Below are 288,358 nucleotides of genomic sequence, written 5' to 3'. Positions count from 1 at the left end.
GATGTCTATCAGGATGCCTATGGAGTGAAAAGGATTTGCTTTCCCAGGTGTCCCACGTAAAACCTAAACTGCTTCAGGTTTTATAATAAAGCTCAGCCCTGAAGTTTTACCTAGAAGCAGATAGGAAACTGGTGATATTTAAATTAATAATTGAATTATTCTTAGCTATGACATTACTTGCAGATGATTTCTTCACTTGAAGTAGTCTTTTTCCTTCCGTAAAGACAGAATTTGATTTTCTCTGAAGCATATCTCTTCTCACTGATTCTAAAACATCCTGTCCCAGGAAAAAAATGGAACGTGAATTTATACCACCAAATGCTAGTGAACTGGTGGAGAGCATTTGAGTCACAGTTCTGAAAATATTTACGTTTTCGTTCCAAGTGCTGCATATATGCGGAATGAACATTGGATTTAATGGTCTGAAAGACTAGGCTCCATTGCTTCCTGAGAGACTTCAAACAAATCACTTACCTGTACTGTACTTTAATTGCACTCCCAATGAAAAGGAGGAATAGGAATTCGTTCCAGGACTGAAATCTTTGAAAATCAAAGATTGCCTGATCCTTATTTTACTCACTGGAGAAGGGAAAATACTAACTATTGGTGATGAGGGGTACACGATGTAGCCGACACAGGAATCCCATGCTCCCATGGATTCAGTATCTTCAAATGTCAGAACAGGACCTCTAGAAATGAGGTTCTGAAATACAGATAGCCGAACAGCATTGAAACAATGCTCATCACAACAGTTTTACGAGGTGGGATGTGTAATTTAAATACGATACCAGGGCAGCTGCTCTGTGCTTACCTGAATTTGGAGGACAGTAAATGAGTGCAGAAAAATCATTTTTAAAAAACCCAAAAAAACTCCAATACCCCACAGTGAAACACAAACCAGAACAATGCAACATACATTTGAAATTCTGAAAGACATCAGTGGTTGATATACCAGACTGATGGGAATCAGGGATAGGAAGTCTCATTTAGAGAAGGGGTTTGGGATTTTGAAGCTAAAGGACTGATCAGGCTTAGGCCCAGGCCCTGCCTGTAGCAAATATCATCATCATAATCTGTTGGTATTTGTTAAGTGCTAACTATGTGCCAAGCACTGTTCTAAGCACTGGGGTAGATACAGGGTAATCAGGTTGTCCCACGTGAGGCTCACAGTCTTCATCCCCATTTTACAGATGAGGTAACTGAGGCACTGAGAAGTTAAGTGACTTGCCCAAAGTCACACAGTTGACAGGTGACGGAGCTGGGATTAGAACCCATGACCTCTGACTCCTAAGCCCGCTCTTTCCACTGAGGTGCGCTGCAATGGATACTCTTACATGGTTATAGGGCAGAAAAGAATGTTGGTTTCTAATTGGTCTGTTCAATCACCCCACACATATAGATGAAAATTTCACCCTCAGTAGATCTCCTTTTAACATAGAAGACTATTGACACATCTCTAACAGAATACTGTGGTGATTTGGCATATATCTGTTAAATGCCTGGTATCTATTAGAGATAGGTGATAAAGGTTTTCACCTCTGGAATGCTTGATTTAAAGTTGTCTAAACTGCGAGTAGCTGATAGATGTGGTAAGAAAAGTCAGGCCTTTTGGCTTTAGATTTAATGAGGTTCTCCATTAGATTATTTTACCTATGTAACATGGCTGAGAGTTCTGAAGAAATATGAGTATTTTCAGGAGAGTTTGTGATTTTGGCTGGATTGCTAGTGCACAGGTGTCTCAACCTCCCTCCATTACAAGTCCTTAACATTCATTTTGTCTATCTGATTTGGTAAGGAAAGGAAAGACTTCATACAAACTTGTACGAGAAATGTTGCACGATATGCGCGAGCCAAAATTTTCCCCAAGGAAGTGCCTCATGGAAAAAGATGTACTGAAAAACCGTTCTGGGACTACCAAAACCTGACCCTCTCTGCTAAACCTCAAATCATCTCCATTACTTCTGCCTAGAGTTTATTGCTTCTGAGTTCCTAACTGAACTTAATCTGGTCACATAATGAAATGAAAACTGTTTTTGAACACCTACACATCAACATATACAGTACAAAGCTATCTTTCTCTATCAGTCGTCCGGCAAGCTAATTACCTTTAACCATCCCTCTGTCATTTCTCTTTCACTATAGAGATCAAATTTTAAAATAAATGATTGGTTTGGCATTACCCACCATTCACAGACTCATTCTGGCTGAGAATCTCAAGTGGCAAAAGTCAGTATGGAGGAGTATAGGGAAGTAATAGTGCCGCATTGAATGTTGCCAAAAAGTGTAGGAAATTCATATTCTGTGCCTCACCCTAGGACATAGGTTGGAGCTCATCTGCTCTTTTAAATATGGAAGGCAGTCAAATTCATCCTTGACTGCTGAAGGCAACTGAAAGAGATAGATCCTCCAGAGTCCTGTTCTCCTCCATGGCTGCATCAGCATTGCCATTAAAAACACTCCTGGGCATATTCATTCATTCCATTTATATGGTCTGTTTGCATAGAGATTTCCTTGGGACCAACCCAGCTTACTCTTCACTTTAAATCCTAGGCCAGTGCTACAGGTCATGAACCATGAAGCTCTTAGGAAAAAACAAAGAATAAAGTAAGAATTAAAACAAAAGGTAGAAGAACAATTTGAAGTCGAGCAGACAGTGATCTTTGTATGTAGGTGGAGGGGTGATTCATAGAGATGAAGTTCTTCAAATAAATCCTGTCAAGTTGAGAGGGAGTCTGGAAATACTAAACTCATAATTTCTTATCTATATTACAGGCACAGAATTTGAAGAAAAATACCTTGAATAATAAATTGAATATTCAGTGATCAAAAAAGCCTTTTGAGGTCGATTCAAAAGATAGAGACGTGTTAATTGTGCAAAATAGATTTTTAGACCGTCACTTTGGTACGGATTAAGCCTGTGAATGTAGGTTTCAACAATTTTACTGAATAAGTTGTTCCATTATTAGCTCAGCACAGAATTAACATAATACACAACAATTACAGAGGACATTTTAAATAAAGAGGCCCACACCCTTTAGTTCAGGAAATAGAGGAGCTGTTTGGCCCATCTCCCTATTTCTGTAGTAGTATGACTAATACTTGAAAATGTGTTTGTTTTTTTTCTTTAAACTGAAATGGATGTTTTGTTTACTTATGTGACATTGGTACTTGAGTCAAAAATCCATCTGATCTTATTCATTTGGAATGTAGGTTTCAACCTTGGGACTGTGTTTGGTTGCCCTTTTGTTCTTGTGAACACAGTTTTTCTTTATCTTGTCTAATATGGGAAAATTACTGTAGAATATATGATTCGGGAAATCTGGGCAAGTCAAACTTCTGAATGACCTGGATTCCTTGGCCGTAAAGTGTGGGTTGCTAATACTTGCCTCCTTACAGTGTTCTTCAATGGGCTAATGAGCAGATAATGATTTTTAAGGACAATGAACTCCTTCTAAGAACCGAGTTTTCTCTGTTCCTTCTAAGTGTAATTGAAAATATTTGATTCTAAAAAGGCAAATGTGAACTAGATGTTTTGTAATCCCCAAAGCCCATTCTGTAGATCAATGTTATTGTTTAGGATTGAGCTTCATTTTTAACAGGAGTTCTGAGTCACTTTCACTGCTGTTCCCTCTATAATATAGTGGTAAGTGGGAGTTACCACAGTGGTGGGAGCAGTTAGTGCCAAAATGTGTAGGAAATCCATATTCTGTGCCCCATCCTAGGACATAAGTTGGAGCTCATCTGGTCCCCGGGGGCCATCTTTTGGGTGTCATATCAGGTGACTGACAGGCCTACTGCTTCTTGTGGTATAATTTGCTTACCCTATTAGTGCCAACAGGGTACTTAGTCTTTTCTCAATTAGACCTTTTTGCTTTTAGTTTCTTTTGACCGGGATTGTCAGTAGAAAAAACTGTGGACTCAATCTAGAAAAGACTGGCTCACTGTAAACCTAGAGCGAATCTCTTCCACTGTGAATAAGTAGCCAATCTGTAGCTCTTAGAAGTTGTACTGAATTTAAATCCAGATGGTTTAAAATTGGTCGCCTTTATGAAAATTTCTCCTGAAAATTAGGAGTGAGGAATAACAACAATTGTGGTATTTCTCAAGTATTTTCAATGTGCCAAACACTGTGGGCCCAGATCATTGCACTAAGGGATATGGATGGATATCTGACCTGTTCTCAAAGATTTCTCAGGAAGGGGGCTAATATAATTTTTTGAGTATTTTCTCTGTGGCCAGCACTATATTAAGCAGTGGGGTGGTGACACAATCGAAGAGAATCCCTGTCCCACATGGGGCTCCAAGTCTGAGGAAGGGAGAATGGGCAATTTATCCCCATTTTGCTGATGAGGAAACCGAGGCATAGAGAAGCTAAATGACTTATCCAAGGTCACACAACAGACTAGTCGTGGAGCCAAGACTGGAATCTGAGTCTACTGATTCCCAGTCCCACTCTCTCCATTAGGCCATGTTTTAAAACAGTAAAAGTCATTTTGCAAATGCATTGCTTAAAAGGGAAACACTGATAAAGCGAAATGCTTTGGCCATGGCCAGAACTCTTTGAGCATTATTCAGAAACCAAGATCAACAAACATCTCACACGAAGGAGGTTGTGTTGATGTACATACTGTTGAACGGGACCCTGAAATGTTAGCTGCTCTGTCTCTGGTGTCCCTGATGGTAAATGGTCTGTTATGATCTACACCCCTTCAGATGATTGTGGAATCTCTCTAGGTTGCAAGAATTTCTTTCTTAGGTTCCTCTACAGAAGCAGTGTGGCCAAATGGAAAGAGCACAGGCCTGGAAGTTTGGAGACCTGAATTCTAACCTAGACTCCACCCCCTTCCTGCTATATGACCATGGGCAAGTCTCAACTTTTCTGTGCTTCAGCTTCCTCGTCTGTAAAAATGAGGATAAGATACCTGTTCTCTCCTCCCAGTTTAGATTGAGAACTCCCCCCCGCCCCAGCCCCTACCATCCCCCACCAGTGAAACAGGAAGAGTGTCCGATCTGCTTATCTATCTACCCCAGCACTTAATAGAGTGCTTGGCACTTAAGACTTCACAAATACCAGTCATTATAATCAAACTTACTTTTGTCCTAATTTCAGTCCATTTGCTCCTCTTTGGTCTTCTGATCAGCACACTTTTCTAAAACCCTTCATAACAATTAGGTTATTCTTTAGCTTTTACTTCTCCACAGTCTCCAACCCCAATTCCTTTAATCTTTCCCTACAAACCTTGTTTTCCATTCCTTTAGTCATATCTCTTGCCCTTCCCTGGACCTTCTATAGTCTTCACACATTCAAGGATGATTGATTGAACACTGGGTTCAAACAGGGTTTGGCAAGGGCAGAGCAAAGTGGAAGGATTATTTCTCAGATTATGTGGTCTAACCCTATTAATATGTGCTGATAACCGTGCTGACTTTTTCAATACACTAAATTGCTGGTCACTTATGACCCCCAGATCTTTTTGGATCACTTGGGCATATTCAGTTGTCCCATCTCCTGTAGGGTATTTGTCTTTTCCTTCAATACTTTTTAAGGTATTTGTTAAGTGCTTACTACCTGCCAGGCACTAGGGGTACATACAAGTTAATCAGGCTGGGAATAGTCCCTGTCCCACAGAGGGCTCACAGTCTTAAGCCCCATTTTTCTGACGAGGTAACCGAAGCCCAGAGAAATGAAGTGATTTACCCAAGGTCATACAGCAGACAAGTGGCAAAGCGGAATGAGAGCCCAGGTCCTTTTGACTCCTAGGCCCATGCTCTATAGACTAGGCCACACTGTTTTCCTAGGCCACACGTGCATTTGTCCCTATTTCATTTCATCCAATTTGACTACTCACCTCTCTTTCATTTCCTGTATCCCACTGCCATCACATCCTTGATTGAATATAACCCAAACAGAGCCCATTATGTTCTCCCTTAAGGGTTTCTTCATTTTCATTTTGCTTGTCAATATTGGTGCCATCGCTAGCTTTCTAGTTCTTCAGGCCTGGGATTATTGTCACCATCTTCAACTGCTTTCTTTCCATTGATCTCTTCATCATTATTCCTCCATTTTTTTCTAAGATCCATCTCATTGATTTTGATTGCTACCCCTTTACCAGAGTGCTACAGTCGATCCTATTCACCTCTCATATGAAGTTAAATCTCCTAATCATGGGCTTCTTTTAGGCCTCATATCTACTCATCACCCACTCTCCCTTATCTCACTGACCTAACTAACTCTAGTCACATTCATGCTCTTCTCTCTAACCAGACCACCCTCACTTTATGATTTTCCTTTTCCATGTACTACATTGTCTATTTCATCATCTAATCCCAGCTCCACCACTTGCCTGCTGTGTGACCTTGGGCAAGTGACTTCACTTCTCTGGGCCTCAGTTGCCTCATCTGTAAAATGGGGATTAAAACTGTGAGCCCCAAATAGTGCAGGGACTGTGTCCAACCAACCCCGTTTGCTTGAATCCACCCAAGGGCTGCAAGCTTGTCCTCTACACTGTAAACTCATTGTGGGCAGAGAGTGTACCGACTTGTTATATTGTACTCTCTCAATGGCTTAGTACAGTGCTCTGTACACAGTAAGCACTCAGTAAATGTGACCGACTGACTGACTAGTACAGTGCTTGGCACATAGTAAGCGTTTAACAAATACCATGATTCTCATTATTATGGTCTGTTTCATTCTCCCTGCCTTAGTGTCCTTCCCTGCTGTCTACACTTAGATTTGCCCCTCCCTTCTTCCAAATGCCTCCAAAGACTCATCATCTCCACAAAGCTTTCAGACTTACCCCACTTAGCTCCAGCCATTCCAAAAACTCACATCATCCTTTGTCTGCCCTATCTCCCCAAACCACTTGACAGTTGAGTGTATAATATGTGAGAATAGCTATAAAATGTAGTTAAATATGGTTTCTGCCATTTTCAGTGTTATATTCTATTTATGGTTTGTCCCTCCCATTACACTGTAATTACCCCGAGAGCAGGACTGTGCCTTTTGTTTTCCATGTTAGCTCCTACTAGGCCTAGATTAATGTTCTGTTTACAGTAGGCACTCAATAAATTTAGTTGACTGATTGTCTGACTCAGAGTAAAGTCAAAATTGGCTCCCGGGCTAGATTTAAAAAATCATTTTAGGATTATTTTGGAGAAAAATTAAATCTTGGAATGATGCAGGTACTCCAATAGGAAATAGATGTGCGAGCAAGTAAACACTTCACTTGGGCAGGTAATAGGGGAAACATAATTTTAATTTAGAATGGGAGTCTTATTGGGTTTTAACTGAAATCTCTTGTCTGATATTTCAAACTACTTGACCTAATTTATGAACATTTTGTAACCATGACATTTCTATTTGAAGAACCAAAATATAAAGTGTCATGGGATTTTCCAGTATAATTCTGTTTGTTTTGTTCACCTGTTAGGTTATCAATTAAATCGAACCAATAATGAACTGAAGGGAAAGTTTCGTGATGCTTTGAAACAAAGGTACACTTTGATATGTGGTGGAGCAGGTGGAGGATTCTAATGCTTTCTTCAGTTTCTCAGAGATACAGACTTATAAAACAGATCTATCCAACTGCCATTCTATTCTGTTCATAAAACCTTCGATCTTTCAAAGTTTCTTGACCAAGGACTCACAGATTCTGGGACAAAATACTCTAGCACTACATTCTGTATTTGAATGTAATGGAAGGAACCATCCATCTGTTACATCTGTATTGTATCTTGCCTACCACCACACCATAGAAACTGCCATTACTGGGTGAGAGGATGAAGCCCAATACCAAGCCCAATACCCAAGCCCAATACTCTGATAGTGGTCAAAAGTAGGTGTCCTCTTTGATATCCATTCTCAAGTTTGGGGTTATGCCAACTAACATCCTTAATGCTTTCATCTCTACATCCCTATCCTTCTCTCTAGTAGCCCACATACACTCTTTTCTAAATGACCACCACCTCCTTATCCGGCTTCTCTCCCACACACCCACTCCCCACAAATCTGTCCTAATCCCCCACAGAGACCTCCAATCACTTGACCCCCTTCATTTTCTAAAATAATCATGTCCTATTTGGTCTTCATGCCCAAACTATCTTCTGATGCCCTCAACACCACCCTATCCACTGAACTCAACAACCTCATTCCCCTATCATTCCGCTGATCTTGTACCATTAACTCGTTCACCTCCACAGTATGCTTCCTCCACTCCTCTGCTTAAGTGTCAGGGCACTGCTAGCAGAAATCCAGTCACGTGGCTGACCTCGTCCATTTCAAACTCATCCTCACCTGCTTTAATTCTGCCCTCTTCTCCTCTCAGCAACAGCCCTTCTCCATTCTTATTGACTCCCAGGGCCATTGCCCATGCCAGCTGTTCCAGGTGTTAATCTCCTTCCTCCAGTCCACTCCCCCCCAACCCCCTAAAGACCTGTCCACATACTTGAAGCAGCATGGCGAAGTGAATACAGCATGGGCCTGGGAATCAGAAGGTAGTGGGTTCTAATCCTGTTTCCAGCACTTGTCCGCTGTGTGACCTCGGGCAAGTGACTGCACTTCTCTGGCCCAAGTTACCTCATCTGTAGAATGGGGATTGAGACTGTGAGCCCTATGGGACAGGGACTGTGTCCAACGTGATTTACTTGTATCCACCCCAGTGCTTAGTACAGTGCCTGGCACAAAGAAAGCGCTTAACAAATGCCTCAATTATTATCATTATTATATACTTTATTGATAAAATTGAAACCATCAATTGTGGCCTAGTGGTAAAAGCACAGGCCTGGATTCTAATCCTGGGTCTGGCACATGTCTGCTGTTGAGAAGGTGTAACCTTTGACAAGTCACTTAACTTCTCTGTACCTCAGTTACCTCATCTGCAAAAGGGGGATTAAGAATCTGAACCCCACATGAGACATGCACTGTAGATAGCTAGTATATACCCCGGTTCTTAGTACAGTATTTGACACATAGTAAGCGCTTAACAAATGTCATAAAAAACCTCGCCTGTTTCTCTCTAGTCCCACCTCCTGTATGCTCTTCGACTCTCACATCTTTTCCCACAATATCTCAAAAGGAGATCTCTTGCTTCCTCACAGAACCTACCCCCTCCACCAGGGTCTCTGACCCCTATCCTTCACACTTTATCAAAACACTTGCCCCTTCTCTTCTTCCCTCTCTGGCTACCATCTTCCACTGTTCACTTTCCAGTGGTTCCTTCCCCACTGCTTTCAAACATGTGCATGTACCCCCAATCTTAATAAAAACCCCTCCCTTGATGCTGTGGATCCCTCCAGTTATTGCCTAATCCCCCCTCTACCATTCCTCTCCAAACTAATTGAGCCAGTTGTCTACATCCACTGCCACCACTTCCTCTCCCCCATTTTTCTCCTTGACCCGCTCTAATGTGGTTTCTGTTCCCTTCATTCCATGGAAACGGCTGTCTCAGAGGTCACCAGTTACCTTCTTCTTGACAAATCCTGCAGCCTCTACTCCAGCCTAATCCTCCTCAATCTCTCAGATGCCTTCGACACAATGAACCATCCCCTTCCTTTGGAAACATTATCTGACCTTGGCTTCACTGACACTCTCCTTTCTTGGTTCTCCTCCTTTTACTCTGGTGGCTAATTCTCAGTCTCTTTCACAGTCTCATCCTCTGTCTCCCATTCCCCAGCTGTGGAAGTCCCTCAAGGCTCAGTTCTATTCTCCATCTGTACCCATTCCCTTGGAGAACTCATTTGCTCCCATGACTTCAACTATCATCTCTTTGCGGATGATCCCCAAATCTACCTCTCCGACCCTGACCTTGCCGTCTCTGCGATCTCTCAAACTAAACATATCCAGGACAGAAATTCTCATCTTCCCACCCAAACTCTGTCCTCCCTTGTCTTTCTCTCACTGTGAACACCACCATCATCCTACTCATCTCACAACCGTAGCACTGGCATTACCCTCAACTTATCTCTCTCATTCATCCAACATATTCACTCTATCCCCAAATCCTGTCAGTTTCACCTTCTCAACAGCTCCTGAACACACCCTTTCCTCTCCATCCAAACTGCTACTATGCTGATACGAACTCTTATCATATCCTGCCTTGATGATTTCATCAGCCTCCTCACTGACCTCCCCTGCCTTTTGTCTCTCCCCACTCCAGACAATATTTCACTCTGTTGCCCGGATCGCTTTTCTAAAAAAACTGTTCAGTCCCCATCTCCCCACTCCTCAAGGACCTCCCAGTATTTACACATCCACCTCTGCATCAAAGAGAAATTCCTAAATGGTAGTTTTAAAGCACTTAATCAACTCATCCCTCATTATCTTACCTTAACAGTTTCTTACTACAATCTAATCCTCACACTTCATTCGTCTAGAGTCAAATTTTTCACTGTACCTCTACCTCGTCTATGTTACCACCAGCCCCTTGCCCACGTCCTCCCTCTGTCTGGGTACTCCCTCCCCCTTCAGATCGAATAGATGATCTTTCTCCCCACCTTCAAAGCCTTACTAAAATCACATCTCCTGCAAGAAGACTTCTGGGATTAAGCCCTCATTTCTGCTACTAACTCTCCCTCTTCATCACCTATGCACTGGGATCTGTATCAATCATATTTACTGAGCACTGACTGTAAGCAGAGCACTCTACTAAGCGCTTTGAAGAGTACATTATAAGAGAGTTGGTAGGCATGTTCCCTGCCCACAGAAAGCTTACATTCTGGAAGGGGAGACAGATATTAATATACACAAATAAATTATGGATATGTGCATAAATGCTGTGGGGCTGAGGGAGAGGCAATAAAGGGTACAAATCCAAATGCAAAAGTGATGCAGAAGAAGAAATGAGGGCCTAGTCGCAGAAGGCCTCTTGGAGGAGATATATCTTCAATAAGGTGAGAATAGTAATGATGGTATTTGTGAAGTGTTTAATATGTGCCAAGCACTATTCTAAGCACTGGAAGAGTGATTGACTGTTGGATATGAACAGGGAAGGCATTCCAGGCCAGAGGCAGGTTGTAGTGAGAGGTCAGTGGTGAGATAGACAAGATCAAGGTACTAAGAGTAGATTGGCGTCAGAGGAGCAAAGTGTGGGGCCAGGTCGTAGTAGGAAATCAGGGAGGTGAGGTAGGAGGGGAAAGATGATTGAGTGCTTTAAAGTCGATAGTAAAGAGTTTCTTTTTGATACAGAAGTGGTTGGGCAGCCACTGAAGGTTCTTGAGGAGTGGGGAAACATGGACAGAACATTTTTATAGAGGAATGACCTGGGCAGCAGAGTGAAATCTAGACTGGAGTGGGTAGAGACAGGAGGCAGGGAAGTCAGCTAGGAGGCTGATGCAGTAATCAAGGCAGGGTAGGATAAGTACTTGGCTTAACACGGTAGTAGTTTGGATGGAGAGGAAAAGGCAGATTTTCGAAATGTTGTGAAGGTCGAAATGATAGGATTTAGAGACAGACTGAATATGTGAGTTGAATGAGAGATGAGCCGAGGAGTTCTGTACCATTTAAGCACTTGGTATTCACCCCACCCTGCTTATGTGCGTATCTCTAATTTATTTATATTAATGCTGCCTCCCCCTCTAAACTGTAAGTTCCTTTCTTATGCCCCATTTACAGATGAGGTAACTGAGACCCAGAGATGATAAGTGACTTGCTTAAGGTCACACAGCAGACAAGTGGCAGAGTACCGATTAGAACACAGGTCCTTCTGACTCCCAAGCCCATGCTCTATCCACTAGGCCAAGCTGCTTCTCCTTGTGGGCAGAGCACATGTCTATGAAGTGTGTTGTATTGTACTCTCCTAAAAACTTAGTACAGTGCTCTGCATGCAGTAAGTGCTCAATAAATACCATTGAATTATTGATAGATTAGTTTAGCCAAGCCTTTCTTGAATCAATTTTTAATTTTTGCTCGAACAACTTCCTGGGGTAACAAATTCCAAGAATCCAAGTTCCAAGACCACCAATTACTTTGATTTTATATTTTTGTATTGGCAAGGGAAAATTAGCTTCTGTTAACCTCCTCCTCCTCCTCAGACTTCCATGAGAAATTTTGTTTAATGGGACCATCATTCTCTTACTGAGAGGGTCAATCCAATATTTATTAAACATTTGCTATGTGGCAAGCACTATTTTAAGCATTGGGATAGATATAAATTAATTAGGGTGGATAGAGTTGCCCTGTCCCACATGGGACTCACAATCAATGAAAAACAGGTACTGAATCTCCATTTTGCAGTTGAGGAGACTGAGGCACAGAGAAGTTGTCACTTGCCCCAGTTGATCAAATAGGTAAATGCCGATGTCAGGATTAGAAACCAAATCCTCTTGCTCCCAGGCTTGTGCTTTATCCACTGTGCCACACTGTTTCATGTTGCTTGCCAAAAAACTGACCAGATTGGCTAAAGTCCCACTTTTGGCAACGGTGGTGGTGGTGGTAGGAGAGTAAGGGCTCTTGTAGATTCTGGTGTGAAGTCGTGAAGCAAAACAGGAAGAGGGAAATTAAAAAACAGTCACACACAGGTTCTGTCAGGAACAGCTCCCTGCGACTTATTACTTTCTTCAGCCTCCAAAAAGGACTCCTGGAGTAGCCACAGGGTAATAATAACTAATAATAATTGTGATATTTAAGCACTTAATATATGTCAGGTACTGTACTAAGTGCTGGGGTAGGTACATGATAATTAGACCACAAGTAGGAAGGACAACAGGTATTGAATCCCCATTTTGTAGATGAGGGAACTGAGGCACAGAGTAGGGAAGTGATTTGCCCTAGGTTTCACAGCAGGTAAGTGGGAGAACTGGGATTAGAATTGGTTCAGTAAGTGCTATCTAGCTTCCCCCATTTCCCTCTGCTCCCCCTCTGCTCCTCCCCCTTCCCCCTTCACCTCCCCTCAGCTGAGCCCCCTTTCCCTCTGCTTCCCTCCCCTCCCCCACTCTCTGCTCATCCCCCTTCCCCCTTCCCCTCCCCTCAGCACTGTGCTCATTTGTATATATTATTTATTACCCTATTTATTTTGTTAATGAGGTGTACATTCCCTTGATTCTATTTATCGTGATAATGTTGTCTTGTTTTTGTTTCATTCTGTTTTGCTCTGCCGTCTGTCTCCCCCGATTAGACTGTGAGCCTGTCATTGGGCAGGGATTGTCTCTGTTGCCGAATTGTACATTCCAAGTGCTTAGTACAGTGCTCTGCACATAGTAAGCGCTCAATAAATACTATTGAATGAATGAATGAATGATCAGAACCCAAGGATCTCTGACTTTTAGGCCTGTGCTGTTTCCACTGGGCCACAAAGGCAGACAAGAGTGGTAGCTTCTGTACTCAATGATTGCTGTTCGCTTCTTAGTCTGGAGTGTATCTTTCCTGCTTTTTTTTCCCATCCCTTCCTCCGACATTTTTGGATCATCTACCTTGCCCCTGTACTACTTTGATTTCCAGAGAGTCTGGTCACTTTAATAGTGATGAAATCGTTACTCCCAATCTCATCTTCACTGTAAGGGAGAGTGTCCTGGAAATTTGGGTTTATTAAGGAAAGTGAGCATTTGTTAAAGGAGGAAAGGAGAAAAGAGATTGAACATCATTTAGAATTTCCTCCAGCAAGGAACTGTAATGCATAAATCCATAAGAAGCTTCTGGAACAACTTGTTTTCCCTTTTGCAAGCTTGTTCTGCCTAACTCACAAATTCCTTAAAGTGGTATGGACTATTTTTTTCTTTGGTATTTAAATGTTTCAGAATAATCCTTGGGCACACCCAGTAAGGATGGAAGTAATCCCTACATGAATCAATCAATCAATCAATGGTAGTTATTGAGCATTTACTATATATAGAGCACCATACTAAGCACTTGGGAAAGTACAGTACAAAAGAATTGGTAAACATGTTCCCTGCCCACAAGGATCTTACAGTCTAGAGACTGAAGTGATTCAGTATTTAATTGAATACATTCCACAGACTGATCCACTACCTCCAGTTGTCACTTCATTCCGGGCCGTCCTAGATAATGATAATGATAGTATTTATCAAGGGCCTACCGTGTGCCTACCGTTGTGCTAAGCACTGGAATAGAAACAAGATCCAACATAGCCTCTGTCCCATTCTGACCTCACAGTTTAAAAGGGGGGTGGGGAGAGCAGGTATATTTTCCCCATATTACCAATGAGGAAACAGAGACCAAGAGATGTTAAATGACTAGCTGAAGATCATCCAGCAAACTGGGGGTGGAGCAGGGATTAGAACCCAGATCTGCTGACTCCTGGTCCCATGCTGTTTACACCAGGCCGCACTGCCTCCCATTAAAAGTAGTTCACTGAATCAGTCATGGCTGATGATCTGCTGTGTCCCTTGAAGGCAAAGCTGCAGATGCCCAAACCTGGCCTTTTGAAGAAAGTCATAAATGTTTGAAGGGCCAGTCGGTGATCAGAAGCTGATTATTGGGTTTCTATATCCTGGTATGAGTCCACTTATTTAACAGCTCTTCACCTTCCCCGAGACTGGGTGTGGGTCGATCCATTACCCTTCATTTTAAACAGCCAACATCATTGTTCTTATTCTTTGCTCTCACTGTCATGTGTGGCAGATTAAGTACAGATGAAGATGCTGTGTGGCATATTTGGATTTTTTTTGTTTTGGAATTGTTCACTCGATTTTGAGGCGCCTCTCGTGAGGAGTGGATACAGAGCTCAAGCCGACAAGGGGAAAAGATCGTCATGGCAAAAAGCAGCATGAGAAGCAGCATGACCTAGTGGAAAGAGCGCAGGGCTGAGTTCTAATCCCAATTCTACCACTTGCCTGCTTCGATCTTGACAAAATCATTTGACTTCTCTGTGCCTGAGTTTCCTCTCTTCAATAGGGATTAAATACCTTTTCACTCTATGACCTTAGATTCTGAGCCCCTTGTGGAATGGTACTGTGTCCATCTGTTATTATTGTTTTCATCCCAGTGCTTAGTACAGGTTTTGGCACATAGTAAGTGCTTGATGAATACCACTAATTATTGTTATCATTATTATTACTATTATTATAAATAAGAAGTGGATCTCCTCTGAGGCTGGGCTTGGATCTCAGCATGAAATTCCTTCGGTTCAGAGTCATGAGAGGGATTGATTTTTTCATAGAACAGGAGGGGTTTCAAGTGTTTGTTCTACTCCCTACCTTGCTTATCCTCTAAAGGACACACAGCAAGTAAATAGGAGTGTACTTAGAAGATAGTTAGCACTCTTTTAACCAATTCCACCACAGGAGACTATTCTCAAAATTCATTTGTCTGCCACAGATTGTTAGGTTTCTTTGCTGGGATGATAGGATAGTTTCTACCACACAACACTAGATGGAATGAATAGGTTTTGGAGTTGACTTGGGAGGCCTTATTTTTTGAAGGATTGTGCCAAGCAACTTCATTATATATTGGCTACTCCTTGTGGGCAGGGAACCCATGTCTACTAACTGTTGTATTGCACTCTCCCAAGCTTAGTACAGTGCTCTGCACATAATGAATGCTCAAATACTATGATTGATTGATTGGCTAATTCTTCTGGGGCTAGATGTGAGAAGTAGTATAGAGTAATGGATAAAGCACGGGCCTGAGAGTCAGAAGGTCATGAGTTCTAATTTTGCCTCTGCTGCTTGTCTGCTGTGTGAACTTGGCAAGTCACTTAGCCTCTCTGTGCCTCAATCACCTCATCTGTAAAATGGGGAGTAAGACTGTGAGCCCCATATGGGACCAGGACTGTGTCCAACCCCTGATTAGCTTGTATCTACTCCAGTGCTTAGAACAGTGCTTGGCACATAGTAAGCCCTTAACAAACACCTTAATTATCATTATTATTAGCTAAGGCATCTGACTTATTTAATATGACTATAGTTGGGGGCCACTGACCTGACCCCCAATTTTCAGTTTGGTTCAGAAACAGGTGCCTCAGTTTCATCCATCCACCACATACTTTAAATAGTTGAATGGTAGTCAGATTCTGCTGAATTTCTAGGTGCCCTGGCTTGTTTTTAGAAATGGTAAAGTATTTAGTTGAGTCAGGGCAACTAGCTTGAACACCAAAATAAGTAACATTCAGTTGAGCTGAGGTGGAGTGGGTGAGGCCTTAATGTACAATAGGCCCCGAAATTCAGTCTGTGTAGTCTTCCAGGATGGGCCAGGAATTCAGTAAGCCAGGTGACTCAGAGGAGGAGAAGAAATGAGTTAAATCAGTCCTGTATTTATAGCCAGGTAGTGCTGTAGGACAACAGGTAAGGCACGCAACCAACTTGAACACTGAGGTCAGTAAGCGAGTGTGCTATCAGCCTGAACCAGTCCTGTCTGTCACTTGAAGTGTGGGGAAAGACTCAACAATACCATCATTACTGACTGGTTTATTGAACCAGTCAACTTCAGGCAAACACCATCATCTCAAGAACAAAGAGATTTGCAAATTGTGCTTGTTCTAATTGATCATTATTACCTCCTACAAAGTACGCCAATTCTTAAAAGCTAAAGGTAAGGGGTTAGCAGGCCCACAATGTTTAATGTAATAAAATATCACAGTTAAAAGATTTGCCAACCTAATCAGTGTACCTCAATCTTGTCTGTTTCTGTGCACTTGCTTTAGTCCGAAACGTCCTCCCACTTCATGTAGGACACACCATCACTCACTCTCACCACCTTCAAAGCCCTACTTAAATTACATTTCCTCCGAGAGGCCTTCTCCCACTAAGCCCTCATTTCCCACATTTCCTCTCCCTTCTGCGTCATCAATAAACTCTGATCTGTACACTCTAAGCACTTGATATTCACCCCACCCTCAGCCCTATAGCACTTATGTGCATATCCGTAATTTATTTTAATATCTGTCTCCCCCTCTAGAATGTAAACTCACTGTGAACAGAGACTCTTTGGTACTGTATTCTCCCAAGTGTTCTGTGCTTTGCACACAGTAAGCACTCAATAAATGCCACTGAATGATGGATTGGTTTACAAATTGTAAGTGGTAGTTCTCAAAGAAAAGCAGCTGCTATAGTAATCAGCTTTCAAAAATTAAATAATAATGGCAAAGGCTTTCAAGGTATTTATGCAAAATAAGAAGTTACTCCAAACACAAAGTGAAGTTTTCATAGCCTATCGTTTTGATTATTAAAGTTTACAGTTGGTGGGCACCCCAAAAATGTATGTGTATATGTTTGAGAACTGCTAACAATTGGGCTCTCTGATAGCTGGAAATCAGCAAAAGGGTCCCCAATTCATAGGTTCAGAAAATTTGCTTTGTTTGAAGTAGGAAAGATAAATTTATTTGAGAGAGCTATTTCCTGAAGTTTCTGCTCTGGCCTCCTGCAGGTCTACCAAGGGAGTGTCAGCATGCACTTCTGATTTTTAAAATGATTGGCGCTGTGAAGGACTACTTCAATTCTGAAAATTTAATTATGAAAAAGTGCATCCTTCTGAGTTCTCCTTTGTATTTTCTTAGACTGTAAGCTCTTCCTGTAGACTGTAATGTGATTTCTGAAGAAGGAAAGAGGAATGGTCTGCCAAGATATGAATGGGGAAGCAATTTCAGGAGAGGGAAGGGCATGAACAAAAGGGCAGCAAAAGAGACAAGAATGAAGCAAAGGCCCAAGGAGTAGGTTGGCTTAAGCAGAGAAAAGGGGGACAAGAGCCAGAATAAGAAGAGGGGAAGAACTGATTGTTTTACCTGTTGGATAGGGATTTTCTCTATTTGTTGCCTAATTGTACTTTCCAAGCGCTTAGTATAATGCTCTGCACACAGTAAGCTCTCAATAAATACGATTGTTTGAATGAATGAATGGTCAAGGCTTTCTGTGTGATATGGAGAGGAATGGGCCACCATTGTGGGCTTCTATTATACAAAATGATATGTTAGAAAAACGATCCAGGCTGCTGAGTGAAATTCAGCAGAGAGGGGAGAGACTAGAGGGAGGGAAGTTAGGGAAGAGGCTGATGAAGTAGTCTATGCTGCTGTAGTAATTGTATGAGGATGCCAAGTGCTTGGACCAGCATGGTAACCGTTTGGTTAGAGAGGAAGGAGCTGATTCTGCACATGTTGAAGAGCTGACAGATTTGATAACAGACTGAATATGGGGATTGAAAGAGAGAGGAGTCAAGGATATTGCCAAGTTTATGGGCTTGAGATATGGGGAGAATAGGGTAGCAATGGAAAATCAATAAATCCTTCATATTTATTGAGTGCTTATTGTGAGCACTGTACTAAGCACTTGAAAGAGTACAGTTTAACAGAGTTAATAGGCAAATTCCCTGCCTACAAAGAGCTTGCAGTCTGGGGCGGGGGTGGGGGCACAAATATTAATACAAATAAATGAAATTGCGTATATGTACATAAGTGTTCTGGACTGAAAGAGGAGGGAATAGAGAGTGCAAATGCTAAAGCATGGGAGATGGAGAAGAGAAAATCAGGGTTTAAGTTGGGAAAGTTAGGAGGAGGGGCTCTGGGAGGAAAGATGATGAGTTTTGTTTTAGACATAGTGAAATTTGAAGTGCTGGCAGGACATCCATGAACAGATATCCATGAGGCAAGTGAGCAGGAGAGAGGTAGAAGCTAGAGAGGTGGATTTTAAAGTCATATGCATATAACAACTCGACTAGTGGGTCACTAGTCAGTAAACTCTTATGCTGAACCCGAACATGAATGATGAATTGAATTGCAGGTATGAGCCGAAAATAGCGGAGAAAGGAAAAACTAAAGATGGGGACATTAGTGATTTAAGAGCAAGTCATTGAGAATTGCTTGCTAGCCGCTGAAGTTCACTCTTGCCAGGTGGGCTTGATGGAAGGAGAGCTGTTATGCTTATAAAGTCAACTGAACTCTCTCCATTATCCCCAAGGGGTCCAAAATGGACTGTAAAACATGTTTTAAGGATAGACATTTCCAGTAAGTAAAATAATATTTAGATATTTTTCCATGACGTCCCCTGAGCTGAACATGGCAAGGGTAATGTTTATTTTTCAAGGGACAGTGCCAATAGGATACTTGTAACCTGTCATTAGCAAGAGTAGCAAATTATCAATGAGATCTACTTTGGAAACCTGACCTCTTTATTACTATATATTAGGCTTTCAGTGATGAAGGTGATGGCTACCTATGGAGCTAAAGCTTAACATTTAAGTAAGTTGCTTTTCTTTGTTATATTAAGAGTAATTATATTATGTATTATCTGATAAAAGTATCTGATTACATTTTTCATAGCATATTAGATAAAATATCTGACAAATTGTATTGCAAGAAATCTTAATTGGAAAATAGTGCCATTTTAAATTTTTAAAAATTGAAGAAGAAAATATTTTTGAAATGCCAAATCCTTTGAAATTGTTAAAACAAATGACTGCATACTTGAAATATAATGCCTAACTTGACACACAAAATTCTACTTAGGTCAGGATACAGATACACTCAGAATGTAACTGATGAAAGCATCATGAGAAATGGAAATGTTTTCATTCATCACCTTCTTATTAAAACTGATAGCTTCTTAATATTCAAATTCGTGTTAGGGCTTGAAGCGAGTTGGCATAGTGTTAAACCGTTTTCAGAACTAGTGCTCTAAGTTATGAAAAACTGGTAATGAATTATTTTAAAGCAAAGAATTCATTTGATTTAATAAATAGTTTTAAAATATGATTCTGGGCTTCCAGTATAATGAACGCTTCAGTGGGTGAGTGGGGAAGAAATAAATTGATCTAAATACACAGTTATTTTCTGTTTCATGCTCATTTTTAATGAAGTGTTTTCTGTATGCTGCATTGTTCTGCCATGATGATTGCACTAATCACAATAAGGTATAAGCTTTAAAAAAGTGTGTACATATCTGTGCATTTATGTAGAAACATACCCCTACTTTAGGCAGCGGGAAGACGTGTTCTGATTACAAAGAGAAGCAGTGTGGCTTAGTGAGATGAGCATGGTCCTGGGAGTCAGAGGACCTGGGTTCTAATCACAGCTCTGTCATGTGTCTGCTGTGTGACCTTGGGCAAATCACTTAACTTCTCTGTGCGTCAGTTACCCCATCTGAAAAATGGGAATTAAATCCTACTCCCTCCTACTTAGCCTGAGAGCCCATGTAGGACAGTGACTATTTCCAACCTGATTAACTCATAACTACCCCAGTACTTAGAATAGTGCTTGTCACATAGTAAGACCTTAACAAGTATTATTATTATATTATTATTATTCTCTTTAAATTAATCCAGAGGAGTTCCTCAGACAGTGGTTTATTAGGGATTGGGTAACAGTTCTACCAACCCATTTTAATTCTTTTTTTGGTAATGTCAGTTGAGGGAGTGAAGTGAGCTATAGATTGGACCTCATTTGTTGTGTGCTGCTTCTGAGGTTAGTAATGATACCTGTATTCTGCAGTTTTGCCAGCTGAGATCCTGACTGAGATCACAGACTTATTTTGTACATTCTCCGATCAGATCTGAAGCAGAAGGTTTATTCATCTCAGTTTTGCTTTGCATGTCTTACATTTTTCACAGATTTGAAACCACAAATTGGGAGGCTGCTTTCAGATGTAATGTTGAGTATTTTTTCTCTCGCAGCATACCGTCAGCAAATCAAGAAACCTGCCTGGTGTGGCTAGACACCGCTGCTTCATGAATCCTGTATAGCCTACTTGTTTGTCAGTTTTTAAATCATTCCAATTCGGCTTTTCCCATATTTGTGTTCAATAACTTTTATCAAAGAATATTCCAAATCTATTGGTTATCGAAGGGCATTAATTGCCATCATGATAGGGCGCTTTTTCATTCAAGACTGTACTGACCCACAGATAAAAAAGACTAGCATATTAGCTCTAAGGCTCTCTATCACCTCTTCCTTCTCTTTCCCAACCTCACTCCATTTCCTCTAAAACCCAGCTCGTACTTTATACGCCTTTAACACCAACCTACCCTCTGTACCTTAATCTCGTCTCTCTCTGGCTATCAACCCCTTGTCTACATCCTCTCTCCTCCTGGAACTCTCTCCCACTTCATATCTGACAAACCATCACTCCATCTTCAAAGCCTAATTAAAGTAACATTTCCTCCACAAAGTCTTCTCTGACCAACCTCTCATTTCCTCATTTATTCACCCTCCACTCTGTGACAACTTTGCACTTGAGTCTATATTCTCAAGTGCTTTGTTAATCAACCTTCTCTCCCCCAGCCCCCCAGTAGGGACATATCCTTGTTATCTCCCTCTTCCCCTATACATAATTTATTTAAATGTCAGCCTCCCACACTAGATTGTAATATACTTTAGAGCAGGGATTATACCTACCAACTCTAGTGTATTGGTACTCTCCCAAAGCTTTAAATGCACTCAGTAAATACCATGGATTGATTTATAAAACAGTTCTAGGATCTCTCTCTATCACACCATTATACACATATTTTGCAGTATTCCAGTCAGGGTGCCTAGAGTAAATAATTCATTTGATCCTGATTATTACAGTATGAGTTCCTGAATCAGTTCTCTTCCTCATTCTTGATTTTTGGAGTGTATATAAAATCACAGATTAAGTATTTCTCAGGTAACAAGATGATGCATGAAGTCTTGCTTAAGGATTCCATATTCTGCCTTTATCATACTCCCTTAGAGTGGATGAATGAAAGTATAATGTGAAAAGAAAATTATAGCATCAGAATGGAAAGTTCGCAGTGAAATAGGTATTCCCCTCATACATGGAAGTTTCATTTTCTGAGACCAATATCGTTTTGACAGTTTTGCTGTGGCGATGTAGCTTTTATTTTTGAGCATTAGCAAAGAGGACAACTTGATTGCATACTAAGAAAATGAAATAACATTTTTGTTTATTTAACTCTTGAAAGTATAGAATAGCTTGCTTTAGAAACTTGAAGAATGCCATGCTTTTTATACAAATAGGAACTCTTACAGGACAATGCATTGATTCAATTTACTGTTCATTCGCATTTGTAAATGGAAAGTATTGAAGCTGATATTTTTGGTTGAAATATAATCACTTATATCCTATTTGTGATAAATAACAAATGATGATCATGGAAAATGCCTGGTAATGGAACACACCAAAAAAATCTTTTCAAAACTCTCTAAATGGCTTTCGTTTTATTCCCAGAACAGAAAGCAGCATTTCAGCAAGTCTGAAAAGAGCAGAGACATATATTTTATCCCTGGGACATTTTGAGCTGTCCCTATGTATTTGTATTATTTATAATAGAGTGGAAATACATTTTTTTTTGTATGACTTAAGTTGGAAAACCACATTTGTCTGGTCATGGAAATTACAGATGATTTTTGGCAATTCTGAGTAGCATTTTCTAACGGTAATGTTTGAGTCTGACATGAATTGGGCATTTGAAACAAATGGGCTCAGAATATATATGAAGCAATATTTACTCATTTAAATTTTAAACTCAGGCCAATGCATAATTTGATTGAATTTAGATTTAATTAGCAACAATAATATCTGCTGTAGGTAGAGGTGTTTGAGAAATGTTACAGCTAAGAAATAAGATATTTTCAAAAATGTCTTCTAAGCACATGCCTTTCACTGTTTGCTTAGTAATAAATAAGAAGAAATAATAATTGATAATAATTATGGTATTTGTTAAGCATTTATATGCCAGGCACTGTTCTAAGCACTGGGATAGACAAGCTAATCAGGTTGGACACAGTCCCTGTCCCACATCCCGCTCACAGTCTTAATCCCCATTTTACAGATGAAGGAATTGAGGCCCAGAGAAGTGAAAAGACTTGCCCAAGGTCACACGGTGGAGCCTGGATTAGAATCCATTACCTTCTGACTCCCAGGCCCATGCTATATCCATTAAAATGCTTATATCCCTTGAGACTTTCTATTTGATTACTGCATTAATACTGGTTTTCTTTTCTTATTTCCTTGAGAGGGTTATGATACATGTTCAAAAATCAAGACATGCTGGTTGCGTAGTCTCACTTTTGACATTCTATATATTTTAGAATTAAGGTCAGTGGGGCATGAACGTGACCTCAGCTGCCTAACAGATGTGAAGAGTGCTGTATTTGTGTAGTATGAATTTTAAAATAAGTTGTAAGGGTGTGGTTTTTCTTTTCACTTGGAAGCATGATGCATCCATAGAGTGGAATATTACTTTTATATAGCGAGTGGGTTTAGACATGAGTATTGCTATTTGATTAATAATCACAAAAATGAATAGAATGTTTATGTATCATAATTATAGAGCATGCAAATATAAAAATCAATTAATTTACATCCAAAGCTCTTAAAATTTGAATTTTCACAGCATTTTATAATTCTCCTTTGCTTTTGCTTTTCTGAAAGGGAGTTTTAGCAGGTGTTTCAGCTACCTAGCAGTAAAATAGACTATATACAGTTTACATACCTTCCAAACCAAAATGCTTATTGCCTAAATATCTTGAGTAGAAACATAAAATTTTTCTGTTATGATTATAGTCTACATTTGGGATCATTTCCTGATGTTATGAGTACCAGAAATTCCATTGTGGTGGTGCACTTGGCCAATGGATTTTAACCGTCTCATTAGTAGAGTTATTTAGGGCATATTAAATTATGTTATGTACTGTTGACAAGGAGGGGCAGGGTCTTCCTTAATATTATCTTGAAAGCTACACATTTCTCTTGTAATTTGAATTAATCTCAAATTAATTAATCCCAAAAGGAAAAGAGCTGTATTAAATACTTTAGATATCTTTTGCCCTAATTGTTTTGAAAATCACCATCAGCAACACAAGCTTCTATTGAGCACCCATCGGGTATAGAGCACTCTACTAAGTCTCAGAAATATACAGTAGACATTAAAGACACCTCCCCTGCCCCTGAAAAGTTTACAGTCTACTAGAGTTCACAAGTTTGTGTTTGCAAGCAAATGTACCTTACATCAGTAAGAAAATGAGCTATAGACACATCTTTTATTTTTGCTCATGATACTCATAGTAAAATAAAGATTTTTAATGCAAACATGCTTATGTATATTGCTGTATTATCCTTAGTGCAAAGATTTGGCAAAATTTCTGAGAGAGTCCGTGAATATGGAATCCTACTGTTCCACCTTCATGGGGAACACGAGTGGAGGAATGACTATGCACAGGGGAGACACCCTACATACAAAGCCAAAGCAGCATCTTTACTCAGGATACAACCTAAGGATGAATGATGCTTTTGGGGGAACATGTCTCCATGTTGCCCTGTCTCCTCGTCTCCATCCCAGTGCAAGCTGCAGGCAGGTAACTTTGAGGTACAGCATTACCCACAGTGGAAGAATTGAGCTCAATATTTTGTTAGCCTAGCAACACAAGAAATTAGTACAAATGATAATTTCAACATACATGCATAAGTGGCTTTGGTAACACTTAGGTACGTATCTTTACCCTCTGCTATTTCTCCCTGCTTGTCACTTAAGTGTCTGCCTCACCTGCTAGATTGTAAGTTCCTTAAGGACAGGGATCATGTCCATCACCTTGATTGTACTCCGCCCAGTGCCTATTACGGTGTCTGCACTAAGTGCCTAATAACTATTATTAGTTGATTGATTGATATATAATAATTCATTGTTCTCTTATTCTGTATCTCTTAGGTAAAATTATATTAAGCAACTGTCGGGTACACTAAGTTGAGGTGGGTGTCAAAGAATAGGGCTAGCAATGGTCCTCGAAATATTACATTCTAATAATGACGATGGTATTTGTTAAGTGCTTACTGTGTGTCAAGCACTGTTCTAAGAGCTGGGATAGATATAAGGTAATAAGGTTGGACACAGTCCCCATCCCGCAAGAGGCTCATGCTCTGAATCCCCATTTTACAGATGAGGAAACTGAGGCACAAAGAAGTGAAGTGACTTGCCCAAGGACACACAGCAGACAAGTGGCAGAGCAGGGATTAGAACCCATGACCTCTGATTCCCAAACCCATGCTCTTGCCACTAGATCATGCAATAATAATAATGATAATGGGATTTGTTAAGTACTTACTATGTGCCAGGCACGGGTACTAAGCACTGGGATGGATACAAGCAAATCTGGCTGGACACAGTCCCACTCCCATGTGGGACTCGCAGTCTCAATCCCCATTTTACAGGTGAGGTAACTGAGGCCCAGGGAAGTGAAGTGACGTCCAAATTCACACAGCAAAGTGGCAAAGTCAGGGGTAGATATAATAAATACAAGAATGATTTGAGGGGAATGAGTGGGTAATCAATTGTACTGGTAACCAGAAGACAGAATGAGCTTATTAGAAAGATCCCCCAAAGGGGGCGAATCCGTCTTGAACTATGATTTAATAAAAAATACTAGAAAGCAATCTTTGCCTAATAATAAAAATGATTATCAATGTCCAAATGTTAAGCACTGTTCAAGCTCCAGGGAAGATGTAAAATAATCAGTTGGAAGTTTAGTCTTTAGAAACTCCTTTAGATCGCCAGATGGATCCAGTTCATGGGTCGTCTGAGCTACTGTGGAGGCGTCAGGACTGAGGTGGCCCTCAGGTGATCCAGGAGGTGCCAGGGAACTGGAGTAGTTCTGGAGCCAGATTGAACTGTGAGTCAGAATGCGCTCTGTAAATGTTACTGGAGCTAAATTTCTTAAGCAATAATAAACCCATTCAGGAAGTGTAGTTATGTGCATTGTTAGTTCCATTTTTTCAGTTCTGAAAAATATTTATTCTCATTTCCAAGGATACAAACAAGACAAACTCATCTTCACAACCCACTGGCATTGTTCCCAACACCATCAGCAAGGCTAGGGCAGGGCTCCAGAGGCTGACAAACAAGTAGCAGTGACTCGTGGTTGAAGAGGAGGGAATGACACTATAAATGTGGGCCCTTTTATTAATAATAATGATAATAATTGTGGTATTTGTTATTAATAATAATAATGATAGTAATAATGGTACTTGTTAAGGACTTAGTATGCATCAAGCACAGTTCTAAACACCAGGCTAGATACAAAGTAATCATGTCAGATACAGTGAGCCCACATGGGACTCAGGGACTGAATCCCCATTTCACAGATGAGGAAAAAGAGACACAGAGAAGTCAACTGACTTGCTCAAGGTCACACAGCAGATGAGCGGCAGAGATGAGATTAGGACCCAGGTCCTCTGACTCCCAGGCCCATGCTCTTTCCACTAAGGTGCTTCTGATGCTACATGATGAGAACAAGAATCGATGAGGATATGTTGCCTCTCACTTTCATCCACCTAATGAAACTGATCTGAAAAGAGCAGTGTCCCTGAAGGAAATTGACAAAGGTTCATTCATTAAATCGTGTTTATTGAGCGCTTACTGTGTGCAGAGCACCATTCAGGGCATTCTCCTCGTTCTTATTAGGTGAGAGGAAATGATTGGGGAGCAGAAGCTAGAAGACTGAGTATTAGTTAACAAGATATGTATTACAGTATTTCAAATTGTATTTATATAGTTTTTCTCCCAGATATCTGGATGGTCTTCTTAGGTGTCTCTCATACCTTAATATCTGCATCACCTTTGTGGTTTGGGGGGGCGGAGGGGTTATTATTTCCAATTTACATATAGTAGATTGAATAATGACACTCTTTTGGTCTGTGATTAGGTGATTTTGTGACCCCTGCATATCACTCTTTCTTCCTACAGTACAGAGTAAAGTGTCTGGTAATACTCTGGTAATAATAAGAGAGTGAGAGATAAGACAGAAACTTCTGACCTTTGTCTTTAAGGTACTCCATCATCTTTCTTCCTCTTATTTATCCACTTTCTTCTCCAGATTCCTGCTCTAGATTCTAAACTCTTTGCTTTTTTTCAAATAATCTGTTAATGGTGTCTCATTTTCATCACTTCCTTCTCTAACCCCTTGCTCACATTCACCTTCCTGCCTGTAACTATCTCCCCGCTTCAAAACTGCCAGACCGAAGTTCTTCCCAGCATCAAAGCCCTTCTGAAATTCCTCCTTCACTCGGAAGTTTTTCCCAATGAATTTTTCTTCTCAGTTTTTATTCTCCCACCTACCACTGTAGTGGTCTGCACAAACTCCTCCTTTAAATACTTAGGACCACTCGTAGCACTTCTGTACGTACAGATTCACACACTCTATTACTTATCTACTGATCAACGTGTCTGCCTTTCCATTCTCTTCCTCCTTTTTTTTTTTTTTGGTTTATATGTCCTGCTAGATTGTAAACTCCTTAAAGGCAAGGATTTTGATTTTGAACTCTATTGTATTTTCCCAAGTACTTGGTTCTGGGCTCTGCACATAGAAGGTGCTAAAAAAGTACTGTTGATGGATTGTTCTAGTCACTTGGTAACAACAGAGTAAAATATATTACCTTCACCCTGGAGAATGTTCCAGTCTAATGGGGAGACAAGTGGGCATAAATTTCTAGATATGTAATAGCTAAGAGAAGATAGGAATGATTAAAACACACTTAATCTCTTTGGAGGTGTCATTGCCATTCCTTTTGTGGCTTCAGGAACAAGGCTAATCAATTACAGGTTCAAACTCCACAAGCACTTTACCTCCAACAACCTGTCAAATTCCCTGGTAAATTGATAATGCAATGATTCCATTTGAAGTCAGTGAAAAGGGTTGGTTCAGTTCAAGTACGTTGAGAAATGGGCTCCACTGGCACAAGTCCTTTCTAGTTGGAAGAGAAAACAACAACAAAAACACAGTTTGGAATCTGACAGTGCAGTTCCCTACTCACTCTGATGCTGTCTAATCCAGTCCTATTTATTGAGGATTTACTGTGTGTAAAGCACTGTGCTAAGCATTTGGGAGAGTGCAATATAGCAATAAACAGACACATTCCCTGCCCACAACGAGCTCACGGTCTAGAGGGGGAGATGAACATTAATATAAACAAATAACATATAAATTAAAAAATAATATGCAGGAATGCATTTTCCTAAGGTCGCCTATCTGACCCCCACCCATTCTTAAAGATGATGAGGTATGATTATAGTCAGAAAGGAGTGGTACAATGTGTCCTGCAAGCAGTGGAAAAGGTAGGACACTCTTCCTGGCTTAGTGTGAGAAGTGCACTCTTTTTATAGACAAGTAAAGTCTCTAAGCATGTCACATGTTTGTATGATTCTGTGGATTTTGAGCAGTTTGGAACAAAGTATAGTGTAGTAGAGAAGCAGCCTGACCTAGTGGATAGAGCATGGGCCTGCAAGTCAGTAGTTCACAGATTCTAATCCCAGCTCTGCCACTTGTCTACGGTGTGACCTTGAGCAAGTCACTTCATTTCTCTTTAGTTGCCTCATCTGTGCAATGGGGATTAAGACTGTGATTCCAATGTGGGACAGAGACTATGTCCAACCCAACTTGCTTGTATTCCCCCCTCCAGTGCTTAGTACAATGCCTGCCACAAAGTAAGCCCTTTATGAATGCCACAGTTATTATTATTATTACATCCTCGCCTACCCAACAGCCAAGAGTGCTCTTGAGACTTCTTGAAAATTAATAGTTTAATAAGGAAACACTGAATTTAAAAAGTCATCTCCTACAGGAGGCCTTCCTTAATACTGCATCTTATTAGTTAGGCCGACCCATGAGCTACCTGAGAACTGTTCTAAGCACAGGGGTACACACAGGTAATAATAATAACAATAATAATAATTATGGTATTTGTTAAGAGCTTACTATATGTCAAGCACTGGTTCTAAGCACGGGGGTAGATAGAAGTAATGAGGTTGTCCCACATGGGGCTCACAGTTTTAAGTCCCATTTTACAGATGAGGTACCTGAGACACAGAGAAGTTAAGTGACTTCACCAAGGTCACACAGTAGACATGTGGCAGAAATGGGATTAGAACCCAGGTCCTCTGAGCCCCAGGCCCATGCTCTTTCCACTAGGCCACTCTGCTTCTATGATACCTGTTGGTTATTTTACAATTTGTGTCCAGTTATTTGGCATCTAAATTCCTCAAAGACAAGGACTTTGTCCTTTATTGTTATTGAATTTTCCCAAGTGCCTTAGAGAGTTCTCTGGTCAACAAATGGTGTTGATGGGGATGATTTTTTGAGGATGAAGTAAAGTTATTTAAAACTAAGTCTTGGGTGGGGTTTTTTGTTGTTGTCATTTATCATTCCAAAAAGGAAGGAATAAAATTGTCCTTCCACTTGATTTGGGTCTTTTGGGAGTCAGTTTCTCTAATGCCACAGAAAAAATTGAAAAGTGTTTTTTTTAAAAAAAAAAAGCAGCTTCTACCTTTTTCCTATCGAACTGCATGTGAATAAGGAATGGGAAATTTCATCTGGGAAGTTTAGATCTTTTTATACCAATGAAAACCTAAAGTTCTGTAATTCAATCCAGAGTTAACTTTTGGTACAGTTTTTCTTCATCATCCTGTAAATTTTATACATATATAAAGAGCCAAAGTACCCAGAAGCAAATATCATCTTAAAACAGTTGAATACTCATTATAAAGCAATTCAGAGTGTTGTTTCAGAATTAAAACAAATAGTAAGTTTTGATTGATATTTTGGTAATTTTAGCAGAGTTTTTTCTGTGTGGCTTTTGTTGTCTGCAAACACAAATTTACAGGAAATTAATGTAAATGATGTTGTGACCATTGTAAAAACTCCAAATTACACAAGCTTTTCAGAGCAGAATATGGTGCTATCTTCTCTTCTCTTCGTAAAATGTCTTCAATCCATCCATCAATCCATTTCACCATTACCATCCTAAAAGCTTCAAATTCTGCAGGCTTTTCAGTGCAGAATATATTGCTTCCTTTTTTAAGGCATTTGTTAAGCGTTTACTATGTGTCAAACACCATTCTAAGCACAGGGTTAGGTACAAGTTAATTAGGTCGGACTCAGGCCCTGTCCCACATGGGGCTCACAGTCATTCATTCATTCAATCATATTTATTGAGCACTTACTGAGTGCAGAGCACTGTACTAAGTGCTTGACTAAGTAGGAGGGAGAGTAGCATGGCCTAGTGGCTAGAGCATGGCCCTGGGACTCAAAAGTTTCTAATCCCAGCTTCGCCTCTTGTTTACCATGTGACAAGTCCCCTTGGCAAGTCCCTTAACTTCTCTGTGCCTCAGTTACCTCATCTGTAAAAAAGGATTAAGACTGTGAACCCTATGTGGAACATGGACTGAATCCAATCTGATTAGCTTGTATCTACCCCAGCATTTAGAACAGTGCCTGCCACACAGTAAGTGCTTAAATTCCAATTTAAAAGACAACAGGTATTTAATCCCCAATTTACATTTGAGGGCATCGAGGCAAAGAGAAATTGTGACTTGCCCATGGTCACACAGCAAGCAGTTGACAGAGCTGGGGATAAAACCCAAGTCCTCTGCCTCCCAGGCGCATGCCCTTTCCACTAGGCCATGCTACTTTTTCTTCTTTTTATAGAATGTCTTTCGTCTATCCATCCAGCCATTTCACCATTTCCATCGTAAAAACTCCAAATTCTTCAGGCTTTTCAGTGCTGAATATGTCCCTACTTTCTCTTCCATCCATTCCTTTCACTATTCCTGGATGCCATTGGTATGGATGTCAGAAAGTCAACTATTACACTGTTCGTCCATACATTGTCACTATTGGCAAGGCACAGTAATGGCAGTCCTTATATTCTTATGTCCAATTTAATAGTAGGAAAAACAAGGCATAGAAATGTGTAATGACCCAAGTAACACTATAAAATGACACCTGGAAGTAAGACTCAGTTTTTCTGACTCCCAGCCCATGTTCTACTAAGGTCTTTTCCTCTGACGAATGACTGATTTTACTCCTATTTTTAGTTTTGGTTATAATACTTTCTTCAGTAGAGCTTCCACGATCGCCAGTAGGGGCTGAGTTAATCTGATTAATCCAGGTATTTTGGGGAGATGGAACTTTTGTCCTCTTTCTGGTCAGAGCACCTGGAAGGAATCCGGGGAGCTCTACATTTGACTGGCAGTGCTTTCTTCTTCCCCTCTAATTCTGGGGTGGCACAGTTACCGGTAGTGGAACCGGGAGGAGCAGGGTGGCTCTCCAGAGCTCCTGCAGTGCTGTTTTCCGATATTTGGGGCCACTTTGCATCTCAGAGACCCTCAGCGTGGTGGCCAGAAGGCAAGTCAGCCATTCTCACAGTGCTCCTCCTGGAGTTCCTGCTGCCTACAGGGCGACGCAGGCAAGGGGGAATACTAGGGGATACATGGATGATGTGCCCACTCTGTATCCCTGCCAATCTTCATTCAGTAGTATTTATTGAGTGCAGAGCACTGTACTAAGCACTTGAAGGAATAGCAACAGAGTTGGTAGACACATTCCATACCCACGAAGAGCTTTGTAGTCTAAAGGGGAAGACAAACATTATTAGAAATAAATTGGAGATCATATCTAGATGAACATATTGGTGGAGACCAGACAGATGAGTTTATACTGGTCAGAGTATAAAGGCAGAAATAGTTTGATCTCTTGTAAAAATTCTAAATCTATTTTGCTGTTTGATGGAAAAATAAGGCTGAGCGGAACCTTGGAAAACTATGAATTCTATTTCCCTGTCTACATCTTGATTATTTCAGCTAGATGTTTTTGAAGATCCAAAGAAAAAGTGATTCGACAGTTTTCTTAAATAATCCAGTTGCTTCACCAACACTTTATATCAGAATTTTTCTTATACCAAAGCTAAGTCCTCATTTCATTTTGGTCACTAACATCTACAGGATAAACCTCTGTAATTGTTCAAAACTGTTATTAAATTTTTTTCCAAACCTCTTCTTTTCTGGGCTAAATAGGTCTATCCTTTTTCTAATGAATTCCATTTCCCTATTCTTTAATCACATTTGTTGTTCCCTTGTGCCCTGCCTCCACCTTATTAATTCTGCAAAACAGGGCTTGTAATAATTGAGAATTCTACAGCCATTGAAACCGAGAAATGTACATCATGACACCTAAATAAAAACCCAACTAGTGCTAGATATGAGAGAGTTACCTCATAATCCCTAACTTAGAGAAGCAGCTTAGCTTAGTGGGAAGAGCAAGGGCTTGGGAAACAGAGGACGTGGGTTCTAGACCCAGCTCTGCCACTTGTCAGCTGTGTGACCTTGGGCAATCACGTAACTTCTTTGTGCCTCAGTTACCTCATCTGTAAAACGGGGATTAAGTCTGTGAGCCCCACGTGGGACAACCTGATTACTTTGTATCTACCCCAGAGCTTAGAACAGTGCTTGGCACATAGTAAGCACGTAATAATTACCATAATTATTATTATCATTATTACATTTACTATATCCCACTTTCCAAGATCTCGCTTTTGAATCAAGCTTTTTGTTCCTTGTAACATTTAGATCCATTTTCTTCAATATTTTCACCAATCAATGATATCTACCCCAGTGCTTAGAAGAGTGCTCTGCACATAGTAAGCACTTAACAAATACCAACATTATTGTTTTTTATGGTATTTGTTAAGTGCTTACTATGTGTCAAACACTGTTCTAAGTATTGGGACAGGAACAAGTTAATTAGATTGGGAAAAGTCCCTGTCCCACATGGAGCTCAAAGTATAAGTAGGAAGGAGAACAGGATAAGTGAGGCACAGAGATGTTAAGTGACTTGCCTAAGGTCACACAGCAAAAATTTGGCAGAGCTGGGATTAGAACCCAAATCCTGAGACTCCCAGGTCTGTATTCTTTCCCTTAGGCCATGCTGCTTCTAGAGCACTTATTGTGTGCAGAGCACTATACTAAGCACTTGGGAGAGTACAATATATTGGTGTTGGTAGATGCGATCCCTGTCCTCAAGAACACTACAAGCCAATCACTGCCCATCCTGATTTAGTGTAGAATCTTGCAGAGTTTTTTTGGGTTTCTTTTTTCATTATTTAAGTCCCGGAATGCCATATTAAGGGAACTGTCATTTTCTCTAGAGAATTTTAGGTGTGACTAATTTCAGGTCAACCAGGAATAAAATCCACTTGAAGGATGAATTAGCCAGTCGACTCTCAACATAGCTTGAATAATTCTGTAGAAGTATAGGATGTGATCCTTCCTTTCAGAGATCTCACATGCTAACTGCTGACTCTCCATTTCACTTTGAACACAGTCTCTGGCCTTGTGTAGGTGCCTTATTCTTCTGCATTTGGCTCTTTGAAGCTGATTCTATTTGTCTCCATCCATTTCTTTAATTTAATTATAGTTATTTTGAAGTCTAATTCTGCTTCCTTCCCACCATCATCTTTGGGTCAACAACAACTCAATGAGCAAGATTTATATCAGTTAGATCCTTGGATAAATATGAAAGCATTAGTTCCACAGCTTAAGTGACTTTTTAGTCCCAAAGGCAGACGCTGAGCTATAGATATCTTCCTTTTAGGTATCAATTAAACTTTTCAGTTGTCCTTCATTCACCTCCCAGTTGTGTCCACTAGACCAGCTAATTTGCTCGAGTTCTACAAAAAAGCTTAAAGAAAAACTATTTACAGATATTTTAGGAAATGTGAGAAACTCCTGGGGGAAGAAATGCTTTACAGTTTTTATTTTTGAAGTTCTTTTTAAAATTTTTGGGCCTGGACAAGACCCCAACTAATAAATACTCTTTGCCTTCTTGTTTCCTCTTGTGGAGTTAAGTACGAATTTCCTTAAAATGCCATGTTACAAAACTGTCTCTCTATGTTATGATTGTTAAAGCATTCCTTTGAGTATCATTTTAGCTTCTATTCAGTGGTTGCAATAATGCATTATTGTGACTTTCTAAGTTTATACTAGGTGTTTGGTATTTATATATTCTTTCAGGTTATAGTCTAGTTTTTGCTCCAGTCTGTAATAAAGCATTCTCAAAACAAAGTTGTCAGTGATAAATGAAATTTAGTGTTTCACCTGCTAGTAAACAGCTAAGTACACTGTAGCAGAATCCAAGAACCTCGATTTTCCACGAGAGCTCTTAGGTTAGGAAGAGACACTAAGACTTATAGCATGTATTCTTTTTCCAGCACACATTTTTCTTAAGACATTTTTATCTTTCCCCTTCCATGTGGTCTATCCTGGGATCATTATCTCTGAGTTTCTTGCATGAATAATACACAGCTTTTTAATAAATGTTAAGGCTATATTTTTATGATTTCCTAGCCTGAGGCAAGCCAGTGTTTAACTACCCTGGGAATTTCTAAGACAGGAAAGGAAAAGGAAAGAAGTGTTATTAAAAAAAGCTGGTGGGGTGGGGAATACGAGGTTCATCAGATCCAGTTTTCGCTATAGCATTTGTATTGATGAACAGCATTTGATGGTGATGGGGTGTGATGGAAAAGCTTCAGATTTGAGACTGCAGAGCCAAGGAATTGATTACAGTCTGTTGACTTAACCAGGACCACTTGTACTTTCTTGTCTCTGCCAACCGGGTTCCTACTGGGATACAGAGTGCAATGGTTGGACACAGGGCAACACATTGGGAAAGGTAAACAAAGTTTTGTGTACAAAGCCCATTTACTGCCCAAATGAGTGTAGCATAGTGCTGATGCTATGCCTGAGTGCCATATATCAAACTACTGCTGATGATGGTATTTAGTACTTTCAGTGTGCCAGCAAAATTCTAAGCCTCTGGGTCCCCATCCCACACAGGGCTCACAGGTTTAGAGGGAGGACGATCAACTATTTGATTCCCATTGAACTGATGAGAAAACCGAAGCACGGAGAAATTAAGCGACTTGTCCAAGGTCTCACAGCAGACAAATGGCAGGACCCTGACTAGGACTGGGGTCTTCTGGTTCCCAATCCTATTTTTCAGAGCCACACTATGTCCACAAACAGGTTGCTGCCCTGGTAATGACCTGACTCACTGTGGTCTTTGCCACCCACTTTAGCCAGCTATTTTCAGTGGTTCTGCTAGAGCCTGTCCAAACAAAATACCCTAGATTTTTTTTGATCAGAAATCTTCAGCTTTTTTTTTTAATAGTGTTTGCTAAGCTCTTACTATGTGCTAGGCACTATGCTAAGCACAGAGGTAGATACAAACTAATCAGGTTGGACACAGTCCATGTCCCACATGGAGCTCACAGTCTTAATCCCCAGAGAAGCAATGTGGCCTAGTGTAAAGAGCATGGACCTGGAAGACCTGGAAGAAAGAGAACCTAAGTTTTAATCCCACCTCCACCTCTTGTCTGCTATGTGACCTTGGATAGGGCATTTTGCTTCTCTGTGCCTCAGTTCTTTCACTGGTACAATGGGGATTTAAGACTGTCAGCCCTATGTGGCACAGGGACTGTGTCCAATCCAATTATCTTGTATCTATCCCGGTGCTTAGTACAGTGCCTGGCACATAATAAGTGCTTAACAAATACCATTATTATTATTATTAATAGTAGTAGCATAATTTTACAGATGAGGTAACTGAAGCACAGAGAAGTAAAGTTATTTGCCCAAGTTGAGGTATGAGGAGCTTTGGAGTGGAAGACATATTCCACTCTATATATACACACACTTAGGGTATGTATGTATGTACACACATGTAGAGTACGTGTATATATATATACAGATAGAGCTGCACTGTGTCATGTTTTATGCTTTATATGCAGTTTTCAATCTGATGGTACCAGATGGCAGGAGTAATCCATCCCTGTTTTCTGGAGTTTCTTCCTGCCAAGCCTTATCCTCAGCATTCAGGAAACCATGATGAAATCATCTTCCAAAATGTGGATGGAAAATTTTAATAGGCAATTATTGTGACAAGCTAGCATTGCCCAAGTCCTAAAGTAAATCGGACAGTAGATTTAGTTACCGAAAATCTGCCTGTTGTTTCCATTCCTTTTGGTGCTATTTAATTGGAAATTTGAGGGAAAACTCTATTGGCTGCCAGTAGCATTGCCACGTGGTGATGTGGAGGGTAGAAGAAGGAACTGGGTGTCCTAGAGGCAGATGAATGGTGTTATCATGGGGTAATGTATATTTAATGTACATTATTTTATATGAGCATTTTAGAGGTTTCTGAAAATGATTTGACCTCATTATAAGGCCGGATGGATTATTATTTTTGGTGGGGAGGGGATTTACACCTTTCTAAATACTAAGCACAAAAGCATCAGTACTCAATAATTAGTAGTGACTGTAGTCACTTCACCTCTCTCCAAATCAAATCAGCCCTTTTAGAAATTCCCCTAATTCTTTACATCTTGTACCTGAAGAACAACCTAATGAACTTGTGCAAAGTTTGTTATAAGGAGACATTACTCCTGGTCTTTAAAATTATGTCTTTGTTCCTGAAGCTCAAAATTCACAACTCTTTTTTCCGATGTACACTTTCCTCTGTGGAGGAGCTGTAATATTTAACACCATGACCAAATTCATTTAAAAATGATTTACCTTTAAAACTATTGCCGGGGGCATATATTCTGGATAAAACATTTTACCTTGGGTTATATTCAGACCTGAATTTCTGGAGCACAGATGGCAAAGGGAGGTGCATAGAATCCATAATCAAAGCATCTCAGATCAATCCTCCTTCTCCTGTAAGTCAGGCACAGCAGAAACATTCTTTTTCACCTAGGTAAAACAAAGGTCTACTTTTTCCTCCCTGTCATTGGAATGGTAACACTGGAAAGTTTAAAGATATCATAAAACAGCCCTTTAACTTATTAGATGAGAGAAACCATACAGCCATTTCTTCTCTCTAAGAGCTTCCAGGATCCATTGCCCTTCCCATATCACCTGAAATAGCATTAAGCACATTTACACATTAGAGAAGAAGCATGGCCTAATGGAAATAGCATAAGCCTGGGGGTCAGAGGACCTGGGATCTAATCCTGGCTCTGCCACATCTGCTGTGTGACCTTGGACAAGTCACTTAACTTCTCTGTGTCTCAGTTACTTCATCTTTAAAATGGGGATTGAGACTGTGAGCCACATATGGGACAGAGACTGTATCCAACCCGATTTGCCTGTATCCACCCCAGCGCTTAGTACAGTGCCTGGCACATAGTAAGTACTTAACAAATACCATAATAATAATAGTTACTATTATCATTATTAAAATGAGGATAAAGATTGTGAGCCCTATATGGAACACGAACTGTGTCAAATATGATTATCTTGTATCTATCCCAGTGCTTAGAACAGTGATTGGTTCAAGTAAGCACTAGAAAAGTACCATGCAAACAGTAAGTGCTCAATAAATACAATTGAATTAATTTAAGAAAATAAAACCGTTAGCCCACAAATTTAGCTCCCGTTGCACCTGGAATGGGCTGGATTCTCCCAGCCTCATTTCTGACCAGAACATGGTTTTAAAGGGAGTAGTATTCCATGGTTTTTCATGCCTTCACTCTTTTTTCCTCTCCCTTTTCCTCCTATCTGTGCCTAGGATTGCCTCAGATGTGAGCTAAACCATTTTCTTAGGGTGCCATGTAGCAGGAAGTAGCCATGTGGGACCTTCCCAAAATAGTGGTCACCCAGCCCTTCTCAAAGATGGCACTTTTTTGGCCTCTCTCATGGATCATTCCACCACTGTCCCTCTCCAAGATGTTGCCCGAGTAGAAGGGACCCACTTTCAAGCCAAGCTACCCAGAGATCTCAGTCAAAGGCAGTGACGGAAAAAAGCCCTTCTACAAAATGTTGAATTTGCTATCGGTATGTTGCATGAGATGCACAGGCAGATGATATGATGAAATCATGAGATTTGCAGGCAATGGCCCTTTTCACCCCACATCAGGGCAGTGAAATGCCTGTTCATACTGGTATCTTTAGCGTTGCCTTCCTGATATAGAAGGGGAAAGGAGAGTGGGAGTCAAACAGTGGTATTTATTGACACTTACTATGTGCAGTTCACTCTACCAAGTGCTTGGGAGTGTACAATTGAATTGGGCAGGCACGCTCTCAGCCTTCAAGAAATTTGCGGTCTGACAGGGAGAATAAATAGGGTGGTGCCTTTTTTTCCTAGATGAAGTCTGTGATTTTAATGAAAAACTTTCTAATAATAGTAATAGTAAGAATAATAATTATGCCAGGCACTGTACTAAGCACTGGGGTGGATATAAACAAAGCAGGTTGGACACAGTCCCTTCCCCAGTGGAGCTCACAGTCTCAATCCCTATTTTTATGGATGAGGTAACGGAGGCCCAGAGAAGGGAAATGAGTTGCTCAAGGTCACACAGCAGACAAGTGGCGGACCTGGGATTAGAACCCATGACCTTCTGACTCCCAGGCCCGTGCTCTATCCACTAGGCTCCCAGATAATCTTTATTACAAGGAAGTCCTAATTTTTGACATTCTGCCCAGGGTAGCAACTTCCCCTTGGATCTGAGGCTGACTTGGGGAACGGCATTGAGAAACAACCCCTCAGTCACAACAGGGCATTCTTTTACTCCGCTCCGCTCCCTGGTCTGTGAACTCCGAGGCAAGTCTTGTTTCTCCAGTCGAACTAATTTATTTGTCATCCCTCCTGGCCACCCAGAGTTTGAAGAAACTTGTATATATCAGGTATCTCGGTGTCCAAATATTTAATACAGTAATATTTTGTGAATGAAGTTATTCTATAATTGTAGAATAAGGGTCTCTAAAGCCTGCAAATGCATACAAAGAACAGGTAAATTAGGGTATCCTTCAGATTAACTGGAAAAAGAAGTCTAGTAGTCTTAAATTTGCCACTAGCAATAGCCAATAATCAAACCTTGAAATTTGGGAGATTCCGAATTGGTGGAGATGGGTTATAACTAACAACAATAATAATTTTGGTATTTGTTAAGTGCTGCACTTATTATCTGCCAAGCACCAAACTAAGCACCCAGGTAGATACAGTATATGTAGATTGGACACAATCTCTGTCCCCCATGGGGCTCACAGTTTAGGTATTGAAGCCCCATTTTACAAATGAGAAAACAGGCACAGAGTTAAGTGACTGGCCTGCTCTTCTTTTGTTTTAGGAAACAGATAAGTATAGAATTGGAGATGTATCCCACTCATTTTGGAAGGGGATTAAAAGATAAATACTTGATCCAAAATATCGGTATCCCTGTCTCTTGAATAAAATGAATTGAACCACATTTACACCAGAACATTCATTACTGAATTTTACTGTTGGGCAAGCAAAAAGTTACTGAAGCATCTAAAAATATCTGTTATCTCAAATATCTAAATTACTACCTAAATCAATTAATTTAGAGAATCCAAATTAGTGTTTCTTGCAAAGAATTAAGCCGTGTTGCCATACTAAAATGACTAGTGAAATTTTCTTTTATTTTGGACCCTGGGCTTAGTTACTGCAGAGAATATTCTTCCCAGTATTTAGTTCAGTACTTGACATACGTATAGCACTTAACTAATGCCACCATCACCAGAACATCATTTCGTAATTGTACTATCCAGGGAAGAATATTTTATTGTTAAGTGTAAAGTTTTAGACTGGCATATTTTTAAAATAAAAATAGACTAACCACATCTTCATTTTTGTTTTATATTACTACCTCTCATTTATTTGGATTATTTTCTGTCAGGTTATTGGTAGCAATTTTTGAGTTAGTTTTTTCACCTGTAATAAATATATTCAAAATACTCAGGATTTTGCTTCCTGACATCTATATTCCCTGAATATTTGTGGTAAATTTGCAGGGAGCATCTGCCAGTGAAAAACATCTTCTCTTTACCTATTAGGTCAGGCTTTTTCGCCTGCTTACCTATAGGTTAGAATAAAAATGATACTGAGAGAGGTAGTACTCAGACAAAGTTACCTACAGATAGGTAGCAGTGTATAGGGTGCTCTGGTGCCTACTTTCAGCATGTTCACAATACAGGAAAACATGATAAAAATAAATACAGAAATCACATATTAAATGGATATGTAGAGACAGGCTTGGCTAATTTAAGGTGGAATGTGGTTCTGTGCCAGTAAGGGAACTTCTTTTAAGGGTGTGTTTTGGAGGACTGTATCCAGTGGAGACATTGAGGCATTTTCCTTGGCTGTAATGGTGGGTACTGAGCCAGATTCTTGAGGAAGTAGGCTGGTATGCCTTAAGTAGGTCATTGCTGTCCAGAGATGATGGTTAGATTGTTTGTATTCAGCTTCATTTTAGTAGGTTTTAAAATACTTTGTTTGCTAGATTTTTTTGAGAAATGTGGCTCCCATTTCATCCCCAAACAGTTTACTTATTTTCTATGGTATTTAAGTGCTTACTATGTGTTAAGCACTGTTCTAAGCTCTAAGAATCAGTGTAGATACAAGGTAATCAGGTTGGATACCATCCCTGTCCCACATAGGGCTCATGGTCTAAATTGGAGGGAGGAGGATTTAATCTCCATTTTACAGATGAGATAACTGAGGGCCAGAGAAGCTAAGTGAACTAATTTAACTGGTTTCATCTTTTGGAAGTGTGCCTTTTCATTTCTTTGTGGTATGTGTTAAGCACCTACTATGTGCCAGGCACTGTACTAAGCACTGGTTAGATACAAGCTAATTAGGTTGGACACAGTAGATCTGACAGTTTTAATTCCCACTTTACAGATAAGGGTACTGAGGCCGAGAGAAGTTAAGTGATTTGCCCAAGGTCACACAGCAGATAAGAGGCGGACTAAGGATTAGAACCCAAATCCTCTAACTCCCAGGTCTGTGGTCTTTCCAATAGGCCATACTGCTTCCCCTAGGCCACTCTGATCTGCCCGAAAAAATATCATAAACTTTGTTAGCAGAGGGTTATCAAAGGAAAAACAAGAAGTAATGTGTTTGAAATAATATGAGATTTGCTGAGGAGGGAAGCTGTTCTTAGATATCGTCATTCTAGCAGTCTATCCAGAATCTATCTAAAATCTCAGTGAAGTTAGTCAGACTAGGTGAGTGGGGAGAGTAACTATATATGGCCATATAACAAGTAGACTCAATTTTTGGAATGCCAAAGTTGACGCTCTACCAAAATTTCCTTTGCCACTGCCCTATCCTTTCCCTCCTCGCCTTACTCAGATGTTCCTATTTACGAAGCCTTAGAGAACGAAACGTAAGATTGCCCGGTACAATTAAAATTCTCAAGGTAAATTAACTAAAAGCGTTTTATCCAGTGGAGCCCCCTGGGATGGGGGAGAGCAGGCTATTTTTAAGTGGGATGTTTCCACAGACTGATCTGTACTTTTATTTATTTATATTAATGTCTGTTTACTTGCACTGATGTCTGTCTCCTCCCCTCTAGACTACAGGCTTGTTGTGGGCAGGGATTGTCTCTATTGCTGTATAGTACTTTCCCAAGTGCTTAGTACAGTGCTCTGCACACAGTAAGCTCTCAATGAATATGATTGAATGAATGAATACAGGGCAGGGAGGCAGGCGGAGAATGTGGCTCCGCTTGTGCCATGTGAATGGCTCTTCGCAACATCTGGGCACAGGTGTGGTTTGGGAGCACCCATCGCAGTTGGCAGGCATGCCCCCCAGCCGACTCCACGGTGGGAGGGTTTCAATTGGCAATTTTACTATAAGTGTGCCAGTTTTAACTTTATTCTCCCATGCCTTAGTAATGACACAAGTTCGCAGACAATCTTGGGAGCAAGCAAAATGGGTAGAGAAGGAAGCCATGTGTGGAGTTTACTCTTAAATGAAATCAAACTGTTCAAAAAAATTAAATTTGCTTCCTGATAACAATCCACGTCCATTTTTAAGAGATGTTAATGCAGAGGTGCTTTATTAGTTCTCTTTTAATGGAAGAACCAGTTTGCAACTTGGAAATCAACTAATACTGTCACCGTAATACCAAATACCCAAAGATCTTAGTAGAAAAAGTAATGGCATTTATTGAGTGCCCACAGGGGGTGATGCACTGTACTAAATGCTTAATAAAAATAAGTGCAATCCAAATTGGAGCTCGAATATATGACCCTGCAGTAGTATGAAAATTGCATATCATTTCCTATTCTTTGTTTTTTGGGAACAAGTCTTTTGTTTCTATTACAGAATTCAATTTTAAATGCTTTGTTTTCTCCACAAACACCCCCACTTTGTAAATAGTTTAACATTATAAACGTTTCTAGTTTGCATGCCATTTGTTATTTTTCCATTTGTTTCATTCCACAACAGTTTCCTGATTATGATTCCTCAAGTTAAAAGAAGACTTCTCTTTGATGGCATTCTTTTAATTCTCAACAGCTTTCTAAGCTACATTAACTCTTAGACCAGTCTGAATTTTGTGCAATCTGAAGTTCACCTTCTCTTACCAAAGCTTTTCATTGTGTGAATTTTCAATTTGGAAGACTCAAGTCATCTTTAGCAGTCTTTTCGCATAGAGAAGTAACATGGCCTAGTGGATAGAGCACGGACATGGGAGTCAGAAGGACCTGGGTTCTAATCCCGGCCCTGACACTTGTCTGTTGTGTCACCTTGGACAACTTAACTTCCCTGCGCCTCAGTTATGTCATCTGTAAAATGGTGATTAATACCGTGAGCCCTAAGTGGGACATGGACAGGGTCCCAAATGATTAGCTTGTATCTACCCCAGCACTTAGTACAGGGCTTAGTGCTTAGAGAAGCTACGTGGCTCAGTGGAAATAGCACGGGCTTGGGAGTCAGAGGTCATGGGTTTGAATTCTGACTCTGCCACATGTCAGCTGTGTGACTTTGGGCAAGTCACTTCACTTCTCTGTGCCTCATCTGTAAAATGGGGATTAAGACTGTGAGCCTCATGTGGGACAACCTGATTATCCTGTATCTACCCCAGCGCTTAGAACAGTGCTGTGCACATAGTAAGCACTTAACAAATACCAACATTATTATTATTACTATTATTGCATAGTAAGTGCTTAACAAATACCATAAAAAAATAGGACATTGCTTTTAGTTGTTCATTGTTTATTATCCCTTTTATCACTGGGTAATTTTAGTAGCTCAGTATGAATTTTCAATTTGATTCTGCACATCAGCAAACAATTTGAAATTAGTGGGCTATCCGTCTGCTGTTCGCACGGTCCCTGATATGGACAGACAAATCCAGAGTTTTTCATTACCTTGTTCTGCCTTCTGCCAATCCCAAACAACAAACGATCCATCTTTTAATCTGTAGCAAGGTAGAAAGCGTAGAGGAATGTCCTCAAATTAGAAGCCAGAGCCCTAGGACTCTGAAAGTTTATCTCCTGAGCTGTTGAAGCCACTTCACATCATCCCCAAGAGTCAGCAAACTAGGGTATGGAACAGGGAGGGAGGAAGAGAAGATCTGTGGCTGCCATGGCATTTTGTAAACTAAAAGCAAATTCTTGGGGAATTATCACTTCAGGGAAAATCCTGAAGAGTCTACCTTCACTCTCTTCTCTACATTTGAGTTGACAGCTGCTTGGGAAGAATAGATTGTTGCAATCCTGATACCCCAAGTTTGAGGCTCCTTCAATTTTCAGTTCAGGGTGTTTGAAAGTGGACTGGTTGGAAAAATAGGGAAAATGTCAAGATTGTCAAATCCCTGACAAGTCAGGGCCTGGAGAACGAGAACATGCCTCTCCATTAGGTCGCGTGGCAGGAGCTTGAGTTGGGGCTGTGGCTTCCTTAGAGTATTTGTAAGTTAAGGTTACTTCCCGGGGATTTTCCCCTCAGGATGATTATTCCATTGTGAAAATCCCTGAGAACTAACTTAAAAATTTAAAACCCTTAGTGGGAAGCCATGAGCTCCCCCAAGCAAATTTGCCACGTCCATAATCCCCAGGCTCCGAATGATCTGTGGCATAGAATTAGGGCTGAACATCTAAACTGTAAGGCAAAGAGAATTCCTTTTGATTGAAGTCATTAGAATCTCTTTGTTGAAGACATCATTCAGGGAGTTGGTTGATGTTAATTTTGGCATTGCTCAGAAAAATGGAAATGAAAGAAGTCAAAGATGTAACAATGAATTTAATACGGATGTTATGTTTTTTGCAGTGCCTATGCTAAATTGTCTCGAGGGGAATGTTACTTAAGTGCTTACCTGGGCTCTGTGATGGAAGCCCTCCCTTACCACAATTTCACCTCCAGCAAATGCTCTAAAAATGAATTCACTGTGTTTTCCTCAGCTTACCTAAATAGCTGGAAACCAAACCTTTCCCTAACCAGAGCCCCTTTAGGAGTTGGGAAGGGGTTTCTGTAAGAACTAATTCTCTTTGTGTTGCTAATCGGAATCCTCCTTTCCCTCCCCTGAATTGATTTGAAAGACACTGCATAAAAGATATACATTGGAGTTGGCATTCATAAGGACTGGGCCTCTTTGCTGAAACAGGAAATCCATAGGTATAACATTTACAGGGAACTTAAAGTGTGACTGAATTCCTTAAGGGAAAATAATTTAATTTACCACCTGAAATACCTATATTTTTGGGCCAAATGATCTGGTTGAGCGTTGAAGGGGGATGATAAGGAGCTTTGCCTCGGGACTTTCGTAATGCTGATTCCTAGAACTAGGGCACATAAATCAAGAGAGTGTGTGGTTTCCTGGCTCCTGTGTAGAGCAGAATTCTGGGATATCCTCCTGTAACTTTTGTGCCACCGCCCTCTCTGAAAGGACGGGCTGGGTGTTCTACTCCATCCAGGACCAGGGACACTGATGCGGGCTGACACCAACTGAAAAGCTCATTCAAAGCATGAGATAGTTTATTAAATGTTCACTGGGTCACTAGGGTATATGCTCCGATTTCCCCGATGATATCATCAAAAAATAGTACAGTTTCGCTATTAGAAACCCAAGAGAGATAGTACATTAACCCAGTTTCCAAGTGCTGTCCAGGATGGAGAGTCATCCTGGTCTTGGAAGTGCTAGTTATGGAACTCTGTTTTAACAGAGGGAAAGTGTCATTTCATTATTCTGCACTTTCCAAGTTCCTACTATAGTGTACCTTACCAAGTAAAGAAGCAGCATGGCCTAGTGGAAAGAGCAAGGGCCCGGGAGTCAGAGGACCTGGGTTCTAATCTTAGCTCTGCCACTTGCTTTTTGTTTGATCTAGCATATGTCATTTTACTGCTCTTTGCTTCAGTTACCTCATCTGTGAAATGGGGATTAAAACCTCCTCCTTCCAACTGTAAGCCCCATGTGGGACAGGGACTGTGTCCAACCTGATAAACTCGCCTCTATCCCAGCTCTAAGAACAGGGTAGGGATTGTCTCTATTTGTTGCCAAATCATACAGTCCAAGCTCTTAGTACAGTGCTCTGCACACAGTAAGTGCTCAATAAATATGATTGAATGAGTGAACAACAGAGAGAGGAGAATTGAAAACATGGGCCATTAGTCGGTAGTGACCCTAACTCTCTTCCTTGTGGTCTTTATTCCATTTCTTCAAACTAGACATTCTTGGGATCAGCCTTGAAGGACCACTGGGTCAAGGCTATCTTCCATTTGTCTGGAGGTTGTTCTTTTTCAGGGGTCTTTCATAGCACCATGTCCATCCTCTACCCATTTATTGCTTGTTTTTTTTTTTTCTCTTATTGATGGGTCCCCTCTAGTCCCAGATAGTTGGCTCAGGCAAGAGAAGCAGCATGGTGTAGTGGATAGAGCACGGGCCTAGGAGTCAAAGGGACATGGATTCCAATCACAGCTCTGCCACTCATCTGCTGTGTGACCTTGGGCAAGTTACTTCACTTCTCTGGGCCTCAGTTCCCTCAGCTGTAAAGTGGGAATTAAGATTGTGAGCCCCAAGTGGGACAGAGACTGTATCCAACCTGATTTGCTTGTACCCATTTTACCTGGCATTTAGTAAGCGCTTAACAAATACCACAGTTATTATTATCTTCCTTTTCCTCATCTGTTTACCTGAGTCCCTTTGCTCAGATTCCTCTATAAAGGAGTAATCTTTCTAGCTAGGAGACTCACCTTGCCTCCATTTTAGCACCCCAAAAGTAGTCAGGTGGCTCTGACCTCTTTACCAGAGGCTCTAGTGATGGCATGATGTTATGAGAGAAGCAGTGTCGCTTAGTGGAAAGGGTACCGTCTTGGGAGTCAGAGTTTGTGACTACACCACTTGTCTGCTGTGTGACCTTGGGCAATCCACTTAATTTCTCTGGACCTCAGTTACCTCATCTGTAAAATGGGGATTAAGACTGTGAGCCCCACATGGGACAACCTGATTACCCCAGTGCTTAGAACAGTGCTTGGTACATAGTAGGTGCTTAACAAATACCGTAATTATTATTATTATTATGCAAAGCATGAATTTTGTCGATCAACTGAATTTTACTGTGGGCGGCAAGCAAACCTAAGCATGATCCACTTGTTGCATATTTCATTCAAAAATATTCTTGGGTCTAAAAATTCATGCTAGTGACCTCTAGCATTTTTAAATTTATGAGGGGTGTACTAACTAACCATATCATGAGTAGCTTTGCAAGTCCTTTGGGGTAAAACAAGTGAGAATATTTCAGGAGCATTAGGAGTGGTAATGCAGACTTGATCAGCAACAGCCCTTGTTTATGGAGTAGATTCTGATCAGTGTGGGGCTGGTTAGGGAGTTATTAGGCTTGTTGTGTTCTGCCATTCTGGCACTATTGGGACTGAGGGATTAAGGGTGTGGACTTTTAAAAGAATACACCTCATCCCAGCTGCCTCTTGATTATCTGTCTCATTCCCCAAACTAGGTTTTAAGTGAATGAATTAGTCAATCTGAAGAACAAAAAAATTCCTGAGCCCAGGTATTGCTCCCCTTAATTTGTCTAATTTGTTGTTTCTCAAACTGCAAAGAAACAAATCTTCCAGAAAGGATTTTCATCCGATTGTCTCGGTAATGGCAATCCAGGACACTCCTCCTCTCTTAATTCTTATTAATACCATAATACTTTGGAGAGTTTCAGATTAAATGTTATTTTCCTTGTGTTAGTATAAATCCGTGTGTGTACAGCCAGTTCTGTTGTAAAACGTATTTTCATTATGTGTTTTGGGTAGAATGCTATTGAAGAGTTAGGGAACATTCTTCCCACGATGCTCGTCTGTCTGGAAATGACACTCTATGGTGTTGGAAAACACAGTTTTGCACATGCACCTGATGTCAGACACAGCAGGAACACAACACGTGTTGTCGGCAACAGAAGGTATAGGAAACCTAACTGTTCATAGTCATCTATTCAAATACACTCTCCCTCTTCACATCTGACAGACCATTACTCTCCCCATCTTCAAAGCCTTACTGAAGGCACGACTCCTCCAAGAGGCCTTCCCTGACTAAGCCCTCATTTCCTCCTCTCCCACTCCCTTCCGCATCATCTTTGCTCTTGGATTTGCCCCTTTTATCCACCCCTCCCTCACCCCCACAGCATTGTGTACCTATCTGCAATTTATTTATTTATATTTATGTCTCTCTCCCCCTCTAGACTGTAAGCTCACTGTGGGCAGGGAATGTATCTACCAACTCTCTTATATTGTACTCTCCCAAGCACTTAGTACAGTGGTCTGCACACAGTAAGTGCTCAATTAATACAATGGGTTGATTGAAATATACATACACACATATCTGCTTATAGTCCCCTATGTGATTTTCTAACTACTGAGAAAAGAAAATGGAAATAACCAAGATCTAAGGCAGAAATCTTAACAACTGTAATGACTTCAACAGTGAGACCTAGAGAAGAACGTTGTAATTTTTGCTGAGTGATGGACTGACTACCCTTTAACACGATCTAAACTTTTCTTATCAAAAAAAATCAATGCATCCCAGAGTGATTTCTCAAAAAGAAAATCCAGATGGCTTACAGTCATATTTGTGGAGAATCAAGACACTGTAAGAAGCTTATGACCAAATCACATCTGCCTTTTTGTGCCTTTTGAAGGAAAGACTCCATCTGCCTCATTTAATGTCACAAGTAAATGGGACGCTATATGAGATTTTGTCTACCAGGCAAACATTTAAGAATATGGGCCAACACCACCAGGACTGGTTTGATGGCAATGACTCTGAGATCAGAAAATTACTTGAGGCAAAGCACGCAATGTACTGTCAACACTTCATGATCTTAAAAAAGATGTCAACCAATAGGATCCTGCAATGTGACATGAAAACAATGCCGAGGTTAGAGAGCATGCGCATTCAGTGGTGAGATCCCTCCGTTGGTGAAATCACAGGATATAAAGGCTGCCACGGAAGCAAAAACTCCAATCTATCCCTTTTGTCAGGGTTCCTCTTGAATCTCTGGCTTTGAAAAGTTTAGCATACAGAGGAATGAAGAAGAGTGAAAATTAAGAGCCAAATTCCAAATTTTAAGTGGGTCAATTTTTTTGTTATGAAAACAGTGCACCAAGTTGTGCTTAAAAAACAGGAGTGGAGTGGGATTGGTAAAAAAAGCCAGAGCTAGAGGCTATCTCCACCATGCCCCAATCTGAGAATGCTTAATCCAAGATCAAGAAAATCAGCCAAACCCCCAATTCCTCCCTTTCCCTTACTCCAACTCCCTTTATAAAAAAAAAAAAAAAAACTCGCTAATCCGTCTGAACGTACCAGCTCTATCCTGTCACTTCCAAGCCATGTTTCCCTGGATACACTCTGGGCCTTATCACCCCAGGAAGCACTTTCATTCACTCTCATCTCTCCTTTCATTCATTCAATAGTATTTATTGTGCGCTTACTATGTGCAGAGCACTGTACTAAGCGCTTGGAATGAGCAAGTCGGCAACAGATAGAGACAGTTCCTGCTGTTTGACGGGCTTACAGTCTAATCGGGGGAGACAGACAAGAACAATGGCAATAAATCCCTCACCTAGAATCTAATCTCAATCAGGCCCTCCTTTCTGGTGGGGGGCTGTTTTGGGGATCCAGCAAAGCAGCCCAGAATCTCTCCCACCATTGGTGATCCAGAAGACTGAAATTTACCTTTCCCATTACCATAAGCTCATTGTAAGCAGGAAATGTGTCTACCAATTCTGTTATACTGTACTCTCCCAAGTGCTTAAAGCAGTGTTCTGCACACAGTAAGCACTCCATAAGGATGACTGATTGATTGATATCTGCACATCTGATTATTTTGTACTTAGTATAGTGTTTGGCAATAGTATGAGCTTAACAAAGACTATTATTATTATTACATCTATCTGTAATGGACAAAAGAGAAAAGGCGACTGCACTCCTGGAGCCTCGACTTTCTGGAAAACATCCAAGAGCCAGGAGGGAAGTGGAAAATGGGAAAGGAGGACACCCAAGGTGTCTGATTTTCAGCCAGTTATATGCTTAACCAGACTGGGGGTCTTCCTTCCTCCCTTCCCTCCTTATTCATTCATCCATCAATCCCTGACCCTCCATCCTTTATCATTAATAATTCCTGTATTTGGTAAGTGCTTACTATGTACCAGGCACTATACTAAGCACGGGACACCACCATCCTTCTGATCCATGAGCACTATTTCTCTCTCTGGGCAATTAGGGCAGACATTTAGAATTTTTAAAATTGTGGGGTTGTTGGGAACCTCCATAGAGACCGGTCATTCCAGGGCATGGCAAACCAACACCTTCACAAGTTGGCTGGTTGGGTGAGTGACTTTGAGATGGAAGAGATGATGATTGAAAAGCAAAACCTGCATTGCCAGCACTTCCTGATCATGGAAAAACAAAATTCCATAGAATATTTCAGTGTCCCATGAAGCGCAAGGTAAATAAATATGCTCATTCAGAGGTGAGATGCTGAGATTAAAGTGATTCAGGACTAAATGGAGTAATACCAGCCAAAAACTCCCATCCAGATGGGTGTTCTCCAATTCTCTGGCTTTGGTATGTGTGGAGGATTGAAGGGAGGTGAGATTTATGCACCCATAAATGCCTGGCTTTCTAAGAGAACTGGAGGTCATAAGATGATAAACGGTCTCAGTAGTCAAATGAATTGATTTGCTTGAGTATTTTTTGGTAAAAATCCCAGAAGCCCTTGTGTAATGAGTTTATTAGTGGTCAGGCTGGGTTTCTGACCTATCATCTTCCAGGGAGCAGGGACCTGTACTCCAGTGTTCTTAGGTAGCCAAGAACTCAAGGGTGAAGGGGAAGATTTCTGCATTTCTCTCCACCCCCTCCCTTAAATTTTCAGGTTTTACAATGCAGAACTGCAGTCCTTTGGGGTATGTCATGTAGAATTAACTAAATTTAGGGGAAAACTCCAGTTCTCCACCGTGAGCACGAGTACAGGTAAGGCAGGTCGTACTTCCACTGGAGTAATTCTTCCCCTTGACTCTATTTATTGCCATTGTTCTTATCTGCCTCTCTCCCCCGATTAGACTATAAGCCCATCAAACGGCAGGGACTGTCTGTATCTGTTGCCGACTTGTTCATTCCAAGCGCTTAGTACAGTGCTCTGCACATAGTAAGTGCTCAATAAATACTATTGAACGAATGAATGAATGAATGAATATTGATAAGGCAACAAGAACCATTCACACTGAGATAATGTCTAAAATGCAGTTCTAATATCAAAGCTAGTTTGGGTGAGGTCTTCTAGGAGCTCATAACTGCTCACCTTTTCCTGGAATGGAAAGAGTCCTCAAGGAAATGTGCTCTTGGCAGCTGGAGGAAGGCAATAAGCAACTATTTTGTTTCCCATAACTACTGAAACACTCAGCGATCAATAAACTATAAAATGAAAAGCACCATGACCTAGTGGATAGAATGTGGTTCTGGAAGTCAGAAGGAACTGGCTTCTAGTCCCAGCTCCGCCATTTGTTTGCTGAGTGACCTTGGGCACGTCATTTCTCTGTAATTTATTTATTTATTTATTTATTTATTTATTTATTTATTTATTTATTTATATTAATGTCTGTCTCCCCCTCTAGACTGTAAGCTCATTATGGGCAGGGAATGTATCAGCTTACTGTTATATCGTACCCTCCCAAGCACTTTGTACAGTGCTCTGCACACAGAAAGTGCTAAATAAATAAGATTGAATACTATTGAATGAATGAATGAATAAATGAATTCATTTATCTTCTCTCTGCTTCAGTTACCTCATCTGTAAAATGGGAATTAAAAGACTGTGAGCCCAATGTGGTACATGGAATGTGTCCAACCTGATTAGCTTGCATCTACCCAGTGCTTAGTATAGTGCCTAGCAAATAGTAAGTGCTTAACAAATACCATAAAAAAAAGAAAAGGTGAAAATTTGAAGCCAGTGCTTAGAGGAAATTCCTGCCAGCGATTTTCATGTAGTAAAATAGAAAACCTCCTGGCGCTGGCAGTTAGCAAGTTTCTTCAAAAATCAATTCTAAACTTTGACTCCCACACTAGAGAAAGGTGAGAACGTCCAGTATTACATTACATTACATTTCGTAATGGGTATTACATTTCGGTGTCATTTAAGGTATCATATCGCAATATTAACTCAGCATGTCATCCCATTATTTACAGAACCAGAACTGGTGTCAGAACTGCATTTTTGAATGAATGCCAACTTTATGAAATGTATTTCCTGCATGAATTTTGAATTTTGCTTCCTGTTATATTTTTCAAGAATTATTTCAGAATGCCTTTTAAAATTTTAGATTCTACAACTTATTAAATGTTTCAGGGATAGTCTGTAAACTAGACTAAACTGTAAGTTCCTTCTTTAAATCATGAGATCATTGTGGTCTGGTAACATTTCTTCCAACTCTGTTTATTATTAATAATAATAATTATTATTATTATTATGGTACTTGTTAAGGGCTTACTATATGCCAAGCCCTGTTATAAGTACTGGGGTAGATACAAGTTAATCAAGTTGGACACAGTCCCTGCCACATTAGGCAATCACACTCTTAATAGCCATTTTACCAATGGGAGAACTAAGGCAGAGAAAAGTGAAGTGATTTGCCCAAGGTCACACAGCAGGCATGTAGTGGAGCCAGAATTAGAACCCAAATCCTTCCGACTCCCAGGCCGCTGCTGTATCCACAAAGTCACGCTACTTCTCATAATAATTATATTTGTTAAGCACTTACTATATGCCAGACACTGTACTAAGCGCTGGTGTGGATACAAACCAAGTAAGTTAGACACAATCCCAGTCTCACATGGGGTTCACAGCCTCAATCCCCATTTTACAGGTGAGGTAACTGAGGCCCAGAGAAGTTAAGTGCCCAAGGTCACACAGTAGACAAGTGGCAGAGCTGGATTTGAACACCTGACCTTCTAACTCCCAGGCCCATGCTCTTTCTCTATGGTATTTGTCAAGGTCTTACTATTTGTTAGGCATTGCTCTAAGCCCTGGAGTATATACTGGGTAATCAGGTTGCACAGAGTCCATGTCCCACATGAGGCTCACAATCTTAATCCCCATTTTACAGATGAGGCACAGAAGTGTTAAGTCACTTGCCCAAGGTCACACAGCAGACAAGTGGCAGAGCTGGGATTAGAACCCAGGTCCTTCTGACCTCCAGACCCAGATTCTATCTACTGGGTCATGGTGCTTTTCATTTTATAGTTTATTGAGCATTGAGTGTTTTAGTAGTTAAAGGAAAAAAAAATTCACCAAGCCGTGGTGTTTCTCTACTCTTTTGAATGGGGCTCTCCCAACTGCTTAGTATAGTGCTTTGCACGTACTAAACACTCAGGAAATGTCAGTGATTGATTGATTGATACTTCTATATGAACCCTCCTTAGAGCCTGAATTTTCTTTTCAACAGCAGATTCATTCAATCGTATTTATTGAGCGCTTACTGTGTGCAGAGCACTGTACTAAGCATTCAGAATGTACAATTCAGCAACAGATAGAGACAATCCCTGCCCAACAACAGACTCACAGACTAAAAGGGGGAGACAGACAGCAAAACAAAACAAGTAGTCAGACATTAATACCATCAAAATAGATAAATAGGATCATAAGATATTTAAATGAAGTGACCAGTTGAGTTCCGTTTTTACCTTTATCTTTTATTAATCAGAAGCATGTACCACAATGTCTGTGCTTAAGAATTCCCTTAAGAAAGTTAGCACAAGCACATTGCATGCTCTCTCCTTGATGCTCTGCATGATACTTGTGCAAAATTTTTCTGACCTTCATTTAGGATTAGATCTCAGTAAAGCTGAAAGGGAAGACCTCTTGGGTTTCCTAAAGATTCCTCTGATTCATTCATTCATTCATTCATTCAATAGTATTTATTGAGCGCTTACTATTTGCAGAGCACTGTACTAAGCATTTGGAGTGTGCAAATTAGTAACAGAGACAGTCCCTGCCCTTTGACGGGCTTACTGTCTAATCAGGGGAGACAGACAGACAAGAACAATAGCAATAAATAGGATCAAGGGAATGAACATCTCATTAAAACAATAACAAATAAATAGAACCAAGAAATAATAATGTTGGTATTTGTTAAGTGCTTACTATGTGCAGAGCACCATTCTAAGCGCTGGGGTAGATACAGGGTAATCAAGTTGTCCCACGTGAGGCTCACAGTTAATCCCCATTTTACAGATGAGGTCACTGAGGCACAGAGAAGTTGAGTGACTTGCCCAAAGTCACACAGCTGATAAATGGTGAAGCCGGAATTAGAACTCACGACCTCTGACTCCCAAGCCCGGGCTCTTTCCACTGAACCACACTGTATCATTGTCTCTTTTTCTTAGATGAGAAATTAAACAATTTGGGATGAAGCCTGGGTCCTCCAGCTCTCTTTGCATATTTACTTAACTTCAGTTGAAGTCAGTGGGAATTAAACCTATATAAGGGTGTGGGATTAGTCCTATAATTAGTTTACTTCTCAGTTAAAAGTTGTGTAACTGTACTCTTGTGTTTTTTAAGCTACGGAAGACACGGGACATTTTATTGGAAATTATCTTTGTTAATCCCAGATAAAGAAACTAAGATTAACTGTTCCTTCTTTGCACTCGAATTAGTGGTTTAATGGTATTTAATGAGATGGTGTCATGTGGAACACTTTAAAATCTTTGGGAAAAGTTGATATGTAAAACAGGAGTTTGACTGTATTACAGGCAGGGATTTACAGAAGAAGAGTGGCAAACTAGCCCAACAAATTTGGATTCTTATGTTAAACTGTATTTTCCTTTCAATTTAGAATCCTGTGTTGTGTAAACGAGCTGATGGATGAAGATGAAAAGGACAGGGCAAAGAGGTAAGTACACCAGACTTATCGGCATTTGGGAGACTGTGGCAGTGTAGAATTACACTTACCTTCAAATACTCTGTTTTTGTGTGGTGAAAAATGGAATCTTTTGCCCAACCTGAAGATCCGGTGCAGGTTCACAGCTCCTAAACACTTATCATTGCTTTTCGGTGTGGTCTGTGGCCTTTGAAGGATAGGTTACCTAAATTAGAATTACAGAACTCAGTGGCCTTTCTGAGAACTTCTGTGACTACGAGTGAACCTGTTTAAGATCATGGGGCTATGGTCATGAAAGCAACCTCCAGATAACTGTTCCTAGTTCATTTGCCACTCCACCTCACAACTCTTTAAAGTCTCCGCTTGAGTTTGGTTCCAGTGTGCCCTGTTTCTGGTAATTATTAAACCCTCTTTGTGCTGTGATCAATTTAGGGCTTCACGCAACAAATCCGAGAAGAAAAGGAGAGATCAATTCAATGTCCTCATTAAGGAACTCTGCACAATGCTCCAGGGACATGGCCACCCTCTTAAAATGGACAAGTCTACAATACTACAGAGGACCATTGACTTCTTACAAAAGCAAAAAGGTATCTGGGAATCTCGTCTGTTTTTCAATTAATCGATGGTATTTATTGACCGCTTACTGTGTATTTCAGGGAGGGTAATTGAACTAGAGTCCTTTAGACTGTAAGCTCAATGTGGGCAGGGAACATGCCTACCAACTCTGTAACAGAGCGCTTAGTACAGGGCTCTGCACATAGTAAGCACTCAGTAGATAGGACTGATTGAAAAATATAATTGATTGAGTTGGGAGATGAGATCCCTGCCTTCTAAAAGCTTAGACGGTCAGCCACAAAGCAGCAGCGTGGGGTGTTAGTCAACAGTAGGCAGGCACTCCTCAAAATAGAAGTGGTAAATACAACTCTACCTGCTTTCCTTCAACCCACCACTGTGAAGCTGAAGAACAGCAGGATATGGGAACAGATCTGGTTCACAGGTGGGGAAGAAAGGAATCTTGAAATGACAGTCAAGCAGATACTTTGACACTTAGTTGGGATGCAGAGATTGGCAGCAGACAGTTCCCAAAACAGGAATTCTGCCTGCATGGGACAATCTGTGAGAAGATTGTGCCTAACAGGTTTATTTAAAGCAGATTCTGATTAAAACTAGACTGCCTTTTGTCCCACCATGAAAATCCTTTGAAAATATGCACTTACCCTGACCAATTATTTTAGTTTTGGAGATAGCCTAGGGCCAATATAATTTGGTCAACCAATAGAAACAGCATCTAGCTTTATTTTATTATCTGTTCATCCTACAAGTTTGGGTTGAGGGCAAAGTGGTAACTGATTTTAATGGGCCATTATGGGGCTTTCTGCAAGATAAAATTATTTAACATTGGCATCCATAAAGGCTCATAAGCAAATCACCAATTTTTAATCATGCACTTCAAAGATACTAGAATTTAAATTGATACCACTAATTTAATTGTAATATCTAATTTGCAATTGAAACTAATTACGTAGCATGAGTACTGGTTGCAATCAACTTACCCCAATTTATTAAGCCACAGCATCCAGAGCTTAAAGTTAATAATATTACCATAATGTTTTTCACTTCTGTAATTACTACTCCTGACTCTGGCCCTACACTTTTTGAATGCACATATTTCCAAATGGAAAGGAGGAGGAATAAGCTGCATTAGAAAAGAGCAGCAATCTGAGGTTGGCAGAATGGGCTTTGAATCTTGCCTCTCTGGGTCTCATATTACCCATTTGTAAATCAAGGATAAGTATACCTATGCTGTATGTATTTCTCAAAGAGGTAGTGAGACTGCATATGAGATTCTGAGTTCTGTACTCCCCTTCCTGTCCAAGAGAGCATGGACAAGAAATTGGAAAGGGGGGGCTTAGTCAGGGAAGACTTCCTGGAGGAAGTGTGCCTTTAATCAGGCTTTGAAGGGGGCAGGGAGAGTAACTGTAGGATTTGAAGAAAGAGGGCAATCCAGGCCAGAGGCAGGACGTTTATTTATTTATATTAATTTCTGTCTCCCCCACTTGACAGTAAGCTCGTTGTGGGCAGGGAATTGTCTGTTTATTGTTCTATTGTACTCTCCCAAGCTCGTAATACAGTGCTCTGCACACAGTAAGTGCTCAATAAAAATGATTGAATGCATGAGTGAATCAATCAATCAAATTGAACACAACCTGCCCAATAAATCTACCCAGATGTCGAGAAGTTGGAATAGCAACTCAAAAATATGTAGGGCCTCCATCCAGTCTTCACACATCCATTTTTCTAGACCATTCTCCTCTTCCTAGAGTCATTCCTCTACACTGTAAGTCCCTCCTCTAGACTATAAGCTCCTCCTCTAGACTATAAACTACTCCTCTAGACTGTAAACTTCTTGTGGGCAGGAAACATGTCTGCCAACTCTTTCGTATTGTACTCTCTCAAGCACCTGGTCTAGTGCTCTGCACACAGTAAGTGCACAGTAAATAACATTAATTAATTCCTATCCCTTCCTGGGTCATGCCTGTATGAGAAGCAGCAGGGCTTAGTGGAAAGAGCAGGGGCTTGCAAGTCAGAGTTCGTAGGTTCTAATCCCGGCTCTACCATTTGTCAGCTATGTGACCTTGGGCAAGTCACTTAACTGCTCTATGCCTGTTACCTCATCTGTACAATGGGGATGAAGACTTTGAGCCCCACATGGAACAACTTGATTACTAGTATCTACCCCAGCATTTAGAACAGTGCTTGGCACATAGAGAGCGCTTAACAAATACCAACATTATTATTATTTTGGGACTGCACTAGGCCAGCACGTTAAGGATAGCATATGGCGACACGTGCAAATTACGGTCCCACCTTCAAAGCCTTATTGAAGGCATGTCTCCTCCAAGAGGTCTTCCCTGATTAAGTTCTCATTTCCTTTCTCTCGCTCTCTTATGATTTACTCAGGGTAGCCAAATCATCTAAGGCACTGCATCAGCTCAAGGCGGGGTTTTGAATCTCCCTCCTGATATCTCAATTTATTGAGAAGCAGCATTGCCTATTGGATGGAGCCTGGGCCTGGGAGTCAGAAGGACCTGGGTTCTTATCCCGGCTCTGCCACTTGTATGCTGTGTGATCTTGGTCAAGTCACTTAACTTCTCTGTACCTCAGTTACCTCATCTGTAAAAAATGAGATTTAGAGTGTGAGCCCAATGTGGGACAGGGACTGTGTCCAACCTGATTAACTTGCATCTACTCCAACCCTTAGAACAGTGCTTGACACGTAGTTAGCGCTTAACAAGTACAATAGTAATGATTACTTTTATTATTATTCACCACCACTATGCACAATCCCACAACACTCATGTACATACCCGTAATTTAATTATATTAATATCTGTCTCCTCTTCTAGACTGTAAACTCATTGTAGGCAGGGAACATGTCTTCCTACTCCTATACTATACTCTCCCAAGTGCTTAGAACAATGCTCTGCACACAGTAAGTGCTCAGTAAATATGATTGATTGATTGATTGAATGCAAATGGTGTGTACATAAGGAATGATGTCACCCCTATTTTAAGGATGCACAAGATTTATTTATGTAGGGGGAGAGAAATGGGCTCAACATATGTGAAATATTATGGTTCTTGGTAGAAAAGCGATTCTTGGTCCACTGTCTTCTCTAGAATATAAAGAACAGGAATAATAGTATCAAAGAAGTTTTTAAATACCCTCAGTTCTCCTATAACACATGGGTTACATTCCTATCGATCTTGTATTGAAGAGAACTTGCATTGTAGTACTCACCTCTTCCAGGATTATGCATTGGTGCGCAGACCGTTTCTTCCAACACTGTGGCATGCTGTATCCAAATAGGCTCATGTTATCAGGTGAAAACACCCTCCAAATTCCTTAACACTGCTTAGCCAAAATGTGCACTGACAGTGTGCATTACGGCAGAAGTGAGAAAACCTGGTGGGAAGTCTCCCTAAGTTATCAGTTGCCGGCTAAGACCAATCGCCAAGCATGCAAATAATTTTAAACTCGACATTTCAGACAAAACCTATAGGATTTTACGGTAAAAGGAAAAAGAAGCAGACTTCAGTAATACATCCCTCCCCAATTATTTCTCTCTCCCTGATCACCTTTCCTGTTTACATTCAGGATATCTGACCACAATCCAGAAAGAGTGTAGTATGAGCCTCTGCTCTAGAAGAGGGCTTAAGTAGTTATCTAGTTCAACCAGGAGAGAGAAGAGACAAATCATCCCAATCAAATGGAGCTCCATGAGGCTCCTGGCAGGGTCCAATCCTCAAGTACTTGCTTAGGTCTAACTTCAGTCTCTCCCGAAATCAGACTACTGGTTATTCTGCTGCCATCTTCTGCCCATTTTGAGGTGCGAGCTTTCTAGAAGAGTGGAATAACAGAAAGCCTTTGAATGATCAGAGCAGTGGAATCACCTGGAGGCCAGGCATTGACAACACCACAAATTTTTTCAAGATGAAGAGGTGGTGGGAGGAAAGCATTATTGATTTATTCAATCATATTTATCACCTGAGAGAGTGCAACATAACAGTAAAAATTATGCCATTCATATTTGAGCTGAAATTTATTGGGCAGCCAGATCCTTGTGTCCATCCCCATCTTTGACCAAAGAATAACAAGCTATAGGATGTGAAATCACATTTTTACTAAAATCAGTTCCGAAATCTGATCTTCAGTTCATTTACAAAAAAAGGTTCCTTAGAAAAAGCCCTCATTTAATGTGGTGAACCTGCATGACTCTCTTCTGATTTCCTCTTTGGAGTACCATCTAAATCTAACATGATATCACTTTGTGGCGTAGGCGGTGGAATGAGCTGATATTTCTGGAAACATCAATTGTGGATAATGTAGCATATGAGCTCTGAGATATCAGGGACTGTTTTGGATATTTTGCCCTGGGCTTTGAATATGGTGAGGTCTAGATTAAAAAATAAACCATTATTCTCTGATAAAATTAGAATTGTCAGCACTGCCACAATTTGTAAAATACTAAACGTAATGTCAAAAAATGTTGTTCTTTAATAGGAGTGTGTTAGTCCGTTTATTTTTTTTTTCTTTTAAGAAATCACAGCCCAGTCAGAAGCATGTGAAATCAGACAAGACTGGAAACCTTCGTTCCTTAGCAATGAAGAATTCACCCAGTTGATGTTAGAGGTAAGCCATAATGTAAAATTCATACATTTTATGGGATTTATGAAATTACTGATGAATCTGGATAGCAAAGAAGGGACATAAAGGGTAATCAGAATAAAATTAAATAATTATTTGTCAAATTCAATCAATGTAGACACAACAGGCCTCCCGATCCCCTTTTTCCGCAGTTTGCAGAGTATTTCCTTGAATTATCTGGAAATTGCCTCAGCTTCATTTGGCAAACACAAACTGTAACTTCAAGGAACAAAACTTGGCTTCCATATTTTTGCTAAATTTATTTTTTCTTTGGGCTCAAATGTAAAAACTCTTGGCTGTTAAAGACTTGCTCTACATTCTTAACTTTCTAGTAGCTCGTTACATACCACTTATCCATTCGTTTATCCAAACACCTTTCGAATCTACTGAACAGCTTCCTGTGTTTCTGAATTCCATTTACTTCTCCATATGAAGAAGTGTCATCCTTTCGTTTGTTTGTATGGGTTACACCATCCTCAAGCCTTAGTTGGTGTCCCATTGTCCTCTGGTGGGATTTGGTGATCCACAGTTCTGTGTTCACCCTGTACATTCGCTCCTCATGACTCAGTAGACTTCAGTCCAAGTTATTCTGTTCCATGATTGAGAGAGCTACTGCCCCTTCCAACCTTGCTCCTTTTTCTGTTAGGATGTAATGACTTCTTTTTGGAGATGCTTGTTCTTCCTAGGAATTTTACATGCCAAATGAACTGGTTCTAATTAAGCCAGGCAGACTAGCTTCACTCTGAAGAGAGTTCCCAAACAGAAACTTTACAACACTTATGTGGTTTGGTTATACACAAGAATCAATCTATCCCAAGATAACCTGGTCTCTGTGTTTTTTTGTTGTTTCTTCTAGTCGAAACAGGACATAATTAGTGATAAAATTGAGGATTTGGGTAGATGAAAGGTGTCCTTTGCACCACTCATCTTTGCTGCTCAATTATGAAACAGTACTGACGTCCACTCAGAAAGCTTCTTTTATGTTGGTTTACATTGTTAGAGTTAAATACTTTAAGTGAGGGTAACTGCCAAAGATATATGTAGGTACACACACACACACACACACACACACACACAGATTAATACTCTAATGGTGAAGTTTACCTGTGAGTTGCATGTATGGCTGAAAATGCCCATGCAAGATGGACAATCCTACCAATTTGGACACACAAAAGGTGGTCCCCTTGGGTTGCAGTGCTGATGTCTGCAGCACCTGATACTGTGCTCGCTTTTGCTCCCTTGTCTTGTCTGGAGCCAAAGTGCACTGGGCTTGTTGACCTGTCTGCTTTCAGGAAGCAGATCCAGGTTTGTTGGTTCAAGGCTTGCCTAGGAGGTTTGTGCTGTTGTAGTGTGTGGAAGCCAAAGATGAAGCAATAATGAAGTAAGAAAAATAGAACTGTAGGAAAGAGATTATTGAACTAAGAATCGATGATATTCACCCCGTCTCCAGGATCTTCATTAAGGAATCTTACATTTTCTGACTCATTCCTATCAATAACAGCTTCAAATTTCAGTTTTTGCTGCTGAATACGGTTAAGAAAATGCTCTTTTCAGTGAATGCATTGGTCAATCAATTGTATTTATTGAACATTTATCATGTGCAGAGCACTTTACTAAGTGCTTGGGACAGTACAATGCAACAGAATTAGCAGACGTGTTCCCTGCCCATAGCAAGCTTCCAGTCTAGAGGTCGAATTAGACATTAATATGAATGACAGAAAATTCAGACGAGTGAAAAAGACCCAAACATAGCTATCCCAAATAACTTTTCTGCAATTAAGATAGAATAGCTAAAATGAAATTTGAACTAAGACATCAAAATAAAACTGGTTTTGACTTTTTTGTTAATCATAAAAACACATTTGGAAATATTTTCTAAATTGACATGTATTTGGATATTAACTAGATTCCAGGTGGAATGCATTATAATTCAGTTTTAATTAACTGGTGTGTAATGATATTTAATGTAAAAAGGGCTAACAATGTATATTGGATGATTAGATTTTTTGTTCATAAATCTCACATTTCCTGTTGCTTTATTAGAAACTATTATTACTACTCTGCCTTTCCTTTAGGCTTTGGATGGATTTCTAATTGCACTTACCACAGATGGAATTATTATTTATGTATCTGATAGTGTCTCATCTCTTCTTGGCCATTTACCGGTAAGTTCTAAAATCAAAATGGAGAAATGGGAGATTATATTTCTTCTCATTAAATTTTTTCTCATAAGTTTGTGTTTCCCTGATAGAAAAGATTTGGAGTAGGTACCAAAATTTCATAAATTAAATGCCTCTGTTATCGCAGGTGAGCTCAAATATTGAAATCTGTAATTATTTTCAGACACAGTTGATTACACACAATAAACACAATTAGTTTACTACTGGATCCCACTGCCTTATTTGTTCAAATAAGCAGTGTAAAACAAAATTGAACCAGTAATTGCTTCATCCTGGCAAAAGTAACTGGATTTATATGTAAAATGATAGAGAATTTCCTTTAAATAATTCTAATGCACTGTATATTTGTTGCTCTGTTAATTGTTATATGGTCCCACACATAAGGTAGATAGGTCAGGGGCCCTATCTTTATCTAATATGTAGCTAGGTCAGGGGCCCTATCTTTATCTAATATCTGTTCCATAAAAAATAAACAGTAGAGTGTAATTAATTGGATTTTCAGGTTACACTAAATGCATTGACCAAAATATTTTTTCCACACCATTGAATTATAACATCATGAGACACATCACAAGCTAATTCCTCGAAGACATGCCAGGTATATTCAGTTGAAAATACAGAGCTTCCTAGAATAAGTTTCATTTTGTGAAGACATGTTCAAATCTCTCTATTCTAACCATTCTTATTTATTGCATACATTGTGTTTTTAATAATAATGGCATTTGTTAAGCACTTCAGAAAGGAACTTGGCTCAAAGGAAGGAGCCCGGTCTTGGGAGTCAGAGGGCATGGGTGCTAATCCCAGCTCTGCCACTTGTCTGCTGTGTGACCTTGGGCAAGTCACTTAACTTCTCTGTGCCTCAGTTAGCTCATCTGTAAAAAGGGGATTAAAACTGCAAGCCCCACAGGGGATAACCTGATTACCTTGTATCTACCCCAGTGCTTAGCACAGTGCTTGGCACATAGTAAGCGCTTAAGAACTACCATATTTGTTATTATTATTATTATTGTTATTATTATTACTTGTGCCAAGCACTGTGCTAAGTGCTGGGGTAGATACGATGCTGTCAGATTAAACACAGTCCCTTTCCCACATGGAGTTCACCATTTAAGGGGGAGGGAAAACAGGTAATTTTATGACAATCACTCTACTATAAACACTGGGGAGAGGGACACAAGAATAAGGAATCATGATATAATCCATGGCAATTCACAAACTAAAAGGTAGGAGGAAGATAGACACACTGGGAAAGAAGTAAATGGCAAATTCAGCTCAAAAAGTCCACCACAATGTCAGTTGTGAAATGATAAGCAGTATCAGCCTTGATCAATCAATCAAACAGTCAATCAATGGTATTTATTAAGCACTTACTGTGTGCAGAGTGTGGCACAAGTTTTGACAAAATGGTATTTGTGGAGTGTTCACTATGTGTCGGGCATTGTACTAAGTGCTGGAGTAGATACAAGCTAATAATCAGGTTGGACACAGTCCATGGCCCTCATGGGGCTCACAGCTTTAATCCCCATTTTACAGATGAGGTAAATGGGGCCCAGAGATTTGAAGTGACTGAGTGCCCATGGAAACAATCACACACTTCTCCAGGTTTGAACAGTTGGGAAGGGTAGGCTTCCATTTCAGCTGCTCCCACAGAAGAGGCCCCCTCGCCCCCCAGTTATGATGAGTGGGAAAGGAGGAGGAAGGCACTGAAACTTAAGGTGCCGCCCCATGGAACACCAAGCCCAGGTGATGTGCAGGTGTCTCTGTTTCTGACCCTCCATCTGACCTGCCTTCTGTTCTGCTGCAAGCCTGGATAGTTCAGGCAGTCTTCAGAGTTCAATCAGCCACAGCATCAAGCTAAGGACCTCCAGCTCTCCCAGGCGGTAGCACTGAATCAGGCAACTTCCAAATCATAAAGGGTCAGGTAAAAAGGATCCGGTTCCATGCCAAAATCTCCCTGGCCCCTCTAGACTGTAAGCTCGTGGTGGGCGGGGAATATCACTGTTTATTGTTGTGTTGTACTTTCCCAAGGGCTTAATACAGTGCTCTGCACACAGTAAGCACTCAATAAATACGATTGATTGAATGAATGAGTAAATAGTAGAGTACAACTCAACATTTTTCAGCCCTGCTCTACTGAATTGATTTAATCCTTTCCAAAAACTTGAAAGCAACAAAGCCAGAAATCCCAGAAGAATTATTTTTTCCATTCCCATTATAGCAAATTTTGAAATCCAGTTTCAAAAATTCATTTGTCAGCTCCCTTTTTGCTACACGTTGGTGTATAGGATACTGGGAGAAGCTGCGTATTCCTTTAGGCTGATGTTTTAAGTTGTATCCTCTTGGATGAGTATAGCACTGACAATGTATGGGTGAGATATTTTCTAAAGCAAGGTAACAGGGCACGTGGTTACACAAGGCTTTAGATTAGAGACTGAATCACTCTTGAGATTCTTATAGCCCTAGGATATATTTGCTTAAGTATTCACAGGTCATAGTCCTCTAGACTGGAAACTTGTTATGGGCAGGGAACGTCTCTTATATTGACTCTCTGAAGCACTTAGTACAGTGTTCTGCACACAGTAAGTGCTCAATTGATACAATTGATTGATTGATAGTGCTAAAATGACTGGTTAAAGCTTCAGTCTCTTATTTAGGTTCTCAGTACCCTGATTTTTTTTCTGTTGATAATGATCTCCTTTTATATTTTCTCATTTTCACAAATAGAAAAATGAAACATTTATGACAATTACCAATATAATTACCATTTTCAAGTTCCCCTTATATTACCTTATTTTTTAGAGTATTTTATCCTCATTTTGTAAGTCTAACTACATGTCTCAAAGCAAAACACATTTTTTCTATCCTTGCTAAAACGTGGCCTAAATGTTTCAGTAAGGTTTCTGCCCTCTGAATGCTAAATAAGCAGTTTTGTAAGAGAAGTGTTATTTCTAGTAATTGTAGTCTAATGAATTAGTGAGGAAGTTAATTAAGAGGAAAATCATTGTCACAGTCCTTGTAGAACTGTTTTAATTCCTTCAGAAAAGGACTGCTTTGATTTCCATTTTCAAATGAGAAAACGATCATTCATTTGCCTTTAAAAACAAAAAAATGACCCATCCAATGGGCATTTTATTTGATGTATATATCTAATACATTCTTTGCAAGTTAAAAATCTACCCCAGATTTTGTTTTTCTGTAAAGCAGACCTACAGCACTGAAGTACACCGCATAATTTACTTTTTCATCCATTCTCCATTACATTGAGGTGTCAGTCAAATATAGTACTAGGATGTAGCAAGATGGAGTATCATATGCAAAAATCAGGATAGTCTACCCAGGTCAGACTCTTAAAAGAGCACATCAGGCTGAAAAAAGATGTAGAGAAATGGGATGTAGAGAAATGGGAGACAGTACAGAAAAAGGTACAAAAGTGATTTAAAGGGATGGAAGCTTTGTAATGTAAAGAAACCTTAAGGGAATTGGGAGAATTTAGGTGAGAGGTAGAAAAGGCTAAGGGATGACTTAATAATTCAGAGAAGCAGCATGGCTCAGTGGAAAGAGCCCGGGCTTGGGAGTCAGAGGTCATGGGTTCGAATTCCGGCTCTGCCACATGTCATTAGTGTGACTTTGGGCAAGTCACTTAACTTCTCTGTGCCTCAGTTACCACATCTGTAAAATGGGGATTAACTGTGAGCCTCACCTGGGACAACCTGATTACCCTATATCTACCCCCGTGCTTAGAACAGTGCTCTTCACATAGTAAGCACTTAACAAATACCAACATTATTATTATTATTAATTGTCTTCAGGCAGATGGAGGATTTCTAAGGAAAGAATGACAAATAATGTGCCTTGAAGTCCAAACAGGGGGAAAATAATTTAAATTAAAACTGGAGAAATTTGCATTGAACATTACATATAATTTCGTGACAGTCAGGGTTATAAAACTTGGGGAATACCCTAAGAAGTTCATTTGTAGAGTTTTCATTCCTAGAGATCTTTTCAGAAAGGACAGAAAACCTCAAGTCTTGGAGGTATTAGCTATATCTACTTCATGGAGGCAGGGGAATGGACCAGATGAGCTCTCCTGCCTTCCAAGTGTATTATTCCATTCTAATTTGACTTTTAGTAATTACTAACATTTTAGTAGATATCTTAACCATGTTATGCAGTATTGTTGAACATGACAAAACATTCTTTTGTATCAGTCAGATTTGGTGGACCAAAATATATTAAACTTTCTGCCTGAACGAGAACAGAGTGAAGTTTACAAACTTCTCTCTCCACACGTGCTTATGACTGATCCAGTTGCAGCTGATTTTCTAAACAGTAAGTTCTTCAGTCATTAATGGAAAAGTATTAATAACAGAAATAAATGATGCCCTGAGTCAGTATAATGATTTTGTAGATGAAGCATTGAGTCCTGAGCTCCAAATTAGAATACCTTTGCCTTTAATTTGCTTTTGATTGAAAGAAAGAAGCCTTGAGTAATCTGCACCTCATTATGTAAAATAGAGATTGTGTTTTTTGTTCTACAGCTCAAAGGAAGATTGAAAGCATTTATGGGACTAGATTGGTAGAGTCCTTTGAGTTATTCCCAAGAATAATAGTAGTTGAATTTTCTTCTTTTTGAATTTAAAAATAAACTTCCAATGCTAATCCAAGCACTTTTCCTATCCCACCTGGACTACTGCATCAACCTCCCTGCTGACCTCCCAGCCTCCTGTCTCTCCCTACTTCAGTCCATACTTCACTCTGCTTCCCAGATGATTTTTCTAAAAACCTGTTCAGTTCATGTTCCCCCACTTCTCATGAACCTCCAGTGGTTGCCACCCACCTCCACATCAAATAGAAACTCCTTACTATCAGCCTTAAAGCCCCTGACTCGGGGAATACCCTTTTCATAGGAAACGCTTTCCCTTATTGCATCAGCATTATTTTAGTTATCACTTAAGATATACTGGAAGTTAGCACCCTATCTTCGTTGGGTGCTCCCCTTAGCCTAAGGTCCTGGGCAGCAGTTTTCAGTGCCTCATCCCAAATCTCCAATTTGAGAGCCACATTGAATTCCATGAAGAATCAGATATGACTGCCAAACCACGGGTTGCCTATGCCAACTCTTGAACTAGGGTTGCCACATTACAGTCCACAGGCCAAATCTGGCCTGCCAGGCCATTAGATCCAACCCCCAGGCTGAAGATCTAGTTTAGACATAAACTAGTTCACTTCCACACATGCCATCTCTTACCTGGCTCCATACCAGCTATGGAAGCAGGCAGCAGCCATAGCCTATTGGCTCCCAAAGAGCAGGACTTCGAGGGTGACCCGCTGCCTCCACAGATGGTTCACATTTAAGAAAGAACTGTTACAGCAGAGAGGTGTATTAGGTAAATCCTGCCCACTTCCCCGCCCAACCAGGAGAAGTTGGCATATGGCCTTCAACATAGTTGAAAAATATCTGTGAGCGACATCTGGACAAATAACTACCCACCTTTGGTATAGCAGGTATTTTCTGTTGCCTGGGATAATTATTCTGATTTCTCATAAATAGGCTATGATTGAATATTGCCCTCATTACAGTTTAAAATATTTTATTCCTCTCCCATTCTTAGCTCTGAAATTGTATGAATTAGGGGATTTTTTTTCCATTTAAAATGAATCTGTGAATGAGCATTATGTAAGATATAATGAATGACTCCAACTTAGAGACCTAGAACAGAAGTATAAATAGCTTCAGTTGTTTTGGGAAGATGAGAACCTCCTTCTAAGCTAGTCTAGCAAAAGAATAATTTTTTACAACTATGTACCCATATCTGGACAAGCAGGCAAAAGGTGTTAAGACAAATGCAGTTTGGTTATCATTTTCCTTTTCTTTCAGCTGAAAAACAAATAGAGTTTTGCTGCCATTTAGCGAGAGGAAGATTAGATTCCAATGAACCGTTGACCTACGAATATGTGAAATTTGTAGTGGAATTTAAATTTTTTACTCATGGTAAGTCATTTCTTCTGTCCAACTCATCAAACAGAAGTTGATAACTGCATTGGTTCTTTCCACTTATACATACTTTTATCTCCATTGATCTTTCCCCACAGGCATCATATTTTGAAAAACAGCACTCGTAAAAGTTGGTGGGTTTTTCAAGGGAAATTTAAGGATGTCATCGGTGTGATCCAATGGACAGCCCCCATGCCTTCCTCAGCTTTAGGGAAGTCCAACAGGTCTCTTTTGCAGAGAATTTGATTGTCCCGGCAACTCCTAGACAAGAAGGCCCCACCCTAGGTTTTTCCCCTTATGTAGGGGATGAGGAAGATATTCTCCCGTAGTATAAATTAATATCTAAATTTCTATTAGTCCCTCTAGTCGCTGCATTAAATAGTTCAGAACTCAAGTAAATTACTAATCCAATACATTTGGCCTGGAGTTTACACTAGGAAAAATCCAACATGGAGTTAAATACAATGCATTGAATTAGTTTAACTTGTCCTGATACTTTTGGGACACATCTCTGGGATTTAATGCAAAATTCATTTTGTTTCAATAAACCAACCCATATATTCTTGTCACTGATATAGAATATCTCAATTTAATTAGGTCAATGGGCCAAATGTGTGAGTCGTTGGATTACCATAGTTTAAAATCTTATGAGGGTACAAGGGTTCTGAAATGCAGCTCTCGATAGGCCACGTAATCAAGTCTAGCCCAAGTAGATCTTTTCCCTGATCCTCATTCTTACTTTTATAACTGCATTTAGTTCACATCTGTACTCTCCATATCTATCCATTTTTCATCTCACAAACATCAATTTTTACTTAGACGGCAGCAAAATATTTTATAGTGTCTAGAGTGCTCTGCACACAATAAGCACTCAATAAATATGATTGACTGACTGACTGCCTAATAACAAATATATAGCTCTCTCAATAAAGTCCAAGGTTAAATTCCACTACTGGAAGAATCTGATTCAGGTATTTTAAATCAGAAGTCCCCTAATTCTACATTCAGGGTTGATTAATTTACATACTATTAAGTGTTATAATCAGTTTTGGAAATTCCTCTGAACATTTAGAATTTAGTTAGTGCCTGTTCAATTGAGAATTGTTGTGTCATAATTTCCTCAGCTACTGCCCTTATATAGCTCCTAATATTTGTCAATAGAGTCGCAGTCTTCCTTCAGCCATGAAGAGACACTCTTTAAAAGTGTCCTTACCCTGAACATTATAGGTTAAACTGACGTGACTCTAGATGACGTTGATCTGGAAATGCAGACAATCCTTTTCCGTATTATACCAGAAACAGATCTGTTTCCCATGGTGGAAAGCAGACATTTGTAAAATGTATAAAACTGGATGCAAGGGGCCATAGACTGGGAATTTTGAAGGAATTTTTTTTTTAGCCACTTAGATAAGAATTTGAAGATTTCAAGAACTACAGGGGTTCCTTGTCTTGATTGGAGGAGGGGAAGGTTTGGGGAAGATGGGTGAAAGCAGAAGGCGGGTTCCCGATAACCTTAAAACTATCCTTGAAAAAAATAAATTCCTCTGTAAATACCAATTCCACAAAAGCTTATTTTTACACAGCTGAGGTAAACTTTGAGGTGTACCCATCCCAAGGCCATGAATTTTCAGCTCTTAAAACTTGAAGGAAACAATGTGATCTCTTTGTGACTCTACCTAATATAGCTGGTTTTCCTAGGGTTGCTTCTGCCCAGCAGAAAAGATGCAATTTTTATTTCTTTTAGGAATTCAAAATAATCTACTGAGCAATAGCTTATGTAGAAAAGAACATAGAAGGAGGTCAATAAAAGTAAATTGATTAGCAGGAAAGACTCCTGTGTTTAGGATGAGGAGGGAAAAAAAAACAGCTTTGTGGTTCAGAGTTGCTTTGTGTTTCCATGGTGACTGAGGACGAGATGACAAGTGGCATGGTTATGTGCCAGTTATCTGCCTGAACATCTCGCGAGTCGTCTTGGTTTCAAAAGTGCTGATTGTGATGTTTGTGTTCCTGCCTACTTTAGTGCCTACACCCTCGTGTAATGGTTTTGAGTCAGCTATTGCAAGGGCTTTCAGATCAGCAACAGAGGAACAGATTTGCCTGGTAGCAACAGTTCGTCTGGTCACACCACAATTTTTAAAGGTGAGTGACCTCAATCTGGGCTTTTTCTCGGTAAGGGTTGTTTCAAAGAATTGCTTCCCATTTGCATACTTCCCTTTTCCTCTTTTTCTCCCTTCAGAGGAAAGATTACTCATTTTTTGACCCTCTGTGCTTATTTAGAAAGAAAATCTTGGTAGAGGCCTCCAGAGAATCCATTTTTAATATAAAAGCTTAAGCATTTTCATCTGAAGGCTTTTTCTGAGTTTTGGGGCCACCTTTCAGAAATGCTTTGTCTCTCTTCCTTTTTTGTACTTCTTTTAGAATAAAAAATAAAGAGAAAGTATTTTTGAAATTTATCCTCAAAATTCAGACACTTAATCCTTCATGTTTTGTAGCTTGATTTTAGTTTTACCTTCACATTTGACAGACTGGTAAACAGCTGTGGTGGGGAGGCAGAAAAATAAAGTTGTTTTTCTCTAAACTATCCATTATTTAAAAGAAATCGAGCCTAAAATATAGGGAACTTAACTGGGAGGCACAGTTTTGGTTCCTATCTCTGGCTCTGCCTATAATCTAACTCGCTCAATTTTAGTTTCACAGTTTTCTCTTTGGAAAAGTAGATAGTAATGCATACCCCTTTCTGACAAACGATGTAATGGCCAGATTCTCAGCCTCATTGTCTCCCACATATAGTCTTCTTTATCATTACTTCCATCTTTTTCTTTAATATTCAAGATATTATTCCCATATTTGTGCTGCATTTTGAGGCCAAGATAGTATCGGAAAAGAGCTAGAGTTTCTTGGAGAAAGGTGACCTACAAAATCAAGGTTTAATTTTGGTGATCGTTCTGAGTATCAAAAGAGTAACGTTATTTTACAGGAACTTTGCAATGTAGAAGAGCCATGTGAAGAATTTACATCAAGACACAGTTTGGAATGGAAGTTTCTTTTCTTGGACCACAGGTGAGAAGCTTTTTCCTTCCCAGGTACATTTTTGAAACAAAATATAATTTTTTTTAAAAATGTACATTTAAAAGACAAAGAATGTGAAAAATATCTTTAAGTGAAACTAGATTATCCAAGTGAATGTCTGATTAAATAAAGTCAACTCAGCCTTTCTTCCATGTTAAATTTGAAAATGAATAAAAGTAAACTAGAAGTCAAGTAAAAACAAATAGCCAGATTTGATGAAGCTGTAGGGTGAAGTTGTAACTTTAATCAACCTTTGCTTATTCTGATCAGCTCTTGAGAATAAAGACAAAGTTGACATTAAAGAAAAGGTGAATAGATGGTTTTAAAGGGACTAAGTAGCTTTATTAGAAATCAGAGGGGCTAGAATCCTTATTCTGCCTCCTCTCTGTCATGAGTGAGTCCCCCTGGGCCCCAAGGACCAGTTTGTACACTGACTTTGTACAGTGCTGGGCACGTAGTTAGGGCTGAAACAATGCTACAATTATTAAATGATCCAGGTTTATACCACTATTAAATTGATCTTGACCCAACAGAATGGAAATTGAGCAATCCGTAATTATGTTGGTATTTGTTAAGTGCTTACTATGTACCGAGCACTGTTCTAAGTGCTGGGGTAGATACAGGGTAATCAGGTTGTCCCACATGAGGCTCACAGTCTTCATCCCCATTTTACAGATGAGGAAACTGAGGGACCGAGAAGTTAAGTGACTTGCCCAAAGTCACACAGCTGACAAGTGGCGGAGTGGGGATTAGAACCCATGACCTCTGACTCCCAAGCCCGAGCTCTTTCCACTGAGCCAGGCTGCTTCTCTAGGGAAAGCCACTTCACCACCCACTGCTGTATGACTGAATCTTTGCAGCTTATGTAGACCCATCCATTCAGTGTTATTCTGGAAGCTGACCATGGACACTGTCCACTAACTTTTAGTTCTACCTAAAATGGAGTGGAGTTGGTGACAAGGTGTGGGAGCCACGGAGAGGATATAGGAAACAAGGCCATTTCTCATTCCCTCACAACATGCCCATCTGCCCTGTTGGTTTGGTGATCAGACAAGCAGGAGGGAAAAACTTCATTATTGACTGTGCTGCAAACACAGAAATCTTATTTGAAATGCCAAATGAGGGTCTTCATGAGACCTCCATGAAAGTTTTATATTATTCCCATGCAGCATTTCAGCTACAAATTGTTATCATTTGCTTACAGCTCCATATTTGTTCCATCCTTTCAATCTTGTGTTTATCCTCTGTCTTGAGATGGTAAGCTTCTATTCGTACACTCAGCAGTCCAGCGGTGCAGTCCACTTAATTCTTGATTTTGTAATTCTACTCTTAGATCAGCTTTAGTAGAATTGTCCTTATCATTGACCTGGATCGAATTATTCAACCCTCTCTGGAAAATGTTCAGGTGGCTTCCATAAGGAGCTCCTGTTAACCCACAAAAAAGACGCATCTTTCAGATTTTCATCTGAAGTGCCACATTTGTATCTGCCCGCTATTACTTCTAGATCCAGTTAAGTTTTCTTTAGTGGCAACACAGTGAACTCCCACAAAGACACCATTTTTAAAAAAATGTGTGTCCTGGGTTTGCCTTCCTTTCTTCTGATTTCTGGCTCAGGATTTGCAGGAAATGAGGGAGGATGAGAGGTTTTGGCAATGTATAGAGACTCTTTAGGATTCTCTGGGTTCCTCTAATTGGATGGTGTACTTTTTCCTCAGCTCCCATTGAAGTTCACCTTCTAGGTAGATGGGGATGTGCTAAAATAACTCCTCTGGAAGGGCTGGGTGTAGAGCTGGGGGTCAACTCATTGTGGGCAGGAATGTGTCTGTTTGTTGTTATATTGTACTCTCCCAAACACTTAGTAAAGTGCTTTGCACACAGTATGTGATCAATAAATATAATTCAATGAATGAATGAACTGGAAGTATTTTAGTAGAATCAATACTGAAAAAAACATTCCAGAGACTCTCTTCAAGCTGTCTGCCCCTGCCACTGAAGATATGCACTATCCCAAGTAAATTACAATTTTCCCCAATTTAGGTTTTTTTAAAAATAACTATAACAAAATAATCCTTCCCCTCCCCCCATGAAAAGGGTAAAATCATGAAATATGCATTATTTCATACCATGTGCTGTTGATGTTTACTAATGGGAGCGATGTTTAATAATGTGTAATTAATACTAGAAAAAATAATAGAGTCTTTCAGTTTGTAAGTGGAATCTTGGTGATATATTAGGCACTTCAGGAAGGACATTAACCCTTTCAGGCCTCAAGGACCTATATGAATGTCCAGCAGAGCATTTCATAATCCCATCACTCCTGTTTAAGAGAGACTTGGAGAGGGGAAGTGTTGATCCTAACCTCACTTTTTTTTAATGGTATTTGTTAAGTATTTACTATGTGCCAGGCATATACAATGTAGATACAAGATAATCAGATTGGACACCATCCATGTCTTATATGGGGCTCACAGTCTTAATCCCCGTTTTACAGATGAGGCAACAGGCCCAGAGAAGTGAAGTAGCTTGCCTAAGGTCACACAGCCAACAAGTGGCGGAGCTGGGATTAGAACCCAGGTGATTCTGACTCCTATCATCATGCTCTGTCCACTAGGCCACACTGTTTCACATCTTTGGCACTTTAATAATAATAATAATAATGGTATTTGTTATGCACTTACTATGTGCCAAGCACTGTTCTAAGTGCTGAGGTAGATACAGGGTAATCAGGTTGGCCCACGTGGGACACACTTTTAATCCCCATTTTACAGATGAAGTAACTAAGGCACAGATAAGTTAAGTGGCTTGTCCAAGATCACACAGCAGACCTTGTTTTGTTGTCTGTCTCCCCCTTCTAGACTGTGAGCCCATTGTTGGGTAGAAATTGTCTCTATCTGTTGCCGAATTGTACTTTCCAAGCGCTTAGTACAGTGCTCTGCACACAGAAAGTGCTCAATAAATACAGTTGAATAAATTGAATGAATGAATGACAAGTGGCAAATGTGGGATTAGAACCCACATCCTGGGACTCCCAAACCCGTGCTTTTTCTACTAAGCCATGCTTCTTTAAGAATGAAGCTATCCAAGTAAGCAAGTCAGTGTTGAAATTTAAGATCAGTACCTATCTGTCCTGGTCCTAATAATAATAATGTTGGTGTTTGTTAAGCACTTACTATGTGCAGAGCACTGTTCTAAGCGCTGGGGGAGATACAGGGTGATTAGGTTGTCCCACGTGGGGGTCACAGTTTTTTAATCCCCATTTTACAGATGAGGTAACTGAGGCCCAGAGAAGTTAAGTGACTTGCCCACAGTCACACAGCTGCCAAGTGGCAGAGCCGGGAGTCGAACCCATGACCTCTGACTCCCAAGCCTGGGCTCTTTCCACTGAGCCACGCTGCTTCTCTAACCTCATAAGCATTTTCCTTTTCAGAGTATTTATGATTTTAGTAGGAATAGTAATGTTTATTATTAAGCACTTTCTGTGTGCAAAGCACTGTACTAACCTTCTTAGACACTGACTCTCTCCCTTGGTAGCGGTATTAATATTTAGTGGCATTCCCTTTAAAGGAAGGTTGTTCCTCTGCAGAAAAAGCAGCCCAGCTAAGGATTCCACATGCTTTCTTTTCAATAGTAAAGTTGTTCCTTCTCATCTGTGAATATCTGTAGTTATTGAACCTCAAGATTGCTACAGTTAAAGGCTTTCCTGAGGGTCAATTCTGAATATCATCATCTTCAAATATAGGCAAAGCTGAAAATGAGTTTCATTTTCATAATGTTATGGCAACTCTGACTTGTTTTTCATATTTAACTTTTACCTTATCTCAAACCAGTCCTGACCCCATCCTCAGTTATATTGCAAGTTATTTTCAATTAATCTAAAAAATATGAAATCACTGGACTGTTTATAATATATGGACTTGATTAAAAGCTCTTAGTTAAAAATTACCTTGGGAAGTAAATTAACTTTGAAAAATGATATCAGAACATTTGTATTAAAAACCCAAGCTGTCTAATATTGAAATGGCACAGTTTATTTGCAAGTAAGAAAGCCTTATGACTATCATATATCAGATTTCAGGGCAATTTCAAAAGAAATAACATGGAAACCTGGAGAAAGTAATTTTGGTTATACATGTTGGCAGCTGGTTTCTTCATTTGTTCATAAACAATTAAACTTTCTTCTTCTGGTGTGTTTTTCATTCTGCTTTAGCAGTGTATGAAATTGAATACAAGGCGAGTTCTCCGACTTGATAATACTTTGCTCTTCCTTTGCATCTTTCATGCTAGGATATTTGAGTGCTTTATAAACATTGCCTTATTAATACTTTCAACGTGATTAGGGAGGAGAGAAAAAATATGTGGGTTGGTCCCAGCTCCTTTTTCTGCATAATGTACCTCGACCACAATATACCTCGCTGTATTTTGATCTCATCTGACTTTCCACTGACCCCTTGCTCACATCCTCACTCTGGCCTGGAACTCCCTCTTCCTGTGTATCTGATAGACCACCATTCTCCTCACTTTCAAAGGCCAACTAAAACCACACCTCCTCTGAGAAGCTTTCCCTGATTAAGCCCTCATTTCTTCACCCTATTTGCCATCCCCTCTGCGTCAGCTACAGACTTGGGACTGTACTGCTATGCAGTTTGATATTCATCTCATCCCCGACCCCACAGCAAGGAACACGTCTTCTAACCCTGTTGTATTGTACTTTCCCAAGTGCGTAGTTCAGTGCTCTGTACATAGTAAGCGTTCAATAGATATGATTGATTGATTGATCCTTAAAGCTGTCTAGAGTGTATATAATTTAACTCTAACACCTGTTCTGCATTTCTGCATCCTGGTAATCTCTGCTGATAAGGGTATAATTAACCAATTCTATTTGGGGGATTTCTCCATCTTGCACTTTCAATTTTTTTTTTTTAATAATAATAGTTTGAATCCAATATCAGACAAAGTTTAAAACCAGTTTTAGACTGGGAACAAGTCCCTGAATCTTAATGTACTGGTCTTAACCACAGAAAATCTATAAAGTTCCCTGTTTCTGAGGAAAAATGCACAATATATTGTGGACAGTTTTTTAATAGGCTTGTTTATTTTTATTTTTATGATTTCACCAGTGTGAATCAGATTTTCCTATCATCCGAATATAATAATAATAGTATCTGTGAAGTGCTTACTATGTACCAAACACTAAGGTAAATACAAGATAACCAGATTGGACACAAGTCCCTGTCCCACATGGAACTCACAGTGTAAATAGGACAACAGAAGAGAGATTTAATCCCTATTTTGCAGACACAGAGAAATGTAGTGACATGCCCAGGGTCACACAGCAGGCAAGTGGCAGAGTTAGGATATCTGCTGACTCCCAGTCCTGTGTTCTTTTCACTAAGCCACACTGTTTCTCAAATATGTCTTGTCACTTGTTAATTCCAGTTTCTATCTTGTATTTCATCCCCCACAAACATTCTCTGGTATCATATAGTCTTCAATTTCATTCTTCCCAAGAGTGTCTTTGGTGATAACAGCTTTCTCAGGCCAAGCTCTGGACAGGTTCAAAAAGTGACTATTTTCCAAAGAGTATACCTGCAATACCTGACTTCTGAAAGACTACTAATTGCATTCCAAACAGTCCCTGTTGTTTGTTTGATCCCATTCACTAATGAAAAGACTCCAATATCATCAACAATCAGTAAATCATATTTATTGTGTGCTTCCTGTGAGCAAAGCACTGTACTAGGCACTTGGGAGAGTACAATATAAGACTATAACAGACATATTCCCTGCCCACAAAGGGCTTACAGTCTAGAGGGAGAGAAAGGACTTCTCTGAATTATAGATATTGAAATATTTATTTTAGATTTGTAAATGATGGACTTTTAATTCATGATAGCTGAATTTGTATTTGTGTATTCCATGTTAGGGCTCCACCTATCATCGGATACTTACCCTTTGAGGTGCTGGGAACATCAGGATACGATTATTATCATGCTGATGATCTGGAGTTACTCGCTAGGTGCCATGAACATTGTAAGTTTCATTTTTGTTTTGTTTTAATGAACTGTAGTGCTAATTGGTGCCTATAGTTCTTTCTTCTATTTATGTAAAATAACAAAACTGTAAAATCCCCAGAAAATTTTAGGGAAGAATTATAGCCTATGGTAATTATAAAACATACTTTACTGAGTGAAATAGTCTTATGGGATTATTTATAATGGCTGCAACAAGCTATTGTTGTCTATTCAGAGTAAATATTAGGTATAGTGTCTCAAATTCAGTTTTTCTGCCTTTATTCCAGGGTGACTGCTTGTTAGTTGAGTGAAACCTATCTGCTAACATATAATTAAAACAAGAACGAAATTTACTATTTTAGAGATAGATTCAGGAAATAAGTAATCCAAGTGGTTTAAACTTAAAAATGTAGCTTTATTAAATATTTATTTTCTAATAATAATAGCAACAATAGTAATGACATTTGTTAAGTGCTTTCTGTGTCAAGCACTGTTCTAAATGCTGGGGTAGATGCAAGCTAATAAGGTTGGATACAGACCCTGTCCCACATGGGGCTCTCAGTCTTAATCCCCATTTTACCGATGGCATAATTGAGGCACAGAGAAGTTGAATGCCTTGCCCAAAATCATGAGTGGACTTGAATTTGTGTGTGTGTGTGTGTGTGTGTGTGTGTTTGCAGTGAAGAGTCAACAATATTAAGATTTCAAATTATGTCATATAAAAAGCAGAACATCTTTCAAAATATTTTATGAAATAAACCAATATGAACCCCATCAGTTTCCTTTTGAAGTGTGATTGATATAAAAATGCATGCAGTATTTGCCAGACACTACATCTTGAAAGTGTCAGGAGGACAGAAAAGTCTGTATTTCATGAAAAACTTTCCAGACAATGAAAGAAAGGTAATTCAAAATGTTTAATAATATTCATATTCCTAGAATTCCAAATATCCAAATAAAATTAGAGGGCAAATTTCATCTGAATTATCAATAATTGTTCTTTTTTTTAAAAAAAATCTAGTAATGCAATTCGGAAAAGGAAAGTCCTGTTACTATAGGTTCTTGACGAAAGGTCAGCAGTGGATTTGGTTGCAAACTCACTATTACATCACTTACCACCAGTGGAATTCCAAGCCTGAATTCATTGTTTGCACACACACTGTTGTAAGGTAGGAAGTGGCTTCTTTGCGTTAAAAAAATCCTTTTATTTGTCTTTTGAGTTTCCACTGTGTTTATGATTTAAATATTCCCTCGAGTATTGACTTTTGAGGATCTATGTAATATAAAATCAATTCCCTGAAGACCTTGGAAAATTTTTTTATTAGCCAGATAATGTGATGATTATGGTATTTGTTAAGCACTTACTATATGTCAAGGACTGTTCTAAATGTTGGGTTAGTTACAAGTTAATTAGGTCTTACACAGTCTCTGTCCAACCTCAAAGTCTAAAATATGAAGAACAGATATGGAATCCCCATTTTACATATGAAGAAACTGAAACACAGCAAAACTATATGATTTGTCCAAGGTCACGCAGCAGACAAGTGACAGAGCTGGGCACCTGATTCACAGGCCCGAGCTCTTTCCCCTAGGCCTCTGCTTCCAAGTGCTGCATTTTTGTCAATAAATAAATCAATAGTATTTATTGAGTGCTTGTTGTGTGCAGAGCATTGTGCTAGGAACTTGGAAAATTACAGTCGAACAGAGCTGGTAGACACAATCTCTGGCCACAAAGAATTTACATTCTATAGAGAAAGTTAGACATTATAGTAGATTAGGGACAAGGGAAATAGAGTATAAGAATATTTGCAGAGCTGCTGTGGGGTTGGAGTGAGTATCAAAGTGCTTAAAGAGCACACAACCAAGTTCATACTTGATGCAGCAGGGGTTTTATGAGTTATTTCAATGAAATATCTATTTAGCCACATGGATAGTATCTTATTTAAAATAAGTAAACTTCTAAAATGATGGACAACCTTATATAAGTAAGAAGGTGGAGATGAGGATTTAATTTTTGCATGGTTTTTCTTCTGAAATCAGTATCAAAATGTGGTGGCTACGTGCCTATTATTCACCTTGAGGCCATCAGATTTATGATTTTCAAAAGTTTTTATATTATATTTGGACAACGACTTCATCATGACTCTGGTTCTTTTACTACAACAGGATTGAATATTCCAAATATCTCTTTCAGAGACCTTTTGTATAATGACAGAGTTTGGAAACTGAATGCACTGCTGTAGGCCTAGAGAGCCCCAAAAGCCAGTGCCAAATTTTCCATATTCACCTCTTCCTATTTCTCAATTGTGAAAATTTTATCATGAGCAAGAGAGGTGCAGATACTGTTCTGGCAACATCTTACTAATTCTCACCCCTGTTCTGAAGAATATTTCTTTTCAATCACCAAGGTTATGTTACCATTCAGGAAAACAAGTGGATTCATCTGCATGATAGGTTAGAGCAATTGTAATTATATATTTAAACTTCAAATAGGCAGCTCCTTTCAGCATACAGTAAGACCTCAATAAATACCATTGATTTATTGACTGATTACCATAAGAGAAATATTTCTGTATGGGACCAGATTCTCAGCTGGACCATGGAAAATCTTGCTTTTGTGGGAATGGAGATGGAATATGTGCCCCCGATAATGGAGAGTTCCTTTTATTTTAACTAACCAAATTCTGTAGTATTATCACTGAAAGAATTCTGTGCTTAAAAGATTGGTAAATTAGACTTCATTCACTTTGGCATTCTGTACTCCAGACTGTCTTGAAACAAGCTATCTGTTGAGCTACTATTAAGAAAGCTTCCTTTGTAATCATTTCAATTGTTTATAGTTTTTCGTAGGTGGTTTTCATTTGCAATCAAGAAGAAAAATCATAATTTGAATAGCCCTAGATGCCAATTCATTCTCTTAATTTTTTTTTCTCCCAGTTATGGAGAAGTTCGGGCAGAAAAAAGACGAGATCTAGGGCTTGAAGAATCATCAGTGGAGCTGGCTGCTTCTTCCTTAAAGGTATGCAGAGCTGTCAGAGGGAAAACAGGGACTATGGGATAAGAAAAAGGGGATTTAGGGACCAAAAAAAAGGGGTCCTAGGGACCGAAAGGAAATGGAGAGGGAGAAAAAATGAAGTTGAGGAGAAGGGAAAATGCCAAGAGGGAAGGAAGAAAATAATATCAGTATTATGCAGTATCAGGGTAAATCAAAAGAGCTACAGAGAAGCTGTGCACCAATGATGAATACGATGATAAATTCCAGTAAGTGGAATATTCCATTTATCAGTGTTACTGAGCACCTTCTATGTGTCGTACCCTGCAGAGGGCTTGGGAGAGTACAAAAGAAATATTCAATGAGCTTACAATTCAGTGTGCTCAGGGTTTTTTGGAGTTCAGTGGGAATATTTTGAGTTCTTTATTCCATGAAAGCACATTAAAAATACAGTTCTAGTATATTTAACCCATAAGTTTTTCTTAATTTAAACATTCCCTTTAGTGGCGAGTACTACATTTTTAATTTGCATCAATCTGCTCATCATCCTCTTTCTGGTATTTAGGAATTCCATCATTTCCAACAACATTCTGCCTGATCCAAGGATTAAGAAAACAGGTTAGAAGAAAGCATATGTAATGCAGAAATAGCATTGTGAACAGTCCTAATGAGAAAAGGAGACAACCAGAATAAGCATCTTTACCTTCAGTCTGTCATTTGCACAGCTTTGAATATGCCCTAGAATTGTGTGGGAGTAACAATAAATAATTAACAATGTGCATTTGGGCAAGCAAACTTTTGCAATTCCCTCAGAATGAAAGAATGTACTAAATTCTTCCATCAGTAACACACAGTTTAGAGCCAAATTCCATTCATATTCCTATTTTATTAGACATTAAATACATGTACAGAACAACTGGTAAATTCATCTAAAACTACCTTTGAAAAGTATTTTGAAATATCTGAGTCCAAGGACTTATCTACATAAGCAAATGTTTTCAGAATATAGTGCTTATTTGCTCCCCAAATGGGGTTTTTTCAGGATTATTTTAACATCAAAACTATTTGCCTCGAATAGCAAATATTTCAGTTACCAATAAACACTTGCAAAAAAGAAAAAAAGTCACAATTAATATAGTTTCTAACATTTCATTTTGAGCTGAAGAAATAGCCAAATATTTTTCCAACTTATTTTGGCCTATTCTTTGCAAAAAAAGTTAGGATTTTGGATGGTAATGTAAGGCATATTTTCACATAGCAATTCAAGAAGATATTAATCTGCTTCTAAAACAAGTTTTCAGCTTACCTCTAGACTATAAGCTCATTGTGGGCAGGAAATGTGGCTGTTTATTGTTATATTGTACTCTCCCAAGAGCTTAGTACAGTGCTCTGCACACGGTAAATTCCCAGATTGACTGACCGACTGACAACAGAAACATTTGTACTAGGTTTATCATGCACACCGATCTTCAAACTTTGTTTTACAGCTTTCATTGTAAGACTGACAGAGAGAAAGAGAGAGAGAGTGCTTGTTTTTTGAAATGACCATGAATTTTGAGGAAACAACAGAGGTCAGGCCAGCCTCATTGCTCTCCACTCCGTGTCATTCCTGAATGTCAGAGGACTTTGACAAGAACATGATTCTAAGAGGCAGAATGGAAATATTGCCAAGCACCTCATATTATTTACATATTAAAGTATAGAAACAATTGATGATCATTCATATCCATCTACAGGAATAAAGTTCACCATTAATACTTTATCTTCAAGCAGAAAATGGGTGATACAGAGGTATATGTATTTATTTTAATGAAGGAGATGTATACGAATATATTCTACATTATATAACATTGACTTGTTAAACTTTCATAGCTATATTCTTATGGGTATAAGTACTCAATATACAGTATAGTCACATAAGCCTTCTCCCCAGTTTACAGGGCCTTTAATTTCCCAAGTATTTTCCTTGACATAAGGCCATTAGCTAAATTCCAAAGTAGTTCAATCCATTATGAGTCCTAATTTTTTGATGTCAGTAATCATGGTATTAAGTAGGTCAAACCCTTTATTTTCCTAGAGCCATTTTATGGTCCATATGAGTAACTCAAATTGGGTAAAATTGGTTTACTTATGCTAACTCCTTGAGAGCACTGAACAAGAACTTATCTGAAAGTTCCATTGCAGTAGTTACCATTCTAGTAACAGGAAAGGCACAAAAATGATCAACTGCAGGGGGGGGGGGGCGGGGGAGTTAATTCACTTAACTCGATCTGGCTTTCAATGTCTAATTTATCTAACATTGTAGTTATTGAAAGTGTTGTAATTCATATAACGAAAACTGTCAAGCAATTAATTCTCCTTTAGCTGACCAGTGTCAGGTGAGGTACCTTAGTGCTTAAAGCAGCTATCAACAGAGAAATGTTTCAGTAGAAGCTAGATTTTCACCATATTAGCAAATAAACTTGATCCTGGAATTAGAAAACATAGCGTTTTAGGCATTGCAGCACGATTTTAGGCAGATTTAGATGTAACATATTGTAATCAGAGTTTAGTTAGTAGTAACAGTAGGGGGTTATGACTTAGACTCATATCCTTATTTAAGGACTCCAGAACTGAGTTTGGCCCCAGGAGAGAGGCAAAAGTGGCAGGCAAGCAAGGTGAGGGAGAAGGATGATAAAGGGAGGAAAGAAATCTGGTTGAGAGGGAAAATAGAGAGTTGCCAAGGAGATGAGTTCGGGAACAGAGGAAACCTGGTAAATAGTACCAGGCAGGAAGAAAGCTGAACAAAGACAGAAAAAGATCATAAAACCAAGACAGATTGGGAAACAGGAAAAAGACACAGATGCAGTTCCTCAGGTTTCTTATAAAAATTTGGGAAGCCCTACTAGCTTTAATATGGTGAAATACCGCTAATGTGCCAAAGGAAAAATTAATAAGGGTGGTCTTCATTTTTAAGTAATATATCCTTTCTACTTTGTATTTACTGTACCATTCTGTTGTTTGTTGCTCTATGCACAGTTCTGTAGGAAGTGTTTGGAAGATAAACTCTTCAACTACTGCATAGAGTAGCATTCCCTGGCAGTGTCAAAGACACGAGAGTCTGCACTATACAAGTTTGGTAGAGAGGGACTTCTGACCTAGAATCCCATTGCAAGTCAATGCCCTCACTGATCTGAAACAGGTCATGTAAAGGTGTTCGCTCTATCTCTTGGAGCACTCCTGATCAATCAATCAGTCTCATTTATTGAATGCTTGTTGTGTGCAGAGCACTGTCCTAAGCACCTGAGAGTAAACAATACAACAGAGTAGGTAGACAAAACCTTATTAATAGCTCATCTTCTCCAAGAGGTCTTTCCTGACAAAGCCCCCATTTCCTCTTCTCCCACTCCCTTCTCATTCACTTCACTTCTCTGGGCCTCACTTACCTCATATGTAAAATGGGGATTAAGATTGTGAGGTCCATGTGGGATGAGGAGTGTGTCCAGTGCAATTTGCTTGTATCCACCCCAGCGCTTTGTACAGCTCCTGGCTCATAGTAAGCACTTAACAAATATCGTACTAATTATAATTAATACAGTCCACACCCTTCTGTCCCCAGGACCAACCTACTCACTGTACCTCAGGCTCTTCCATCTCACCATTGACCCTTTGATCATGTCCTCTTTCTGGCCTGAAACTCTCTACCCCTTCATATGCAAGCCAACACCACTTCCCCACCTTCAAAGCCTTAATAAAATTCCATCTCTTCCAAAAAGCCATCTCCAACTCCTTCTACATTTGCATCACCTATGGACTGGGATCTGCACCCCTGAAGCACTTGATACCAACCCCAGACCCACTACACTTATGTACATATGCACAATTAATTTTAATGTCTGTCTTCCCCTCTATACTGTAAGCTCCTTGTGGGCAGGGACTATGTCCACCAAGTCATCAAGTATGTTGTACTCTCCCAAGTACTTAGTACAGTGCTCTGCACACAATAAATGCCCAATAAATGCTATTGATTGAGGGACTGATTGATAAGGGAAATTTACCTTCTCTTACCTATCAGCCTCTGGGATCAGAATTAACTGCCTGAATTATATGTCAGTCAGTGAGAAATCATTCTGAACCTCTTGTGTCTCCAGCGCTTTCTGTAAGAGCAGGTTGGGATAGAAGCAATTTTCTGATCAAAGCAGATTAGCACAGATTAGTCAACAGGGTCACTAAAGGAGAGTAGATGATAGAGTCATTTTAGGCTTTCTGTTTGGGCAACAAATCCAAGGACTCAGAGCAGAATCAAATCTGCATTCTCTGGAGAACATAATCGACGGTCCCTATAAGGGTTCCTCCATCAAATGACAGCAGAGTGGCAGGTGAGTTGACTCAAGAGTTTGAGGAGGAGAGGCAGGCAAGTGACCTGCAGTATGTTTTCTCGGGTCTGCTTTCTCCATGGCCCTTCTGTTGCTTGATCGGAAACCTTTGCCACCTGGGATTCGTGAGAATCAACCTCCTTGGGACATTATGGTAGATCACTTTGTAACTAACTATTGTATATATGGTGGCTTGTCTTTACTGGAGATATTTTGCCACTGAATTTGGCTGTAGTTAAGGTGCGACAGCATTCTAAATTTTACATTACTCTGTCTTTCACCCATCCTCCACAATTCCTTATTTGTTTCTAAACTGGTAGGCAGATGAAGCAGACTTGGTCCATCAATCAATTAATCAATGACATTTATTGGGCACTTACTGTATGCAGAGCACTGTGCTATAAGCACTTGGGAGAATTCAGTACAATCCCTATTCCTACGGAGCATACATTTTAGTGGGGGAGACAGATAGGTAGGGGAAGTAACAAGGTATAAGGATATGTTTACTCTGACTTTTTATTTTCTACACAAAAAGTTCATTCCAGTCTTTCCTCAGAGGACAGATATTGAAATGATGTCAAGGTGAAGAAGGCTTCTGTGTTCTAGCCTGGTTTTCCATTGGATAACATCCTACAGAGATTAGTCCATGAGTAGTAGAATGGACATTTGAATGTTTATTCACTTGTCTGGTATCCATCAGTTGTTCCATCACCACAGGCCCAAACCCCAGGTAGAGGAAAGAAAAGAGAGCCTATTATTGAATTATTACATTAAATTATCTCAGGGTATTCTGTTTGAATTTCATCCTCTGAGTTCATAAACATATTTGTTAGTTAAGCCAGCTTGAACAAAATGATCTGATTGTCTTCGAGTCCACATACCTACATTTTTCTAAGGCATTTTATTTTCATCCATTTATTAACTTGGTATCAGCATCCATTAGCAGAATCTTTTTCACAGAACTTGAATCGGAACTGCATACTATCTGTTCATTCATTCAATAGTATTTATTGAGCACTTACTATGTGCAGAGCACTGTACTAAGTGCTTGGAATGTACATTTCAGCAACAGGTAGAGACAGTCCCTGCCCAGTAATGGGCTTACAGTCTAAACGGGGGAGACAGACAGCAAAGCAAAACAGAACGAAACAAAACAAGACAACATCATCAAGATTAATAGAATCACGGAGATATACACCTCATTAACAAAATCAATAGGGTAATAAATAATATATACAAATGAGCACAGTGGCGAGGGGAGGGGAAGGGGAAAGAGCAAAGGGTGGGGGGAGGGAAGAGGAGGAGGAGCAGAGGGAAAGGGGGGCTCAGTCTGGGAAGGCCTCCTTCCCATAATAATAATGGGGAAATAATTTCCTGTTTTAAGGTCCACTAAGAGTGCAAGTGTTGGGTCCTTTTACATTATTTAGTACACTAATTTAAATATAGTAACCAATTCCAACATAAAACAGATTTTTAAAATGGATCTAATAATCACATGGGTTTTTAACAAAACTTTTCTGTGAGACAGCAAATAGTGATTAATAGCATTAAATGATCATGAATAGAAAGAAAAGAATACTGAATAAGAATATGAAAGTTTGCTATCCGTGTCTTTGAAAAATCTCGTATTATATTAAATTACATTGGGCACGGTTTCTTGCAGGGTTATGTTTCTGCTATGCTAATCACTTCTTCTTTGTCGTCGTAATAGCAGCAGCAGCAGCAAGAGTAACCTTAATTGAACTCCCACTGGTTGTGGTGCACAGTATTTGGCATTTAGGAAGTACGGAATAATGAAATGATACATTCCCAATACACAGATAGCTTGCCCTCTAATGGAGGAGACAAGCCAGAGAATACCATTAGCACCTGGAAATTCAGTCATTAAGTAGAACAAGAAATGAAGCTGAATAATACGGCTCTTAAAGTCAGACATGGACCAGTAATGGGCATTGCATCTTGTCCCTGCACTGAAGCCCAAAACTTTCTAGGGTTTCTGAGAGGTTGGAAATTCCCCACCAGAACCCCCTGCTGTGAAGCTGTACTGTGCTTGAAGCCAGGGAATTTATCTCATGGAAGCCAAAGGGAAAATACAGCAATGTGGTCAGCTCTTGGCCAGGGTCTTCATCTCCTTCCTCTTTTGGTTTTTCTGCAAGTGAAAGAGGTTTGACCCAAGATAAGAAGAGAGAGGAGGAATATCTTCCATCACTTCTGCACAGGCAGAATTCAGTTATTTGATTTTGTTGTGCCTTTTTAGGGGCACATTCCTTGGTGTCCTCTGCTAGCCGTGGGTGGCTGCGTGGTCTAGTGGAAAAAAACAACATGGGACTCGTTGTCAGAAAATTTGGGTTTCAGCTCCAACCTGGCCCGTGACCTGCTTAGTAACGTTGATAGCTCCCATAACCTTTCTATGCTTCAGTTTCCTGTTGTTAAAATGGCCATAATATGGTATTATAGCAACTTCTTTTTCTCACAGGGTTATACTGAAGACAAATAATATAGGTCATGTGAAAGTTCTTTGGAAAAAGAAAGTGTTATATGAATTCCAAGTGTGATTGTGGTAGTTTCTTTAGTTTTGTACTGCTGTATATTGTCCAGCTTTGAATATTTCTCATATTTTTTGAATAGAGAAGCAGCATGGCTCAGGGGAAAGAGCACAGGCTTGGGAGTCAGGAGGTCATGGGTTTGAATGCCGGCTCTGACACTTGTCAGCTGTGTGACTTTGGGCAAGTCACTTAACTTCTCTGTGCCTCAGTTACCTCATCTATAAAATGGGGATGAGTGTGAGCCTCATGTGGGACAACCTGATTACCCTGTATCTATCCCAGCGCTTAGAACACTGCTTTGCATATCGTAAGTGCTTAACAAATACCAACATTATTATTATTATTATTATCATTTCTCATGCACAATGTCCAAAATTTGATTATTGTCATCAAATGGCTCCTTAAGAGCTTGAGTGCTGGTCTTCTCATGCTTGGTGCCCCATTGATTAAAGTATTTTTAGAATTAAATCAATATAGTACCCTGTGGAGGCAAGATACATTTTGATTTATCGGTTAAATTTTTATCATTACCTTCCATAAAGTCATATTCTATTTTTTTATTCATTACAGAGTCACAGTAGTTATATAGACAACCGGCAATGTGAAAGCAACCAAGACACCAGTAGGGAAAGAGTGTCTGTGTCATCTCACAGTTCCCGCAGATCTTCACATACAGCCATGTCTGATTCTGCATGTAAGTATGTCAAAACATTTGAACAGATTCCACTACTGAAAACATAGTTATTTGAAGATTAATTGATCCTTTCCTGAAGAATACACTCTTTGAAAAGTTATTTTCTGTAATTGTCGAGACAGCATTGCTTAGATCAAAGTGCATGGACTGGACTAGTCATTGAAAGACCCAGGTTCTGATTCCAGTTCTACCAGTTACTTGCTCTGTGTGACCTTGGGCAAGTCACCTAAAGATTTTGTGTCTCAGTGTCGTCATCTGTTGCGTGAGGATGAGATACCTGCTCTCCCATCCTCTTAGACTGTGAGCCCTGTGAGGGACAGGAACTGTGCCTGATCTGATTAAATATATCCACTGCAGTTCTTGGCTCTCAGTAAGCACTTTAAAAATTCCAAAATAATTTACTGCCTAAGATGCTGAGATTTAACCCTAAAACTTAATCTCCCTTTCATTCCAAAATCCTTCATAAGTGTTGAAGTAGATATTAAAGAATGTTTAGAGAGCTGAGATGCAGATTGGTGAAATATTTCATGTTTTACTGTGTTAGCAGATATAAGACAGTTTCAAATTAATTTAAATCCTGAAAGAATATATTTGCATATCACTATTCCAGGAAGTAATAGAATCAGGAATATGGAAGTACTTGAGCTTTATTCTTTATTTCCAATTTTAATTCCCTTTCTTTATAATAATCTTGTTATGAGTTTATCTGTTACTGATTATTGGCCACAGCAAAGAGAATTCCTGTAGCATGATGTACCTAGAAGTAAATATGTTTTCAGAACTTCAGAAGTTCGGTCAGTTGGCTGAAGAGCAAAAAAGATGTGAAGGAAAAATCAGCTTAAATACATGAGCCCAGCAAATCCTATAGAACTCAGTTGAAGAATTCAAAAATGTGTCCAAAATTTTCTATGCTTACAGCAGTATCCCTAACTTTGGGATATGTGTGCTAAATATTTTTTTTCTCTTCCTCTATTATTAAGCAACGATAGATGTGGAATAGTGAAGAGTTCTGAAAAAATTAGCTTGACTTCGAGTGATTTTTTTAGGCCATCATTGAACAACTATAAAACGACTGGTAGTGGATGGGACCACCCAAATAGTTACCACTTAACAGCACCTAGATCCGTCATCATTTTATATTATATTCATTGCAGACATTATATTTGTTTTGGAAAATCTTGAATACACTTTTGTTGATCTCGATTTACAATGTTACTGTGAAAAATTGAAGAGAAGTCAATCCAGAACTTCCTGTCTGAGGTGCTAATTAGTCTGGCTCTTCAATCCAGTTCGTCCTATATAATTTACTTCATGCAATTTGCAATTAATTTAACGCAAGATAATTCTCATTTCTTTGAGAGGTTATGCTTTTAGTAGATGACTCCTTATGCTTCTGTATAATAGAGATGGAATTAGCCAAGTTATTGTAATTGTATTTTTAACACTGTCTTGCCAGCATTTAATTGAAAACAACAATTCCATTACAAATGAGCCCAGTTTTTTTATGATGGACGGCTAATTGATTTGAAGTTGTGATAAGAGACAAGAGGCAAACATGGAACCTTTGCTCTGATGGCTATTTTTGCATTTTCCCAGACTACAGATGTGGCTGAGTATAGCCTAGTTTAGGGTCGGAGATGGTCAGGTGTGATAAAAATCTGAGCCAAATGTTTATTTATACCATAGTACTGGAGAAGAGGAGGAAGAAGAGGTGGTAGGGGTAACTTTGCTTGAAAGCCAGAGAGGTTGTTGACGTCTAAAGGGCTAACTCCACCATGCTATAAGCAAGTGAAAAGAGTTCAGGCCTGGGAGTCAGAGGAGCTGAGTTCTAAACTTGTCTCTGCCACTCATCTGCTGTGTGACCCTAAGGCATGTGATTTCTCTGGGCCTCAATTCCCTCAACTGCAAAATGGGGATTCAATACCAGTTCTCCTTCCTTACTCAGACTGTGAGCCCTATGGGGAACCTGATTGTCTTGTACCTACCCCAGTGCTTAGTACAATCCTTTACATTGATTGAGACTGAGCCCCAAGGGGACAGGGACTGAGTCCAAGCCGATTTGCCTGTATCCACCCCAGCACTTTTTACAGTGCCTGATGCGTAGTAAGCGCTTAACAAATACCACAGTTATAATAATAATGTTGGTATTTGTTAAGCGCTTACTATGTGCCGAGCACTGTTCTAAGCACTGGGGTAGACACAGGGGAATCAGGTTGTCCCACGTGGGGCTCACAGTCTTAATCCCCATTTTACAGATGAGAGAACAGTTATGAGAAGCAGCATGGATAGAGCACAGGTCTGGGAATCAGAAGGTCATGGGGTCTAATCCCTGCTCCGCCACATGTCTGCTGTGTGATCTTGGGCAAGTCACTTCACTTCTTTGTGCCTTAGTTGTCTTATCTGTAAAATGGGGTTTGAGTCTGTCACCCCCATATGGGACAAGGATTGTGTCCAACCCTATTTGCTTGTATCCTACCCAGTGCTTTGTACAGTGCCTGTTACATAGTAAGTGCTTAACAAATACCATTATTATTATTATTGTATAGTAAGTGCTTAACAAATATTATAATAATAATTATTATCATTATTATTATCTCCAGTGGGCCCCAGGTCCTCATCAAAAACGACTGATGCTTCTTATAGTTAAAATATATCCCAATCATACATGGAGTTACTGAACAACTCTGCCATATGGGAGTCTTATTTAGGTGGTCCAGTGCCATTTCTTCTCACCCAGATAAGACCCTAGAAATGGTCAAAATTCTGCCAGAGACAATTATAACAAAAGTGGAGCAAGAAAGATATGGAGATATCTTCAACACTTGTTTTGAAGAGGCAGTAGGAGACTGAAAACTAATAAGTGGAGGAAGAAATAGATGTAGAAGTAGAACTGAGCCTTCTCTTTGCTCAAACCGGTAAAAATTTGGAATTGGAAGAGGGACAAGTTGAAACTTTGAGAGAAATATTCACTGAGTGAGAGATTAGGGCATGTATTGGAGACCAGAGAAGCAGTGTCAAAGCTTCTGGAAAAGTAGGAAAAGACCCCCCCCAGGTAACTCGAACAGAGCCAAGTTGGAGGGGGGGAAATGAGTGGATACCACCTTACTGAAGATGTTGGAGAGGTGCCTACTTTTCCCTTCTGATTCATTTCTTTGTAAGTGTCCAGCATCGGTGATTTCAAACATATACAGGTTGAGGCCATCCAAACATAATTTAGTAAGAAACTTCAGAGATGATATCACAAACCCAGACGGAAGACTAATCAGTTCAGATAGAGTTTTCTGTGTTGGCTATGAAACCGAATACCTCACATAAACAACGTGGCTAAGGGGGATTAACTTTTCCCCCAATCAGTGTAAATACAGCTAATGATATTATCTCAGTAATATTCTAAATTGTTTTCTGGAGTAGTGAAAGGTAGCAATGTATCACCTTTCAAAGTACTTTCAAAGTAGTTTATTCCGATTTGCTTTAGTTGGCCAGATGTCTCTTGGTAATGGATTATGTTAGGCTGGTGATGGTTATTAGCATGAAAAACATTTTCCAGAAAGAAAATTGAGAGAATTTCAAGGGAAACATTTTTAGCAAATATGTAAATCCTGATGAGTGCTATGACTCACCTCCTTGCCATTTGGTGTAGAAATCAGTTTCTCCACAAAGATTTTTGTGTTGTTCAGAAACTGTTCTGACCACCAATTCTTTATATTTGGCATGATTCCAATCCAGGCTGCTTTGTAATTTAGAAAGAGATTTCAGCACGATTCTGTTGAAATAGACCGCCAACCTGATTGTTGGGAAATATTGACCTGAGTTGATTTTGTTTATAGATATATTTATTTTTCTACAGCTACGTCATCCATGCGGCCAACTGAAGCCAGCACTCCAACCAGGCCATTGGTTTGCCTGGGTCAAGATAAGACACCCCGGAGGCTGTCCACCAGCAGCAGCTCCCAGGTAGATCTACTGACATTTTTGGTTGATAACCCCCTAGCAGGAGATGATTTTTATAAAGAAGCACCTTCTGCCCATATTTTGCAAAGTAGGTATATTTGTATAGGACTCAGGTTTGTCACACTCAAGAGCAGAATGACAAACTGTAAAAATGGGTGTGATTTTTGTCACATCCCATTCCACACTACTGAATTCTTACCTTTCTCCCTGAAAGAATTTCACAAGAAAAAAAAGAAATTTTTGTGATGGTATTTCTTAAGCACTTACTATGTGTCAAATACTGTTCTAAGCACGGGGATAGATACAGGTTACTCAGTTCGAACACAGACCCTGTCCCACATAGTGCTCACAGTCTAGGTAGTAGGGAGAAGAGGTATTGAATACCCATTTTACAGATGAGGCAACTAAGGCACAGAGAAGTGAAGTGACTTGCCCAAGGTCACACAGCAGACAAGTGACAAAAAGCTCCTTAACCTAGTGGGTAGAGCATGGGCCTGGTAGTCAGAAGGACCTGGGTTCTAATTCTGGCCCTGCCACTTGTTTGATATGTGACCTTGGGCAAGTCACTTCACTTCTCTGTGCCTCAGTTACTTCATCTGTAAAATGGGGATTAAGATTATGAGCCCCATGTGGGACATGGATTGTGTCTAACCTGATTATTTTGTATCTCCCTCAGCACTTAGTACAGTGCCTGGAAAATAGTAAGCACTAAACAAATACCTCTAAGACAAAAAGTGCTAGAACCAAGATTAGGACCCAAATCCTCTGACTCACGGGCTTATGCTCTTCCCACTAGACCAGAGTGCTTTTCCAAAAATCCTGTGGTACTACCACTGTAAACAAATGCTCAGTCTCAACACTGTGTCTGACCCAGAAGGGTATTTCTTAGGTGCTCATGTACTTATTTCTTCACTGGGGTTTGTGTATAGGTGTGCTGCTTTTCACTTGTGGTCATTCAGTTCAATGCAGCCTGTTTTAGAGTTTAAGCTCCTCAGGGGCAGGTACCGTGGCTGTTTAAAATGCCTTCTGTGCCATCCAGCAGGCATCATTCAGCTGTCGAGGCTCAAATGCTCTTTGATGGTAGTTCTCGGTAGGATGAGTTTCTCAAAAAAGTTCATTTTCATTCAACCTGACATTTAATGCATTATAGTCATACAACAAATAAAGATTCTTTAGCTGACATACTAAATTCCTGTGGATCCATGAACCTTGCTGGAAACTTGTTGACATTTTACTAAACTACCAGTGAACTGTTTGTTGAAGCGATTTTTGAAATCAATGACCAAAACATTATAGGAATTAACCCCCAAACAAGCCCATTATTTCTCCTCCATTTATTCCTTTTCAGGCTATAGTACCTCCACAAGCACCTGCCGAACACCTGACTCAACATCATCTGGCCCAGGCAGCGGTACCCTCCCAGCAAACTCTAATGGTACATGGACTTTTCACTTTGGCTCAGGAAAGTGAACTGATGAAAGTATGATTCTATCCAGGCAAGACAGATAATTAGGGAAGAGAATCATTTTCTGACTTCAGAAACAACACATTCAATTTCCCTCAGACTGATTAAACTGTGATATTTGTACTTGTTGTGGTTGTTTGCGCACTCACTGTTCTTTCTCGGTCCTGAAAGGATGGAGACAGGAATTTCGCCATCACTATTTCATCAATCGGAAAATAGAGATCAGAGCAGCTGGAACAACTTATTCAAGGGCACGATATCTGAAAGGGGCAGAGATAGTGGAGATGACAATGGAAACAGGAGGAGAGTAGGATGGGAGGGAGATAGAGAAGAACAGACAGGACTAATGAAAATTTGAGTGGGGGGAAGGATCATTAGGGGATTTGGGAGAAAGAAAAAGAATCTCTTCCTTTGGTTTTCTGAGGAAGGATGACCTTGGGCAAGTCACTTCACTTTTCTATGCCTCAGTTACCTCATCTGTAAAATGGGGATTGAGATAGCCCCAAGTGGGACAGGGACTGTATCCAACCCTTTGCTTAGTAAAGTGCCTGACACATAGTAAGTGCTAAACAAATACCACAATTATTATTATTACCCTGCAGGCTCTGGCCTCCTCTGCCCCTAGGGACAAGTGTTTTCAGTTCAATGTCAGGGGGAGTAAAACAAGGAGCCTGTGTCCTGGGTTAGGGTGGGGAGAGGGGAGGGGAGGCAAGAGGAGAGTTGGAATGAGCGGGTTCACAACTTGGACAGGGCATATTAAATGTCTGTCTCACCCACTAGACTGTTAGCTCACTGTGGGCAGGGAATGTGTTTACCTACTGTGTTATGTTGTATTCTCCCATAGTTAGTGCTCAGTAAATTTGAATGATTGATGGCTGTTTTAAAAACAAACCTTAGCCTAATTATCCATTTTATTCTCGGAAGAGGCACACTCAGAAGGAGGATGTTAATCATGGGAGTTGGCTACAATTTAAGCTGTCCAAAATCTATCTGTTTGGCTCTGCTGAGCCCAGCCTGCAGATTTTTGGAAAGCAGAATTTGGCATGACTGTTTACAATAAATGCCCTGGGGGCCTAACTTGGAACAATCTCTCTTGTAGCCAGTGTACCACTTTCCTGCCCAGCTAGGGATGATGCACCAGCTCAAAGAACAGCTGGAAGAGAGGACACGTATATTGCAAGCTGACATCAAAACGCAGCAGGAAGAGCTTCATGTGATAAAAGAACAACTCCAACTTGTGCAGGATTCCAACTTGCAGGTTTGTGAGTGTTTCTGAATGCAAAATAAGGAATGCGGAATGCAGAAGGTTGCCTTCAGGGGGAAAATATCCCAAGCATTTAGCTCCTTGAGCCCAAAGCGCAAATTTCTTTGCTTTAAATATCTGGGTGTTGCCCATTTGTTATAGAGGAACTCTGTAGAGTTTTCTCTTTTCCAGTTTCAAGCCAAATAATTCATTCATTCAGTCATTCAATCGTATTTATTAAGTGCTTGGAAAGTACAGTTCAGCAATAAAAAGAGACAATCCCTGCCCAAACCGAAATTACAGTCTAGAAATGTGGCCTGATTTGGAAAATCGACTATCTGGCTGCAGTCACCTTTATTCTGTTAATTTCTGAATTGCTGAAGGATTGTAGATCTATAAAATAGCCAGATATTTTTCTTCCAATCTTCTGTTCTGAACTCCTTCAAATAGCCGCGTAAGAACTGAGCAGACACAAAAGAGCATAACCATGTTTGAAGCTTTAAGTACGTGGGTCTAATTGAAAAACGTATTAATGATTTTGGATCAGACTGCAGAAACACAATAGAAAACATTTAGCATTAACAGTCAAGGCAAATGATATTGGGATTACTTTGGAATACCTGAAAATGTCTTTACACAAGCAAACATTCAATTTTCTGTTGATCTTTATCTTTTTTCTCTATACCTTTTTTGGTTTTTTTTGTTTTAATTTACTGTGGTGCAATAGAATATAAATTTATGTAAAATATTCCCATTGTTTGTGACTCTCCTTCAGTTTTGTTAGGTACAGATATAACACATATATATCAGATATAGATATCAGATATATATATATACTGAGTTCAGCTCAAGTTGCCTGAGGGGCCATCCATGCAGAGATGTCCTGGAGCCATGAGGTAATGCAAGATGGTATAGCAGGAAGGATGTTAGGGCTGGTGCGTCAAGTTAAGAAGTTATCACAGTGGTGGTTACAGAGGCTTTGTGAGTGGCTGAGCTCTCTGAGACAGAGTTTCCTTTCCTTAGACAGGAAGCCCCACATGGGACAGAGACTGTGTCCAACCTGATTATCTTGTATCTACCTCAGTGCTTAGTACAGTGCAGCACATAGTAAGTGCCTAGCAAACACTATTATTATTATCATTATCGATATCATTATCATTGGTGGTGATGGTGTTATGAGGATAGCAAAGGATCCAAGCAGAGCCTGGTGGAAAACTCATTATTAGGGAATGAGAGGTGGGAAGAAGAACCAGAGAAAGACACTGAGGGGGAGTAGGAGAACCTGGAGAGTTCACTGTCTAAAAACCACGGTGAAATAGCTACTAAAGGGAGCCCAGAGGTGAAGACTTATTAGGGAGAAGAAAGAGAAGGCAAAAGATTTATTTATACAGCCCCATCAGGGGAGTTTGTACAAGAATGGGAAAAGAGAGATGATGATTGAAAACAGTCCCTGCCTTGTGAGCAATATTTAAGAACAGGGAGGGAAGATTGTGTTTCTGAGATGGCTTAAAGGCAGCCGGGCCTGGAAGCCGGGTAAGCCGGGTCGTTGGCTTCTTCGGTTCTGTGATTCACCAGATACTGAGGTGGAAGCTTAGGCCTCCTCTTTTTCTGCTTGTAACTCGGGCACCATCCAGTGGTGTTTCTGAAAATTGGTGCAAGGACTTCAGCTAGGACTTTCAGCTGAGACTTCTCCGGGAGGTGAGGATGTTGCCAAGAATCTGTTTAGGTAGGATTTGGAGAAAATTGTGGTTTTCTTTCTCAGGTTTGTTTTCTTTCACTAATGTTAAATTAGGGTGGAAAAATCTGAAGGAGCCATGCTTCTCTAGCTGCAGTGACAAACAGTCGGACAGTACCAGGAACAGTGATGTCGATGTTCACTGGAGCCACCTATGCATTTTTGATATGTAGGAAGCCAAGGTGCTTTGCTACAGGAATTTGACTTTTAACTTTTGACAACCAGTGTTTCTTGTACAAAGGAGAGAATACAATAATTACTATTTCCTGGGTCTAATAGTACTGGGAAAAATAATGAAATGAGTGAAACAAACTGGGAAATAGTTTCCAAATCACATTTTACCTACAAAAATAATTATTGCACTAGCCACACCCTCATTTAGGAGTCCTTCTCCTTGCCCTCTAGGCATTCATTCTTCCTTCCATCTATCTGGGGGAAGAGGACTCAGACTTTTTTAATGGTATTTGTTAAACACTTACTATGTGCTAGGAACTGTACTAAGTGCTGGGGTAGATATAAGACAATCAGATTGAACACAGTCCTTATCCCACAAGGGAATTGTGGTCTTAATTTGCATTTTACAGATGAGATAACTGAAGAACAGAAATGTTAAGTGATTTGCCCAAGGTCATACAGCAGACAAGTGGCAGAGCCCAGGTTAGAACCTAAGTCCTTCTGGACTCCCAGGCCCGTGCTCTTTCCACTAAGTCACAGTTTTCCTCCTCCCTATACAGATCCCCACTAAGGCAAGCTCAAAGAAGAGATAGAGGGTGCATATTCACCTGCTTCTACAATGTAGAGGCTGTGTTTTGAACCCAGCTCCTACATTAAAGAAAACTCAGATTGTTGGTCCCACCCTGGGTCCTATAACACACTCATGAGCACAACCATTTCTTTTAACTCCACATCATGCTGTACTCAAGCAGATATGTATTAGTTAATTGTTATGTCCCTCTGTATACGAAAGATGTTCATATGGGGGTAAACGAGTGTATTTAACTTTTTAGGTCATGCCTGGATTCTGTACCTGCAACTAGGAAAATTAATATGAGCCATGAGCAGGATAGAATTCCAGATGGAATTAAAACAGGGCCTGAAATAAGCCCCACCTCTCTCCAACTTTTTGTTGAGCTCTCCTTGGGAATTTATATTGGTGTTTTGGGCCGGACACTTGTTCTCTTGGTTGAGCATTTTGAGGAATACAGAGAGATGGAGGGAGTGGTGTGAAGGAGGAAAAGAAAGAAGTGGCTTTAGCTTGTGAAGGTGGAGTCCAGGGAAGAGGTGTCTGGATCGTAAGTATTTTTTTCAGCCCAGAATTATTTTTTACTAGGGCATCTGTAGGCTGAATAAATTTGGGAGAGGATAAGGGAAGAGAGGAGGAAGAAGGATGGAAATTCCACAACTCAAGCCTCAGGCCTCATTTCAAAGAGTAAAAACCTGACCAGGTAATAATGTTTAGATAGAAAGAGGACGTTAGCCTTTGACATGGTTATTGTCGCTGTGCAACATGCACCACGTGCAATGTGAATTTGAGTCTGTTTTATAGCCTCTAACCAAAGCAGAAATGGTTGTTTCTTCAGGAAACCCAGATCAGTATTCTGCAAAGACTACTCAGGAGAACCAGGTGATGGCCCGGGATAGTTCTCCAGATCAAGACAACGGCTGTAGCAGGCTGCTGGTGGTGGAGAATGACTGGTTCTCACGGCCCTTCCCTTGCTCTATTTCCCTCCAGATGTTGATGCAGCAGCCCCTTCCTCTGGGCTTTAACCATTCCCCATCCCAGACTCCACGGAGGCCATCCCGGCAGAGCCCTGGAGCGAGCAGGCAGCCGCCCGAAATAGCCAAGAAATCCCACGTGGCACTCATGGGGCCCAAGCATTACTGTGCTTCACACTTACCCTCACCACGCCAATTCCTCAGGGAACCCTGTGTCACCACCGCCCAGGTACGTTTAGTGGTGGTTGTTCAGCAGCTTTTTCCAGGAGGGTTAACACCAAGTGGCCATACACATTTTCAAACTCTGACGTTCCGAGAAGGTAGGTGAGCATGAAACAAGTTATTTTCATTTAGGAACTTGGGTAAGGTTTGTGATTCCACTTGGAATAAAACTAGATACTTCCTGACATCACTTCTATTCCGAGCCCTTGAAAACCAGTAGGAGTTGAGCCTAAATTTCCTAAGGCAAAATCCAATCCATTTCCATTAATTTATAGGATGGCAGCAGCTCGGAGCCAGGTGTCGTTCGATCCATTTGGTAATTGTAGACTTCTTTCCGGGCTTAGGTACAGCAACCGCAGCAAGTGATGCGAGGAAGCCAGGCCCAGCAGACCCGCCTACCAGCCCACACTAGCATTTCCATGCCTCTCTACAGCAATCCTGTGCTCTTTTCCCAGGCGTCTCCCATTACTGTCTCTGCTCAGATGCCGACTGAGATCAGTGAAAGGCAACAACCCCCCGAATACAGCCAAGACCGAAGCTTAAGGTAAGATTCAAGGGAAGTCCTGGGATGGGAATTTTGAGATCACACCCACCTAATTTCAATCCCCGCAATTGCTGCAGTGAATTAAGATGCTTCCCTAGTCATGATCTTGGTGTCTGTGCTCTGATTTCGGGATTTCTCGGTGCATTCTGCACCAAGTGCTATTTCAAAAAAAGTCAACGGCCCTCACAGGATCATCACCTCTGATGAATGATGGAAGAAAATTTCAATTGAAAAAATGCAGCGGAGTTTTCATCGCTAGAAACTCTGATCCATTTCTGTGCTAAACCAACTGAAGTGCCCGGGGAATGTGTATCCCAAGGGAAGAGAAGGTTCGAGTGATTTTTCCCATTGATTTGTTTATGCAGAGAGAGTACCCATTTGGACAATTCAGACCCCACAATGCACTTTGGAACTTGAACTGTTCAGCTTAACTGTCTGCATGGGACAGGCAGCTCTCAGTTCTTACTCATTTTTCCTCTATGACTAGGTTGTTGGGCTCAACTAAATGAATCTAGTGACTGTCAAAGAGTCCGATTTATGATGGACAAAGGCTTTCAAATGACTTTCTGTCTGTCTAGAGGAGATTCCAGATAGTCCAAAATTTGTGTTCTATCTGGGGAACTCCGCTCTGCTCTGTTTGCACATTTCCAGGGGTTCTCCAGATTTCCCCAGGATCTCCTATGAGGTTCACTGAAAATTCACAGATACTAAAATGTACAGGTTCCACGGAGCCTTCTGAGATGTGGTGTTTCATGAATTTGTCCCTCTCATTCTATGATTGGAGCTGAAATGAGTCTTACCAAGCAGGTGATCCTAATTTAGAACAAGAAATTAATTGCCTTTGTAACTTTTCCCAAGAATATTGATTTGCTGGTGTGAGTTTATTGAAAACATGGTTATAATGGTGTAGTATTCTCTTTTGGTTTCAGTATCTGCGTAGCTTATGCTGATTTCTCCTCTTCAGATTTGTCCAAGATCAGCAGCAGATGCTGCCCTCATTGCAGATGCAGCCCATTACATGTAGCACCATCATCGCGCCCTCCTCCTCTTCCTCCTCCTCCTCTCCTGCCTTCACCCCTTCTGTGATGATCTCCCACTCCAATTTCCCTTCCCACCAGACACACCAGGTTCAACTCCACCAATGGCCACAACAACCAGCACCACAGCATCATCTCTACCTACAGGTAAATCTTCCAAGAAGGGAATGTTGGTGCCTGGTTAGGAAATTGGCTGAAAAGGTAGGAGCGGAGGCTAGGAGTCAATGGTGTGGCCTAGTGGATAGAGCACAGGTCTAGGAATCAGAAGGACCTGGGTGCTAATTCTGCCTCAGCCTCTTGTCTACTGTGTGACTTTGGACAAGTCACTTAACTTCTTTGTGCCTCAGTTACCTCATTTGTAAAATAGAGATTAAGACTGTGAGGCCCATATGGGACATGAACTGTGTCCAACCAGATTAGCTTGTATATACTCCAGCACTTAGTAGAGTGCCTGGCAAATGCCAATAAAGAATAATAATAATCATAATAATGGTATTTAAGTGCTTAGTACGTGCAAGGCATACTGGGGTGAATACAAGCAAATTGGGCTGAACACAGTCCCTGTCCCAAATGGGGCTCACAATCTTAATCCCCATCATGCAGACGAGAGAACTGAGGCACAGAGAAGTGAAGTGACTTACACAAGGTCATATGGCAAACAAGTGGCATCTGTTGTACTTTCCCAAGTGCTTAGTACAGCACTCTCTCTGCATCCAGTAAGGGCTCAATAAATACCATCGAATGGGGAAGTGTCAATAGTTGGGGAAGGGTCCCCAACTTTAGGAGCTGCCTTCGGAAACAATGTAACTCAAGCGAGTGACTGTGAGGAATACCTGACCATCTTTTTCCTCTGCAGATGGCAGCTCCAGAATCCGTCCATGGAGGGCAGACCCAGCGTGTTTTCCAGCCATCCCACCCTCCCCCGCAGGGCACCATGAGCTATTTCCTCCACCCTCCTCAACAAAGCCATTCCCCACAGAGCCTGCAGGACCTGCCTGAGATGCAGCTGCCATGATAGTTAATGGGAGTGTAAGGGTGACAGTAACTTTGGAAATAACTGCAGGGGATAAAGTAGAGGAAAGGACTGACAAGTGCCAAGGAGAGGAACCACACCCGTAAATCAAAGTGGTAAGATTGAACTCCGCAGAAAGCCTGGTGCCTGAGGTAAAGCTTTTGCTGAGAAAGGATGATTCTCCAGGAATCTCTCTGCTGACATTTTATTCCTCGGGCACAAACCCCACAGGGGGCATTCCTTCAAGAAGCGCTGCAGAAGTGGCTGGTATATGGTGTAACACTGCGACCTAAGATTTGAAACTGTGGGTAGTTGCCGTGGGTCTGACACCATATACCCCACACGTTGACGCCATATGAATGTTGAAAGATTGGCTGTAGTCAGTATGGTTGATTTGGGAATTCCTTTCTGCCAAAGCAAATCATCCGAACCGGTTCGAGATCTGGTAAGAGGTGAGATTTTCTTATGCGCAGTGCCCATTGGAGGAGAACCCAGCTATCTCCACCCCAAGCCATTCGCCACCTTTATGGTGCCGCCTCAGAGCCAGAGACGGGTGGAGATTTCCACCTGCAGATCCGTGGGAGCATTCAGCAATCACAAAAAAAATTAGTTCAGGACTTTGGTGATTCATAGAAATTTTACTGAAATTCACTGTGAATATAAGACCAGCTTTTAGGACACAGCAACTGTAATACCAGCAGGATTGTGTTTAAGTTTTGTGTACAGACCTCTTTTCATCAGAGTAGTTCAATCGTGGGTTACTTCATACATTATTTTATCCTTTTACTTATACCTCAATACCATAGCATTTTTTCGCATCATTGGTCAATGCTGCTAATTTATTTAACACCACTCTTGCCTGAAATTCTTACTATTGTTATACCAGCTCACTTCACAGCTAGTAAGATGCATATGTTTTGTTTTTGTTACCGAGTACGCATTAATTTAGACAGTTTCGCTCCCTGTGATCAAGTGTGTTGGCCAACGCAGGCCAACGGCCCTTCTCTTAACTGCCAGTGCTGAAGATATTCTATAGCCACCTCAAGATCAGTGAAGGCAAACTTTGAAGTTTTGCTAGTTCAAGTTCCAGGTGGACAATTCTTAAAAAGTTTCATATTACACTAATCATGAGACCATGTCGCAGGACAATAGGGTTAGCAATAAATTATATTTCTGTAAATTATCACTTTGGCATGTTCTTTTCCCCCTCATAAGTTGTAGTTCTAGAGGTCCTTTCCATCTGAGGCTCTCCTATCTGCGTGGTTGATGTTCATCAGTTTACGCGCCCAGCATAAAAGATAGGAAGGTGGTCAGTCATTATAACAAGGTCTTTCCAGTACTTTTAAATCCTGCAAGAAATCACTTGTGAGCGTTTGGGACTTATTCACCAACTACTATTTTGGTTGGAAGCTAACAGCAAACTTTAGGGAAATCTATTATGTAAAATTAAAAGATGAGTTAACATCTGAGAAATAAATGCCTGGTAGATTAGGCTGTAGCTAGGAAGCAAGGCGGATGGCTGTGGCTTCGTGTTGAAGTGTATCAGAGGTGATTCTGATTCTTGTGGGAAACCTAGCTCTTGTCCTGTGCAGTGTCCTTCAGGGCCCCACTCCTTCCCAATGCATTTCTGGGTTCTGCCAGATGCGGGGTGAGGATCAGGAGGCCTGAGGATGACCTACCTTTAGGTCTTCACCCTTCCTTGTTGTTACTCTGAGCAAAGCTTCGCCATTTGGACCAAAGAGCTAGCAATAGCCAGGAACGAGAGATGATCATCAAAGGAAATAGGAAAATAGAGGTGAGTTTTTTTGTCTTAAAATGCAAGTCCTGTGCCACTGACAATCTTTCATCAAGACTGATTCTTCCCAACAGAGAAGTCTATTCCAGGAGTAAGTAGATTGGATCTTCCTGCTAGATTGCCCCCAAGGAAATTGAGGGCAGGGATCATATTCATTCACTCATTCAATCGGATTTATTGAGCGCTTAATGTGTGCGGAGCACTGTATTAAACACTTGGGAGAGTACAACAATAAACAGACACATTCCCTGCCCACGACGAGCTTACCGTCTAGCTGTAAGCTACTGCATTGTACTCTGCTGTCCTAAGTGCTCAGTACAGTGCTCTACACTTAGTAAATACCATTGATTGAATAAGGGGGCGGTGAGGACCACGAAGGGAGGGGGGACAGCATGGAGGATAAGGGGGCGGTGAGGACCACGAAGGGAGGGGGGACAGCATGGAGGAGTCAATTGGTTTATACTTTCAGGCTCCCTAGGGGCCATAAGCAGAAATGAATCAGCAAAAAATGAATCCCTTCACATTACATCTTTCTTTGAATGCTGTGACCCATGGAAATGGTCACTAACCAAAGCATATCACAGGTAAAAAAACAGTGGAAAAATAAATCAGCACGCTCCAGCTCTCAACTCTTTTTCCCCACTTACTAGTTTATCTGTAGGAGATCCTAACAGGGAAGAAGTTAAAAAAAAAAAAAGGTCCCTGTCCCTGTTTGTCATCAGGTGGACATACAAACTTTCTAAACCTGCTGGAACCCACTGCCAGAAGCCGTTTGGTGAAGGCCTTGTAGGTGACGGTTTTCGTGAGCCCAGGTTGAAGGGAGATGTGCTTTGAAGGGTGGGATCAACTCAGCACATTTAGAAGTGCCTTTGTATTCCAGATGAGCAATGTTGACTTGCAAAGCATGGAGGCCGAGAAATTTGGCCCCATGAGACCGATTTCCCTGGGACCCAGCTTGAACGATTGTCGGAGGGGTTCATCCGCTCCGCTTAGACACACCAATCCCAGGGCAATGGAGACATTGGATGGACTTGACTAGATACGGCACTTGGCACAGTCTGCAGTGGCAAATGTAAATTTTGAGGGTTTTTATCATTATTATTACCGTTACTATTATGGTATTTGTTAAACACTTACTATGTGTCAAACAGTGTTCTAAGCACTGGGGTAGATGCAAGTTTATTAGGTCTGACACAGTGTCTGCTCCATATGGAGCTTACGGTCCACGTAGGAGGAAGAACAGAGTAGGGTAGTCATCTATACACAAAAAATAGCACATCCTTTTTTGTATTTCAGGCTGTACAAATACATAACATTGTCTGTTGCTGAGCTTGCCGGTATGGTAAGCATTGGGCTAATAATGTGCATATTTGTATTGTTTTTACCTAGTTTCAAATTCGGGTACAAAAATTTACAGGACCTGAAGGCTAACTCTGAATGTTAAATGTTTAATAACATATTGCTAGATACTTGGCTTTTTTTTTTTGACAAAGATGGGAGGAGAAGAGTTGAGCAAAATCTGCAATCAGCCATGAATTAGAGTGAAGCAAACAGCTCTCTCTTGAAGACCCTTTCCCAGGACCTATTCTGCAGAGGGAGATTGGGCTTCTGTTTGTTCTCTGGCATTGAGTAGCTGTGGGGACAAGAGCAAATGATCCGTACCTCAATTTCCCTAACTGAAAACGGGAACGACAGTCCCTGCCTCTCCCTACCTCACAGCCATGTTGCAAAGACAGAATGAGATCATTGAACCGAAAGACCCTTGCAGCTCTTGTACCTATGAGATTGTTATTCTGTCATTATTTTCTGGATTTTTATAATTGTTTCATTTCATTCTCAATAGGATTTTAAGTTGGTCCATATTCACTGTCCCCGCTCGTGACTGAGGAAAGGTAGATATGGGTTGCCTAATAAATTGAAGGGAGACCTAGCATTGAAAAATCAGTGGCTTGGAAAGAAACCTGCTGCTGGCAAATTTAAGATGACAGTCATCTTTCTCCCTACTCTTTCGGGTCATTGAGTGGGAGAGAGCTGGAAAAGGAACAGGAGTCGGGTGAGGAACATGAGGCTAATGTGGGACTTTTTCTAGTGGTACAACCTCTTTGGACCAAGTCTCAGCCTAAAAGGGCTGCAGGGCAGAGTTGGGAGGCAGAGCGGTCCTGGAACTATAGGGACGTGGTCTCGGTAGCAGAGGCCAGATGTGAACTGACTCAATCGGAAGAAGCGATGTGGGTTCAGGACACTCTCTGCAGTGCTCCAGAGCGACAGTCGGAGGGAGACAGGATTGTGGTCCCTGAAAGCGGAGACGCTCTGATCGCATGAATCATGACCCCAGAGGTCTGCTTCAGGCCCCACAAAGGCATCCAAAGGATAGAAAACTCCAAATTTTCAAAAGCGACTCCCTTCTCCATTCCCTCGAATTTGTTTTCAAGCCTCCTTGGGAGATCATTATAAAAGGATTCTTAACACTTTGCTTTTATCACAAAGTAAATTGTTCATGTTTCAAGTGCCTCTTAATGGGCCAGTCCTGTGTGCTGTATGGTTTGGGGTATAGCTCAAGTGGGATTTGTCAGAAGACTTCATGGGTCTCAGTGCAGTTGTGATACAACCCTTACACTCTGATCTAACTGGCAATGTATCTCCTTTTCCAGGCTGACTTTGTGATGGCTGCCTCAGTTGGAAAATGTGGGGCAGGACCAGGGTCTTCTTTTTCTGTGACTTAGAGCACAAGCTGCTGATGGTGTTCACCCATTTAGAAATGGGTGAAAACCAGATAGGAGTCCAAGGCTGAAACAGACACCACAAAGGAGGTGATTGTGTTGCATGGTCTGTTAGATCTGGTGTCCAAAGCAGGTCAGGATAGCTGGAGCTGAGTTCTCTACCACTCCTCATTCCAGAAAGAGCTTGCAGGGATGAGCTATTTTCCCCAGGACTGCTTGTCTTCTACCATAATGGGCGGGTTTCCTGTTGAAGCCTTTGTTTTATGAATTAAAAAGGTCCAGTGTTTGAAACCAATATGTCATAGTAACAGGGAGATTAGCCAGTGTGGTTACAAGTTGCGTTGACCAGCACCCTCTTCCTTTTTTCATCAGCAAGGGAAATAAAGTTAGTACTTAGTTACATTGGAGTGTGTGTATTTATGACTGTAAGCTGTGTTACTTGGAATGAAAGAGGGTGAAGAGTGGGATGTTTGGATGGGGGAGGAGCTGAGAGGCTTTAGGGAAAAGATGAAACTAAAATTATATGTTTATTTATGTATATTATATATTTATATATTTTATTGTGCTTTATACATCTGTACAGGAAGTTCTGTGGTTGTCACAGATCAATTCTTATTTCTGTGGGAGGTTTTTCACACCATTTGAAATATGGAAATCCTAAAATGGGCACGGTAGCTGGTACTCTCTGGGGTCTAATGTTTTACTGTCCATTTCTCCCCAACTTTTCACCCTATAAGTGTCTTATTGTATTTGAAAGAGAGCCCAGAAGGAGAACCAGCCACACCACAAGCCCAAAGTGATCTGTTGGGATGTTGTCAGAAAGCCTGCAGTAAGCAAAGAACAAGGCAGTGTAAGAAATGAGGTGAAGTGGTTCATGGAGAATATCTGGCTAGCACAAGTTTAAACTGGTCTCTGGAAGTGCTTTCTTCTGAAAGAGAACTTCCTGGGACTCTGAGTAAGGAGGAGTTCTGAATTTAGAACCCTGCTCCAACATTATCTCTTTCTGAGTTTTAATGGGAAGAGCACTCCAGAGTCTTGACAATTCCTGGAGAAGAGACAGCTGATTAGCTTGGCTTCGAATCGGCCCCAAGGATCTCCTCCTGCCAACTGGAGGAGGGAGCCTTGAGGTAGCTGCTGAGCAAATTCCCCTGCCCAGTTTCCCAGTTGACAGCTTCGCAGTGCAGCCACAGAAGAGCAGTTTACTGTTGGTCCCAAGAAGCTGGGATTAAAATAGAGAAAAACAGGGGCCTCCCCACTTTGAAATTGGCCTTTCTAAAAGCAAAACATGCACTTTAAGAGAAAAGAAACTTCAGCACATCTTTGTTCTATCAAACCAATTACTTTTTTAAAGATTCTTAAACTCTGCCACAAACTCCACTAGCCAAATCTGATCACTAGTGAAGAGCAGCTTTCTTAAATGTACCATGTTTTTCGAAAGCAGCAAACGGTTACTGAAATTTAATCCAGTGTTTGGAGACAATCATTAAATTTTTTTAAAAAGTAATTTATATTCAGGTTCACTTTGATTTGTTTACCTCTTGTGACCTGTGTTTTGTGACACTTTGGAATTGTACAGTCTCTCTTGAAAAAAGAAGACAGGGGTTTCCATATATGAGAGGGAGAAGGGAAAGGAGGGTTGGGGGAGGGGGGAGTGTAGGAGTTTAATGCATTTTTATATCATTCCCTTGGAGATTTATAAGGTGGTTTTAATATTACCCAATTTATTGGCTCAGCTCTAAAATGTTTCAGATGTCACGAAGTATGAGTACAGTGTCACAATTCCAAACCTCTGAAAACACAGGCAGCTTTAATTAAAAAGTCTTGCACTTTTAGAATATTTGTACATATAAGCTATAGCCTGCTCATTGCAGCAAGGCTCTCTGATAGACATAGTGAATCAACTTGTACATACTGTAATATTCTCTTGTAAAAACTTAGAAATGAATTAGATTATTTTATATGTCAAATAGATGAATTTATAAATGGTCTTATTCTTAAAAGTATTTTGTAATGGAAAAAAGGAAGTGTCTTATGAAGACTGACCGTTGAGATTTTATTCTTGTCTTGAATACGTCTTTGCACAGCACCGGTTGATGTGATCTGTTGCAGTCTGACAAGCTTTAACAGATTATAAGTAGTATTTTGGAAGAAAATAAAAGTATCCTTTTAAGAGCTGTTCTGATCTGAGTTTGTGAACTTTCTTATCTAGCGGGAATGGGAAGGTGTTTGTGATGCACTAGTGACGTGCTTTCCAGAGATTTCCATCTGTCTTGAGCACATTTGTTCAGGATGAAGGAGGGATGGTGTGAGAGTGGGTCCTCTTGAAGACAGTCCACTCCTAGAAGTGATGAGAACCAATACAACATCCCAGGTAAGTTGCCCCCATCTTCTACCAAGGTCTCTTCACTCTTTGTTGTTGTACATTTTGCAGATGAGGAAACTGAGGCACAGAGAAGTGAAGTGAATTGCCCAAGGTCACACAGCAGACATGTGGTGGACCTTCTGACTCCCAGGCCTCTATCCACTAGGCCACGCTGCATATTCTAACTTGTCCCTTAATGTCAACTGGTTTCTCAAAGACCTCACCGATACAGGCTCATTGAGCAGGGAGGCAAGGATCTGCTCCAAAGCAAATGAGTACTGGTGTTCTTCACTGAGAAGATGGTAATTTTGTAGCTGTGGAATGCTGTCGTCTTGCAGTCTCTCACTGGCTTCGGCCAGGGGGTCTCTGGTAACACTGGTGATTCTATGCAGTCTTCTTCCAACTGCTTCCATCTTAAGCAAGAAGCTGGTTCAAACTGCTACTGTGTGTCTTCCCCCTATGTAGACAGTAAGCTCGCCATGGCCGGGGATTGTATCTGTTTATTGTTTTATTGTACTCCCGCAAGCTCCTAGTATGGTGACCCACACACAGTAAGCGCTCAAGTAATACAATGGAAGGAATTGAGTGAACGAACCCGTGCTTGCCAAGCGATGCTTGAAACGAATCAGTTCTTCCTTTGAGAATTTGGTTCTTTGGGAAGAACTTAGCGATTCCTCTTCAGTAACAGCAAAAGGTTTGCAATCGACACCAAAGCCAGAATAAGACAGTCCCACCTAATACCAGGCAAGCACTACTGGCTCAATTGGATCCCACCAGTTTCCGGCAGGAGGCGCCCTTGGGCAAGCATTGTGGCTACGGTGCCTCTTCTCACATAGCCAAGCCAACACAAGATCCACTGGCCCCTGACACTTAAACCAGGCTTTGGTGATAATCGAGTTGAATCCACACTATCAACCCACGCAGTCGGTGCTCTAGAAAAGAGTCAAAAGTCAGTGCTGTGCAACCAGGCTCTAACTGTCTTACAGACAGAAACTGATGCTTCGGTCAGAAAACAAGCTTTTTGTGGTTTTTTATGGTATTTGTTAAACACTTACTATGTGCCAGGCACAATATTATCACTGTTTCACTACTTTGCAAAGTGTTTTCATTTCCACGGGCCGACAACTGAATTCCTCATTTATCCAAATTTTTTCATATCTTCTAATTAGTTCGATTACACCCCAGAAGTCAACAGGCCTGCTTGTTCCTTTGAAGAGAATTTTCTCGTTCCCCTGCGTGCCTTAAACGCTTAGATCAAGGGTATTTATTGAGTGCTTACTGTGTGCAGATCACTGTATTAAGCACTTGGGAAAGTGCAGTACAATAGAGTTGGTAGATACAATACCCAACCCACAAGGAGTTAATAATAATAATAATGTTGGTATTTGTCAAGTGCTTACTATGTGCAGAGCACTGTTCTAAGCGCTGGGTAAGATACAGGGGAATCAGATTGTCCCATGTGAGGCTCACAGTTAATCCCCATTTTACAGATGAGGTAACTGAGGCACAGAGAAGTTAAGTGACTTGCCCACAGTTACACAGCTGACAAGTAGCAGAGCTGGGATTCAAACTCATGCCCTCTGACTCCAAAGCCCGGGCTCTTTCCACTGAGCCATGCTGTCTAGAGGATAATCATCATAAATGCCCATTCTGTGGGGACCAGAGGGATCATGGCCCTCAGAGAGTTGTCACAGAGAAGGCAAAGCCAACAGCATCAGGCAATTTGGGGGGCAGTTTTGGGGGCAGGAAGGGTAGCAGAACTGGGCATGAGTCATAAAACCTACTGCATGGAGGTGATGGACACAATCGCCCCACCATTTTTTGAGGTTAATTACCTGGGAGTTTCCAATCGGGCCAAATGACTGAAATAGAGGCTTTCTGGCCTAGGAGTTCTTTGCAGTCTGTCTCTTCCCAGTCCTTATCATCCCTGAAACCCCTGCCCTCTTTGCTCTCCCCATGCTCGGAATGAAACGTTGGCAACTCGGGCATCAACGGAAGCCAGAGCCCTTGAGTCGTGGCAGCACTACAGCTGCACAGCGATGGGACTTACGTAGTCCTTTGAGCGCATCATCAGGTTGGGGTGAAGCAAGTAGGCCAACGACTCCTGGGTGGGTGGATGCGGGGAGGAGACTGGGGGACAGAAAGAACTGCCAGAGATGAGGAGTCACATCCTTATTTGTACAGTTTACTTCCTCTTCCCCTCTTTTCTCCCTCTTTTCCTCTCCTCTCTTCCCCTTCCATTTCTGGCTTCACCCCATGTTCAAAATGAGAAGTTGGAACCCTGTATTTGATTATTTTGGAATAAATGCCTTTTCCACCTTCTCTAAAAGTGTCTTAACCCATAGAAATAATTCAAGTTTGGAGTGGATAACGCACACACTGAAACAGCAGCTCCTTTTGAAGACATCCAGGGACTGAGGGTTTACTATTTCATCTATATTAAGATTGCACTGCACAATTATATTTCTTTGGCTCTTAAAGGAGAGGAAACTAGAACATCAAACAGGTACATAATATGAAATCCTGCTAATATGTTAACAGCTTTGGGTGGAAAATTACACTTGTATAAAAATGAAAATCAGAACATCGCTTGGTATTGTTTTCTTAAGACAAACTGGTGATTTTCATTTGGGAATATAATTGCCTCACATTTTAAATCTCAGCAAATAACATTCTGCTTATCAGTAGTTGTGACTTGTCAAATTAAAAAACTGTTCTTGTTAATATTCTTCTTTTTATATGGGATGATTCGATTTTATCAATATGAAAGCTAACTGTGTTTGTCTTTTTACTGAATAGTTCAAGAAACTCTATGGATACACTACCAGAACGACTGCAGATGGAGGTGGGGCATTCTGGGAGAGAGTGTCCATGGCGATGCTATGGGTTGGAGACGACTCGACAGCCTAAGACAAGACAGTTCAAGAAAGCATGAGTGACGAGCCTGCAAAAGAAGAAACAAGAGAACCATGTAGTCGATCATGGGAAGGTCATCTGTGGACAGAGGTGAAAAGTGAATAATCTGTAAATATGATTATGTACACAAATATTTTCTAATGCAGCAATATCATCTTCATCCAGCAAAGTATAAGCCAAAAGAATATAGCACAAGTAGAGGAATTCATGAATTTAAAGATGCAAGAGGCCTTGGCCTCTTCTCAGCATTGCACCTGGAGAGTTTCCAATACTCTACTAGTCTCAGCTATGGGAGGGAGAATCAAGCAGAGACATACCCATTCCATTCCTAGCTTGGGCAGTGGCTAGTGAGTGGAAGGCAAACTGCTACTAGTCAGAACTCCCCTGTGCTGGGCAGCAGCAGCATAGGAGAGGGTCAAGGGCAGAGACTCAAGTTAACCACGGAAGAAGGCAATGGTAAACCACTTCTGTATTTTTACCAAGAAAACTCTATGGATGGATACACTACCAGAACTATGGCAGATGGAGGTGGGGCAATCTGAAAGAGATGTGTTCATAGAGTTGCTTTGGGTCGGAAATGACTCGACAGCATAAGACAAGACAAGAGGCCTTGGACATTGCAAAATCACTATCTTAGGTAAGTAAAACCAAAGAAATATCCCCTTTCGTCAAGAAAGGAACACATTAAAAACACCCAATCAAATTTCATGTGTCCTAGTTTCATAGATTACCAGGGACAAAGATTTCCTGACTTTCTTTGTACCGTGTTTCAGTATTTAACTATCAGTTGAAAACTTTAAGACAGTAGGTCATCCCTTAGACTTCTCTGGCCACCCCATATCTCTTTAAAATATTTGTCTATAACTTCCAGTTTTTAAAAAATGAATAATTTTTGGGGGCCTCGTCTGAATCCTTCTTAAAATGCAGAACATAGTTTAGAAGAGCCTAACCAATGCTAGTGTAGTGAGATGACCTCCTGACTGTTGCATGCCTTGTTTCCATTAATATTTTCTGCTATCATCTTAGCATTTTATAACAGCAGTTCTAGATCCCTCACTCTTTCAGCTCATGATTCTTTATGACCTCCAAGGCTTTTTCCCCCCTACTTACTTTGGGTGGGGTGTGCCTGACTGGGTGAATGCCAGCCCATACCACATGCCAAAAATGTGTCAATCACCTGTAAAAAAATTAGGTTTGCTCTAAATTAATGTGCTATTCTGTCAAGACTTTCAGAACTACTCTATTATCTCAAGGCTTTTCCGACAACAGACTTTCTTCTGCTTAAATTCCTAGGCGATCTCCACTACTAGAAATTGACTTTGATTACTCAAAAATATACCACCAACTTTCAGTGCCCAAAGAGTAAAATTCACAGCTCGTGCTCACGAAACTGACTCTTGCAACATGGTTTTTGAGAGCCCAGGCAGTTTTGACATGACAAAGTGTGGTAAGTTCTACCGTGGCTAGGGTCAACCCAAGATCCCAGCCACATTCACCTCAGTTTTAAAAAAGAAGAAATAAATGATTGTCTTTCTGTCCCCGGCCCACCCAAGCTTAAGCCCAAGGGAGATATCATCATTTAGCAATTTTTTAAAGATTAACTTGCTCCAGGATTCCACTCCTGGAGGGTAGTAAAGAATCCCTAAGCAGGGTATGACTTTTCAGGCTACAACCCGGCATTGATGGCTTGCCTCCCCTTTATTTTGCTTTCAACTCAGCATATCTACCAGACTCTTACAAGATGTAAGAGACTTTCTATCTGTGCTTAAGGACAGAGACTCTCACAATGCAGGAAGAAATGGAAATTAATTCAGTTCAGAAAACATGGTATCAGTGAAGTTCAGTTCCTGTCATTTCCCCTCACAAAAAAAAGTATTTTGTCCTGTTAGACAATCATGATTAATTTCTAATTAGGATATCAAAATAACTTCCAGAGTTTAAGATTCATTAGTGATTTCAAATTTAGACTACTTTTCATATGGAAACAGCCATGCAAACATGAAATAAAAGGCAAACTTGGCTACTTTCTGTTTCCCTATTGTCACTTTTAAACTCCACAGTAGGGCAATGAAAGCGGCAGTGGTGGAACTGAGGTGAAGCACAAGGGAGGAAGAGCCAAGCTATTTCTCCATGTGTTACCCCAAGATTTGTTAATATGACCACAGGAGAAGTAAGTAGAAGCAGCACTTATTGTGTGCAGAGCACTGTTCTAAGTACTTGGGAGAGTACAATACAACAGAGTTGGTAGACGTTTCCTGCCCACGAGTTTACAGTCCCATATTTAATTCCCTGGCTCTAAACTGCACCATTACTGGAATCCCATCTGTGGGTCCATTTCAACCATTAAATAAAATGTTTTTGTAAGGGTATCATTTCTCTCTAAGACAGCAATAGTTGTTGCATTTTTACATACTTCCAGTCTTGACGCTCCCCAGTTACCTGTAAAAGAGGATTTCCATAGGGACAAATTGTTACCCTGCATGGATTGGAACTCTGTCTATCACTCAGAGACTTCAAGCAGTAAAAGGTTTCAGAGTGCCACTTCATTCCCAGGTAAAAGATTTATCTCATTCATAATGTGAAAACTTCCTCAACTTCACAATTGATGATTACTTGGATGAGTGAAAACAGTACTGGTTTTATCAATTTTTTAAAAAAGTTTAATGTAAGGGTTAACTGCAGAATGCACACTGAGATTTCTGACAGAAGGGTGTGTCGTGTAATACATTGAATTAGGACTCTGCTCCTGAGGAAAACACTGAAAATTTTCCCTCATGCTCCTTTTAAAAATTGTTGTCTTTTTTATGGTCTAAATGCTATGTACATGGACTATTGCTATTACCATCTATGGTCTCCTTTCCTCAAGCAGCTTCCCTAAATGGAAAAATGTGCTCTTTCCTGCTACATTAGCCTAACAGGAGGCTTATGTTATTATAGCATTATTTTCTTTTGCCCTTAGTTTTAAAAATTCTACTGTTGAATTCAAATGAGCTCCTAGGAAGATAATAATCCTGGTTAGCAAGTACATTTGCAATCAACATGTTTGAGTGTTTTCTACATTTAAGCTACTAAGTATCTTCTTAAGCATATTAAAGAAAAATTGGTATTTTGCATCCAAAGAATCTAATAGCATTTCTGGCATTTTTCCGTGGTAATATCACTAGCTTACATTTAGAATAATATTTGAGAAAAGCCTCTTATTGCCTGGGATTTCATTATGAAGCTTTCAAGTCTGATGAAACTCTTGAGAGTGTTGTTTTTAAGCCTCTGACTCTTCTGAGTTGAGACTGATGACAGAGGCTCTCATTCTTTTGAGAATAGCTTCACTGATTCTGCAAACTGAACTATTTTAATGGCTCACATGGTCTCATTCATCCACATTTCTTTTAAGAGATGATATGTGGAATGTTTAACAATAAGTGTCAGCTGTGCACAGCCACTACTCATGTCAGCTTCTTTGAGGAATACTTGGACACAGAGGTATTTTTGTGCATCGGTTCATATTTTATGCTATTGATTCCACATACCACATTCAGTTTTTTTATTAGATTTCTTCTGCTCTATATACATTTACTAACCTTACTATCAACTCTCAGGCCAAAGCCAGATCAAAGAATACTTCCATCATCCAAACCACTTTCCTCACAACTCATTTGAACAAACATTATATAGTGAAGAATCCACGTAAAATCATCATTAAGGGCCTGAAAAAAGAGCAGAGAAGATTCTGTTGTTAGGTTGTATTTTAAGGTGGGAGAGTTTGTTTGGGGTAAAACTGTCCACCATTTCATGGCTGAGAGGAAAACTGTAAATTAGAAGTATGACCAATTCTATAGATTGGTTAGGGAAAATCAAAAGTAGTTTCATTACTTTGTCCGTTGACACGGGGAAGAAACAGGAACAGGGAGGAAAGGAAAGAGGACCCCACTTGAGGCAAAAGATGTGGCTCCTGCTCGATTCAGCAGGAACTGTAGCTCACTGTGGGCAGGGAATGTGTCTGTTCACTGTTGTACTCTCCCAAGCTCTTAGTACAGTGCTCTACACACAGTAAGTGCTCAATAAATATGACTGAATAAATGAATGAATATAAGAATTACTGCTGCTGAAAATCCATGCTGCTGCCTGGGAGACCTGTGTGATAGACCAGTGATCCTAGGCCACTATGTCCACTGCTACAAGAAAGGCAGAAGCACCACTGTGGAGATTAGGAGATCGATCTGAGCGGTGGAAGTGGCAGCAATGACTGCATCGTGTGATTTTTGCTTCCTGATACTCGACTGGTTGTTATCCAGTTGACTCGTTTGAGTTGTTGAAGAAATGTCAGCACTGACAGTGGGAACAGGGAATTAGCCTGAAATAGAACTAAGCAGAAAGCAGTGATAAATCAGTGATAAACTCTCAGGCTCCCAATGTCTGAGAGTGTTCTTGATGATGGTGACTGAAATCTTGACAGAAAGTTGGAGTACCAGTCCAATCGATAGTATTCATTAAGTACCTTCTATGTGAGGAACCTAGTATGAAGCACTTGAGAGAGAAAAATAGAGGTAAGGACCCTATCCCTACCCTCAAGGAGTTTACACTGTGAAAGAAAAGACAAATTGGAGGAATAAGAGAATGGAACAATGGACCGGTGAATAAGTGAGGGCTTAGGTGTGTAAATCAATATGTAAAAAAGTGCTACAGGTGTCTGTGAGTGCATTAGAGGTGGTAATTAGGAGAAAGTGACCAGGATAAGAAGACTTTATCAGGGAAAGCTTATTGGAGGAAGTGGTATTTCAGGAGGGATTTGAACAAGAGGACAGCTGTGTTCTGGCTGATTTGAATGAGGAGGGAATTCTAAATATTACAAATGAAGTTTTACATCCAATATATATGTATACATATGTGTATATAAATTGATTCTACTTATAAAGTTCAATTTGATAGTAACCATTCCCATTTACTAAGGCTAATGTGGCTATTTTCAATATCAGTGTTAATATTTTGGAGTGTTTTGATTTATTAAAACCTCTAGAACAAATGTTGTCATGCACATATGAATCAGATATTAGTACTTGAGACCGTGCTTTGTTCAAAGAGCACAGGATGTGCTTGTGAAAGTTTGTTAGAGTTAGCAAACATGATCCCGGCCCCTCAGATGAAAAAAGAAAACCCACAAGTTTTATTTGTTAGTTTACCCACGGAGTTATAATGTCACTCATTTTCATTAGTTTTAGGTATAGCATTGCTCTTTCTTGTTATTCCATTTCTTGTTATAGACAGTTACCTGCCATTCCATCACATCAAAAAGGAAAAACAAAACATTATTTAAGGTCAGAAAGCCCATTAGGTCCCCCAAATTGTCCCCACATGAATTTATAAGCAAAGATATCTCCTTTGCTTATGAATGTGTGTTGCCTCCCACAGTTTGGATAACTATTTATCTTTTGTCTTTGGCCCACATTCTGGTCTGGCTTGATTATTGTTTGAAAGAAGCTGAAAATCAAAATTGACTGTAACAATAAAATGGTCAGAAAAGAAATTTCTTATTCGGTATGGATTTTCTAATAAGTTAGAGTAGCTAAATTCATGGTACTCTGAGAAGCCCCCTTTTTTTATACTGTTTAAAAGTTATTGACGCATAAACAAGAAACTAAGCCCTTTAAAAAGTGAACCTATAATCATGCACAATTTGTCATGTTTCTACCTTTTCCAAAGGCTCAACTTCAAAGAAAAATCTAATCTCTGTCCAACATTTTATTTATCCAGAGCTTCTCCTGCTGTTCCCTCTTACCTATATATTCTTTTGCTATATTCTAGGTTACACTCCTTGGCATGGAAATCTGTTTCAGCCTACGAACCACTGTTCAAACCTTCTCTCTGCCTAGAACACCACTCCCAACTCCCCGCCCCCTGTCAATTTCAATCCATCATTTTTATTGAGCGCTTACTTTGTGCAAGAGCAAGACCAGTCTAGCCTCACCTTCAGAACTCAGGTAAAGAACTATATCTGGGAATCATGGCTTTATTAACCCCTTTACCATCCTGCCCATACCATCCAATCAGCAACTTTAGCACTTTTTATTGTTATTTAATAGTTGATTCTACAGTTTATAACTTTTCTCTTTGTCACTGTATTCTACTGTTTCCTCCTTTGTATTATAATCTCCAGGCCAAGAATTGTGTGTTTTACTTGTGTATATCCTCTAGATGCCTAGTATGGTGCTGTACACTCAGAGGCTCAGTAAGTACAGTTGATTTTGATACCAAGTTGTAAGAATAATTTTGAACTAGAGTACCACAGCTCTGAATCAAACAGATGTGGTTTGCTCAAGTGAAATATGCCCAATGTATATCCATGCCATGACCAAAGTGAGTTTTTTTATTAAAAACAAAAATATACTTAAGGATATAAAGGAAAATACCAGTGAATTACATGTTTGCTATTTTCATTCCTCTCTGAGCTCCCTGCCTCCTGTCTTACCCCAGTCCAGTCCATACTTCCCTCTGTTTGCCCAGATCATTTTTCTCAAAAACAATTCAGTCAGCATCTCTCCACTCCTAAAGAACTTCCATGGCTGCCATCCACCTCTGAATCCAACAGAAATTCCTCACCACTGCCTTCAAAGCGCTCAATCAGCTTGCCCCACCTCCACTTTACCTCACTGATAGACTACAGCCCAGCCCCAACACTTCACTCCTCTAGCATCAGCTTGCACACGGTGCCTTGATCTCATCAATCTCACTACCTTCCCCTGCCCTGTCTCTAGCATGGAACTCCCTACCACCTCCATTTAGCCAGACCACCACTCTCCCTATCTTCAAAACCTGATTGAGGTAACATCTCCTTCAAGAGGCCTTCCCCAATTAAGCATTCTTTTCTTCTACTCCATTTCCCTTCTACACTATGTACTTGACTCTAAACCCTTTGGTCATTTGGTATTCACCCACTCTCAGCCCCACAACATTCCCCGATCCATAAAGTATTTATTTATATTATTATCTGTCTCCCCCTCTAGATTCTAAACTGGTCATGGGCAGGAAACAATACTCTGTTGTATTGTGCTCTCCCAAGCATTCTGCCCACAGTAAGGACTGAATAAATACTATTGATTGATTGATTGCAGGGCATTGTACTGCAGTTTGGGAAGGTCAATAGAGTCTTTCTTTGATTTTTATTCCATTACTGAATTGTAATCATTCCAAAGGAAAACTCATCCTTTGAAATCTTCACAAGATACAATAGTTTATAGTTGATCGGCATCTAGTGAATTAAATGTTAGTCACATTCCAGGAGAATATGTATGTTACTGAATGCTACACTTTATCAACCTGGCTGTCCACCTTTGCTCAAAATTGAAATTGGCATGCAACATATTAGCCTTTCAGCTCATATTGGCACAGAGTTTGGGGGATTCCATTGACAGCCCAGTGCTGATTCTGTAGCCAGAAGATTTTTATCTTGTTAGTGGGCTAATGTGCACCTCTCACAATCAGCTTGATTTCAGGTCTTTCAAAAAGACAATGAAATCTTGTGATATGAATTTCTAAATGTTTTGGTCATTGCAAAACCAAAAGCCAACTGCTATGATATCCTATTCAAAGGATGTTTTAGCTTCTTAATGTATATAAACTGTTTCAGTGTTAGATTACCCTTCTGGGTTATTAAAATAAATTAAATGATTTATGATTATGAAAATTTTGTTCTTCCTTTAGAATAAAATGTGTAAATATTCAGGAATATTGGAATATGGAGGAATTCTAATATGTGCATTTATACTGTTTGATTTTTAAAGTATATAACACAATCCAAATTTTACTAGACTTGTGTGAAAATTAATCTAGCCTACTTGGAGTTTGCTTTATTTCAAGGTGAAGACAAGTTTCAGTTCAAACAATTGCTTCAAAAAGAAAGTTCTGTTTATAAAAGGTTTATTTGTTTTACTTTTTTATTATGAAATAAAAGCAAGTTGGCAGCATTGGATAATTAATTTGTTCATCCTTCTAGACTGTAAACTGTGTACGCTTATTGCGGGCAAGGAAAGTATCTACCAACTCTTTTATATTGTCATGTTCCAAGAACTCAGTATAATAATGTTAGTATTTGTTAAGCGCTTACTATGTGCCGAGCACTGTTCTAAGCGCTGGGGTAGACACAGGGGAATCAGGATGTCCCATGTGGGGCTCACAGTCTTAATCCCCATTTTACAGATGAGGTAACTGAGGCCCAGAGAAGTTAAGTGACTTGCCCACAGTCACACAGCTGACAAGTGGCAGAGCTGGGATTCGAACTCATGACCTCTGACTCCAAAGCCCGTGCTCTTTCCCCTGAGCCACGCTGCTGCTCTGCATTCAGTAAGCACTGAATAAATACCATTGATTGATTGATCATTTTCTGGAAACTAGCCTCCAACTGTGAAATATATATATATTGGCTACTGCTGGGGAAAAGTTATTAATCAATGGATGCTTTGGATTTAACATTCCACATTTCAAAAGCTCATTTATATTAATAAGGGAGTGACGAGCATTTGTCTTAGGGAATGTGTGCCTGCAGAGTGAATTCTAAATTATCTGGTCAAAAATTAATGAAAAGATCCTAAATGTATTTTTTGCATTATTTTTCAATGTCATACTTGAATATAATGGATTACCAATTAAAAGAAAACTACAGTGAAAACTAAAAACATAAAAAAATAGAGCCAAACTTTCAAAGCTACCCAGCATAGTTTCTGTTCCCACCTAAATTTGCACGGGCATAAAAATGCATGTTTAGTGGAGTAGTGTTTAGTGGTATAGTACTTTAAAATATATCTCAGTGAACTGGTTGATCACTTTAAACCAACTTTAAGCAAAGCCTCATGTAATGAAGAGTTAGAGTTCCCATCAATTCATCATTGGTATTTATGCTCACTGTTGTATTAAGCACTTGGGAGAGTACAATAAACAGGCATGATCTATGCCCTCAAGGAGTTTACATTTTAATGGATTATAATTTCACTTTAAAAGTTTGATGGTAATATTCTGAGGATGAGAATGTTCCAAATGTCTGCAAGTCACTCCCAGGAGTGATATCAGTGCCTGCAAGTAACTCCCAGGACCCATATCCATCCTTGCAAGTCATTCCCAGGAGTGATACTGGTCCCTGCCATTGATTGATTGATTGATTGATTGTTGGCTTAGCCTCATTTTATTCTTCTAAGGACTAAGGGCTTAGCTCTTGAGGTACACATTGCATTGATGATTATATTCACCAGTCATGGGTTTGGGGAAGATACCATCTTTACCAGTCATTTGCCTTCCCTTTTTTCACTGTTGGTTAATTCCTTCACTTTATCAGAATATTAGCATGTTAATCTTTTAAGGGAGGTCATTGTCTATAGGATCTTGTGGAGTTCATGATGAATCTCATATAGGACTTTAGCCTGCCTTTGATCTCCTCCACCAGTTTTAAAGATACTTTTTTTTTAACCAAGCATTCTATCATTTGTCAGAACATTCTAGAAATAGCATATAAAATATCATTACTCCATCAGATCCATGATCAATTCAGCCCAATTTTCTGTCTCTGACAGTAGCGACAAGGTCCTAGGAGGGATTGTGAAGATTGCCCTCCATGATATTCATCTCATGTTTAGAGGGTGTAGGCGGTTTCTCTACATCCTTAACTTTCCCTAAGTAACTCATTATAGATCACTTAGCCATGAATCTACCCAAACCCATCTTGAGCTGCTGCTATTTTCAGTATACAGAACCGCTTTTGTTTGTTTTGAACCTACCACCTTCAAGCTTCAATGGGGGGCCCCCTTGTCTTGTTCCAGTATCTGACTTTGTATTGATCGGGAAATATATCTACACTGTTTATCGATCTCAGTTACATTGGTTTTGGATATAATTAATGCAGTGGTTTATCTCCAAAGTTTAGAAGAAAATAAAATAGAAGAATCAATAATTTACCATGAAATGATTCTGGAGTCTTCTTATAAGGATAATAGATGAGTTTCAGTACTTAGACTTTAGGAATGAAAATACAGTAAAAGAGTGGGAGGGGAGAGGTGCAGCCTAGTTCATGGTAAAGGGTTTGTTTCCATTCATATTCAGATGAAGTGACTGCAGATTATGAATTATTTATATTTACACCTGTCCCCCTCTAGATGGTAAGCTTCTTGTGGGCAGGGAAAGTGTCTACCAACTCTGTCATATTGTACTCTCTCAGGCTCTTAGTACAGCATGCAGTAAGCACTCACTAAATATAATAATATTAATAATGTGGGTATTTGTTAAGCACTTACTATGTGCAGAGCACTGTTCTAAGCACTGGGGTAGATACAGGGTAATCAGGTTGTCCCACATGAGACTCACAATTGATCCCCATTTTACAGATGAGGGAACTGAGGCACAGAGAAGTGAAGTGACTTGCCCACAGTCACACAACTGACAAGTGGCAGAGCCGGGACTTGAACCCATGCACTCTGAGTCCCAAGTCCGGGCTCCTTCCACTGAGCCATGCTGCTTCTCTATATCATCATATCATCTATCATCATATCATCTATATCATCGATGAAGCTGATGATGATGCAGGAAAAGAGCACATGAATAAAGATACAAAAAAAAAACCAAACATCTCCAAATCTCCATGACTATAAATAGAATCTGATTACACTTTTTAAACACTTTATTTTCTTCAAAAATACAGATTTAAATGTACCCGGTCTTCTAATGATGGATGACCTCTATTGGAGTGAATAACATGGCAATAGCACTAGCTAAAACAATGAGCCAGAAGTTTATAATTTACCTTTGGCAGCAGAATGAACAGTCACTGGGCTGAAAGGTTTAGTTAGGAAGGGAGTTGTCAGTGGTTTAAATAAAGCTATGTTTATTATCTGTTTGATCTCTGACCTCTGTCAAGATAATAAGAGCAACTGCAAACAAAAAAAAAAAGCCTACCCAGAAATGATTCTGCATGAACCTGCGGATATAAATCAAAACTTGAATTCAAAGCACCTGTGCTGTTACAGCATGAAACCTTTTATTTTATCATTGTCTGTACTTGTCACTTTAATTTTGATTTAGTTTGAGGAATATTTAACATATTCATTCTTCATGATGCTATTTTCCGTTAAAGCTGAATTAAGCTCAAGTTATCTTTGTCTTTTTCCTGCTTTATGATTCTCTTAATTCCCCTCTGGAGTGTAAGCTCCTTGTCGGCAGGGAACACGTTTGCAAACTCTTATTATGTTATACTCTCTCAAGTGCTTATTATAGTACAGTGCTCTGCATACAGTAAGTGCTCCTTAAAAACAAATGATTGATTAGTTCTCATATTGTGATTGCCATAAATATACCACTTTCCATGGTTATTAGACACTTGATTAATTATCTCACTGATCCTGATAATTTTCCAAACTATAACTTGAAGTTAATTAAAATAAGTTTTAAGGTTTTATGCTTTGTATCATGACTACTAAATAGGCTCTTGTTAAACTTTCTGCTTAACTTCTCTTAATATCTGGGTAGCATTAGTAAGTAGCTACTGAATCAGTATTTCCCACATGAAGAAAGACTTGTTACTGAGGTTTATATTAGGTCTCCCAAGTTTCCTGTTCTCTTTTTTATATACTGGAAACACATTTGTCAGTTGCCTCTGGCAGTGGAAAAATTTACTACTTAATTCTTTCATTTGTATTGCTTGAGACCAAATAATTATTCTTATTTTAAAAAAAAACTCAAATCTTCAGATTTTAAAGTGAAGAAATGTGATAGTATTATGTAACACCCATTTTCATATGTTAGCAGTACAACTTTGATCATCTGACCTCCACTTATCTGGATCCTTGGATATGGCCAAACAATGTGTCAGGTCCCTTCAAACTCGAGGGGCTGGTGGAGTGCGTAGCCCATTCACTATCTGCTCAGTCTGATTAAGGAGTTCACTCTTAAAAGATAAATGGGACAAGTGTTCAATGTGGCTGCTTACACTTTATGATCTCAGATATCAACATAAAACCCTCGACTGTAAAGGCTTTAAAAAAATCCCTCAAGAATTACAGAGCCAGTCTATACCACGTATATACCCACAGTGCTTTTAAAAATTTAAAAATTTACTCTGCTACCAAAGTTGGGATAAGCCATAAAAGTGAAGAGGTGTTCTCCTTTCTCAGCACATTTAAAATACCTTGAGCATAAATAATAGAACAGAGTGAGTTGACTCACATAATCAGCATTTAATCCCTTTTATCCAATGAGGTTAAAATATTTTTATTTCTTTTCAGTGTCTCTGAAGTAGTTTAACATTAACCTTCTTTTTCAGAGGTGGAGGGTGAGGCACAGAGAGATTGGGACCAGTCAGATAACAGACAACAAAGCGGGGTCAGAGCTAACACCTCACTTGGAATTCTGTGTTCCTATCACTAGATCATATAACCTCCAGTAAGCAAAGGTAAAATTAGCCCGAAAGTGCTAATAAAAGTATTCCTTCCTCCAGGGCTCCTTCTAATTAAGTATATGTGTATAACCATTTTACAAATTAACATTTTAATTGTTACTTTCTGAAAAGATGTGAATATACATCAAATCTGTAAAGCAATAAAGCCACAGAAATTAGAGTAGTGAGTCATATGCTTTGAAATCCATAGCAATATGATGTCATTCCTTGTAGAGTAAATGTTTTCCGCAACACATTACCCTTTGTCATAGAAGGACTGTGGAAAAATAGATGTTTAATTTATACTATATTTTGATCTCAGCGTGGCCTAGTGGAAGGAGCATGGGCCTGGGAATGAGAGGAGCTGGGTTCTAAACCCAGCACCACCACTTGTCTGCTGTGTGACTTTGGGCAAGTCACTTAACTTCTCTGGGCCTTGGTTTTAATAATGTTGGTATTTGTTAAGCGCTTACTATGTGCCGAGCACTGTTCTAAGCGCTGGGGTAGACATAGGGGAATCAGGTTGTCCCACATGGGGCTCACAGTCTTAATCCCCCCTTTTACAGATGAGGGAACTGAGGCCCAGAGAAGTTAAGTGACTTGCCCACAGTCACACAGCTGCCAAGTGGCAGAGCTGGGATTCGAACTTATGAGCCCTGACTCCAAAGCCCAGGCTCTTTCCACTGAGCCACGCTGCGGTTTTCTCATCTGTACAATGGGGATTCAATTCCTGTTCTCCCTCTTACTTAAACTTAGAGCTCCATGTGGTACAGTGACCATTTCCAACCTGATTAACTTATATCTGTCCCAATGCTTGGAACAATGCTTGATTCATAGTAAGATCTTAACAAGTAGTATAATAATTATTAGAATTTTTACCTTGACATGTTTAATTTTACAATGATTTCTGGGTAACTCAAGATTACCTGTTTTAAATGATTTCTTTAGACAGGATAATAATGGAAGAATAATTAGTTCTTGATTACTTGGACCTTCATATTACTTTCTGTGTTCCAGAATATACATAATGGGTATAAATTAACTGACTTGAAGTCACCAAACCTGGAAGAGATGTATTGTTGAGTGATTTCAGATGGTCATATTGGGTGCTGAAAATTTTCCTAAGTGACATAATGGGAAGACTTCATTATACTATATTTCCAAATGAATGAGACGGATAAAATATTGAATTCTATGAGTCAGGGTTCAAAACAAATGGAGCTATCAATCATTAATGATACTGGAAAACGGTGAGTGTGTGGTGTGTCTAAACTGACCTTGGACTTTGAAAATGCTATTACAGACAAGAAGCATAGTTCAAATTTCATTCTAATTTTAGGTATTCAGAGTAATCCAGAGTTTTAGAGTCTGATGGATAGTGGGAAAATAAAAATTGATAATTATTTTCAGAAAGAAGGATTAGAGAGAGGAGTGGAAAATGACTATAAATACACTAATCCTCTCATATAGCCAATTAGCCGTGGCTTTGGAGTAGAATCGAATTTGTTGTAAAAGCAATGGGATGGTAATAAAACTATGCTGATGACTAAACCGAATTTAAGTATGAACCTGAAAAGTCGTTGTGAAATCTGCATCAGTAACACAGCGGCAATCATGAGGGATTTTAACTCTCCAGTAGAAACTGGTTAAATAGCACGCATCAGCAGAGCTAGGAGAACAGGTTTAGTACTTTAGGGCTTCTGAGAGGGGTGACTTTCAATCTAGTCACGTGTTAGTCCCGAGGGTCCAGTTCCTCATTCCTATTCACTGCCTGTAGTTGTTTATGAAAGTGCTTCTGCTGGAACAATCATTTAAATAAAAAAAAAATCTGAACAGGAAGTAGTCTTCCAACTGATGAACTCACATGTAGCATGAAGCTCAGGGTGATACTTACAGCACAAAAAAACCCTGGCTAAGGGTCATCGGCTTTGTGTACGCAGTAGGGCAAGGGAAGCTCAGGGTGACTTCAGTAAGTAAAGCGAAATGGAGCCGACAGGATCAGTTTCCTAATTGCAACTGAAATTTCAAACTTCTTAGGGGAGATGAAAGTGGACAGTAGAACTTAACAGTGGAGGAGTTCAGCCGGCATCTTAAATTTTATGGTTAATTGAATAAGCGATGAACCAGGAGAATAATTCCAGGATTGTTGGGCTCCTGAGTATTGCTATTTTATTCACCATTGCCGAAGCTTTTTCTATGAATGCCTATGTGACTGTCATTTATTCCAACGAAACTGGCAACTTCACGGAGGAGAAATGTGAGTGTGGTGTTTATGGGTTAGCTTCACCCATAGCTAATGCTAAGGGGTTGGTAGGCATTCCTACATCAGGAAACCAACAAGCCTGTGACCGCTACACAGATTTCACGAATAAGAAGAAGCCCTGGATTGCACTCATAGAAAGGGGCAATTGTACGTTTACGGAAAAAATTAATGCAGCGGCTAGCAAAGGTGCTGATGCTGTTGTGATTTATAATTACCCAGAGACTGGCAATCAGACGGTACCGATGGCAAATTTTGGTAAGTAATAATTCCTTAAAGACTGCTATGTCTTGTTCATCTTAAAAACCATTTCATCCGAGTATTGGCCAAGGTTCTGGCAATGAGACAGTAAAATTATTTTAATTGTAACTGCCTCCTCTGGAATTACTGGGTAGTATTCATTACTGTCATTTGTTATTTAGTATCTATTAAACATCAGCCTTGTGACCGTTGATACAATATCTTGTTTGGTTAGGGTTTCAGGGACAGTTTCTGTCATTTTCTTATTGGTACATAATGTTTACCTTAAAGGGAAAGTATCTCAATACTTCTTGACTTTTGTTATTTATTTCTAGGTGGTTTGGTTATGGGTTGACTGTAAAAATCATTCCCTTCTGAGAACTGTGTTAGGTGGCAAGTTGAACTGATGTTGTGACAGAATGCCACACTAAAGATGAAAATTATCATTTAAAGAAACATTAATTGACTCCATAGAAGTATTTTATATAGCTTATATATGTCACTGAGGCTGAATTGATTTTGGTGAAGCTAGTAATATTTATCTTGAATGAGAAATATTAGCTTTTAGAATTGGTGAGACAGGACTGGAAAGTAAATAGATTAATCCTGAGAAGAATAACACTTCCTAAAGATAAAGTTAATTATTTGCTCCTGGCAATGTTTACTTGAAGCTTGCACAAAGTAAATGGATTTTATCTGGCTTTTTAGCTGTGGAGAAGTCCTTTTTTTTTCCATTTGGAATGATTTTTTTCATCTGAAATTCTGCAATAAGTCATTTTCCTTTCCTTTCCTTGGTATACTAAATTCTGCACATAAATGAAATTTGGGGAACTGACTTTCTTGTTCAAAGCAGGTTTTTTACCCAGATCCAGCTGGATTAAATGAGAACTGTAACTGGTAAGCAACTGGACCAGACTGTCCAGTGCTGCCCCAGTTGAGCCCACTTGGCTTCATAAGATTTGTCAGGGTAGTTTGTTTTTCTCCAAAAACAAACAAGGATGTGGAATAGGGAATGACCAAAGGAAAACATGTTGCAGCCATATGAATTACAGATACCTCATTTATTTGAGAAAAAGATACGTTTTTACAATCCAGGAACTGACAGCAACCAGGTCTGTTACTCTGCAAGTCGGTGAAAGCAGGGAACGTGTCAATCAACTCTGTTGTATTGTACTCTGCCAAGCATTCAGTTCAGTGTTCAGCACATAGTAGGTGTTTAACAAATACCATTGATTGATTGACTGAAATGTTTGGCTCCCAAGAAAATGTAATGCAAATGGAAAGGAAACGAGCCAGTTTTAGACATTTTCAAGGCAACAAAATCAGATTTGTAAAGAGACTTCTATAAATATAGCTTGACTCCTTAGACTGTGGAACATATACAGTAATCTCAGAGTTATAATTCATATTTTGAAACTTTGCATTTATTAGTCAATTCTCAATTCTCCTATGTTTCAAAGAGTGTAAGTTCAGCTCTGCAGTATGACATGGAGAAAAGGTGGTATGAATTGTAACTAAATGCAAAACACGTTTCAAAATATTGAAGAATCAAGCATTGATGAAGTTGGGAAATTCTAGAGTAGACGATAAGGTAAGAAGAAGAAAAATAAAAGTGTTATTTCTCACCATCTGAAATATTTGTTCAGAAATGCAAGAATCATAGAAAAGTTGGAGTAATTTAACCCAGATCATAGTTGTGTTATTACTGGAGAAACTGGAAGTTTGAGAGATAAAATTGCAATTACAACAGTAAACTAGAAGAATATATATTGTTCAGAAAAGATGGGGGGTGAGTCAAGGAGTTTCCTTTAACATTAAAAATTCTCAGGAGACAAGGGTACTGGTGTCTTGTTTTGAATGTAAGGTAGAACTTGGGGCAGGGCTCCCATGGGGCAGAGCTAAGGAAAAATGAGGCATAGGCATGGCTGTTGCATAGTGGATAGAGTATGGGCCTGAAAGTCAGAAGGTCATAGGTTCTAATTCCAGTTCCACCACTTGTCTTCTGTGTGACCTTAGTCAAGTCACTTTACTTCTCTGGACTTCAGTTACCTCATATGTAAAGTGGAAATTGAAACTGTGAGCCCCATATAGGGCAGAGACCGAGTCCAACCCAATTTCCTTGTATCCATCTCAGTGCATCCAAGTACTGGTGTACAGTAAGCACTTAACAAAAACCATCATCATCATCATCAGGGAGATGAACATACACTCAAACACACACACACACACACACACACACACACACACGTTTGATCAGGAAGGTGGACACGCTTCCAACAAAGGGTGAAATGCAGGTACACACTGGTGTAGCCAAACACATGTGGAAAGCAGTTTGGGTTTCACGGAGAGCTCATTCCCTGCCAACATCGTTGTGTCTGGTGGGTCTAGAACAACCTTCCCTGCTCTGGGCCAGAAGAGAGTCATGGCCAGGAGTCCTATCATAGCTTCAGCTTCTGGCCAGCCCCCTTCTTACTGAGAGAAGTGAGACAGATGTTGAAAAAGCTGTAGGGAGAAGGAGCAAATGGGTGGCCCCCCAGAATCCCATTTTCAATGGGGATTGGTGGCCACTAGAGCGGCAAAATTCCAGACTGGCTACATTCATACCTGTACAGAGATTTGAAGTGTAAATGGAAACACTACACTCATACAGTGCTCTGCACACAGTAGGTACTTAAAAATTACTAATTTTAGATGGATTTCAAAAAGAAATGTTTCAAGACCCAGAGAGGGTTTTTTAAAGACATTATTATGATTTTCTAAGGATTGGTTTAGAAAAGCTAAACCCAGGAAAGATAACCCAGCTAGAACAACATCCTAGTTTGTATGAAGAGGAAAAGATGGATTTACACAATATTCCTCTGAAGGAACAAAAAGTAGTTTTTCAATCCAGATAGAAGTGATGCCACCAATATACTTTTTCCCCTTTTTACTATAGGACATATTTATCTTATATCTAATTCACAGATATCAGCAAATCCATTTTACTTTGATTGGATAGAAATATTCAGGATATGTACCTCATTCCACCTCCAAACCCATCAGGTCAACTAGTAATCATAGTTCCGAGGTTGTCTCCAAACTATAATAATTTATCACCACTTAGGGGAGGCATCTAACCATAATAGTTGTGATATGTGGGAATGTATCCATATAATGTCTGTATTCCCACAAAGTTTTCCCACCAGCGTCAGTTAAATGCCAAATATGAGCTGCTGCAGATGGTCTTATCCAGATTTCACCGGACATTTTTAGTTTCAGATAAATCTCTGAAATACAATGGTATCTCAACAAAGAGGCATCTGGAAGGCAACCATGAAACTTTGCCTGAACAGCCTAGAGAAGCTCAAACCAGAACAATTCTCACATAAATCCCCCTGAAAATAGGAAGCTTAAACATGATGACATTGAAAATGATCCCCTGTGTGAGGGTGTGGTGGAACAGGGGGATGATCATTCTGAAATTGTAGATAGGGATATAAAAATGATAAAATGAGTAGTTTTCTGTTGAGAGTTTCACCCTGTCCCAATTCTTCTTGCCTTGATGAGCAATATTAATTAGTGGCAGAGTTGGCCTGAGCAGAGCCCCAGAACCTCTGGAATTATAGCCTTGGAATTTCTGGCCTTTCCACTTCTGTTATGGAAATTTAAAAATGTAGGTTTGTGAACATTAAACCTGTTGCGCTTGTGGCGCACTATGGAAGTAGGCTGTTTTATGAGATACACTTGTTATACACTTGTTATTCCTGAATAAGTGGTGGTATTATTTCCATTATCAATAAAGATAAAAATACCACTTGCACATTGAGTCATTACAGATTTAAAAATTTGAATAATTTTCAAATTTCCCCAACACCCTTTTCCAATGAAAGATTTGTGACAGGGTGGGTTTGGGCAAGGAAATTTAGGGAACTGGAATTGACACCCATGCCCATCACCCTCGCCAGTTGTTCCACATGTTTAACTCCCTCCTTAAACCTCCCATCCCCGCCTGCCCCATCCCTTGCCCCCAGTGACCTAGCCACCCACTTCAACAACAAAATTAATACTATCAGGCAAGATCAGCCGAAAACCTCACCCGACCCCTCCACTTCCCTCCCTAACTGCCCTCTTCAACTGTACACTCTAATGGCTTCTTCCACACATTTTTTCAAACATGCCCATGTCTCACCTATCCTTAAAAAACCTTCCCTGGGCCCCTTGGCTTCCTCCAGTTATCTCCCCATCTCCCTCCTACCATTCCTCTCCAAACTCCTTGAGTGAACTGTCTATACCTACTGTCTCAAGTTTCTCTCCTCCAATTCTCTCCTTGACCCCCTCCAATCTGGCTTCCATCCCCTTCAACTCCACAGAAACCATCCTCTCAAAGATCAACAATGATCTCCTTCTTGCCAAATACCAAAACCTCTACTCCATCCTAATCCTCTGCGACCTCTCAGTTGCCTTTGACACTGTCGACCACCCCCTTCTCCTGGAAACATTAGCCAACCTTGACTTCACTGACACTGTTCTCTCCTGGTTCTCCTTCTATCTCTCTGGCTGCTCATTCTCAGCCTCTTTCACGGGCTCCTCCTGTACCTCCCATCCCTTAACTGTGGGTGTCCCTCAAGCTTCAGTTCTGGGACCCCTTTTATTCCCTATCTACACCCACTCCCTTGGAAAGTCATTCGCTCACACAGCTTCAACTACCACCTCTATGCCGATGACACCCAAATCTACATCTCCAGCCCTGAACTCTCTCCCTCTCTGCAGTCTCACTTTCCTCCTGCCTTCAAGACATCTCTATTTGGATGTCCTCCCATCACCTCAGACTTAATATGTCTAAAACTGAACTTCTTATCTTCCCACTCAAACCCTGTCCTCCTGCTCACTTTTCCATTGCTTTTGACAGCACCACCATCCTTACTGTGTCACAAGCACATAACCTTGGCATTATCCTTGACTCCTCTCTCTCATTCAACCCACATATTCAAGCCATCAGTAAGTCATGTCAGTTCTACATTCACAATACTGCTAAAATCTGCCCCTTCTTCTCCTTCCAAACTGCTACCACATTAATGCAAGCACTTATCCTATCCTGCCTTGATTACTGTATTAGCCTCTTTGCTGACCTCCCTGCTTCCAGTCTCTCTCCACTCCACTCCACTCTGCTGCCTGGATCATTTTCCTTCAGAAACATTCAGACCATGTTTCCCCTCTCCTCAAAAAATTCCAGTGGTTGCCCATCCACCTCTGCATCAAACAAAAACTTCTCACCATTGGCTTTAAAGCACCCAATCACCTTGCCCCCTCCTAACTCACCTCGCTACTCTTCTACTATAACCCAGCCCACACAATATTCTCCTCTAATGCTAACCTTCTCACTGTAACTCGATCTCATCTATCTTGCCACCTTCCTCTCACCCCCATCCTACCTCTGGCCTGAAATGTTCTCCCTCTTCATACCAGACAGATAATTGCTCTCGCCAACTTCAAAGCCTTAGTGAAGGTACATCTCCTCTAAGAAGCCTTCCCTGACTAAATCTTCCTCTCCTCTTCTCCCACTTCCTTCTGCACTGCCCTGACTTGCTCCCTTCATTCATCCTCCCTGCCATTCCCACAACACATATATACATGTCTGTAATTTATTTATTTAAGTATTTATGTACTTGTGTATTTATTTTTTATATTAATGTCTCTATCCCCCATTAGACTGTGAGCTCATTGTGGGTAGGGAATGTGTCTGTTTCTTGATGTACTGTACTCTCCCAAGCGATTAATACAGAATTTTGCACACAGTAAGCATGTCGATAAATACAACTGAATGAATGAATAGGGAGAGAAAGGGGTAACTGACACAAAAGACTGATTATTTCTTCCTTTGATCTTGGAAATCTTTTAAGTTGGAATGATAAATGTATGGAATACTAATATCATCACGGTAATGTCATCCGTATGATTGGTTTCTGACCCCCTATTTTTGATCTGTTTATTGTTTCCATACATGTGCATAACTGAGAGACTTCTCTCTACCACTGCTAGTGCAAACCCTTGAGCCCAGTTCTCTGCCTCTACTATGGAGGACCCGGGCTGGCATGGCGGGTACACGTTTGTGTGGATTATCATGGGGTGAAGAGAGCTTCTCAGGGTCCACCCAACTGTTCAGTACTTTACAAATCAAAAAGCCAAGGCTAGAAAGAAGCCAATGATTCGAAGGCATCTGGGCTGATTAGTTTACTCATTGTGGGCACGGAATGTGCCCATTTATCGTTATACTGTACTCTCCCAAGTGTTTAATACAGTGCTCTGCACACAGTAAGTGCTCAATAAATGCAGTTGAATGAATGAATAAAGCAAACTGTGCTTCCCCACTGGCCCAACTCTTCGTAGCAGTATTCACCCTGAAGCAGAAGGGGCCTGTTTCCAGAAGAGAATCAGTAAGAGAGAGTAACACACTCTCCTTCCTGGGTTCTGTATTCTTGGAATCTCAGATGAAGTATCTAATCTCAACAGTAACCACAACAATAACATAATACTGTAACAATAAAAATAAATATCATGGATACATTTTGTCACTTTGTCCACAGCAAAGTCACATGTATTTTCCCAGTTTATCTAGGGGAGTTTTACCTGGCTTGTCATGATTGTGACACCAAGTGGCAGTATCTGTTTGTTGTATAAAATAATCTTTAAGGATAGTAGTAGATAATTTTCATTCATTCAATCATATTTGAGTGTTTATTATGTACAGGGCACTATACTAAGTGCTTGGAATTACAATTAGGCAACAGATAGAGACAATCCCTGTCCAATAACAGGCTCACAGTCTTATGACAGATAAACATTGGCTTTGCATGCTTTTTCATAGCCTGCTAAATCTTACCAAATCTTGCTCCACAGTATCTTTAAGCTCTGCCTCTACCTCTCCATCTAAACAGCCACCAAACTGAATCATCTTACTAGTTCAAATGTTTCGGCTTCCTAGCTTCTCTTCACTTTGAGACTAGACCATATATTGTTGTTCTGATCAACTACTTAAAACGTTATGCCACATACGTCTCTCTTCACCTTAGACACCTCACAAGGATCTGTTTCCTTCCGCATTAAGCAATAATTCCTCATCATTGCCTTTAAGACACTCCAGAAACTTTTCACCCCTTTATTATCTGCTACTCACTAGCTTGCACTGTTTTTTTTGCTCTTCCAACCTTGTAAACCTTTGCAGGCTCTATCCCTCACCTGGACATCCCTCCACATTCATTTATTTCGGAAAACAGCTCTCCCCACCTTCAAAGGCCTTCTAAAAATCCCATCTCTTCCAAGAAGACTTCCCTATTGATTCCTGACGTCCCAAGTAGACTTGACGTCAAGTAGCTCCTCTCTAGCACTTAGCTATTTATATGACTCCTCAGCACTTGTAGATATATAGTATTCAAGCACTACCTGTTATATCTTTGTTCTTCCTCTTCTTCCCTCTAGTTGTAAATAATGTATGTCTACCTTTTCCCCCTTAAAATTGAAGCTATTTGAGGGCAACCAAAGGGTATTTTGCTTCTGTCGTACTTTCCCAAATGCTTAATACAATTCTCTGCCTTCAGTAGGTGCTCAATACATTCCATTTATTGAGCATAGCAGAGCATAGCAGAGGCACAGCATAGCATAGCTGAGGCAACTGAATAATTGTCTGATATGGCATTTGTTTTTCCTCATTAGCTCATAAAGCTATTAAGCACATTTTAATGTATTTTACTTTTTCTCAAATATAGTTTGCTTTAGTATTAAAATCACTGCCTGCTGTGAAAGGAGAGGGCAATTTAAATTCCTCATACAATTATTTTTCCCCTGTTATTGAACTCATGAAAAAATCTATTTCAGGTTTTTCTCTACATTGTTCTGATAACTACATTATTGTATTGTACTCTCCCAAGCACTTAGTAAAGTGCTCTGCATGCAGTAATCACTCAATAAATACGATTGAATGATTGAATTAATTAAGGACAGGAATAGCATTTAATAAATATTCCTATTTCCCCATATGCAGGAGCTTAAGGTTGCAGATTTACTCTCCTCTAACACCACTGTCTCCTGGATATCTTGCTTTGCTTTTACAACTTCTCGTTGTAGTTCCAGCTCTGAGTTTTTGTTTTTTTTACATTTAAAAGGCAAAAACTCTAGAGATGAAGAATTGCCAGGATACATAAAATAAATTGGGCAAGGTTGGAAGCTGCTAGGAAGGTGGGGGGTGGGGGGAGTTTCCATTCCAATCACCCTGTTAAACCTTTGAGTGAATTCAACAAAGAGTAATTTCTGAAACACTGGTGAGGGTAAAACAGGCAGCATTTCATTAAGAAATAGTTTCTTGGAGTCCTCTTGCAAGTCAAATATTGGAAATGTTAGAAAAAAGTAATCATGCTTTGAGTTGGGAAATAGGTCATTTCCGCCCTTTTCATGATCCCTTTATCACTTCCCTAAAAACCTCTGCATTTTGGTCAACAACAGGACAGGCCCCAAGAATGTCTAAACAGATCTCTTGCCTGATGTAAAAAAGCCTTGTGATGACTCACTCACCCCTTCTGGGAGGCTTAAGAGCAAGGTAAGCCACTGAGTTATGCCCCTGGAGTATTGCTATGTCTTGTTTACCCAGCCTCTAGCTGGGAGACAGGTATTCATTCACCCCTACCTAGGAGATGGAGGTTCCCCAAGTGAGTGAACTGTAGTCATCCAATTTGCCATTTACTATTCTGTGCTGAAAGGCAGTGGGAAGGACATCAAGAGGGGCTAGGAAAGACAGTTAAGTGATATGACATTTCTGTCATCAACCTCTCTAATGAGGGTTGTGAGGGAGGAGGGAATTTAGGTACCAACTTCAGTACCTTTAGAATGCAAGTACCACTTTGTAAAAACAACCTCAACTTTTCTGGAATGACTGCATTTTTCTCTGAAGGGGAATTTAGTTGCAGCCCAGCCTGGTCTCTGAGAGATAACAGCTTTTTGGACTCTATCGGGGGAATGTTTCTCTTTATTTCCCAATACATTCCTCCTTCAGCTACTTGGTATTTCCCACTGCAACTGCCCATCCAGGCACATGGATCCTTTGTTAAACTGCTTTGATGAATCTATTCTCTAAAGCTTTTGGCTCTGGGAGCTGCATAGTTTGCTGAAAGAGATTCAACAGATGAATTCTACCAGTATTTGAACTCATCCTAGCCTGGAAAGTGAAAGCCAAAAACAGATTCCAGCTCAGATTTCCTGCTTCATTGCATAGATTTAGGGCATCTGCACTATTATCAGTATTACAGAAATATACTCATCTACAACATTGCATTACAAATTCTCCTTTGAAAATTTAGACTGTTTTCAAAATATTAAGAAAATAACTGTTTGGGAAGATTTCTGCAATTTTATACAGTTTGAATACCTTTTTGGCTATGCAAAAAGATAAAAAATACAATAATATTCCAATCCTATTTAGAGAAAATTGTTCTATGAATAGCAGGAAATATAAATAGTTTCATGAAGTACTTATTTCTGAAAAATGGCTGCACACCATTAGGACTCCACTTCGGAAAGCTTAAGAGATTGGTAAATAATGCATTAAATAAATGAATCTTCAGGCACTAATATCATATATCTAAGTATATTAGATCTATTTTAAGCTCTGCCATGTGGTTTACTTATAATCACATCTAAATGTATGTGACTCCAATTTTATATTTGATCCCCAATCTGAATATTTCTGCTCTAAGTTTTAATGGGAATAGTCTTTTGCCAATTTAGTGAACGAATGAGTGATTTGATAAATTCTTCTATTTCTGCCTTGGGCATGTTAAGTTTGAGGTGCTTGATTATTTGATTCTATTATACTCAAGAAAATATCTCATTTGTTTTTGGTTGTTTTATTCCTTTTCTCCCAGCATTTCCTCTTCCTTTAGAAATGTCCTTTTAAAGATCAGTCTTTTAATGAGTGGTATTTATTGAGTGCCTACTGAATGCAGAGTCTTTGACTGCATATTTGGGAAAGGCCAAGTGAAGAAATTCACACTACCTTATACCACCATGGCATCTTCTCTTTTATAAGAAATAGTTGTATGTTGGATATTCTAAAATTAACATGGAATGTAAATGCTTCCAATACCTCTAAATTGTCTTCCAGGCTGCCTTCTCTAGAAGACCTTCTTCAAGTACTATGTTCTCTCTTTTCTTTATCCTTGAAATTATCATTATTACTCCTATTTCCCTCCCTAACCCAGCATGCATAGAATATTCTGGCAACACCTTCTGTTGTATTCTCATCTGATAGTAGTTCTAAGTGCTGCCTATGCTTTCTGTAGATCTTTCGCTTTAAATCTAACTCATCTTGATGCCACTTCTCTCATAACAGACCAGTATTTTCTTTTGAATGGTTTATTAACTTTTTAAATTTTAGTCCAGCTATGAGAATTATCTTTTACCTCAACTTTTCTTTTCATTTACTTGTTTTCCTTTATCAAATGCCCCCCCCCCCAAGCTTCATTTCCAAACTAGTTGGAAATCTAATTGGATTTTAATCCTATATAAGAAATTTCCCAATGACCTGTGCAAATACAAAGCTGTGTTTCAGTAATTTCATAGTACCAAAAAGGTTCCCCACCTAACCTTTTGTTTTTGCAAATATTCCCCTAATTATTTTTTAACACATTTCCTCTATTCCATTTCCTCTAATTGTACTCTCCTAAGCACATAGTGCAGTAGTCTGCACAGAGTAAGCATTCAATAAATACTAATTTCATATTACGGAAGAGGTTCTTCTCCTAACCTTTTGTTTTTGAAAATATTGCCGTAATTATTTTTTAACCTTTTTTCCTCTAATCGTACTCTCCTAAGCATGTCGTACAGTGCTCTGCATATAGATTCAACAAATATAATTGATTATTGATTATTGACTAGTTATCTCAGGTGAAAGTGATGCGTGGGAAATCTTATTAAATTGAGATGCATGTAAATTCAGCACTATTAAATTGTGAGCCATTATCTGTCATAATCATAGCCTGAATGCAATAACTTACAAATATCGACATAATTTCAGTTGATTGAAGATATTTCATTTTATGCCTTGTTATTAATTATTACAATTACAGGAAGAATCTCCTTGACTTTTTACCATATACAAACAAGTCAATTTCCACTTCTATCCAAGTTCTAAATATTTTCCATTAGTTAGGCATCATATAGCAAAATTGTTCTATTCTCAGTCTAATGAAGAAAAAGTTTTTAAGTTTTGAACATTTCCAGATTCACAATCTTTGCTGGTGTTTTACAATTATTTATGTTTTTGATTTCACAGTGTTTGCTTATCTTCCTGGCCCATAATATCTCTTGCTCTTAATATAACTGTTTAAGTCTTTCAGATACAAAGACACTATAAATTATTTATCCTATTAGGCATTGATGCATTAAGCACCTCCTCCACACAGAACACTGTACTAAGCTCTTAGGAGAGTGAATTAGAGTTAGTAGACAATCTCTGCTCTCAAGAATCTCATCATCTCATGGGGAAGACCGACACTAAAACAGATTAAAGGTAGGGGGAAGCAACGAAGTTTAAAAATAGGTACCTAAGAAGTGTGGGGGTGGAGTTGAGATGAGAACCTAAGTGCTTAGTGGGGAAGAATTGAAGTACAGAGATGACAGAGGTGATGCAGTAGGGGGGAAATAGGATGGGGGATTAAAAAAATAAATCATGGAAGTCCTCCTGGAGTAGGGCAGAACTATCAGTGCAGAGTTTGTAGTGGTTACAATTAACGCAGCCAGCACCCCTCTTTCCCTAAGAGAACATACATCTAGACAGTAAAATTCCCCAAAGGGCACGGTGAAGGGCACAGGCAGAGCCAGGGGTAAACACACATGAGTGGGGAAGGGAATAGAAATGGATGAGGTGACCCATGCATACAGTCACCTCCATTCTCCCACTGCTAGCTTACTTGGGTGCTACATGCTTGTGTTCAGAGTTAAAAGCATGAAGAGAAATCATCAGAGACATAGAAGGATGATCAGAAAGACTAAATGAGAATCCAGGAGTACATTGCCTTTGAAGCCAAGGATAGAGTTATTGCCTTACCTCAGGTAAATCATAACTCGGACCTGTTTATTCAGTGGAGATAATGAAACTTTAATACTTTGACTACTAACCATATAATCTGCCTCTTAACTGAAGGTCTCTGAGAAGTAAGAGGGTATTTAAAATCCAATCAAGTATATGAACTATGAAAGGCATTTTAGTTATATTTATACCACCATTAAATTATTTATATTTATGTTCTCATAAATGTCAAATGACTTCACCACAATGGGTTAGGTAGTGTCCAATCAAACATATAATTCATATTTTCCCATTTACTAGGAATTATGTTCTAAGAATCTTAGCACTGTTGGACTTTTATCCTGTTCCAAAGTCACCACATTATGCAAAAAAAAATTATAAACTACTATTGATTATCACAATAGGAAGTTGAAAAATTTCCCAGGCTGTTGAAATAATATTATTTTTGTGTGATTTTTCTATATCTTTTGCTCTTACATAAAACAAGGGAAATATCTCATTTTCATTCTTTAGGTTGCATTTTCCATACAATAGAAGAGTCTCCAAATGGAAACTCAGACTGGGTGACCAATTGTCTTTTTCTCTGTTTTCATTTCCCCTGGGCCCATCACCCTGGAAATTTTTGGAAAGTGCTGTAACTGGTTTTTATAAAGGTAGAAAGCAGCGTGGCTCAGTGGAAAGAGCACGGGCTTTGGAGTCAGGGCTCATGAGTTCGAATCCCAGCTCTGCCACTTGTCGGCTGTGTGACTGTGGGCAAGTCACTTAACTTCTCCGTGCCTCAGTTCCCTCATCTGTAAAATGGGGATTAAGACTGTGAGCCCCACGTGGGACAACCTGATTCCCCTATGTCTACCCCAGCGCTTAGAACAGTGCTCGGCACATAGTAAGCACTTGACAAATACCAACATTATTATTATTATTATTAAATGGCAGCTGGACTGAACCCTACATGCCTGATAGCACCAGGTCAGGCCTGGTTCCCAGCCCCAAACACTTGGAAGAAGAGCTCGATTCTAAGCCAGGAACAGAAGCAAAACTCGCATAGCTCTGGGATGGGTTTCCAGGGCTGTGGGATTTCAGCATCAGTTCTGAACAGAGACGTACTTATATAGGCTGTATTTCTTAGACTTTTTTAACCTTGCCTTCCTGCTTTATCTTTCCTTCATCCCCTCCTGCTCTCATATTTTTAAAGCCACTGTACCGAGACCATAAATCAACTAATGGTGATAAATGCCACTCCCAACTAGCCTTATGTCTGATTCTCCCTGGTCATCTCCGACGGAGCACAGACATGCCTGCCCACTCCTGCTGCCCTGAAGAACAACTTAGGCTCCAGTTTTGTGTGGCATGGGAAAAGTGAAGCCCTGTGGACCTTTCTCCAAGGAAATCGAGAACATAGCTGCCCATGCTAGCATTTAAACTGAGAATACTTGACACGTAAGTAGCGCTTAACAAATACCATTCCTAGTCACCAGTCACCTAATCACCAGTATTTGAATCCAGTTCACTGCTTCAGTGGTAGCACCATAAACCAGGATGTGAACTGGGCCATGATTGAACTCCTTCTTCTTCATCATCAGAGAAGCAACACAGCATAGTGGATAGAACACGGGCCTAGGAATCAGAAGGTCATGGGTTCTAATCCTGCTCTGCCAATTATATTCTGTGTAACCTTGGATAAGTCACTTAACTTTTCTGGGCCTCAGTTAGCTTATCTGTAAAATGAGGTAAAATGAGCGAGACTTGTGAGCCCCAGTGGAACAGGGACCGTGTCCAACCAATTTGCTTGTATCCACCCCAGCGCTTAATACACTGCCTGGCACATAGTAAACACTTAACAAATACCATTATTATTATTATTATTATCTTATGGGAACTCAAGTTTAGCTGACTGTAAGCTTCCTCAGTGCAGGAATCCTGTCTACTGATTTTACTGCATGCTCCTAAGTGTTTTGCACACCATCTGTACTCAGTGAATATTATTAACTGATTATTTCACCTCTGAAAAACTGACAGCTCTTTTTTATTTAATGGTATTTGTTAAGTGCTTACTATGTGCCAGGCACTGTACTGAGCACTGGGGTAGATACAAGACAATCAGGTTGACAACAGTATAAGTCCCACATGAGGCTCACAGTATTAATTGCCATTTTAGAGTTGAGGGAACTAAGTACAGAGAAGTGAAGTGTCTTGCCCAAACTCACATGAGAGTCAAGTGAAGGAGCTAGTGAAGTCCTTGATTATGGACTTCTGGTTGCTAGTAAAAGAAAAAAAAATGAGGGTACTTGTTAAGCGCTTACTATGTGCCAAGCACTGTTCTAAGCGCTGGGGCTGTACAAGTTAATCAGGTTGGACACAGTCCCTATCCCACAGTGGGCTCACATTCTTATCCCCATTTTTTGCAGATGGGGTAACTGAAGCACAAAGAAGTTCAGTTTCTTGCCCAGGGTCACACAACAAACACGCGGCAGAGCCAGGATTAGAACCCATGTCCTTCTGACTCCCAGGCCCATGCTCTATCCACTACACCATGCTGCTTTCCCATCGAGTGAGCAAAGAGTTGCCTTGGGATTAGGAATTGCAAAGAGGATAGAGCCAGGGTTCAGGTAGCAGCAACAGAGTGTGGAGACAGGCAATATCCAAGAATTGAACAGGCAGCTAGCATGAGCAGTGGAGCGATCAAGTTGGGAAATGGCAAAGGACAAATGAGGTGGCGGGATTGGTCCAAAGAAGAGATCAGAGAAGGGATTAATGTGTGAGTGAACCGTTGTGACTGTCTGCCCCCAGGGCTTTATTTACTTATTTAAAGGAAGTAACCAATGACTGTATGGACTCACTGGTTATTTCCTTTAAATAAGTAAATAAAGCAATAGGGGCAGATAGGGTTAGCCGAACAATGCTAAGTGGAGATAGTCTGTTTCCAGCATCCATAATTGGTATGCTTAAAAAACAACAATAAGATGTCCTCGGGACACATGCACCCTTCTGATATACTTGTCATTCAAATGTTCTGTTAATTTCCATTTCGTTGGGTTATTTGTAAGTTTTATGTCACTTAAGAACTTTGGCAGTGTATTTTCAATGAAGTTCTTCACAGTCCAGTTCAAAATGTTCCCTGGTAGGCGGGTTGGAATGAGCAGGCAGAAAATCACTGCAGCAGCCCCAGCCAAGATGACTCCCCAAGGCAATTCGCCCCAAGAGAATTCATGTGGAGGCATTTTAGTCTCAAAATACAGTGTGCTTGCAGATTGTAGATGTACCTTCAGTTTGCTAAAGAATGTCAAGATATGCAGGTCAAGTGACAATCTAAAGTACCGGACTATATTTGTAACTAAAGAAGTTCTGTCGAATCCTGCCTGTCCCCTAAATCCAAGCAAATCCAAGCACATAAGCAGAAACAGAAATCTGCTGGAAAATGGGCCTAGGGTAGACTTAGTCTCACACAGCCCAGTGGAATAAATTCATCTCTACAAATGTTGCAAGAATTTGAAATTAAGGTCCCCCTCTTTACAGGGATTCCTGTGTGGAGTGCCAAGTAACTTGGTTGTTTTTTTACAGAGTTATAAATATTGTTTCACTAGGGGACTCTTGTTTCATTCCATGTATGGGAATTCTCAAGCATTTCACAAAATTGTTAGTTTTTTTTGTCTGTGATGTTTAGGCTTTAAATATTTTAACTCTCCCCTTGAAAGACTTTAAATGAATAAAGCATTACAAACTTGTTCCTGAGATTGACACAGTAGAAATATCAAAGAAAAAGTTATGAATTTATTTTTAGGTTTCATTACAGAATATTGTCACAGTGGGATTAATTGTATTGAGATCACAATACTAGAGATTGAACCAGGATTTTTAATTCAAATTTCATAAATACATAAATCCAGCAGAGGGCACTTCTATCATTTTTATACCTAGAACTAACCAAAGCAGTAACAGCCTGAATAATTTCAAAGTGAGATAAAAAAACTCCTGGATGCTTAAATCCTTTGTAACCACTGCAGTTTCATAATTCTGAGACCTTCCTTCCTTCAGTGGGTGGTAAATGTATGGAATTATTGCAGGAAATTGACAGATTGAGAATATCAATATGTTAAGAAAGGCTTAGATAAATTCACAGAGAAGGTCCTAGTTGATTATTAGAATGAACGTTAGGAATGTAGAGAGTAAATTTAGAGACATCGATAATGATTAGGATGGATGTTAAGCAAGACAGTCATTCTTTTATTTTTTCAAGTATCCTTTGGCCCCTGTCAGAGACAAAATGCTGGGTTGGGTAGGTCTTTGGCAGTAGTAATTGTATCTATTAAATACTTACTCTGACCCGTTACTGGCATTTTTCATTTTCTCGTGTCCTATTCTGATTAGTAAACATGGGAAATATTAGCTGGGTTTCAGGGTAGTTTTGATGGGATTGAATCTGAAATGTAACTATAGAAAAGACTGCTTGTCAGAGTTGCCCTGAGGATATGGCAGTAGTGGTGAATGCGATGAGTTTATAGCTTGAAGCATGAAGTGTCAATACCACAGGCCTATTACAGCCTAATCCCAGTCCATTCTGCTTAACCCTGCTTAACCCAAGGCCATTATTCCTTCCCTAGCTAATGATCAGAACCCCATATCTTATCAGCCCATCAACCACTTCTTGCATTTATGTGTACATAAATGTGTGCGTGTGTGTGTGTGTGTGTGTGTGTGTGTTGTGCACAGTCTTCCTTTACCCTTGTGTGGCAAAGTGAAAACTCATGGGGCTGGGAGTCAGCAGATAGGAGTTCTCGTCTCTCCTCTGCCTCTTACCTGCTGCATGACCTAGATTTTCTGCGCTTCAGGTTCATCTGTAAAATAGGGCTACAATACCTAATTTTTATGGTATTTGTTAAGCACTTACTATGGGTGCAGCACTGTACTAAGCCCTGGGGTAGATACAAGCTAATCAGGTTGGACAGTCCATGTCCCACATGGGGTTCACAGCTTTAATCCCCATTTTACTGATGAGGTAATTGAGGGATAGAGAAGTAAAGTGACTTGTCCAAGGTCACACAGCAGACAAGTGGCAGAGCTAAAATTAGAACCAGAGAAGCAGCGTGGCTCAGTGGAAAGAGCATGGGCTTTGGAGTCATAGGTCATGGGTTCAAATCCCGGCTTGGCCATTTGTCAGCTGTGTGACTTTGGGCAAGTCACTTAACTTCTCGGTGCCTTTGTTACCTCATCTGTAAAATGGGGATGAAGACTGTGAGCCCCACGTGGGACATCCTGATTCCCCTGTGTCTACCCCAGCGCTTAGAACAGTGCTCGGCACATAGTAAGCGCTTAACAAATACCAACATTATTATTATTAACCCAGGTCTTTCTGACCTCCAGGCCCGTGCTCATTCCACTAGGCCAGGCTGCTTCTTCTCCCTCCCTGTTAGATGGTGAGTCTCATTTGGGATAGGGACTGTGTCTACCTTGGTGTTCGCTATAGTGCTTGACGCATAGTAAGCATTTAGAAAATGTCATTGTATTTGTTACTGTCATTACATAGATTATGCAACAGAAACTGTGTCTGAAGTGATCTTTTACTTACTGTAGTACTTAACACAATGTACTTGGCTCATAGTAAGCACTTAAATAATATAACTCCTGGTTTACATTCTGTGGAAAATGGGCTGCACAGATACCAGCATATGGTGCCTGTTTAAAGTGCTGAATTGTTGATGAAAATTTTTGCCTTTGATCATATATGGCATTTTCTTAACACATGATTTCCTCAGTCTTTTTAGTGTCAGGTGATTGCTCTGTGCTCACACAACAAATTAAACTGATCTTTTCACTTCTCACACACTTCTGAATCATTCACCAGTCAGTGTAGAGTGGCTCTTTTCCTTTTTCATGGGGTCCTTTGTACTTCCTCTATTCTCAGACTTCTTCCTTTTTCTTGCTAAATTTTTACCCCTCTCTTTACTTTTTCCTGTATTTCTTTTCTTGCCCCATTCCTTAATTTTCCTCCCCTTTCCTTCTCTCTGTTTTTTTTTTGCTGGTTTTTCTCTTCCCTTCCCCTCCCCCCCGCCCCCACTTTTCTAAGACCTGTGGTCTCTCTTCCTCTCCCCTTTTCCCACAGAGTAACTTTCAATTCCAAAGAGAAAGTGGCCTTGGCCCTTGGACAAAGCAGGGGATGGGGAGAACAGGGAGTGAGATTCAGACTTGCTGTGGGAAGGAAAGAATAATTCCACTTCCCGTCTCTATAGTTATTCCAGGATTTCCATTCCTTCCAACCCCTCCCAGTTTCCGCCTGTCCACCAGAGCCATCGCAGCTTCCAGAATCTCAGAAGCTTTGTTGGGAGTACAGTGAAAAGGCCATTGTCACCTAGTTATTGAATTGACTACGATTTGGTGACACACTGAATATGGGGCAGCTCAAAGCATTAACAGAGTACTTAAATATAACCCCCGTAGCACTTAGCAATGTTTCTGTATACTCTACTGCTGTGTGACCTCAGACAAGTCACTAAACTTATTGGTGCCTCAGTTTACCCATCTATCAAATGGGGATTAAATAGTTGTTCTCCCTCCTTAGATTGTGAGCCTCATGTGGGACAGGGACTGTGTCCAGTTTGATTATCTTGTATATAACACATGCTTAGTACAGTGATTGGCATTATTACCTCCTCCAATCTGTAATTATTTATTGCCCATCTATCTCCCTTATATTTACACTCCTCAGGGCCTGGAATCATATCTACTGATTTCATTATACTCTCCCAAGCATGTAGTACAGTGCTCTTCACCTAGCAGGTGCTCAGTAAATACGATTTTTTACTGAATAAGTCAAGGCAATGCCAAGGCAAGGGATACGAGGCAAAGGGAAGGTGGTGGTTTTGGTCGACGATGATGGCAGAGTTAGTTGGAGAAGATGACTTAGAGGAAAAATGAGGAATTCAGCAGGGAATGTATCTGTTGCAGTGTTATATTGTACACTCCCAAACAGTGCTCTGCACAGAGTAAGCACTCAATAAATACATTGATTGGACAGGTTGAGCATGAGGTGACAGTGGGAAATCCCTGAAGAGCTAATCTCAGAAGCAGGAGGAAATAGGTTGTGGAAGAGGAGAAAGGTCAGGCCCAGCGAGGGAGATTTCGGAATTATCTGTATAGAGGTAGTAGTTGAAGGCACTCCCTAAGGGAGTGAGTGTAAATTGAGAAGAAAAGAAGCCAGAACCTTGAGGGACATCCACAGGTAGGGAGTGGGAAGCAGAGAAGAACTAGTGAGAGAGAGCATGAAGGATCAGTCAGAGGTAAGAAGAGAATCAGGAGAGGACTGTGTCTTAAAAAAACAAAAAACTTAGATGGTGTTTCTGGGAGAAGGGACTGGTGCCCAGTGTCAAAAGCAGCCAAGAGACCAAGGAGGATTAGGACAGAATAGTGTCTCAAGAAGGAGGTCATCAGTGCATTTGGGGAGAGTGTTTTCAGTGGAGTGAAGGGAGTAGACATTGCCATATAGAAGGTCTAAAAGGAAGTTGAAAGAAAGAAGCATCATGGCTAGTGGAAAGAGTGTGGGTCGGCTCTACCACTTGCCTGTTGTGTGTGATCTTGGGCTAATCGCTTCATTTCTTCATACCTCAGTTTCCTAACCTTTAAAACGAGGATTAAATCCTACTTATTTTGCAAACTTCATATGGGACAGGGATTGTGTCAGACCTGATATTTCATTCATTCATTCATTCAATAGTATTTATTGAGCGCTTACTATGTGCGGAGCACTGTGCTAAGCATTTGGAATGTACAATTCAGTACACTGTTTGGCGCAAAGTAAACACTTAATACAGTAATTAAAGTGAAACAGCAGCTGTATATCACCCCCATGGAGAAGTCTGACCAGGAATGGGAAGAGGGAGAGGGAGCAATAGATGAATGATACAGTGCGATGTGGAGAAGGATTTTAATAGAAGAAATGTGATCACGTTTGAGGACAGAGGAGAAGGGGTCATCAGAGGTGAGTGGTTAAAGATGGGAATCGAGGGGGGGGGGTAGAAGAGAGGTGCAAGTGTTTTTAGAAGGTGAGAAGGGTTGGAGTCGGAGGCACAGGTAGAGGGGGGTTGATTTGGAAAGCTGGAGGGAGATCTCTTGAGACACCAGAGGAGTGAGAGGACCTGGGTTCAAATCCCAGCTCCACCATTTACCAGCTGTGACCTTGAGCAAGTACCCACTTCACTTTGCTGAGCCTCAGCTACCTCTCTAAAATGGGGATTAAGATTGCGAACCCCACTTGGTTCAGGGACGGTAGTCTGAGCGGTTTACCTTGTATCTACTGCAGTGCTTAGTACAGTGCCGGGCACATAGAAAGCACTTAACAAATACCCTAAATGAAAAAAGAATGAGAAAGTGGAGAGGAGGGAAGGGGGATTTTAGAGCAGTCGGATTTTAGTCGACACAATCTAATTTAGCAAGAGTCTTGCAACCGACATTAGACCCTCTGTTGAAAACGATGCGGCCGGGCCATTGACGCCCTCGACCCCGGCCGAGAAGGCGGAGTTTTTATGTGCCAGGTAGGAGCCACCGTCTCCTCCCTCTCTCCTCCCTCCTCCTCTTCCTCCTCCTCCCTTGTCATGGGTTCTAATCCCGGTTTCGCCAACTTGGCAGCTGTGTGACTTTGAGCTAGTCACTTGACTTCTCTGTGCCTCAGTCACCTCATCTGTAAATAGGGGATTAAGACTGTGAGCCCTACGTGGGACGACCTGATGACCTTGTATCCCCCCAGCACTTAGAACAGTGCTCGGCACATACTAAGTGCTGAACAAATGCCATTATTATTATTATTATTATTATTAATAAACTGCCCCCCCCAGGAGTGGATGGAGCTTTCGCGTACCAGGGCGGTGCCACCGGCTCCTCTCTTGCACTGCACCCCAAGGAAAGGGCGGGGCCACTGTCTCCTTCACACTGCACCCCCCAGAGTGGGCGGAGCCACTGTCTCCTTTGCAGTGCACTCCCCAGCAATGGGCAGGCCCACTGTCTCTTTCACAGTGCACCCTCCCAGAAGTGGGTGGAGCCACTGCCCCTTCCCTCGCACTGCACCCTCCCAGAAGTGGGCAGAGCCCCCGTGTCCTCCCTTACACTGCACCGCCCCTTTCCTTGCACTGCACGGGAGTAGGCAGAGCCCCCGTGTCCGCCCTGGCACTGCACTCCCGGAGTGGGCGGAGCATCGTGTCCTCCCTTACATTGCACCCTCCCAGAAGTGGGTGGAGCCCCCGTCTCCTCCCTTACACTGCACCCCCCAGGAGTGGGCAGAGTCACTGCCCCTTCCCTTGCACTGCACCCTCCCCGGAGTGGGCGGAGCCACCGTCTCCTTCCTTACACTGCCCTCTCCCAGCAGTGGACGGAGCCCTGCCCCTTCCCTTACACTGCACCCTCCCAGGAGTGGGCGGAGCCCCCGTGTCCTCCCTTGCATGCCCCGCCCCCAGGAGTGGGCCGAGCTCCTGTCTCTTCCCTTGGATGACACCCTCCCAGTATGGGCGAAGGCCCCGTGTCCTCCCTTGCATGACACCCCCCCCAGAAGTGGGCGGAGCCCCCTTTCCTCCCTTGCATGGCACCCACCCCCAGGAGTGGGCGGAGCCCCCGTGTCCTCCCTTGCATGGCACCCACCCCAGGAGTGGGCGGAGCTCCCGCGTCCTCCCTCGCATGGCACCCCCCTAGTATGGGCGAAGCCCCCTTGTCCTCCCTTGCATGGCACCCACCCCCAGGAGTGGGCGGAGCCCCCGTGTCCTCCCTTGCATGACACCCCCCTAGTATGGGCGAAGCCCCCTTGTCCTCCCTTGCATGGCACCCACCCCCAGGAGTGGGCGGAGCCCCCGTGTCCTCCCTTGCATGACACCCCCCCTAGTATGGGCGAAGCCCCCTTGTCCTCCCTTGCATGGCACCCACCCCAGGAGTGGGCGGAGCTCCCGCGTCCTCCCTCGCATGGCACCCCCCTAGTATGGGCGAAGCCCCCTTGTCCTCCCTTGCATGGCACCCACCCCCAGGAGTGGGCGGAGCCCCCTTGTCCTCCCTTGCATGGCACCCACCCCAGGAGTGGGCGGAGCCCCCTTGTCCTCCCTTGCATGGCACCCACCCCCAGGAGTGGGCGGAGCCCCCTTGTCCTCCCTTGCATTGCCCCCCCAGGAGTGGGCGGAGCCCCCTTGTCCTCCCTTGCATGGCACCCACCCCCAGGAGTGGGCGGAGCCCCCTTGTCCTCCCTTGCATGGCACCCACCCCAGGAGTGGGCGGAGCCCCCTTGTCCTCCCTTGCATGGCACCCACCCCCAGGAGTGGGCGGAGCCCCCTTGTCCTCCCTTGCATGGCACCCACCCCAGGAGTGAGCGGAGCCCCCTTGTCCTCCCTTGCATGGCACCCACCCCAGGAGTGGGCGGAGCTCCCGTGTCCTCCCTTGCATGGCACCCCCCTAGTATGGGCGAAGCCCCCTTGTCCTCCCTTGCATGGCACCCACCCCCAGGAGTGGGCGGAGCCCCCGTGTCCTCCCTCGCATGCCCCCCCAGAAGTGGGCGGAGCCCCCTGTCCTCCCTCGCACGGCCCCCCCAGAAGTGGGCGGAGCTGCCGTGTCCTCCCTTGCATGCCCCCTCCCCCAGGAGTGGGCGGAGCCCCCCGGGTCCTCCCTGAGCCCCCGCCCCTTGCCTCGCACTGCTCCGGAGGGTGCGGAGCGAGCGTTGCCGGGCGGAGCGGGGGCGCGTTTGCGGGTCTGTCCGGGGTGGTGCGGGCGGGCTGGGGATGGGGGGTCCCGGTCCCGGTGGGTGGTGGGCGGCCTGGATGTCGTGCCTGGCGCTGAGCCGCCCGTGTTTGGGCCCCCGGGGGGCCGAGGCGGTGTGGACGGCCTTGGTGAACGTGTCCTGGCGCTCCCCTTCCCCCGGCGGCAACCGCACGGTGTGGGAGCTGGGGGAGGACGGCGTCTTCGGGCAGGACTCTCCGCTGGAGCGGGCGGAGGGGGTCCTGGTGCCCCCCGACGGGCCGGGACCCCCCGAAGCCTGCCTGCCCGCCACCAACTTCACGCCGCCCCCGCCGCCCCCCTGGCTGGCCCTCATCCAGCGCGGCGGGGGCTGCACCTTCGCGCACAAGATCCAGCTGGCCGCCCAGCGGGGCGCCGCCGGGGTCGTCGTCTACAACTCCCCCGGCACCCGCAACCAGGTCATCCCCATGGCCCACCCGGGTGAGTGACACATCTCCTCCTCCGTTAGGATTTATTGAGCGCCTGACTCTGCGCAGAGCACTGGGCTCAGCGCTGGGAAGGGGCAGTTCGGCTCAGAGGGACCGGCCCTGCCCCCTGACGGGCTCGCAGTCTAATCCGGGGAGGGGGGAACGGCAAAAGAGAATCAGTGCAAGACAACATTATCACGATAATAGAATCAAGAAGATGTCTTCAATCCATCGTATTTTTTATTGAGCGCTTACTCTGCGCAGAGCACTGGGCTCAGCGCTGGGAAGGGACAATTCGGATCAGAGGGACCGGCCCTGCCCCCTGACGGGTTCGCAGTCTAATCTGGGGGGGACGGCAAAAGAGAACAAAGCAAGACAACATTATCACGATAAATAGAATCAAGATGTCTTCAATCCATCGTATTTTTTATTGAGCGCTTACTCTGCGCAGAGCACTGGGCTCAGCGCTGGGAAGGGACAATTCGGCTCAGAGGGACCGTCCCTGCTCCATGACGGGCTCGCAGTCTAATCTGGGGGGGACGGCAAAAGAGAACAAAGCAAGACAACATTATCACGATAAATAGAATCAAGATGTCTTCAATCCATCATATTTATTGAGCGCTTACTCTCTGCAGAGCACTGTGCTAAGCTCTGGGAAGGGACAATTCGGCTCAGAGGGACCGTCCCTGCTCCATGACGGGTTCGCAGTCTAATCTGGGGGGGACGGCAAAAGAGAATCAATGCAAGGCAACATTATCACGATAAATAGAATCAAGAAAATACCTTCAATCCATCGTATTTATTGAGCGCTTACTCTCTGCGCAGAGCACTGGGCTCAGCGCTGGGAAGGGACAATTCGGCTCAGAGAGACCGTCCCTGCCCCATGACGGGCTCGCAGTCTAATCGGGGGGGAGGACGGCAAAAGAGAGCAATGCAAGACAACATTATCACGATAAATAGAATCAAGGGGATGTAATAATAATAATGTTGGTATTTGTTAAACGCTTACTATGTGCCGAGCACTGTTCTAAGCACTGGGGTAGACACAGAGGAATCAGGTTGTTCCACGTGGGCCTCACAGCCTTAATCCCCATTTTACAGAGGAGGGAACTGAGGCACAGAGAAGTGAAGTGACTTGCCCACAGTCACACAGCTGACAGGCGGCAGAGTCGGGATTCGAACCCATGACCTCTGACTCCAAACCCGGGCTCTTTCCACTGAGCCACGTATTCATTCAATCGTATTTATTGAGCACTTACTCTGTGCAGAGCACTAGACTAAGTGCTTGGAATGGACAATTCGGCAACATATAGAGACCATCCCTGCCCCCCATGATGGACTCGCAGTCTAATCGGGGGAGACAGCAAAAGAGAACAAAACAAGACAACATTATCATGATAAATAGAATCAAGGAGATGTATTCATTCAATCGTATTTATTGAGCGCTTACTTTGTGCAGAGCACTGGACTAAGCGCTGGGAATGGACAATTCGGCAACAGAGAGAGACCATCCCTGCCCCATGATGGGCTCGCAGTCTAATCGGGGGAGACAGACGGACAAAAACCAAGGTAATATGGTCATGATAAATAGAATCAAGGGGATGTATTCATTCAGTCGTATTTATTGAGCGCTTACTCTGTGCAGAGCACTAGACTAAGTGCTTGGAATGGACAATTCGGCAATACATAGAGACCATCCCTGCCCCCATGATGGACTCGCCGTCTAATCGGGGGGGGGGGGGGGGGGACAGCAAAACAGAACAAAACGAGACAACATTGTCACGATAAATAGAATCAAGGGGATGTATTCATTCCATAGTATTTATTGAGCAATTACTATGTGCAGAGCACTGTGCTAAGCGATTGGAATGGACAATTCGGCAACAGATAGAGACCATCCCTGCTCAATGACCTGCTCACAGTCTCCCAACCCCCAGGCAATCGACGCTACCGATCGAGTGCACACCCTGTGCTGAGCCCTTTGGCGAGTACACCCGCCGTGGGTCCGGGATCCCCGCCTAGAGCCATTCCTCCCTCCCCTTCGGTCATTCAGTCGTATTTATTGAGCGCTCACTAGGTGCAGAGCACTATAGTCAGCGCTTGGAATGACAGACAACAGGGACAATTCATTCATCCCTCCTCCCACCCCCAGGGCACTTAATAATAATAATAATAATAATGGTATTTGTTAAGCGCTTACTATTCATTCAGTCAGTCGTATTTATTGAGTGCTTACTGTGTGCAGAGCACTGTACTGAGCGCTTGGAATGTTCAGTTCGGCAACAGATAGAAACACAAGCGCTGGGGTAGAGACGAGGTAATCAGGTTGTTCCAGATGGGGCTCCCAGTCTTCATCCCCATTTTACAGATGAGGTGACTGAAGCACAGAGAAAAATAATAATGGCATTCGTTAAATGCTTACTATGTGCAAAGCACTGTTCTAAGCGCTGGGGTAGAAACAAGGTAAGCAGGGTGTCCCAAGTAGGGCTCCCAGTCTTCAGCCCCAGTTTACAGATGAGGTGACTGAAGCACAGAGAATAATAATAATAATGGCATTTGTTAAGCGCTTACTGTGTGCAAAGCACTGTTCTAAGCACTGGGATAGAAACAAGGTAATAGGGTGTCCCAAGTAGGGCTCCCAATCTTCATCCCCATTTTAGAGATGAGAGAACTGAAGCACAGAGAAGTGAAGTGTCTTGCCCAGGGTCACAGAGCAGGCAAGTGGTGGAACAAGGATTAGAACCCACGACCTCTGACTCCCAAGCCCAGGCATTTCCCACTAAGCCATGCTGGTATATAGTTGTCGCTTATGATTTATTTATGTATGTCTATTAATATCCGTCTTCCCCCTCTAGACCGTGAGCTCGTTGTGGGCAGAGATTGTGTCTTTTGTTATGTGATATTCACCCAAGCATATATTACAATGCTTTGCACACAGTAAGAGCTCAATAAATACGATTTAATGACTTGATGAATGACTCCCCTTTATTCCTCTCTCTTCCTTACCCTTTTTATTCCTCTCTCCCCCCAACCCCAACCATTCACCCCCACTCCTTGTCCCTCCCAAAATTCTGGCTTGAGAATTGGGAGGAAATTCCTGTCTAATTGCCTGTCATAACTGCGTTTCCGCACTCCAGGGAAAATGGGAGTTTACATGCGTGTCCTTGTTGCTTCCCTAAAGAGGAGGCTTTCTTGTTGTTGTCTTTGAGGGTTAAGGAGAAGAAAGCCAGAGATCTCACCTTCCCCTTTCCACCCTCTTAAGCATATGATTCCAGCGTTTTGGCTGCACATGCATTGGAGATGGAGCCATGAAGGAGGGTGGGTTTTTTTTCTCATTCCACTTATTTAGTCTCCCACATTTTCCTGCCTCAACAACCCCTCCCTGCAGCTCTGGTTTATTGCAAAGAGTTCAGGGTCTGATCTGGAGGGAGGAATATTTTAAAGTGGAAAAAACCACCACCAAAACCCAAGTCACAGAAGTAACATTGAACTGTGAATGTTCATTTTTTTAAATATCTTACCATCATTCCTGTAGCTGGGTTTTGAATGAAGCAGTCTTTGATTCAATATGCTTTTCTTAGATTTTAAAATTTACTCAGTTATTGATGGTGTTTTCTTGAATACTGGCCTAACGAGGCTGTTGTTACCTTGGCATTCTTCTAAGCCCATCACTCTCATTCAACCCACATAGTCAATCTGTTACCAAGTCCTATTGGTTCTACCTTCCCATTGTTAAAATCCGCCCTTTGCTCTCCATTAAAACCACTACTACGGTGATTCAAGCACTAATCCTTCTCCACCTTGACTACTGCATCAGCCTCCTCACTGGCCTCCCTGCCTCCTGTCTCTCCCCATCCCAGTCTATACTTCATTCTGCTGCCCAAATCATTTTTGTACAGAAACTTTCAGTCCATGTTTCCTCACTCTTCAAAAACTTCCAGTCGTCACCCATCCATCTCCTCATCAAAGAAAAACTCCTTACCATCAGTTTTAAGGCACTCAATCAGCTCTTCCCCTCCTACCTTACCTCACTGATCTGCTGTAGCCCAGCCCACACACTTGTCTCCTCTGTCACCGGCTTGCTCAATGTTCCTCCTTCTCATCTGTCTCACTACGGCTCCTTTCTCACCTCTTCCCTCTGGATGGGAACTCCCTCCCCCTTCGTATTCCTCTCTAGACTGTAAACTCGTGTGTGGGGAATGCGTCTGTTAGAGGGCCTTAATGTACTCTCCAAAATGCTTAGTACAGTGCTTTGCACTCAGTAAGCACTCAGTAACAGTAGACTGACTGACATCACCAGACCACCACTTGCCCCATCTTTAAAGCCTTAAGTTCAAGAGGCCTTCCCCGATGAAGCCTTCTTTTCCCCAGCTCCCTCTCTCCCTTTTACATTGCACATGCATTTGGATCTGTACCCTTCAAGCACTTGATATTGAACCCATCCTCTACCCCACAGGATTTACATACATATCTAATTCATTTTTATTAATATCTCTCTCCCCTTATGGACTGTAAGCTCTTCGGGGGGCAAGGAACGTGTCTACCAACTCTTGTATTGTACTCTCCCAAGTGCTTAGTACAGTGCCCTGCATACAGTAAATACTCAATAAATACCATTGAGTGATTATTCTTGAATTATATTTAACATGAGGTAATATAATATATTTCATGTAAGAGGTAATATTTCACTCTTATGGGATTTGAAGACCAATGCACAAATGATTAAAGCACGCAATCAACTTGCCCCCTCCTACCTCACCTTGCTCCTCTCCTGCTACAACCCAGCCCGCATGATTTGTTCCTCTAATACCAACCTTTTCACTGTACATCTCTCTGGCCACCAGCCTCTCATCAGTATCTTGCCTCTAGCCTGGAGCACCCTCCCTTTTCATATCCGACAGACAATTATTCTCCCCACCTTCAAAGCCTTATTGAAGGCACATCTGCTCCAAGAGGCCTTCCCTCCTTTGCTCTTCTGCCACTTCCTTATGCACCGCCTTGACTTGCTCCCTTTCCTCATCCCCCTCGCAACTCCACAGCACTTATATACCTATCTTTATTTGTATTAATGTCTGTCTCCCCTTCTAGATTGAAAGCTCGTTGTGGACAGGGAGTGTCTGTTATATTGTACTCTCCTAAGCGCTTAGTACAGTTCTCTGCATTCACTAAGCACTCAAATTCGATTGACCCACTGACTAAGAAGAGGCCATTCAGCAGTCTCATATTTGCTGAAGCACCTAAAGGCCTCAGGCCAAATATTAAAGTGATGGTTATCTGAACTGTGGATTGCTCTGGGATATTATTAGGAGATAATTAACAACTAATCAGGGAAGGAGTTCAAAGCCTGGAGACCAGGTATTGGGATAGAGAGGTTATACCATTAGAAATAACTCTCTTTCTCTCTTAAACCATAGGAGAAAGGGAACCAACTGTCTACAGTTGTGTAATCCTGGGAAAAAGGAACCTGAGGCCAGGTGGTGTGTGTTATGAGGAAAAGCAGTGAGGATTCCGTGGGTGGAACAAGTGTTAAGGATGTACTTCGGGAAGGCATACTCGTGGGTGAAATAGGTTGTTAATCAAACATTCCTGATGTTATCCTAAACTGACCTCCAGTGTGAAGCAGGAGACTTTCTCTAGACTCAGTTGGGCTGTGACAACTTAATGTTCTTCGTGCAACTGTCATGTGGTATGGGAATCTGTCTACCAATTAAGTTATGTGATACTTTCAAGTGCTTAAAACAGTGATCTGCACACAGTAAATGCTCAAATAATTATGGTTGACTGTAATCGATTCTGTTAAGCAGTACAAACATGCACGCAAGCTGTAAATTCTACTGTCAATGTAAATGGACTGAAAATGTCACTTTGGTGACTCACATGATCTCTAGAGGTAAAGGAAAAAATATTTATAGGTGCTAGTTCCGGTGGTGTTTCTTAAGTATTGTCTTGGATACCCTGGAGAAATAAAACCCAAAGAATTTACTTAGAAACACCACAGTCAGCAATGTTTTCAGTTCTTGTAAAGATTATCCTGAAAAGCCATAAATGCAGAGTTTGTTTTATTTCTATTCTGCTTCTTTCCCACATCCCTAGTGTGTGTCTGGCTACTGTTTACTGGTTATAAATGAATGAGGGTGATCAGTTTTTATTCATGGCTTAGACCCAGCTCATTGGCTACTTTGACCTTGGCCTTTTCCATTCTACTCCTCTAATTAGGCTGTGTTTCATTCTATAGCTCTGGGAGGAGGACTGGCAGTTTATGGAAATTAAGCCTAGGCTGACTAACTACAAATTTGCTGCCTCTGAGGTTCGTTTTCTAGTCTTATTTCGCAAGAAACACTCCAAAGCTGGAATTTGGTTCTTCTCCCTGCCTCATCAGTTGTAACTTAACTTTGTGTTAGGCAGTGCCAGAGTCGCAGTTACCCCTTTTTCTTTTTTATGATTTTATGATTTTTTTATGATTACGGTCACAAAACTGAAGTGTCACCGTGGTTACTTTTGAACTTCTTAGCTGTAGAAATGGACAATAGGGGCACAAGAAAGATTACTTCTGTTGTTGGAGGCTTTCTGATGTGGTATAATGGCTAGCTGTAGCACTAGACTGTGGCTTAGCGTCAGAGAAATACTTTAACCCCACTTCCCTTACCCGTCCCTTCTCCACTCTCTTTTCTTCTCAAGGCACAGGGCTCCTCTTCTTTCCCCTTCCACTACGGGCCCTGAAATTGAGGGTTGCCAAATCTCCTAACTCTCTACATGGTCATGTCCTGTAGTTCTAAGACAGGTTTTTTTTTTTAAGATCAGAGGTGTCAACACAGTCTCTAAGCCAGTAGAGAGTAACAGGCAGTTTAGCTTAGTGGAAAGAGTTGGAAAATGGGAGCCAGGAGACTAGGACTCTTTTCCTGGCTTTGCCACTTGTCTCTTTGTAACTTTGGACATCCACTCAGCCTCAGTTTCCTCAGCCATCAAGTGAGGATAAAGTAGATGGTGACCCCTGTTTTGAGACAGGGACTGTGCCTTACCGATAATTTCGTGTCCACCCTAGCATTTCACATGCGGTAAATGCTGAATAAATACCACTATGATTGTTGTTGCTATTATGAAGGACTAGTTACTGGATACCCTATTGATGTGGGGACTGGAAAGAAGTCCTTTGACCCTTGGGGATCTAACTTGAAGCTTGAGAGTCAACTTCATGAGGGGTCACCAAAGGAGCTCTGAAAATTTAGGATGTTTGTTTGAATATGAGGGATTATGCTTGCTCCTTAAAACACACAGGTGTTCCTAGACACAGGCATCACTTACCGTACTGCCACTGTCTGCTTCTGTGGCATCTGATGGAGCAAGAGGAGGGCCACCTTCACTAGCCCTGTCCCATCTCTTCCCTTTTACCTCCATTGCATGACCTTGGCCTTTCCCAGTCGAGAAAGAATTTGTTGAAGATGAACTTGTTCCAAACTTTTAGGTGGTGGGGCTGGGGCAGGGGATCAGGGTGGAAGAAGAGCAGGAGGGGCACTAGCTAATGTGTTAACATTTCTGCTCCCCTTCCGAAAGAACAACATGCTGAAGGGAACCTTAGATAAAAGAAGGGGGTGACAAATTTCACTTCTGTTTCTATCTCATTTTCTTAAATCAAAAAAGATACCATATTAGCATAGTTCCTAGGCTTTTTTTGAAAGACAACTTGAAGACAAATTTATTTGTACATTTTTTCCTTTAGTCTTTTTTAGGCTATTCCTTATGAATAAGTAAAAGACCTTTATGTAGTCAATTAAGGAATTACTACAATTTCAAAGTTGAGCCATTTTCTGTATCTAAATAGAAGGAGCGCAGCCTAGTCGAAAAAGCATAGTCTTGGGAGTCAGAGAACCTGGGTGATAATCCTGGGCTCTGCAACTTGCCTGGTGAATGACCTTGTCCAAGTCACTTAACTTCAATGTGCCTCAGTTTCCTCACCTGTAAAATGGGGATTCAGTGTCCAACCTGCATATACTCTACCCCAGTGCTTAGCACAGTGCTGGGCCCCATAGTAAGCACTCAACAAATATTATTATTATCATCATCTGATTATTTCCAGTACTTGAATAGTCGACTAAAATTGTAGTCTAAATAAAAAGAAGGCACAGGATTGATCTAAATTTGCATCCATTTTCAAATATTAAATTTCTGAAACAAACATAAAATAAACGATGTATAAAACTAAAGAATGGTCAGTCTTGTGGAATAACTTTAATTTAGCATATCCATTGATAGACATCACTGTATTCCGAACATCTCCAACACTACAACCTAACGAGTTGTTTCTTCGTACACAGCGGTGAACTGTGTCCAGACAGGCTCACACTATCAGATGAACATTCCTTAATTCCCTGAGAACTTTGTAGTCATAGCCTGGAATGAAAGCACTGCTTATGGAAAAACTTGAGTATTCTGAATGGATTTGTCTATAGGACATATTGTATTGACTTCTTTAAAAATGAAAGTTTATGTAAAATATGACTTTTGCAATTGAGCAGGAGTACATTCTTCATTCAAGCTGCGGGGTTGGCTGCTCAGACATGATTTGATTTGCTTTAGCAGTTGAATGTTTAGTTTATGTACCAATCAATACTTTGCACTGTCCCTTGTTCAGTTCAGCCTTTTTGAAGGGAGTATTAGAAAGAGGTGGAATATCTCCCTTTATAGATGTCACTTGGCATTTTCAGTGGTCCAGTATTTCTTGTAGTTGCTCTGCAAGTTTGAGTTTTTCAAAAATCTTTGTGGAACAAGGAGGCATTCAGATTTTCAGCATTTCAGTTTTACTGGGCTGTGAACCCAATAGAAAAGCATAAAATAGATTCAGTTACTGGTTAGGAGCTAGAGAGAGAGAGTTTCTAATGAAGATCCTGGAGTATTTCTATGGCCTTAAGAATTCTACTACTGATTGTTCTTACCACTTACTCCCTCCATTTCTTCTCTCTTAATACTCCATGTTAATCCGTATGTATATGTTTCCCCTTAATTACTTGTCCCATTTAGAGTAGTGTCTGCTTGGGGCCACCCAACTGCATCAGCCTTCTTGCCAATCTCATTGCTACCAGTCTCTCTCCTCTCCAGTCCACACTTCACTCTGCTGCCTGGATCCGCTTAGTAAAATTTTGCGCACCTCTCCCCTCTTTAAAGCCTTATTCCACTGTAAATCAAACACAAACTCATGACCATTGGTTTCAAAACACTCCTACTACATCCTAGTTCACGTTCTACACACCTCTCAAGTCAGCCTTCTCATCCTCATTCTTATCTCTCTCACTACCCACCCCTTGATCACATATTCCATCCTGCCTGGAACTCCTACCCACTCTACATCTGGCAGACACTCTTTTCCCCACAGTCAAAGTCCTATTGAAATAAAGTCATTTCTGGGAAGCCTTCCCTGAGAAATTCTCATGTCCCCACCCAATTCTCTCTCTCACCCCCAGCAACTTCCCAAGTACTTGGGCACTTGTGTATCTGTCTTAAATTTATTTTACTTCCCCCTCATAATTTATTTTAGTGTCTTTCTTCCCTACTTGATTATAAGCCTCTTGAGGACAAGGTTCATGTCTGCCAAGTCAGTTCTTTCACGCACTTAGTACAATGCTCTGCATAGAGTAAATGCTCAATGAATAATACATACGCATGTAGTATTCTCATGTTACTGTGTTTCTAGAGTGGTGGTAAGTTTAATGGGGTGATTTCTGGAAACGATTATTGTTGGTAATTTCTTTCCTCCTTCACAGAACATTAGTTGGTTCCTTAGTTGGCAGTTCTTTTTGGTCATTTATCTGGAATTCAGAAGTGATTCAGGAATTAGATTCAGTAATGATTTATCACTTCTTTAATTCCTGAAGATATTTGTGAATATGTGTATATATATATATAGTTTCTGAATAAACAAATTTATGCATATATTTCATTTCTGTCCTTTAATTATGTTATTGAAATACTGACTATGTGCCAGGCAATGTTCTAAATGCTGGGTAAGATACAAGTTTATCCAGGTGGACACCGTCCCTGACCCATATGGGGCTCCCAGACTAGGTAGAAGAAAGTGGGATTTAATCCTCATTGTACAGATGAGGAAATTGAGGCACAGAGAAGTGACTTCCCAAGGTCGTACAGCAGACAGGTGACAGAGCTAAGATTAGAACCCAGGCCCTCTGACTCTTTCTACTAGGCCCTGCTGCTTCTCTCTCCTTTGTATTCCAAGATTCTACTACTGATGGTGAAACTTTTATCAGTGTGTGTAAGCATGGCTGACAATCCTTTCCATGTTGCAGACCTATGAAGATTATCATTTACTGCACTGTTATATTTGATACTCACAGAGCCTGACTATATGATCATTTCACTCTCTTGTTCTCATTTCACTCTCTTGTTCTCTCCATCTTCCTGAAGCTCCTGCTCCTGCTTCTCACATAATTTAGTAAGTCACTTCTAGATTTGTGGTGATTGAAATAAATTATTGCGTGGCAGTCAAGTTACACGAGGCAGAAAACTCTATGCTTATAAGAATCCTTTGATTTATATCTAGATTCTCCAAGGAACACAGTAGCACCAGCGTGATTGACAATTTCGCTTAGCAATCTCGAAAAGGATTTAGTCATAAAAACATTTCTAACTACAGCATTTAATGGTATAAAATGTTTGTCGACATGCTGTAGGCGTGTAGAACACAGACTAATTCGGTATTGGTAATCGTGACCCAGTTGATGAGGAAATGGCCCATGGCCTGCAAGAATAGTTTTGTGGTAGACTCCTGGTATTTCCATCGTGACCTTGGGATGGCTTCATTTGTAAAATAAGCATTATGGGTGGTCATCTGACAGTTTTTAATCAATAGGATTCATTGGTCACTTACCATGTCTGGAGTGCAGTACTAAACCCTTGATTCTGTTAACTCGGGTGACAGACACAAAGTAGATTACAGATAAGGGGAAGAAAATAACAGAAAGGGGGATATATGGATGAGAGAGTGCTTAAATAATTTATTAATGGAAATTAATACTTTATTAATGGAAATCGATATATGGTGTGAGTGGTTATGAGTGCTTAAGGTATGGATGGATGGAGGTGACGCAGAAGTGCTGAAGTAGAAGTTGGAAGGATATGATCTGGGATGAAGAAAAATGAATTCTGGAGTTATTGGAATTTCAGAAGAACTTGATTTCAGAAGTTGGAGAGAGCTCAGAACTTTAAAGTTGGAGAGAGCTCTAGATGAGTGTGTGTGAAAGGGAAGGGGGGGAGTTTCAGGCAGAGGGAAGGACACAAGCAAGGGGTGAAGGGAGGAGAGATGAAAACAAGGTGCAATGTAGTCATCTTGCAAGGAATGAAGTGTGAGCTGGGGGACTAGGGACAGAACCAACTGAGTACGTGAAAGCCAGTCATCAGGAGTTTCCATGGACAAGAACAGGTGATCATTGAAGACTCTAAGAGGCTTATAACTGAAATGTGGTTTAGCTAAATTTCTGTTTTTCATTGTCCATAATTCGATATTGGGATTATCCAAAATAGGTGGGAATTGTCGAGGTGTGCTTTGCATCTGTTTCTTCCTTGTTGATGCTTCTCCCTGTTCTTGCCAAAAGTATTTTGCTTAGAGCACCTGAGAGCAATAAACAAATAGGCGTCACTATTTACAGGGCCCTGGGAGTAGCTTGGAGGATGAGTCAGGGATCCTCCTGGAGAAACACTTTAAGAGTCGAGAAGCAGCGTTACCTAGTGGAAAGAGGATGGGCCTGGGAGTCAGAGAACCTGGGTTCCAATCCTGGCTCCAGCATTTGTGTGCTGTGTGATCTTTGGCAAGTTGCCTAACTTCTCTGTGCCTCAGTTACCTCAGTCTATAAAATGGGGATTAAGGTTCTGGTTTGACATAACCATGGGTTAGTGCGAGTAGATTCATTACAGGAAGAAAAGCTTGTGAGCGTGGCATCAGTCAAGCCATGAGGCTACTACACTTCTCAGCCGCTACTTCAGCCTGTAAAATGCTTTGTTTTTTTTTTTTTTATTTTGCAGCCGTACAGTATTTACTATAGTAAAATAACAATGAGGGACAAGGAAATAAAACATTCTGCTAGTGGTGGGCACAATAAAAATAGAGAGGTTTGTGTCGTTTAATTTTCTATATTGAGCCCTCACTGTTTGCAGGGCACTGTACTAAGCACTTGGGAGAGTACAGTGCAACATAGTTGGTAGGCTCATACCCTGCCCATAGAGAACTTGCAGTCTAGAGGGGTAGAAAAAAGTGTTATCAAAAAAAAGTTAATCATGACCTAATCGTCCTGTATCCACTCTAGTCCTATAATAATGGTATTCGTTGAGCACTTATTATGTACCAAGCACTGTACTAAGGGCCAGAGTGGATTATTATTATTATCATCATTATTAATAATAATGATATTTGTTAAGTGCTTACTGTGTGCACTATGGTGGCATCTTCAAACCATCTGTCCCCTAACACATTACTTCCTCTCAAATCAGTGACTCCTAAAGTGGAATTTTCCCATAACACAAAGTTCTTCAAGAACATAACCTATATGGTATAGAACTCTCAGTACCCACAATCCCAGTCAGTGCAGATTTGAGCTATTTGCAAGTGGGAGCAGTGTGAAGGAACACAGGCCTGCTGAGACAAAAGAATCCAGTTCTAATCCTAGTTCCATCACTTGCCTGCTGTGTAACTTTGGGCAAGTCATTTAACTTCTCCTTCCCTCAGTTTTCTCATCTCTAAAGTGGGGATTCAATACCTGTTCTTCCCGCTTCTTAGACCGAGCCCCAGGGACTATGTCCTACCTGATTAATTTGTGTGGATCTACTCTGGCACTTAGAATTGTGCTCGACACATAATAAGTGCTTAACAAATACAATAATAATAATGACATGAAAGGTAATATAATCCTCAAAGTTTAGCTATTTCAAGTTTGTAATTGATTTTCGTCAGCTGGGGAGAATTACTCCAAGCCAGCATTTTGTTTCATTCATTTTGTAGTGCACTTTCACACTTTCCCTACAGCAGCTTGAAGTTATCTGAACTTTGTGGTGATTAGTTCACAGTTGGTGTTTTATTGCATAAGTGCTGAGACTAAAACTCTAGGAAAAGATTATTTGGGGACATTGCAGGAGTACTGAAGTCGATGGTGGGAGAATGAAGCTACAGTAGATGGAATTAGTAATTAAAAGAATGTTAAAAAATATTTTCCCATTTTACAAAGCACCTTTTCTTTTGAGAACCCTTAGGGTGTTAAAGGGATTGTGTTATTGCAAAACCTCATGTTTTGCAAGGAGCATGGCCTAGTGGAAAGACCATGGGAATCAGAGGAACTGGCCTCTAATCGTGGCTCTACTACTTGTCTGACATGTGACCTTGGGCTAGTCACTTGTTTGGGTCTGTTTCCTCCTCTCTCCTACTTAGAATGTGAGCCCCACATGGGACAGAGACTGTTTCTGACCTGATTTTCTTTTGTGTACCGCATTCATTCATTCAGTGCTTAGTATAGTGCTTGGCACATAGCAGATGCTTAAAAAATGCCCATAACCCCTGTTAAGGAAGAGTAATGCTAGAGGTACTCAGTGTCCAACACTTGCATGTCCATATGTACAAACCGTTTCTCCTGTCACCATGTCATACTCCATCCAAACAGTCTCACCTTGTCAGATGACGCTTCCTTAATTTCCTGTGTTACAGCCAAAATTACTTGTTAAGGCAAGAGCTATGGAGAACCATATTTATAAGGAAGTGTTAAAGATGTGAGATTTTAGCTAATTTTTGCTATCACAACAAGATTCCAATGCATTTTATCTTTATTCTATAATAAATAGCCAGCTTGATTGCTGATAATTGCTCTCCAATGTTAAATTTGTTCTTATTGGAGATTCTTGCCAAATCTAGTTGTGGCCTCGGGCTACTTGAGTTAATTTTTAAAATGTTTCTTCCAGTCGAGACCAGTGGTGAACTGTGGAATTCACTTACTGCAACCTGGGATTTAATTAATTTCCTCTAAGATCCACTAAATATCAATCAATGGTAGTTGTTGTGCACTTACTGTGTTCCGAGCACTGTATCAAATGCTTGGGAGAGGACAATAAAACAAAGTTGGTAGGTACGTTCCCTGCTCACAAAAAGCTGAATACATTTAGTTCATTAGTGCAGGGGTTTTGAACGTTGTTTTCCTGAAGAAACACTCCCAAACGCTTAGTACACTGCTCCGCACACAGTAAGCTCTCAGTAAATATTATCGACTGATTGAAGGAACATACATTGCCGAAGATGCTCATTGTAGAATTCATCTGACATGGTACACTTAGGCAAAACTATTTCTTCTGTCACTGCATTGTTTTGTATCCAGAGATAGGCAGGAGAACATTCCCTAATTCCTCTATCCAAAGTGTGTAATAAAAACATGAGTAATAGAAGAGCCAGTTATACATAGTTCTTTTTCTTTTGTCAGGTAAACCCTTTGGGGTAATACATTAACTCTTTGACGTCACCGGAGGTCTGTTTAGTACGTTGGTTTCTCCTCCTGGCCCAGTAGTCCGAAAAAGTTAAAGTGCCTGCCATCTGAAGGGCCTAAATAAGTATTTTTAGCTTTTCTTTTTATGTGCCCAAGCACTAATACACTGCTCTGCATTACATTGCTCTGCACAAGGCACTATTTTGAGCCTGCAGGAAGTGTTGATGATAAGTAACTTGAGGCCCTGGGGAGGCAAATGCTCCATATGCATTTCCCAGTAAAATGTGTCAAGGTTTAAACAGAGGCCACAAAGTGAGTTTCTTCACCTACTAGGGTGTCTAAACTTTTTCACCAGTTAACTTTGCATTTTATACCTTTAGAAATAAGTTGTGTTTCTGTAACAGGTTAATGTTAGGGGAAGCAGCGTGGCTCAATGGAAAGAGCCTGGGCTTCGGAGTCAGAAGTCATGGCTTCAAATCCCTGCTCTGCCACTTGTCAGCTGTGTGACCATGGGCAAGTCACTTAACTTCTCTGTGCCTCAGTTACCTCATCTGTAAAATGGGGATTAACTGTGAGCCTCACGTGGGACAACCTGATTACCCTGTATCTACCCCAGCACTTAGAACAGTGCTCAGCACATAGTAAGCGCTTAACAAATACCAACATTATTATTTTCAAAATTGCCAAAGAAGAAAAACGAGTGAATCAGGTTTATATTTATAGAACTAGACTTTTCCTGTAGACTTTTGGTATCCTTGAAAAAGACGGCTTCATTTGAAGAGAAAGACTTAGAGTAATACACAGCTTCCAAGACTTCTTTTTTTCTACGTTTAGCTGAAATCCATGCACATGTAAACCTGATTCTTTCTTCTCCTAGGTCCAGACTGTTGTCTGATCAACCTTGTGCTCAGGTTGCTATGGTGGCCTAGAAGCAGTGTGTTGGCAGGGAGCCTTGCTTGTGGCCAGATCTTGCTTTCAGTTTAGGACCATGTCTGAGTTTAAAAAAGCGACCTGCTTCCCTGCCCACAAGGAGCTAACACTCTAGCAGGGAGTGAACCTCAATTCCCACCCTGGAGCTAGGTCATGGGTTGGCAATCTTCTTGTGCAGAGGAGCCAGGCAAAACGAAAATTTTGAGCTTTGAACAGTTGATGAGAAAAATCCCAAATGAATTAAGCAGATATTAGCTTTACTTTTTTGTGGAGGTATAATTATGAAATAAGAAGTTGAAGTTAGTGTTGTACCTGCCATTTTCTAAAGGGATTTAGAGAAAAGGGTGGCAGGAAGAGGGAGGGAAAAATGATCGGATGAAGGGAGGAGGAAAGAAAAGAGGAGACACAGAAAGTGGAGAAAAAACACTGGTTCTTTTCATTTGGGAAAAGAGGAGTATGGATGCTATCACCTTTATTACTGGTATTTATTTAGCACTTACTATGTGTAGAGATCTATACTAAACACTTGAGAGAGTACGGTACTACAGAGGTGGTAGAAACGTTTCCTCTTCCTGCTCCTCCTCATGTGTCACTGCCGATTAGCTACTCCAGACTTGATGCACCAGGGAGTGGATTTTCCTCTTGTACAGTTCACGAGTCACCTGGTGCAGAGGCCTAATTTGTGCCATGCCCTGCCCTGATACTTCCCTGCCTGATGTGCAGCTTACTGTTGCTGCTAGCAGTGTTTGACTGGAAGGCACGAGAGCGGTTCTTGTCCCGATGCCCATGGTGGCTGAGGTCCCTTTTCTGCCTGACTCAGCTTGGCCTGCTCTGAAGCTTCTGCTTGGTGATTGATGGCAGCAGATGGGAGGGGAGAAGGGAGTAGCTAGAGCAGCTCCAGGGCATCCTGCCATCTGGTCAGAACGATGGAAAGCCCATCAGTCCCTGGAATGGGTAAGAATTGTGATATTTATTAAGTGCTTACTCTGTGTAAAGCACTGTACAAAGCACTGGAGTAATAATATAATAATTATGGTATTTGTTAAGTGCTTACTATGTTCCAAGCACTGTTCTAAGTGCTGGGATAGCTACAAGGTAATGTTTGTCCCATGTGGGGCTCACAGTCTCAAACCCCATTTAGCAGAAGAGGTAACTTAGGTACAGAGATGTGAAGTGACTTTCCCAAGGTCACACAGCAAAGTGGCCGAGCCAGGATTAGAACCCACAACTGACTCCCAAGCCCGTGCCCTTGCCCCTAGGATCAGGTCCCACATGGGGTCAGGTCTACTCATGGATGTGAGTAGAAGGAACTACAGGTATTGAATCCCCTTTTGTAGATGCAGGAACTGAGATGCAGAGAAGTCCTGTGACTTGCCCAGGATCACACAACAGACATGTGGCAGAACTGGGATTAGAACTCAGGTCTTATGACTTCCAGGCCTGTTTTCTTTCCTGTAGGCCTCGCTAGTCCTTTTGGCAAGAGCAAGGAGAGGAGCCTCCATCTTAGTTTCCCTTGCCCCCTTTCTGGCTCAAACGGGTAGGGTGGCCAGCTACTTCCTGTGCAGAAAGCTGTGGGGGTGAAGCTATTGACATCCCCCTCATGGTGCTGAATCTGAAGGAGAATCTATTTGACAGCCACATTTGGGATCAAAAAGAGCTAGGGCTGTGGCTGACCCTTGAGGTAGCTCACCGTGTATAGACCTTGAAGCAGTCTCGAGCCTGGTAAGTACTGTCCATCATCATCGATGGTACGTTTGAGCACTTACTGTGCGCAGAGCACTGTACTAAGCACTTGGGAGAATACAGTAATGCAAGAGTTAGTAGACACATTCCCTGACTGCAACGAATTTACAGGCAGATTTACAGCTTAACTATCTAAGGCTTAGGTTTTTTTTGTCTTTAGTTGTTCAGGGGAGGAAAGCGGTCTGCTAATTCTTTTGTATTGCACTCTCCCAAGTGCCTAGTACACTGGAGTTTTTTGAGGACTTGGGAGACATGCCCTGAACGTTTTTGAAGCATGAATCAGTGGTATTCATTGAGCACTTACTGTGTGCAGTGCACTGTACCGAACGCTTGGGAAAGTACAATAAAACCAAGTTGGTAGGTGTGCTCAAAGTTTCAAGAGCAAAGATCATCCATCATTTTTGAAGGGAGGGTCCATCATAATTTGCTAATATATCTACAAATTTTTTTTCCTAAATACCTTCCGGCTCCTTACGCCCTAATTTTTTTCATTACTTTTCTTTAAATGCTTATGTATAAGGCATATTTTTCTATTCATCCTGTAGGTCTAGCATTTTTAAAAATCTAGTTTATTCACAATGATTTCTATCCATGTTTAAAGCCATAATATTTCTTTGTAGGGAACTAAGTATTATAAATCAAAGAGCTCTTTGTCTCCATATGCTGTGTGGTCAGTAGGTGTGTCTGGCATTTGGAAGACAGGAAACTCAACACAGAGCAAACCAGAAGAGTGATTGAATCTGCCCCCAATTCTCCTTGGTACGACATGAGATCCAAATCTGGAATGACATAGATAATAGTGGGAGATTCATAAGGAGACATTTGGTTTTCATTAGGTTAGCTGAAAAAGCATCTTCCAGGCAGGAGTCAAGTGATATAGACTGTAAGCTTGTTGTGGGCAGAGAACCTGTGTACCAACTCGATTGTACTGAGCTCTTCCAAGTGCTTAGTACAGTGCTGTGCACACAAAGTGCTTAGTAAATACCACTGATTGATCAGTTACCTCATCTGTAAAATGCGGATTAACCCTGTGAGCCCCACGTGGGACAACCTGATTACCTTGTATCTACCCCAGCGCTTAGAACAGTGCTTGGTACATAGTAAGCGCTTAACAAATACCATCATCATTATTATTATTATTGTCTGTGTTCAAGTCCAAGCTCTTGTCACTGGTTTGTTCGTTTGGCTGGATAAATCACTTGACCTCTTTTGGGATTCAGTTTCCTCATCGGTAAAATAAGGATAATTATACCTGCCCTCCCTTTCTCATGGGGATTTTGTTAGCATGAAAGAAGATCATTGATATAAAATCATTTTGAAAAAATTAAAGAGCTCCAAAAATTCAAGTACAGGTACAATAAGCAGCTTTCCTCACCCTTAGTTCTCTCCCTTGAGTGCTTTTTATGTCCTTTTCATTAGCTTCTAGAACAAAGAAATACTCTGAGAAATTGAGGTTCATGACCTTCTCATCCATAAATCTTATTTAGTCCAGATGTCAGTGCATTTACAGAAGATGGCAACATTATGCTATTAAGCTGTTAGACTGTGTCCAGGGTTAGTTTTGTTTCAAATCACTGCTTCCTCTTTGAAATACCCTGAAGATATTCCCAAGTAAGTAACTCATTAGCACACTGGTGAGTCTCTACCCTTTGTAACCTGAAAATGACCCGAGGCTAAGAACAGCTTTACCTCTTGTTTGTTTTAGTCTTTGAGTATTGCTGTTTGTTATTTCCCATAAATATCTTATATTTTGCAAAATCCTTTACCCAAGTTCAGCTTATTAAAAGGCTTTTGGCTTACTAATAATACTGAAGTACACTTTTTGGTATATGCCAGTTATGCAGTGAATATGGTCCATATCATTTGGAAAATTTTGTAGAAATCTGCAGAACCAAGAGCAATTGGCTATGTGGGTGGAAACACTCAACCCCTCTCCCCCTCACTTTGGAGTCATTACATTCCCCTACTAGGTCCTTGTGAATATGGACAGCTCTTCCCAACAGAGTGGTTGGACAGCCAGAGCTGATGAGGGAGGCTGAGTATTTAAAATCAAATATGAGAAATAAGATATCTAAAACCGTTTATCAATACCAGATGAGCCATACCATACCAGCAATAAATTGGATTGTGTATTTTAAAATTACATAAATGGTCACTTTACCAGCAGCTGATGATGAGGGATAATAATAATAATGTTGGTATTTGTTAAGTACTTACTACGTGCAGAGCACTGTTCTAAGCACTGGGGTAGATACAGGGTAATCAGGTTGTCCCACGTGAGGCTCACAGTTAATCCCCATTTTACAGATGAGGTATCTGAGGCACAGAGAAATTAAGTGACTTGCCCACAGTCACACAGCTGACCACAGCTGGGATTCTAACCCGTGACCTCTGACTCCCAAGCCCGGGCTCTTTCCACTGAGCCACAGTGGATCCGAATGAAGAATTGGTGATAGATGGAGGGACAGAGGTGGAGCAAAAATGACATTGGGGAATATGCAGCAAACCAGCACCTCCTGTTTTCCGTAAGAGCGACAATGGGTGAGGTCACCTGGAGAAAGCATCAGAGTTGAACATCAGACCAGAGACTCTGCTACTCTTTCCACAGTATCCTATCCCTGTAAGCTCTTTGTGGGCAGGGAAAGTGTCTACCAACTCGGTTGTATCGTACTCTCCCAAGCGGTTAGCACAGTGCTCTGCAGATGGTAAATGCTCAGTAAATACCATTGATGATGATGATGTTGGCTATGATGTATATCATTATCCTTGTCTTGTATTTATTGTTTCATCCTTATGTGTTTTGTTACTTGTTCCCTCTCCCCTCCCTTAGTCCTAGATTGTGAGTTCTTGAAGGCCAGGAACTATGTCTAAATTTTTACTAGTACATTTTTTCCGGGTGCTTTGCTTAATACAGTACTCTGTACAAGGAAAGTGTGTAGTAAGTTCCATTACTACCACTGATATATTTCAGAAGGTTAGGTGTTAAACAGAGGAGGAAATGTTAAGCATGGCTCCCTCGCAATATGGCCATGCCAACTGAAGTTTGAAATGGAAAATGCTTAGAGTTTAGACTCTCAAGAGATCTGTATTCTGGACTAAAGATCGTGTAGAGCAGATGGGTATTCCTAGAGTGGTCAGGGGCCATCCCAACACTCATTCAGGGGCCTGTCTTTAACAATAAGGTTCAATAAGAGAGCAGAGAAATCTATTTGAAGCTTAGTATGGTTCTTGGAGCATTGGGATGTACAGTCAACACACAACTTAATAACCTGCCTCCCTCTGCCATCACCCCAATCACCTCCCAAATAAAGGCAAGAGCAATCCTTATCCTTGTACCAGAATTTTATTTAAAATCTGCTTTTAGTCTTATTCAGCATCAAGTAACTCTGTCCAGAGCAACATTCCTTACTGGCTAATTAACCCCAGAGCATTCACCAACTATTTTTTTTTCCCCCAGTGCAGATGTTCCTGTAGGGGCTGGATGATAGATCCTTATCTGGAGATGGCTGAGCCATTACCTTCCTGATGACCATTCCTTTCCGCTCACTACTCTCCTCACCCCTCTCTTTTCCCCTGTCCTCTTCCTTCTTCTCTGCCCACTCTCCTCCCATGCCCTGTAACTCCTTCTTGAATGTAATTCCGATTATCTAATACGCTTTCTCAAAAATCTGAAGTGGCTTTGTTTCCTTTTTTTTTTGAAGAGGTAGGGATTAGTTGGAGAATGCCACTTAGACTATGTGACTTTGTAGGCGGGAGAGGCCTGTCTGGGCATTTTTGAGGTGGCAAGGGGCCAGGTGTGAGCAGTGGGTAAGAAGCCAAAGAGCCAGAATTTGCAGATTAGGGGTGGGGAACAAGTAGTACAAGCTTGGGTGTAGTGGAATTGAGAGCGAGAAATAAGGAGATAGCTGGTAAAGAGTTTAAAGTCGAAGGATTTAGAGAGACTTTTGTTTTGGTAGAGAGAACTTGTAACTGTTGGAGATTTTTGAGGGAGTGAATAATGTGTTATGAATGTCAGTTTAAGATGACCCGAGTAGCTCTATTTAGCTGGATTGATGAGGGAAGACTTTGGAGGCAGAGAGCCCCTAAGGAAACTTTTTACCACAATCTAAGATGTGGGAAAAGGGTGGGACTCACTCCTGTTGTGGGGGAGGAATGCGTCTGTTTAATGTTATAGTGTACTCTCTCAAATGCTTAGTACAGTGCTCTGCACACGGTAAGTGCTCAATAAATACGACTGAATGAATGAATGCTTCTTTAGCCCTCAAGACAGGGCCTCCACCTTATCCTGGAGACCTGGATCCTGGAGTCTCACCGGCTTCACCAGATTGAGGCAGACTGGTTTCAAAGGTCCAACTCCAGGGCTGTTCATTCTTCGCTTTGGTACACTATTTGGGCAGAATCCTTCAAGATGATAGGTCAGATGATGTTCTTAAGTGCCTGCAGTTTTTATAACCCTGCCATAAATTAAACCCTTCAACTGAGTGAAGGAAGATCAGATAGGGACCCCAGGGAGGGCCCTAATCCAGTCAGAGGTAGTTGAGGAAGTCCTCACCCTGGTCATGTCCCTGTTTGGTCTACCCTGCCACAGACCTCCCCACTTCTCACCCTGTGCAACATTCAGTCTTAGCATGATGGCAGGAGCAGTGGGAGCGCCTTTAAATCCCTTTGTCAGCCCTGTGTACTGCTGTGAGCCTGATTGTTCATCCCTGAGGATTTCTGACCTCAAAATTGATATGTCTTAAATCTACTCAGGAGGATGATTGCAAATACACAGTGGCTTTACAGACTTTGAATCGATTCACATAAAATAAATCACCTATTTAATAAAGTCATAAAAGGATATAGCTCCTTTCTTTAGTTCATGGAAGTCTTGATTACAGTATATCAATATTACATTGCATACAGTATGTGCTCAATAACTAGCATTGATTGTTAACTCTATTTTTAAAGCTTTTTTTTTTACATCTTCACCATATATAAAGTGTTTTAACAGAGGGAAAAACAGTGATTATAAAAAACATTCGTCAGGCTAAAATGGATTTCATTTTTGTCTTACAGGTGCAGATGAGATTGTTGCAATTATGATCGGCTACCTGAAGGGCAAAAAAACTTTGGATTTAATTAAGCAAGGCATCCAAGTAACTATGATCATCGAAGTTGGGAAAAAACACGGTCCTTGGATGAATCAATATTCGATCTTCTTTGTCTCTGTGTCCCTCTTCATCGTTGCAGCAGCAACTGTGGGCTACTTTATCTTTTATTTTGCTCGCAGACTGAGGAATGCAAGAGCTCAGAACAGGAGACAGGTTTGTAATAGAGGTCATTTTTTTAAACTTATTCATTTAGATTTTGGTTATCTGAATATCTTCTGAAACTTTTAAGAGGCTTTTCTCCCCATCCTAGTACTTATCACAGTGGCTCATGGGTTATGTGCCAGTGGGTCGCGGAAAATTAACCAGCTTCTATCGTCATTCTTTTAAATGATGATGATGGCATTTGTTAAGCGCTTACTATGTGCTGAACACTATTCTAAGCGCTGGGGTAGATACAAGGTAATCAGGTTGTCCCACATTGGGCTCAAAGTCTCAATCCCCATTTTACAGATGAGGTAACTGAGGCACAGAGAAGTCAAGTGACTTGCCCAAAGTCACACAGCTGATCAGTGGTGAAGCCGGGATTAGAACCCATGACCTCTGACTCCCAAGCCTGAGCTCTATCCACTGTGCCACACTGCTTCTCTCTTCCCTTTGTCAGTTGTGAAATAGAATCATTTGTATTTATTGAGCTTTTACTGTGTGCAGAGCACTGAACTCAGCACTTGGGAGAGTACAGTATAACAGATTTGGTATATATGTTCCCTTCCTTCAAGGAACTTATAGTCTAGAGTGTCTAGATTCTCACTAACGAGTCATTTAGCACTGAAGTGGGCTACTCTGTTTGGTTTACTACTCTACCAAGATGGAATAATATTTCTACTTTGCTTCCTTTGAGACTCCTTACCAGTTAGTGGTACTGTCTATCATAAGGGGCATCTTGGCGTTCTTGCTGTCCTTCCTCTTTGCCACAGCTCTCCGGATTTCAGTGTGAAAGTTTCCAAGATAGAGGAGCAAAAAATAATGGTGGGCGTGAGAATTTTTTTTCATGGAAATAATTGCACTCACTGCGTGCCATGCCATGGTAGATATAAGATAATCAGGTCCCACATGGGGCTTACAGTCTAAGTAGAAGGAAGAACAGGTAATGAGTGCCTATTTTACAGATGAGGGAACTGAGGCACAGAGAAGTTAAATGACTTGCCCAAGGTCAAACAGCAGGTATGTGGCTAAACTGGGATCAGAACCCAGGCTCTGACTCCCAGGCCTGTACTTTTTCCACTAGGCCCTGCTGCTTCTCGTGGTTTGGGATGAATTTTAAAGTGATTAGGACACCTAAAAGCATTTACACTGAAGTAATGAATGTAACCAACTAGACAGTTAAAGGAAACTGTTCTCATCACTTTATAAGTAATTGCTTTTAAGGCTGGCTACAGGTTCAGTGTATTTACTTGCTGCTTAGCATTATGGTTAGGATTCCTGTATCAGGGCCTAGGACAATTCTATGTTGTGTTACTGTTTAACATTTATATTGCACCACTTTTATTTTTGGGGTTGGAAAGAAATATGTGTCCTCATGACCGGCCATTCAGAGGTTAGAATTTATGATGGAAGGGAGTAAGTGTGATAGTCAAGGTTAGTTACTCATGCTACAAATGCTATTAAAAAAAGGTAGTATGACCTAAACAGTCAACACATGGAAAAGCTTGGAAAAAACCTTTGCCTGATGTTTTTCACGACTCATGTAGCTCTATGCATATCTTTTACCTAAGACTATCATCTTTCTTCACAGGAGGTTGTGGATACTAGTAAGTAATCTTTTGTACCATGCTTTTCAGATATTAAGCTAAATATTCCTGGATAGCATGGAAGCTTGCTTTATATTATCTAGAGTAGTTTTTGAAGGGTTTCTCTTGATACTTCAGTGGATTATGCCGGCATTTTACCTTTTGAAAGCAAGGGGAAAGTATAGTGTAGACCCTCTATTTACATTTTTTGGGAGATTTGGAGGAGTTAGTTCTCTGGTTTTTCTTCTATGTCCTTTCTTCCTCCAGCTACAATCTGATTATGATTGTTCTCAACAAGAGCTCATAAATTTCCCTGAAGGAGATGATGATGGAGTCTCCTGCTGAGAATTATGGATTAACATCAGTCCTGAGACCTCAGGAACAAATATCTGAATACGGTGATAGAGTTATGATGGTTTAGGCAGCTGCTCCTACAATCTGTCATCTCTGCTAATCATGTTCCCGCTGGGGCATGGAGGGCAATGACTAAGCCCTGCAGGGAAAGATGCAACATGATGCAGAATGTACACCAATAGTTTCTAAGTGTTCAGGATGAAGTAATTTGTGGTGGAAATAATTGCAGCAGAGAGCTGATGCTGTGCTGTAATGCCATAACCCAGCTGGCAGTGACCTCCATGGCTGCTGAGGCCTTCACCATCCCTGTCACCTGCCTGAATTCAGTGTTCCTGCTGGACCTGTCCACGTTGCACAATGCCCTGGGTGGTTTGCTCATACACCTTCACTGCTGATGGTGTTCCCCTACTTGTGAAGTGAGGACTAGAACCCTGATTTCCCAATTTCCAGTGTCATTCTCTTTCTGCTGAATTAACAGAAGGGGGGTGCTCTAAAAAAGATGCTATTCAATTGATGTATTACCATTACACCTTATTGTCTGGGCACTTTTCATTGGGCACATATGCACTTTTTAAAAGAAGTGTTAAAAGTCCAGCAATGCTACTTCCAGATCTGAAATCCCAAATCCTACATGGGTAAGTTATGGTATTTCTTGTTACCTATGTGCTAAGCCCTGTGTTAAGTGTTGGGATGTAGACTGGAGGGTCTAGACTGAAAGCTTGGATGGGCAGGGAACGAGTCTACCAACTCTGTTATATGGTACTCTTCCACGCACTTAATACAATAATCTGCACACAGGAAGCATTCAATAAATACGATAAGTGAAGAGTGAATTCAAGATAAACCGTTCAAGCACTCTCCTTCTCTGCAGTGTGGCAGTGCACTTTTGTTCCCAAGGAATTAAGTGTTTAATCAGGCTGAGTTTAGAAGTGGAAGTCCCAGTTGTCCTTTGTCCCAGTTGTCCTAGATTTGGAGGCAGATAATGGCTTGGGATTTGTTTGGTCAAGATCTGAAGGCTAGAAAGAGACTAGAGGCCAATGATATGCTGCAGCTGTGGTACCCACTGTGTATTGGTCATGATCATTTTCTACTGTAATGAGTTGGATTAGGTTCTTCGAAACTCCACCAACCATTAAAAAAAACACAACACTTTGAGGAAGAAGCTTCTAGTTGTTAAAAATCACTCTCCTCCCATTTTTTTATCTATTGATATGTAAAGGGAAATCTAAAGGCAGGGTAATAATAATAATAATGATAATAATGGTACTCATTAAGCACTTACTATGTGCCAAGCACTGTTCTAAACACTAGAGGAGATTCAAGTTAGGTGGGACACTGTTCCTGTCACACACAGGGCTTAATCCCCATTTTACAGATGAGGTAACTGAGGCCCAGAGAAGTGGAGTAACTTGGCCAAGGTCGCACAGCAGACAATGTAACACAACGATTTAACATCATGTATTTACGCAGCGTGGCTCAGTGGAAAGAGCCTGGGATTCAGAGTCAGAGGCCATGGGTTCGATTCCCAGCTCTGCCACTTGTCAGCTGTGTGACTGTGGGCAAGTCACTTCACTTCTCTGTGCCTCAGTTACCTCATCTGTAAAATGGGGATTAACTGTGAGCCTCACGTGGGACAACCTGATCACCCCATATCTACCCCAGCGCTTAGAACAGTCCTCTGCACATAGTAAGCACTTAACAAATACCAACATTATTATTATTATTATTAGATATGAATGTAGGAGAAGAAGGTGTTCTACCGGTCAGTGAGTGGTATTTAATGAGCACTCATTCAGTGCTGCATCATACTTAGCCCTTGGGAAGGTGAAACAGCAGCAAGATAAAAATTTCCTGTCCTGTAGGATACAGTCTAATGGGGAGACTGATAAAAATTATTTAAAGATTGTGAAAGCCAGAGGAAGAATAACGATGAGCAAAAGCATCAGGATGAAACAGCTAAGCAATAACCAAATGTCACATGCGATATTTGACTTAAAGTAGTCCTTTCTGCCGTCAGAGCGGAACTATCACTGAGGTTACCGGAGCCAGGGATGCCAGTTGATCAGTGGTATTTGAGTGCTCACTGTGTGCAGAGCACTGGACTGAGTGCTTGGTAGAACACAATAAAGGAGGTAGAAATGTTCCCTGAATTCAAAGATCTTTCAAGTCTAGAATAGGAGGTAGATATTAAAATCAATTAAAGTAAATTGCTGCAGTTCCCATTGCTAGGGGAGGGTCTGACAAGAGGGGGATCTATCTCCTGCTCTGCTTTATCTTAGGAGCCCTTAAGCCCCACTTTCAAAGTACCAAAACAGCAGAAGGATGATGCTAGACTCACTTGCTTTGTGAGAAAAGGGCCACCTTGGAAAAACAAAAACAAATAAGTACTTAAGAGAAGCAAAAAGAACCCTTCTAATTTAGACATTCAGAAGGAGGTAGATCCTCCTTTCACATACTCTTTAAACTTTTCCATTTCTCCCATCTTCCCCCAACCCAACTTTTCTCTTTAAACCTTTTTTTTCTCCCACCTTCCCCTATCACAGCTTTGAATATTGTGTACATATTTCCCCATTTTAAATCACTCTAAATGAACGTCTCCTCCAGACTTGGTTGCAGGGCATATTCAGGAGTGGGGTGCAGCCTCTTCAAGGGACAACTTCTCATTTGGGGTAGAAGTTGCTCCTATCCCCACTGCATGTGGGGCCAATTAAGGCACAGCTTTGGGAGGCAGAAACATGGAATGGTAGCAGCAGATTTCATGGACATTGCCAGTTTTGGCCACCCATTGCCCATCTTGAGCATTTATGTATTTAATTCCTATGTCCTATTGTCAGCATTCACATATGAATGTATGCTTTTAATTTTTGTATGTTTCATTATATATGTATATGCATATTATACTTTATATAAATAGATACAAAGATACACTCTGCTTTTTCATTCCTGCTAGACCTTGAACTTCCTCCTCCCACTGTTTGTAAATAATTTTCTCATGTCTCATCTCTTTTAGAAAAGGGACTGTGTTTGTTTCCTTTGCTTGACTCTACATTAGAATACTTCATCCTTAAGCACCCGGGCAGTCAATAAAAACCATTATTTGATTAATGGAATATTTTTGGGCTGCACTAGCTGGAGTTATTTCCTCACAGGGCAGAGAAGGTGAAGCACTCAAGTGTCTTTCTTCTGTTCCGTATGATTCCAATTCGGGAAAACTGTCTGTACAGATAGTTGCAGTCTAGTTGGTGACAGATGACACATAGTTCATCTTGGGTTGAAGCACCTTGGGTGGACATCATCAACCGCACAGGGGACAGGGGCTTCTCTGCTTTAACCCTCTAAGTGTGGAAATTATCACTGTCTCAGACAGGCCCTTATGGGAGAAACCCATTAGCACAGCAAGGACCTAACCTGAAGTGCAAACAATGTGGCAAAGTGTGATGACCTTTGGTCACTCTAGACCCCTGGATAGAACCTGACCATCAGTAGCATCACTGTCAAAATGCAAAGGACACTGGGAACATGACTAGCTGGGGGCGAAAACATGCATCTGATGATGATGATGGCATTTGTTGAATGCTTACTATGTGCAAAGCACTGTTCTAAGCACTGGGGGGGATACAAGGTGATCAGGTTGTCCCACTTGGGGCTCACAGTCTTGATCCCCACGTAAAGTAAAAGATGAGGTAACTGAGGCCCAGAGAAGTGAAGTGACACTTCAAAGTCACTTCACAAAGTCACACAGCTGAAAAGTGGTGGATCCGGGATTAGAACCCATGGTACTTGGCAAGTCACTAGCAGTAGAATCAATTCTTCCAGACAGGTTCTCAATCCTGAATTTTCACACCCGAGGCTCATCCATTGTTTCTGAGGAGACTCCACTAATGTGTGTGTGTGTGTGTGTGTGTGTGTATGTGTGTTTGTGCGTGCATGCCTGTATGTATACACGGTACCCACAGTAAGTGCTCAATAAATACCATTGATTGATTTTTGTTTGCCTGGGTCTCTGCCTTTTTAAAACCATTTTTCTGGTTATTGCCCTGTCTTCTTTGAGTCAGTTTCTTTTTCATTATTACTGTCTATGGCCAAATATATCCTCCATTCCCTTTACCCTAGCCATGTCCTGTGTATGTGCTTGCTGCATTTGACTACATTTCTCCTGAACCATTTTCCATTGCTTCTCATCTCTCCTGCCTTGAGCCCTCCAGCATTTTTTGCTTCTCACCTAATAAAGCTCTTTCTCTGTCTCGCCTCATTTCTGGCTTCTAATCTGTATATGTTTGCATTTCCAAATGATTCACGGCAAATTTCACTCACGTTTTAGAGAACAGATCCATAGTTCACCTTTCATTCCTATTTCATCTCTACTTCTTTTACAGGACATACAGAGTTGGAATCTTACTGCCATTATTGGGTAATTTTTGATATAAGGAAGCAGCATGGTTTAGTGGATAGAGAGAACACAGACCTAGGAGTCAGAGGGACATGGGTTCTAATTCCGGCTCCACCAGGTGTGCTGAGTGACCTTGGGCAAGTCACTTAAATTCTCTGGATCTCAGTTACCTCAACTGTAAAATGGGGTTTAAGAGTGTAAACCCCATATGGGACAGGGACTGTGTCCAACCTGATTAACTAGTACTTAGAACAGTGCTTGACACATAGTAAGCGCTTAACAAGTACCATAATAATAATAATAATCATTAATATGTTGAACTGCAGGTTGAATAGACGTCTCCAAAAGGTTTTTAGCAAAAAAATTGTTTTGAATCTGATATTAAATTGATTAAAGGAACCCTTGCATGCCTGACCTTCGGTATGACTTGCTTCTTAGACTCACGATGTGAATTTTCTTACATATATTTTTAATTTTTTTGGTTAGAGACAATTAAAAGCAGATGCCAAAAAAGCTATTGGAAAGCTTCAGCTACGAACACTGAAACAAGGAGACAAGGTATTTTAATGTTTTGAAGTATCCTTTCTCTGAAGCAGTCTTAACAAATCTTTCTAAATGATAATTTTCTTCAGAATTCATATTGCATTGGACTGCCACTTAATATTGGTGTCTCAGTGGAACTTTGTCCTCTTCACTTTTTAAGATCCTACAAAGGTAGCATACAGCATTCATTTAATGAAAAGTGTGCCACAGAGTTTTCCAGGAAACTTTGTTGCAAGAAAAATTCTGTGAGTTGCAACACTTCATAATAGTTTATGTAAAAAAGATTGTAATTAAATCAGTGTTTTGTGTTGCTTGAAATTGTATCACTTGAAGCTCAAAATTTTTGTTCCTATCATTTGATGAATGAATAGATTCACTGGTTTATCAACATTTTGTGCAGGGCAAACAATCACATGATAATTTGCTGATTTTTCTCTGAATCCTGATGTTTATTTTATGCGTCAGAATAAAAATGACTGCTTATTCCCAGGAAACTGGACCTGATGGAGATAACTGTGCTGTGTGTATTGAAGTGTACCGACCTAATGATGTAGTACGCATCTTAACCTGCAAGTAGGTTTAATTTTCTTTTACATCTTAGATATATACGAACTGAACAGTAGACTGCTTGAAGCAACAATATTTAACTTGGTTTGTCCCAATTATTCCTATTATAACCTAGGTTATATCGATCATTTTCTCTGAAAGCTTGTTTTTTATTAAGATTTAAAGCAGGTGTTCATATCAAATTATTATTCTTTTTCAAGAACCTGAAGCACATGTTTTTCCAAAGAATATTGCTAATGCTATAATTAGAAATAAAATTAGTGGTAAATTGATCATTCAAACAGCAAACTTCCCTAATTAGATTATTGTATTGATTTTATTGATTTTCATAGTTTTTCAATGTTTTGCTTAGCTTCCATAAGTAGGAAAATATTGGGACATAAAAAATGAATTAGAGAAGCAATGTAGCCTAGTGGAAAGAGTACAAGCCTGGGAATAGATTTCTTGGGTTTTAATCCCAGCTCTGACACTTATCTGCTACTAGTCTTGGGGCAAGTCAGTTAACTTGTCTGTGCCTTAGTTTCTGCATTTGTAAAACGGGGATTGAATTCCTGATCTCCGTCCCTCTTTAGACTGTAAGTGCAGTGTGGGACAAAGACTCTCAGACCAAACGGATTATCGTTTACCTACCCCAGTGTTAATTACAATATTTGGAGCATAGTAAGCAGTTTACCCATAACACAATTATTATGTTTTGTATAGACCATGTCTTTTCAAAATGCCATACTGTTCTGGCTTCCTTATTCTTTTCTTTACAAGAAATTACCTTCATGTTTTAGAGGAAAATCGTATTTGTTTCTTATATAGTTGATATCTTTTATCAGAACCAAAAAGTTAAGATTGCCTTAAATACTCTCTAGGGAGACATCACTTATTAGTTATGATACTCTTTCTTAGCTCAGCTTACCTTAGAGTGCTGTCCATCATGTGATTGACAGTTTTAATATTAATTTAATTTAATTTCTTCCATCAGCCATCTTTTCCACAAGACATGCATTGACCCTTGGTTGTTAGAACATAGAACATGCCCAATGTGCAAATGTGACATACTCAAAGCTTTGGGAATTGAGGTAAGTCAACCTTCCTCATTTCAGGGTATTCATTAAGGTTCTTCAATTTTGTACTTAAAATTCTTCAATTTTCAAAGCTCAGTGTTGAACATGTCAGGCTCTTCTGATGTATTTACATCATCTATGTACTTAAGACAGTATACATCACCTTTGTACTTAAGACACTAAGATATTAAAAGGTTAGTGTTGAACTTGCAGCTCCCTTTTGATCAGGAGTGAAAAGGCTTAAGACCTTAAGGCTTAAGGAAAGCATCCCTTATATTCATTCATTCAATTGTATTCATTGAGCACTTACTGTGTGCAGAGCACTCCTCCTGGGATCACCACCAGCAAAAGATTTGATTTAGTTACCAGCTTGGGAGCAGCCGTCCCAAAAAATTAGAAATGGAATAGCCCAGTTAACCCAAAGAATCTTGGTAACAGTCTTATCTTGAAGCCATTTAGCCCCCAAACTATAGCTGGAGTGAAAGTGGCATGATGTGGCTTGCCAACTCAGCAGGGCACTGTTTGACCTGCATCTGAACAACAATATAGCTTTTTCTTTACTCAGCTTTCTGAGGCTTCATGAACTATTTTACACATGCCCCATTTTCTCCCTTATGTTCACAAAAAATTCTCAATTCTCTGTGAATTTTCTGCAACAGAGTGAACTGTTGTCTCTGACACAGAAACTGTACTAGATTGTAAGATCCTGTGGGCAGGTACTCACTGTTCTTTCACGTCTTCCATCTCAACGCTGAGCACTCTCCCACTTCCTGCCCCTAGCCTAACCAACAGATGGTAATTCTCCCCCCTTTAAAGCCTTATTAAAAGCATATCTCTTCCTAGAAGCCTTCTGAGACAAAGCCCTCATTTCCTCTTCTCCCACTCCCTTCTGCCTCACCCTTGCACTTGGATTTGCACCCTTTATGCACCTCTCCCTCAGGCCCACGGTACTTATGTTCATATCCATAATTTATTTCTATCAATATCCGTCTCCCCTTCTAAACTGTAAACTTATTGTAAGCAGGGAACGTGTCAACCAACTCTGATATATTGTATTAGGTTGTAATATTTCAAAGAATTTTAGTGGGTAACAAAGAGTCTAGATTGATGAAAGAAAAGAAGCCTGCAAGTGAAAGGACTAATTTGATTAAAAAGCTAATTGTTCCTTTAATAGTTTTAGAAATGGATTGTAAAATTTAGAAAAAGTAATGTATGGGACAACTTGTTTTTCCAAACATAATTAACTCTATAGAGATTAATTTTCTGGTTCTTAAGCATTTTTGAAGGTTCAAATGTTTCCTCCATGAGGTTAACAGGTGAAAGTACTAATGGTCTCTTTTTTTAAAAAAAAAATGATATTAAGTGCTCCTTATGTGCCAGGTACTGTACTAAACACTGAGGTAAATACAAGCTATTTAGGTTGGATGCAGTCCATGTCCCACATGGGGCTCACAGTCGTAATCCCCATTTTACAGATGAGGTACCTGAGGCACTGAGAAGTTAAGTGACTTGCCCAAGTCACACAGCAGACAAGTGGCAGAACCAGAATTAGAACCCAGGTCCTTCTGACTCCCAGGCCCCTGCATTGTCCACTAGGCCATGCTGCTTCTAAGTGAATAATAAAGCAGGTCTTTTAAATGAATAGTCAAGCAGGTGGCATTGTGTTTTTTCATGGTCCGTTTTCTCTCCGTAGGTGGATGTAGAAGATGGAACAAGGTCCTTACAGACACCAATTTCCACTGAAACCTCCAGTGCTGCTTCCCCTCATGAAGAGGATAATCGTAGTGAGACGGCATCATCTGGATATGCTTCTGTACAAGGAACAGACGAACCTCCAGTGGAGGAGCATGCTCAGTCAGAAAGTAAGAATGGTTATATTAGTGACATTAGTGGATATAGTAATCATCAAGATCATCCATCATGATTTATAAAAAGCACTGTAATAGGGAACATATAATAGAAGTTAAAGATATGTATAATAAGACAAACCCCTCCTTCGCTGCAGCATTTAAAATCAATTCAAGAGATTCCTAGCTCTCTTGAGGCACCTATCTGGTGGGTTGAGAACCTCAAGATGGAGAACAGTGTTGGTTCTTTTTAAGACTACAGTAATTATCTTGTTCTTCTTTTGGCGATTCTTGGGGGCAGGAAAACTTTTCAGCAGAAGCTTCTGACCTTTATACACTCAGTCAACTCGTACCTCTTCTTACCTTTGCTGCTCTTCCACTTCCTCTCACCGGGCACACTTTGCTCCTCTCACTCCAGCCTTGGTACTTGTGCTTTGTCCTTGTCTCACCACTGCCCTGTTGCTCACACCATCCATTCTATCTGGAGCTCCTTCCTCATTCCCATCCAACAGACCACTTCTCTCCCAACTTTCAAAGCCTGTCTGAAATCACAGCTCTCCCAGGAGGCCTTCCCTGATTTATCTCTCATCTCTCCATCCTATTTCTGCCTTCACTATACTTCAGCATTCTCTTGCTTCCCCCTACCCGAAACTTATTTTAGAATTTGTTTCCCTCATTGGGTTGTAAGCTCCTTGGTGGCCAAGATCATGTCTTCTGACTCTATTTTTCTAACCCATATGTGTCATATAATACTGTCTTCAGAGAAAGCAATCAGTTGTATTTATTGAGTGCTTACTATGTGCAGAGCACTCTACTAAACACTTGGGAAAGTACAATATAACAGAATTAGCAGACACATTCCCTGCCCATAATGAGCTTACTTCTTCCAATTCCATTCTTTCTTGCCACAATTATTTCTGTTTTTCCTCCCAGGATGTAGGGCTAGCCTCTGAGGGCTTTCCCAGGTGATGGGATTTTCTAGGTGTTAATAATGATAATAATAGTGGTATTTAAGTGCTTACTATGTTCCAGGCACTGTTCTAAGTGCTTGGGTTGATGCAAGCAAATCAGGTTGGACACAGTCCCTGTGCCATATAGGGCTCACAGTCAGTGTCCATTTTACAGATGGGTATAACCAAGGACTAGAGAAGGTAAGTGACTTTCCCAAGGCTACACAACAGACAAGGGATGGAGCTGGGATTAGAACAAAGGTCCTTCTGACTCCCAGGCCAATGCTGTATCCACTAGGCCATACTGCTTTTCTTAGTGTCCAGAATCAGGATTTTAACAGGATCATCACAGTCCACCTGTCACCACAGTTTATCTTTTTCTTATATGACCTAAGGCAATCCACATTCACCCAGCCACTCACAAATCCATCCAGCCACTCACATCCATCCTTCATGGAAATAATCTATACTGTTCCTTCTACCTTTGCCTTTTTTTACTCCTTTTCTTAGATTTAGCAAAAGCAACCTAGTTGGTAGTGGACATATGGGGTGGGGTTGGATTGTAATAGCAGGAATAGTATTAGTTGGAAGAGTGTCGGGGGTGGGAAGGGGATCCCAGTAGAAGTTTTCAAGGCCTAGGAGTATTTTCAGAAAAAAATGTTGGAGTCACACAAAACTATGCTGCCAGAACGCCTGGGGAAGAGATGGCAGCAATGGAGCAGTAGAAATCAAACTACATTATGTTATTGGTGGTGGTGATTGTGCTGTGTACAAGTTCTTTTCCTTAAGTGTCCATTTTAATACAGTAATATGTTCCCTTTCTGGTTAGGGAACAATATAGTAGTTCTCTAATGGAATAGGAGAAGTAGTGTGGTCTTGTGGATAGAGTATGGACTGGGGAGTCAGAAGGAGCTGGGTACTAATTCGGACTCTGCCACTTGTCTGCCGTTCCTCCATTCATTCAGTCTTTTTTATTGAGCACGTACTGTGTGCAGAGCACTGTACTAAGCTCTTGGAAAGTACAATTCAGCAATGCTGTGTGACCTTTGGCAAGTCATTGCATTTCTCAGGGCTTGTTACCTCATATGTAAAATGGGGATTAAGACTTTGAAGCCCATGTGGGGCAAGGACTTTGTCCAACCCAATTTGCTTGTACCCACCCCGGCACTTAGTATGCTGCCCGGCACATAGTAAGCACTTACGAAAAGCACAATTATTAGTTTGCTTTAGAGGCGGAGTGGGTGTGGTTCTGAAAGTATACAGACTCGTTTTGGGAAGGGAACGTGTCTGTTACTTCTGTTGCATTGTTCTCTCCCAAGTGATTAGTACAGTGCCCTGCACATAGTAAACACTCTAGAGATACCATTGATTGATTGATGTATAGAGTAATTGGAAGCAGTAAGAGGAGCAGCATAGCCTAGTGGCGAGAGCACAGGCTTGGGAGTCAGAGGTCATGGGTTGTAATCCCTCCTCCACCACTTGTTTGCTGTCATCACTTGTGACCCTGGGCAAGTCACTTCACTTTCTCTGTGCCTCAGTTGCCTCATCGGTCAAATGGGGATTGAGACTGTGAGCCCCACGTGGGACAACCTGATGACCTTGTATCTACCCCAGCACTTAGAACAATGCTTGGCACATAGTAAGTGCTTAACAAATACCTTCATTATTATTATTATTATTATTATTATTATTATAGTTAATAGAGAGTGATGAGATGGAAAGCTATATCTACTGCCACCTATTGGCCCCCGAGTTGTATTAGCAATTTCAGATAAGATTGAAAGGTGTAAATGAATCCTAATAAATTAGGGTAATTTAATTTAATTTTTTAGTCAGGCTTGGAGAGGAAGAACAAATGCTTAGATAAAAAGTTGCTACATATAGGTCATTGTTAAAATTGATGGTAATTCATTATTTTCTCCCTTATAGGAAAATATATATTTTTCAGTCATTATTTATTGAGCACTTACATGCAGGCCCCTGAACTAATGCATTCAAGTCAGTCATCTTTATTAAGCACTCACTGTGTGCGGAGCTCTGTACCAAGCTCTTGGGAAAGTACAATACAACAATAAAGAGTGACAGTCCCTGCCACAACGAGCTCACAGTCTAGAAAGGGGGAGACAGACATCAGTACAAATAAATAAAATTACAGATATTTACATAAGTGGGGTTGGGGGAGAGCAAAGGGAGCAAGTCAGGGTGATGCATAAGGGAGTGGGAAATGAAGAAAAATGGGGCGTAGTCTGAGAAGGCTTCTTAGAGGAGATATGCCTTCAGTAGGACTTTGAAGTGGGGGAGAGTAATTGTCTGGCAGATCTGAGGAGGGAGGGTGTTCCAGGCCAGAGGCAGGACATCGGCCAAAGATCGATGGTGAGATGGAGGCACAGTGAGAAGGTTAGCACCAGAGGAGTGAGGTGTGTGGCCTGGGTTGTAGAAGGAGAGAAGTGAAGTGAGGTAAGAGGGGGCAAGGTGATGGAGTGCTTTAAAGCCATTGGTAAGGAGTTTTTGTTTGATATGGAGGTGGATAGGCAACCACTGGAGGTTTTTGAGGAGGGGGATGACATGTTGTGAACATTTCTATAGACAGATGCTCTGGGCAGCGGAGTAACATATGGATTGGAGTGGGGAGAGGTGGGAGGTAAGGAGGTCAGCAAGGGGGCTGTTGCAGTAATCTAGGTGGGATAGGATGAGTGACTGTATTAATGTGGTAGCAGTTTGGATAGAGGAAGGGGCGGGTTTTGGCGATGTTGTGAAGGTGGGACCGACAGGATTTGGTGGCAGATTGAATATGTGGGTTGAATGAGAGAGAGGAGTCAAGGATAACGCCAAGGCTTGTGAGACAGGAAGGGTAATGGGGCCGTCTAGGGTGACGGGAAAGTCCGGGAGAGGACAGGGTCTGGATGAGAAGATAAGGAGCTCTGTTTGGACATTTTAAGTTTGAGATGCTTGGAGTATACAGAGTTGGTAGACATGATCCCTGCCCACAAGCGCCATACAATCTAGAAGGGGAGACAGACATTGAAATAAATTACGGATATGGACATAAGTGCTATGGGGCTGAGTTTAAGGGTAATGCAGAAGTGAGAGGAAGTAGGGGAAATGAAGGCGTAATCATGGAAGGCTTCTTGTACAAGTTGTGATTGTAATAAGCCTTTGAAGATGGAAAGAGTGATGATCTATTGGATATTGAAAGGGAGGGAGTTCCAGGCAAGAGGCAGGATGTGGTTGATGAATTGGTGGTGAGATAGATGAGATCGAGGTACATTCTGAAGCTTGGCGTTTGAGGACTGAAGTGAGCATGCTCGGTTGCAGTAGGAAATCAGGGACGTAAGATAGGAGGGGGCAAGTGTCTTAAAGCCAATAGTAAGGAGTTTCTGATTGATGTGGAGGAGGATGGACAACTACTGAAGGTTCTTGAGGAGGGGGGAAACAGACTGAGGTTTTTTTATTTGTTTTAGAAAAATGATCTGGGCAGCAGAATGAAGTATGGACTGGAGTAGGGAGGAAGGAAGGTCAGCAGGTAATCAAGGCAGGAAAGGATAGTGCTTGAATCAGTGTAGTATCAGTTGCCCTTTCATTGTTTTGAAGGATTTTATTTCTTCTCATGTTGAAACAGTGTGGCTGGTTCAAAAAGTGAAAATAATAGCGACTTCAGAAATCTACAAAAGTTAGTTTTCCCTTAACACAAGCTACCTTTGCCCTCAAGGAACCAAACTGCTGAAAGTGGGATGGTCACAGATTTGCTGCTTCCTTCTCTCCATTGTTACTGCCCTCAGCCCTTCAATTTAAAATGACCTATCCTGGGATTCTGCATGGACCCAAAATGGACCCAAAATGCAGTCACCACTGCAACCTCTCTTTTCCCCCAACTCTCTTCAGTCTCCCCTAACTTCTGTCCACTGTTCTGTGTCCCTCACCACCTCCTTCCCTTCCTTGGGCTCACTGGTTGCTCTCTTTTGCCCTCCTTTATTCTTCTTGGTTTGGGAATTCTTGGTTTATTGTCAGTTACCTGATACTAGATTGAGGCCTTTCTTAAACTTGTTGATACATATGACAGTGACGCTGGAAAATTACAGACGTCAGCATAGCTCAGTGGATAGAGCACGGGCCTGGGAGTCAGAAGGTCATGGGTTCTAATCCCAGCTCTTCCACTTGTTTGCTTTGTGGCCTTAGGCAAGTCACTTTACTTCTCCGTCCCTCAGTTACCTCATCTGTAAAATAGGGATTAAGACTGTGAGCCCACTTGGAACAGGGACTGTGTCCAACCCAATTTGTTTATATCCACTCCAGCGCTTAGTACAGTGCCTGACACATACTAATTGCTTAACAAATACTGCAATTATTATTATTATCAGCATTATTATTATTATTAGCAGTTGACTATAATGCTTTGTTCATTAGTCTTTATGCTAAATTGATGTTTTTAAGGTACACATTATTCCTCTAAACCATGAGGCAAGCATTTCCTTCACTCCAAACAATAAAATGTGTCCTTTACCTAAAATATTTAAGGAATGTGAAGTTGGAGACGGGAGGAAAAGAGAGTAAGGTAGGGGGTACATTTTTAGTATTTCAGCCTACTAATCTTTAGAGAAGTAAGAAGTTACTTTCTCCCTCTGGTATTTTTGAATTTAAATGCCAAATGGAGATTATTAAAATGCTTCTATGTGGCTAATAGATGAAAGCCAATGGATTAGGATTCTTGATGGTAAGTGCTTGTGATGTGATTCCTGTTGTCACTGCGTTTTTTGCTTCCTTTGCAAGGTACCAACTTCCCTTATAAACTGATTGCTTTATTCAACTCAGAATATGGAGTGAGGGGCTAACTGTAATAATAAAAGGGATAACAAACTGCAATATAGCTATAGGTTTATATAACACTTATATTTTTTAACAATCTGTTTGGCCTGGTGATTTTTGAAATTATTTGCTTATTGTTTTTGTAATAGTCTTGGAGGACTTCTTTTTAATTAGAACTAAAGCTGTCCAGATCTAAAAAAAAACTTTGAAGCTGGGGGAATTTTATAGGTTGGCCAATTCTTTATAAACATTCCATAAGAACAAAATGATTTTAAAATTACTGTTTTTTCTCAAGATGATAACCTGCAACTGGTAAACCATGAAGCAAGTTCTGTGGTAGTGAATGTTCCTCATCTTGACAATCCAACCTTTGAAGAGGATGAGACCCCTGTTCCAGAGACCCCTGTTCCAGAGACCCCTGTTCCAGAGACCCCTGTTCCAGAATCCCGTGTTCCAGAGACCTCAGTTCCGGAGACCTCAGTTCCAGAGACTTCTGTTCGACAAGTTAATTCCTGAAATTGGTAACCAGTGAGAGACTAGAACCTTTGCTAAAAGAGAAAACTGCCAATAAGGGTCCAACGTATTATCAAAATTATGAATAGACTGGTTAACTTCTCTGGAAACTGACACTGGACATATTAAGATGTTATAATAGTTGACGAATTATTTGAAAGATTTAACCTATTGTTCCACTTTTCTTCCACAAGAAACTCATTTTAATTATTTTCACAGATGAGTTTCTCTTGACAATGCAAAAAGCACCTTATGTTAATTCACTCAACACAACTCATCTAATTGCCTCTATTATTTTTTTTATTTAAAAAGAGATCATTGGCTTATAGGTTAAAGAATCAGGAATTTTCTCCAGAAAATCATTTTGATCTCTTTTTTCCAAAGGTAATGCAACACTTAGAAAAGCAAATTACTTTAGGAAATGCCCATTTCAGCAGCACTACCTGATTCAAACAAAATCTCTTTCAAATAATTTCACGTTCTTATAAGTAGACTCAGTCTACTTCAGATGAGTAACGAAGCATAGTCTGTAATAGAATATGAAAGAAAAATTAGTATGTTACTAATACTAAGTAAAATTTGTTCTTGCCAATACTATAAAAACAATTTCCTTTGCAGATAGGTGGTGTAGCTAAACCTCTCACTTTATTACTTGTGGGAGGATTTTAAAGCACAGACTATAAACTAGTAAATGATTTGAAAGTGGAAGTATGTGGGAGTATGTGTCAGAAATCTAACCACTTTGCTCATTTCATGTATTAATTTATACAACCAGACTTGAAGAAGCTGGGTAGAAATTTGTGGCAAGAATGAGTCTGTTAAATAACTTCCAGATAGTGTTTTGAATTTTGGAATGATAAAAATATACTTTATCAAAATTAGTAAAGAACCAAATCTTTCCTTTGTAGCTAAAATTTGTTGAGAATGTTTTCTTATGTTTGATAGAGAATTGGGTGGGAGCGGGGGAAGAACACCAGATGCCTTAACAATAGTTTGACTCTTCATCCACCAAAGTTAACTAAATCTATTAAAAAATGCACTTTATTTTCATTCTGTGTGGCTTACCTTTTATTGTGGAGTTTTGTTTCCAAGACACATGCTAGCAGAATGTAGTCAACAAAAGAACAATTATGTTTATTTTTGTTTGCTAAATCTAATTACTACTTTATTTGTATAGAGTGATTTGAAATGTATATAACTCATGATTTGTATTGAATTTCTTTAAACAGTACATGTAAATAAAATGTGATAATAATAGTCTGTTTCTGATACTCAGCTATATTCAAAGGCCATTGTGGGGAAATTAAATTCTTTTGGGAGAAAATATCTAAATTGAAAAAGGCACTGACAATTTTGCCAAATTCTAAGTTCTTATAAACTAGAATCAAATTATTTTCAGGACAGAAATAGCTGCTACTTTAAGATCGTGTTTAAGAACATTGGTACCTTAGCCCCCCACGGAGTAGTAGAATTATCTTTCAGATCAGAGGTGACTCTGTCAACAGTGAAATTGCATCTATTAGTGTGTCTTTGTGAGAGAATATGTAGCACATTTGCACACTTAGTCTGTGAAAATCTGATAGTGCATCGTATATGACCCACTGCCAACCCAGGTGAACATTGCTCAGACACCAGTGGCTAAGAGGAGAAAGATCTGTGGTACTGCCATCAGGTCATGAGCTTCAGTCAGTTTTATTTTTTGAGCACTTACTAAGTGCTTGAGAGAGCACAATACTATGGAGTTGGTAGACACGTACCCTGTGCACAGTGAGCTTACAGCTTGAGTTGTATTTGCAATAATGGTGATGGTTGGCTCCAAACCACCCCTGTGCCTGACCTCGGTCCCATCCCACCCAGCCTCATATCCTGGGAGAAGGCTGGCGGTGAGGAAATAAACCCAGAACAGAATATCTCAGACTTCAACAGCAGCAGGCATCACCATGCCCTCACTATTTTGGTAAGTCATTCGTGTGTACTATATTCAGGTTGGCTGAGTAAGATTTGGGAGCAATCCTGGGAAGTCACTTTAGTAACCGAGGGTTCCACCGGCTGTGTGCCTCTGAGGTGAAGCTAATGGCAAGTTGAAAAACTTTCTCAGAAATTCCCTTTATATTAATGGTCCTAATGGTTTGAAATAGTATAATACTGTTGTAATAGTATTTATTAAGCACCTACTCAGTTCAGATCACTGTACTCAGCAATGGGGGGAAAAATATAGCTAATAGGAGCTGCTTCAAATGGGGTTAGAACCAAACCAGATGGGCACTTGTCCCTGAGTTGCCCAAAGGCTCATCTGTGTAAAAAATGATGGTTGACTTGCTTAGCTGTACCACCTGCATTTAAGATGCAGTCTTCACCCCTTTCTTGGGGAACCAACTGGGAAGACACTTATCCCTTCCAGGTTCTCCCTGGTGACCTGCAAGCTGGACCTTCGGGTCTGTGTCTGCAGAATTTCAATAAAATCCTTCTTTGGAACCCATTTTTGTCCATTTTCAATTTGGGTTTGAGCCTTTTGGAGCCCTCCCTGAAAAATCTAGTAAAATTTCTCAGGTTATGTTGTACCCTTTATTTGTTGTTAATGACAGTTTTTTGAGCAAAGAGTAGGCTACTGGTGGATGGATAGTCCCTTAAGGACCTTTAGGTCCTGGGAGCTATTCTTTAAATCGTTTAATCTCCCTAGGTTTGGTTTCATTACTTCTTTCCTTATCGTAATTGCGATGAGGGAGTTTCCTCATTTATAGGCGAGGCTTTGGAATCCTTATTCTTCCAGTGGAATTACCCTGACCTCTGCTACATGTAAGCTTGTTGGGGGCAGGGAGCATGTTTATTGTTATATTTTACTATCCCAAGCGCTTCATTCATTCAATAGTATTTATTGAGTGCTTACTATGTGCAGAGCACTGTACTCTGCTTGGAATGTCCAATTTGACAACAGAGAGAATCCCTGCGCTCTGCCCACAGTAAGTGCTCAATAAATATGATTGACTATATTTGCCTGAATGAATTTCTTGCTGGTTACAATATCTTCTTAAAATGTGGCATTACAGGTAGGAGTTGTCCAAATCATAGTTTTAAAATTAGGACTTCTTTTAACTGTCTCACTCTTCTGCCATGCTCTTTCTTGGGTTGGGGTAGGATTCTAATGGTCATTCAGGGCTTTTTGTTTTTGGCCACTCTTTTCCAGTTCCCATCCAACTGTCTGAAACTGCTGTTGGACTAGGGGGACACAAAACATGGTTTAGATTGTAAGAGCCCCAAGTGCAGGAGCTATATCCTTTATTTCTATTTTACCAAATGCATGTAAAAATCCAGTTAATGCTGTTGAAGATGATGAGTGCTGAATAATCCCCTGCCTAAAGGTACCCAGAGACAAGTTTCTCTGAAATACATTCATAAAAGTTAGAAAGCAGGATGACCAATTTGTTCTTTCTCAGATTAGAGAAGCAGCATGGCCTAGTGGATAGAGGATGGGCCTGGGAATCAGAAGGACCCGAGTTCTAACTCTAGCTCTACCATGTGTCTGCTGTGTGATCATGAGCAAGTCACTTAACTTCTCTGTGCCTCAGTTACCTCATCTGTAAAATGGGTATTAAGACTGTGAGGCTCATGTGAGACAGGGGCTGTGTCCAACCTGATTAGCTTGTATCTACCCTAGCTCTTAGTACAATACCTTAGGAAAACAAAATCCTATGACTGTAGTTGGGGAAAATTATCTCAGTTACTACAAGTGCTTTACTCATTGAAGTAGAATTATTTCTATCTGCCACTTCCTTCCATTTCAAGCACGTCATGCTTGTTTCATTGATGAGGAAGCAGAGTGTCCTAATGGAAAGAACATGGGCCTGGGAGTCAGAGGACCGGAGTTCTATTTTTGGCTCCGCCATGAATCAGCTGTGTGACCTTGGGTAAGTCACTTGACTCTCTGTGCCTGTTACCTCATCTGTAAAGTGGGGATTAAGACTGTGAGCCCCAAGGGGTTATGGGCTGTGTCCAATCTGATTAGCTTACATCTACCCCAGTGCTTCATACAGTGCCTGGTTCATAGCACTTAATACCTTATAAAACGCACAAAAAGGCCCCCAGATTTGTAATGGGTATACCACGATGTATAATGCATCAAAATATGATTATATGAGAATAAGTATTTTGAAACATTAAGTAGTCATTATAGGAGGGGTAATATGAAGTTTCATGATTTTTTTTAGTGCTTTAAAAAAAGTAAGCTTCTACTGTAGTGTATGTCCTACCTGGTGTTTTTTTGTCTCAAGGAAAGCACCACCAGTTATGGAACTGGAAAAACAATATGTAATTATTCTCTTAAAGAAAACAAAGTTTTTCTGGTTCTGCCAATCCTCTGGAAAACTTTGCAGATCATGTTTTTAATTTGTTCAGGGAAAAAAGAATGGACACCATCCTCACCAAGAGGAACCTGGCCTTTCCCTAGTCAGACTGAGGTGTTAGCGGATATTATTTCTAACCAAATTTTTTCTACAGAAGGATAACTTTATAGGAGAGAGGATTCCAACTTTTCAGGTTTACATCACGCTCGCTACACCGCTGGGGCAAAAAGCCGAAAACATCCGATCATCGTTACCTATCACGAAGCTCAGAAGGTAACTACGCTGCCAGTGCCAGCCAGTTCAGGGCTGAAGCTTGAGGATCTGCATACCTGCACTTTTGGGGGGAACCTAGCTTATGGTAAGTAACCCAAATTCCTATGGTTCTAACGAATGGAGCTGGGCCACACTGTGCCAGAGGATCTACCCCTCTCCCGGAGGGTGAAAGTGTATTGCTGTGGTGTGGAATGACAGAGGTAGGAGGGAGACCCAGGAGTTCCTGGCATCCAGCAGATACCTGGCTTCATGTTTAAGGGTATGGCCATTGAATTCTACATCACTGTCTAGGTCTTTAATCATTTTTACCCCACCTAATTAGCTCTCTGTAAGTACCTCCTCCCTGTCATGCCCTTTCTGTCCAGGACACTGTGTGACACTAAGAATAGTCATCATCCCCCATAGAGTTGACAATTATTGTAGCACATGGATTGACCAGGTGTGGCACTGGGCAAGGCTGTTTGACGACATGACTGTCGGCTCACAGAGAAGGTATACAGGCTGCACCCTCATTTGGAGAGGTTTTTCCTCAATGGAGCAGTAGCTCCCTGGGAGGGGTTTTGCAAGTAGTCAATTACTGGGATCAACCCATCTGCCCAGAGGAGGAAGCGACACTGTGCTGTTCCTGGAAATACTTCCTTTGCCTTCTTGAACGTTGATCTACTTACCATTCCTGTCATTTCCCTGCTCCTGTTGGCCTAGTTGTAGGGGGTACCACTGCATGTTTTGCTATTTGTTTTTTCCTTTTCCATCCTCCTTGTTGACTTACGAGATGGGTGAGAACATGGTACTGCGTTGTTTTTTTTTATTACTTAAGCACTAACTATGAGCCAGGCACTATACTAAGAGCTGGTATGGATACAAGCTAATCAGGTTGGGCACAGTCCATGGCCTCCAGGGGTTTCACAGTCTTAATCCCCATTTTCCAGATAAGGTAACCGAGGCTCAGAGAAGTTAAGTAACTTGCCCAAGTTCACATAGCCGACAAGTGGCAGAACCAGAATTAGAACCCAGGTCCTTCTGCGTTCCAGACCTATACTCTATCTGCTAGGCTACGCTGCCTCTTGCCGGCTAGCGGGTAGCCATGCCTTGTTGATAGAACACTCCCTAATCCTTTAACAGGATTCTAACCAAAATAACAAAAACTCTGAGTGTTCTAGTTACAACAACTAGTACAGTGCTTCGCACACAGTGAGCACTTAATGCCACTGATTAAACGTACTGGAAGCTCCTTTCCGGATGATGCACGTGTTTTTGAATCATCCCAAAATAGCAGACGCACCAGTTCCTGGTTGGCAAAAATATCTAAGAACCTTTAAAGATGTGTGAAAATGTTCAATGTCAAATGAAACCTTTTTTTGAAACTGTTCTTTCAGTTCAGTTGGAATTATATTTCTCGCAAAATTGTAGGTGCCAGTATTTCATTTTGTGTGTGGAAAAACAGGAGGTGTGATTTTTAGGTGGGGAGTATTCAGTGGAGGTGTTGGAAGAAGCAGGCTGGCTTTAGGGCAAGGGTGATATGTGGTCTTCTCAGCCTTGCTGAGCCACTCTCAGGTCTTGTTGGAACGCCAAGATGAGTTTGACTGATCCATTAAGCTGTGGGGGCAAAAGCAATGCTCCAGAGAAACTGGAGGAGGCAACAATTCCTTGTCATCTCCACAGAGGACACATCCGTGCATATAGCATTTAAATGTATTCATGAGAAGACATTTTTAACAAGGAAAATCCTGTCAAATTGAATAGTTTATTGATAGAGATGAATATATTAAAATTAGATAAGCACGAATTGGGGGCATTGCATTTCCCCGAATGGATTCCCGATGATAAAATTTAAAAGGATCCAGTTTATAGAAACCAGACTGTGCTGAGAGAAATGTTTTGACTATCTTCAGTAGAGGAAAATTAAGAGAAATCTAGTCTCTGTGTGCCCTGTCACCCCAGTTTTAGAATGACATTGCTTAGGAGGTAGAAAAATTAATGTCTAGAAATGCCGCTCTAAAGTTGGGAGTCTTATATTGATTTCATTTTATGAGAATGGCATAATTGTGATTTCTTTTGGCTTGGTAAACCAAAATTAACAGGAAAGTACTAAATGTTGGGGGGGATTTGGGTATGACGTTAAAGTAGGATGGGTTAGAGAGAAAAAAAGAAAGGAAGAATTATTTGAGGGGGAGAAATGACGATGCCCATATCACCTGCCTCACCTCAGACACCCTATTTACAAAGACCAAATCATCAGTGGTAATTTCTTGCTACTAATGTACCAGAAACCAAAAAAAAATTGAGAAATTTTTGTGTCTATATTGTATTTTCCAATTATGTCATTTATACACTGTAAAGATACACAAAGGCATAGCATTTTGCTGACAAGTGCAACTGGGGTAGATTCTGCCCTGTATCTGTGTGCAGGTTTGCACCTGATCTCATCATAATATGACTGAAGAATCCAGCTGAAAATGTGTACACCATGAGTGTCCGATGACTCAGTGGAACGGTATCTGGTTACATTCCAGGTCTGGTTCTTTACTATTCCATTGATGCTAATAGGAATTGTGTTTTTTTCTGCATAGAAAAGAGGATAGGGTGGGCTGGTGAGCGTAGAAGTCTAATCAGGTTCATCTTTCTTGCTGTAAAACAGAGTCTCATTCCCCTAGAATAGACATCTTTCCTCCCAGGGGCCCTGGGGAGGAGGAGGGATCTTGCAGTGAAGTTGGAGGGGTAAGGAGAACCAGGGCCCAGGCCCACATTCAGGGTCTTGGAGACCAGGATTTACTACTGCAAACATTCTCATTTAGAAAAACAATCCTTAGAGCAGGATATTTAGGGATCCAGTTTTCTTGGGCAATGCTCTCATTTTGGAAAAGCCCTTTCCCTTTGGGCGATAAATTGCCAACCTGGGCCCTCTATGGAACACACAACTCAGGACACTTAGTTCTCAGCTAAATCAATCAGTGGAATTTATTGAGTGCTTACTGTGTGCACAACACTGTACTGAGCGTTTGAGAGAGTGCAATATAACAGAGTTGGTAGACAGGGTTCCCTGTCCACAATGAGATTGCAGTCTAGATTCTACAGTCTGAAGACCACATAACCTCAGATAACTCTGGGGAAAACCTGGATTTTGATACAGCCTCTCTTGCTCCCCTACCCATCTCGTTTCCAGATGCTTTTTTTACGGTATTTCATTCAATTGTATTTATTGAGTGCTTACTATGTGCAGAGCACTGTACTAAGCGCTTGGAATGTACAATTGGGCAACAGAGATGTGCTTACTGTGTGCCAGGTATGGTTCTAAGCACCAGCTAGATACAGGCTAATCAGGTTGGACACAGTCCATGACCCATGTGAGGCTCACAGTCTTAATCCCCATTTTACAGAGGAGATAATTGAGGCAGAGAAGTTAAATGACTTGTCCTAAGTCACACCAGAGATAATTGGCAGATCCCGACCTAGAACCCAGGTCCTTCTTATCCTCAGGCCTGACACACTGACCACATACACTCCCCAAGCCAGAATAAACCCTTAACTACTGGGACAGTTGCCTTCACTAAGACCTAGCCTTTTTTGGGGTCACTAATACCCACATTCTCTTTCCTCTCTAAACGCTGATATTGAGGTTCACTGAGTTTATGGCGAATATAAAAATACAAATGATCCTGACAAGTTTGGTTTTTTTTTTCCACTTCGAACCCTCCCTCCTGGCCTACTTTGAGTTGTCACCTCTAGCAACAGTATAATTTGAAAAGGCACTGTACAGCGGAAGCACTTTTGACATAGATGTTTCCCTGAATGATACTAAAAACCCCTGCTATGAATAACTGAGCATAACCCCCTAAATAAAAGCAGAGCAAAAGATTCCAAGTTGTTCTTGAATGTTTTGAATTGCGGTCATGGAGTTGCCACACCGTTTGAAGGGCAATCTCTCAGGAGGTGGGGCGAAGGGCAGACTAAGTCTTGGAAGCTGGCACTCCCCCTCGGATCGGGTGATCTTTCTGTTCCAAAACCTTTATGTAGTTTCCTTTTTTCATGTCAAAACTCGCCAATGGGAAAAGAAACGACATCTTCCAGGCCGCCCGGCTGGCCAACCGTTCAGCTGGGAAGCAGCGTGGCTCAGTGGAAAGAGCCCGGGCTTGGAAGTCAGAGGTCATGGGTTCAAATACCAGCTCTGCCACTTGTCAGCTGTGTGACCGTGGGCAAGTCACTTCTCTGTGCCTCAGTGACCTCATCTGAGAAGCAGCGTGGCTGAGTGGAAAAAGCCCGGGCTTGGGAGTCAGAGGTCATGGGTTCGGATTCAGACCCTGCCGCTTGCCAGCTGTGGGACTTTGGGCAAGTCACTTCACTTCTCTGTGCCTCAGTTACCTCATTTGTCAAATGGGGATTAAAAACTGTGAGCCCCACGTGGGACAACCTGATCACCTTGTATGCCCCCAGCACTTAGAACAGTGCTTTGCACATAGTAAGCGCTTAACAAATACCATATTATCTGTAAAACGGGGATGAAGACTGTGAGCCTCATGTGGGACAACCTGATGACCCTGTATCTACCCCAGCGCTTAGAACATTCTTTCAATAGTATTGATTGAGCGCTTACTATGTTCAGAGCACCGTACTATGTACTTGGAATGTACAATTCGGCAACAGATAGAGACAATCCCTGCCCATTGATGGGCTTACAGTCTAATCGGACAATGCCCTGCACATAGTAAGCACCTAACGAATACCAACATATTTGATTAAATTAATTTAAAAATTGTGGACAACCTGAAGACCCTCTATCTCCCCCAGCGCTTAGAACAGCGCCCTGCACATAGTAAGCGCTTCACAAATACCAACATATTTCAATTGATTTAAAAATTGGGAGCCCCACGTGGGACAACCTGATGACCCTGTGTCTCCCCCAGCGCTTAGAACAGCGCCCTGCACATAGTAAGCGCATAACAAATCCCACGCATAACAAATCCCAACATATTTGATTCAATCGATTTACAAATACCAACATATTTCAATTGATTTAAAAATTGGGAGCCCCACGTGGGACAACCTGATGACCCTGTATCTCCCCCAGCGCTTAGAACAACACCCTGCACATAGTAAGCACTTCACAAATACCAACATACTTGATTCAATCGATTTACAAATACCAACATATTTCAATTGATTTAAAAATTGGGAGCCCCACGTGGGACCACCTGATGACCCTGTGTCTCCCCCAGCGCTTAGAACAGCGCCCTGCACATAGTAAGCACGTAACCGATCCCACGCATCACAAATCTCAACATATTTGATTCAATCGATTTACAACTACCAACATATTTCAATTGATTAAAAAATTGGGAGCCCCACGTGGGACCACCTGATGACCCTGTGTCTTCCCCAGCGCTTAGAGCAGCTCCCTGCACATAGTAAGCGCATAACAAATCCCACGCATCACAAATCTCAACATATTTGATTCAGTCGATTTACAAATACCAACATATTTCAATTGATTTAAAAACTGGGAGCCCCACGTGGGACCACCTGATGACCCTGTGTCTTCCCCAGCGCTTAGAGCAGCTCCCTGCCCATAGTAAGCACGTAACCAATCCCACGCATCACAAATCCCAACATATTTGATTCAAGCGATTTACAACTACCAACATATTTCAATTGATTTAAAAACTGGGACCCCACGTGGGACCACCTGATGACCCTGTGTGTCCCGCAGCGCTTAGAACAGCTCCCTGCACATAGTAAGCGCATAACAAATGCCAACATTATTATTACTAAGGTGGGCCGGGCGTCCTCGCATGGGGCGGGAAGGCCGGCCCGCCCTTCACGTGCGTCTGGCCGCCTCCGGCGGTGCATCACGGGAGTTGTAGTTCTCCCGGCCGGGGTTCCCTGCAGGCGCTAGCGGAGGGGGAACTACAACTCCCAGCGGGCGCCGGGGCGCCAGGCTCCTTTCCTGGTCGGGAGTCCGGCCGCCGTTGGGCTGCCTACGTGGGCGAGCGGGCGGGCGGTCGGACGGACGGACGGACGGACGGACGGGCGGCCGGTCCTTTCGCCCCCACACTAACCGTCCGCCATGTGGCTGAAGCCCGAGGAGGTGCTGCTGAAGAACGCGCTGAAGCTGTGGCTGATGGAGCGGTCCAACGAGTACTTCGTGCTGCAGCGGCGCCGGGGCCACGGGGAGGAAGGCGGCGGGGGGCTCACAGGTGAGCCGGGGCCGCCAGACCCCAACCGCCGCCGCCGGGGCGGCCGCCCGGATTGCCCCGCCACGGACTAGAGCAGCCCGGCCTAGTGGTACCTCGCCTCCCTTCTCTCTTTCTACCGCCCACCTCCTCCCCTTCCCCCGTTCGCGCCTATTCCTCCATCGACCCCTGGCCCACGTCCTCCCGCCGTCCTGGAACGCCCTCCCTCCTCACCTCCGCCAAACTCCCTCTCTTCCCCTCTGCAAAGCCCTGCTGAGACCTCACCTCCTCCAGGAGGCCTTCCCAGACTGACCTCCTTTTCCCTCTGCTCCTTCACCTCCCTTCTGCTAAGCCCCCTTTCCCTCTGCTCCTCCCCCTCAGCACTGTGCTCATTTGTAGGTATATTTTATTGCCCTCTTTATTTTGTTAATAAGGTGTCCATCCCCTTGATTCTCTTTATCGTGATGATGTCTTGTTTTTATCCCTCTGTCCCCCCCCCCGACTAGACTGTGAACCCATCATGGGGCAGGGATGGTCCCTAACTGTTGCCGAATTGGCCAGTCCAAGCGCTTAGTACAGTGCTCTGCACATAGCGCTCAATCAGTACTATGGAATGAAAGACCGCGGGCTTGGAAGCCGGGAGGTCGTGGGTTTTAATCCTCCCACCGCTTGTCTGCTGGGTGACCTTGGCCAAGTCGCTTCACTGCTCGGTGCCTCCGTTGCCCCCTCTCTAAAACGGAGGTTGAGTCAGGGACTGTGGCCAACCTGATGTGCGTCCAGAATAACTGGGTATTTCTTAAGCGCTTACTCCGTGCCACGCACTGTTTTAAGCGCTGGGGAGATACACGGTCATCAGGTTGTCTCACGTGGGGCTCCCAGGCTTCATCCCCACTTTACAGGTGAGGGAACTGAGGCCCAGTGAGGTGACTTACCCAAAGTCATAGAGCTGACAAGTGGCGGAGCTGGGATTAGAACCCACGACCTCTGACTCCCAAGCCACCAAGCCACGCTGCTTCTCTACCATGCTTCTCTAGGGTGTATCCACCCCAGCGCTCAGTACAGGGCCTGGCACATAGTAAGGACTTAACAAATATCAGGATTATTATTAGTACATTCAATAGTATTTATTCAGCACTTACTATGTGCAGAGCACTGTACTAAGCGCTTGGAATGTACAGTTCTGGGACCCACCAGGTGGGTCCTCTCCCTTTCCCTCCCCCACCCTCCCCCATTTCCTTACCCAGCCAGAAGGTCTGGCCTGGGGTCGGACCTGGAGGGCATCACCCACCATCCCTTGTGCCTTGCCCTCCTCCCCCCAGAGCAGAAATAATAATAATTACGGTATTTGGTAAGCGCTTATTATGTGCCTGGCTCTGTACAAATTAGGTTGGACACAGTCCCTGTCCCGCATGGGGCTCACAGTCTTAATCCTCATTTTTCAGTTGAGGTCACTGAGGAAGTGAAGTGACTTGCCCAAGGCCACACAGCAAATGAGTGGCGGAGCTGGGATAATAATAATAATAATTATGGTATTTGTTAAGCGCTTACTATGTGCAGAGCACCATTCTGAGGGCTGGGGCAGACACTGGGTAATCAGATTGTCCCAAGTGGGGCTCACTTTTTTTTTTTTAATCCCCATTTTTACAGATGAGGTAACTGAGGCACAGAGAAGTTAAGTGACTTGCCCAAGGTCACACAGCAGACGTGGTGGAGCCAGGATTAGAACCCACGACCTCTGACTCCCAAGCCCAGGCTCTTTCCACTAAGCCACACTGCTCTCTGTCCTTCCTTCTGGGGCCCTAGGGGACACAGCTTTGGCCGGGTAAGGGGTGTGCCAAAGAATAACTGGAAAGTTGAGCTGAAAGGCTGCTTTATTGTCACATTTCTTCTGACTAGTATCGCCGTCCATCAGTGGTATTTACTGAATGCGCTTACAGTGTGTAGAGCACTCTACTAGATGCTTGAAGAGAGTATAATACAATATTGTTTGAACTCTGGAGGGACATGCGTTAGAAGCTGTTTCCTGTTTAAACCCTCAAATCAGTCATATTGAGTGCTGTCTGTGTGCAGAGCACTGTACTAAACTCTTGGGAGAGTACAGTAGAGCAGAGTTATAGACATATTCCCTGCTCACATGGTGCTCACTCTTTAACACATATCCAAGTGAAGGATAGCCCTTTGGAAAGACGATTTCTCTCCCATAGACTTGAAACTCGTGGGTTGGGAACATATCTGCCAACTCTGTTACACTGAATTCTCCCAAGTGCTTAGTACAGTGCTCTGCACACTGTTAGGGCTCGGGAATTACCACTGGTGGTGATGATAATTTATTGTGACTTGTCAATTTGCACTTCCAGTTCTTTTGGGGGTCATTTTAGAAATTGCTAAATCTGCACACAGAATCAGAATCAGAAAAGAAAGTGCTACTTTTGGGCTGCTAGTATTCATATTTTTCCAGAGCTGTCTAACAAAGGTGAGAAGTAATACTCAGCAATTAAGTGAAATAAGTGTACTTAAAACATGAAATTTAGAAGATTAAAGCCTTCTAAAAATTTTCATCTGGTAACCTTGAAAGTAGTTTTCAACTATCTGCACTGTCTCCAGGTCCCTTCCAGCTCTTATTTTGTGACCGTGTAGTTATGTTCTCAGACATTGTTTGGTTTGCAAAGTATATTGCCCTGCCAGTATTTACACAGGTATTACAGAAAATGAGATACATGCCCTACTGGGTGTAAGATATTTCTTCCTCTTCTCCCAAATCCCAAACCTAGTGTCCTGTTCAGGGTTTTTTGGTGTTTTTTGTGGAATTTCATTTAATCGGATTTATTGAGCGCTTACTGTGTGCAAAGCACTGTACTAAGCACTTGAGAGAGTACAACACAACAATAAGCAGGCATGTTCCCTGTCCACCATGAGCTTGTGCCAGGCAGTGTACTAAGTGCTGGGATAGGTGCAAGGTTGTCAGGTTGGACACAATCCCCATTGCACCTGGGGCTCACCGTCTTAATCCCCATTTTAAAGATGAGGTAACAGGTGAAGAGAAGTGAAGTGACTTGCCCAAGGTCACCCATCAGACAAATGGAAGAGCTGAGATTAGCACCCAAATCCGTTTGTCTCCCAGGCCCGTACTCTACCCACTAGATCATGCAGCTTCTTAGAGTGAGGCTGAAAGCCAGTAGTGCTATATTGCTGTTCCCTTAATGCCTGAGCAGATTCATAAAGGAATGCAGTGCTTATGAGATGGCAAAATGTGAATAATGTATTACTGAGTGTACAGTTCGAGTCTTAGCAATACTCATGAACATGAATGGGGTTCTGCTCTCTGCATATTTGAATATGAAGGATGACTGTATATTTAGTACCTCCTCTTAGCAGTACACTACTACCTGGTGGAACCAAGAAAGTATATTATGTTGCCAAAGATATCATAAATATCAGCCCTCTTATACCAAACAAGATGGAAGAACAGTCAACTAATAGTATTTGAGTCCTACTGTGAGCGGAGCACTGACTAAATGCTTTGGAGAGTACAGGAGAGTTAATAGATGTGGTCCTTGCCCCTAAGGAATTTATATTCTAGGGCAGAAAGAGGCATTGAAATCATTTATTGACAAGAGGAAAGAAGGAAGGACTGGTGTACTCGAGTTAGTACCCAAGTAATAGGGTATGTAAGATATGTTCATAAGTGTTGTTGAAGGTTGTGAGGTCGCTACAGAAGAAATTAGCAGTAATAGTTTTTATTAAGCATTTATCGTTTGCAGAGCACTGTACTAAGCACTGGGAAAGAATACCTACTCTCCTTATCCCTCATGATCATGAAATGAGCAGTACAGTCCCCTTGGAGGAGACTTCAGGAAGGCTTTTAATTAATGAATCAGTAGTAATAGAGTGCTTATTTTGTGCCAAACACTGTACTAAGTGCTTGGGAGAGTACACTGTAACAGAGTTCGTAGACATGTTCCCTGCCAAGAAGGAGTCACAATTTAGAGATGATCTCTGAAGACAGGGAGATGGGTGCTTTGTGAGATTTGAGGTGGGAAGGGCCTGCTAGAAGAGTTCCAGCCAACGAGAAGCCTGGGAAGCAGCGTGGCTTAGTGGAAAGAGACTGGGCTTGGGAGTCAGAAGTCGTGGGTTCTCATCCTGGCTCCGCCACTTGTCAGTTGTTTGACTTGGGGCAAGTCACTTCACTTCTCTGTGCCTCAGTTACCTCATCTGTAAAATGGGGATTAAGACTGTGAGCCTCACGAGGGACAACCTGCTTACCTTGTATCTACCCCAGCACTTAGAACAGTGTTTGATACATAGTAAGGGCTTAACAAATGCTATCATTATTATTATATAGGCAAGGGGAGATAAATTGAGACCACAGCATAGTGAGTAGGTTAGCTGGAATGAGTGGGTGAAGAGTGAATAAGTAGGAAGGAAAAAGTTGAGTGTTTTAAAGTTAGTATTTGGGAGTTTCTGCTTTATTTGGAGAGGAGTAGGTAACCATTGCAGATTTTTGAGGAGTGAAGAGATGTGGGTAAAATGAGATTTTGGAAGAATGATTTGGGAAGCAGAATGAAGTATGAATTCCTGGCAAGGGGATCAGTGAGAAGACTGATGCCCTAGTCGAGCCAGGGTATGACAAAGTGTGAAATGGCAGAAGGGCTGTTTGGATGCAAAGAAAGGGAAGGGATACTGGAAATACTGTTGAGGAAAAACTGACCTGATTTGGAAAGATACTGAAAATGGGACTGAAAGGGGAAGGTGTCTAGGATTAATGACGAGGTTATGAACCTGAAGGAAGAGTGGATGGTAATGTTGTCAATTGTTATGCGGAAGAAGGTGGCAGAGAGGATTTGGGTGGGAAGATGAGTTCAATTCTGGACATATTAAGCCTGAGGTACCTACAGCATATCTGTGTAGGTCAAACAGCTTGGGTATCTGAGTGCTTCCTGTATGTAGAGCATTGTTCCAAGTGTTTCAGAGAGTACAGTACAATAGAGCAGGTAGCTGAGGGGCTAAGGGAGGAATGCATATCAAAGTGCAGAAAGGACCTATGTGGAGATCTTCTTGCTGGGGGCAGGAGGCAATGCAGTATTGCATAGAAGGACAAAGGCAGAGCTTGTTGTGTAGATTTGAGAGCTCTCAGCACAGGGAAAGTGACCAGGTGGGCAGAGAGCTAAGAGAACCAGGAATTAACTGTGCTAGAAAAACCAAGGTTAGACAGTGGGTCTTGGAAACTCAATTGGAGCATGTATACACTTGTGTTTATTTTCGTGGCAGCTACATTGTACTATTCTAGACTAAAATGGTTCTGAAGCTAAAAACCACTGGCTTCACAGTCAGCCACCACCAGCCCAGGATGGTACCAGGCTGATGAAGTGTGGAATAGACTTCTAATGTTGTTATTACCGTAAATTAATGTATTTTTGTTTGAAAAGAATAAATGCTGTTTTATTTGTAAGAGATAATAATAATAATGTTGGTATTTGTTAAGCGCTTACTATGTGCAGAGCACTGTTCTAAGCGCTGGGGTAGACACGGGAATCAGGTTGTGCCACGTGGGGCTCACAGTCTTCATCCCCATTTTACAGATGAGGGAACTGAGGCACAGAGAAGTTAAGTGACTTGCCCACAGTCACACAGCTGACAAGTGGCAGAGCTGGGATTCGAACTCATGACCTCTGACTCCAAAGCCCATGCTCTTTCCACTGAGCCATGGTAAAATTGGTAAAGTCGTAGTGGCATTTGACCATTGTTCTAGGCTCACATTGACTGGAACAGAACCTGTCTGAGCAACTGGTTGGTAGATACAGCAGAAACATGCTCTGGGGCTTTTAGGTTGCCTAGGTCTTCCCTGGGCAGGCTGGGAACAACTAGGGCATCTGCCTTCTTCCCACGGCTGCTGAAATCCCATCCTCTATTGGAGCATGAGGAAGGGGATGTGTGGCCAATTCCCTCCCTCCTTCCCAATTGCTGTCAGGGGCCTCTTTGTCTCTCCCCAAGATGGTGTGAATTGTGGGGCCCGTTTTATGAAAACTCTGGCTTGGAAGACCTGGGAATGCGTTTATGTTTTAGTGAGAGTTACTTTGCCATCGTGGGATTGGGAAGCGTGGCAAACCAGGAGGGAGAAGAGCTAGTGGGCCTCGTGGAGTGGAGAAGATAGAAACGTTAGGGCAGAGAGAGAGGGCATGCAGCAAAAAGAAGCTGGGAAAAGACAGAGAGAGGATAAAGGGAAGCTTTTCTTATTCACTCTCTTCATCTACTTCACCCCATTTCCCCCTCTTCATTCCCCTCAAGCCAATCCAGTCATGCCTCAGTCTTATCTCTTCTGCCTGAGATTTCTTGCTCAAACCCTCCCAATGGACCTGGATCTCCCTCACCCTCCAAATCCACCAGGCCACCCGCTTCCCATAATCAAAGCCCCTCTGAAACCACACCTCTTCCAGGATGCCTTTCTCAACGAATTGCTCTTCCTCTCCATTTATATCCCCCAACAACTGCCACTTCAGCACTAGCTATGCATGGTATAGGCACGACCACCCATACCACTTCTGCACATACCAACTTGCATGCCCTATTACTTAAGCACTCTCTCATGTACATAGTCAACTTCTCCCTTCTTCCTCCCATCTAAATTATTTGTTGCCCCTTTTGAAGTGTAAACTTCTTGAGGGCATTCATCATGTCTAGTAAATCATTATTGTGCTAAAAACTTAGGTTTTTAGTATAGTGTTCTGCACAGAGCCATTCAAAAAATGCTATTGATTAGTTGGTTGTTGAACAAACGGTGGGAGTGAATGGGGAAAGGCTGCAAGCCTGTGAAAACAGACGAGGAGAAGTTCCCAGAGAAGGACATAGATGAGAAACCTAGAAGTCTAGGGAATGAGCTAGAGAAGAGACAGGCTATCAGAAGAGTTGAGATGTAGAGGGAAAAGAGACAGGGAGAGAATTATGGGATGAGAAAGAAGGGTGTGTCAGAGGAAAAGTAGATTATCTCCTTAAACTGGGAGCCTAATGGATATTTCTGCCAGTATTTTTGGAAAATAAAAAGCTTGAGGAATAGAATAGTTTAAACAATTAAAATTATCACGTTTATAAGGATTAGTCTATTTCTAATTCTGAAAATATATAAATGAGCATTTCCTCCGAATGCTTTTATGGAATCCTTCCTCTAAATCTTTAGTGTTTTGGGAAGTGCCTACTTGAAAAAAGTATGCTAACGTGAACTGCAACCTAGGGACTCTCCTTAGAACATAGAATTGTGGATTTATATATTTCATTGTCTAATTGAAGATCTGGCCCGTCCTTTGCTTCCTTGTCCACCCAACTTTCTACCTTTGGCTTTAAGGCATGTAATCAGCTCTGTACTCTCTACTTATCCTTGCTTCTCTCCCACTACACCCCAGCCCGCATGCTTTACTCCCCTCAAACCAACCTACTCACTCTACTTTGTTCTCATCTCTCCATCTCTCTCTCACATCCTCTCTTCTGCTTAGGATTCCCTCTTCCCTCATATATGACAGGTCGGCTACTCTCCCCATCTTCAAGCCTCTCTGTATTATATTTTCTCAACCACTTAGTACAGTGCTCTGCACATAGTAAGCACTCAATAAATACCATTCATCGATTGAAATAGCACCTTTGCTAGATGGCCTTCCATCATTAATCCCTCATCTCCCCACCTCATTTCCCTCCGTACTGTGACTTCAACACTTCCATGTCACAATTGTAAGCTCCCTGAAGGCAGACATCCCGACTTAATTTTGCTGGACTCTCCGAAATACTAAATACAGTGTAAGGCACACATATGCATATTAAATTTGAATGATTGATGATCCTGAGTTTATCTTTAGAGAAATCCCTCTATGCTGTCTTAAAGCAGTGTGGGAAGGAAATGTTTTACCACCTCTTAAGGCAACCAAGCAAAATTCTGATTCCAGTGGGAGGTCCTGAAATATAAAGGTCTCTCTAGTCACCCCCTTTAAGTTTCTTTGTGATACACGAATGTTACCTGGGAAGTGGACATGAGACTACAAGTGGGAACAGGGCCTTACAGGCAGGATGGGATGAAAGAGAGTGCTGAATAAGTACCTGGCACAGGGCTAGGGAAAAGCAGGCTAACCCAGCATGGCCATGGCCCCTACTGGTTCAACTGGCGTGAAAGGGCTTCTGTAGCTCTCAGCAATGGCCCCATGGGTGTCAGCAGCAGCAGCAGCATCAACAACAAGGGCTCCCAGGGCTTTCAGCAACGGCCCCTGGGCTCCACACAGCAGCTGTGAGAGCTCCCACAGGGTTGTAGCGGCAACCCTCTGGACCTTCGGCAGCTTTGCTGCCCGAGTGCGAGTGGCCCAAGATGGGTTGTGATAGTAGCGATGGTGTCATGTGCAGCACTTGTTCAAAAATCCTGGAGCACGGGGGCGGGGCGGGGGGTGTGACGAAAGAAGGAAGGGGGTAAGTAAAGATCAAGGGAGAGGGTGCCCCTGAAACTCTCATAACGGGATAGAGCGGGAAGAAGGCTTGCTTGGCAAGGCGAGGAAAGCGTGGAAAGGGAATTGACTTCCCTGTAGCAGTTGGAATCAGGATTTATGGATCCAACTAATGTATTTTCATATTTTAAGTTTTGTTGAGTGCTTGGGACCCAGGATATGCCTCTACTTAGTCTAGAAAAAGGTAGATGGAAGGAAAGGAAGGAGTTTGTGCTAGTAGAAAAAGCATACGCTTGGGACTCAGAGGACCTGGATTCTAATCTCGGCTCTCTCACTTATCTGCTATGTGACGTGAGGCAAGTCACCTAACATTCCTGTGCTTTAGTTCATCTATAGAATGGGGATTCAATCCTACTCCCTCCTAGTAAGAGCATGAGCCCCACGTGGGATAGTGACCGTGTCCAACCTGATTATGTGTTTTTTTCCCCTTGCACTGAGTATAGTGCCTGGCACTTAGTGCTTAACAAGCACTATTAAAAAACAACAGCACAGAACTTGAGTTGGAATCTCTGAAATCTCCTGATGACCTCAATTTGAACAACAGACGGATTGTGGAAAGTGCTGTCAAAGTTATTGCTAAAATATTTGTAAATCACTGGTTCTTGGACAGTTTAAAGGATTTTTTTCTCATTGGTAGAATTATGTCTTTAGCCTGCCTTGCATAATGAGTATTCTCACCCTTCTAAATTTAGCACATGCTTAGATTGATGAATTTCTGATCTTGCATAATTAATGTATGCATAGATCACTTAAATTATGCAAAGATTTACCATTTGCAAATGGGAGCCTCAACACTTATGAAATTAAAAGGCCATGTTCTAGAAACAAATCATTCTAATAGGATAAAAAACGGTTTAGTAATTGAGAATATGCTTGTAATCCCCAATTTCTTTTAGATGGAATTAGTTTTATTCCTTAGAAATAGTCATTTCAGAATAATATAAGGTGTCCAGGCATCCTGTTTGCCTGATCCTGCCAATATGTCAAACTTACCATGTCCGAAACAGAACTACTCATACTCTCACCCAGACACAATCCTCCCCATGACTTTCCCGTCACTGTAGACAACACCACCATCTTCCCTGTTTTACAAGCATGTAATCTTGGCATTATCCTCGACTCAGCTCTCTCATTCAACCCACATATTCAGTCTGTCACCAAATCTTGTCAGTTCAACCTTCACAACATCACTAATATCCGCCCTTTCCTCTCCATCCAGATTGCTACTACATTAATTCAAACACTTATCTCATCCCTCTTTGATTATTCCATCAGCCTCCTTCCTGTCATCCCTACAATATCGCCAAGATCCGCCCTTTCCTCTCCACCCAAACGGCTACCTTACTGTTACGGGCTCTCGTTATATCCTGGCTAGACTACTGTGTCAGCCTTCTCTCTGACCTCCCTTCCTCCTCTCTCGCCCCGCTCCAGTCTATTCTTCACTCCGCTGCCCGGCTCATCTTCCTGCAGAAACGATCTGGGCATGTCACTCCCCTTCTTAAACAACTCCAGTGGTTGCCTATCAACCTCCGCTCCAAACAAAAACTCCTCACTCTAGGCTTCGAGGCTCTCCATCACCTTGCCCCTTCCTACCTCTCCTCCCTTCTCTCTTTCTACCGCCCACCCCGCACGCTCCCCTCCTCCGCCGCCCACCTCCTCACCGTCCCTCGGGCTCGCCTATCCCGCCGTCGAACCCCGGGTCACATCCTCCCGCGGTCCCGGAACGCCCTCCCTCCTCACCTCCGCCAAACTGATTCTCTTTCCCTCTTCAAAACCCTATTTAAAACTCACCTCCTCCAAGAGGTGTTCCCAGACTGAGCTCCTCTTCTCCCTCTACTCCCTCTGCCATCCCCCCTTTACCTCTCTGCAGCTAAACCCTCATTTTCCCCTTTTCCCTCTGCTCCTCCACCTCTCCCTTCCCATCCCCACAGCCCTGTACTCGTCCGCTCAACTGTATATATTTTCGTTACCCTATTTATTTTGTTAATGAATTGTACATCGCCTTGATTCTATTTAGTTGCCATTGTTTTTACGAGATGTTCTTCCCCTTGACTCTGTTTATTACCATCGTTCTTGTCTGTCCGTCTCCCCCGATTAGACCGTAAGCCCGTCAAACGGCAGGGACTGTCTCTATCTGTTGCCGACTTGTTCATCCCAAGCGCTTAGTACAGTGCTCTGCACATAGTAAGCACTCAATAAATACTATTGAATGAATGAATGAATGAATCCCTGCTTTCTGTCTCCACCTACTCCGGGCCATACTTCACTCTGCTAACTGGATCATTTTTCCAAAACTGTTCAGTCCATGTTTCCCCACTCTTCAAGAACCTCGGTGGTTGCTCATCCATCTCCGCATCAAACAGAACTTCCTTAACATCGGTTTTAAAGCACTCAATTACCTTGCTCCCTGCCACCTTACCTCCGTGATTTCCTCATGCCAACCTTCTCACTGTACCTGGATCTCTTATATCTCACTGCTGGCCTCTTGCCCACTACCTGCCTTTGTCCTGGAAAGCCCTCCCTTTTCGTATCCCCACAGACAATCACTCTCCCTACCTTCCAAGCCATATTAAAAAGCACATCTCCTCCAAGAGGCCTTCCCTGACTAAGTCGTCATTTCCTCCTCTTCACTCCCTTCTGCGTCGCTTGGATTTACACTCTGTTATTCACCCTTCCCTCAACCCCACAGCATTTATGTACAGATCTGTAATATATTTATATTAATGTCTGTTTCTCCTCTAAACTCATTATGGTCAGGAAACGTGTTTATGAACTCTGTTAGATTGCACACTCCCAAGTCCTTAGTACAGTGCTCTGCATACAGTAAACGCTCAATAAATATGATTTATTGATTGATTGAGAGTACAGTAGAATTAGGGAGTAGTTCCTGCCCTCAACGATCTTACAATCTAGCAAGGGAGACATTAGTTAAAATAAATTACAGGTAGGGGAAGCAATTAACAGTAAGGCCGCAGACTTAAGTGACATGGTTGTGGGCTGTACCCAAGAGCTCAGGGGTCATGGACTCAAGTTCAGAAATGATGCAGTAGGGAGGGAAAATAGGGTGGTGAGATGTGAGATTAGTCAGTGAAGGCTTCCTGGAGGAGATGTGATTTTAGTAGGGCTCTGTAGATGGAGATAGGGAATTCCAGGCAGGAGGGAGAGTCCCCTGTGAGCCCAGGGACCATTTTTGAATCAAAGCTTTTCTCCCAAGTGCTTAGAACAGTGCTTTCATACAGTTCTCATCAGGTGTTTGTGCTACTACCGTTACAGCTCTATTTGAGGATTTCATAATTGAGGCAGTTCTTAGAAAAGGTAGTTTTCTCAAAAGCATCTCACCATAGGTCTTTCTGTCTGTCTATTCAAAATATAAATGCTCCTCCTTGGACATTTTTTGAAAAGTCCTAATTTCAACAATTTCTTCATTTTAATAGGCCTTCTTGTTGGGACCCTTGATTCAGTCTTGGACTCTACAGCTAAAGTGGCTCCATTTCGCATCCTGCATCAGACACCGGATTCACAAGTTTATTGGTCTATTGCCTGTGGTAAGATGCTTGAAATTAGATGTATTTTCCTTTAAAATGAGAATGTTAAGGATCTGTGTCATATTTACCCAAGTAATCCATTTTAACCCCTTAGTTTATTCTCTGCTCTGTTTCATACATTCATTCATTCATCAATAGTATTTACTGAGCGCTTACTATGTGCAGAGCACTGTACTAAGCGCTTGGAATGAACAAGTTGGCAACAGATAGAGACAGTCCCTGCCGTTTGACGGGCTTACGGTCTAATCGGGGGAGACGGACAGACAAGAACGATGGCAATAAATAGAGTCGAGGGGAAGAACATCTCGTAAAAACAATGGCGACTAAATAGAATCGAGGCGATGTACATTTCATTAACAAAATAAATAGGGTAATGAAAATATATACAGTTGAGCAGATGAGTACAGTGCTGAGGGGATGGGAAAGGAGAGAAGGAGGAGCAGAGGGAAATGGGGGGGAAAAGAGGGTTAAGCTGCGGAGAGGTAAAGGGGGGGTGGTAGAGGGAGAAGGGGAGCTCAGTCTGGGAAGGCCTCTTGGAGGAGATGAGTTTTAAGTAGGGTTTTGAAGAGGGGAAGAGAATCAGTTTGGCGGAGGTGAGGAGGAAGGGCGTTCCAGGACCGCGGGAGGACGTGGCCCAGGGGTCGACGGCGGGATAGGCGAGCCCGAGGGACGGTGAGGAGGTGGGCAGCAGAGGTGCGGGGTGGGCAGTAGAAAGAGAGAAGGGAGGAGAGGTAGGAAGGGGCAAGGTGATGTAGGAATTTTTGTAGTAACATTGGAACTCTACCTGGAGGTAAAAAAAAATGGCAAGGCCGTTTTTCATCTTTGACTATTTGAATTAATATGACAGGTCAATCAAATGACTTTTCAAAAATTAATCCTGCAGTCTTGAGTAGGGGTCATGAGCACAATGAGCCTTGCTTCTGACTACATATATATAGTAGAGGAGAATCCCATATATATATGAGGAGTGGGATTCTCCCCCTTGCTAAGTCCTTTCTTATCTGTTGGAAAAAATTCTCATATAAGTTTCTAAAGAGAGATGGCAGGACAAATATATCTCCTGGCATAATGGTCTAAACCAGACATCCAGGTCACTTCTGCCCATGGAGCTCTGGGCAGTCCACAGGATAGTTGGCAGCAAAGTAGGAGGAAGACGTCTTGGTTGCCAATACTCTGACTCTGGCAACTGGGCTCCTGGCTCCACCTCTAATCTCGAAGGGGATGGTGATGCCTACGTAGTCTGGAACTCAGAGCCAGATCCTGGCTGCTTGGCCATCATGAGAGAAAGATGCTCTCTGCTCCATCTCTGTCCTTGCTGCTGACATCACTGTTGAAGGGGAAGATCACTTAGATGTTGTGAATGTGCAAATGAGTTTGCTTGTGGGTAGAAGGATGTCTTCTGTCTTCGGGCTCTGTCTTTGTGTGCCTTCATCTATGCATCTGGAGCTCTAGATTAGGATTTTGCTCTGTTGCTCTTGCTCTTTCTCAAGGCTAATCTTGAATTTGCATTACAGAGCCTTCAGTCGGAGAAGTTGCTAACTGTAGTTTTTTGTCCCCAGGGTGTAGGTTTTAGTCATTTGATGCTTAAATAAATTTTTTATAATCCCGTTAAGGCCATCTGCTCTACAGGTGCTCATCTGGAGACACACCCATACCAACCCTGGCATTGTTGAAAGTAACACATGACATCATAAAAAGAAATAATAGGGATAGTAGTTTGGTTTCATAACTGTTTCCCACATCCTATTCAGGTCCTGGGAAGAAATAAAAACCCATATGTTTTTAAAAAATGCATTGAATTTTTTGTCAATGGAAAGTTTAGAAAATTTTCAGACACCTACTCAACTTTTACTCTTAAATCATCGTGCCACAGTAGAAATAATAGCATGTGGAAACACGAGTATTAATTTATGTGTCTTTCAGTTGCTGCCATATGTGAAGAAGAGGAAATAAGCTACCTCTTTTAATGAACTTCCTTTCTAGGGCCAGAGGGAGATCCTGAATCCTCTGGTCTGGTCCTGGAAAGGACCCAAGGAATGTCCCTGGGAGCATTTGAAAAGGACCCTGTTCTTTGGCCTTGTCCCATGGGTCAGAAAAAAAGACCTATATATTCCATCTCCTATCTCCTTCCTCCCCTCACGTTAATATCTTTAAAAATAGAAATATTAATACAGTTGAACTGGAGTAGATTGGTCCAGTCCAAGCACAAATGCTATCTCTTAGTAAGATTGTAAACTCATTATGGGCAGGGAACATGTCCACTAATTCTGTTGTACCGCACTCTCCGAAGTGCTTAGTACAGTGCTCTACACGTAGTAAGTGTTCAGTAAATACCAGTGATTTTGTTGCATTAAACTATTTTGATTACTTTTGAATAGGTGTGTTTTTTTTAAAAGCTGAACTCTAACTGAATGTAAAATCTTAACATGTAATTTGGCATCACAGTATATTTTGAAGTGGATTTGCTCACGTTCCACATGTCATAAATCAAACCAGCCTCAATTATTTCCTTAAAATCAACCCTATTGTTGAAAATATGACCAATAGTGTTAGATGCTCTTAACTCTTCTGCCAGGCAAAACCACAGCAGAAGCTGATTGAGGGACACGGAATCCACCTGAAAAGGATTCAGCAGAAAAGGAGGTGGGATATTTTTGTACTTTGGTACATTGTTTTCCCCCTCACAACTCACCCTGTATGTAAGGTGATGCTTTGTGATTTTACCTGCTTTCCACTGGCACCATACCTCTCTACATCAGAAAAAAAATAATGGAAAGAGCAGGCAGGATTGGATTAGCTTCTTAGGCCAAGGTAATATTCATCCTAGGCCACTGGCAGACAGGGAAGCTGTGAGTCTTCCAGAAGGCTTAAACCTTACTCATAATTATGTAGTTCAATTGAAGAGACAAATTTTGGACCCAGAAGCTCTTGAAACAGGTTTTTTCTAGACTAGTCTTTTAGACTCTCAGACTCTCACACACCCGTAATTGAGAAGCAGCATGGAAGGAGCATAGGCCTTGAAGTCAGGAGGCTTAGGTTCTAATTCCTATTCCACCATTTGTCTGCTCTGTGACCTTAGGCACAGCATTTAACTTCTCTGTGCCATAGTTTCTCCAGTCAAATGGGAATTAGTCTCCTTACCCTTGGACTGAGAACCCCATTTGGGGTTGGGACTGTGGCCGATCTCATCATCTGTACCTGCAGGGATTGGCACATGTTAAAGGGCTTAACAAAATAACATTATTATTATTATTAGTTCTACCCATTATTTCAGCTTTTGCCAAGTGCATCAATACAATTTATTTCACATAGTAAGCCAGCATGAACTGCATTAAACAACACTGACTGTAATGTCAAGTTTCTCTCTTGTAATGTTTCTTGTCTTCTACTTTCAATTAGGAGCCAGCAGAGAAGAAATAACGAAACATTGGGAATGGTTGGAACAAAATATAATGAAAACCTTGTCTGTGTTTGACTCAAATGAAGATATTACTAGTTTTGTTCAAGGAAAAATAAGGGTAAATATGGGGAGATTTTAATTAAAATTTCTTTTAAGGGGACTGAAAGTTTTAGAAAGGTGCTCTTTAACAAAGTAGAATATAGTTAGCATATAATTACTGTTCTAATCCTTGTACCATTTAAATACAGTATGACCTTATTTGGATGTTAGGGACTGTATCCAATCTCTATAAATATTGATTAGGCACATGTGTGCAGGACACATCCATGTGAATGTCCTGCCGACCCCTCAAGTTCAACATGGGCAAAGCCAAATTTCTCATCTTCCCTCCCAGTCCAGTTCTCCTGCTAACTTTCCTGTCAAGCAGAAATTCCTTACCATTGGCTTCTAGGCTTTTCCTCCACTACACCCCAGCTCGCGTTTACTACTCTAAAGTTTCCTAACTAATCCTTGGCTTCCAACCTCTTACTTAGGCATGTTTTCCCAGGGCCAAGTCTGCCAAATCACAGCTTTCTCCATCTCTAAAGCCCCTCTAAAATCACCACTGCCTCCAGGAGGCCCTATCTGATTCACAGCACCCACCCTTAGCATTTGTGTAGTTTAATAATCGTATCCTCAGCACACATACATATATGTTTAGTTATTCCGCTGCTTCCTCCTGAAGAGCTTGGAACTCTTCGTACTTTATGCTCGTTCTCCTGCTTTCACTATCTTTAAATAATGTTTGTCTATCTCCCCCATTAAATTATGTGCCTCTTATATTCTCCCAAGTGCTTAGCGGAGCCACTGCCATTCATGTGCTCAGTAAATGCCATTGATTGAGCTGGATTCTAAAGACCACCAGAGAGTAGCCTGGAGTTTTGTAGACTTTAAGCTCGTCTTCTAGACTGTAAACTCATCCTTTAGACTGTCAGCTCATTGTGGGCGGTGAGTGTCTGTTTATTGTTATACTCTTCCCAGAGTGTAGTACAGTGCTCTGCACAGAGTAAGTGCTCCGTAGATATGATTGACTGACTGGCCAAGATCTCTTCTCCCCAACAAGCCTCTTGCTTGCCTCCTGTTGTGTCCCTGCTCCGCATAGGGGTGGGAGAGTGAGTGCCGGAAGTGCCACGTCACTGGGATGGATGCCTGAGTCCTCAGAACTCCTGGCAGCCGTGCCATAAAAACTTCTGAGACAAACTCTGCTTCTTCTGCTACCTCTATGTTCCTACTGCCTGTCTAGCTCCCAAAATATTAGTGGTAGCTGTTACATTTATTGAATGTCCCATGGGTACAGTGTACAGTACTAGGCATTTGGAATGTACAAAGCAAAGTAACATACTCCCCAAGCCCAAGAAGCTAATCTGGGGAGTAGGGATAAAATGATTTATAGGTCGAGGAATCAATCTTTCTTGCCTCTGCCACCACTCGGCGTGAAAGAGCTGTTAGCCCATGGTGGCGTCACGGTCTTGCTTTGCTGTCCCCAACAAAATGGTTTGGATCGGAAACAGGGCAGTGCTAATGCAAATGCTCAGTATCGAGTTCGAACAACAGAAATGAATTTTGGGATAGTAGATGATGGAATTAAATGTAGACTTTTCTTATTTTAGGGCTTGATTGCTGAAGAAGGGAAAGGTTCTTTTGTAAAGGAAGATGATCCTGAAAAGTTTCGAGAAGCGCTGCTGAAATTTGAAAAATGTTTTGGATTAGCAGAGCAGGAGAAGTTGGTGACTTATTATTCATGCAGCTATTGGAGAGGAAGAGTTCCTTGTCAGGGGTGGCTGTATCTTAGTACCAACTTTTTGAGTTTCTATTCTTTTTTGTTGGGATCAGAAAGTAAGTTATCTTTATGTTCTTCATATTGTTTTTAGACTGTTTATGACTGCGAAGCCATAGGATGAACCCCCAAAATCTGCATTTTGGGCCCAGGCCCAAATCCCAAATTGTCTTTACTTTAGAAACATCTAATTTCAGTTACATATCAGTATACCTTGTAATTCAGTTTTGGTAACTCTCTGGGTGTAAAGTAAAGGAATTAATACTCTAAGGCTTTTATAAAAAAAAATTCCATTTGAAGGATTGAAAATGAAATGTGAATAACAAAATATACAATGGCTTCATATTTTTTGAGGCATTAATAATATGGAACTGGAAAGAATGGAAATCCTTAAGGGCTAAAAATGCTTTGAACTGATGAAAGTTTGGATAAATGCACGGACGTGTCAAGTTTCAGGGAGAAACCCTAGATGAAAAAGTAAGAATTATTGTAGGTTCCTTGCAATGAATCTGGATGAGAGCACATAAAGATGTAAGGTAAAGGAAAGCGTCCCAGTAAGAGCTATGCTTAGATACGTTTTTCTCAAACAATTCATAAGTGAAATATCCCATTTACAAGGGTGTATCTGGGCCTCACCCCTAAATTCTTCCTTTACTAACTTTTTTCTAGTTGGCTAACTGTTCCAGAAAATTAGTGCTAAGGTTATCTAAGTCGTTCCTGAAAAATTAATCATGTCTGCTTATAACTCATATTTGCAGTAAAACTCGTTATCTCCTGGGATGCGATCTCAAAACTTGAAAAGACATCCAATGCCATCCTGACAGAGAGTATTCATGTGTGTACCCGGGGGGAGGATCACTACTTTTCGATGTTTTTGCACATTAATGAAACGTTCCTTCTTATGGAGCAGCTGGCAAACTATGCCGTAAGGAGACTTTTTGACAAGGAGACATTTGAAAATGACCCAGTCCTCCGGGATCCTCTACAAATCACCAAGAGGTAATCAAAGCTTTTTTGCTGTTGTACATTTTACATCAGTGAAACTTACTGAAAAGAACAATAAGTTGTTGAATAACGTGAAGTGTTAACAGTTCAAACCCTGTTAGATTACTTTAGTTCGGAGAGTTCCTTTACACAATTTTGCCCTAAAGAAATAGCAGCAATAAGATCAACTGGCTAAATTATATGATTTGAGAGTTCTCTGTTTGGATTCTGGCAAGATATAAATTTGTAAAAATGTACATCATAAGAATTACAAAATTAGGAAACCTTTTCATTTTACTAAGAAAAATAAATTCAATCATGATAATTGTAGAGTATTCAAAATTTCATTTGGAAAGTGAAGATAGAGCCTTCAAGCCCTTTTGAAAAAGCAATATGATGAGCTCTCTATCCTTTATCAAGACCTGTTTTCCAGTTTTGTCATTTAAAATTTCATTGAATTTTGACATTTTTCCTTCGAGGATTTTTGATACTATTATTTTTTCAATTCCATTTGATTTCTTAATATCATTTTGAGAATACTCTTTAAATGCATTCAGATTTGGATGACCAGATGTCCCCATTTCATTTTGAAAGAATACTAGTTTAGGCTGCACTCATATCTGAATATAATAGTCTTCCCACTAATCACTCTAGAATAGATGGTTTAAGGCACATTGCATTTCTAGGTTTTGGTCTTTTTTGTTCATCAGGAAACTGAAATTGGAATACATTAGAAGGAAGAACAGTGTTTTTAATTTAAAATGCTAGGATCCCCTAGTCATACAGATTATTAAAATGAGGGTATTTAAGTATTTACTAGGAACTTTATGAAGTATTGAATGTGTGCTAAATATTCACAGTTTATTTTATTTTTTTATTTTTTTTTTTTAGAGGTCTGGAAAACCGAGCCCACAGTGAGCAATTTAATGCGTTTTTTAGGTTACCCAAAGAAGAGACTTTGAAGGAAGTACATGAATGTTTTTTGTGGATACCTTTCAGCCACTTCAATACTCATGGGAAAATGTGTATTTCAGAAAACTACATCTGCTTTGCTAGCCAAGATGGCAACTTGTGCAGTGTAATTATTCCATTAAGAGAGGTAATGTAAAGTAGGATCTGAGTTAGTTTTGAGAATTTTGCAATTCAAGTGGGTTAAAATATAACAACATTTTGTGCAGAAAAGCACTTCAGAGATTTTCAGGAGTTATTCTTGAGCCTCAAGATTAGTCTTGGATTTGGATTCAGTATTGCTGTTTATGAAATGTTGTCTCCGTACCTCTATTTGGAATGGAGTGTTTCATGGTTGTAAAGCAAGTGGGAACATTTCTTCAGATATGAAACAAGACTTTTGATTTTAGGAAACAAAGTACAGAGTATGGAGGAGCCAAATTTTAATAACAGATATGGAGCAGAAGTCATTTTTCTCTGGCTTTTGAAGAGTTGTAATCAAATGAATTTTTAAGAGGTAGTTCTGGAATAGTGACAGCACCTTCAGACAGACTCTCAAAAGACAAACCTGGTGCAGAATGGTATTCTTCAAAGACTAAATGATCCTGGCAGAATAATACTGCATCCTTTAGGCATCCCTAATGCGATTTCACTGTTTCATTTACTAAGGAAACTTTTTTCCTTGAAGTAGGGTGATGTGTTGAAGATAGCAACACTGCTGTTGCTTTTACATTAACTCCAGAGATGTGTTTAGAATGTTATTTAATGCTGGGGCACACCATACTGTGTTGCTTCCTTTACTAACTCATTTTACTAACTCATTTGCACAAGGGAAATAAAAAATTCATTGGTTTGTCCTTTTTTCCCCCAGGTCTTAGCTGTAGAGACAACAGATCATTCCAACAAAGCCGTCATCATTTGTATCAAAGGAAAAACAGCCTTTCGGTTCACTGAGGTTAGAGATTTTGAGCAACTGCTAGCAAAACTGAGGCTTAAGTGTGGAGCATCCTTAAGTCCACAGCATGATACTATTGGTCCAGAGGTAATTACATAGCCAATCTCCTTCACTTTTAGCCTTTATAATTTATAACACCTTTAATTTTCTTAACTATTTACAAGTAGCCATTGTAAATGCTCTCTTCCCAGGTCATTCACTCCTTATAAATGTGATTTTATTGTTTATGTCCAATACGGGTCTTAGGCTCACATGCTGAAATACAATTTACGGTTTGCGTTTTAAGGACTCAAACTGTAGTTAAGTAGAGCTCTTCAAGGGTCTGAAAAAGGGCCTAATCTCACTGTAGATTTACTACCCACTGCTGGAAAAGTTTGGTCTCAACCAAACTTTCATTATCATCGTTAACACCGATAATGTCAATTTCGTGTGTTTAGCAAAACCAATTTAGAATTTATTAATCCAAAGAGAAGTAACGATTTAAATCTTTCTTCCCACAGGCCAAGGGCTGTGACATCAATCAGTCAGTGGTAGTTATTGAGTGCTTACTGTGTTCAGAGTACTGTTGTAAGCACTTGAGAGAGTAGAGTTGGTAGACATTATCACTACCCACAAGGAGTTTACAATCTAGTGGGGGAGACAGATTTTATGTAGCTGATAAGGGAAATTGAAAAGTAAGAGTATATGTATATAAGTGCTGTGGGGCTGGGGTGAGTATCAAGGTACTTAAACTCTAAGCTTGTTATGGGCAGGAAACATGTCTGCTAATTCATCCAATCATATTTATTGAGCGCTTATTGTGTGCAGAGCGCTGTACTAAGTGCTTAATCTGTCATACTCTTCCAAGCTCTTAGTACAGTGCTGTGCACATAGTGAGCATTCAGTAAATCTGGTTATAGACCAAGTGTGTCGGTAACAGAGAGGAGATCAAATGCGATAGGGAAAATGAGGGCTTAATCAGGGAAGGCCTCCTGAGGAGGTATGATTTCAGTATGGCATTGAAGATGGGGAGAGTGGTGATCCGTTGGATATGAAGGGAGAGGGAGTCCTTGGCCAGATGGAGGACTTGGGCAAGGTATCAGTGGTGAGATAGATCGAGGTACAGTGAGTAAGTTGGCATTGGAGGAGGAAAGTGTGTGGGCTGGTTGTAGTAGATCAGGGAGGTAAGATAGTGCTTGACTGCTTTAAAGCCTCTGTTAAGGGGTTTCTGTTTAATGTAGAGGTGGATCCTTTTACTTTGCTTTTGCTCAGCTGGGGGGAAGTGGAAAGTGAAAACAGCAGCATCACTCAACCTCTCTCCCTTAGATGCTTTCCGATTTCCTATGATGACCCAGCTTGCACATTTTACTCCTCTATCGTTCACCTCCTTGATGTACCATGACCTCAACTTTCTCACCACAGATCCCTTGCCCATGATCTTCCTTGGGCTTGGAACTCCCTCCCTCTTCTTATATGACAGACCATCACTCTCCTCCTTTTAAAGCCTTATTAAAATCACATCTCCAAAAGTCCCTCCCTGACTAAGCCCTCATTTCTCCTACTCTTTCTCCCTTCTGCATTCAGTCTTGCACTTGGATTGTACCCTTAAGAACCCTCTCATCCCTACAACACTTATGGACATATTCATAATTTATTTTAATGACTGTCAAGCTCCTTGTGGGTACAGAACATGTGTACCAACAATGTTGTATTGTACTCTCCCAAGCACTTAGTACAGTGCTCTGCAAACAGTAAGCACTCAATAAATACCATTGGTTGATTGGTCTATCCTATTTGCTATGTCCTTAAATTATTATTTTTTTTCATTTTTGGAAAATATCCTGCCCTAAAACAAAGTTGTGGGTGGTAGTCGAATATGGATCTCAGAAGAGTACTTGTTAGTTTTCTTTTTGGAATTCTCAGCATTACAGTAAAATAAGGTAATTATCAAAGAATCGTCTCCTTTAGAAACAGTATGTAACTTTGACTGTAGAGGAATTTAGTAAGAGGTATTCTATGATATTCAAAGTTTAACGATCAGAACTATTCTTATCTGTATACTCATCTCTTTTTAATCACTTTATTTAATCACTTAATTTTCATCTTTTTTTGAGCCTTTATTTCTGAAAAAATATAATTAGTTGAACATATTGGAAAGAGAGCAACACTACATAATTATTCTATGTTTAAAATATATTCAGTGCCCTAAGGCAGTGTGCTGTTTTTCATATTCCACTTTATTCATAGACCACCGTCATCTATAGGGACAATTGTATAAGTCCTGTAGTTTTAAAAAAAAATGTCATTTTGGGAAGTAATTTTAAGACAGACCTCAAAAAATCACTTCCTGAGGTTAGCTCTTACTAGCTCAGAGTTGAAGAAATTCCTCTCATTTTATTATATAAATAATAAAATTCCCTTCCCAAGCTGCAAAAAAGAAGAATGCTCTCTACTTCCATTCTTCATTTTCCAGTGTGGCTAGTTGCTTATGGTTGCTGTTGCAGTAATGCCTCAAAGACGTGATGGCCAAAGAGGCTTTCTTTGGCATGCTACCACTGCTAAATCTCACAGTTTATTCCATTTCTACTACTCCATCTAACATTTTATAATGGGGGATATGAATAGAGCTGGTAGGTGGGGAAGAACCAAACTGGGAAATCCAGAAGTGAAGCCAGGTTGGGAGTGATCAAATGGTACTTGGAGAGCTGTTGAATGTCACTTTTTTTGAATGGAAACCACAGCTCCTAGAGAACACCAAATGTTGCCCATCCTGATCCTGGAATTCTAGAGAATGAGAATCCTAATAACTCCCTGATTTTGTAGAGTACTTCTGTTTCCAAAGCATTTTCACAGTACATAGGTTATTTTCATCCTCACAGTATCCTTGCAAGGTAGAGAAAAGCAGGCATTAATATCCCCACTTAGCAGATGGTTTAACTGAGGCATAGAGAGGATAAGTGAAATGTCCAAAGACACACAGCAGTAAGCTATGGAACTGGAACTAGAAATCAGATAGGTTGCTAGATAGGTACTCTTTTCCCCTACACGTAAACTGCCTCTCCACATTCAGGTTAGCATCTGGGTCATCTGAGTCTCCTTTTAGATGACATTAACCACAGATGTCTGCGTCAGAGATCAGCATACACATAGAATAAGGTTAACAGCAAAAAGCAGTTCCCATCTATATCCATACACAGTTGCTGTAGAGGAAACATTAACACATCTCTTTGCATTCCTGCATCTCATTAGTTATTTGGAATGTGGGACTTGTCAAGCCACTAAAACCTGCAGCCCAGTGCTCCCCTGCTATCTGACCTCGGGACAAGGAGGGATTAAGAAAACTCCAGCCATATGACCTTCCCATCCTCAAGAGACCAAGCCCAATTTATCTGTATCAGTGATACCCTGTGAGGACAAAGTAGTTTTATTTGTTATTCATTAATTGAGGATTAATGATTGAGTTGATAGAGCACTTTATTTTGGCACCTGCAGGAAAACAGTGTCTCCAATTACCTTAATTTTTTCCAGTATTCATGATATTTTTTATTGTGGTACCTAAGATACAAGAGATTGTAACGTTATTTCACTTAGGGATTTTGAAGTGTTGATTTGATTCTGAGAACACTATAACTTCTTCTCTCAGGTTGCCATTAGTTCTGAGACGGACAGTGCACCAGATTCCTATGAAGGCCGATTTGGGGCTGGTCAGAAAGACTGCAGCAAGACTGTGAGCACGGAAGCTTTAATGACAGTATTTCATCCTCAGGATTTGGAAAATCTTGATTCTAAAATGGTAAGGGGAATACATTTGGAGATTACATGACATTAAATTACTGTACCACTCTATATAGTTGGTTGCATTCTATTAAATTTTAGCAAAAGGGCATAATTTATATTACTACTGCTGGAGGCTTTGACAGTACTGCCCCAGCTGAAGAGAAGGTTAAACATTATATTTGAAACAACTAAAAATGTCTTGGGAGCAAGGCAGAGATGGGACAGAATAAAAATAGCGATAAACACAAAGCATTTAGGCGGCTGTAGATGCACTGTGTTTTCACTTGGAGGAACAGCGGAAGAACTTGGGAGGCTTGCAGTCTTCATATTGCTGCATCATGTTTCAGCTCAAATAGAGTGCAAATTGTTTGGATTTGAAAAGCAGCACGATTATTTTCAATAACCTGATGACATCACATATGTAGAAAACAGCAAAAGTTCATTTTAAGTCTTAAGTCTTAAAATTTTCAGAATTTATTCTTGTTAAGACTGGCAAGAGTAAGTTCTGAAAACTTTAAAATACAACATCTGAAACTACTATGTCTAGATGTAATCCTTTCCGCAAGGTCCATTAAATTACCTGGACATATAATTTTGTTGTCATTTCATTATCCAATTGAGTCTGCCCTCTTATCGCTGCTTCTAAAATGTTGATTAGGAATTGGAAAATCTTCATTTTGAATTTGGTCACTTCTGAAATATTTTAAAAAATAAAAACCTGGCTTAAATCATTGTAAAAAGCATTTAAGCACACTATCTCATGTGTTCAGATTGCCACATTAGGGTAATATCCCAAGGATAAAGGTGAAAACAGAAGCATCTCTTTCGTTTGCGTACTTTGACACCCGGCAGTGAAGAAGTGATATGTGAGTGTGACAAATGATTCAGGATGTGATTTGACTAAAAATAGGGAAATAATACTTTGCTCCCTTCAATCATCTAATTGTATCTTTGCATTAATGTTCTCTCTCTCTTTCTCTCCCTCTCTTTTTCTCTCCTCCCCTGCCCCGTTTTCTATTCCTTTTTTCTTTCTCTTCACATTTTAGGCTCCCTCTTCACCACACTCATATTTTATGCTAAATTCTGTTTAAAACTCCTTGTTCTTCCTCTTAATGTCACATGAGACCATGCTGACTCTCCTTGTTGTTTTGTAATAACCTTATTTCAAACTGGTGAACTTGATAGAATGAATTTACCTTACACAGATACAAGAGAGCTTAGCTTTATTTTACTTAGGATTGGATTGACAGTCTGTTGTTAGTTGTCCAGAGGATAATGTCCTTTTGCTCGTTAATATGTGGGTGTGGAACACGTTTGAATTTAGCTCTTCAATTCTAGCTGAAATGGCATGTGATTAATATGAGAGGTGTCATGAGTGGAATGTGGCTTGAGCTGCCCCGTGTCTTTACCTGAAGGTTGTACATATTCAGAAATGTCTTTGGCCCCTGGCTGGCCTCGGGAAGCTAGTGGAGCTCCTGCTTCTCAAAACTCTGGAGGTGAAGCAGGAAGAGGTCAAGCCCAATGGGAGATGGATTGGTGCAGGATTTAATCTCTGGTAGGTGGGACAGGTTGGACAGGTTCATTCAGTAGCCAGGAGGATGGGGTGATACTGAAGCAAAGATCTGAGTCTGGAAATCTCTGTTTACTGATAGGGAGAGACATGGAGCCTGGGAGCTGTGAGTCGCTGCTTCTGCATTCCTCATCCTTGCTCAGAATACAGTTCTTAAATCCTAGAGGCGGGCAGAACTGGGCTCAATCCAACAGCAGGATGAATCAAGTTGAACTAGTGCAGGGGGATAAAGGGAGTGGGAAGTGTAGTCAAGCCCAGCAGAGGGTGAAAAGTGGAGATGGGCCTGGCAGAGGAGGGTGGGGGAAAGACTGAAGCTAGCAGCAGAGCAGGATGGGGCAAAGACTATTGGTGGTCCACTGAGCTGGGATAGACTGGACCTGGTGGAGCACCAGCCTTTGGCAGCCCAGAGAATAATGGATCCCAGGAATTTCTGGGATGCTGTCAGCTCTGATCACCTCGAAGTCTGACCTGTTGGCTCAGGTACAGGCACACTTAGGCAGATAAAAACCCTATTCTCGCGCCTCCTCCCCACCCCCGATATACACCGACTGAGATACTAACACTCATCCAAATGGGCATCCACACAAAAATTGGAATACAGGTACACAGGCTTTGGAAGACACAAGCCTGAGCAAAACATTCTCTTTTGCTCTTATTCTCCATAATTCTCCCTTTAACAGCCCCTGCTTTTGTTCCACTGGAAAGAGCACTGCTCCAGTTATCGTGGGACCTGGGTTTGCTATTGAAGCTTTGCATAAGTGATGAAGCTTTCTAACCCACTTGCCACTGAGGGCTTCCTGCAAGGTGGGCCATACCAGTGGGAATCCTGGAAAAATAGGTGGCCAAAGTTGTCATCAAAGACTGCAGAGGCTGCCAAGGCATTTGTTTGCCAGGACATGGTTCATTCATTCATTCATTCAATAGTATTTATTGAGCGCTTACTATGTGCAGAGCACTGTACTAAGCGCTTGGGATGAACAAGTCGGCAACAGATAGAGAGAGTCCCTGCCGTTTGACGGGCTTACAGTCTAATCGGGGGAGACGGACAGACAAGAACGATGGCAATAAATAGAGTCAAGGGGAAGAACATCTCGTAAAAACAATGGCAACTAAATAGAATCAAGGCGATGTACAATTCATTAACAAAATAAATAGGGTAATGAAAATATATACAGTTGAGCGGACGAGTACAGTGCTGTGGGGATGGGAAGGGAGAGGTGGAGGAGCAGAGGGAAAAGGGGAAAAAGAGGGTTTAGCTGCGGAGAGGTAAAGGGGGGTGGCAGAGGGAGTAGAGGGAGAAGAGGAGCTCAGTCTGGGAAGGCCTCTTGGAGGAGGTGAGTTTTAAGTAGGGTTTTGAAGAGGGAAAGAGATAGCATTGGCCTTATCTCATAGTCTCTTGGGCTATAAATGGGCCCTGCACAGAAATATACACTTCACCATGTACTGCACCCCTGGCCACCTACTTGTTTGTTTGATTCTATATCTCAATGGAAGCATGACTACTGAGAGAGAGATACAAATGGCACTGAGCAAACCACTAATGCTGGAGTCAATTCTTTTGCACACATTTTCAGTCTTGAGTTTTCAGGACTGAGGCACATCTGTGGTGCCTGATTTCAGATTCCTCCACCAATCCACCTTTCTCTCACTTAAAAATATATTTAGCAATAACCCTCATGACTGCATTTTAAATTGTAATCACAAACCTGGAGAAAGCATGGTCCCGAGAACCCGAGGACCTGGGTTCTGATTCTGGCTCCGTTACTGAAACTGCTCTGTGATCTTGGGCAAGTCACATAACTTCTCTGTGCCTCAGTTCTCCAGAAAACATTGCTACATTTCCTAAAGTGCTCAACTTTTTTGCACTGTCATCATTATCAACTGACCTTTATTGAGGAGTTCCAAGAGGCATTCTGGTTCTCCTCTCCCCTTTGGATTATATTGTCCTCTGCCTCACAGCTCTCCCTGCCTCCGACCTTTTCTCTTTTTATTATATGCCATATCCTGCAGCATGTATCATCGTCCTAAAATGTTGCTTTGCCTGACTGAATGAATGAACCTTTCTCCTCCTCAAAAACCTCTGCCTGCCCATTTCCCTTCACATTAAGCCCAAACTCCTGCCCATTTGGTTTAAGGCTCAACACCATTTTCCCTTTTTTTTACATATCTGCCTCTTCACCTGCTATTCCCCAGCCTATGCTGTCTTTTACTGGCCCTCACGTTCACCTCTCTTCCCTCTGTGCTCCTGCTCGTGCCTTCCCCTCCCCTGCCTGGAACTCACTCCTCTTTCAAATCCACCAGACCACAAATCTCCCCATCTTTAGAGCCCTTCTGAAATCCTATGGCCTCCAGGAGGTATTTTCCAGTTAAATTTTCTTCTCCTTAGGTTATATCCTTGCAAATTATCACCTCAGCACTTATGTACTCACAACCACCCAGAGCACTTGTGAACATGTCTATTTACATGCCCTTCTCTTAAATGCTTAGTGACTGATTTTTACCTCTTTCCATTCTTCTTGCAACTGTAAATAATTTTATTTCTGCTTTCTGTTGGAAACTCCTTGAGAGAAGAGATCATGTCTCTGATATTTTTATACCCTTCCAGGCAGTCAGGTGCTCTGAACACACTAGGCTTTTGAGAAATATTATTAAGTGATAAAGCCCTGATTCTGTAACTTCATTGGATCTGACTCAAAAAATAGGAATGATAGAAATATTTTATTTTTGTTGCTGTTAGACTGTAAGTTCCCGTGGGCAGGGAACGTGACTACCCTCTCTGTTGTAGTGAACTCTTCCAAGTGCTTAGTACAGTGCTCTCCCCACATTAAGTGCTCAATGAATTGATTGGTTGATTGACTGACTTGATCATAGATTAGCTTAATTATCAAATAACTAACATTTTCTATTTTTGCACTAAGGATAGAGATTTTCAGCTTTGGAATATGAAAGCATTTGATCAAATAATTTGTTTTCAGACACTTGAGAAATATTTGAAATTGGAAAAAGAGAGATCAGTGTTTCTCCCCAATTTTTTAAGTATTTGATTCCCCTGGAATAGAATTCAGGCTTCCCGACCACCTGTGCTTATGCTGTTTAACTCTCTTACTAGTACTGTTTTTAATATTAATTAAGAATAAAGACATGTAATGATTTCTCAATTTGTTGTAGTTAAAAGAAAAGATGAAGGAGCAGTTGTGGAACATACTCTTCGTGGAATGCGGCCGTGGAGTTAGTATGTTTCGAACAAAAAAGACTCGAGATTTGGTCGTAAGAGGGATTCCTGAGACCTTAAGGGGAGAACTCTGGCTGCTCTTTTCAGGTATTACACACCCCTTTATGCAGACACACTCTTTCAGTGCCTCAGCAGTTGTTTTGGTCAGATATGCATATCCTTAGCCTGTGGGTACACGTTCTAGAAGCTGCTGTAGGAAAGGATTATGCAGTGTCTAAGGAGAGAATGCCAATGTCTCCATTTAGGAATCTGTCCTGTCTCATAAAAATAGTTCACTTCATTTAAACATGTATTTTCTATCTGGCCATGCCTTATTAAGGGAGGTTTTTCACCTCAGTGTCACCCGGCGAGCTGACTTGCCCCACCTTATGGTTCATTCTTCTCATACTCTCTAGCTCTATAGAGATAGATAACGTCCAGGGGCGAAATTCTACAGTAATCATCTCTGGGACATGCTTGCCTCATTTTTACCCTGGTAGACTCTGTATAAAATTTTAATGTATCAATGAAAATCTTTTTTTTTTTTTTTAAAGAGGAGAAAGTTGAGTGTAAAAGGAGTATGACAAGTTTTTAACCAGTCCATGAACATGTTACTTTTGTGGGTGGTGCTGGAGTCTGGAATGGAGTATTTTGAAACTTTTTGTTAGCTGTAGGGAGATCACTGAGCCTATTCTATTGTAATGAATGAAACTCTATTTCTCTGTATGTATCATTAAGAATTTATCTAATTCTGTATTCATATGCCTTTCCCAGGTGCTGTCAATGACATGGCTACCAATCCTGGCTATTATGCTGAAGTGGTAGAGCGATCTTTAGGCACATGTACCTTGGCGACTGATGAGATTGAGCGTGATTTACGTCGGTCCCTGCCCGAGCACCCAGCCTTCCAGAGCGATACTGGCATATCAGCCCTGAGGAGAGTTCTTACTGCCTATGCCTACAGGAATCCCAAAATCGGATACTGCCAGGTATGCCTTTCAGAAGAGCTTTTTTAAAGACGTTTGAAGCACTTTTAGGGATTCCCCCCCCCCCCCCAGTCAGGGAAACTTTTGTCTTTCCTTTGTAACTGTAGAAATTGTTACATAGCTCTTCCACTTCCACCTACATTCAACATATTGAGAAGAATCAATAAGCATTTTATGGATTCTAAGAGGCCACTGAATGTTTTAAGACCACCCTGGAACTTTAGCAAATGATCAGCACATACCCATTTGGTAACCATATGAGGACACATTCAACAAGCATATGTTGTCATTGTTCACATTTATGCTAAACAAGTTTGACAATATAAAACTAGTTTAATTACTGTTCATTTGTGTCAGAGGGTGATGTTTGCATACTTGAGGTATTCCTAACACACAGTACTGACAGCCTAAGCCTCCTGTTTCACCTGCCAATCATTCACCTCAGGGAAACTGTGAGCTTAATTTTTGTTGAGGCAACCTTTTTATGTTGGAATATGTATACTACTGTTGTTTTTTAACTCTAGAAAATAATGCTGTGTTTTAGAAAGACGGTAACTTTTTCAGGTGTCAAGTTAAAAACTTGACTGCCATTTAGGAGTAAACCGATTATACACATCTCTACAAGGAAAGGTTTTTTCTTTTTCAGGGTTTTTGGGAGGCTTTTTTGTTTGTTTTGGGATTTGAAAATTATTTTTTACTCAGATTGCAGATACTATTTTATAAGTGGTAGCAAACCAACACTTAAAGAAAAGCAAGCATAGGTGCTTTTTGAGCCATGGCCGATCCTCTTACCCCAGAGCCTGCTCGTGATCTCTGACATCAGCGTTTCTGCTTTTTGACAGAAAGCAATTTGTGTTTCTCCTGCCCACAGATCTGCTGCTATCCAGTGTACAGACAGACTGTCAGGATGGAGGGGAGAGTAGTGAACATTTTTCAGAACTCCTAGGCAATTAGGGGAGGCTCTTAGCCAATCAAGAAACCTGTGTATGAGTTTTTCAACACTAGTTAAAATCCACTCTTAGTTAAAATCCACCTCCCTTTACTAAAAAAAAAAAATGTTTGTTAATCTCCTTTTGTATGATTGGAAGCAAGCCTGGAAACGTTTGAGCTGATCAGAAGCATGGAGGTAGGTTTGGAGGGGAGAGATCAAATGTTGGTCTTGGACTGGCAGACAGAGTGTGTGTGTGTGTGTATGTATGTGTGTGTGTGAGGAGATGCTCAGAGTGTCTTAGGAGGCTCAATTTCCATTTAGTTCATAGGAAGAGGGAATTTACAGACCCAAGGAGTTAATGCTCTTCCAGAAAAGCAAGACCCGTAATTACCTTCATATTAATCCAGATGTCTGGGGCCAAAAATTTCTAGAATGACAAGCTGCCTTAGAACCATATAAACATGGTACATGAGAGTGGAAAGTGGATGCTAACCAAGGTCTTATTTACATGAATGTAATTAAGACTTCTGTCTTTGTGTCCTGTAAATATTTTCTTGAATCGTAGGCGATGAACATTTTGACATCTGTGTTACTTCTGTATGCTAAAGAGGAAGAAGCCTTCTGGCTACTGGTGGCCGTGTGCGAAAGAATGTTGCCTGATTATTTTAATCGACGAATTATTGGTAAAAGCATCTTAAATATCACAGATAAGAACCTTCTTGCAAATTTAGCCACTTATTAATAATTAATACCATTCCTTGAATCAAAAACAGAAGAGGACAGACTACTCTGGCAACAGAACATTGTTGGGTTAGTTAAGTAGTGCTGTGAGGGAGACAGTGTGAAACAAAAGAGAGGCTTTATTGTTCATTTGCCATAAAGATAAAGTAAAATAGTTTCATTTTAAAAGAAATCCTGCATATGTTTCTCAGTCCAGTGGCATTTTTAAACCAACCTCTGAACTGTTGAGGCATTGCCATTCTGAATTGCCAGATTTGTTGGCCCATTTTGCCCTCAATCCTGTGTTTAGGTAGACTTAGCAAAAGAACACCTCGACAGTCATTCAGTCAGTACAGTCTTCACTGAGCACCTACTGGGGACAGAGTTCTGTACTATCAGCATTTGGGAAAGTGCAGTAGAATTAGTAGAAACTGGTCATTGTTTAGTAGAATTTTTTTTTCCTTATTGGGAGGCAACATATGGTAGTAGAATTAGAAAAGAAGAGGTAGATTCTGGCCCATTGTCATTGTCTACAACAGATATTTGGGGGTTTTGAACTAGGTACTCGGTATGAAGTCTCCCAGGGTATAATGACCTTAAAATCTTAGGACAGATTTAGAGCCATTTTAACGGATGCAAATGTTAATCTTCAGATTTAAGAGGTACATAGTCTGCATCGTGATATAAGATTTAATGTAGCTTAATGTCCTTGTGAAGCATTTTCATTTCTAGACCTCGAATGCTGTCATGTTGATTCTCTGCAGGTGCCTTGGTGGATCAAGCCGTCTTTGAGGAACTTATCAGGGATCACCTTCCTCAGTTAACTGAGCACATGATTGATATGACCTTCTTTTCTTCAGTCTCTCTGTCCTGGTTTCTCACCCTTTTTATCAGTGTGTTGCCTATTGAAAGTGCAGTCAATGTTGTGGACTGCTTCTTCTTTGATGGAATAAAGGCCATTTTGCAGCTGGGTTTGGCAGTACTTGACTACAATATGGACAAGCTGTTGTCCTGTAGAGATGATGCTGAAGCGGTGACCATATTAAACAGGTACCAGTGCCTTCAAAATCCTTAAATATTACATACACAGCAGCTGTTGTTTTAAAATGAATAAGCACCTTTTGAAAATATGCTATATTATCTTTTGGGGGATTAAAACAGCAGTTCACCCCCTCCCAGCTCATCCTTAGTCTTTTTTTCCTGAAATGCCCAATTAGTAGTAGGATCGGGGAAAGGAGACATTCTGGGGTCCCAGCCCAGGCTCACCTGGTCAGATGCCTTAGTCCTGGCTCCATGTAATTACTCCAAACCAGGTAGAGCCAGCTTGGTTTGAACCAGTATCTCTGCTCTCACTCCTAGATCTCTGGCAGATCTCTGGAAAAGATGCCATTGAGCTCACAGTCTAAGTAGGAGGGAGGATAGTCATTTAATTTCCGTTTTGCAGATGAGGAAACTGAGTCATAGAGAGATTGTGACTTGCACAAGGTCACACGGCAGGCAAGTGGCAGGGCCTAATTTAGAACCCAGGTCCTCTGACTTCCAGGCCTATGCTCCTTCCACTAGGCCACACTGTGATTTGGGGTCATTTGTAAGCCATAAACTTGAATTTTTTATAAACTTGGGAGCAAAAGAATTTGGAAAGTGTTATGAAGTTATGCTATTTGTATTCAGTGCAATTAGCCAAGTTGTATGTAAATTCTGAGATTTTACTGATCACTTCCATTTAATCACAGTTTCTGTTGGAGCAGAATTTAAATTTTGGAGTCCATTTTACACTGGAGCTCTTTTTCATTATATGTTGTATTTTGACCATTAAATAGACTTAATAATAATAGTGGGGCTTGTTAAGGTTGTGCCTAGCACTGTTCTAATGCTGGGGTAGATACAAGTTAATCAGGTTGAACACAGTCCCTCTCTCACATGGGGCTCACAGTCTTAATCGCCGTTTTACAGATGAGGGAACTGAGAGGCCCAGAGAAGTGAAGTGACTTGCCCAGGTCACACAGCAGACAAGTGGCAGAGCAGGGATTAGAACCCAGGTCCTTCTGACTCCCAGGTCCATACCCTATCCCTAAGCCACGCTGCTTCTCAAGCGTAGACTTGCATAGACTATTCTAATACCCCATTTGCAATGTAGCTGTAATTAGGTTTTCATGATTAATCAACAAAGATACAAACTTCCAGTGATAGGAATGGAAATTCTACTGCAAAGAATCCATTGAGCCTAGGAGTGACTTTCAACGCTGGAATTGTTTTATTAATAAAACATTTCATTTAGAGGGATGCTCCCTAGTCCTTTTTTATGGCTTTGTATCTCTGTAAAATGAAAAATGTTTAGTGAGGATTATTTTGACTTCAGAAGTTGTCATTCTCTTATGTTCTGAATTCTTTTCATACAGGTTTTTTGACAATGTCACGAACAAGGATAGTCCATTGCCTTCAACTGTTCAGCAGGGTTCAAATACGAGTGATGCCAAAAGTTCTCACACTAAAGTGGATGTTACAGATTTGATCAGAGAGTCCAATGAAGTAAGTGAATTATAACTGCTTTGGTTCAGGACTGTAAGATCCTTGTGGGCAGGAAGCATGTCTGCCGGCTCTGTTGTATTGTACTCTTCCAAGCAGTTAACACAGTGCTCTGCATACAGTAAATGCTCAGTAGGTACCATTGACTGGATTTGATTGAACTGGACACTTCTTGTTTGTTACAGTAAGAAAAAGGCTCCACTGCAAAGTGGCCTTTTCTTTCACCCCCATGCAAATAGAACAATTTTTCATTTAATTAACAACAGAAAACTACATAGACCATTTTATTCTACTGTCAACACTCCCAAAAATTCCCATCCTGCAGTTAACGATCGAAACGATAAAAAGGAAATAGACATTAACTCCTGGTTTGGGGCCAGTGTTTATAGTGTGAGATACTAGACTTTGCCCTTTTCTGGGCTTCATTCTCTGTTCTGAGGGCTGGGTCAACAAAAGCCTTCCTCTTCCTGATTGTTGCCGGCCAGGCTGGTCTCTTTGCTGTTGGGAAATATTTGGGTTCTCAGGAAGCAGGGTACTCTATTAAGCCAAAGAAGTATTGGAGTCTTTTAATTATAATTTTTTCCATTGGAAGAGATGGGGTAAAGGATTGACAAAAACAGTATAACTAAAAGTAAAATATAACGTAACTAGAGCTGTAATTGAAAGTTCTGGGAAAGGAGTTTTACTGAAGAAAGGCATTATAGGGAAACATGTTTTACTGAAGAAAGGCATTATACCAGTCCTTCTTGTAAAATAATCAGAGGAGACTGTTGCCACCCTCTGGAAGCAAGAATCAAAAGAGATAGTAATGGAGATGGTCCCTGTTGACTCCAGTGGGAGCTCTACCCCCTTCCCTCCCCAGACTCTTGATTTTATGGTATTTTTTAAGTGCTTAGTATATGCTGGGCACTATAGTAAGTGCTGTATTAAGTACTAAGCTACTAAACAAACTCTGATTTGTTTGAGTTGTCACATAGAATGAGGTTTTCAAAAACAAGATTATTTTTTAAGAGAAAAGATATTATCTAATCCCTCTGCTGAGGCCTCTTACTCTGTTCCTATAATCAATCAATCAATGGTATTTATTGAGCACTTAGTATGTGCACAGTACTGTATTAAGCGCTTGGGAGAGTACAATTGGAAGACATGATTACTGACCTCAAGGAACTTAGAATTTGATCGGGGAGATAGACATTAAAATAACAGATTGACAGGGAAACAGCAGGGTATAAAGATATTTACCTCAGTGCTCTGGAGCTGGTGTAGGGTATTAAAGTGCTTGAAGGTGATGAGGGGTGGGGAAAGAAAATGATTAAGTGGGTACAGCACCAAGTGCATAGACAGCATCCAAGGGAGGGTGAGTAGCTGGGGAAATTAAGGGTTAGTAAAGCCCTCTTTGAAAAGATGTGGTTTTAATAAGACTTTGAGGATGCGGAGAGCAGTGTGTCCAATATGAAATGGGAGAAGTTTCAGGCTACAGGAGGGAGATGAGCAAGAGGTCATCAGCGGCACAGACAAGTTTGAAGTACAGTGAGCAGGTTGGTATTGGGAAGAGTAAAGAGTGCAGACTGGTTTGTAGTGGGAGAAGTGAGGTTAGGTTGGTATAATCAATGAATGCTTTTAGATCTCTCGGCTCCATTAAAGCAAGGTAGAAAAAAACAACTTCTGAGCCATTAAGCACTTCAGTATCTGACTTGTCCTCCCAGGTATTATTTTTGCTTAAACAAACAGGGTAGCATTACTGATGGTATTTTATGCAGTGTGGGAGAGGTATGGGGGTGGACTGACTCACAGGGAAGTTGATGATAATGATATTTTTTAAGTACTTTAGTGGGATAGATAATTTATATTGTCTGTCTCCCCGTCTACACTGTAAGTTTGTTGTGGGCAGGGAATGTGTCATCTTATTGTTATACTGTACCTTCCCAAGCGCTTAGTACGGTGCCCTGCACATGGTAAGCACTCAAATAAGATTGAATATTCATAAATACAATTTGATCAGGATGGACACAGTCCCTTCTCACATAGGCCACACAGTCTGAGTAGGGTTTAATCCCCATTTATACAGATGAGGCTCAGAGAAGTTAAGTGACTTGCCTAAGGTCATACAATTCTCTGACTCCAAGGCTGGAGCTCTTTCAACTAGGCTGTGCTGCTTTTACCCAAGTCCTAATGTACGTTAGCTTGGTATGGTCTTGTGATACACAGCACAGTGAATGCAGTGATGATTACAGAAGTATTGAATTTTTATTCAATTTATCCACTGAAATTATTTCATCTAGAAATACGGTGATATTCGATATGAGGACGTACATAGCATGCGCTGCCGAAACAGGCTTTATGTGATACAAACCTTGGAAGATACGACAAAGCAAAATGTGGTGAGTACACAGTAGATAGTGAAAAGCCTAGTGCACAAGCCCTGATAGCTCTTAAGGGGTCTACGGTAACAGCCAGAAAAGAGCCAGTCCCGCCTAAAGATGACTGTATCAAAGAAAACTATATGGTTTGGCTCGAGTACTGTGAGCAATTAAGTAATGTCCTGCCGACAACACAAGCCTATTTGGGCTTGGCAGGCCATCTTATTGGCCCATTCCCATGATATTGAAATGGCTAGGTAATACAGCCCCAAATTTTCCTAAACCAGAGGATTTGCAAGAACACATTTCTCAGGTTATGGGGGAATGGGTGTGTATTTCAGTGAAAACTAAAATTTCTCAAGGAATTCATCACAATGGGCCCCAAAAGTTTAGGTTTGAAGATATGAGAGGATTGAGAGAGATGTTCAAGCAGCAGAGTTAATCATCATTTTTTTTTTCCAAGTTACGGGTTGTGTCACAAGATGTAAAATTCAGTCTTCGTGATCTGGAAGAACTTTATGACCTGTTTAAGGTAATTACTTGAACTCTTTGTTTGAAAATGACAGTCATCCAATATCCATCATAAGCTCAGTTTTAAAAATAAGACTACTTGTAAAAACATGTTTTAGATCCATTGTGTAAATTGAGACATCTCCTAACCTTATTTCTGCTCTAATTGCTTTTTCTTTACAGAAAGAACATTTTTATTCTTGTTACTGGAGTTTAAATAGTCCAGTCCTGAAGCACCACGATTCAAGTCTGCCATATTTAGAGCAGTATCAAATAGACTGCCTTCAGTTTAGAGTCTTGTATCACCTCCTGAGCCCCTGGTCTTATTCTGCAAACAGGGATTCTCTAGCTTTATGGACATTCAGATTGCTGGATGAAAACTCTGACTGCCTTATAAACTTCAAAGAATTCTCCTGTGCTTTAGGTAGGAGACTCCTACTACAATGTTTTGAATTATTTTGTCGAACAGAAGTAATGGAATCCCCATAAGTATTATTAATAACCCCATAATTAAAAATTATTCCATCTGTTATGAGTTATCAGAGCTGATGATTCTGGAACATTTTCTATCTAGATTTTTCCTTAGTGGGTTCCTTCTGGTTCCATATGGATAACTTCACAAATAATGGATTATTTATTCATTAGAAACTGTTCTTGCACATTGACTTGTTAATTTTAATTCTGTGAATTTATTGATCAAAATGAGTAGCATTTGTTGAGCACCTACTGAGTGCAGAACACTGCTAAATACTTCAGTAGGATGTAATCTAGCAGGAAGCTGTACTTTGGCCCGATGTTTTTTGAGTCTGTGAGCTTAAATTAAGTATTTTGATCATGTGCAATTATCTTATATTTAACAGATATAATGTATAATGGAAGTTTTACCGAAAAGCTTAAGCTTCTCTTTAAACTGCATATACCTCCAGGTAAGATCTTTGACTGAAGTGGAATTGGAAAATCTTTAAATGCTATAAGAGTATTCTGGCTTTGTCATTAGATATTTCATTGGTCCTCTCATTATTTTCTCTGTTTTCTGCTTATTTGTGCGTGCAACACTTTGGTGATTTTAGTGGCTACTGTCAAAATAATCAGGCAGAATCATACACACTCCTATTAAGCATTTTTGTTTTCATGCATTTAATTTAAAAACTTGATTATTTGATATAGATTCAGTGTACAACTATTTACTCTAATCACATAAATATTGTGTTGGCCCCCAAAGTGGCTATAACCAAATTCTCTTTGAGATCCATTGGCTGGCCTTTTTCTGAGCTAGTCTTCTCATTTTCTACTTCATTTGCATGTCCATATATGAGAGGACTTCATTAAAGCACAGTACTAAAGGAACATCTAATAATAATAATAATGTTGGTATTTGTTAAGCGCTTACTATGTGCCGAGCACTGTTCTAAGCGCTGGGGTAGACACAGGGGAATCAGGTTGTCCCACGTGGGGCTCACAGTCTTAATTCCCATTTTACAGATGAGGTAACTGAGGCACAGAGAAGTGAAGTGACTTGCCCACAGTCACACAGCTATGCACTGTGTACAGAAGTCCCACAGAACAGTAGCCCACGTTTATGGATAGAGGGAATGGCTGAAATTGCCAAGTCTTGCTACTGAGCACTTCTGTGATGGAAAAATCAAGTAGCAATTAATACATTTTGTGTGAAGGGTCCAGCAAAACTAGATTGTTTCAAGCAATCAGTGGTTTTTTTTGAGAGCTTACTGTGTACAGAACACTGTACTAAGCACTAATAGAGTACAATATAACAGAGTTGGTAGACACCTTCCCTGCCCCACCAAGCTTGTGTCCTGACTGAAGTCTCTATGTCTGCCTTTAAGACATTTTGAGCATGGTTGCACAGCACTGACTGTGTGAGCTGATAGTGTGGACTTAACCCTATCCCCACCGAATACTGGTTTGTGTCAGGGGTCAGTCAATGGGTCATGTGTTGGCTGTGTGAGCCACTGGCACAGCGCTTGCCCAAGGATGCACCCTGCTTGTGGGATTCAGCCAAGCCCACAGTCTAGATCTGATCTTAGGTGGGACTCTGCCTTATTTTCACAGTAGAACTTGGTTTCGATTGTGTCTTTAGCTTTCACTGAAGTGGAATCGCAAAGTCCTTCCAAAGGAACTGAACTTTCGAAGGAAGAACTGATTCGTTTCAGTCAGCTCCATGGTAAGCACCAGCTGAAGCCACTTTGGGAGTTGAGGACCCTCTAACCACGTAAAGTGAGATTGTAAGAAAGTCTTGAAAATGCTTCACTAGAAAGGTTTGAGATTAGGTGAACCTAAAGTGAAAGATGAATTTGGAATGGAATCCCAGTACTTCATTATATTTGGGATTGAAAATGTTTACAAAGGTGACGTTTAAAGCTTTTTTCATGTAAAAAACAAAAATTCAAGTTTGCTTCTTTCCTGCAGTTTCCTCATCTGCAGAAGACCAGGGACCAGACTCTGTGAAGAAGAGCCCAGAGAAAGGTAATGCCTTCTCATCAGTTAAGTTCAGTTCTTAAAACACTATGTGAGAAGAAGCTGCAGGAATTAGGGAAGGAAACCTTTCTGTTTCTGTTGTACTCCTCTTTGCATCCAAAAGCCCCTCCTGCTAGTAGAATCCTTCAAAAAACAAGTCTATGAATCATCAAGTGTCCAAGTCAGTTTTCTTAAAGACCCTGAACATTCATAACTGAACTCACATAAAAACTGTGGTTTAATGCTTTTAAGTGATTGAAGTACATTACAGCCAACTGTATTTTGGATAAAAGCCACTACAAATTACTTTTTACACAATGTTCCCAAAACATAGGTCTGTCTGTCCCCCTCTCCAATGCTCCCCCACCCCCAACCTGCCCAACCGAAAAAAAGCCACTCTGGACTTTGGTGATTTGATATTAAGCAGTACCAAAACCAAAATCCAACTCCCAGAGTCCATGAAACATATCTTAATAGTAAAACCATTGGCTTTAAGGCAGTCAGTGTCCTCTCTCTTTCCTACAACCCAGCCCACACTCTCCTCACTGTAAATCGATCTCATCTGTCCTGCCACTGGCCTGGAACTCCCTGCTTCGTCTATCAGTACTTAGAACAGTGCTTGACACACAGTAAGCACTTAAATACCATCCAGCAGACCGCCACTCTTCCCTCCTTCAGAGCCCTCCTAAAATCGCATCTCCAAGAGGCTTTCCCTGACTTACCTCCCATAACCTCACCCTAGTCACCCTCCCTTTGGCACTTGTGTGTGTATTCCTTAAGCACTTTGACTCACCTTATCTCCATCTCCACAGTACATACATATCTTTATACTCTGCCATTTCCCTTATATGTAACTTATTTTGTGTCTGTCTCCCCCTCTGCACTATAAGTTCCTTGAGGGCAGGGATCCTGTCTACTGATTCTCTCATGTGCTTAGGTCAGTGGTCTATGTGCACAGTAAGAACTCAGTACCACTGATTGAAAGGTTCTTTTTCAGAATTCTGAAGATGCAAGAAGGGACTGTTCATTTAAATGTTTTTATCCCCCTGATTTAGGTAAAGGAAAAGTTGATATTCAGGCATATCTCAAGCAATGGCAAGATGAGCTTCTCAAAAAGGAAGAAAACGTCAAGGATTTGCCCCGAATGGATCAGGTAAAGAAGGGTGTGTTTCCAGTGTATATGGGTGAACAGACTCCTAGAAACAGGTTCCATTTAGGATGGTAGTATTTTAGTGTGTACTAGGTAATGGTTTCTTGACCCCAGATGGGTTAATTTAATTGATGCTTTTGTAAAGTGAATCCCATTTAAGAAAATCTAAGCTATATTGTATAGCCTACCTTATTGGGCCATGCATCGATAATTATTCTAAACTACAATCTCCTTTTACTTCCTTGTCTATTTGGTAAAGCTGAGAAGACCCAACATGTACAGATGCAGAGGCAGATTCAGAAGTAGTGACAAAGTTATTCCTGTCTCATGCTTATTTAACAAGGATTTGCTTGCATTCTGAGCCAGCCCAGATCTAATGGTGCCATGGGGTCGTGCTCTCACAGTATTTAGGAAGGGAAAATAGAATCTTGGTGGGAGAGTTGTCCAAGGAGTGAATTAATCAGTCAGTGGGGCTGACTGTGTGCCACTGTACCTAATGCTTGGGAGAATACAGTACAACAGAATTAGCAGACATGTTCTCAGCACATAATGATCTTAGATTCTAGAGATGAGCACTTGCAACCATGATATACTAAAATAATGTGGACAAATTCAGGATAGTAAAACAATGCCAGTAAAAATACAAAAGGTTCAATGTGATTTGTTCTGTTTTGTAGGTAATTTTTTACTCTTAGAAAACAGCTCTTCCTCTACAAGTTATATGTGTCCCATGAATACCGCTTGTCGGTTCCAAACTTTCATGGACACCTCATCCTCAATTTGACCTCTCCTTCACAAGACCATCCAACTGGGCTCTAAATGATCATACAGTTCACTACTTACCCTGACTAGGTGGCACCTGGTAAACCTCTCCAATCTTAAAACATGCCTGAACCTTAATAGCCTTTCATCATTTGCCTTTGTAATAGAGGTAAGAACTTCAGCTAAGCTCAAGCCTCAGGTTAATTATGTTTTTTAAAAGTCCCATTTTAAATTCCTGCACGTATCTCCCCTTGTCATTTATGGCAGGGACTGAGAAAATCTTCCCGACAAAACTCCAACCCCTACTTTTAGTGTTCAATATTCATGTTTACTTTTCCAATTTTTCTTAGTTACAGTTTATTCAGTTCTCAAGGACTCTCTACAACTTATTCCATGGGGACCCAGAAGAGGAATTGCTCTACCGGTCAGTAGCGGTTGTTACCAGCCTCTTGCTCAAGATGGAAGAAGTCGGAAGAAAGCTGCATAGTCCACTATCACCAGCAGAAGACCCCTCGGCCGAAGCTGGGGAGAGACTGCAAGACACCACCATCCAACAAGCTACGAAAGTACTGGCTTCTCCCAGAGAAGAACATGAGTGGTCATTTGCTTTTGAGCAGATCCTTGCCTCCTTACTCAATGAACCTGTGTTGGTGAGGTTTTTTGAGAAACCAATTGATGTAAAGGCCAAGTTAGAACAGGCAAAAAGTTCACAATTAAGGGCCAGGACTAGGGTGTAAATTGTTTGACTCGCTGCCTGACTGGGATAGGCAAGTTTGCCACAATTCACTAAGTTAGGTTGGCTTCAAAGAAGGAATGATGGATAGGGGTTTAGTTCTCATTACCCACTATGGCCGAAGGAGAGCGTAGTGGCTGGTAGCACAATCGCGTTTGCCATAAGGTTCTGAATAGTCACGAAGACGAGGCACATTTTAAAACATTTCATATAATATGCAATATAAGCAACTTAACCTAAATTCTTCCCCTGGAGGGCACTACTATACCACTTTCTGTGAGGAATTTACTGTTGACACACCATTCCACATGAATTAGTTAGGATTCTGACTTTGTGCCGTTAACTGCATTTTAGTACTGTTGATGCCGATAGTGAATCAATAGAAACATCACAGTTTCTAATTCTACTGGTGTGAACACTTCAGCCTTGTGTAAAAGTCAAAGTGCTTTAGAGAGTAGAGTTGCAGCCTTAATTCTAGCTTTTGGGGGTTTCCTCCATTAACTAGATTACAATTGTAATTTGTTAAATCACTTTAGAGTTTCTCAGATGACTGGCTTGTGAGTAACCTCTGTCACCTAAAACCTTAGTTTTTTCAAACTCCTAAAAGGATAGGTGCATAAAGTCCTCCTCCCCCTTCTTCCCTATTGCTATTCCAAGCCCCTACCTTCTGGAAGGGTAAAATGTTTACTTCGGATACTTGAAGCCAGTACGAACGTTCACTGTGATGAGGGGAAGGGGTTTGATACTTACCATCTTGACTTAAGTAGATTTAGGTCAGCCACACTTAGGTCTCGCTGGTTAGCATCTCTAGTTGCAACCTTAGTGCTGTTCGTCATCCACTTAAGACCTGAAAGAAAAGGAAATAGAACTAATGTCCATGCCTTTTTGTGGGTTAAGAGATGCTAAAAACCACTGAATCTGTCCTTTTTCCATGTTTCCCTGCTACAGGATAAAAGAAGATTTCTCATCTTTAAACTGATGACATTGTATCATTGTTAAATCAGCCTTCAAAAGGTTGAGAGAGTAACTACTTTTAATTTATGATTGTCATTAGATGGGAGAATACTCTCTGCCTTGAGTAGCTTATGCCCATCTTGGACAGACATCCTTAATCCCTTTAGTTGTTTTTTGTACAGGCTGATATGGATTCATGTTAACACAAACTTTCAGCATTAGGTTTGGTCCTGATTGATATATCTATGTCCTTAGTAGAATTTTGAGTATTTTATCCTGTTGGCATGCAAAAGCAACCACAAACATTTGGCATGTTTTGCTCAAGGGTACATGACATGTACAATCCAATTCTCCAAATTTATTCTGTTTCTTTTAGTTATACAAATAATTCCTTGCCCTGCTGATGTTAGCATATCTTTTTTCAAAGAAATCTTCAGAGTTGTTTCTGATCAGAGCAGTTTTCTAGCATCTAATGTCACCATTTAAAAATCAAAGAAAGATTCCTTTTCTCATTCAACTCTAAAAACTACCTTTAGCAGGCTTAGTAGTGTGGTACCCCATTCATACATCTAAATAGTAAAGATATTTTTCTATTTTTAGTTTTTTCACAATTAAAAAAGTAAAGGGCAATTGCATTTATTGTTTCAGAATCTATTTTTGAAAATGTAGCCTTTGAAGTCCAGCACTTGAAGTTTAACTAGTGTATAATTCCATTAGAGTTGACAGTATATTACTATGGTAATTATATATTTGCCGACATCTGGTAATTTAGAGAAATAACTTCATGATGAAATCACCTTTGCTGTCTTTCAAAAATAAAATAAGTAGAAATACGTCTTAAACTTCCTTTTCTAGTTTAGGTAAAAGCTATTCAAAACACTTTTGTTACAGAATGCCATACGTTTTATTGAAATTTAAGTTTCAAGTTAATTTTGTTCGTTTGCTATGGATGCAATTTACATACAAAAATTAAATATCCAGTTCTGAAATATATAATTGCAAAAACCATGATATGAGAAACTCATATTGTAGTACTCACTGTCTGATGCTGCATGCAGAGTTTCTTCTAATTGCCTCACGTTGTCACTCAGACGTTCCCACCCTGTCATAAAGCAAAAACATGTGTCATGGCAGAACTGAGTATAAAGAGATTAGTCACCTCTTTACTTCATAGAAATGCATTAAACAAAACTGTATACTAAATTACAGCCTTCATAAAGTTTTATTTCAACTTACTGGTTTATGGAGGATGAGTATCCTCAAATATAGGCTTTTTTTATTTGTCATGTTAGCCTTACAGTCTATTAAACTGTAAAAAGTTTGTTTAATGACAGGATGTTTTGTCCTCATTAGGGTCCATGACAAAATTTCTAGAGCTTTCTGGGAATCGAGCCTGAAAGCTGATGCCAGTGCCATCTTTACCTCCTGCAATTTAAGCAACTCTCAATTGAGTTGGGAGAACTTTTTTTTGGTCATATCATAAGTCCCTTGAATTCCTTAAGTATTTACGTTTTCTGCCTCAATTCTGAATGTCTAAAATGGCATTTATGAAAACCCCATTCCCAAAGTAGCATACACTTTTCAACTATTTCAGTTGTACTAATGACAAATTAACAACCCCCCTGGGGTCTTTTGGATCAACATTTTTAGTAAGTCAACTCTTCAAAAATCTATGCATTTTGTAGGTACAAGATATTAATCAAACTTTGCAGAATCTTAGGAAAACATAGTTAATATTCTCCTAAGAAATTACCATTTTTCCTCCCATGAGTATATTTTGTTTGCTTAAGATTTTTCAATTATGGCTTTTAATTTGCACTACAAAGGGTCCTACAATATAAGCACTTGGACACCACGTGGTGTTTTCCTGATAGCCTATCTTTGACATTAAAAAGGATACATTTCAGAAAAGGATATTAACAAGTGCTTTGTTTCACACTAAAAATACAGGTACCTCTTGAGGTTCCCTAGGATGTATTCTATGGATTTTTCACCGTCCCCTTAAAAATGGGGGAAATGATGTACAAAGGTTTGAGATTCCATTGCTTGTCACCAGCTGCGTTAGACTCTTCCTCAAAATACCTGACAGGCCAAGAGGACCCTGTAAAATTATCTGGATATCCAACAAGTTTTCTAAAAAAAAATCTGAGCTTGTACAGACCCGATCTTAAATGTTCTCTCCAAGCATACATTAATTTCATTTTAACGGTTGCAGCTTACCAATGTGATAATGAAGACAAGAATCAGACATCTGATATTAGTGATGATGGGTAATATTCCCAATCTCTATTAAATTTGTTGCTCTCCACAATTCCAGTGTTGAACCTGTGGGTCCGTGATTCTTCATATAGGCTATATAAAGAAGGGAGAATATCCATATTTCAGAAAAGTAGTATTTTCATTAAAGGGATTTGAGGAGAAAACTGAATCACACTTATACCTTACTGCACTTTATGAACATGAAGTGGCTTAAAACAATATTAATTTGTAGAAAAATAAAATTCCTAATCTATTTTGTAATATAGTTACACTTTTCATATTATGTTTCATTTGATTAGTACCTTGGTTATGAACAAAACCTTTTCCTTAATGATTATTGTTATGTTGAAAGGAGACTGTTGTTTTACTGCATTATATAACTGAGAATGCAAAATGTGTGACAGGCACCTTCTTGGCTTCTTAGATGAGGTCCCATTAGCAGAAATGAGTACTAGATAAAATGTTTAATAAAGTAGTTTGTGAAAAATTCCATCTCTGTGTGGTGCTCTTTTCTACGGTTTTGGCATAATCAGTCATCTATATTGAGTGCTTTCTGTGTGCACAGCACCGCACTAAGCACTTGGGAAAGTACATTATAACAGAGTCCGTAGACACGCTCTTTGGCCACAGAGAGCTTACAAGTTTAACTATGGATATGTACATAAGTGCTGGGAGGCTGAGGAAAGGGTGAATAAGGGGTGCAAGAGTGACGCAGAAGGGAGTGGGAGATGAAGGCCTAGTCAGGGGAGGCCTCTTGGAGGAGATGTGCCTTCAAATTAGGCTTTGAAGGTGGGGAGAGTCACTGTCAGATGTGAAGGAGGAGGGCATTCCAGTCCAGAGGTCAGTGCCAAGATCAAGGTACAGTGAGTAGGTTGGCATTAGAGGAGCAAAGTGTGTGGGCTGGGTTGTAGTAGGAAAACAGTGAGGTAAGGTAGGAGAGCATAAGCTTTTGGTGGTAGGGCTCAGCCTTGAGGTAAGAGTGATGTAAAGATGATTAAACTTAAGGGAATATCACTAACTATAAAATAGCACAGCATTTTAATAAGAGGAGGGTCATACTAACAAAACAAGGTACTTGTTTGTAAGATGCAATATTGGCTCTATTCGATACAGTGAGATTTGTGAATTTTGCTTAAATGCATAAACCTCTGCACATTTCCCAGATATCTCTACCATTTTCCTATTTTGGTTCAGCTCAAAATGTTTGCTGGCTTCATGTTATTATTTATATGTATCATTGTCATATAGAATGAAACAGCTTGTGGGGATTTTGTTTTTAAATCTCACTTAAAATGACTGGTGAGGCTTGTTCAATTTTAAGCACAGAAAGGAGACCTTGGTAGAAGATGAAGGCAATTTACCTGGGCCATTGTGTTGGTCCTCATCACTTTCAGTAGAGGAATGAATGCAGGCTTAGAGTCAGAAGGATCTGGGTTCTAATTCCAGCTTCATCACATCTGCTGAATGACCCTGGGTATGTCACTTCCCTTCTCAGTGCCTCAGTTACTGCATCTGTAAAATGGGGATTAAGACAGTGAGCCCCTTTTGGGACAGGGACTGTGTCCAACCTGATTAAGTTATATCTACCTCAGCGCTTAGTACAATGCCCGGCACACGGCAAGGTCTGAACAAACACCATTAAAGAGAAATTAAAATTTCTGGAAGGCATGTCATTAATGCATCATAAACACCTTCCCAATACAGCTATCTTAAAGCTTATATCCACAGATCAGAACAGCCCTTTAATGGATACTTTTATTTTCTTCCAAAATATTAAAATGTGTTACCTTGTCAGATGGCCAAGATTAACTCAAGACGAGAAGAAAATCTCAACAGTCTTCATAAGACACTTCCTTTTTTCCATTACAAAATAGTTTTAAGAAGGTGGCCATTTATAAATTCATTTATATTTTAAATAGGAAATAAACGAATCCTATTTAACATTATACAAAAGAATATTACAATATGTACAAATACACTATGTCAGAGGGGCCTGCTTCAATTAGGAGGCTCTTATATGTACAAACATTCATAAGGAGGCTATGAGATTAAAAGCGTGCTTTTTTAACAAGGGGGTATACTGAGCAAGTTCTAAGGCAAAGGGGAAGAAGCTGGAAGATAAAGAATGAAGAAAGCAGTAAGGGAGAAAAGCAAAGCAAAGCAAAGCTAACATAATACACCCAGAAGTAATTGCTAGTTCATTTAGGATTAATCAGTCAATCAATGATACTTACTGAACATTTACTGGGTGCACAGCACTATAATAAATGCTTGGGAAAGATACAATAGAGTGGGTAGACACAGTTCTGCCCACAAGGAGTTTTCAGTCTACAGGGGGCTGAGTCTTTAAAATAAATGCCCTACCAGAGACCTGCAGGATTTTTATATTTTTGATAATCCACTGATTTTCTAATAATAATTGTGACATTTGTTAAGCTCTTACTATGTGGCAAGTGCTATTCAAAGGATTGGGTCAGATACAAGATACAAGGTTCCACATGGGGCTCACAGTCTCAGTAGGAGGGAGAATAGTTATTGAATCCCCATTCTGCAGATGAGGGAATTTAGGCACAGAGCAGTTAAGTGACTTGCCCAGGGTCACACAGGAGACAAGTGTCCTCTGACTCCCAAGCCCATGGACTTTTCACTAGGCCATGCTGCTTCTCATATGCATAAGTACTTGATAAATACAGTCACAGAAGAAATAACAAAACATCAAGAAAGAGGGAAGAAAATGGAACAAAACAAGAAAATGACAATGAAAAAAATGGAGAGAAGTAATGAGAAAGAAGAGAGTCATATTATGAGAAGAAGATTTGAGTAAAGGGAGAAGAAAGCAGTAGCAAAAAAGGGCAGGGAGAGGAACAGGAAGAAGTATATTGGGGGCAGAAAAATAGAGTTAAATGGTAAAGGGAAAAAAGGAAAAAATACAAAATTGAAAGGTGGTAAAAAATAATTCCAGTCAGTGGTTTGTATTGAGCACTGTGTGCAGAGCTCTGTACTAAATGCTCATAGAAAACAGGAATTGGAAAAGATGTGTGACTAGAGCTCTGTACTAAATGCTCATAGAAAACAGGAATTGGAAAAGATGTGTGACTAGATAATGCCCATACATCTAGGCATTATTCTCAACTCATCTCTCACTCAACACACATATTCTGTTTGTCACCAAATCCTTTTGGTTCTGCCTTCACAACATGGCTAAAATTCACCTACTTTTTGTTCCTTCAGAAGAATAGTGTGTGACTACACACTACAATACACACACAATAGGTGACTACACCCTTACCTCTCCATCCAAACCACTACTGTCTTCACCAGTTCATTCTTCACAATGATGCTGGGTTCATTTTTCTAAAAAAACAAAAATTCAGTCAAGATCTCTTCATTCCTCAAAAATCACCAATGGTCACTTATCCTCCCTGCAATCGCACAGATACTCCTTAGCATTTGCTTTAAAGGTCACAATCTCCTCTCTACATTCTTTAAAAGATGTGATCAAAACTGGACCTACACCCCAAATAAAGGTTTGAGCAATTTAATGTATAAGGGAAGGCTTTCCCAGTTCTTTCATGTTGGACAATGGTTAAGTTATGCTGCTATGCTGCCGTCATCCTCAACTTGTGCCCAATACTTTGAGTTATGGTTGTTCCTAGCCAAAGCTTCCGCAGCCTGAATTTGTTGGGTTTGTTTTTCTGTCCCTAAATTCACTTCCTTGCACTTGACCTTCTCTAATTTCATCTTATTTACTTAGGTCGCTTGGATTTCACACCTTTTCTTCCCTGAATTTCAGCAATCTACATCACCCGTAAATTTAATGACCATATTCAAGCCCTCCACCCACATGTCAATAGAGACACAAGGTGCTTGTCACACCTTTCTTTTATCATCTCTGTATGCCAACATGCATGGGATTAGGGCTGCCAATGGGGAGGGCTCTGAATTTCTGCTCTGCTCCTGCATTTGAATATGCCTTGAGGAACTGCCTCATTGTGGAATCACTGTACTCTCCCAAGAGTTTAGAACAGTACTCCTCAGGCAGCAGTTGCTCAGTAAATAGTTCTAATTGTAAAGGCTGCTGTGCTAAAGGTAAAATGGCTTTGGTGAATATTAACGGTCCCAACCCCCAAGCAATGCCACTGAGTTGTGCTCAGAATTGTGAGAATTAATTTATAAATACAAAGTTTCAATATTTGTATTCTAACATTGAGATTACCACACATGTTCCAGTTTTAACATTCAAGCTAAATTTATAGATCTTGCTTTAAAAACCTGACATTCTTGCCTTGAAAATTTCTAAAACCCACAAGTTTACTTTCCATCTGCATTAAATTAATGAAACTCTCCTGCAAAGTAACAGACCAGTTTACTGTCAGGTCCTAGATTGTTGAAACAGATCTCTTTTCCTTATAAATGCACCTGTAATTCATATTGCTGCCCCATGTTTTCAAAAGAGGTGTTCCTTTGGTCCTGTACCATTCGACATCCTTGTTCGTTTTTAGAGGAAAGCAAACTGCACTGACAGATCCAATGAAGCTGAGTGGGCTCGACCGGGGAGACACCGGACGGTCTGTTGCTTGCCAGTTACAGTTCTCATTTAATCCAGCCGGATCTGGGTAGAAAACCTGCCTTGAACAGAAAAGGACAGCTGTTTCATTTATGCATAGAATATCATGTACAAAACCTTAAAAGGAAAATAGCTTATTTACAGATTTTTAAGATGCACAAAATTATTCCAAAAGGAAAAATGATTCTATCAAAGCTAGAAAGCCAGATAAAATCCATTTACTCTAAGCAAGTTTCAAGCAAACATTTCTAGAAGCACATGATTAACTTTTCCGTGGAAAGAGCCTGGGCTTCAGAGTCAGTCGTGGGTTCGAATCCCAGCTCTGCCACTTGTCAGCTGTGTAACTGTGGGCAAGTCACTTAACTTCTCTGGGCCTCAGTTACCTCATCTGTAAAATGGGGATTAACTGTGAGCCCTCACGCGGGACAACCTGATTACCTTGTATCTACCCCAGCGCTTAGAACAGTGCTCTGCACATAGTAAGCACTTAACAAATACCAAAATTATTATTTTATTAAGTCGTCTCTGATCCACTGTGCCGCCACAGATAAATCTTTCCCAGAACGCTCCACCTCCACCTGCGAATGTTCTAGTACTGTATCCGTAGAGTTTTCTTGGTAAAAATATGGATGTGGTTTACCACTGATTTCTTCAGCCCCCTCGATTGTCTGCCATGTTGTTGCTGTCCAATACAGGTGAATTTTGACTTGTAGCAGATTGCCTTCCACTCACTAGCCACTGCCCAAGCTAGGAATGGAATGGATATGCCTCTGCTTGACTTTCCCTCTCGTAGCTGAGACTGGTAGAGTACTGGAAACCCTCTACGTGTGATCCTAACAATTATTTCTTTAGGAAGTGTTATTCTCGGGAATTGAGCTATTTACTTTCCAATCTTGTCACACCTTTCCTAAAAGCTAATATTTCTCATTCAAGAGTAGGTTGCAAATTAAGGTTTTCATTACACACATTTCTTTGGAATTAACTATGGTTTAAATAATATTTTTCACCTTTAGCTTGCTAATTTGTCACATCAGTTCAGCCTGCCAACACATATTCATACACAGTTCTATGTCTATCCATATACAGCAGAATTCAAGGAGTATTGAGATACTTCCCTTCTAAGTTAAGCATTACATAGGTAACAAGAAACTAAATAAACTGTCTCCAACCAAACAGAAGCTATTGCATCAAGCGTCACAAGGCTGATATTTAATAGGTATGAAATAACAAATCACAACAAATATTACCAGGTAATCTCAGAGGAAGAAGTCAGAAGTCAAATCATTTTACTCTCTTACTTGATCTTGGCCAATTCTGGGATGAAATGGAATTTTAAGACCAAAAAGACAGAGCAGCCTGTAGGTCATTATTACTTACCAAAATTTGCCATCGGTACCGTCCCGTCCGATTGCCAGTCTGGGCAACTGTAAATCACAACAGCATCAGCACTTCCTCTGGCTGCTGCATTGTTTGCAGAAATGCACAATTGCCTCTTTCTATCGGTGCAATCCAGGGCTGCTGCTTATTCGTGAAATCTGTGTTGTGGTCACAGGCTTGTTGGTTTCTTTAGGTAGGAATGCCTACCACCCCCTTAGCAATAGCTAGAGGTGAAGCTAACCCATAAACACCACACACACATTTCTCCTCAGTGAAGTTGCAGGTTTTGTTGGAATAAATGACAGTCACATAGGCATTCATAAAAAAAAGACTTGGCAATCATGAATAAAATGGTCATACTCCGGAGCCAAAAAAACACTGGAAATATTCTTCTGGCACATTGCCTATTTAATTAACCCTAAAATTTTAAAATGTCTTGATATTCTCCACTGTTAGTTCCTTTTGTCTTTATCTCCACTAAGTTTGAAATTTTAGATGCAAGCACGAAATGGATCCTATTGGCTCCATTTCACTTAACTGATCTAAATTCCCCCTGGTGTTTTCCTTTCCACGCTGCGTACACAAAGCCAATGATAATGAAAACTTCCCATTATTTCATACAAAATTCTTCAGCACCCAGAATGAGCATTTGAATGCATTTGGCCACACACCTGCTCATTCATTCAATCACATTTATTGAGCGTTTAACTATTCTAGATGATTTCAAACCAGTTAACTTGGACTAATTATTTATATTCCAGTTAACTTTGATGAATTATTTATATTCTTTGCAAGGGTTTTCGGCCCTGAAGTCTCAGGACCAAGGCTCATCCATCACTCCTAAAAGAAGACTTCGGAATCAGTTTATGGTAAAATATTTTCTTTTATTTTATTTTCTTGAAATTTGGGGGGGGAAACCACAGCATTCATCAAATCCAATATCACATGTAATGGAGATCGGTAACCAATCAACAAGAGGAGATACATAAGTAAATCAATTCAAACTCAACAGACTGCAATGAGACAAAGAAGTACACTCAATGAAGCTCAAAAAGAGAGGTTTCAAACAAACAAAATAAGTTGTGCATATTGAAAACGTCTGCAGTTCAAGATGAGTTTGGATAGATTCATGGACAAATGAAGCATCGTGGCCTAGTGGAAAGAACACGGGCCTGGGAGTCAGAGCACCTGGGTTCTAATCCTGGCTCCACCACTTGCCTCTGCTGTGATTTTTGGGCAAGTCACTTAACTTCTTTGTGCCTCAATTACCTTGCCTATAAAATGGGGATTAAGGCTGTGGAACCCCATGTGGGACATGGCTTGGGTCCAACCTGTCCAACCTTGTACCTACCTCAGCGCTTGGTATAAGTGCCCGGCGCATAGTAAGTGCTTAACAAATACCATTAAAAAAAAAATCCATAATGAATTATATAAGGAAAATTCAGGATGTAGAAAAAAATTGGGAGGTTAAATGCTACACCCTAAACAACTGTCTGTCATGGAAAGCAACCACAATCCCTCTCAGTACCTTGTCAATATTGTCAGAGAGAAAATTGCGCTGGATTGACCACGGTTCTGATCCAGTAATGATATATCACACACTATTTCTAGATTTTGATAAAAGAATGTTTCATTACAGTACGTAGCTTTAAAAGTGCTGTAGCATGCTAAAAGTAAATAAGTTAAAGTCTTACATAAGATTCTTCATGAATTATACAAGGTCCTATAGATAATAACTTCAATTCCAACAAAACATTAACATTTAATACTCTGATAAAGTGAAGGAATTAGTTGCAATGAAGAAAGGAAAAGCAACTGACTGGTAAGAATGGTATCGTCCTAAAATTCCTCCATCATCTAGGCTTCAGAAACTTCAGTGATTGATCATTACAATCTTCTATAGAGTTGTGTACTTCAAGGACTAAGAAGATAGTCCTTATAATACTAAAATGAGGTTGAGCCAACAGGCAATCGAACAATCACTGGTATCACTCACTGGTATTTACTGAGGGCTTACTGTGTGCAGAAACCAACAGAACTCCTGCCAGTGACTTGCAAACATTCACATGCGGAATATTATCGGCGAAACATTTAAGGTGAAATTATAGTTTGCGAGATGGTAAAATCCTTGAGTGCATGGATCATGACTATTTACCCTTCTGCACTCTACCAAGTCCTCAGTACCATGGTCTGCACACAGTAAGCATTCAATAAATACCAATGATGAACCGATAGGAACTGCTCATTAGATGAAGCAGCATGGAAATAGTGAATATAACCTGGGCCTGAGAGTCAGAAGGTCATGGGTTTTAATCGTGGCTCTGCCACTTCCCTGCCTTGGTGGCCTTGGGCAAGTCGCTTCACTTCTCTGTGGCTCAATTACCTCATCTGGAAAATAGAGATTAAGACGGTGAGCCCCATGCAGGACAGGGACTGTGCCCAACCCAATTTGTGGTTAGTACAGCACCTGGCACATAGTAAGCACTTAACAAATACCACAATTATTATTATATTATGAGGCTTTGCTTGAAGAAAGTCTTAAGTGACTAATCAGCTAATTAAGATATATGTTAAAGTATTATGCCACTAAGCTTGCACTTTAATGCATATGCAAATAAGGGGGGCAATTGTGCTGGCAAAAGTTCAGGATAGCTTTGAAAATCTGGCTGAAAATCTTTGTATGGTTTTAATTTTCATATCAGTTTTCTTTTCAAGAACCCCCCCATTATTTTCAAATAAAACATGGAAAAATAATGCAACAAATTAATTCAGGATCCTTTCATTAATTCTGACTGCATATCAATTTAGAATTCACTCTGCAGGCAAAAACTGCTTACTCCTCCCATATTACTATAAATGAGTTTTTAAAATGTGGAATATTCAAATTCCAAGCATCTACTGATTTATAACTGTTGCCCAACAATAGCCAAAATATATCTTACCAATTTTGAGGCAAGTTTTCTAGAAGATAAACAACTTAATTTTCCAGTGCTACAAACTTGCTTTTTTTTCCGTAATAAAAAAGTAAAACAAACAACCCTTCTATAAAAATAACTTCTCTTTGAAGTAATTCCTTTAACTGAAAATTAGTTTCACCTTGAAATAAAGCAATCTGCAACTGGGCTGGATTAATTCACACATGAGCCTACTAAAATTTGGATTGTATCACATACTTTAAAAATTAAAAACAGCATAGATGCCCAGAATAGCAGTCCTCCATCTCCTTTGAATATTTACACACTTTACTCTACAGAAAGAACAAATATTTTTATAATTATAAATCACATAGCACATTTTAGCAACCCCAAAGGGTAATCTAACACTGAAACATTTTACACACATTAAAATGTGTCCTTTGAAAAGGATATCACAGTAACTGGCTTTTGGTTCTACACTTAACAAAACCTTTTGAAATTCATCAAGTAGGATTTCAATGTCTTTTTGAAAGAGCTGAAATCAACTTTGACTGTGAGAGGTGCATATTAGCCCCCTACCAAGATGAAATCGTCTAGCTACAAAATCAGCACTTGACTGGCAGTTGAACCCTCAACACTCTGTGCCAATATGAGCTGAAGGGCAAGCTGCATGCCACTTTCAACTATGAATTAAGGCTGACAGTCAAGCATGCCTTAAACTGTAGCTTTCAGGAATATAATTACATATTCCCCTGGAATGTGAAGAACATTTCATTTCACAAGTTGTTGATAAACTACTGTATCTTGTGAAGAGTTGATGGTACGAGTTTTCCTTTGGAATTATTACACTTAAATAATGAAATAAAAATCAAAGACACACTACTGACTATTATAGTGCTTTTTGTGATTTGTCTTCACAAAGAGTTGTTCCAAAGGGACTGTACATATATGACACAAACACATTATGACTAAACAAACCAAAAAAATCCTTTTTCAATGCACATAAAACTCTTTCACAGAAGGGTATTTAAGATTCCCCACTCCACTGGAATTTTTCCACTGCAATACTCTCTCTATAGCACTTGAAATGTTTGGCACTAGGAGAAAGCACAAAATTTAAAAATTCTATTTATTTTACCATTCAGTTCTAGAACCACATAAAATGTCTCAGTTTACGCAGTGTCCGCTGGCCTATAAATTTTGTTCAGGAAGACTTCCACTCTATCTTCACCCAAATGACAAATATCCAGTATACAGACAATATGCACTCTGTCCAGGTCAGTGGCTGCTTTTATAATTTCACCTACAAAATGAAAGCAGACAGCAAATATTATAATTCACTTGCATTTTCCTTCATATTCTTATGCACAGTTTGGTTTTAATAGGAAGAAATCTTCCTTTGATCATGGCAGGGACATATTCTGGATATTGTACTTAAGAAAACAACAAATGTTTGATTCAAAGTTGTGATATTCTAGTTAAAAATTCTTCCAACTCAATATCAAAATGAACAGTACTTATTGAGCCTCTGGGTGCACAGACCATACTAGGCACTTGGAGAATATACCCAAGAAGTAAAACACACAATCCCTGGTCTTGAATTTACAATCATCATCAACAATAGCATTTCTTGAGCACATACCATGTGAAGAGCATTTTACTATGTGTTTGGGAGAGAATATGATGGAGTTAGTAGACATGTTCCCTTGCCCACAACAAGCTTATGGTCGAGAGGGAAAACAGCTGAATAAACTGACAGAGAGAAAAAGCTATAAACTTTACAATCAAGTAAATAAATAAAACGGCTAAAGTAGGTGAGTGGGTGGAATGAACAGGACGGTAAACGGGTTTTAAACAGGGATTGATTACCAGGCTTGATTCTTTAAGAGAGCCCTGAAGGAGTGATTGGACAGTCTTGATAAATTTGACAGGTGCGGCTGGTCTAGGAAGCGAGAATGTTTGAACAATGGGTCAGCAGAGATAGGAACTGGAAAAAGCGTGAGCTAAAATATTATAAAAATCTATATGGATAAGAAACAGTGGATGGAAAAGCTAAGGATCGGAAAAAGGATGAAAAAAGATTTTTCTTCGAAACTAAATCTTTGGAGAAGGGAAAACATGACAAAATGTACATGATTATGGGTTTCCTTTTTAAAGGGCTTAGTTTCTCATTTATCCATCAATGACTTTATATATATGTATATATGTGTGTGTATATATTTTTAATATATTTAAGAATAGTACTTCTTGAATTATAATGAAATTAGCTACTTATAACTTCAAGAAAATAACCCCAAAGAAGAAACTTATTTTCTGACAGTTTCAATTTTGCTTCCATTCATTCATTCAGTCGTATTTATTGAGCGCTTACTGAGGGCTTGAGACAATCCCTGCCCAAACTGAGTTTACAGTCTGGTAGGGGGAGAAGGGGGAGACAGATATCAAAACAAAAAAACAGCATCAATATAAATAGAATTATAGATATGTACATATATACATATATCCCACCACATTCACTCCATGGAACCCCTCTCTAAGGTCACCAATGAATGACCTTCTCCTTGTCAAAACCTAAAGCCTGTAGTCTATCCTAACCCTCTTTGAACTTTCAGATGTTTCTGACACTGTGGACCACACCTTCTCCTGCAAACACTATCCAACTTGGGCTTCGTTGACACTTGTCCTCTCCTGGTTCTCCTCCTAGCTCTCTGGCTGCTCATTCTTAGTCTCTTTTGCTGGGTGGTCCTCTGCCTCCCAACTCTAACTGTAGGAATCCCCACCTTCAAACCCTTATGAAAATCGTAACTCTAACAGACCTTTTCTGACTGGACACATCATGTAACCATCTCCCCTAATCCCTCTCCATTTCTTATCTTTGCATTTAGACCTCTAAGCATTAAGCCCTTGATGCTCCACCCTCCCCACCCCAACACTTTAATTATACAGCCATAATTTACTTTAATGACTGTCTCCCAATCTAGACTGTAAGCTTCTTAGGGGCAGTGACCAAGTCTACCGACTCTGTTGTATTATACTCTCCCGAGCACTTAATAAAGGGCTCTGCATGCAGTAATCCCCCAATAAATATCACTGACTGATTGATTTTTCCTGAGTTAAATATGCTAAATTTTGATTTTCAACTTCTCTCAAACAATAATCAAGCCAGACCAGAATGTACGCCAAAGACACAAGATAGTTATCTGAACTGTGTGCACCAAAGTACATTCATATGAAAGGACAAGATCACCATCCTGTAAATTCATGCAGGGCTTTTTTGGGGGAGCTTTTTTGGCTACCTGATTTTAAATACTTTTTTTCCTTTGGGATAATAACTGGTATTTGTTTTAAGTGCTTACTATGTGCCAAGCACTGCCCTAAGCAATGTGGTAAAGACAAGATAATCAGGTTCCAAAATGGAGCTCACAGGCAAGCAGGAAGCAGAACAGGTAATGGATTCCCATTTTGCAGATGGGGGAACTGAAGCACAGAGAAGTTAAGTCACTTGCTCAAGGTCACACAGTAGATAAGTGGCAGAGTTGGGATCAGAACCCAGGTCCTCTGACTTGCAATGACACAGAGTATTATAGGATTACTGGTCTATCACACAGGTCTCCCAGGCAGCAGCTTGGATTCAGTAGTGGCTGCACCACAGCTACAGTTCCCGCTGAACTGAGCAGGAGCTGCATTTATTATTCCCTCAGATGAGGCCCTCTTTCCCTTCCTTCCTGTTCCTATTTCTTCTCCATGTCAATTGACAGAGTAGGGGACCTCTACCTGATCTACAGAATTGGTGATCATTTTAATTTGCAATTTTCCTCTCAGTCATGAAATGGTGGACCATTTTAGTCCAAAGAAAACTACCCCAATTTAAAATAGAACCTAACATCAGAATCTACCTGCTCTTGTTTCCAGGCTCTCAATGATGAGTGTACATGAATTCTTCATTGTGCAGTGTCTGTTCAATTGGAAAATGGAAGTATACTCCTTGACTGACTTCAGCATATTTGATATTAAAGTTGGGAAATACATATAGCAATATAAATCTAATCAAAAGCTGAATAGTGGAAAGGTATGAACCGATGTACAGGAGTTCCTCGGCGGCCAAATATTCATCAAAGAAGCTGACCTAAGTAGTTGCTTTGCACTATACACAATAGATACTTACTGTCAAACATTCCACTCAACATCTCTTAAAAGAAATGTGGATGAACGAGAGCAGTTTAGTTAGTAGTTCAGTTTGCATAACCAGTGACATAACTGCCAAAAGAACCTTTGTCATCATTCTCGACTCAAATATTCAGTTTAAAAACCAATACACGCAAGGGTTTCACCAGCCTAGAAAGAATCATAATAATATCCCAAGGCTAGAAAAGCCTTTTCTCAAATGCTATTCTAAAAGTAAGTGATAGGACCATGGAAAGGAAGATACTTAGGAGTCAAAGTGTAGAAAATACTCAAACATGTTGGCTTCAAATGTACTTGTTAACCAAGATTACCAATTTACTGGGAGCCCACTTGGATTAAACAGTAGAATTATTGACACTAAAGGTAAAAGGAAATAGTGATACAACAAGTCGGGCTACCACAGCAGGAAAGAGCACATTTTTCAACTTTGAGAAGCTCCTTGAGAAAAAGTAGATGGAAATGATAATTGCTCATGTACATTTCATTTAGACCATAAAAGAATTAACAAATTTTAAATAAGAGAATGATAGAACATTTTCAGTGTTCGTCTCAGGAGCAAGATCTATTTATTAATTTAATGTATTATACCAGTGTGATGACATGACATACCCTTCTGGAGGAAATCTCAAGGTGCATTCCACAATTAACCTCTACATTTAACTATGATGTACGAAAAAACATTATAAAGCCAGTTCTGTTTTCACTCATCCAAGTAATCATCAATTGTGAAGTCAAGTAAGTTTTAATATTATGAATGAGATCATCTGTTACCTGGGAATGAAGTGGCACTTTGAAGCCTTTTACTACTGAAAGTCTCTGAGTGAGAAACAGAGTTCCAGTCCATGCAGGATAACAAACTGTCTCTATGGAGGTCCTCTCCCACAGATAACTGGGGATCTTCAAGACTGAAAGTAGGTAGAAATGCAACATCTATTGCTATCTTATGGTTTAGACCTGTAGAGAGAAATGTTAACCTTATAAAAATAAGGCATTTAATGGGTGAAAGAGAACTGCACACTAGACCACAGGAATGGTGCAGTTCAAGGCAGGGGAGTTCAATATGCTTGACTGGAAACTCCTTGAGGACAAGGAATGTGTCTGCTAACTCTGTTGAAATGGACTCTCCCACGCAATTAGCACACAGCCCTGCACACAATATGTACTCACTAATTACCACTTATTGCTTCTACTTCTCTTAAGGCCATTTTAGCAAATCGTGGGGTAGCGCATGAGTAGTAGCTTGACTTTGGCTCTTTCATGCTTCACCTCAGCCTCCACTACTGCTGCTTGTTCTGCTCTACTCTGGGTTCTGTAAGTGGTACTAAGAAAACAGGAGAGTACCCATGTTTGCTTCTCATGTTCTGTCTGCATGGTTGATTCCACATGACGGGAAGTAGTCTAAATTTGAAATCACTAATGTACCTAAAACTGTGGAAATTATTTTGATACCCTGATTAGATGCTAATCATTATTGTCTAAAAGGACAAAATACAATTTTTGTATGGGGAAATGATACAAACTGAACTTCACTGAAACTATGTTTTTTTTGAAATGAATTACTTTCTACTATCTTCCTGCACTGTGAGAGTCTCCGCCCTGAAGCACAAACAGAAAGTCTCTTGCATTTCGCAAGAGTCTCGTTGCTGAGTTGAAAGCAAAATAAAGGGGAAGTGGTACTTCTATGTAGGGTTATAGCCATAAAAGTATCCTGCTTATGGATTCTTTATACACTCTGGGCGTGGAATCCTAAAGTCAATTAATTTTTAGAAGAATTGTCGAATGGTGAGATCTTCTTTGTGCTTAAGCTTCTGTGGGCTGGGGACAAGACTGCAATACATTTCTTCCTTCTCTTTCAAAACTGAGGACAGTGTGGCCAGGAACTTGGGCTGACCCTAGTGCAAGTTAGGGCTTACCACACTTGGCATGTCAAAACTGCCAGGGTCCTCAAAAATCAGATGTCATAAGAGTCAGTGTCATGAGAAAGGGCTATGAATTTCACACTTGGGGCACTGAAGGATGGTGGTGTGTTTTTAAGTAATCAGTGTCTATTTCTGGTAGTGGAGATGGCCTAGGAATTTTAGCAAATGACACTCTGTTGTCAGAACAACTTTGGGAGAATACAGCAGTTCTGAAAGTCCTGACAGAACAGCATGTTAATTTAGTGCAACTCAGTTCAGGAGAAATAGCACTGGAGGTCATCAAGTATCATAAGCTGAAAGAGTGAGGGACGTAGAGCTGCTGTTACAAAACACTAATATAATACTAGAAAATATTAACAGAAATGTGGCGTGCACAGCCAGGAGGTAATCCCACTACACTAGCATTGGACAGTTCCATTTTGCCCTCTGCATTTTAAAAAGAATACTGGAAAGGATCCAGAGAAGGCCCACAAAAAAGATTTAAAATGTTTTAACTGGAACCCATAAACAAACGCACAATTGACTGTGCATATGGGATGGCCAAAGAAGTATTAGGGATCATCTAGTATCTGCCTTAAAGTATACAACTTAGGGTTAAATGTTGGAACATGTACCAAAGAAGTCATGATCTTTGTCCCTGGAGATCTGTAAAGTGAAGACATATAACAATTTGCTTGGATGTTTTAAATGCATTCATAGCTTGATGTCAAGGGATATTTCTTTGGTTTTACTTACAATTTTACTTACCTAGGACAGTGATTTCATAGTGTCCAAGGCCTCTGGCATCTTTAAATTCATGAATTTCTTTATTTGTGCTATATTGTTTAGGCTGGTACTTTGCTGGATGAAGATTATATTGCTGCATTAGAAAATCTTTGTGTTCATAATCGAATTTACGTGGGATACTTTCTGGATGAACGTGGCTGTATGATAGGTGGTCTATTAAGTTATCTTTCACCTCTGTCCACAGATGACTCTCCCATGATTCACTGTACAGTTCTCTTGTTTCTTCTATTGCAGGCTCATCATTCATGCTTTCTTCATCTATTGATTAAAAAGACATACACAGTTAATTTACATTCTGACAGAATCAAGTCATTCAACATAAAAATCACATTAATGAGAACAGTTTGTTATCCTTACAAGTCACAAAACTACTGAAAAGCAGTGTGGTACTCACTGAGATTCAAAAGATAAAACAATTATATTTCCAAATAAAAGTCACCATTATGTTTAAATGGTATACCCCTGAAAAAGATTCATTGTTTGCCTTAAGAAAACAATACTGAGAGATATTTTGATTTTCAATTTTTATACAAGAAACACTTTTATTTAACAAAGACTGTTAATGCACAAGCAGGATTTTATAGTCTATGCTTTTTTGATGTTCTAGTTTCCTCTTCTTCAAGAGTCAAAGAAATATAATTATGCAATGAAATCTTATTACAGATGAAACAGTGAACTCTCAGGCTCAAGTTGTCTTCAAAGGGAGATGCTGATCCAGTGTGTGCTTTAAACCCCCAACCTGAATTCTTCCTTTTGGCTAAGACAGTCTTGCAGAAAAAAAGGAAAAATCATTACGTTCGACAGCATCACATACAGGGTGCTAACTTTTCAGTTAAAGCATGGAGGAGAATGTGGGGTGAAGCAAGAAGTAGAGGGGTGGAGAGGAGGAAAGAGAGGTAGAGGGGGAAGGGAAGAAGAAAAGGGAAGGAGAGAAAAAGAGGAGAAAAGGAAGCAAGAAGTACCCAAGTAGGCATGCTTCTTTCTGTATCAACTCATCTGTGGTCGTCACTGCAGGTAGTTCCTTTTGCACTATCCCAGAGCTGTCGGCCTACTTGTTTCACCCTCACCTGATGATGCGCTCAAAAGACTACATAATCATCGTGACAGCTAGAATGCTGCCACAATTCAAGAATTTTGGCTTCCACTGATATCAGAATTGCCAATTTTTGATTTTAAGCATGGGGTCACTAAGGAGGGTAAGGATCCCAAGAAGAATGAGGCCTTGGAAGGGACAGACTAAAAAGAACTACTATGCTAGAAAGACCATTTGGGTCATTTAAGGCCTGATTGGAAACTCTTAGGTTGAATAAACCTGGTTTCCCAGGTTTTAAGGGCTCATAATCTAAAGTGCTTGCAAGAATCTGAACTAAAATCAATCAATCAATGGAATTTATTGAAGGCTTACTAAATGCAGAGCACTGTACTAAGCACTGTAATGCAACAGAGTTGGCAGTTACGCTCTTGGCCCCAAAAGACCTAATGATGCTATTACAAAGCAGAAAACTGCAGAAAGCAGTTTAATATAATAAGGTGGAGTAGAACAAAACATATGTCTATATAAATCAACATACCTCTGCAAAGTTGAGAGGTATCTCGTACAGTTAGTCTATTTTCTTCTTCTGCCCAATTATCTTCTTGTGTTGGAAGGGCTCTTTAAGAGAAAAAGAATATTAGGCAAATAGGACTTAATCAGAGCATCAGTGCTTTAAAATTTGAAACAATTACCTTCTCTGAGAAAATGAATCTTAATGGTTAAATGCAAGTACTACAAAATAAGGTTTACATCATAAATCTGATGATGGGTCATTTCATGCAAATGATGATGATGAAATTTCTTCACATAAATGACTAGCCTAGATCCAGTCATGAAGGCTTTGCGCATCTCCCCACTCCTCAAATATCCCCCGATATCAGCTCTCTGCCCTCTGCAGTTGGGTAGAAACTTCTCAGACTTATCCTCACTCTACAACCCAATCTGCAACTTCACTCATCTAATACATCCATTACTGACTGTACCCAACCCTTGCATCTCTCTGGCTGTTGATGTCTTGCTCAGGCCCTCCTTCCTGCTCAGAACTACCCCTTCATACCTGATAGATCATATCTCTCCCTTGATGCTTGAGGGCAGAGATTGTGTCTATTAATTCTACTATACTCTGCCAAGCACTTAGTTCAGGACCCTGCACAGAATACGTCCTCAATAAATATTATTCATTGATTTCTTTTGATTCTACTCCCATTCGCTGCTGTTTCCATTTCTATTGAGGCTTTTCTGCCAACTAGAGGTCACTAGAAAAGCACAGAGCAGACGGAATTAAGACTGAGTGGACTCGAGAAAATTTTGCTAAGCCAGAGAGCTATTTTTTTTAAAAAAACCTTTTAACTTAGAATCTATCATTTAGATATGAGCACTAAATGAACATAACTAAGCCTCAGACATCAATTTTTTCAACATTTCTTTAGTGGAGGCAATATATTTTCCTTTTTCCAAGCAGCATAACTTAATGGAAAGAGCACAGGCTTGGGAATCAGAGGACCTGTGTTCTCATCCCAGTTCCACTGCTTGCTTGCTGTGAGATCTTGGGCAAGACACTTAACTTCTCTGGGCCTTGGCTTCCTAATCTGTAAAATGGAGATTAAACCCTACTTACTCCTACTTATACTGTGAGCCCCCTGTGGGACACAGAGATGAGTGCAATGCTTGGCACATAGTAAGCACTTTACAAATGCCATTAAAAAAACTTTAAAAGGTAAATATCCTACCCTTGGGTAAAAAAAGTTAAAGTGGAAAATCCTAAATTAAGTCAGTAACTTTCCACCTTCATCATTCCAGAAAAACCTATTACTACAGAGACTATTTGTTACGCTGTTTGATGGCCCATGGGCTTTGGGCAAATTTCAAAGGTTAATATGACAATAATGCAAGTACCAAGAAAAAAGGAATACTGTGTGGTCACTATAGGTAGAGGTCCCAGGAATAAAACTTTATTTTTCACTCATTTAGTGAGTAAAAAACCCAAAGTTATCCAATGTATTACAATTAGTATAGTAATGCCAGATTACAGAATATAAAATATGTTCAAATCTTACTCCAATACCTGAAAACCTCTAGTGTCTCAATAACTTCACTCCAATTCCCTTCTCGATTCACTATAATCTAGTTTCTACCCCCTACTCTCTATGGTCACCAATGATTTCCTCCTTACCTGGATCATTTTTCTACAAAAACCTCAAGAACCTCCAGTGGTGGCCCATCCACCTCTGCATCGAACAGAAATTTCTTACCTTCAACTTGAAGGTGTTCAATCACTTTGCCTTACCTTCATTCTCTTCCACTACAACCCAGATGACACAGTTTGCTCCTCTAATGCCAACCTACTCAGTGCACCTCCATCTCATCTATCTCACCACCGACCTCTCATCCAAATCCTGCCTCTGGCCTGGAACGCCCTTCCTTTTCATATCCAACAATTACTCTTCCTATCTTTGAAGTCTTTTTGAAAGCACATCTTCTCCAAGAGGCCTTCCCTCACTAAGCCCTGGCACTTGGATTTTCACTCCTTGCTCAGCCCACAGCATTTATTCCACATATCCATTATTCATTGATTTCTATTAATGTCTGTCTCCCCCTCCAGACTGTAAACTCATTGTGGGCAGGGAACGTGTCTACCAACTCTGTTATACTGTCATCCCCCAAGGGCTTAGTAGTCCTCTGCAAACAGTAAGCACTCAATAAATATAATCAACTGATTGATACCAAATTTAATGGTCTCTTCTAATCCTGTTCAACATCTTGACTGCTTTAGACATTGTGGACCACTCTCTTCTTTAGGAAACACTATTTCACCTTGGTTTTACTGACATTGTTCTCTCCTGGTTTTCCACTTATCTTCCTGGCCATATCTTCCAAGTTTCTCATTCACTCTTCCTCTGCCTCTCACCCCCTAACCGCGGGGGTTCTTGGCTTTCTGTTCTGGGTTCCCTTCTCTTCTCACTTAACACTTTCCCCTTTGGGGAGCTCATACAGTCCTCTGGCTTCAGCTACCACTCCAGGCAGATGACTCCAAATCTTTCCACTAGTGTGAAATCTCACCTCCTATGAAATTTCACCTTTCCTTGTCTCCGGGATACTTTTACCCAGGTGATCTGTTGGCTCCTTAAATTAAATATGTCTAAAACTGGACTCATTTTCCTTCCTAAATTCATTCCTTGACTTAATTTTTCCTTTACAGTTGACAACAATGGCATCCTACCTATTGCCAAAGTCTGTGATATTGGTATTATCCTTGAATCTTTGCTTTCTTTCAACTCTCTCATTCAGTCTGTCACTGTTTTTCTCCCACAACAATTGTCCTATCTGCCTTCAGCTTTCCATCCAGTAGCTATCGCCCAGGTCCAGGTGTTCAACACATCTTGACACATTACTGGATCAGCCTCGTCACTGGCTGCCTGGTCTCCATCTCTCCTCTCTCCAGGAAAAACTTCTCTCAGCTTCCCTGATCATTTTCCTACAGTGTCATTCTGCCCATATCTTCCTACTCTTCAAAATCCTTCAATGGTAACTCACTCTTCACACCAAACTCCTGATTATTGGCTTTAAGGTATTCAATCAGCTCTTTCCATTCTCATTCACTCTCTTCACCCACTGCCCCAGACTGCACTCTTTGCTGCTCTCAAGTTAACCTACTCACTATGTCTTGTTCTCGTCTCTCCCATCTCTCGCTCCTTCCTCATGCCCTCCCACCTGCCTAGATTTCCTTCCTCCTTCAACACCACCATGCTACAGCTCTCCTCATCTTCAAAGCCCTTCTGAGAGAGCTTTCAACCTCAGCCAGGAGGCTTTCCTCAATACATTTTTCTTCTCCCAGGTCATAGCCTCCAAACTACCCTCCAGCACCTTTGGGCCACTTGCAAAATTCTGTACCCACAAGAAGCCAAAGCACCGTAGCATTCTGAACACAGCTATTATATAGCCTATTTAAGCACTTAATCACACATCAATCTTTCCATTCTCTTCCTATCAATAATTGATTTTGTGTCAGTCTTCCTACCAGACTATAAGCTCCGTGAAGGCAGGGATCATACCTTCTAACCATCACATTTTCCCAAGCATTCTCTGTACACAGTACGTGCTCAATAAATACAATTGATTGGCTGATTAACCTAAAAAAAAAAAAAATCAAAAAAGCAATATGGAACAAGGAGGACACCTGCTTAGTGCCTCTGTAGACAGCTGAGGGAATACAGTGTGGCTCAGTGGAAAGAGCACGGGCTTAGGAGTCAGAGGACACTGGTTCTAATCCCGGCTCTGCCACTTATCAGCTGTGTGACTTTGGGCAAGTCACTTTACTTCTCGGTGCCTCAGTGACCTCATCTGTACAATGGGGTTTAAGACGGTGAGCCCTATGTGGGACAACCTGATTACCCTATATCTACCCCAGTGTTTAGAACAGTGCTCTGCACATAGTAAGCACTTAAATACCAACAGTATTATTACAAATAAAATGAAAATATCAAAGACATTAAAAAAGAACAGAAATTATAAACCACTCCAAAAATGTACTGAACAGAAAAAAAAAATCAACATATGAAAACTAAAAAAGTGAAAACACGAGCAGAGACCATTAAAACAAAGGCAGTAAGAGAGAGAGAAAAGAACACGCACGGAGAAAAATATCAAGGAATGAAGAAGTGTTGATTCATCTGATGGCATGTTAAACAGCTCTTTCAGATGTTATTGCAATAAGAAAAGGAAAAAATATCAGCCAAAAGTGATGACTGAGAAAATATTTAAGCAATGACACACTGCTGTGGAATGCTGAGCAAATGTAATAGCCTAACCTGGCATACACACATTTAACAGGCAGCTAGGATGGATTTTTATTTTTTCTGGGCGTTTTTTAATGAATAGAATGAAACAAAGAAATAAAATTCATATTGCTCTGTAACTGCTTAGACATTTCAGGAGAAAAACATTTTTCTCATCTTCTGGCCACTTACTGGATTCCAAGCAGAGGAAATTACTTTTTATTCAAATGTTACAATACACAAGGGTGTGCTATTGTACCATGATCTCAACTTTAAACAGCGCTGCTGTTTACTTTTTGTCACAGTCACTGAATAGCAAAAACAAGTTTAACGAGTCTCTCCATCTTTCTTTTGGAACACAAGACAACTGTCCACCCCCAAGTTGACTCTGTCCTCCCTTTACAGAGAAAGGAAATAGTAGAGTATACGGATATGTCCTTAAGTGCTGAGGGGCTGAAACGCTCCATTACTTTCTTCCATCTGCAATTTACTTTAGCGTCTGTCTTCCACACTTGACTGTAGGCTCTTGAGGGCAAGGACCAGGTCTAGTAATTCCGCTGTAATAATAATAATAATGTTGGTATTTGTTAAGTGCTTACTATGTGCCAAGCACTGTTCTAAGCACTGGGGTAGATACAAGGTAATGAGGTTGTCCCACATAGGGCTTACAGTCTTCAATCCCATTTTTCAGATGAGGTAACTGAGGCATGAGAAGGTAAGTGACTTGCCCAAGGTCACAGAGCTGACAAGCGATGGAGCCGGAATTAGAACCCATGCCCTCTGACTCCCAAGACTGTGCTCTTTCTACTAAGCCACGCTGCTTCGCTCCCAGGAACTCAGTACTGTGCCCTCCAACCGGTAGGTGCTCATTAAATATTAAAATTAATAAAATGTTATCAATTAATGGTATTTTTGGAGCACCTATCATGTGCAGAGCACTATAAGAAGCATTTGGGAGCATATAGTACAACAGAGTTGGTAGACACATTCCCTGCCCACAATGAGTTTACCACCTAGAGGAGTAGGAATAATCAGTGATCTATCCTCTCTCAGCACATTATATTATTTTCAAAAGTCTTCTATATTTATCTTAAACCAAGTAAAATGACCCATCAAATCTCTAAAGACATTACATATTAAATTTAACCCCCCAAAACCTGTATGATACGATTACTTTGCAACTGAGGAAAACAGATAATTAAAAAGCTGCAAATTCACCTTTCTGCTTATATAAATTTTTATTTATTTATTTTACTTTTAAGCTGTTTCCCAGCTGTCTTTCAAGATGAGTTCTCCCACCGGCTCTTCAAACTAAATAATTTACATATCTTATCTTCTTTTACCTATTAAAGATAATTGCCCCCCCCATTTCATTCCATATATAACCTCTTATTCTTTATGGAGCCCTTCCCCTTTCTTTTAAACATGCTCAGATCATTCCCATACTAAAAAAAAGCTTCCTCTGGATACCATTGCTCCTCTAACCCTTGCCCCATTTTCCTGTTCCCATTCCTGTCCATATTCTGGAATGGGCTTTATATGCCCACTGCCTTCAAATCACTTCCTCTCCACCAACTTTCTTTTTGATCTACTGCAGTCCGATTTTTGTTCTTGTCACAGAATTTACTAAGCATCTACTGGGTACAAAACACCATTAAGTTTAGGACAGAAAGTATACGAGATATAGTAATGCCCCTGGTCCTTTAGGAACTCATAAGGGAAAGGGGGTCAGTGACAGACACACACAGAAAGAGGAAAACATAACAAATATGAAACTAGGACAATGTTAAATATAAGAGCAATAGGGTATTCTGGTAATGTCTATAATAACCTCCTCTTAAGTTTAATTTGCCACCTCTTAATAGTCCTTCATTTCTAAGGTACCTTTGACATTGCTTCCACTGTGTTCTGAAAACAACCCAATCTTGGTTTCACTGACTTGGTACTCACCTGGTTCCTTTCCTACCTCTCTGATAATTCCCTTTCAGTCTCCTTCACTGGTTCTTCTTCTACCTCTTACGGTCTGTGATGTCCTAACAAAGCTCTGCTGAGAGCACTCTGCACAGATGCAGTAACTGAAACCAAGTGACCTGATGGGCTTGCCAAGAGGCTGAGTATAAAGCACGAAGACAAAGGGACGCAAAACAGAACCTTGCAAAAGTTGGAGGCTGAGATGAGGAAGGGAAGTCAGTGAGTGAGAAGAAGGAGTTGTCAAGAAGATAGGCACACTAGTTTAATAACACATAGTGGATAGAGCATGGGTTTAGGAGTCAGCAGGTCATAGGTACTAATTCCGACTGCCCAACCTGTCTGCTATGTGGCCTCGGGCAAGTCATTTAACTTATCTGTGCCTCAGTTACCTCATCTGTAAAATGGGGATTGAGACTGTGAGCCCCCTGCGGTACAGAATCTGGGTCCAACCTGATTTATTTTTAGACTGGTCCACAGTGACAGAGGTAGCTGACACGTCAGAGGACTAGAGGGAGAGCTTGGCTATAAGGGCGTATAGTTTCAGTGGAGTGAAGTGGATTGGAATGATTGAAGTCGGTCACAGAGAATTGGTGGGGAGGAAGTGAAGGCAATGGGCATGTCTGACTAGTTTCAAGGGTATGGTAAGGAATGGAAAGAGGGAGACGGGATGGCAACTGGAGGATGATATGGGATTGAGAGTGGGCTTTTTTTAATATGGGGGAATACTTAAGCAAGTTTTAAGGCAAAAGGAAAGAGGCTGGAAGAGAGTGAGATATTGAAGAAAGCAGTAAGGGAGCAAACTACAGCAAAGCTGATCTAATGCAACCAGAAATGATTCTTCATTCATTTAGTTGTCAATCAAAGGTATTTGCTGAGCGCTTTGTATTTAACAAAATGTACTAAGTATAATAAGGAGAAAGGAATAATAAGCAGAAAGTAGACAAAGAACATAGAGAAGTATATAACGAAGGGAGCTGGCTATAAATGCTAATACATCTATTAATAAAATACCTCTTGCATTTGGTTTGTAATAGGAATACATTCTACACAAAGACTCTAAATATTCATTCTAAAGAAACCCAAATATGCATATTTTTAAAAATTAAAAAAAACTTTTTAAAAAGTACAAAAGGAGAACACAGAGAGGAATTAATGCAATAGTATTCACTTAAAAGGCTTACGACTTATCTCCCAGACGTTGCTTCATCTTTTTTCTCTGAACTGGACTACAGCTAGCTGTTGAACTTTGATAATGTGGCTCTTCTAAATCATTTTCCTGTGAATTCAGAACAAATTTTATTTCTTTATCTTGATGGCACCTGGAGTCTTCTTTCTGAACTTCACTTTCTTCTGACTGAAAATCAGTTTCTTCTACAGCTTGAGATTTTGAAGGATAGCTATGTTCCTGAAATAAAAACGGAGCACAATTACATAAAATACCCAATTTTCTCTCAATAGTAATAATAATGTTGGTATTTGTTAAGTGCTTACTATGTGCAGAGCACTGTTCTAAGTGCTGGGGTAGATACAGGGTAATCAGGTTGTCCCAAGTGAGGCTCATAGTTACTCTCCATTTTACAAATGAGGTCACTGAGGCACAGAGAAGTTAAGTGACTTGCCCATAGTCACACATGCGGCAAGTGGCAGAGCAGGGATTCGAACCCATTCGAATTCTTGAGAATTCGGGATTCTCAAGAACATTCTACGAGCTGATCACAGCCTTATAGTTTACTCATTCTCCATAATCTACCAGGGTGCTAACATGGCTTGCTAAGTCCATAAAAAAGTTTATAGAGAGATAAAATACATTAAATCCATTAGGCTTTTTTTAAAAAAAGTTTAGAAAATAAATGAACATTTTATTTTTAGTTCAACTTTCAAATTAGCATGTTAAAACTTAAAAGCAGGCACTTCGTTTCCATCTAATTTTAAAACTCAGAATTTTCAATATTAAACTAAATTTGTTTTCAACATATTCAACTCAGCTAAAACAGTCGGTAGACATAGGTCTTGAATCCAAATGCACAGGATAACAATTGTAACTGTGGTCACAGTTCTGCACATACTATACTATTAATTCTCAAGCTCCATACCTGAACTGTTCCCACTTCTGAGCCATCTTCAGGGGTACTGCTACAGCCGACATATCTTATAGCACTGATTATCCCCTGAATAGCAATGCGCTTATGCTCTCTGTAGTGCAGAGCTTCAATCTTTCCCTTCAATTCACTTAAAGCTGTCAAAACTGATTCAACTGCAAAAGAGTAATAACCAACCCACGTCAAGTTTTAAAGACACAGCTTGATTATTCTGGTAATGTATGTTCACGACAAAAGACACACGATAGTTCTAAGCTAACTCAAATTTTTTGACATGTCCATAAGACTCATATTTAAAGACTTTTCTCTATTTGTATAATTGACAAAATACTGGTCAATATAAATGGGATAAGGGCCTTCAACTTGGGTTGATCAATTTATACACATCACATGAGGACCAACCAGGAGAAAGAAGTTTTTGATTAACAGGGTGATGAAAAAACTGAAATGGGCTTCCAAGGAAGATTATGGAGTTTCCTTTTCTGAAGATCTTTATAAAACGAATTAACTGCCATCGGTCTTGGAGGGTTTTATCTTTCACTTTCCTGGAGGCAGGGAGATGGACAAGATATTTCAAAGGCCCCTCCAAGACTATTATCCTAAAACTGTACATTGAAATCAAGAGTTGGGCAAGCAGAACAGTATTAGTTTAAGATTAATCTGATTGAACACAGTAAACAATAGCATCCTAGCAATCAAAAAATTGCCAAATGACATTCACCTTACTGTGCATTTATTAAAAGATAGACATGAGGTTATTTAATGGAGCTTAATGGAGGCAACAAGAAAATCTTGAATACTAAGTTGTTTCAAATTTCAGTATTATATCTCTTTGAAAACAAATTATCCTCTAATTTTACCTATTCCACTCAGCTTATATCAATTAGAAAATGGAGTAAGCAACTTGTTTGATGCTGACTTACAAGCTAACTTAGAGCCACTTTCATAATTCTAAGTTTACTTTGTCTCAACATCCTTTTTTTTTAAAAAAAATAAAACCTCTTACTACAATACTGTCATAATGAGCACCTTGAGATGAAGTAGCTGAAAAGTCACTTTTAGAGATTATTTTCCTCTATGAAATTTCAGCAGAATTGATATCTGTATAAGTGGTTTTACTTATCTATCAGAAATCTGAACTCAAAGCTTTGAATTCAGGGCTTTTCCTCTCTTGTGGTCCAACAGAACCAAGGACAGTTGACCTTCAAGAGGCAAGGTGAACTTTAAAAAAAGTATTTGCCAGATTCAGCAGTAAATTAAACTGATTTGTAACCAACAGTATTATAGTAGAATTCAGATGGACATTTGCAAATAAAAATAATAAACTTGAATAATTGGGAAATAAGCTCATATACATGGAGCACACATATACCATGAAGATCTGGCACTAGTAATACCTTTAATGCAATTACAATACTTCAAAAATGTATCTGGAGCTGGTGGGAAGGGGTAATATCCACCAATGATGGTTTTCTTTATCTGATCATTTTCACTTTGGGTTTTAGTCCACTGAATGAAGCTTTTCACTTTGGCATCAGAGGTGTAAGGCTGGCCTTTGTGATACCCTATTAAAAATAAAGTAAAAACATGAATTAAAAATAGCAAAATTAAAGAGTTTTAACATAATTATACTACTTTCGCTATATTGTATATTATTTATAAATAGAACTTCAGTTCTATAGGCATGACCCCTTAGATATTAAAAGTTTATATGCATCAGGAGTAAAAGCAGCTTGATTTCTTAAATTTCTCTTAAAAATTCAATCTATATTAGCTATTTGAAATTATAAAATGGCTTGGATAAAAGTTTAAAGATGAGGCGAATAGACTCCAATCTTTCCATTGATGGTATTTGCCATCTCCATCAACTGATCATAGTAGTTTCTTTAATCATCTCATATTTAAATTCAGGAATTCAAAATAGTAAAAAAAAGTTTTATTAAATGAAATACACTGTTTCTGTTTCTTTTATATCAGAGGTCAAAAATGTAGTCAACAATCATGCCTCTATCTCTCTGCTCACACTGCTCTCCCTACTCCATCCTCAGCACTTCTTATATGCACATTTAATTATCTTGATTCTTGTATTTATAAATAGCTTAGGTCTGCCCCACCCATTAGGATGTCTGCTTCCTTTGTGTCCAGAACATGTTGTTTTTTTTTGTTTTTCTCTTCCCAAGACCTTAGTACAATGTACTATACCAAGTGGGCATTCCATAAATACTAACGTAACTATAATCACTACTTCATGGAGAGCTGACACAATAAGGTGTACATCCCCTTGATTCTATCTATTGTGATTATGTTGTCTTGTTTTTGTCCATCTGTCTCCCCTGATTAGAATGTGAGCCCATCAGTAGGCAGGGATTGTCTCTATCTGTTGCCCAATTGTACATTCCAAGCGCTTAGTACAGTGCTCTGCACATAATAAGCACTCAATAAATACTATTTAATGAATGAATGAATGAGTATTCCTCTCTAAGCTTTAGGCTGCTATGGTCTGAGTCAGATTTCTGCAGAGGATGGTCTACTGGTCTGACCACTGCCCTTATTCTCTGACGTGCTTATGCCCCTCTGATTTTACAACCCAATGAAATACTTCATATAAAATAAATCTTTCATCATAGTGAAGAAAATAATGAGATTAGATATGTGAATCGAACATTCCTTTTTCCCAATTTAGTTAAAATGTAGTGCATGCATCAAGTCAATTTTTTATAAGATTACCTACCAGTAATAAAAATTTGTGACTCATTTGAAGTTGTTAGGTAACGCGTATTAGGGGGTTGAGTGTCATCTCTCACCACTCTCACCTGGGTACACACCAAATACGTCACTGAATAGAAAAAGAAAATGGGCTTCAGGATCACCTCGTAACTTTAGCATTGTAAAGTATGTTCGCATTGCTGGGCGAATTTTTAAATGGGAGCTGTTCATCTTAGAAGGAAAGTCAGGAGTCCCTCAATGATTAACTAAAGGGCACAAATGCACAACTTCAGGAGCAATTAACTGATAGCACACACATAGCTTTTTACACAGTCAAAACTACAGAGGAAGATGATCTAATTACTGGTACACCAAAAATTAGCCAGAAAGGATGCAGGATGAACAAGACTTGAGGCATGTGGAAGGAGAGAGGACAGAGACCATTCATAGCAGCAGCACCACATTCTCAAACACTCCTAACCTTAAACAAAAATCTTCGTGGGTGGGAGTGAGGGATTGGGAAATCCAACCCGGTGCAGGCTTCAGGGACTAAAATACCTGAACATGATGCTCATATGGCCTAGGAGTTTTTCAAAAAATTATTAAGATGGTCCCGACTGTCACAGGGACAACCATTCCTAAGGACCTATACCATGACCCCAAACTAGAGGTGAACAGACAACAGATGATTAAAAACACCAACAATGTATCTGATCTGGATAGGATTTGATGGGATACACTTATTTAGCATTTTACCTAGAAAATAGTAATAAGAAAATAAATGTAAGTACTTGGGTGAATATGCTCAAAGATATCAGGCTGTGACGTTGCAAATAATTCCAGGATAAATGGTTCATCTGCTGTCCCATCAACAACATGGACCCAGCGATATAACCAAAAATCTTCGCTGCTTTCTGTATAGATGGAAAGGGAAAATGAATAAAAATAACCACTAATTGAGACATTCCCCACTCTCTCTCACCCCTTCCTCCCTGTTGGTCCCTGTCCATATCATTTCTACTTCAGTATCAGGTCTCTCACTTCCATACTGTCTCCTGGCCAGCTTTTCCCATCTCTTCCTTTCCTGCCTTATTTTCAATCTTCTTCCCTCTGTTCTCCCAGTTTCAGTTATCTGCTTCTTCCTGATTCTCCCCCACTTCGTGTTTTCCCTCCGTCTCTCTCCAGAGAATCCCAGTTTGTATCACCTCATAACCCACAGCTCCTTTCATATCCCTTATCTCTTCCAGAGTCCTTTATTCTCTCTTTACCGGCCTCTAGTACTCCTTTTTGAATTACCTTAGTCCACTTTCAAATGCATAACTACTGCCCGGAAGATTTTTTACACTTTCTGCTCTCCATCACCTCAAGAACCTTTTTTTTGTGGTTTTTTTTATGGATGATGTCTACCAACTGTCTACCATGTGCATGGTACAGAACGCTGCACACAGTGTTCAATGAATTCCATTGACTTATTGAATCTTTTTATGGTATTTGTTAAATGCTTACTATGTGCCAAGAACTGTACTAAGTGCTGGGGTAGATACAAGCTAATCAGATTGGACAGTCCATGGCCCACATGGGACTTACAGTCTTAGTTCCCATTTTTACACGAGGCACAAAGAAGTTAAGTGATTTGCCCAAGTTCACATGGCAGACAAGTGGCAGAGCTGGGATTAGAACTCAGGTCTTTCTGACTTTCCCCATCACTGTACACAGCACCATCAGTCTTCCTGCTTCACAAGCCCCTAATCTTGGGGTTTTTCCTGGACTCCTCTCCCTCATTCAACCCACATATTCAGTCTATCACTAAATCCTGTTAGCCCAACCTGCACAACTATATTCTGCTTTTTTCTCTCCAACCAAATTGTTGCCATGTTAATCCAAGTTCTTATTCTTTTCCTCCTTGATTACTGAATCAGCCTTCTTGCTGACCGCCCTGCCTCCTGCTTCTCCTAACTCCAATCCATATTTCACTCTGCTGCCCAGATCACTTTTCTACAAAACCATTCAGCCCACGTTTCCCCACTGCTCAAGAACTTCCAGTGGTTGCCCACCAAAAGAAACTCCTTGCAATCAGCTTGTAAGCAATCACCTTGCCCCCACTCCTACCTTACCTTATTACTCTCTTACTACAACTCTGATTGCACACTTCATTCCTCTAATGCCAACCTACTCACCGCACCTAAATCTTGCCTATCTCACCGCCAACCCCTCGCCCACATTCTGCTTCTGGCCTGGAATACCCTCCCTCTGCATTTCCTATAGATAATCCATCTCTCCACCTTCCAAGCCTTATTGAAGGCCCATCTCCTCCAAGAGGCCTTCCCCAAGCCCTGTTTTATTCTTTTCCCACTCCCTTCTGCATCACTCTGACTTGCTTCCTTTATTCACCCCCCTCCCAGCCCCACAGCACTTATGTACATAGCCATAATTTCTTGGTTTATACTAATGTCTGTTTCCCCCTCAAGACCGTAAACTCGCTGGGGGTAGGGAATGTGTCTATATATTGTTATACTGTATGTATTCTTCCAAGTGCTTAGTAAAGGGCTCTGTACATAGTAAGTGCTCAATACTGATGGACTTAATGATTCCCAGGCCCATGCTCTATCCACTTGACCACACTGCTTCTCAATCTGATGAATATGCATAGACTGTCCATTACCAGATGAAAGCTTGTCACTTGTTTCAAGTAATGGCAAACACTTTGACTGCTCAGATCGCCTTGGTGAAAAAGAGGGGGCCTGCACTGCTCTCTGCTGCCAAAAATAATCTGGCTACAGCTAGGAAAGAACTTTCCCCAATCCAACTCTTCTCTGTCTCCACAGCAGCCATATCTTTCCAGTAAACTAGGTAGATCCAGCAAGCCAGGCAACTTTCCAGATCTAACAGTGACCACTTATTTTTTATATATATATGTGCATACATATATGCATATGTATATATATAAATATATACATATACAAATATAAGTGCATATATATAAATATAGTCAATTATTTAGAGAAATGCTTGAAATATTTTTCCAACTTGAAAAATTTACCTTTCTTCTTAGTTCGCTGAGCCCTTCCTACAAAAGTTACTAGGCCAATAATATCACAGGAGTAATTGTTTGGCAATTTATCCAGTTCTGACCTAAAAAAAAAAATCAGTCACTAGGTTATAATATTCCACAACAGCCCTATTGTTAGTCCAGGGGAAAGAGCACTCCTCTGCAATTCCGGAAACCTCAGTTCTACTTCTGGTTTTTCTGCCTGTTGTCAGTGTCACAGTTTTCTGATCAAAAAACCAACTTGGAGCATTCGGTGAGATGGATAGGGCCTAGCAGGAAACCTGAAAAGGAGGTGACCGAACTGGATGGCCACAGCTGCAGTGGCTGACCAAGCAAGGCAACTGCCTTGCAGATTCAGTACTGTGATCACTTCGGTCAAAAATGAGTCCCGGGTGTAAAAGTCTTCATGTGCACGTGACTGCGTGTTGCAATTCTCCCTGTCCATTTGCTCACTGCACTCTGTTCGCCCCAGGGAACATGACTGGCAGGGAAGAGAAAGGGCAAGTTGCATTTTCCGAACCACTATCCCTGTACAAAAAATTCCTTCGCCACAGTTCCACATCCTGAAGTGTTGGGACTGAGGTGCGTGTGTCATACCTGATAGAGAAACCCAACAATATTCCACAATATTCTTAGCATTGTCTCTTAATGTGGAAAAAAATAAATAAAAAGGGTTGACTTTTACCATGGTATTTTATGTGTTTTCTGATATCAAGTATTTCCAACTAATATTTCAGACAGCATAGGCAGAATTGTGTTGTATAACCAAAAAAAAAAATGCTTTTTCACCTTGCAATGAAATTGTACATTACTTCCGGTAATCTCCACTCTGGTTTCACCAGGTTTTCAGGAATGATACTTATTTTGGTTGAAGGATCTTGGAGGTTCAAGCAGATCTCTGAAAAATACCATTTGAATAAGGTAAATTATGTACAATCAAATAATACACAATAAGATCCAAAACAGACTCTATTACACTTGAATTTTCAAACATACATTAGTCGACAGTTATTGAGTAACCTTTGAGAGTATGGAACTATCAGCTATTTCATGTAGCTAACTGTAAAATCTGACTGTTCCTTCTCAGTCTCTCTTACAGGCTACTCCTCTGCCTCCCACTCTACAACTGTGGGGGTGCCTCAAGATTCAGCTCTGGGTCACCTATTTTCCATCTACCCCTATTCCTTTGGAGAGCTCACTGGCTCCCACGGTTTCAACTGCTCTCTCTACCCGGATGACTCCCAAATCAACTTCTCTAGCCCTGACCCCTCTCCTCCTCTGCAGTCCAACCCCTTTCTCATGTTCTCCCTCCTGGAACTCCCTCCTCCTTCATTTCTGACCATCACCACTCTCCCCACCTTCAAAAACCCTCCTAAAATCACATCTCCTCCAAGAGGCCTCCCTTGGCTAAGCTCCCTATTTCCCCTATCCACCCTCCCCTCTGAGTCAACTATTAAATTGGTTGGGAACCCCCCTAAAGCACTTTGATACTCACCCCAGCCCCACAATACTTGGGCATATATTATAGTCTATGATTTCCCCATCTATTTTCTAATCTATTTTCATAACCTTCTCCCACTGTATACTGTAAATTCCTTGTAGGCAAGGATTGTTTCTGCCAACTGTTGTACTGTACTTTCCCAAGTGCTTAGTACAGTGCTCTGTTCACAGAAAGCACTCAATAAATACCACTGATTGATACTTGGACCTGCATAAACCAAAACCCCCCACATTTTCCATTACTGAAAATACCAGAGGCAATCAGCCAGTTTGGAGTGCAAAATCTGTGTATGCAGAAATTCCAGAAAAACCCAAGATTCAACAGACAGAGCCTTGTTGGGTGGCCCATCATCAAAGACTCTAAAAAGTCAGGAAAAGCAAATTGGGGTCTCTGTGTATCATCATATTGTAAATCAGAGTTTTACACTTTACTTACACTAATAATAATAATAATAAAGTTGGTATTTGTTAAGTGCTTACTATGTGTCGAGCACTGTTCTAAGCGCTGGGGTAGATACAGGGTAATCAGGCTATCCCACTTGGGGCTCACGGTCTTAATCCCCATTTTACAGATGAGGTAACTGAGGCACCGAGAAGTCAAGTGACTTGCCCAAAGTCACACAGCTGACAGGTGGCAGAGCTGGGATTAGAACCCACGACCTCTGACTCCTAAGCCCGTGTTCTTTCCACTGAGCCACACTGCTTCAGCAGTCTTCATAAAAACAGTTGCAATTCCCTTGCAAATATCTGCTACGCTGAAGGTAAACCCGAAACCCAGAGAAGTTAAATACATTGAGGTTTTTCAGACACCCAAGCTGATCTGCTATAGGCCTTTTCCTCTACAAAATAACTGAGGAAAAATTACAAATGGCTAATTTAGTTTATATTACAAGACTTTAAGGATTTACTTCCCAATACAAAACTATTAGAATCCTGTAGTACATACAACATTAGAATATAAAATAATTGTAGTGTAATTAATAGTGGTATTCATACGCAGGAAGATTACTTCCAAATTGTAGGCACAAATTGATGAAGGCTGAGCATTTCCCAGAAACAACAATGAAATTCAACCTGGCTCTAAATCTTTACAAATAAAAGACTTTCAGGTGCACGGTCAGTTATTTTACTCAGTCCAAGAGCAGATTAACACAAAATTCACTACAATACCCATATCGAATAGGAGATGGGTTACTCTGGGGTAGAATCCACAATCTAGATGGACACTGGGTGACCATAATAGTGACTGGGGGATAATAATAAAAGTAAAATATAATCGTATTTATTAAGTGCTTACTATAGGCCAAGCACCGTGCTAGGAGCTGATATAGAGGTAATTAAGTCAGACTGAACACAAACACAGGGGTCCCAGTCTAGTGGAAAACCACACTGCTCTCATATTACCAAGAATAATTTACTGATCTATAGTATTTCCTTTGCAATGTTATTCTAAACCGACAGCGGAATACTTGCTCAGCTAGCTATAGGAAACGGATCATATTTATTATCCCGCAAATTTTTTGACATTCTTTTGGTTTGCAATGTGACGCTCACTTTACAGGGCCAAGAATGGCTCATCTATCAGTCCATGACAGGTAATTTTTTTTCAGTTCATTCAAGAAAAAAAACCGTACATACCCGTCAAAAAGGGAAAAGAGAAAAATAGACACTGCGGTTCACATTTGAAGGACTTACAACGTAACTCCTTTATGCACTGCAAGCAGTGTCCAGCAAGGCTTCAAAAAGGCCTATGTCTCCATTTTCCCTTCCACAGATTCTGCACGTAAAATGGCAAAGAGCCTTTTCTGCCAGAAAGCAATATTTTAGTGTTACTTGGTGTAGGAAACTATTCAAGAATAGGGATAAAATACCATAATGTAGCGGTGTACTACGTTATAACTTAATGTTGCTCTGCAGGAAAGCTGGTTTCAAGCAAAGGACTGCCATGGCAAAACAGACAGAGGCGCATTGGCATTACACAGGGAACCAATTGCAAGACTGTTACTCTGGCATACAGGAAAGTGAACTCTAAGCTCTTGGTTATCAGTACCAGGCTAATGAAACCTGGTGGACCTCAACTTTTTTTTCTTAATTCACCTCCTCTCTGTTGTTTGGCTTCATTCAGACCCAACTGCTCCATCCTGAACGACCCATTTATTACACGGACATTTCATTTCATATACGAAATATTGCCCCGATACAAATTAGGCAAATTTGTGAGCTACTCTACTGTGAGTAGCTTGTTCACTTAGCGGGACTGAATGTAATACATGAAAGATACTCGGGCTAGTCCATTTCACATTCTATACCAGCACTTAGCGCTTAAACATTGTTTAAATACAAAAAGTTAATCAATATATCACTTATCACTACTGTCAACCTAGAAAATATCATGCCAAGGCCTTTTCTTTTGCAAAACGCTCCATGATTACTTCTGCCGTCTGTAATGAGACGAATCACATGTTTATTGACTGACTGGCAATCACAGGATTGATCGTTAAATAAAATGAGTGGAACTGGGCAAACTCCCACCCAGTGGACAGAAGGAAACTCCTCTGCTCTCTCCTTTCACTCATTTCAAAGCCAAGTTGGGGTATTTGGGTGAGCAAACAAGGGCATGCCCATCAGCTGCCTTACTTGGCTGTCATCCAGGAATACTCTGGAGGACATTTTACAAATGAGAACGTGGTCTCAGCTCTCCTCCCAGAAAACCACCTCCCCGCCGCTGCTGCTGCTGCCAGTGGGTTACGGCTGCCTGGGGATGCAGTTTCCGGGGAAGTCGTCTAACCAACCAGGTGATTCTGTCCACTGCCTCCCATTTAATCACTGGAGTTTAATAAATGTCATAACACATTTGTTTACCCATATTTAATTTTGTGCTTCCTTAAAAGCTAGATTCAGAGGTAATCAAGTTCACCAAAGCGTTTGCAATTTTCTATCAGTCAAATGAAAGTGCATCCTATAACTTTCTATGGTAAAAGCCGGAAAATTACCAATTTATTATTTTTTTAAATACTTAACCAATTGTAGAAATTCTCTTCATCTGTGAATTCCCCAGGCTTGGCTGTGTTCTAAACGGGTAACTCTTCTTGATGGTGTACTGCTGAATTAGGATAACCGTACCAACGCTCAAACTGTTATACCACTCAGGACATAAGGTGTTCCACAAAATTACAGACACCATGCCGGAACTGTCAGCAACTTCCAGATAGGCCTACGGCGGGGAAAAATGAATAGTAAGTGTACATGTATCAACTTACATATGCACACGCCACAGACACTGAGCAGACTCTAAACTGCTGGGTATTTAGGATTTACCCTGAAACAGCATCTGAGCAATACTATTTGGTAGCGATAAAATACTGCAAGATTGCAAACTGCTTTAAAATAAGGTAGAATTAGTTAAGGAGCACACACATTGCATCGGTGGTAGTGAGCAAGGTAGTGTAAACTAGGAACGTAAACTATGGGACACACCGGTTTAACCCTGGACCTAAAACTAAATTCCTACATGCCTGACAGCTTCTTGAGCTTGTTCCCCTCTCTTTAAATTACGATAACCACACTTCTGAACCGAACGGAACACTTACGGAGTTTTGGAGAGCATTAAAGAGAGGACGACTACGGAACAGTCTGAAATTTCAGGACTAAGGTAATAATGACAAAAACCATCATCCTTTCTGTAAAACCTCTCTAATCCAGACGGAGGTAGTTTTCAGAGTAGAATTTTCCCATTTACCTCTTTTACGGTTTTTACGGCTGCCCAAGAAAAGGAGCGCTTAAGTAGGAAGTTTTTGGTTTATCCTGCATGTGGCGCTGCCTGAAGCACTAACACTATCAATTCTTTTGAATAAGTTCAAATTCAGCATCACCCACTGTTTTTCAGGAGAGACTCCATCCATTAATTATATTTCAACTAACTGACATTGGCTGGTACTTTTGCATATTCTCCTGCTGTACAAAAACATGCAAAAGTTCTATCATTAAATGAGGAGAGACAAAGAGTGCTTGCCTTCAAACAAATACGAGAATCAGAAAATGACCACATCAAAAGATGCTTTTGACCATTCAATTTTGCTTTCCAGAATTATTTCCTGATTGGCCAGGGAGGCTGCATGTCTCTTCCTATTCTCCTTCTCCTCTGGGAAAAAGGAAATGTGACAAATATTACCAATATAACCCAACTTGAAGCAGGTGTCTCGCTCTTGGCTGAATTGGGAAGGAAACTTTTTTGTTGCACTCCATATCCAAAAAGAAGCGTTTCTTGGAGATAGACTATAAGTGGATTTAACAGAAGACCCCACGTACAGGAAGGTATACACCCTTTCCCACACAGGGAACTTAAACATTTACAGTCTCACTCCACTACCTGAGTTTTTGGCCTCATCAATTTTCCAGTGACAAAAAAGAGAGAAAGGAAAAGAAAAGCCCAACACACGCTCAACCAAATCTGTAGTCCTGCACACAAATATGAGACCCTCAGCCAGGGCAAGAAAACGGGCCACAATTAAATTAAGTGTTGTCTGTCAATTGTAAACACCTTGTATACCATGATTCTACTAATCAATCAATGGTATTTACTGAATGTTTACTGCACGCACAGCACTGTCCTAAACACCTAAGAGAATTCGATACTGTTGGCGGATTCGATCCCTGACTAAACGGGGCTTAGAATCTAGTGGTGGAGAGGCAGACATCAATGTAAATTTCAGTAGAGAGGGAGACCACGGTCAGAGATAAAAGACTGGAAAGGGAAGGTTTCCTAAAACGGATTTGATTTTAGTATGACTCTGAGGTGGGGAGAGTATTGGCCTGTCAGATACACAAGGAGAAGAGCAAGAGGTCAGAAGCGAGAGAGATGAGAACTAGGCACAGTTAAGCGAGCCGGTGTTAGAGGAGTGAAATGTGCAGAATGGAATGTACTGGGAGGGGAATGACGTTGGGTGGGACAGTGAGAGTTGACTGAATGCCTTAAAACCGACAGAGGGCAATTTCTGTTTGATCTGGACACAGATGGACAATCATTAGAGATTTCTGAGGAGTGGGGAAATGTTTATAGAATGGTTTTTTTTAGAAAAATGACACAGCAGCAGACCCAAGTTTGGACTGGAGAAGTGTGATGCTCTCAAAGCAGGAAGGTCAACCAAGAGGCTGACGCAGAATTTGAGGCGGGATATGACAAGTCCTTGAGTCATTGTGGTAGCAGTTTGTGGGGAGAGGAAGGGGCAGATTCTAGCGATGTTGTGAAGGAAAAACCAGGAGGATTTGGAGACTGACTATGCGAGTTGAATAAGAGAAAAGAGTTGAAGATAACGCCAGAGTTGTGAACTTGTGAAGCAGGAAGGATGGTGGTTTGTCAAAGATGATGGGAAAATCGAGGGGTGGAGAGGGTTGGGTGGGAGTTGTTTCGGGCACATGAAGTCTGAGGTGTCGGAGGGACATCCAAGTAAAGATGTCCTGAAGAAAGGAGGAAACGCCAGATTGCAATGAAGGTGAGAAGTCAGGGCTGAGAGGTAGATTTGGGAATCATCCACATAGAGGTGGTAGTTGAAGTCGTGGAAGTGAATGAGTTCTCCAAGGGGGTGAGCGGAGAGTATGTAATACATGGAGAACAGAAGATCAGCCAGAACTGAGACCTCTACTTTTAGAGGATGGAAGGCAGGTGGAGAACCAGGAAAGAACAGTGTCAGTGAAATCACGGTTATATAGTTTTTTCAAAAAAAGGGAGCGGTCCACAGTATTGAAGGCACCGGAGAGCTTTAGGAAGATTCGCATTACGCAGAGTCTGTTGGAAATCACTGGAAACCCAATGCTTTGGGACTCCAGAAATGTTTCCCTTATCTCTACAGCAATCTTGCCCAATAATTTAATTGGTAGCTCCATTTATTTTGTTAACACTCTGATCATAAAAGGAATTTTTCACTGAAGAAATCTCAAAAAAAATACTCCTTTCCCCAGAGACGACCCAGGCAAGGACAGCAGTTATATAATAATAATAATGTTGGTATTTGTTAAGCGCTTACTATGTGCAGAGCACTGTTCTAAGCGCTGGGGTAGACACAGGGGAATCAGGTTGTCCCACTTGGGGCTCACAGTCTTAATCCCCATTTTACAGATGAGGGAACTGAGGCACAGAGAAGTTAAGTGACTTGCCCACAGTCACACAGCTGACAAGTGGCAGAGCTGGGATTCGAACTCATGAGCCCTGACTCCAAAGCCCGTGCTCTTTCCACTGCGCCACGTTGCTTCTCCGAAAGTCACTACTCGTGCCCTGGTTTGTGGAATAATATTTAAAAAGTGTTCTAAGCAGAAAGAGTCTCTCCAGCCTCATTTTGAATAACCAGCATAATGAAAATTCAATTGGAAAAAAAAAATTAATTGATGATGACCCATTTCAGAGACTTTACTCTTGGGTAACCAGATTACCAGTTCACAATAGTCCCTTATACACAGGAGCCTGAAATCTTATCTCAAACTACAAACCTGCTGTTTGAGCAGGACCTGGGTGTATGGGGGTTGTCTTACCATCAAGTCCAGTCTTCCCTAATCCTAAAAAATAATTACGTGGAAAGGGAGACCGGGCTGATAAAACTCACCAGTTCTCTAGAACATTTCTGGCTTTGGAGACAGCTCCTTCAGAGAACTCTAAGGTGCCATAATTAATAGTTAGGGATCCTTTCTATAGTAATACTGTAGCTGCTATCTTCAAACACTCAAAATCTGGAGCATAAATGTATAGGAGACACATACTTTTTTTTTTATAAAAGTATATTTTGCTAGTAATTTGGGAGTCAAAACTGTTAATTCCCAATACGGTAAATCAGAAACAATGTTCAGTTCACCTTTCAAAGGACCACTCCATAACATTTAAACTACAGAGCGTCTCATCTTTAGATTACCTGATACGGTTCATCCAGGTTTTTTTCAGGTTTCCCATAATACCGCAGTCTCGATTTGTACATGATTCTTACAAGCAAGGGGCTGAAATTAATTCGGCTCATCCATGTCATTTCAAGGTGTGCAACGGATGTTATTCTGGACACTAGAAAAGAGGAAGAAGAAAAAAATCTTCTTTTAAACAGTTTACCAAGCAAAGCCTTCACCATCTTATACGCTTCAAACAATTTTTCTTTAGACTTAAAAAGTCAAAGCTACAGTTGTCATTACTATAAGGTAGAACCTATTAAAATCACTCTTTCTGTTAAAAGCAGCACTTCCTTGGGTTGGGAGAGGCCTGATATTTCGCCCAGATAATGGCCTGGTGAACTGGGACTTTATATCTTTGCTGTTTGACTGTACCTTTCAGTGGGAAGCCTCAGCCCAGACTGGAGTGATCAGAAGAAGTGGGACAGCTGTGTGGCAATATGGACTTCACTCCAGCACCTTAAAAATGATAAGGTTGCTGTCCCAATTTCCAAAACTCTAGTTATTCCTGTAGGTTTTGACATGATAGGGCCTGCCAACCTGTGAACCCCTCAAACCGCTATCAGGTTTGTTTTAGTCAGAGACCCAAATGTCTTGAAGTTTAGTGGCTGACGATGGGATGGCATTTCTTGTCTGCTAACTTTCTGCCCATTTCTGATTCACAACAGCTGAACTTACAAGAAATGACGTGATTATCATTATTGCAAACACTGGGGGAAAAGGAAAAAAAAAAAATCAAGAACTCCAATTCACAGATTCCACAACGAAAAAAAATCACAAGCAGGATTTGTACACCTGAGCTCTGGAAGTCACCTTAATTTCATTCCACACTGGGTGATCTTCTTTGACATTTTAAGGAGCAAACGTGGCTCCTGTCTAGGTGTTGCAGGGTTTAATGCCTTTAATGACGTGCTTCAAATGACCCTAATGCTGGGCTAAAATGCAGCCATCTTCAAAAATTCTGCCATCACAGATTTTCTCAGCATAAGGAAGTGTTTTGAAATTACGAGATCTGTGGCAATAGTCTAATGCATTAAGTTTTGATATGACTATGGCTAATAATACTAATAATACTAATGCTGGTATTTGTTAAGTGCTCACTAGGTGCCGGGCGCTGTAACCCGCACTGGGGTGGATACCAAGAAAATTGGTTGGGCCATCGTCCCCACGTGGGGCTCACAGCCTCAGGCCCCATTTTCCAGATGGGGTAACGGAGGCCCAGAGAAGCGGAGGGACCTGCCCAAGGTCACCCAGCAGCCAAGAGCAACGGGGCTCACGTCGCAACTGGAAACGATGGATTGAGAGATGGGCGGCAGGGCGGGGAGAAAGAGGCCCATCTCTGCTCTCCATTCTTTTTCCTTAACAGAGGAATTTTCGGGGTGGGGGGGAACCCAAAGCAAACTCTGGTCCCAGGGCCTGCCCGCTCACCCGACCTCCAAGCTGGCAGGATCCAGCTGCTTGGTGGAAAAAGCCCAGGTTTGGGAGTCGGAGGTCATGGGTTCTAATCCCGGCTCCATCCCTTAATAATGATGGTATTTCTTAAGCGCTTACTATGTGCCAAGCATTGTTCTAAGCGCTGGAGAGGATACAAGGTGATAAGGTTGTCCCATGTGGGGCTCACACAGTCTTATTCCCCATTTTACAGATGAGGTAACTGAGTCCCAGAGAATAATAATAAAAATGGTGGTATTTTGTTAAGCGCTTCCTATGTGCCCAGCACTGTTCTAAGCACTGGGGGGCTACAAGGTGATCAGGTTGTCCCAAGTGGGGCTCACGGTCTTCTTCCCCATTTTACAGATGAGGTCACGGAGGCCCAGAGAAGTTAGGTGACTTGCCCACAGTCCCACAGCTGGCAAGCAGTGGATCCAGGATTCCAACCCCTGACCTCTGACTCCCAAGCCCGGGCTCTTGCCACGCTTGCCTGCTGTGTGACTTTGGGCAAGTCCCTTCTCTGATATTTGGTGAGCTCATCTGGAAAACGGGGGAAGGGTGAAGATTGGGAGCTCCATTTAATAATGATAATAATTCATTCATTCAATAGTATTTATTGAGCACTTACTATGTGCAGAGCACTGTACTAAGTGCTTGGAATGTACCTCCTAATGGGTGTATTAGCAGTCGATACCTTAACATTAACATCTGAAGAATACACAATGCCCAGTTGAAAGGAGGAGAGGCAGAGAGGCAGCAGAGGGAAAAGGGGAAGCTCAGTCTGGCAAGGCCTCTTGGAGGAGGTGAGCTCTAAGTAGGGTTTTGAAGAGGGGAAGAGAATGAGTTTGGCGGAGGTGAGGAGGGAAGGCGTTCCAGGACCGCGGGAGGACACGGCCCAGGGGTCGACAGCAGGGCAGGCGAGAACGGGGGACGGTGAGGAGGTGGGCGGCAGAGGAGCGGAGCGTGCGGGGTGGGCAGTGGAAAGAGAGAAGGGAGGAGAGGTAGGAAGGGGCGAGGTGATGGAGAGCCTTGAAGACTAGAGTGAGAAGTTTCTGTTTCGTGCGGAGGTTGATAGGCAACCACTGGAGGTTTTTAAGAAGGGGAGTGACAGACCCAGAGCGTTTCTGCAGGAAGACGAGCCGGGCAGCGGAGTGAAAATAGACTGGAGTGGGGAGAGACAGGAGGGAGATCAGAGAGCAGGCTGACACGATAATCCAGCCGAGATATTACGAGAGCCCGTAGCAGTAAGATAGCCGTTTGGGTGGCGAGAAAAGGGTGGATCTTGGCGATATTATAAAGGTGAGAACGGCAGGTCCTGGTGACGGATTGGATGTGTGGGGTGAACGAGAGAGCCGAGTCAAAGATGACACCGAGGTTGTGGGCTTGAGAGACGGGAAGGATGGTCGTACCGTCCACGGTGATAGGGAAGTCAGGGAGAGGACAGGGCTTGGGAGGGAAGATAAGGAGCTCAGTTTTGAACATGTTGAGTTTTAGGCGGCGGGCAGACATCCAAGTAGAGATGTCCTGGAGGCAGGAGGAGATATGAGCCTGAAGGAGGGGGAGAGGACAGGGGCAGAGATGTAGATCTGTGTGTCATCTGCATAGAGATGATAGTTGAAGCCATGAGAGCGAATGAGTTCATAATGAAGCCGTGAGAGCGAATGAGTTCATAATAACGTTAGCATTTGTTAAGCGCTTACTATACGTGTAATGCCTCCTGCCGCCCTTGAGGGGCCTTTCGGGAAGATAGAGGGTCATCAGGTTGTCCCACGTGAGGCTCACAGTCTTCATCCCCATTTTCCAGATGAGGTCCCTGAGGCCCGGAGAAGTGAAGCGACTTGCCCCCAGTCCCCCAGCTGACCAGCGGCAGAGCCGGGATTCGAACCCCTGGCCTCTCCCAGCCCAGGCTCTTGCCACGCTTGCCTGCTGTGGGACAATGGGCGGGTCTCTTCTCTAGGCCTCGGTGAGCTCATGGGGAAAATCGGGGGGGGGGGGGGGGGGGGGGGGGAGAGTGAAGACCGGGAGCTCCATTTGGGACCGCCCGACCACCTTGTATTTTGGAAGGGTGCTGTGCACATAGTAAGCGCAGCGTGGCTCAGTGGCAAGAGCCCAGGCTTGGAAGTCGAAGGTCGTGGGTTCGAATCCCCGCTCCGCCACTTGTCAGTAGTGTGACTGTGGGCAAGTCACTTCCCTTCTCTAGGCCTCAGTGACCTCACTGGGGATTAAAATTGTGAGCCCACATGGGACAACCTGATGACCCTCTATCTACCCCAGTGCTTAGAACAGTGCTCTGCACATAGAAAGCGCAGCATGGCTCAGTGGCAAGAGCCCAGGCTTGGGAGTCGGAGGTCATGGATTCGAATCCCTGCTCTGCCACTTGTCAGTTGTGTGACTGTGGGCAAGTCACTTCCCTTCTCTGGGCCTCAGTGACCTCATTGGGAATTAAAACTGTGAACCCCTCGTGGGTCAACCTGATGACCCTCTATCTCCCCCGGCGCTTAGAACAGTGCTCTGCACATAGTCAGCGCTTAACAAACACCAACATTATTATTATTACCCTGTATCTCCCCCGGCGCTTAGAACAGTGCTCTGCATAGTCAGCGCTTAACAAACACCAACATTATTACCCTGTATTTCTCCCGGCAGTTAGAAGAGCGCTCTGCACATAGTCAGCGCTTAACAAACACCAACATTATTATTATTAGCCTGTATCTCCCCCGGCGCTTAGAACAGTGCTCTGCACATAGTCAGCGCTTAACAAACACCAACATTATTATTATTAGCCTGTATCTCCCTTGGCGCTTAGAACAGCGCTCTGCACATAGTCAGCACTTAACAAACACCAACATTATTATTATTAGCCTGTATCTCCCCCAGCGCTTAGACCAGTGCTGTGCACGTAGTCAGCGCTTAAGAAATACCAACTTTATGATGATGGGGAGCAGCGTGGCTCGGTGGAAAGAGCCCGGGCTTGGGAGTCCGAGGTCAAGGGTTCGAATCCCAGCTCTGCCACTTGTCAGCTGTGTGACTGTGGGCAAGTCCCTTCCCTGGGCCTCAGTTATCTCCTCTGTAAAAGGGGGATGAAGACCGTGAGCCTTGCGTGGCTGTATCCGCCCTGCACCTCCGCCAGCGCTTAGACCAGTGCTGTGCACGCAGTCAGCGCTTAATACCAACTTTATGATGATGGGGAGCAGCGTGGCTCAGTGGAAAGAGCCCGGGCTTGGGTGTCCGAGGTCAAGAGTTCGAATCCCAGCTCTGCCACTTGTCAGCTGTGTGACTGTGGGCAAGTCCCTTCCCTGGGCCTCAGTTATCTCCTCTGTAAAAGGGGGATGAAGACCGTGAGCCTTGCGTGGCTGTATCCGCCCTGCACCCCCGCCAGCGCTTAGACCAGTGCTGTGCACGTAGTGGGCGCTTAAGAAACACCAACTTGATGATGCTGCCGATGGTGGGGGGCGGTCCTGCGTCCGTGTGTCGGTGCAGCGGGTCCCCCTGGGGCACTTACCGTCGACGGGCCGTGGGTCGGGCTGCTTCCTCCCCAGCCACAGGTCCCCGTAGGGGTCTTCGTTGTTCCAGAGGGGCAGGTAGTGGGTCCTGCCGCCCTTGAGGGGCCTCTCGGGCCTCCGGCCCTGCTCCTTCTGGCGGAAGGGGGCCTGGCGGGGGTCGGGGGCGGCGGCCCCTCCGCAGTCGAGGCTCTCCAGGCAGAGGATGCCGGTGTCCAGCTTCTTCTCGTTGTAGAGGCAGGACACGGTGCGCACGCGGACCTCGATGCCGGCGCGGAGGATGTTCTTCTGCACCAGGCCGTTGAGCTCGGGGACCAGGTGGCACTTCTCCTGCCACAGCCCGTCGCTCAGGGTGACGTCGTAGCAGTAGCCGGGCGGCGGGGGAGGCGGCGGCGGCGGCGGCGGGGCGCGGGCCGGGCCGGGCTCGGCCAGGTAGCGCTGCACCGCCAGCACCCACACCGGCCCCGCGTCCTGCAGCGCCGCCCGCAGGTGGGGGGCGGCGGTGACCCGGCGGGCCACGCGCTGCAGCCACGAGCCCGCCTCGCCAAGCGCCGCCTCCCGCGCCGCTCCCGCCTCCGCCTCCGCCTCCGCCCGGCCGCGCCCGGGCCTGCGGGCCCGCTGCATGGGGGACCACGACGACGCCGACGCCCGCCCGACGCCCTGCCGCCCTCTCCGCCCCGGACCCATCCGGGACGCCGCCGCCCCCCCCCCGCCCGGCCCCGCTCGCCCGCCCGGCCTCCGCGCCTCAGACGCCGCCCCCGCCGCCCTCCGCCGCCATCTTGGGGGCGGGCCCGAGCCGGCCGGCCAATGGGAACAGGGGATCCGGCCGACGGGCGGGCCCACCGACCAATCACAGCGCCGTCATCATCCCCCTCCCGCCCCCCTCCCGCCCCGACCTCAAAAGACGAACAGCGCAAGGGGCGGGGCGGGGGGGCAGCTCGGCTCCACGGGCAACTGAGGGGGAGCGGCCCAGGAGGAAGAGAAACCGACGGGAGGGGAAGGGACAGGGGAGGAGAAGGGACAGAAGAAGG

General features: G+C 41.1%; 4 protein-coding genes, 1 long non-coding RNA gene and 1 other non-coding gene across 11 annotated transcripts in view; 5 read left to right on the top strand and 1 right to left on the bottom strand.

The window, feature by feature from the left end:
- The window catches only part of PASD1 (PAS domain containing repressor 1), a 104,623-nt gene extending 2,787 nt beyond the window's left edge, over window positions 1-101,836 (top strand). The window contains exons 2-20 of one of the 3 annotated variants that reach the window (XM_029068126.2): window positions 53,814-53,870; window positions 54,291-54,445; window positions 58,961-59,052; window positions 61,143-61,232; window positions 65,456-65,576; window positions 67,126-67,239; window positions 69,263-69,381; window positions 70,220-70,302; window positions 76,236-76,342; window positions 77,345-77,492; window positions 79,261-79,342; window positions 86,787-86,910; window positions 90,758-90,864; window positions 92,210-92,296; window positions 93,426-93,584; window positions 97,037-97,249; window positions 97,698-97,786; window positions 98,751-98,970; window positions 99,680-101,836. In XM_029068126.2, the coding sequence (XP_028923959.1) occupies window positions 53,839-53,870; window positions 54,291-54,445; window positions 58,961-59,052; window positions 61,143-61,232; window positions 65,456-65,576; window positions 67,126-67,239; window positions 69,263-69,381; window positions 70,220-70,302; window positions 76,236-76,342; window positions 77,345-77,492; window positions 79,261-79,342; window positions 86,787-86,910; window positions 90,758-90,864; window positions 92,210-92,296; window positions 93,426-93,584; window positions 97,037-97,249; window positions 97,698-97,786; window positions 98,751-98,970; window positions 99,680-99,838 (2,301 nt within the window). In that variant the 5' untranslated portion in view covers window positions 53,814-53,838 and the 3' untranslated portion in view covers window positions 99,839-101,836. Of the gene's footprint in view, window positions 1-53,813; window positions 53,871-54,290; window positions 54,446-58,960; window positions 59,053-61,142; window positions 61,233-65,455; window positions 65,577-67,125; window positions 67,240-69,262; window positions 69,382-70,219; window positions 70,303-76,235; window positions 76,343-77,344; window positions 77,493-79,260; window positions 79,343-86,786; window positions 86,911-90,757; window positions 90,865-92,209; window positions 92,297-93,425; window positions 93,585-97,036; window positions 97,250-97,586; window positions 97,787-98,750; window positions 98,971-99,679 lie in introns of those variants that run through there. The other 2 variants (XM_029068125.2, XM_029068128.1) reach the window with 2 other exon arrangements.
- An 8,028-nt stretch (window positions 101,837-109,864) lies between these two features.
- Window positions 109,865-110,002, top strand: LOC114812980. Its single transcript, XR_003760593.1, has one exon. It is a non-coding gene; the product is annotated as a small nucleolar RNA SNORA7 (small nucleolar RNA).
- A 131-nt stretch (window positions 110,003-110,133) lies between these two features.
- On the top strand, window positions 110,134-115,691 carry LOC114812947. Its single transcript, XR_003760561.1, has 4 exons — window positions 110,134-110,265; window positions 110,922-111,075; window positions 112,048-112,181; window positions 115,428-115,691. It is a non-coding gene; the product is annotated as an uncharacterized LOC114812947 (long non-coding RNA).
- An 8,198-nt stretch (window positions 115,692-123,889) lies between these two features.
- Window positions 123,890-188,042, top strand: RNF128 (ring finger protein 128). 2 transcript variants are annotated; one of them, XM_007665898.3, is made up of 7 exons: window positions 123,890-124,552; window positions 169,942-170,189; window positions 176,994-177,065; window positions 177,541-177,623; window positions 178,591-178,687; window positions 180,366-180,534; window positions 186,568-188,042. In XM_007665898.3, the coding sequence occupies exons 1-7, from the start codon at window positions 124,153-124,155 to the stop codon at window positions 186,786-186,788; spliced, it is 1,290 nt and encodes a 429-aa protein (XP_007664088.2). In that variant the 5' UTR covers window positions 123,890-124,152; the 3' UTR covers window positions 186,789-188,042. The 2 variants fall into 2 exon arrangements, with proteins under 2 accessions (XP_007664088.2, XP_028923588.1); XM_029067755.2 differs by lacking the exon at window positions 123,890-124,552 and adding an exon at window positions 147,297-147,761.
- Window positions 188,043-197,368: 9,326 nt separating this feature from the next.
- TBC1D8B (TBC1 domain family member 8B) lies at window positions 197,369-243,082 on the top strand. The gene is made up of 21 exons (XM_029067248.2): window positions 197,369-197,589; window positions 209,474-209,584; window positions 212,984-213,102; window positions 214,634-214,859; window positions 215,559-215,799; window positions 216,676-216,883; window positions 217,604-217,774; window positions 221,310-221,459; window positions 226,182-226,332; window positions 226,999-227,213; window positions 228,707-228,824; window positions 229,626-229,911; window positions 231,261-231,390; window positions 233,670-233,768; window positions 234,211-234,279; window positions 234,441-234,681; window positions 235,118-235,183; window positions 236,356-236,439; window positions 236,685-236,741; window positions 237,788-237,885; window positions 238,995-243,082. The coding sequence occupies exons 1-21, from the start codon at window positions 197,460-197,462 to the stop codon at window positions 239,379-239,381; spliced, it is 3,357 nt and encodes a 1,118-aa protein (XP_028923081.1). The 5' UTR covers window positions 197,369-197,459; the 3' UTR covers window positions 239,382-243,082.
- An 8,497-nt stretch (window positions 243,083-251,579) lies between these two features.
- Window positions 251,580-288,018, bottom strand: RADX (RPA1 related single stranded DNA binding protein, X-linked). 3 transcript variants are annotated; one of them, XM_029067936.2, is made up of 14 exons: window positions 287,330-288,018; window positions 282,372-282,514; window positions 278,494-278,686; window positions 274,762-274,870; window positions 273,964-274,055; window positions 271,715-271,837; window positions 270,949-271,053; window positions 269,615-269,782; window positions 268,212-268,372; window positions 267,300-267,523; window positions 259,911-259,990; window positions 258,301-258,597; window positions 256,406-256,588; window positions 251,580-252,752 (listed from the first exon to the last, which is right to left on the bottom strand). In XM_029067936.2, the coding sequence occupies exons 1-14, from the start codon at window positions 288,012-288,014 to the stop codon at window positions 252,622-252,624; spliced, it is 2,694 nt and encodes an 897-aa protein (XP_028923769.2). In that variant the 5' UTR covers window positions 288,015-288,018; the 3' UTR covers window positions 251,580-252,621. The 3 variants fall into 3 exon arrangements, with proteins under 3 accessions (XP_028923769.2, XP_039768291.1, XP_039768290.1); XM_039912357.1 differs by having other exon boundaries at window positions 256,406-256,539; XM_039912356.1 differs by having other exon boundaries at window positions 267,438-267,523.
- Window positions 288,019-288,358: the final 340 nt, after the last annotated feature.

This window comes from Ornithorhynchus anatinus, chromosome 6, assembly GCF_004115215.2.
Source record: "Ornithorhynchus anatinus isolate Pmale09 chromosome 6, mOrnAna1.pri.v4, whole genome shotgun sequence".
NCBI classification, from domain to species: domain Eukaryota; kingdom Metazoa; phylum Chordata; class Mammalia; order Monotremata; family Ornithorhynchidae; genus Ornithorhynchus; species Ornithorhynchus anatinus.
The sequence above is the reverse complement of the archived record's forward strand: the minus strand, read 5'-3'. Positions and strand labels throughout refer to the sequence as shown.

Coding starts and splice junctions, on each gene's coding strand:
- RNF128 (XM_029067755.2), top strand. CDS start 147,326: ATGGGGGGTCCCGGTCCCGGTGGGTGGTGGGCGGCCTGGATGTCGTGC. Junction 147,762..169,941: donor CATCCCCATGGCCCACCCGG/GTGAGTGACACA, acceptor TTTGTCTTACAG/GTGCAGATGAGATTGTTGCA. Junction 180,535..186,567: donor GGAGCATGCTCAGTCAGAAA/GTAAGAATGGTT, acceptor TTTTTTCTCAAG/ATGATAACCTGCAACTGGTA.
- RADX (XM_029067936.2), bottom strand. CDS start 288,014: ATGGGTCCGGGGCGGAGAGGGCGGCAGGGCGTCGGGCGGGCGTCGGCG. Junction 271,838..273,963: donor TCAGCGAACTAAGAAGAAAG/GTAAATTTTTCA, acceptor CCATCTATACAG/AAAGCAGCGAAGATTTTTGG. Junction 252,753..256,405: donor AAGTGCCACTTCATTCCCAG/GTAACAGATGAT, acceptor TTCATTTTGTAG/GTGAAATTATAAAAGCAGCC.
- TBC1D8B (XM_029067248.2), top strand. CDS start 197,460: ATGTGGCTGAAGCCCGAGGAGGTGCTGCTGAAGAACGCGCTGAAGCTG. Junction 226,333..226,998: donor ACTCTGGCTGCTCTTTTCAG/GTATTACACACC, acceptor TGCCTTTCCCAG/GTGCTGTCAATGACATGGCT. Junction 229,912..231,260: donor GCGGTGACCATATTAAACAG/GTACCAGTGCCT, acceptor CTTTTCATACAG/GTTTTTTGACAATGTCACGA.